Below are 223,685 nucleotides of genomic sequence, written 5' to 3'. Positions count from 1 at the left end.
GCCAAAAGAGAAATTAGGGGGAACTACCAAAATGTCCTTCCTCCAACTTCTCCCCAAGGGGATGGTATCCCCAAAGCTGCGCTAGAAGGGGCAGAAGGGAGGGGGGAGAAGGGAAGAAACAGAAAGACAGGGTGGGAGTAAAGAGAGGAGCTGGGGAAGGAGCACAGGAGAAAGGAGAACCCAAAGGGAGGAATAAGGGGAGGAGAGTGGAGGGAAAAGCTGAAGGGGGCAGCGGGAGCCTCATCCAGATTCCTCTAGCCCAACTTTGTGGAGACGGACGGGTCTGAGCCCTTCATTGATTGGCATGCTTCCCCACCCCCTGCAATCTATGCAGGCTTCTGAAAGGGCCCCACCCCCCTCCCATCTTGGAAACCCAGGAACAGATTCCCAAACAGGATATGGCAGTGGAGGGTCCAAAGGGTCATGTCAGGAGGTCAGAGGTCAGGACCAGAGGACTTGGGGATGGGAGAGAGCACCTCTATATACAGATGGTAATTCTCTCTCTCCCCTCCCCTCCCCTCCATCGAGGAAGGGGTAGTATGACACACTCAGGGGAGGTGGACAAAGGGGGTCAGGATGCCTTAGCTGCCACCGCTGGCAAAACAAAAGTTTCTCTTAGCTGCTTTCAGATTGAAGGGTGTGTTGAGGTATCAGAGTTGTAACTCTAGTAAAATTTCCAACCTGGCCCCCTCCCAACCTTTCAAGGATAGGGTGACCAGAGGGTCTCAAAGTGGCCCACCCTCCAGCCACCATCACCTCCCCTCCCCGCTCCCCAGCCAGTATCTCTAATCACCTTGCCCCTCAAATTGCTGATTTCCGAAAGGCTCTGGTGGAAACCAGCTCCAGGGGCAGGCCCCTGGGAAGTGGCCCCAGGAGGTGGGGGCAGGGGAGGGAGCTTAGGAGAATATTCTGATGGCTTGCGTGGCTGTGATGTGGCAGACGGGACACTCGGGGTCCGTCCTCTCACAGATGCGTACTGCACACTCCATGCAGAACAGGTTGTGTCCACAGGGCACGAGGGCAGCAGTCACCTCACTCTCAAAGCACACCATGCAATCCCGCCCGCCCCCGGGACTCCGCAGGCCTCCCCCACCAAGTTTGGAGAAGCCCTGAAGTGGCTCTCCAGGCGGGCGTCTTGGGAGTCCCGCCAGCTCCGAGGTGGCAGGAGAGCGGTGCGCTCCTGGGGGACCAGCACGCGTCTTGGCAGAAGAGGAGGAGGAGGAGGAGGCAGAGGAGAAGAGCACCGAGGAGGGCGTGGCATTCTCCTGACCTGCCCATAGCGGGGGGCTGGTCTCTGCCACCCCATAGTACACATCCTGCTTGCCCACACCGTAGCCAGGAAACAGGTACCCGCTGTAGCCAAAGTCCCCGCCCTGCTCACCCAGGCGTGGGGTCTCAAAGCCAGAGTCCACTGCGCACTCGCCGATGCAGCCCAGGCTGTTCTGCCGGAAGGTGGAGAGGGGCTTGCAGGCGGGCGGGTGCACTCGCCAGGCCTCGGAATAGCGGCTGTCCAGTGCGGCGTCGGGGCTCCCTGCCAGGAAGTCATTTTCATTGTTGTACTCGAGGATCTTGCCGGTGCGCACTGCGATGTGTGTCTCGATCTCCTCCCGTGCACGCTCCACGTTGCCTGGGGCACCCGTAATCTCGAACACCGGGTCACGGTCTCGGCTTGGCGTGATAATGTACGTGTTGGTCTGCTGCTGGATGCGCTTGATGGTTGCCCCCTTGGGGCCCACCACCAGCCCCACCACGCGGTAGGGCACCCGCACGCGAATGGTCACCTGGCCAGGCAGCGCAGGCGCAACGCCAAAGGCAGCACCCGACTTGTTGCGTGATGCTCGGATCATGGAGAAGTGCTCTGCCGCCGAGATGATTTCCCTGCGGGCCGTGGCCACGTCCTCCCGCCGCCCAGTCACCATGAACACTGGCTCCTCGCCCCGCACCGGGGTCTTGATGTAGGTGTTGGTCTTGGCCCTCAGAGCCTTGATCTTGCAGCCTGGGATGGATGGAAGCGGAGAGAGAAAGAAACTCACTGTACAAGATCTGTGCTGGGACCAATAGGCTCCTGATCCTTATTCAGATACCCGCCCCCAGGAACCTCTCAATCTACCCTTGGTTTTTTGTTTTATTTTTGTGTTGTTTTTTTTTAAATATATTTTATTGATTTTCTACAGAGAGGAAGGGAGAGGGATAGAGAGCTAGAAACATCGATCAGCTGCCTCCTGCACACCTCCTACTGGGGATGTGCCCGCAACCAAGATACATGCCCTTGACTGGAATCGAACCTGGGACCTTTCAGTCCACAGGCCGACACTCTATCCACTGAGCCAAACCAGTTAGGGCTCAATCTACCCTTTGAACCCCGCCCCCCAAACCACCCTGATTTGAACAATCCACTCATTTCAGATCTACCCAAGGTCCCCATCAACTACCTTTTTCAAAATGTAACAACTTTCCCTTGAATTCCATTCAGGACCTTCAAATTCATTTACTCCTTGAAACCCTGAAATAACCCTCCCAGAAAGCTGCTCACCTCAAATCTACCTACTAATTCCTCCCCAACCATGAGCTGTTCTCTCAACTTCTCTACTGATTCCTGGCTACTCACCAACTTCCAAATCACTTCATCTATCACACTGCCTTTCTACCCCCTGCCCCCGAATCTGTCACTGACTCTGATCTTTCCATAGAACTCCAAATGCACTCAGTAACCCCACAATCTACTCATCACTGGACCTCCATTCATTAAAAGTGTCCTACAACCTACCCAGGGACCACTGACCCCCATCTGTTCTATGATCCCCTCCCCCCGTGGCATCCACCCATTAGTGTCTCTCAGTGTCTCCAATTCACAGCAGGTTTGCAGCAACTAGTGGAGTATGGGAGACTGGGAAGGACCTGAGAATCAGTTTCAAGAGGGACAAGAGGAATATGAAGATAAAGATAACAACGTGCAAGGGACAGGACTGAACCCCATAGTCACTCCTGCCACCCTGTCCCCTGGGAGCAGGAGAGCTGAGATGGGCTGGGGGCTGACTAGAGTGAGGGAGAGGTATTCTGGTATTCTGGACTTTTATTTCCACTTCGAAGTAGGAGTGGGTTAAAGCTGGGAGGTTGGGGAGAGAAGCAGGAAAAGAAAGAAGAAATCGGAGACAAAGAGACAAAGAGGGAGAAGGGGAAAGAGAAGAGTGAGCGAGGGTGGGACGGCAACACCATCTCTAAAGGTTGCAGACCTCAATGGCTGACTGGCCAAGCCTCTCTCTCCTCTCCCAAGTTCCCTCTCTCTGCACCCAGCTTCACAGAGACTCACATCCTTTTTTGAAGCACACATGCCACATGTGTGAGTGTGCACACATCACGTAAGGACCTGAGCACCGTGAGGTACTATGTGCCTTTCTCTAAATACTTTCACACACCTCTCACACTCACCAGGATTCCCTGTCTCAGCCTTTCCTCCATCCCACTCCTCCATCCCTATCACCCCCAGCACACAAACAGCACAGTCCTATGCACGCCCACAACTTCCACCCCATTCACATAGAGATACATTCACACCCCTCTTCAGGTATATACTCACTATATGCCCACATTCTCTTTCTCACTCCCCCACCACACTACCTCTCCCCCAAAACCAACACCAGTAGTTCCAGTTTTCTGACTCTGCCCCAACTCTCCGTCCACAGGCCTGAGGAGAGCTTGTTATTGTTGTTGTTGTTATCAGTCTCCTTCCTCCACTCCACATGGTCTCTTCAACCCTAGCAGATTGGTGTATGGGAGGGCAGAATGGGTTGGGGCAGCTCTCCTTACCTTCAAGAGACCTTAGAAAAGAGAAGTTGCCCCTCCCTTTTGTCCTCAGACTTCTTGGAAATTGAGAAGTCCTACCTGTTGTCAAGCTCACATCCTTGCTGCTTTCATGCCAGTAGACGATTGTTCATAAGGCACGGAGTGTGGAGGAACAGTGGCATTTCCTCTCACACAGTGTCTACTCACATGGTGTCTGATAGACACCTGAATTTTGGCTCTAACTTTCGGGTCCATAAACTTAAGTGAGCTAAATACTGTTGGGGGTTGGGGTGGGGTGAGGAGGACAGGCCAGGGCAGAGTACTTTAAGTACAAAAGCTAGCAGCCCCCGGAGGTGCAGAATTGGTGGGGGAACTGACCCTAGGTTTTGCAAGCCTAAAGAAGCACCTCTTGAAGGGAAGAGCCCCTGGGCTTCACTTTCCTAGAGGTTAAATATAGGGGCACTGACACTGTAGCAGGAGAAGGGAGGTTAGACAAGAGGGAGGACTTCCATATACTTAAGGAATGAGGGGGAAGAGAGAAATCCCCCCTACTTTTATGAGAGACAGCTCCATCTGATGCGGAGGCAGACGAGAAAAAATGACTCCATGAAATTCTGGGGCCTCCCAAGACCACCCTCCCACAAGAAAGATATTAGTGTCCCCACCCAATTCCAGGGCTGTGGGTCCCTAGTTTCTGATAAGAGGAAATCCAACTTTTCAAACCAGAAATCTCAAGAGATGGAGTGGGGTGGGTGGGAATGAGGGTTGTGTAGGCCAGTGGCATCGTCCCCTCCTCCATTCTGGATCTCCCAGCAAAATCCCACCAATCCCCAGCACTACAGGGGGATGAGGTGGGATGAGGAGCAGGGCCCCCTGGCTTCGCCTCCCCTCTTCCCCTGCCAGCAGCCGGCCTCCTCCCTCACTCCCCAGCCGGAATGCAGCTCCTCTATTGTTCCCTACTGTGGGACAGCTCCTCCCCTGCTCCTTCCCCACCCCCACCTCACCAGCCCAGCCTTGCAATTTCCAAATCCCCCCCCCCAACTCCCCTTTGGGAAACTAGGAGCGGGAAGGGTCCCCAAGATTCCGTCTGCTCAATCTGGACAGTCATCAACACTCCGACCCCCACCCGTCCAGGGATGCTGGAGTGGAGGAGGGTGTGGTATCAGACTGACTACACTGTATTAATTCTACAGCCCTCCCCCAACGCACCCAGACACACGCCCTGCACCGAATCTCCAGGTGAAGCTTTCGCACCCCTCCCCCCAAGTATGTCCCCTACCACCCTGTCCTACTCCCGCACTATCAGAGACCCCCATCCAGGCCTCTGGCCCCTGGACTAGGCTAGCCCAGAACAAAAGCCTGAGAGGGAGGAGGAGAGGTCCACACCAGGATGTGGCACTTCCTTGGAGGCGCCCCTTCCAAAACCCCACAGACTGTTCAACTTTGGTGTGTGGGTGACCACAGGCTTCCCTCCTCCCAGGAGCCCCCCTTCCCATCTCTCCCCCCAGGCTGGGACCCTCCCATGAGCCACACCCCCTTCCATTCCTACACTTAGCCCAACAAAGAGACAGATACTCAGACTGGCTCCCCAGGCCAGGTCTCCCCCAAAGTGTGTAACTCCAGGCAGCTGGGGGTCTCAGGGGTACCCCCTCCCGATCCACTAGCAGATACCAGGGCAGGGGCTTCTGAGTAACTCTTTGCACATTCTGCCAGTTTTTCAGGCTTTGAGTGGACACCCCCTCAGGACAGACAGCCTCTTAGATTGGGAAACCAATCCCCTCCCTTTTCCCTCTCTCTTAAGAGAGGATATTTCTTTGTCTAAGGGCCGGGCCCTGGGGGAGGAAGGATCTGGAGAGCAGTCCGACTGGGGGTACCAGGGAACTTTGTGGCACTAGGAAATCAGGGGTTGAGGAGGGTCCCCCTTTGTGGAGAAGGGACAGAGCCATAGGTGGACGAGAGAGGAAATGAACTTTCCGCGCTAGGGATGGGGTGCCCCCCCATCCAGCTCCGCGATCTGGGCGCCCTCTTACCTTGCCTACCCACGATCTCGGCCACGTGCTCGGAGGTGGGCACGGGTACACACTCGGTGGTGTTGCTGCTGCCCTTCAGGCGCAGCTCGGCCTCTTTGTAGAGAGCGCAGAGCTTGGCGTCGCTGGCCCCTTTGGGGGCGGTGGGGGGCTGAGGCGTCTGCGCTGCGGGGGCCGCCGTCGGGGCAGCCGGGGGCGCCGCGGGCGGCGGCGGCGGGGCCGGCTGCGGGGGAGCGGCCGGCTGTGCAGGGGCGCCGCCCCCCCCACCTCCCCCGTCCTCGCCCGCCGTGGGGGCGGGGGGCTCCCCCAAACCCAGGAGGCAGAGTTGATCGAGAGCCAGCTGAAGGGCGCGCTCGTCTTCCAGCAGCCCTCGGTCCTTAGCGCTTCCCCCGAAACATCCTAGTTCTCCAAAGCCCCCATTTCTTTCCATTATTCCAGATACCACTAGACTAGGCATGGCGAAACAAAAGCTGGGGGAGAGAGAGAGAGGGAGAGAGAGGTGGTGGAAGGGAAAAGAGGAGAGAGGAGGGGAGGGGAGAGGAGAGGAGGGGGTGTGTGGGGAGGGGGGAACAAAGAACTGGGGAGGGGGAAAGACGGCGAGATAGAAAGATAGACCCTCCCCCTAAACCCCCCTCCCCAAACACCCTGTAACCCGACTCCCCTCGCCCCAGCCCCCGGGGTGGGGGTGGGGGGAAAGAGAAACAAAACCAAGAAAGCAGATCTCTTCTCCTCTCCGGGGGTGACGGGGGACCGGGGGCTGCGGGATCTCTGCCCCCACCCCTCCCTCCTCGGACCCGGAGTCTCTAGACCCCGCCGTCCAGACGCCCCCCTTAGGCTCCCGCACCAAGCCCCAGTCTAGGAGTAGCACTCAGTGGCCCCCAATAGAGACCAGCCCCATCCAGCGCTCAAACTCTTTTGTTTTAAATGAACTGGATGGAGCAGCATGGAACTGACGGGAGGGGGGCGCGCCGGGGGCGCCGGGGGCATGCCGGGAGTTGTAGTTTCCCACCCTTGGGGGCGCGGGGACGAATTCCTTGACCCGAGGAGGTTCGGGATGTGCCTTAGGTCTTTACCCGCGGCTCGGAGGCAAAGCTGGGGGTGGGATAAAAGTCGAGGTCCCTAATTTTTTCGCGGGCAAGGGGAGAGGAGTCGGTGTACAGAAACGGAAGGGTTGAAAAAAAGACTAATGGAGCGCGCCCCCCTCCCAAGACTGGCTCCCACGCGGTCCCGGCAGGTCTCAGGTCCCTCTTTCTCATGGTAATGAGGGGGGGGGGGGACGAGAGGGCGGGGAGCGGTCCCGGCTAGGTCACTGCGGCTTTCCCTCTCTCCTCTCTACTCCTCCCTGCCGCGCTCGCTCTCCGCTCCCCCTCCCGCTCTTCCTGAGTGGATTCAGCTCTGGGCCGCGGGAGAGGTTCTCCGCAGAGCAGACAAAGCCCGCAGCTGCGATGCGGGGAGAACCCGGCTCAGCGCGCAGTGGGGGCCAGAATGGGGTGCTGGGCTGGAGTGTGGGACCCCCAGGCAAAAGACGGGGTCCCCTCATACCCAAGCGGCAAGCCATCCCCCCTCATACCCAACCGCCCCCCCAGTCTCGGAGATCTGAGAGGCACCGACTGGGAGGTGAGTTAGTTCTTGGCCTTCTGCTCATTGGAGGGGAGCCTGGAGGGCTTTGGGGTTAGGAGGTGAGGAGGATGAGGGGGTGGAGGGAGAGGAGAGATGGGGGGGGCAGAGAGCGGGGAGGCAGAGTCCGTCTTAAAGGCATGATGTGACTGAACAGTTTTCGGGTGAGAGTCATGAGCTCTGGGTGCCACAGAAGGAGGGAGAGAGGCGATTGACTGTGACCCAGACTTCCTTCAGGCCTGGGCCATGCATACAGCTTGGAGGCGATCTGTTGGTTACCCTCCACCATCATCCCACCCATCTCTTCCGCATTGAAAACTCATTAATTTAGTTCCTTTGACTCTGGAAATTTGGTGAAAATGAAAATAAAATTTTAAGGCATGAATCGGGCACTTGGGTACTTTTAGAGAGAGTTTGGGAAGTTGAAGGATAATGCACTCTTTTCTTCTCCCCTGACCCTACATCTTCAGCATTTCTTTTGCGCTCTTATGCCTGGTCTTTCTAAAGAGGAGAAAGGATCACACTGCAGCACGAGGGCTTGAGGTCAGACTTTAAGTCGAACTTCCCAAAATAGTTGTATAAGAATGGGTGGGTGAGCTACAATAGTAGGTGTCCTATTCTGGAGCACCTTGGAAACCAAAAGTCTGAACTAGTTTGTGAGGTACAGTCCTGCTGGAGGACATATGAGATAGCTTCATAGACCTGGCACTGTGAGGCCATGAGGGAGGGCTGAGCGAAACCCAGTTCCCTAAAACGCACACCAATGGAGGGTGGGAACTCTGAGAGGTTAGGGATTGACACTGTGCGGGGCGGGGGTGGGGTGGGGTGGTAATCTTGCTCCTTTGCTAAGCCATGACTGAGGAACCCCTGGAAAACCCTGGAGTTGGGGAGGGGTGCCCCCTGGATCAGGGACTTAACATGAGATTAACAACAAACCTTATTGTGGAGTTGGGTGCCACTGTCTCCAAGCAAGAGTGGGAGAGGAAGAGATGCAGAGATAAGGCCGCGTGAAAGTTGTCTGTTCTCTACTCTGGTCCCCTCTCTGCCCCAAGAGCCTGGATGAGGGGAGCTGTGGCACTGGGGACCTGGGACTTTCATTGGACAGAGATTCCTACTCTGCGGACCAGGTGACCGTTTTTCACGTTAATAGAAAAGCAAACAGTTGCATGAGACTTACTGTATGCCAGACATTTTTGTCACCAGCTGGTCTGAGCGTTCCTGTTCCCACCCAAATGAGATTGCCCCCTAGACACCCACCATTGAATTGGCCCTGCTTCCACTTTCCTCCCCAGGAAAGCTAATTAAAGCAGGAGGTTAATGACCAAAGAAGCCTTGGGGATTTGGCCAGGGAGGAAAACAAAGGACAGAAACTTGTGTGTATGCGTGAGGAGAGGGACAGCTGCTGGATGGGAAAGGGTAGACAAAGCGGTGGGGTAGGGGAGACAGTGGTCCCTGCTGGACCCACTTCACTGGTCCAACAAGGACAAATCAGCCCCCTGGGAGTGTTAATGCTCCATACGTCCACCCACGGGTGTCCTGCTGAGGCTCCAGACAGATCGCCAAGGTGGGAGAGGCAACTGGGAACCCGGGCCCTGGAGGGCAGAACACGTGTGAGTGCACTTAGGCCTCTGGCACTGGTGTGCACACAGGAGTGTGTGCCTGCATATGGCATGGGGCATGTCCATCCACACTGGGGACCGACCACCAGAGTGTCCATGAAGCAGAGGAGCCTTAAGAGGGGCACCTTGAGGAGCCAAGTTCCAGGGTGGGGTTTCGATGAGCCCTTCCCTTGCTTTCAGAGGCTGGTGGCCTCCTCTGTTCAGGGAACTCCCCTCCTCCACTGGCCCTCATGTTGGCCAAGCTAGGTTTCTCTCCAAGGCCAACCTAGAATTATGACAATAAGGCCCCAGGCTTAGAAATAGATGGCTTTGCCCACCCCACCCTAACCCTCACTCTCTGCCTTATGACCAGAAAAGTGTGTAGGTGGCATATCTCTCCCCTCCAGGACCTTAGTGAATAGGACTGTATCTCTCATCTGTGTCATGGTCCCCCACCTTGACCCCCAGTGCCCAGCCAGCACAGGGCCGTGCCTAACACAGAAGCAAGAGCATGTTGAGTGTAACGGCATATTTGAAGCTTCATGGTGTAAGGGGAAGGATCAGGCCTCTGAAGCCAAACTGCTGCCTCTTAGCTCTGCCCCTCGGGCATGGACTTGCTGCTGAGCCTCCATTTCCTCGTCTCTAAAATGGAAATAATAAGCCAAACTCCTGGCACAGGGCCTGGCTCCTCTTGGGTGTTCAGTCAATGTTACTTTCCTGGCCTGGCTCTTCTCCCCTTGCAGCTGACTTTGGCTAGACTTAGGTCTTTATTAATTAAATTTAATTCATTTATTCAGCTCTTAAAATGAATTCGTTTATTGAACTCTTAGGATGTGCCAGGCACTGGAGATCCTGACCCACTGTGAATCACTTGAAGTCAGTTCTAGATCTAGACTTGCAGAAATAAGATCATCCCAAACAAAGAGCAGATAATTCCAAAAATAATTCCTGTTTTGAGCACTGGAATGCAGGCAAACTCTCTCTCTCTCACACATACACACACCAGGGTCCTGGCCTTAGGCCTGAGGAACAAAGGGACCTGTGGAGTTGTTGAGTTGGCTGTATGTGTAGTGTGTGTTTATGTGCAAGTGTGTGTGTGTGTGTGTGTGTGTGTGTGTGTGTGTGTGTGTATACACGTGTGTAGACAGGCCTGGCTGCAAGACAGGAAAGGTGACCCAGCTGAGATGGGTGGCCCAAGATTCATGGGGAGGCTGGAGGACAGGAATTGGGGGGGGTGTTTGTGTGTGTGTAGATCTGTGTATCTTTCTTTTCTAAGCAAACCTGGGCACCTATTATCACTGTCTACACACCAAGTCCCAAGGGAAAGGGGCATACACCTAATACCTGCCCCTCCCTGCCCCTAGGGAGGGAGGAGGACACCCACCAGGCTGCCCTGCCTAGCTGGCTGGCCCTTCCAGAGGTTATCTGACCCATCTCCCTACTCTTCTCAGGATGCCTTCTCCATCTGTCCTAGGCAGGTGGGTCTCTTCTCCTATGCTTTATGGGACCTCTATTTTCTTTTTTTTTAAATACTCCTCCCTTAGGGGAAGTCCACCTTGTTATGTAAACACCAGCCAGTTTTCTGTCTGTTGCTGGAACAACTCAGCTCATTAATTTCAATCAATGAGAATGTACTGGGGAGAAGTTTGCAGGTCACTCAAAAGAAACATCAAACTTGATCTCTGCCCTCAGCAGGACACAGAAGCTAGTCTGCATGACCCAGTGACATGGACAAATAGGGGTAAATGTGAGGGCAAAACAGTCTTTGGGACTTGGAGGGCTACAGAGCTTAGAGGAGAGAGGAGGTCACTGCGGGTCCTTCTGTTGTTACGGACCCGATCTCCAAGGGCTTTGAAGCCCAGCCTGAGGTTTGGACCTGGACAGAGAAACACCTCCGCTCCTGGGACCACCACCCCAGCACTCCCCCTACCAGGTCTTCTACACTCTCTGATTTCCCCAGGGAGAGCAGCTCAGAGGGGTTGGGGCAGAACTAGGGTCCCCCAGGACAGCTGGCTGACAGGGCCCCTCTGGGACTCAGAGCCAGACCCAGGCGTCCTGGAGGCGGTGATACCGGAGCTGTGACAGTTGGTCCCCAGATTCCTCACCCAGTGGCGCCAGCTCTGGTTTCGTGCTGGGGTGAGGGGCAGGGCTCCTGGTGCCAGCCAGGGCTGAGTGCTCTCTTGGGGCCGGGAGGGGGAAGAGTAAACATCCCCTCGGTAGGTTGTTGAGGGATTTTTCCAAGTGTCCTCTCTGGGCCAGGCACTATGCTCGGTACTAACAGGGGATACTGAAGTATGAGGCGCAGTCTGGCACCGATGAATTAAATATAGAATGACAGAGGTGAAAATGAAGTGGATGAGTGAATTAACAGGTTCATCAATTATCTAACGGCCTTGTTTTACAGAGGCGATGGAGGCCCAGAGAACCCAGGTCCTATGACTTTCTTGTGCCTCCTGTTCCATCAAGCTTCCTTTTTCAGGAAAAGAAAGAGGAAGTCAGAGAGAGGGATGGGAAGGGACTTGCCTGAGTGCCTATTTATTGCCAGGCTCTCTTGATTTCATTTGATCCTCTTCACACCTCTGTGAGGCTGGAATTGCCAGCTCTCCTTAACATCAGGGACCTACAGCTCAAAAAGATTAAGTAACTTGCTCAGGTCACACAGCTGGTAAGTGGACACTCCAGTGTTCAAAGCCAGATCTGTCTGACCCAGAGCCTAGGACCCCAGAGGTAAACAGTGACACCCAGCGAGTTTTTGGAGGCTGAGAAGGGAGCCATCACTTTTAAAAGCTGGAGCAGTTTGGAAAGGCTTCCTGGATGCAGTAGATCTGGAGTCCCTGACAGATGAATGAGGTTTATTCGAAGGGAAAGAATTAGAGGGATGTCTAGAGGTTGATGCCAGAGGTTCCCTGGGAAACTTGCTGGTTGGGCAGGTGGCCAGCTTGCCTGGGTGGATCCTGAGGGGCCAGGGAAAAGTCAGAGGAAACCTGCCTTTGAACCTTGGCCACGAGGTGGCGTTGCAGGCCAACGACTGGGAGCAGCTCCAGTGGGCTCTGATACTAGGGACCAGATGTTTCTTTCCTGCCCAGCTAGGTCTCCATGCCCAGCCCTGCCTCCTCCGGTGTCATCTCAAGCTCCCACCTTGCCCTTTTCTGGCAGGGCCTCCAACACATGGGAGACAATAAGAGGCTACCAGGACCAAAACCCAGGTGGCCGGTACCTGGCTGTCCCCATGGTTAACCTGAGCCCCCGCCAGCTGTGTAAGACTGGCTTCGTGTCCAGGGGAGAAACTATACAAGGAACAGGTTAAGGAAACAAGCACTGAGTCCAAATGACTGGGTCTGGAAGGGGAATTATAATACTACCTACCTAGCCGAGGCCGGTTTGGCTCAGTGGATAGAGCGTCAGCCTGCGGATTGAAGGGTTCCAGGTTCGATTCCGGTCAGGGGCATGTACCTTGGTTGCGGGCACATCCCCAGTAGGGGGTGTGCAGGAGGCAGGTGATGGATGTTTCTCTCTCATCGATGTTTCTAACTCTCTATCCCTCTCCCTTCCTCTCTGTAAAAAATCATTAAAATATATTTTAAAAAAATAATACTACCTACCTAATACGCAGTTAAAATAAATACAGGGCGTCCCCAAAAATGTATACACACTTTAACAGCTGATAGCTCAATTTTGAAAATGACGTATAGTTTAATAAACACTGCCTTTATAACTATTCAAAGTGTGTGTATACATTTTTTTTTTGGGGGGGGGGACAACCTATCTATATATATATTGATCACTTGCTGTGTCAGGCACTGTTCTAAGCCCTGGACATAACGCCATTGAACAAGACAGACAGTCTTGACTGTCCCAGAGCTGATAGTCGGTAGGGGTAGCGGGGAGGCAGACAGTAAAGAAGTAGATCATGTGATTTCTGGTAGTGATAACTGCTCTGAAGAGAAATAAAGCAGGCTATGGGGATAGAAAGTATGAGGTGACGCACTTAGAAAGGATGGTCATATTGTGAGAATTTAACTGGACGTATATAGAGCATAGTGCTCGGCATTGCGTTGGCTGCTGTCACTATTATTTTGTGCCCGCGGCTTCTGCCCGTTCTGTTGCCACGTGCCCCTTCCTCTGTCCCGATTTTCTCCACGTTTTTCCTTGGCCCCCACAGGAACAGCAGGCGCTCCCATTTTCCTGGCTTGGAACCAGGAGCCCTGAGCTTTCAGTCCTGGCACTGCCAGCACGGTTCATACCTGCTCCTCCCCCAGCTTCCCCTGCTTCCGGAAAGGACCACCGTCCACATGGTTGCTCAAGCCAGAAATCTGGAGCCATCTGTGATTCCTGCCTTTTCCCAAACTTCCTCCCATCCAGTCCATCAACCAGTCCTCTCAACTGCACCTCAAAACATTTCCCAAATCCATCGATTTCTCGCCTCCACTGCTACCCTCCTGATCCGAGCTACCAGCATCTGCCTGCAGTAGCCTCTAACTGGTCTCCCTCCTCTGCTCTTGTCTCCCCTGTCCCTACCAATCCATTCTCCACACAGTGGCCAGAGAGATCACTTAAAAAACAACAAAAAAACCCACAACATGATCATGAAACTCTTATTTAAAATCTTGTAGTAGCTCCCCATTGCCATTAGATTCAAGACCAAACTTCATGTGTTTTTTAAATTTTTAAATTAATTTTACAGAGAGAGATACACAAAGAGAAACACTGATTTGTTGTTCCATTTATTTATGCATTAACTGGTTGATTCTTGTATGTGCCCTGACCAGGGATCAAACCTGCAACCTTGGTGTATTGGGACGATGCTCTAACCTACCGTTCAATGGCGTTATGTCAGGGCCTTCCTGTGGTTTAGAACATCCTTCATGTTCTGGCTCCTGCACACCTGTCCAGCTGATCCTGCCCTCCCTCCCATTCTCCACTGCAGCCACATGCATCTTCTCTCAGTGCCCTGAGCACACCATGGGAATAAAGCACAGTGGGGCCTGAAACTGGAAACGAGATATCGGGCGGTGCTAGGGAGGTAATGAGTGGAGAGCAGCGTAACCTCTGACCCTCAGGTTCCTGGCAAGGGACCTTGTATGAGGATGTTGGAGCTGGAACGTGCCCGGGAGGCCCTCTAGCTCAAACCACCCCATCTGCAGTGGTGAGCTGGAGATGCCTTGTACTTGCTGGTGAGAGCCCCTTGTTCAACTTGAAATCAGCCATGGTGAGAGAAGTCACACCACAGAAACTGGAAGTTGCCATAAATCAGGGCCTCCCCCACCCCCAGGTTATTAAATATGCACAAACACGCCACTGCTCCACACTCTCCTGCCCCTACTTTACGGAAGAGGAAGCTGAGGCCCAAAGCTGGTGGCGTGCCTTGTTCAGTACCACACGGTAATTTCCTTCCTTGTATTCATTCAGTTCATCGTTCACTCACAAATTTTTATTGAGTGTCTCCCCTGTGATAGGCTTTAGAGAGTCACCTCCCTGGTCCTGGGGGAGCTTCTCGTCTGGTGTCACTTGCAGAACTTGGAAACTGCTTTGACAGCCCTGTGGGCTAAGTACTTGCAAAAGGTAGGTCCTGGGTGCCATGGCATCGAAGGCCATGGTCAAGATGGCCTCTCAGAGGACATGACTCCGACGCTCAGCTCTGAAGGAGGAGGAGGAGATAGCCAAGATGAGTGGAGCCGAGAGGGTTCTTGGCAGAGGCAGTAGCACCTGCAAAGGCCCAGGTCTGGCAGGAGGAGCTGACCTGCGCATATCCACGCTTTTGCCCTCTCAAGGGCACACTATGTGCAGGACTCCCTTTCCCAGCCGTGAGTCAGGGGAGGGTCACATGCTGAGAGATCCCTTCCGAGTCATCCTCAGAAGTCCTCCCGGTGAATTCGCACTGTCACGGAGTTCCTGCTGTGTATGCGTTCAGACGAGGTGCTGGAGAGAGGAGGGACTACCTGCCAGGCTGTCTGGTGCCCGGTGCCCCTTAGTGCCAGTTTTCTAGAGGTACTTCCAGGCCCTTCCAGGTGGGTAACACTCCATGTCTCTTTCAGGCAGCCTTCACCGATTACTGAAGGCCTGTTGGTTGGCCCAAGCCCTGACATCGGACCTGCGCAGAGGGCCTACCTACTCGCTGTGTTTCTGTGCCCCTCCTTCCCACACTGACCAAGACTCTTCAGAGCAGGGGCTATGTCCAGTCTCAGTTCTTACCTTACTTGACCTCTGACCCTGCTGGTCCCTCCCTCCTTCTCCAAACTTCCCTCCCTGGCATTTCTCCTACCTCCCTGGGTGCTCCTTTTCAGTCTCCTCGGCTCTTCTCTCTTCTGTCCACATGGCCACTGGCTGGCGTTTACTCAGCCTGGAGCAGGCCTTTTCCCTGGCTGCAGCGGCCTGGATGTCCTCCGAACCCGGCTGCAGGCAGGTGGGGCTGCTGCTGCCTACCGCCTGTGCAAATGAATGTCTCTGAACCTGTTTCCCCATTAATGACACGAAGAGAATAGTGGCAATGACCTCAGGGATTGTTGTGTGATTAGTGGAAAGAGGAATGTGAAGGACTGACGTAACATCTAAAGTACACAGAAAGTGCTTAATAAATGTTTTTATTATTTAGGACTTAGTCATCCCTTCCTCAGGGAGGCCTGCTCCAAAACCATGGCCTGGGTTCAGTGTCTGGTCTCTGCCCCCGGCATCCTGAGCTGGCCCTTTGGAGGCGCTCATTGTCGTGGACTGGCTTGTTTCAGGAGGACGGGACCCATTTTGGCACCCAGATGGTAAATATCTGTGAGTGGATGACTGCCTCCCGGGAGAGGGGGAGGACAGAGAGCCCAGAGCTTCAGCCACTCAGGACAAGCCTGGGCACAGCCACCTATAAGAAGGTGGGGCTGGTTCCCCCAGGACAGCAGGTGGCGCCAGTGCCTGTCGGTCTCAGCCAGTGGCCACCTCCCTTGCCCTTGCTGGTCTCACATCTCAGAGTTGAGGCTTCCACTGGGCCAGGCCCGGGCAGCAGGGGTGATGCATGCTCACTGCTCAGGAACAGGTGGTTTCCTAGGGGGTGTCCCGCTAACTCGGCAGGGAAGGGAGTAGGGGGCCCCAGGCTTGAGGGGCTGAGGCACAGACCCTGGAGTGGGGGTAGGTTGCCAGTATCTTGGGGCCCTGAAATGAGAGGCGGTTCAATCAGTGAGTCAAAAGCTGAGATCTAGGAAGCAGACACAGCGTGGGGGACAATGTGGTGAAATCAGTCAGCGGGAAGGGAAGGGGAGGCCCGGTTTCTATGACAATAGTAGTGTTTGTGGCAAACTGGGGACTCCTGAGTCCCAGGGCCTGTGAAACCGTGATTCACCACAGGAAAGGGAAGGCTGTGGACAGACTGGGTGCTGAGGACCGGATGCCCTGTGGCTCCTCTCGGTGCTTAGCACACGCTCCTCCAACCTCAGCCCACAGGCTTGTGCTCTGCCGGGTACTAGAGGGGAACGGAGCTCTCTGCTCTCACTGCACATGCACATCTTACTTCTTGCTCACAACGGCCTTCTGGGGTTACTGTTACCTCTTTTAAAAAACTTTTTAAAATATATATATATTTTTAAATATATTTTTATTGATTTCAGAGGAAGGGAGAGGGAGAGAGAGATAGAAACATCAATGATGAAAGAGAATCATTGATCGGCCGCCTCCTGCACGCCCCCTACTGGAGTCTGCAACCCAGGCATGTGCCCTTGGCCAGAATTGAACCTGGGACCCTTCAGTCCCAAGGCCAATGCTCTATCCACTGAGCCAAACCGGCCAGGGTTAAAAAATATTTTTATTGATTTCAGAGAGTAAGGGAGAGGGAGAGAGAGATAGAAACATCAATGATGAGGAAGAATCATTGACCAGCTGCCTCCTGCACATCCCCCACTGGGGATCGAGCCCGAAGCCCAGGCATCAAACCGTGACCTGGTTCATAGATGGATGTTCACTGAGCCATGCTGGCCGGGCTCACCCGTTTTATGGAAGAGGAAACCGTTACCCCGGCCCAGATGACACCGGTAGGGCAGGACATGAGTGGCAGAGCCAGGGACTCTAACCATGCTTGTGAAGACCCAGAAAGCCGGAAAGTAAGAACAGGAGCATGGAAGTTAGATTGTGGCCAAGGCTCTGGAGGAGATGGGAAGGGGTCCTCCATCTCCCCAGCCTCGACTTCCTGCCCTGCCCTGTGTGCCCAACACTGATAGGGAGGGAGGCTGGCAAAATGGATGGCCTGATGTGGGCCAGATATTGGGTCCATCCCCCCTCACTCTCTTCCAGTTCTTTTGTGTGTGTGTGTGTGTGTGTGTGTGTGTTCTGTGATCATCATGCCTGCCCTACCCTACCCCCAATGGTGAGGAACCAGACACAGTGTGGGGGACAATGGCTGGGTAGCTCAGTTGATTAGAGCACAGTTCCTTCTAAAGTCTGGGAGTTCCCGGCCTCCTTCAGTTGCCATCAGGACAGTGTCCTTCTTGTTTAGCTGGGGGGGCCCCACAATTACATTATGAAAGGGGTATCCCCATCCCACCCCTGACCTTGATGGCCTGCAAGAGGGAAGCCCAGCCCCTTACCACCTCTTCCCCTGCAGCAGAGGGGTGAAGGTTGGGAGGGCCTTGGAACTCCTCCAGTTCAGTCTCCTTGTCTTATAGGTAAGGAAACCAAGGCCCATAGGAGGAAGACAACTTCTCCAAGGTTACAGGGTGAATTTGTGGAAGAGGGAACTAGGTCCCTTGGCTCCTGACTCTTGAATGTGGCACTGGGTGAGTAGGAACAGACAGTCAGATGAACAGGGGGAGGCAGCAGATGAAATGGGATAACCTTGCAGAGCGTAGCTGTGCGAAGAAGGCAGGCGATTCCTGTTCCACCTCTCTACCAGGTCACATCAGGAACAATGGAGGTGAGATCATCGGAAAGACTGATCACATAAGCACATCAGGTGTACAAGATCTGGGGTCCAAGTGGACTGGGTGATTTGGGCACATGACTTACCCCCTCTGAGCCCCAGTGGTAATGAGGGGTACCCTCCCTTCAGGGTTGTGAGGAGGAGAGATGGGATGCTGGGCAAGTACTTGTGAATTATGGATTGACGTGAATGTCCTTGTCTAGTGAGACAGAGCGGCCTTATGGTGCAGAGGTGGGGACAAACCAAAGTGCTTGACCCTTGACCCCTGGGAGAGCAAGGAAGGAATGTGAACTTCTGACATGCTTAACACACGCAGCCATTCTCTTCCCTGGGATGGGGAACTTGCCGGAGTCAACCAAACTGGGCAGCAGTTTCCTGGGAAAGGGGAGGGGGTGCCTAGAGGCCAGGGAAGCTGAACACTAATTAGCTGTCCCTCCCTAATTGGACTTAATTGCCTCCTTGTGATCAGCAATTAGGAGGCTGCATCAATTAGCACAGGGAGGGTGACCGCTCCGTTGGGCTGGCCAGGGCTCCCCTTCAGGAGGGGAGGGAGGCAGGCAGGTAAAGGGCGGCCGAGCCCCACACCACTCAGCCCCTCAGGAGCCTCCAGGCCTCCAGCTGGATTGTAGCTTTTCGGACCTCAGTTTACCCACTCTCACCGGCTTCCAGACGTTTCTGCCCAGGCTTGTGGGAACTAGGCCTGGCGCTTGCATGGGCTTCTTTGCAACTTTGGAGCTGACAGTTGTGGGGTCAAGGTTGAGAGTGTGGACTTCAAAGCCAGTTCTACCACTTATTGGTTGTGAGACCTTGGATCCATTGTGCTTTGTTTTCTTACTGCAAAACTGAGCTACTAGTATAATGACAGTCCCTTCACCCTGGCCGGGTAGCTCAGTTGATTAGAGCATCGTCCCAGTACACCAAGGTTGCGGGTTCAATCCTGGTCAGGCACATACAAGAGTCAACCATTGAATAAGTAACACAAATGGATGTTTCTCTCCCCCCACTCCTCACACACACTTCTTTCTCTAAAATCAATACATAATAAATAAGTATTAGTCCCTTCTGCCCTGGCCAGAGTGGCTATGTGGCTAGAGTGTTGGCCTGGGCACCAAAGGGTTGTGGGTTCGATTCCTCATCAAGGTCATGTACCTGGGTTGCAGGCTTAGGCTCAATCCCTGGCCTGGTTGGGGCACTTACGGGAGGCAACTAATCAATGTGTCTCTCTCATATTTTTTAAAAAATATATTTTGATTTTTTACAGAGAGGAAGGGAGAGGGATAGAGAGTTAGAAACATCGATGAGAAACATCCATCAGCTGCCTCCTGCACACCCCCTCCTGGGGATGTGCCCGCAACCAAGGAACATGCCCTTGACCAGAATCGAACCTGGGACCCTTCAGTCCGCAGGCCGACGCTCTATCCACTGAGCCAAACAGGTCAGGACATCTCTCTCATATTGATCTCTCTCTTTTTCTACCCCCCCCCCCCTTTCCACTCTCTCTCTCTGAAAAGCAATGGGGAAAATATCCTCCGGTGAGGATTAACAAACAAAAAACAGTCCCTTGTGTGCAGGGTTATAGTGAGGGTCAGGTGGATAATGCACCTGCACTATTTAGAACAGTTTCTGGCATAGTAAGTACTCAGTACGTATTAGCTGTTATTATAATTCCCACTCCAAACCTCAGCTTCTTTATCTGCAAAGTGACAGATTGGAGAGGTGTCACTTTGCAAAAATGTGCAGGTCCCACCCCAGACCAATTTATGAATCAAGATACCTGAGACTTTGGGCACGATCAGTTTTGTTTTGTGTTTTTTGTTTTGTTTTTTTCTTTGGCATTAGCCATTTTGAAAGTCCCCTCCCCGACACCATGTTGATGCCCAGTGAGGGTTGAGACCCCTGGATGTGTGGTCTCCAAGGTTCCCCCCGGCCCTGACCCCTGAAAACTCTCCAATAACTGACACAGTGGCTCCCTGTCCTGAATCACATTGGACTCTGCACCGCCTTAGAGGCGCTGCTGGTTGATTGAGAGCTGGTTACTACCTGTGTGGCCGGAAGCAGGTCCCTCCCATTTACCTGGACTGAGTCCTAGCTACGCCCCTCTCCCAGGGCTGCCTGGAGATCATGCTCCTGAGAGGACCTGCTATAAAGGTAGGCAATTATAGTATCCCCTCCCTCAATAAACAGTTATTAAGGACCTAGCCTATACCCTATCTCCTTTACACACGGTGACTACCGAGTTATAAGCTCCTGGGGAGATTTGTCTTGAACCATCAGACAAGTCAAGTTCTCCAGCCAGCCTTTTTTTTTTTTTTTTTTAAAGCTCCTGCTGGGTATCAAATGAGTCAATGAATGGAAAGAACCTAGAACAGGCCCTGACACATAGTGAGTGCTCTATAAACAGTAGCTCCTGTTACTACGGTGGCGGTGTCGTGACCATGCCCCAGGGTTGGTGTGGAGAGAGGCCTAGGTGCAGGGCACACGCGGAGCTCTGATGCAGAGAGATAGTGAGGTTGCACTTGGGAGGCAGGTGAGGCTAGAGTGAGGTATGGAAGAGTGGGGGGTGTGGGGAAAGTAGAGGGGGGAATTGAGCGCTTTGAGAGTGCTGGTTCCTGATGGAGGCCTGGTGAGATGGTCAGCTCACGTGTGAAAAGGGCCCCTTGCATGTCCCAGGCACTGTGCTGGAGGCTGGGAATACAGCCTCAACCCGCAAGGATTTCCCCTGATGGGGGAAGACAGAGGTGTGCGGACAGTCACTAGCGGCGACACCTAGCCCCGTCTTCGTGACACCTGTAGCTGGAGGATGAGTAGGAGTTGGTCAGAGGGCAAAGCATGTGCCAAGTTCAAGCAGGGCGCCTTAGATGTAAGAAGGAAGGTCGGGATTATTGGAATCTGGGGTGCAAACCATGAGGCTGGAGATACAGGCAGAACCAGGTCACAGAGGCCTCTATAAGCCTCTCAAGGAATTTGTACTTGATCCCAAATACAGTGGGATGCAGGGTTTGTTTGAAGTCTTGTGGAGACAGGCCGAGGCGGATATTTTGGAAAGATGGCTGTGGTTCAGGGAGGAGGAAGCATCAGAGCAGAGGGAAGGGTGGAGGCAGGGAGGCTAGCTGGGACGTCCTGCAGGTACCAGGCCAGGGGGATGGGGATCAGAATGGGGAGCTGGAGGCAGTGCACAGAATGGAGACAGATTCTGGAGGGAAGACCCACAGGACTTGGGGACGCCCTGGCCAAGGGAAATGGAGGGGGAGCAGAGTGGGGTTGGGTGTGTTAGGAAGACAGGGAGAACTCCATCTGAGACATCCTAGGAGGCCTGGCAAGTATGGGAGCGGGGGGTAACCCCTGACCTGGGAATGCTTGGAATCCTCTGCTGGGAACTCTCTGGACCCTTGGCCCAGGGCCAGGCTCCCATCTTTGGGACAGGCTCAGAGGCTCCCTGCCAGGCGTGGAACCCTCCCCGGCCCAAAGGGAGAGATGTGGCCTTCCTGCTTCAGGACACGTTTCAGGGGAAGAAGCAATGGAGACAGGTGAGTTCAGGGAGCTCCCCACCCACACCTCCCAGCCTTTGGTTGCAGGTGTGGCCCTGGGGAGGGTTCCAAAGAAGAGGCCAGAGCCAAGCTCTCTGGTCCTGGAGTGCACAGGGCACCAGGGTGTGGTGGCCACACCACAGTTTTGGGGGTGCCGGTGTAAATGACCCCCCTCAACCACCCCCTCCCCCGTGACTACAATGGACAATCACGGAAGCCCTCTCTGGCCAGTTCAGCACACTTCTCCATCTCCGGCCCCTCCCTCGGCGCCTCCGTGCCTCCTTCAGCTGCTCTTTGCCCTGCCTCATTTCGAGTGGTTTCTGTGAGAATGTGATTTGAATTAGCTCTTGGGAGAAAATCACAGAAGCCAGGAAAGGGGAGCCCTGGGGAAGGGGCAGTGAGTCATGTTTCCATGTGTATTTTTCAAACTTTCCAATGGGAGTTTGGGAAACAACACTGTTTTGGTTGCCAGCTTGGACCTGGATCTTCAGGGGTCCCTTGTTCTGTGTCTGGAGGCCTCCCCTTCAGGCCTGCTTGGCTTCCTGGGATCCCCGACCCCTCGGGACCAGCTCATGCGACTGTAGGGGCCTGGAGAATTCCCTCCTGGGGTAGAGTTTCAGTGTTTGCATTTCACAGTGACAGCCCTCCATCTGCCCCCACTCCAGGGTGGCCCCGGGGGCCTGCAGCCCCTCTGGCCAGCTCTTCAAACTTTAAGAACCTGCATCAGCTCCAGGAACCTCCTCTCAGCCCCACAGCTTCCTCTCTGTGCCCTTCCCTCCCATTTCTGCACCCCAGTTCCAGGGGGCCTGTGGCAGAGGGTGAGAACCTGTCAACCCCGGGAGAAGCCCTGCAAAGACCTCATCCCGAGGTCTCTGTGCCTCCTGTGTGCGGGTCACACCTGGGGCCCTGGGAAGGGGCGTCCTTCTGCCTATACACAGAGTCCCAGCCAGGGTAATGGATGGGAACCTGGAGGATGGTGGAGGGGAAGGGGAGGGCAGCCCTTGCCCATAGCTGGCTCCTCCTGGCAGGCTGTGAGCCTTTCTACCCTCCCCAAAACTCCCACCTACTTCCTTGGGGGTCTTGGACTAGCTGTCCCTCTCCCCTACCCCCGCCCAGCTTCTGTCTAGTCCTTCCTGGCAACAGTTGCATTTCCTGCCGCTGCTGTGCCCATGCCAACGACTGCCCACATCACATGGGCCACATCTGGCTCCGATTGAGCACGCCCTCCCATCTTTTGTCCCTCCCCCTCCTCTGCCCAGGGGCCAGAGCAGGGAGTGCCTCTGAGGACGCCTCTTCCCTGAGCCCATCTACAACCCTCCACCTGCCCCAGTCACAGTCTCTCATGGCCCCTCCTTTCCCTCCTTTCAGTTTCCTCATCCTTTCTTCCAGTCTCCATCCCCTGGACGTCTTGTCTCCATCCTTCAGCATCTCTTTCCTCACTGTCTCCTGACTCCTGGACCACTTCCCTGTCCAGCCCCCATTGAACAGCAGGGTGGGAAGGGGGCATTCTGTAAGGTTTGAGTCCCCCGAGGTGGGGGACTGAAGTGGGGGAAGGCCTGGCAGCCCAGGAATTAAATTCCCCCTAGTCCAGCCCTCTGGCCTGTTGCCAGGTTGAGGTTGGGGTGGGTAGAGGTGACCCCAAGGTATGTGTGCATGGAGGATAGAGCTAGCCTTCTGTGGGGCTGGGGAGGACTGTGTGGCTCACTCTGAGCTGTCTTTTGTGAGGGATGGGGTGGAGCTTCAAAGGCCTTCTGGCTACTGGCCTCCCTCCACCTTCTTCCCTGCCTAGCAACCGTTGCTGGGTAAATATTTGCCCCACCAGGATCTGGGGCTGGAGCTGTGGCGTCAGCCTGGGCAGCTGCCCCTCTCCTCAATTCCAGGGTCTCTCCTCTGCCCTGTCCCCACTCCCTGGCCCCCTGGCCTGGACTCCAGATGTGATTCCTAATCCCCTCACTTCAAAACTCAGTTCTTCCTCTCTCATGTAGACTTCCTCCCCAATGTCCCTTTACCTACTCTTCTCTTCCTTCATCCCCCCTTACCCTTTTGCTCAGCTCTTTCTAAAATTTTATTTATTGATTTGAGAGGGAGAGAGGGAGAGAAAAACATCGCTTTGTTGTTCCACTTATTTACCCATTCATTGGTTGTTTCTTGTCTGTGCCCCGATTGGGGTTCAAACCCGCAACATTGGCGTGGGACGACACTCTGACCAACTGAGCAACTGGCCAGGGCCAATTTGCTCAACTCTTTCGGTCAGTCCCCCGCCTCTGATCCACTAAGTTGCCTGAGTAAGACCCCACCCCTGAGCCAGACAGGTCGCCTGCTTCTCCCTGACCACATCCCATGGGGAGCCCAGCCTGGCTATCACTTTTGATAATCATTGCGACTCGTTGAACCTCAGGACCTCTCCTCTCTGTTCTAAGTTAAAGCCACCTAAGCTTTAACTCAGCTCCCTGAAGCTCCAGGGAGTGAGGGGTGAGGGGATGTAGGATGTTTTGATGGGCACCCTATCCATCCTCCATCCTCAGGCCAGGAAGCTCTGTTTCAGGAAGCCAGCACCATTTTCACCTCCTCTGGGGCTAGAACTGAGAGAAACATGGCCAAGAGGAAACAGATGCCCCCTTGGCCCCTCCCTGGGCAGCCAGAGAGCAGCCAGCCTCAGCCCGTGCATCCTGTACCTCCAGCCAGGCTCCCACTGCCCCGCCCCTCCCCAGTGGTTTCCCCATTACCTGTCACTGTGATGCAGAGCTCCTTAGGGGTCGAGGGCCAAAGTGCTGTGTAAGTTTTGGACTTATTTGGTAAAGATGGCTAATGGGGTGCTGCTCTGGGCCTGGCCTTTGGACTGGTGTAGGGACAGTGGGACAGAGGAATCTGGGGAGCTGGACAGAAAAGAAGGGGCCTGCTAGCTCTGAAGTTCTGGCTTCTAGGCAATTAATGATGAAGCGTTGGCCCAAGGCAGTCCCTACTCCATCCCACTGGCCCTACCTCCAGGAGCTCTTGATCGGGCAGAGACCCTGCCCATCCACCTGCCCCACCTGGCAATCCCTGCTACTTCTCCAGAAAGGGTCCCTTGCTCTGCCCATCATCAGGACATTTGCTGGTTAACCACCATCCTGTGAGAGTTTCCTTTCCCAGTTGACTTCAGTGGCCTGAGTGCCAGGGGGACTCTGAGGAGCTTGGGGGCTGCGGGGACTGCAGGGGCTGGGGACAGGGCCAGATTTATCATGAGGTGAATGCAGGGGAAGCTTCAGAGCACCTCACTTGCACAGGCCCTTCCAAGGCCGTGAGGAGCCTGCCTATGTTTCCACATGGTCACATATCCGTGTGAAATTTGTAAAAAGATATTCTCATATATTTTTGTTGTTGTTAATCTTCATCCGAGGATATATATATATTTTTTCTATTGATTTTTAGAGAGTGGAAGGAAGAGAGAGAGACACACCGATTGGCTGCCTCCCGCACGCACCCCTACCTGGGCAGGGCTGGGGGTTGAACCTGCAACCCAGGTATGTGCCCTTGACCGGGAATAGAACCCACGACCCTTCTTCCACTCACAAGCCAACGCTCTAACCACTGAGCAACAGCAGCCAGAGCTATTCTCCCATTTTTTAAAGAGGGACTCCCCACAAAAATTGGAAGAACATGTAGGGAGACCAACTGTCACAGTTTGCCAGGGGTTGTCCCGGTTTTAACACTGAAACCGAGGACACTCCTCAGGGCTCTGCAAACGGAGGCAGATGGCTGCTCCAGTTTCAGGCCCCACAAGCATAGGTCGGCACCTGGATGAGGGGAGGGTGAGAGGGAATCCCTCTCGGCCTCATTTCCTCGAAGTGTATAGGGGCGTGGGACTTGGGGGCCCCTTTCCTCCAGCCCCTTTCCAAGAGTTGTGGCGCTTGTTTGTTTCCTTGGCAACAGGGAGAGGAAATCCCTATTTAGGCGGCCGGGGAGGCCCCAGCAACCACACACACACAGACACACACAGCCTCTCGCGGGCAGCCCAGCCGCCCACACGCAGGCGCCTGCGTCAGCGCCCCGGGGCAGCGCCGCCCCGCCGGGTCCGGGGGCGGGACAACCCGGCGGGGCTGGAGTCCAAGGCGTTCCAACTGCTGTGCGGGAGCCGGGCCTGTGTCCATGGCCCCACCCACCTCTCCCGCCCCGCATCTTCCCACCCCTTCCTCCCCTCCCCCACCCCACCCCACCAGGTGAGGCCGGGCTGAAGCTGGGGGTTGGAAAGGGGAGAAGAAGCGTGCGGCTCCTGGCAGGGGTCGGGGGCACCAGACTAAACCACGTCATGCGGATACCTGTTACCTAATAACAGCAGGTGGGGGAGGTGGTTTGGGATGTGGGAAGGAGCGCCAGGATTTTGCTCTTGGATTGGTCTCCTGGGTCGGGAGAGAGGTGCGGTGTGGTTCTTCTGGTGTTCGGGGCTGCTGCCGTCACTTGTCAGCTGTGTGACCTTGAGCAAATCAGTTAACCTGCCCAAACCTCAGTTTCCTCATCTGCATGATGGGGAGAATGGCGCTTGCTCTGTGCACCGCAAAGAGACTACAGAGGCTTAAGGTAGTCAGTCATCTTGATTGTGAAAGGGCTGTCACCAGGGAGACCTGCCAGGTGTGAGGTGTTGTCCAGCTATTTCCGGCCTGGCTGGAGCAGTGAGGGAAGACAGCCAACTCTGGCTGCACAGCCGGCTTCCCCACATCACATTCATGCCGGTCCCTTAAGATGAATTAGCCCCTTCAGATCTGTCCAGAGTGATGTCCTGTCTCTTGTGGTAGTGTGAGATGGGGGTCAAAGCGCTACTTGGGGGTTCTGGCAGTCCTGGCTGTGTGACCTTAGGCAAATCTTTCCTCCTCTGGCCTCAGGAGTCCACTTGTAAAAAGGAAGCCTCCTGGGTGAGGGTAAAAGATCACTAGGCAAGGGCCCCCAAACCTCCCTATTGGACTTTGCCTCTGTCATTTAGTATATTGGGCTTTATGGGTGAGATTTCACTCAAATGAGGGGTGCTCTGGCTTCACCAATGGCTGTCAACCAGTCCTTCTAAGAGCCTTTCCCACTAAACTAAATTGAGCCAATCCACTCTGAGCCTGCATTATTTCTCCTTGCTGAGTCCGGGTGGAAAGAAGGCAGTCTACTCAGCTGTGCTACCTCAGGCCAGTTACCCAACCTCTTGGAGTTTTGGGTTCTTGGCATACAAAATGCAGATAATAATCCCTGCCTCATAAGGCTGAGGTGAAGGTTAAATGGGATCACCTCCAGATAGCTCTAGCCCAGGGGTGGGCAAACTTTTTGACTCGAGGGCCACAATGGGTTCTTAATCTGGACTGGAGGGCCGGAACAAAAGCATGGATGGAGTGTTTGTGTGAACTAATATAAATTCAAAGTAAAGGAGCGGAGGGGAGAGCAAGAGAACCCTCCGCTCTTTCGGCTCCGCAGGCCGGATAGAACAGCGGAAAGTAGTTTGCCCATGGCTGCTCTAGCCCATGGTCTAGTTACTAGACTCTAGTATAGTGGTTCTCAACCTTCCTAATGCCGCGACCCTTTATTACAGTTCCTCATGCTGTGGTGACCCCCAACCATAAAATTATTTTCGTTGCTACTTCATAACTCTAATTTTGCTACTGTTATGAATCGTAAATACATTACGTGGGTAAATACATTACGATTCATAACAGTAGCAAAATTAGAGTTATGAAGTAGCAACAAAAATAATTTTATGGTTGGGGGTCACCACAGCATGAGGAACTGTAATAAAGGGTCGCGGCATTGGGAAGGTTGAGAACCACTGCCTAGTACATGGCAACCACTTAAAGAACAGGCAAGTCCTTAGGCTTTCAAGGTTATAACAATCACCTGTGCATGAGGCATGAGTGATTCAGCAGTTTAAGACTTGTTTAGCACCCTGACCGGTTTGGCTCAGTGGATAGAGTGGTGATCTGTGGACTGAAGGTTCGATTCCAGTCAAGGGCATGTACCTTGGTTGCGGGCACATCTCCAGTAGGGGGTGTGCAGGAGGCAGCTGATCGATGTTTCTCTCTCATTGACGTTTCTAACTCTCTATCCCTCTCCTTTCCTCTGTGTAAAAAATCAATAAAATATATATTTTTTTTAAAAAAAGACTTATTTAGCACCAGACCCTGTGATCAAAGGATGATAAGACAGGGACCCTCTGAAAAGGGATTCCCAAACCATGGCCTTGACTCTCCAAATCACCTCCACTTCCTACATCCTCCTCCAAAGACCACCCCTTCCACCCCTCTGGGAGTATAACTATCTCCCCAATGGCCTAGGGATGCATTTGAATGCTCTTTCCCATCCCCACCTGTCCAGGATTATAGCCTAATGGCAAGATCTTGGCATTCAGTCAGGCCAGCCTGTATTAAAATTCCAGTTCTGCTGCTAACCCTGTGACCTTAGACAAGTGGTTCTCAACTGGGGGCAGATTTTGTCTCCCAGGGGACACTTGGCAATGTCTGAAGACTTTTTTGATTGTCACAACTTAGGGGCAGAGGTGTTACTGGCATTTAGTGGGTAAAGGCCAGGGATGCTGCAAAACATCCCATGATGGCCCTACCTGGTTTGGCTCAGTGGATAGAGCATCAGCCTGCGGACTGAAAGGTCCCAGGTTCAATTCCGGTCAAGGTGATGTACCTTGGTTGCGGGCACAATCCCCAGTAGGGGGTGTTCAGGAGGCAGCTGATCGATGTTTCTCTCTCATCGATGTTTCTAACTATCTCTCTCCCTTCCTCTCTGTAAAAAAAATCAATAAAATAAAATATTTTTTAAAAAATCCCATGATGCATAGCCCCTCCCCCAAAGACAAAGAATTATCGGGCCCAAAATGTCAAGATTGCCAAAGTAGAAACACTCTGCCTTATAAGAATGCCTTAACCTCCCTGAGCTTTGTTTCCTTATCTGTTAAATAGGGCTAATAGTAGGTTCTACCTTTGAGAGCTATTGTGTAGGTCCAGCAAGGTAATGCGAATACCTAGTGCTAAGAACAGTAGGTCCTCATAAATACTTCCTACACAGTCATAATTAGTCTGCCTCTGGAATGCCTCCCAGTTTCATCCCTCTGCTAAGCCCAGTCTGTTTGGCCTGCTTCTTTTTTTTTTTTTTTTTTTTTTTTAAATATATTTTATTGATATTTTTACAGAGAGGAAGGGAGAGGGATAGAGAGTTAGAAACATTGATGAGAGAGAAACATCGATCAGCTGCCTCCTGCACACCCCCCACTGGGGATGTGCCCACAACCCAGGTACATGCCCTTGACCGGAATCGAACCTGGGACCCTTCAGTCCGCAGGCCGACGCTCTATCCACTGAGCCAAACCGGTTTCGGCTGGCCTGCTTCTTGACAGGCCAGTGCCTCTGACTCCTTCCTTGCTGGTCTCCAGGCCTCCCTTCTCTCCTTTTGTGACTCTAGCCAGTGGTCGGCAAACTCATTAGTCAACAGAGCCAAATATCAACAGTACAACGATTGAAATTTCTTTTGAGAGCCAAATTTTTTAAACTTAAACTTCTTCTAATGCCACTTCTTCAAAATAGACTCGCCCAGGCCGTGGTATTTTGTGGAAGAGCCACACTCAAGGGGCCAAAGAGCCGCATGTGGCTCGCAAGCCGCAGTTTGCCGACCACAGCACCTAGCCTTATCAAACAGCCAGAATCCTCCCCCTCAGACCCCATTCCAGCACTCCTACCTCCTCTCCCACTTCTCCCAGCCTGCCCCGCCTCCCACACTTTTCCTGCCTCACCTCTGGTGGCCGAGCCAGGCTCCTTCTGCGCAGACTTCCTCCTGGCCCCCATCCACCCCAACACCTCCCACACCTCCAGCCAAAGTGGCATAAGATAGTAAAGCACATCTTGGATTTGGACCAGGATGCCTGGTCCAAGTCTGAGCTTGGCCTATTACCTACTGTCCAGTTTTGAGAAAGTCAGCCTCACCCATAAAATATGAAAATAATCTCCAAGCCATGAGGTGGTTTTGTGACCAAGGTGAGGATGTAGGTGAAAACATATGCCTGTAGAGAGCGTAAACGTGTAGTTATTCAGTTTGTTTAGCGTTTTCCCACTTAATATTTTTTATTTTCATAGTGTTTACCACCTTCTAACAAGCTGTAACTTTGTCTTTTATTGATTGTCTTCCTCCACTAGAATGTCAGTTCCATAAGGGTAGGGATTTTTGTGTTTTATTCACTACTGTACCCCTAGTGTCTAGAGCAGGGGTGGGCAAACTTTTTGACTCGAGGGCCACAATGGGTTCTTAAACTGGACCGGAGGGCCGGAACAAAAGCATGGATGGAGTGTTTGTGTGAACTAATATAAATTCAAAGTAAAGGAGCGGAGGGGAGAGCAAGAGAACCAGATAGAACAGCCGGATCCGGCCCGCGGGCCGTAGTTTGCCCAAGGCTGGTCTAGAGCAGTGCCTGGCACATAGTAGGTGCTCAATAAATATTTGTTGGATGAGTGAATTCACTATGTATAAGGCACTTCTGTAAAGCCCCTAACTCTACCTCCTCCAAGAAACCTCCCTCCAGATGCTTGTAACGCAATCACTGCAGCATCCCCATGTTACAGGTAAGGAAACTTGCCCAGTCACTCACCTGAACGTGTCAGGGCCAGATGCATTTGTTCATTTAAAAACACTGAACACCTCCTGCATGCCAGGCACTGGGCCAAGTATTAGGGACACAGACTTGGTCCTTCCTATCCCTCACAGCACTTGTGGGGTGAAGGGTCATAGAGGGAGGCCCAGGATGCTATGGGAACAGAGGAGCACCCCCCTTCCCGCCCCAAGGTCATTGGTCTTCAAGACATGTGCCCCTTCACTGCCTAAATTGCCCTTGGACTCAACCACTATATTCTTTTCTTTTTTTTTTTTAACAGAACATGATTATAGTTCAATGCACCCCCAAAATAAATATTTTTATATCACTCATTAATGGTCCAGCTCCCAGGCTTCTGGAATCTACTTGGAATTCATCCAGTTCAGGGTCCTATGCTGCTCTTTAACCATTGTGCTTGCTTGGTTTTGCTTCTCCCTCTGTTTTCTTTACCAGTGGACAACTCCCTTGAGAGAAAGTATAGTAGGTCATTCCCTGTGTCATGTCTTTTCTTTTTTTAAGATTTAAAAAAAAATCCTCGCCAAAACCGGTTTGGCTCAGTGGATAGAGCGTCAGCCTGCGGACTGAAGGGTCCCAGGTTCGATTCCGGTCAAGGGCACGTGACTTGGTTGCGGGCACATCCCCAGTGGGAGGTGTGCAGGAGGCAGCTGATCGATGTTTCTCTCTCATCGATGTTTCTAACTCTCTATCCCTCTTCCTTCCTCTCTGTAAAAAATCAATAAAATATATTTAAAAAAAAAAATCCTCACCTGAGAATATGTTTATTGATTTTAGAGAGAAGAAGGGAAAGAGAGATAGAAACATCTGATGTGAAAGAAAAACATCGATCCATTGCCTCCCATATGCACCCAATCAGGGGTGGAACCCACAACCAAAGTATGTGCCCTGACCAGGAATCGAATCTGAAACCTTATTTATTTATTTTTTGGTTTGTTTTGTTAATCCTCACTCAAGGATATTTTTCCATTGATTTCTAGAGAGAGTGGAAGGGAGAGGGAGAAACATCAATGTGAGAGAGATACATGAATTGGTTGCCTCCTGCAGGCACCCCTACCAGGGCGGGGGAACCTGCAACCGAGGTACATGCCCTTGACTGGAATTGAACGGGGACCCTTCAGTCCATGGGCCGACACTCTAGGGCCAAACCTGAAACCTTTTGGTGTACAGGATGATGCTGCAACTAACAGCCACCCAGTCAGGGCTTAATCCCCATGTCTTGATAGCCACTCTGCCCAGATGAGGAAACTTGGGCCTGGTTAATTCAGTAGATCTGTCATCACCCAGCAAGTGAGAGAGGCAGGACTGGAAACTGGTCCCCACCCAGTCACAACTTCCATCACTCTCACCCCCAGGAGACTCTGCTCCTCTGGCCTGGCTGGCCTCCCCTGCTTTCTCCTGCTTCTTCAGAGACTGGGATCTATGCCCTGGTAGGAGGAGAGCCGACTGATGGCACTTGGGGTCCAGAGTTAGGATTGAATATTTAGGATGCAGGCCCACTTCGAAGTTCAGATTTAGGATTGAGGCCATTTTGGTGGTGGTGAGGCATGGGGACTCTTTGGAAAGAGGCTAGAGTGAAGTTTGGGGTGCGATTCCCCTCTCCTTTCTCCTGCCTCTTTCCCCCAAAGATAGGGAGGTCTAGGATAGGAGGAGTTAAGTGTGGCTTTGCTTCCCCAGCCAGGAGGAGAAGCCAGACCAGGCGGGGACTGGGTGGGGCAGAGGGGGGGTGCCAAGGGGTGCTGAGGCAGTGGGAACAGCAGGAGCCCTGTCCCTCACATTTCACTGGTGCACCCACCCCTCCTCCACTCCTGGTTTGGGGAACAGAAGAGGGAGAAGCAGAACAAGACTTTTTGTTTTCTCTGGGAAGCCAAGTATGGGGGCTTCTCTCTGGGGGAGAGGGCTGCAGGGAGGGGAAGCCATATCCTGGGCCCTCACCTGGATGCATCCTGGATGCTCATCACACTGCCCAGTGCCCTCCTAGAGATGGGAACCCCAGCAGCTACTCCCTCCCAGGTGCCCCTCTCTGAACACCAAGTCCTGCCTTAGTTCCACTCCAAGCCCTTATCCATCTGAGGCCAGCTCCAGAACCGAGAACAGAGGGCCTGTCCAGTTTGCTTCCCTTGCATATTACAGGAACCCTGATGTCCTGGAGCTGTAGGAGTTAGCAACATAATTTAATTTACCACGTTTCTCATCAGACGAAGCTGTGGAGGCGCAGGGGAAGGGCACCCATGGGTTCCAGAACCTCAGCTCTCTACCTCTTAGAGAAGATGAGGTGGCTGGTGGGGCCAGGGCCAGAATGAGGGGACAGGAGTGGAAGGACTGATCAAAGAGGTCCTTGGTGAGGCCTGAGGATGGAGTCCCTAGCGCTTGGGGTGGGAAGCCTGGGGACCTGGATGATCCTGTTTTGTGAGAGGGCCTGGCCCCTCCCCCCCCCCAGAGCCAGATGCAAAGCAGGCTGTGGCCAGAGAGGTGTGTAGAGATAAGTGCAGTGCTGGCAAGGCTGTGGGGGCTTTGCTGTCCCTGCCCTCCACTACCCTTTCTGACTGCAGCCAAGATGGAGGCATATCATTGGCTGTTCAGCTCCCTGCCTTCTCCCCATTTCAGGCCCCTTGGGGAACCACAAAAATCTGGGACCTGGTGTCCTGGCAACATGATGAGTGTGCACACAGCTTTGGTATCTGTTTTAAATTATCCATTAAAATAAGTACAATCCTGAGGCGGGGGGGCGGCGGGGGGGTCAGTACAGTCCTGCAGTTAGCAGGGTGGGGTAAGCCGTAGGAAGGGACTGAAGGGGGGAAAGAACCTCTTTTTCCAATTGCTTGGGGCCAAAGGAAGGGGCCTGGGGTTGGAGGGGGAAGTGTCTGGGTCCTATTCTTGGTCTTCTCTGCAGATCTGTGGCTTGTTACTTGGGCCTTCTATGGGGTGTGTGGCTTGTTGCAATGGTTGGTTTGGAAGGGAGATTAATTGGAGCAGAAAATGGGAAAAGAGGGACCCCAAACTCCTGGTCCCCACCCCAAAACTGAGGGTGTAAAAGGAACTCAGATTCTAGGACTTTGTTGCGCTTCCCCCAACTCCCCCTAGGCATTCCTTCCCCACCCCATCCTGGCATACTGAGATGCAGCTTTGAATGGACTGCCCACGTGTGGAGGGGGGGCAGGGGTGACTCACTATTACTATGGGGGGGAGAGGGGACGGGTGGTGGAAGAAGAGTGAGTCACCCTGATGGGCACCAGCCTCTGTTTCCCCCCCCCCCTCCCCCCCCCCCCCCCCCCCCCCCCGCTTTCCTGGATCTGCCTGCCTGGCGCCCTCCCTTGCTTTACACCCACTTTCCCTCTCCCCACTGCCCTTCACCCACCCACTCTCACCCCTTGGCTCTGCCCTCTACCCCTAAGGCCTGAGACTGTAGGAGGGTTGAGGAACCAAGATGGGAGCTTCAGCAAAGCTCCTGGCACAGTGGGGTGCGCGGGAGAGGGTGGGGCGCGACTCCGCCAAGGCTGGGCGGTCCTTTCCCCTGTTCACCTCTCCCGCCCCCACCCCTGTGGGTTTGCGACGGCCCCTTTAAGAGCAGTGGCTCCTCCTCCCATTCCCAGGACCTATTAGAGCCTTTGCCCGGACACCGGTGACTCAGTGTTCGCGGGAGCGCCGCAGCCACTCCAGCCAACCCGAATCCCAGATCTGACAGCGCCCAGCCCAGATCTCCACGTCTGCCAGGAGCGAGCTGAGAGCAAGCCGGCCGGTGCGCTCCAACCCCGAGCCGTCTCTATCCTTCCGCCTGAGTCCCGTGCCCTTCCCGGGACCCCTGCCCTGCGGGCAGCGCTGCCACCCTGCCGGCCATGGAGACCCCGTCCCAGCGGCGCGCCACCCGTAGCGGGGCGCAGACCAGCTCCACTCCTCTGTCGCCCACCCGAATCACCCGGCTGCAGGAGAAGGAGGACCTGCAGGAGCTCAACGACCGGTTGGCGGTCTACATCGACCGTGTGCGCTCGCTGGAGACGGAGAACGCAGGTCTGCGCCTTCGCATCACCGAGTCTGAGGAGGTGGTCAGCCGCGAGGTGTCCGGCATCAAGGCCGCCTATGAGGCCGAGCTCGGCGATGCCCGCAAAACCCTCGACTCGGTGGCCAAGGAGCGCGCCCGCCTGCAGCTGGAGCTGAGCAAAGTGCGGGAAGAGTTTAAGGAGCTCAAAGCGCGGTGAGTGCGCCCAGGTGGCGGCGGGCCCAGGTGACGGCATGCGGGCCGACTGGTCACCCCTGCCTGGCCCCAGGCGGCTGTTAACGATGCCATGTAGTCTCCTCCCGCCGAACTGCCCCCTGCGGGTGCCTGGCAGTGCCAAGGGAAATCGCCTGGATAGGACAGATAAGGGAGGGGTCTCTGGCAGAGGGTGGGGTATATAAGGAATAGTGGGGACATCAGGGCCAAGTAGGGACTGGTGGCAGGCCCACATTCAATCAGGGTAAGGTTTCCAGCCATCTGGAGCCTGGGGTAGGGGCTTGAGCAAAGCAGAACTAACCCTGCCTGGTCTGAGAAATCTGGGCACCCCAGGACACATTGGAGTGGGTGAAAGGGGCCTGGTAGAACTTTCTTGGCAGGCTTGGCACAGTGCCAGTTTTGCCCAGACTGGCCTCTAAACACATGATGACCATTAGGATGGAACTCCCAAGCTGGCAGATGTCCAGTGGTGCTGGGGAGAGGTCACTAAGGCAGAGTGACCCCTTTTCCCCCTGCAGGGGCATGTGGGTAGCCCTCTTGGCACGACCCTTCTTGGGGTTCTTTCTAAGAGCTGGGAAGTTATCCTTCCTTCCTGTATGTCTGGGACTTTCCCTGGGCCCTGACAGGCCAACCGACCAGCTCCAGGAGAGTGGCTCCCCCGCAGCTTCCACAGCCCTTGGCCTGCTTGGCCTGGAATGCAAGGGAGGGAGGGAGGGAGACGGAGGGCAGAGGCTCCACCTCAGGAAGTTGTGTTATGCCTAGGTCTGATGGCTCTCCCAACCTCCCAGGGCCCGCTCTGCCTGGTGTCTAGTCTGGTTTAGGGCTGTATCCCTCTCTGCCTCCCTCCTTGGAGTGAGCCACTTTCATTTTCCGAGCCGAGCCGAGCAAGCCGAGCGTCTTTGCTTTGGCCGGAACTCTCAGCCACTGCCTTTTTGGACCTTTGCCTTAATAAATTGCTGGGATACAGTGACAGTTTTGAAATCCAGCCGTTGGAAGCTTCAGGCCACTCCTACCTTACCCATCCCTGCCCCACCCCACCCCGCCCTACTTCACTCCACCCTCTTTTCTAAAAAGGCCTTTGGAGCCTGGAAGTTTAGGCCGTCTTTCAGCCCCCAAGAATTTGGTTTCCTCCTCTCTGTTGCCCTTTTCTCTATGAAGGCTCAAACTGAAGAGCTCTAACGCACCCCGGACAAGATGACTCAGTTGGCTGGGCGTTGTCCTGTGCACCGAAGGTTGCAGGTTAGATTCCAGGTCAGGGCACATGCTGGGGTTTTAGCTCTGTCCCCAGTAGGCCAAGTGCAGAAGGCAGCTGGTCCATGTTTTGCGCTCACATTGATGTTTCCCTTTCCTCTTTCTCTCCCTTCCTTTCTCTCTAAAAAAATCTTAAAAAGAGAGGGAAAGAGAGCTCTAAAGGTGCTTGAAGATCCCTGGGCTTAGAGCAGGGGGTACTACGGTTTGAGTTCCCCTCCTTCTCTCCCTTTGCATCATCTCCAAACTCTTGCTCTTAAATCTCTACCCATTCTGTATTCTTTCCACCACTTTACTAGCCCCAGTCCCAAGTATGGTGGGTATGGCAGATCCATCCTCTTGTGAAGAGTAGATGAAAGTTGTGTGGAGAGATAGGCTGAGTTTTCTTTCTGTTGAAAGGGATCCTGGTTGTTTTTTTTTTTGTTTTTTTTTCCCACTAGAGATTTGAACTGTTTAGTTAGCAGGAGAGACAGGAGTCCTGGAGAATGTTGGTGTCCTGTCCACTCAATCACCACAGCCCCCGTTGCAGATCCCTGTGAAGGGCATTTTTGCAGACTTTTTTCTGGGGTAGATGCTGATGGGGAAATGGGACAAGTGGAGTTTATGCTAACCCGGCAACACCAGTCTGTTTCCTCTATCTCCTGCTGCAGCTGTCCAGGCCTGGGACACCAGAGGGAGGTGTGCACATGTGAGGCAGGGGTGGGGGTGGTGTGTGTACTTGTTATATTTAGCCACCTGACTCTCTTCTCTCCCACTGATCCTGGCTGGGCTTCCGGAAAAGGGGGGTGGGTTTGCACATCTGGATCCCAGGCTGATGGACAGCAGGGTGGAGACAAAGGGGGCTCAGAATGGGGTGACAATCCCCTTCTATGTGCCAGTGGGAGGAGCTAGGATTTGTTGCTCCCTTTTGTGTCTGCTGTACTCAGGGTGAGGTAGAGAAGCGTCGAATGAAGATTTGTGAGAGGAGGAAAGGCATTGTCCCAACTCCTCCCACTAAAGCCTAAAGAGATGGTGTTGTCTGGTTTAATGTTTAATTGGAACTCAGAGTTCAGGGTCAGGCTTTGGGCTGGGATGCAGAGCCACCTGTAAGGTCCTGTGGATCACACCCAGGCATTTGAGGCTCTCTTGTTGAGTTGGGTTATAGGCTTCAAGCAGAAACATTCCTCCTTCCCCTCCAACACACATACACACATTCTTTTCTTCTGGAGCCTAAGTCCAGGGAGAATGAGATTGAAAGCACCAGGGAAGGCCTGCCTGGGGTCCAGACTTGGAGCTGGGCCCCACCCTAGGCAGGACAGCTGGGTAGATGACTCATATGCTGCCCCCCCTCCCTCCCACCCTGGTGGCTTTACAAGAGACTGCAGGAGACCGGGTGGAAACAGCAGATGTCTTCAAGGGAGGGATGGGGGCCTGAATGTCTGCATCTCCATCCCAACCTCCTGCTCCCTACTCCCCACAACATCCTGGGATCCTTTCCTGCCTCCTTCCTTAGGACCTCTGGTGGTGGTCTGGAACCAGGGCTCCGGGCAGACAGTATGCACAAGGTTGTGGAGTTATGAGCTTGGGCGCAGGACAGTGCCGGGGTCTGTGCCTTCCCAAGCGGAACTGGAGGAGGAAGGCTGAGTCAGAAGTGGGGATATCCCAGGCCCACAAAGCAGAAGTGCTTCTTCCATCCGGACGAGGCGTGTGCACTCGACAACTTCCTGGATTGCCCACCTCAGTGGGGACAGGCAGGGAGGTGTAGGCTCATGGTCATCAGAGCTCTCATCAGGATAAGAATAGCAAAGGCCAGAGAGGTTCCATGTCACACAGCAAGGGAGTGACACATTAGGGCTTGAGCACAAGTCCAGTTCTGTCTTCTAGTTGAGTGATCATACCATTAAACCTTACTCCTCTAGCTTAGGGAACAGGTTGGAGGGTCAGGAGGGTGGAATGGGATGGAGTCTGGAGATTTTGCTCTGGGACCTCAATGCTCTGCTATTCTGCCAGGGCCTATTAGCACTTTATTGAGAGAATTACAGATATCCCTCTTTCCCCCACTATAGTCCCCTTCCGCCCGGTTCCTGCACTGCCCTAGGCCTTCACCATCCTATTGTCTATGTGTCCATAGGTAATGTAATTTGTATATAAGGTCTTTGGTTAATCTCTTCCCAGCACCCAACCCCCCTTCCCTCTGAGATTCGTCAGTCTGTTCCATATTTCCATGCCTCTGATTTGATTTTATTCATCAGTTTATTTTGTTCATTAAATTTCTTGTTCATTTATTTTTATTTTTAGATTCAATTGTTGATAGATATGTATTTATTGCCATTTTATTGTTCATATTTTTCTTTTTCTTCCTTGTTTCTTCTTTCTTCTTCCTCTTCTTAAAGAATACCCTTCAACATTTCATGTAGTACTGGGTTATTGGTGATGAGCTCCTTTAGCTTTTGCTTGTCTGTGAAACTCTTTATCTGACCTTCAATTCTAAATGATAGATAGCTTTGCTGGGTAGAGTAATCTTGGTTGTAGGTCCATGCTATTCATCACTTCGAATATTTCTTGCCATTCCTTTCTGGTCTGCAAAGTTTCAGTCTCAGTGTGCTTTCTTCTTTACTTCTCTAGTTGTAGGACTTGCGTTCAGCCAGATTTCAGGCGGTTCTGAATGATGGTTGTTCTGTATTTTAGTTGTAATTTTGATGTGGTTGTGGGAGGTGGCATTTACCTATGCCGTCATCTTGGTTCTCTTATGTCAGAGCTTGTTAACACTTAATAACAGCCTTTGCCCCTGCCTGAATGACCCAGGACCTACCTTGCCAGGCCATGGATCAGGAGGCTAATGATATTTCTGTTTTGGGACTTGTCATGGGAATTATCTACCTGGACCTGAGGAAGAATATGCCCTTTAAAATATATATATATATATATATTAGAGAGGAAGAGAGAGATAGAAACATCAGTGATGGGAGAGAATCATTGATCGGCTGCCTCCTCCTGCATGCCCCCCCTGGAGATCGAGCCCACAACCCAACCCAGGCATGTGCCTGACCGGGAATCAAACCGTGACCTCCCGGTTCATAGGATGATGCTCAACCACTGAGCCACGATGCCCGGGCAGGATGTGCCCTTTTTATGGAGGCCTTTGGGTATACCTGGGCCCCAGTCCTCACTTGAGAGAGCCTCCTGATATTATCTCTGCCCCTCTCCCCCCGCTCCACATTCTGATTCAAAGGAAAAGAAGAAGGTACAGCTAAACCCTGGGGTTGAGCAGAACTTAAGGATCCCAGGAGAAACAGGAGACAATAATTCCTACCAGGGCCCCGATTGCCTTCCCACAATCGATGCCTCTGGTTGGCACTTCCCCTGGCCTTCGGGAGTCTGAGACTTGCTCTTGTTTGGGATGTGCCCATTGCCCCCATTCCCAGTCCCACCCCCAGTGTTTCAGTAGCTCAGTGTCAGGGCTGAAGCCAGAGACAGCTGGGGGGACAACTGGTAGGAGAGGCCTTCACCTACCAGCTGTGCCCTCTGCTCTCCTCCCCCTCACCCCCCCTCTCAGCCCCTTACCACCTCTAGCAGCTGTAGCGGCCAAGATCGGGTCTGGCTCAGAGGCCCACACACGAGAACAGTTTATCCAGTTCCTACCGCCTAGCCCCCTTTGTACTGAAGGTGACACAGGCCGAGCTCGAATATCCTTGGAGCTGTCTCTGGGGAGGCTGCAGTCTCAGCCCTTAACAAGGGGCACGGGGTCCACCAACAAAATTGTGTGAGGGAGTTAAAGCAGCCCTGGCCCTTGGTGTTCTTAGTTCTAGGTTTAGCCCTGTCACGAAATTGCGGTGTGCCCTTGAGCAAATCACCTCCCTTCTCTGGATTTCCTTAGCTATAAAAGAAAGGGGTGAGGGCAGGTCTCTAGAGATCCCTCAGGTTTCAAAGTAGTACAATGACCCACAAAGTGAGAAAACAGCTTTCTAAATACCAAGCTGTAAATATTAAAGTCAAATATAATTTATAGCCAGTGCTATTCTCAATAGAAATATTTCCTACAATCTGTGGAATTAAAAATACCTGCCTCTTTCTTCCCAAAGAAAATGTGTGAATGATGACATTACACTGTTGGCTTATGCTTTGTCTTTATTGCTAGTGGGAAAGGATACTTCGTTTTCAGTGTCTCTCCCTTCGGGACAGTGGAAAGGGCTGTATCATGTAGAAGGAGAGGGAGAGTCCCATTGACATGTGTTGGGGGTAGGAGGGAGGGAGGGAGGCCCAGGGAAAGAAGGCAGGGCTGTTACCTTAAAGCTGGCCAGGATTAGACATTGTGTGTCTGGAGCCAGAGGGAGGTGCAGGGTGACCTTGAGAAGCCCACCTTCTACCCTTCCTGAACCCCTTTTTGGCTCCCCCAACCTGAGGCTGGGCTGTGAGGCCTTGGCCCTAAACCATCCTTCAAGAGGGGAGGTATAGTTTGGGAAGGAGACAGGGCTGGAGGGGGTGCTCCCCGACCCTTAGTGGGAGAGGAAGCCTGAGTCCCGCCTGTGAAGCCAGGAATAATTCTGGCTGGGATCCCAGGCCCAGCAGAGGAGCTGAGTCACAGTAGAGGGCAGAGTAGAGAGTGGGGAGGAGACCCTGAGCTTCTCCGGCCAAAGAAAAGGCCGAGGGGTAGCCTTTTTTGAGAACGACCATGAGTGTTTTTGCTGAGTGGCAGCAAGAGGGATGAGTCTGAATCTGATGGGAGACACATGGAAGGGAACAGGACCGATGAGTTCTTTTCAAGCTGGCTCAGGGGAGCTAGAGACCCTTCATTTTGAAGGGCCCAGTTCTGGGCAGTTGAGAGGAGGCAGTTTGGGATTGCCAAGTCCCCCTTCCTCCCAAGGCACTCACGCTGCCTCCCTCTGCTGGGTTGGGAGAGAGCTGCATCTCCCCAGGCCAGAGCTGGAATGCAGTGTGACCAGAACTCCTAGGTCTACCCCACCTTCTTCTTCTTCTTTTTTTGGTTAGGTCATCTGGGAAATCAGATGGCGCCAACCCCCACCTCCTTTCTTGATCTTGGGGTGCTGCTCCCACCCCTCCCACTGTTCTCAGGGCTAATTACCACGAGCCACCAGATGGGGTTTGTTTATTTTAAATCCTTACCTGAAGGTACGTTTTTATTGATTTTGAAAGAGAGAGAGGGAGAGAGAGAGAAACATCAATGTGAGAAACATATTGATCTGTTGCCTCCCATATGTGCCCCAACCAGAGATCCAACCGCAACCTTGGTATGTGCCCTGACTGGAATCGAACCAGCGACCTTTCGGTATACTGGACAACTCTCCAACCAACTGAGCCACACTGGCCCAGGTGGATGGAAGGTCAATATGTCCTAAGAAGGGACTGCTCAGGCACCTTCTCTTGGGGATCTCCTAACTGTCCCTACCTTTGGCCAGGGGCCTCCCTCTCTCCCTCTCCCCAAGATGTTCTGTCTCTTCCTGGGCCATCCCTCCTTCCTCCATGCCCCCACTTCTCGTCTGTTCCCAGACCTCCCCCCAGCATTTTTGTGACAACACAGGAATGATTTCTGTAGAGAAAGGCCGGGAAGAAGGAAAGTGGAGTTTGGCAGGGGACCTGGCAGAAGTGGTGGGTCAGGAAGCCAGCCTCCTGTTGCCCAGGACCCCGTGCCCAGGCCCGTGGCTGCAGGCTTCTCTTGCTCTGTACAGTGCCACGTTGATATCCTCAGCAGCTGTGACTCAGGCTGGGCCCCCTGCCAGGCCCAGTGTCTGAACATGTCAGCAGGCCTCCTACCCCGCTTCTCAGCACTGGTTCCCTCATCGCAGCCCTCCCTCTGGAATTAAGAGCCAGCTTTGTTTGGGGGCAGGACAGCTGAGAGCCTGGCGGCTCTGGAAGGAGATCTGATGGGCCTCAGACACCGAGCATGTGTGGCGGGTGTGACACCCAAGAGAGAGGCATGTGGAAGCAGACCTATGCCTGCTGTGGGTGCATGTGCCCGTGTGGGGAGTCAGGAGCGAGGGGGCCATCCTGGGGGGCCTAACATATACTTCTCTGGGTGTAAAAGACATTTGGAACTCACAGGGTGGGGTTCTATGTCCCTGGAACACCTTCCCCTCAGTTCCTCTATTTAAGGCCTCCTCCCCAGAGTGGGGAAGCCAGATGTCCCAGCCTCCCCACACCCTGCGGTTCCCTGAAAGTGAGGCCAGACCCACAGGCCGGCCACGAAACCAAGCAGTGGTTCCTTCTGGAGGGAGGATGCCACCCTCGTGGCTTTGCACACAGTGTGCGGCGTGACGTTGGAGGGCTGCCTCACTAGGCCTCTGTCTCCCGCTCCTCCCGGGTGTCTCTGTGCCTCTCTGCGCCCCCTGCATGCATGATGCCATTGTCTGTGTTCCGTCTGTCTGCTGTGAGTGTCCTCAGGTGACCGGGTGGACAGGTTTTTGGTGTCTGAGCCTCCCCGCTTCTAGGCCTTAGTTCCCCATCTGTAAAAGTGCAGGAGTTGGCCCGGGACGAGGTCCCTCTAGAAGCCTTGAGCATATGTATGAACCCCCCTAGTGTCAGGGCATCAGGGGACATATGGAAAAAGCCCCAGAGATGCAGTGTAAATGGAAAGAAAATAAATCAACAGGTAAAACAACAGATGAACACGTTTGGGAAGAGGATGGGGGCGTGAGGGGGCTGGCAGGGCTAAGGCAGGCTCCAGGTTGGGGCTGGATTTGGGTAGATAGATGGAGGGAGGGAAGGGGGTATGTTCAGTGGGAGGGGTTGCTGGGACAAAGGGAGGAGGAGGAGGAACGGTCAGGCAGGCAAACTGGGCAGGAAGACAGCCTGGCCACAGGTTAGACACCTGGGAGGGCAGGAGACAGCTGTTCCTGAGCCAGGAGGGCCAGCACGCCCTGCCCAGCCACAGGGGGCGCCCTTTCCTGTGACACAGGAAATGCCCTGGGGCTTCGAGACCTTTGCTCCCCTCCCCTCCTCTCCTCTCCTCACTTCTCCAGGGTCTCCCTTCAATCATGGGGAACTCCATTGGCTGGTGAGGCTGAGGGGCTGAGGTGGGGCCTGCAGGGGCCTAGGGTGGGTGCTCCCACTTCTTATTTTAGTCCCAGCCCTTGTCTCTGTTCCCCTCAGCCCAGGGGAGGAATGGGGGCCCTCCCTCGGGGCCTAGCAAGTTGCTCCCAGCAACCAGGCCCAAACAGGCCTGCGGCAGGCCCCGGCTTCCATATCTGGCATCCGAGCTCTGCTGAAGAGGGTGACTCAGCGGGTGGGTCACACTGGGCCCCGTGCCCACCCAGCCCCTTAGCTATGCTGGGCTCCTTTCTTCCCCCAAAGCAGCCCCAGAGTCCCGACCCGCAGAGGCCTGGCCAGCCTCAGCCTCGTGGGCCCCAAGCCCTGGGCTGGGCCAGCCCGCGCTCGGCTATCCTTTCTACCTCATGCTCTTCCTCCCCGCTCCCTGCCCTTCTCTACCCCACTCTCCTCCCTCCTGCCGAGCTCAGATTTGCCAGCTGTGGGAAGAGTCAGCAACAGGCTGCCCAACCCTTCTTGCCTCACGAGGCCCCTGGGATGGAGCCACTCCTGTGCTTGAGGAACCTGGCGGATGTGAGGGAGAGAGTCGCCCCTGCACTGGCATGGCATGGGGCCTGGGGCAGGACACGGGCAGAGCCAGGGTCTCCCCTGTGAGCACTAGAGGATTTCCCGACCCCTGCCTGGGTATTGTCTGCCTGAGGATGAGTCAGTGCAGAGCCCCTGGTTCCCACCCTTCCCAGCTCCCCTCGCCTGCCCCACCCTGTCCCCCTGCCAACCAGCGTGGGACAGCACGTGCCCAGTTCTCCCACTGCCAGCCCCCCAGCGGACTCCAGCACAGGCGGCACCGCTGCTCGGGGGGCCGAGTCCCTGGCCAGTGTCTGTTTGGGGTCTGGGCCGGATCTGAAGACCCCAGCTAGCTCGGAAATGGCTTTGGGGGCTGGTGGGCGGGCGGGCCGGGGGAGGAGGGAGTGCGTGTGGCTCCTAACCACAGAGCTCCCGGGTCTGAGTCATGAGCCATGAGTGATAGTGGCTTCTTCCCCGCCGATGGGAGCTCCCAAGCCCAGCTGAGAAAACCGCAGAGGCCCTTCCTCGTTTCCCTCTCTGCTCCTGGTTCGCCTCGTCTGCAGGTGTGGCTTGGTCCTTTCATGGCACCTGATTCGGGCGATCGTCTAATTCTCCAGGACGGCAAGGGAACGAGCCCCTCAGTTTCCTGGGGGCCATTATTTTGTGGCAGGCGCTGAAGCAGCACAGCCACCAACTGTGAACTGACTTGCTTCAGGACCCGGGGCTCAGCTCTCTGTGCCTGTTTCCTCCATCACATAGTAATAGCACCTACTGTGTCCTGCCCCGGGGCCCATGCCATGCCATGTGAAGACTGGGTTAACCGTGAACTATTTAGAGCAGCACCGGGTACATAACCAGCTCGATATGTGTTTGCTGTTACGATATTATTGTGACTATAACCACCCTGCCTTTGGGAGCAGTAGGAAGAGGTTAGACTGAAAGGAAAATTCTTGCCGTTGTTCACCTGTAAGCTGCCAGGGGCTCTGCACCTCTGCTTTCCTGGGTCAGGTCTGCCCCGGGAAGGGCGTTTCCAAGGGGAACTGGAGCTGCTCTTCTGGAGTCTGGGGTCAGGGAGCAGGACTAGGAGGAGATGCCCTGGAGGTGTCTTCTGCAGGCCTCGCTCTTTCCTGCTTCCCCAGCTCAGGCTAGCTGGCTGGGTGGAGCCCTCCCCGACGCGCTAGCTCCGTTCTCGCTAGGCCCAGGGCTTAGAAAGCAGTGAGGGGGAGCCCTCCTGTGGCCCCGTTCCTGCTGCAGCTTGCAGTGCTTGACACTGGGCCTTGACCTTCCTCCTCTGTGCCCCAGTTTCCTTTTCTGTAAAAGGAGGGCGTTGAGCTGAACCCACTCTAAACTCCTTCTAGTGCTCTGCACCCTGAGAGCTCCCAGTACGGCCAGCGGCAGCTGTTGGCCCGCAGGGTAGAGAGGCCACTTCTGGGAAGCCCTGGCCAGCCTTGGAGTCAGGTCAAGGCCCTCGGAATCTGTCTGCCGCGTCTTCACTTTACCAGCGGTTTTTCTTCTTTCTCCCTCCTCCCCCTACAGCTGCCTCGGCTTCGGAAAAGTTCTGAAGTCATGGAAAGTTGGGGCTGTGCTCCCAGCCAGGGGCTGGGCCGGATGGCGGCCAAAACCTGAGCTGGGTTTTGACTTTATTTTTAGCTTTTCAGGCTGAGACGGAGGAGGGGAGACCTCCTCCAGTTCTGGAAGGGCCTCCTTTCACAGGAGACAGACACTGGGGCCTTAAACAGCTTGTTGTGAGGTGTGGCCAGAGGCCTCGACAGGAGCAAGCATGCAGGCCGGGGGTGCTCCCCCCAGGGGTTCACATCCTTCCCGGGCCTGTCTGGACGTCCCCCTGCCCCTCCCAGTGGAGCCCAGTGGAAGGGGAAGTGACTCCTGTTTGGATCTGCGAAGGTGGCAGAATGCTGCCTCGGTCTTGGCCTCTCCCTCCAGCGGGGCCTCAAGTCTGGCCTCTCCCTCCTGCTTCCCAGTGAATCGTTGTGGAGCTTAGCGCTTTTGTGGCAGGAGAAAAATGTTGGCAGGGCCACTTTTCCCCTTTCCAGGATAGAATATTTTCCCCCTGCCTACGTTTGGTTTTCTTTTTTCCATCTGCTGTGGTGGGTGTGTGCTGAAGGCCTGATGTGTTGCAGATGGCATCTGGGACCCGGCCCTTTGGCTCTCCCCCACCCCCTGGGTCTGAATCCTTTCTTTCACCAGACATTGGTGAAAGGACAGAACATCTGGAGAGTTCTTGGATTCCCCAGGGGTTTTTAAGAAAATAGGACCCCTCTATTTTTCCAGTTCACTATCCAGCAAAAATAATCAGGGGCTCGGAAAGGGGAGCGGGGGACAGAGGCAACCTGTTTGCTCGGTTCTAGCTGAAGCTTTATCTGCCTTGAGGAGTGGGGAGGTCATATCTGGAGCCAGATGCTGAGGCTCATGGTCGAAACACAGGGCATTCTCTCAGGCTCTGAGGAGGCCCAGAAGGAGGGAGGCTGGAAGCCCCGTGCTCTGCCCAGATCACGGGACCCAGACTGAGTCTGAGAAAGGGAAGGGTTCATACCTCGCCTGGTTGTCCTCATCCCAGGCCTCCCTGAGTTCTAACCAGGCGTACTCCACAGTCCCCAGAGTTTAACAGGGACTAACACCTTTAGGGCTCAAACGGAGAACCATTAGGGATGCACAGAGCTCAGGGCTGGGAGTCTGGGTCCCTGCTGGGGGAAGGCTTGGCTGGGTGAAAGGTGGGTGGAGTCCAGGAGGAGAAGGTTAAGGCCCCAGTGTGGGAAGGGGTGAGAGACAAAGGTGGCCCTGTTTCTTCGGGAAGGAGGGGAGAAAGGGAAAAGCATATGCATTCATCTCACGGGATCAAGCTTTGCCCTTGGCCCCAGGCACGTTCCTGAACACTGAGTCATGGGAAGGGTGGAGAAGCAGGAGAGGGGTTTAGGGGACTTTGGAGGAAATGGGAGTCCAGCCTCACAGGCAGGCCGATGCCAACAAACCAAATCCCAGGATGCCCTCTGCTGGCAATTGGTGGGATAGCAGAGCCAGGCCCCACAGCTGACCTCTGGAGAAGTGACCTCTCTCTCTCTAGGGAACCTGGCTCTCTCTAGGGACACAGACTCCTCCTCTTAAACTCATTCTTCCTTGCTTCTTTAGCAATACCAAAAAGGAGGGAGACCTGATGGCCGCCCAGGCCCGCCTCAAGGACCTGGAGGCTCTGCTCAACTCCAAGGAGGCTGCGCTGAGCACTGCTCTCAGCGAGAAGCGCACGCTGGAGAGCGAGCTGCACGACCTGCGGGGGCAAGTGGCCAAGGTGAGACCACTCTCCGGGCCTGCCCATGACCCCCGGACCCCTGCTCTTCCCCCACCCCAAACAAATGCACACTCATTCTTCTATCCCAGTTGCTCTCTGGAGGTGCCTGATCTGACCTGTCCCAGCCTCAGAGCCACGCACCTGTCCTAGCACCATTTCACCCCATCCAGACCATATTTCCTCTCTCTTTGCTGCCCATGGTACCTAGCAGAGTGAATTTAAAATATTCCATAAGCATTCCCATTTAACATCGCAATGAACTATGCTTGGCCTTGGATTTCCTCCTGCTCCTGGTTTGGCCTTCTTATAAAGAGCTGCAACCTCTCTTGGAGACAGGAGAGGCGTGTAGACCATCCACAGAACACATAGTCAGGAGCTGATGGTTAATCACACATAGGGCACATGTTCTTAATGATTGGCATGTATATATGGTGGTCTTTACTTTCTTTTTATTAGATTTTTTTGTGTGTGTACCACAGAATTTTAATCATTAGTTTATTTATTTTTAAATATATTTTTATTGATTTCAGAAAGGGAGAGGGAAAGAGATAGAAACATCAATGATGAGAGAGAATCATTGATCAGCTGCCTCCTGCCCGCCCCCTACTGGTATTGAGCCCAAAACCCAGGCATGTGCCCTTGATCAGAATCGAACTCGGGACCCTTCAGTCCTTAGGCCAACGCTCTATCCACTGAGCCAAACCAGCTAGGGCTACTTTCTTTTCTTTTCTTTTTTAATTTTTATTTGTGGATTTGAGGGAGAGAGAGAAACATTGATGTGTTGTTCCACTTACTTATGCATTCATTGGTCGTTTCTTGTATGTGTCTTGACTAGGAATTGAACCTCAGTGTATCTGAATGAAGCTCTGACTGACTGAGTTACTCCACCAGGGCTGGTCTTTACTTTCAAAACACTGCTGTCTAGTTCAGCCTCTAATCTCTCACGTTACAATCTAGGAAACTATTTAAAAAGCTGGCTTCTTGTCAACTTCACAGCCTCATCTGCTCAGAACAGGGCCCGCACTAGTCAGTTGCCAAGATTCTGTCCTGGACTCTCTCCCCTCCCAGGCCCTACCACCACAGTACACCACAGGGAGACTGGGAGGTGCAGATTGATTACAAAACCAAGAAGGGGCCATTCTCCTCCTCTTCCAGCTCTACCCTACCCCCTAGCCCTTCCCAGCTGCCCTGCCAGCCTGCGCTTCCTGAGATGAAAATCTAACAAAGATGCTTCCCTGCTCAAACTGCCAGCCCAGCCACCTCTCCCATCATTCCACCCTGACCTCCTCCCTGACCCCCGCCCTTCAAGCGCCAGTAGTACTGACCCTCCTGAAGACCCTGAAATACACATGTGCCTTCCTACCTCCCTGCCTTTGCACATGCTCTTCTCTGCCCCCCAGTCCACAGTGTCCCTCCCCAGGCCCCACTCACCTGTCCTCACACCCTCCTCTGCCACCTCAGGCACACTTTGGTTCCTCCTCTCCTGCTCCCTCTGGATTTGGGACATACTTCTTTTATAGCTATGCTGTGTTCTGCCAGCGGGGGCAGTTGCTATCTCTTATTTCTTATCAAGTTCCTACCCAGAGTAGTTGCTCTGAGTGAGGAGATATCATCACCTCTGTGGGCCTTCACGGCTCTCACTCCCTGGGCCTGTTTCACACACACAGAGGGATGCCCTGGGAACAGCCCACTCCCCAGCCTCCTTCCAGCTTCCTGACATCTGCCCCCTTCCTCCAGCTCGAGGCAGCCCTGGGTGAGGCCAAGAAGCAACTTCAGGATGAGATGCTGCGGCGGGTTGATGCTGAGAATAGGCTGCAGACCCTGAAGGAGGAGCTGGACTTCCAGAAGAACATCTACAGCGAGGTGGGCACTGTGCCCTTGGGCCGGGACCAGGGCTGGGCGTGACAGACACCAGAGCTGGGACTGGAGGATCAGCTGTGTGTGGAGCTCACCTGCCTGCCTCCCTTGCACGTGGGGGTGGGGTGGGGGGTGGCCATCACCCAGCTCCAGGTTAAAGTGGGGCTGACAATGACTCACCCAGTTAGGATTGGGGAGGGAGCTTGGTCACCTGGGTCTTAGCCTCTAAGGACCTAGTTCTCATTTTGATTTCGATGTCTAACCCTCCAGGAGCTGCGTGAGACCAAACGCCGCCATGAGACCCGGCTGGTGGAGATTGATAACGGGAAGCAGCGGGAGTTTGAGAGCCGGCTGTCAGATGCCCTGCAGGATCTGCGGGCCCAGCATGAGGACCAGGTGGAACAGTACAAGAAGGAGCTGGAGAAGACCTATTCTGCGAAGGTGCTGCCTCTGCCCACAGCCCTACCCTGCCCACCCTGGGATGTCCCGCAGGGGATCAGGTGGATGCGGGGGGTGGGGGGGGGCTCAGGGTGCCCAGGACCTGTGGCTGCAGTCGTGGTGCCCCTCCCCGGTCCTCCCTCCCTCCCATTTCCTGTCGCCCTAACCCTGGTCTTCCCTTCCAGCTGGATAACGCCAGGCAGTCAGCAGAGAGGAATAGCAACCTGATGGGGGCTGCCCACGAGGAGCTGCAGCAGTCCCGCATTCGCATCGACAGCCTCTCAGCCCAGCTCAGCCAGCTGCAGAAGCAGGTGAGGCCGCTCCCCCAGTGGCCAATAGTCCGGGCAGGACGGAGGGTGGGAGTCCAGGGGAACTTCCTGAGGAGAGGGAGAGGTAAGGGACAGAACATGCTCCCAGGACCACAGACTGAGAAAGGACACAGGGTTTGAGTTAGATGACCTGTTTGCTGTTCCTGGACTACCTCTTATCTCACCTGTATGACCTTCACTTCTCAGAGCCTTGTTCCCATTTGAAAATGGGGACCGCGTGAGATATCACTCTGGCTGGTGCTCTCAGTGGTTAGAGCGTCGGCCCGTGCACCGAAGGGTCTCGGGTTTGATTCCTGGTAAAGGGCTCATACCTGGGTTGCAATCCCCAGCCCAGTAGGGGTGTGTGCGGGAGGCAACAAATCGATGTGTCTCTCTCACATCAGTGTTTCTCTCTCTTTCCCCCCCCCCTCTCTCTTTTCCCCTCTCCCTCTCTCCCCCTTCCCTTCCAGTCTCTCTAAAAATCAATGGGAAAAATATCCTCAGGTGAGGATTAACGAACAAAGGCATCAGTATTACTCTAGTTGTCTGTGCCATTTGTGACAGGAAGAAATAGGTTCTACCTTCAGAATGAGGGATTTCAGTCAGATACTGGGAAGGGCTTCCAGGCCGTCAGCCCAGGCCATGTTAGAGCCCATGATAGTCTCTTATAGGAGCCTGGAGTTCCCCGGGAGTGTGGCTGGGTGTCCCCCACCCCTTACCTGTGCACACTCGGGGTCCTTGGGAGCTCACCAGCTCCTGCCTTCCTCACCCAGCTGGCAGCCAAGGAAGCGAAGCTCCGGGACCTGGAGGACTCACTGTCCCGCGAACGGGACACCAGCCGCCGGCTGCTAGCGGAGAAGGAGCGGGAGATGGCGGAAATGCGGGCGAGGATGCAGCAGCAACTGGACGAGTACCAGGAGCTGCTGGACATCAAGCTGGCACTGGACATGGAGATCCATGCCTACCGCAAGCTCCTGGAGGGCGAGGAGGAGAGGTGGGTTGGGCAGGAGTCCGGAGGTGCTCGCAGCCACTCTGGCCTGTGACTGGCCTTGACTAGGCCCCCAACTTTGTCTCCCCCTCCCCAGGCTACGCCTGTCCCCCAGCCCCACCTCGCAGCGCAGCCGTGGCCGTGCCTCCTCTCACTCGTCCCAGACACAGGGTGGGGGCAGCATCACCAAGAAGCGCAAGCTGGAGTCGGCTGAGAGCCGCAGCAGCTTCTCGCAGCACGCTCGCACCAGCGGGCGCGTGGCCGTGGAGGAGGTGGACGAGGAAGGCAAGTTCGTGCGGCTGCGCAACAAGTCTAACGAGGTAGGCGCCCAGGCTGGGTGGGAGGGAACCCAGAAAGGTGAAGGGATGAAGGATGGAGGGAGGCAGACCCAGTGAGTGTGTGTGTATCTCCCCCACGCGCTAGTTCTAGACCTATGAGCATCAGTCTCCGCATCTGTAAAATGGGGATGAACAATAGTCCCTAACTCTGAGTTGTGGAGAAGGTGAAAGTATCGAGTGTGGCAAAGTGCCCACAGGTCGCAGCTGTTACCCTTGAGGGCAGTGTGGGAGGTGGAGGGAGAGGCCTCCAAGTGTGCCTGTCTGGGCCCTTGAGCTATAGAAATCCAGGAGCCTGGACGCGCACCCTCCACCTTCCTCTCCCCTCCCCGGCAGGACCAGTCCATGGGCAACTGGCAGATCAAGCGCCAGAATGGAGATGATCCCTTGCTGACCTACCGCTTCCCACCAAAGTTCACCCTGAAGGCTGGGCAGGTGGTGACGGTGAGTGGCAGGGTGTCTGGACTCGGGGATGGGGACTGGTTGGCCTCAGGATGAGTGCACTGGAGTGAGTGCCCTTCTCTGACCCTCCCTCCAGATCTGGGCTGCAGGAGCAGGGGCCACCCATAGCCCCCCGACCGACTTGGTGTGGAAGGCGCAGAACACCTGGGGTTGTGGAAACAGCCTGCGCACGGCACTCATCAACTCCACCGGGGAGGTGAGTGTGCTGAGGCTGCCCTCCCCTGGTGGCCACACTCCAGGGGACGCCCCGGGGACAGTTGAGAGCCCTTTGCCCCCAAGCCAAGGAAGCCAATTCAGGGCCACCTTCTTCTGTCTCTATGGTGCAGCCCCAGGCCCTAAACTCTCCACCAGTGGGCAAACCAAAAGATGCCCCTCCATCAGCCTGCATGGTGGACGTTAGACGGGGAGGACTGTTAAAGGCAGAACCACATTCCTACCCAGACAGTTGGACAGTCTGGGGTAGAAACCAGTTCCTTAGCTCCAACTCCACCCCCCCCCCCCCCCCGCCACCGCCTCCAGGGGGTGGTGGGGAGAGACAAGTAAGCAGCAGGCTGGACAAAGGGCAGAGCACAAGAAAGCTTCTTGGGTGGTCCCTGTGGGTGGGTGGATGCACCGCACCCCTCCCTGGTCCCACCCCTAACTCTCGGGCCGGCTCCATGTACCTGACAGGAGGTCGCCATGCGCAAGCTGGTGCGCTCCGTGACTGTGGTTGAGGACGATGACGATGAGGACGGAGATGACATGCTCCATCACCACCACGTGAGTGGCAGCCGCCGCTGAGGCCACGCCCACACTGGGGCAGCCTGCCAGGCCCGGGGCAGCCTCTCCCTGGCCTCCCCACGCCAAAAATCTCTTCATTAAAGAATGTTTTGGAACTTCACTTGCTGCCCTGGCTTTTCTTCTCTCTCCTCCCTATACCTTGAACAGGGGACCCAGGTGTCTGGGTGCCCTACTCTGGTAAAGAAGGGAGTGGGAACTCTGATGCCATGGAGTATTCCCATGGGAGCAGTGGACAAGGGTCTGGATTTGTCTCTTAGGGAGGGGATGGGAGGACAGACGTGGGGCTCCCAGCCCTGCCTCTCTCCCCTCATTTCTGTTGCATGCATGTCCTTTCTTCCCCATTTTCCTCTCCAGTTGATTTTGCATGCTTGCTGCCCTCCAAGCTTGTCCACTCTCTCCTTTCCCTCTGAAGCTTAGAGTAGCTGGGACAGGCAAAGCCACACTCCAGTTCCTTGTCCTCGAGTCTTCCTGACCCTTCTCCCTTTTCATACCTCCCCTCCCCCTCCTCCCAGCCCAGCCTCTCAGGCCCTATTGCCTGCCCTCTGGCCCCTTGAGGACAGAACCCCACCTTCCTCCCTGGTGGCTGGGAGCCCCCAGGAGCGTGGAGCTGGTTGTTAGGCCTAAGCAGTCAGTCCCAAACTCGCCGTCCCGCCTGAGCCCCTGAGCCTTGTCTCCCTCCTCAGGGAACCCACTGCAGCAGCTCGGGGGACCCCGCTGAGTACAACCTGCGCTCGCGCACTGTGCTGTGCGGGACTTGCGGGCAGCCGGCCGATAAGGCGCCTGCCAGCGGCTCAGGAGCCCAGGTGGGCGGATCCATCTCCTCTGGCTCTTCTGCCTCCAGTGTCACAGTCACTCGCAGCTACCGCAGTGTGGGGGGCAGTGGGGGTGGCGGCTTCGGGGACAGCCTGGTCACCCGCTCCTACCTCCTGGGCAACTCCAGTCCCCGGACCCAGGTGAGTTGTCTCTTTGTCTCCACACCCCACCGACAGAGGGTTAGGACAAGGTGGCCCTGAGAGGGGAGAGCCTTCTCTTCCGCAGCCCGGGGGAGTGGGACCCTCCCCCCGCCGCCCAAGGTCCTCTACAGTCACGCCTACATCCTGCCCCTCCTGTCTGAGCCCCAGACTGGAGGGCGGGGCGGGGCTGAGGGTTAGGAGGGAGGGTGGGGCCAGGCACTGCCCTCACACGTCTCCTCTCTTCCCTCTTAGGCTGCCCAGAACTGCAGCATCATGTAATCTGGGACCTGCCAGGCAGAGGCGGGGATGCGGGCCTCCTGCTTCCTCCTCACCTCGAGCCCACCCCATCCCTGCACCTCAGGGCGGGGCCTTGAAGCCAAAGAAAAATACCCCTTTGGTTTTTTTCTTCTGTGTTTTGTTTTTTTTCTAAGAGAAGTTATTTTCTACGGTGGTTTTATACTGAAGGAAGAACTCAACCAAAAAAAAAAAAAAAAAAAAGCATTTATCTCAGTTTGCCCTGCATTTTCCCAGCTTTCAGGAAACTCCATATCTGCCTTAAAACCAAAGAAGGCTCCTCCGGGAGCCAAGGGAGAGGGGTGCTTTTACAGAGCCGAGTTACTGCTTTTCTGCCTGCCTGCAGCCCCCACCCGGGGCCCCGGGAACATGGAGCCTGAGAGGCAGCTGTGCAATCTTCTGTGCCACCTTCCCAGGCCCTGGGCTGGCTCCCGTCCTCCCAGTTACCTGGCCGAGTCCCACGCCCACCCCCAGCCCCAGGGTGACTTGATTCTCCCAAGTCCCACCTGCGCTTGCTTTTTTTTGTATTTTATGAGACAAGAGATGGGAATGAGGTGAGCGGTAAGGGAAGGGGGAAGAAGGGTTAGTTTGAGCCTGCTTTCACCCAGCTTTAGAGTCGGAGTGGGGTCTGCTGGAAGTCAAGGTCAAGTGGGCGCAAGGAGAAGGGAAAGGGAGGCTCACTAGAACAGGTGAGAGCCTGTGGGCTCCACCCAGAGGAGGAAGGTGAGAAGGGGTGGAGGGTGTGTGGCAGTCGTTTTTGGCAAACACTAAAGATCCCCTTGGCTCCCCATCCCCCATCTGCACCCCTTCACTTCTCCTCAAATCAATACACTAGTTGTTTCTATTCCTGTCTGCTGTGGTGTCTTTGTTGGTGGGCGTCACCATGTGTGTTCCGAGGGACAGACACACAAACGTTGCATAGTCACCAGCATCCTCATGTTCACTGCTGCCCAGACTACCCCCCACCCAAGGGGACTTCTCATGCGGCCTTCAGAGCACCCCGGGTACACATTAATGTCGGCTGTGGGCAGAGGCTGTGGCATAAGCAACACTCACCCACTTGGAGGGCTCCCCACTTCATCCCACAGCAGTTACCCAGCACCTTCTGCCTACTGGACACCTTCTGCATGTGGGCCCAGTCTGAGGGTGGGGACATCTCGGGGAGTAGAAGCTAGGGAGGCCACACGAAGGGAGTAGGACTGACTGCAAACACCCAGATAATGCCCCTTTGTGCCATACTCTGCACAGGCTGGGGAGAGGAAGTGAACAAGACAACACCTTCAGTGTCCTCAGGGCACTTACACTCCACTGAGAGTCAATAAACGAGGATTCCTGTGGACAAGGGGATGTGTCAGGCAGAGCAGCAGCCTCCGAGAGGGAGGCGGTTCATAATCTGGGGGCATGAGGAGCCGGGACTAAGGAAAAGGGCCTCCAAAAAGAAAGGGAGCCATGCTAACCAACCTTTCCGTGGCCCTTTGTACATCCCAAAGCATCTCTGCCCGCTCATTAGACCCTCGTACTGTCTTGAGAGGTAGTTCTTGTCCCCGTTGCCCCGGGACACGGGGACGCAGAGTTAACTTGCCCAAGGCCACACAGCTCTGGGCAAGCCAGGGGGTCTGCTCCCATGGCATCATATTCCCCCTCTCAACACAAAATACTGATGATAAAATATAAGTTTACGTTCCCTGGGCAGAGTTGTTGCGCCTACTTTCAAGTCAGTGTGAGAAAGCATGCCGGGGATTATGGGAAAACATATTGGAAAAAGCAAAATGAGAGCAAATGAGCCTCTGAGTTCATGCTGGAAACCCCTGTTCCCCACGGGCCGGGAAAGGGATTCTGAGAGGAAGAGTTCCCTGCCTCCGGTGGGCAGCTTCAAAAAAGAAACCACCCACCGGTGTGGCTCAGCGGTGGAGCATCCACCTACCTTTGAACCAGGCTGTCACGGTGTGATTTCCCCCTGGGCACGTGACCCGGTTGTGGCTGGATCCCCAGCAGAGGGCGTGCAGGAGGCAGCGGATCATCATTGATGTTTCTATCTCCCTCTCCCTTCCTCTCTGAAAGCAGTAAACATATATCTTTTTAAAAGAAGAAGAAAGAAACCCCTCTCCCAGCCCTGGACGAAGGACCCAGGGGCCCTGGTCGGTCTTGGACATCAGTGAAGGAGACCCATCTCTGAGGGCGCTTACATGCACTTCCAGGTCTGGGCACCTGGGGGCGCCAGAGCCCCACTATGGCCAGCGAGGGGATGGCTCTGGCTCTGAATTAAAGAGGAAGCCTTGGGGCCGAAGCCGGTTTGTCTCAGTGGATGGAGCGTCGGCCTGCGGACTGAAGGGTCCCGGTTTCGATTCCGGTCAGGGGCATGTGCCTTGGTTGCGGGCACATCCCCAGTGGGGGGTGTGCGGGAGGCAGCTGATCGATATTTCTAACTCTCTGTTCCTCTCCCTTCCTCTCTGTGGAAAATCAATAAAATATATTAAAAAAAAAAAAAAAAAAGAGGAAGCCTTCGGGAGGTCGTGGGCTGCCGGTGGACACCGCGACCAGCAGGCGAGGTCCCTGTTCTTGAAGACGGCTGAAGGGATAAAGCAAATCGGCAAGCTTGCCTTATCCGCTGCTGCAAGCTGGTCACTCACATGACAGGACACCACCCTCAGCAGGCCACGTGGGATTATTTAAAATATGCATACAGTTAGAATGTTACACATACTCTGTAGTAAAACTGAAAACACAGGCAAGTACAAAGAGGTAGGGAAAACAAGGAGTCATCCCTTTTCCATTGCCCAGAGACAACCACTGATGGATTTCCTTCGGACGTTTTTTCCTGAGCATATACTACATAGTTAAAATCTCACTGTGGCTCAACATTTGGTTCTGCTCTTTTCTTAGTTAAAATGCATAAGCACTTTCCAATGTTATTTCAAAGTTTATAAACATTATTTAAAAATAACGGATTCCTTTTCTGTCGGTTTCATGTAAGTAATACTTTGCCGTTACAGGGAGGGTAGAAAAGGAGCAAGAAAAAAAAAAATCATCTCAGTGGAAACCATCATGGGAGGCCTTTGAGCATTTTATTTTATTTTTCAATTTTGAAATATATACGACATTTACAATTTCTTACTGGCTATTATACATAATGCTTCCTGGAATGTACATCTTTACACGTATCTCTGGGAATTTCCATGAAATAAATTCTCTGGGACTGGTTGACTCCAAGTTTTACACCGTGAAAAGGCCATTGGTAATGTTTCCAAGTGAAATGGGACCCTTGTCACTCTCACCTGCAGTGGAGCCCACTCCCCCTCACATTTCTTCCAACGCCACAGGTTTTGTCAGTTTTAATGTTAGCTAACTTTATAGGAGAACAATTATTTTCATTATTGCTTCAAATTACATGTCTTTGAAGAGAAATTGAAATTTTTTTATTAATGTGTATGGGTTATTTATATTTCTCTTGGTATAACATGTTTCTATCCCTTTTGCTCATTTTTTTATTTTTTTTTATTGTTGTTGTTGATTTTAGAGAGAGGAAGAGAGAGAGAGGGTGAGAGAAAGAGAGAGAAAAACATCGATTTGTTGTTCCTCTTATTGATGCATTCATTGGTTGACTCTTGTATGTGGCCTGAACCAGGGATCAAACCCACAACCTTAGCTTCTCCGGACAACACTCTAACCAAGAGCTACCAGGTGGGACCTTTCTGCTCATTTTTTATTGCCAAGATTATCTTTTTCATGTTGGTTTTTTTTTTTTTTAATATATATTTTATTGATTTTTTACAGAGAGGAAGGGCGAGGGATAGTTAGAAACATCAATGAGAGAGAAACATCGATCAGCTGCCTCCTGCACACCCCCCAACTGGGGATGTGCCCACAACCAAGGTACATGCCCTTGACTGGAATTGAACCTGGGACCCTTCAGTCCACAGGCCAACACTCTGTCCACTGAGCCAAACCAGTTAGGGCTCATGTTGGTTTTTTTTTAATTGTTTGAAGTATTACAAATAGTAGTACATATGTCTCCTTTTTTTTTTTTTTTCCCATTGACCTTTTTCATGTTGGTTTTTAAGACCATATGTTTTGAAAATATTTTGTTAAGGATGTTTATTATATAAACATACTTTTTCATGGCGGGATGTTTAGACAACACTTCCTGTAATCCCCCTCTGGACATTTCATTAATTCCCAGTTTTCCATTGTAAATAACGCTACAGTGGATGCCTTTTCTTTAAATATTTCAGGTAATTTCTTAGGATGGAATCCTAATGAGTCCCCTGATGACTGGTCTTACTTTAAATTCTCTTCACTGTCCTCAGCCCTTCCATGGCCAGAAGTAAGGGGGGAAGCCATTTTTCTTTTCCATGTCACCACCCTGACAACGTATCAGGGTGTAGGTGAGGGAGGGGATGAGGCAGGATCCGTGTGTCTTAGCCTCCCCAGCGCCTCAGTGCCCCCTATTCTGCCCCTGGAGGGACAGAGGAAACAAGACTTGGAGAGGTGTGTGGGAGCCTCTTGCTCTCACCCCCCTGGAGTGACTGAGGTGCTGGCCACCCTCCCCCTCTGGGGCCGGGCCTCAGACCCTTACAATCCTTGGGCTGATTCTCCATGCTTAGTACCAGTCAGTGCCAGCTGGCAGCTCTCACCGGAGACTGAGGTGGCACAAATATGGGAGAAGGCGGAGGAAGTGGGCAGGGGCCCAAGGGACCAAGATGCAGGAGGTGGTAGTCAGAAGCTGGGTGCCCAACATGGGGGTCACATAGGATGATGGAAAGGCAAGACTGAGGAGTCTGAAGGCTTCGAGGGGAGTAGAGGAGGTGTCAGGCCCCTACTCTGGCCCTCCTGCCGCTGGAGAAACTAATCATCTCCCCGCCACCCACTTTCCTCTGCACACACCCCCTTGAGCTCCTCCTAACTAATTCATCTTGGTCCCTTTAAGAGCTGCCTGGGAACTGGGGCACCGGAGGGGGCTGGCAGGGCCCCCACTGCTTACCCTGCCATGCCCGCCTCTGCTCCTCCCCCTGACTGGTACAGACTCTGCTGGAAGTCTTGGACGCCTGGGTTAGGGTCTCCACTGCTGGGCTGGGGGTAAGGTTTGAAAGTGGCGGGAAAAAGGGACCATGGTCTCTGGGTTGGGATGGGGATGTGGGGTGCCAGTTTCCTAGCTCTGTGGACAGGAAGTGTCTGTGTGCCAACTTCAGTGGATAATGTAGGGGGCCCTGGCCGGTGGTCCTCTGGCCTCAGACTGGGGCAAGGGCAGAGGATCTTGAGGGCAGAGCCTAGGGGGCAGGATGTGTGGGTCTCCTCATCCTCCACTCCCCCATCTCATTCCCCAGGACCCTCACTAGCTACACTCCACCAGTCACTCCCGATCCCTCCTACAATAAAAGACATAGGGCCCTGACGCTCCATCTTCTCACAGGTGGGGAAACCGAGGCTCGGCAAACCAGAGGACAGGGAAGTGTGTGTGAGGCGGAGGAGAAAAGGGGATTAGACTGCAGAAAGCTTCCCCCTCCTTCTCCACCCCACAGAACTGGACATAGGGAACTGGGTGTCCAGCTGCCCCAGCCAGTTCCTACCTACAGCCATGGCCAGCACCTAGGCTAGGTCCCCCTCCCTCCCTCCCTCCTCAGGACAACTCAGCACGTCCTGGAGGCTTTGATTTCCCTATGTCAAGGCCAGGAGAGGCTCCCAGACGCCCAGCTGGGTCACCAGGAGGAAGGGGACCCAGGGGAAGCTGTGGGCTCCCTTACTTTACTCCCTTGGATTTCCCAGAAATGGAGCCCTTTCCAACTCTGCCACAGAGACTGGGCCCAATTCCTCAAAAGGGAAGGAAATGGGGGAGGGGCAGGGACACAGGGTGTGAAGTCTTCCTTCCTGTTACAGTGGTAGTTCCGTTTCGTCTGGTCCCTGACACCTTGATTCTGAGTGATTTCTTCCCCTCCTACCACGAGTCCCAGCCCTGGGGGGGAAGAGCCTACACCAGCAGGCACCCTGGTTCCGGAAGGCCCAGGTGCTGAGGGCAGCAAGGATGGAGTCAGGGAGTCGGGAGTGGTGGGGGATGGGACAGCAGCCCTGCTTAGAGTTCACTTCTGCTTTCAACACATGCTGTGTCCTCCCGCCCCAGGCAGACAGGCTCACCGGCCACCCCAGCCCGGACCTAAAAGGGAACTAACCAAACGTGGCCTGTGAAACCCTCTGCCCGGGGCTGGCACCAGCACACTCACTTCCTTCTTCCTAAACAAATACTATTAAGTCCAGAAATGAGTCAAGCTTCTGCCAGGAAGTCTGCAAAACAATTTTTTTTTATTCTTATTTTTTACCTGTGGGAATCAGAGAGGGCAAGCCCCCTGCCCAGGATCACACAGCAAGTAAGAGGCAGTCAGGCCTGGGACCCAGGGCTCTTGCTCCCCAGGGCCACGGTGCCTCCCTCACCGTCTTCCCACAGCGGAGGGAGGCCGGCCTGAAGGGGCTTTCTCAGTTCCTCATGGCACCGGGGCAGACGTCAGAGAGGACAGGAGACCTGTTAACTAGGGTCCGTGGGGTCAGGGGTGGGAGAGGACACAAGGCCGCGCTCCCAAAGCTCCCACCCAGACTCCTGTTGCCTCTGCTCCTTCGTGGCTGGGAGAGGACCCAGCTCAGGCTTGGCTCTTTTCATCCCCATCTGGTCTAGACCTTCGGAAAGTGCATCGGAAGTCTGCCCTCCATCCCTCTTCTGACAGCACAAGCCTTCCCCTCCTGCGAGGTCTCAGGGTTAGTCACCGGCTTCGGGAAAACTCATCTTCTAGATTAGGCAGCTGAGGAAGAACGGCAGACCCCCCCTGCAGGTGCCCCTCCCACAGAAGTCAGGGTAATATTGACGGAAGAGGGCTTCTCAGGCTTCCTTTTGTTTTTAAAATATATTTTATTGTTTTTTACAGAGAGGAAGGGAGAGGGATAGAGAGTTAGAAACATCGATGAGAGAGAAACATCAATCAGCTGCCTCCTGCACACCCCGCACTGGGGATGTGCCCGAAACCAAGGTACACGCCCTTGACCGGAATCGAACCTGGGACCCTTGAGTCCGCAGGCCGACGCTCTAGCCACTGAGCCAAACCGGCTAGGGCTTCCTTTTGTTTTTTAATTTTTTAAAATCCTCATCTAAGGGTGTGTGTGTGTGTGTGTGTGTGTGTGTGTGTGTTTTAATTGATTTGAGAGAGAGAGGAAGGGAGAGAGAGAGATGTGAAAGACAAGCACCCACGGGTTGCCTCTGTGTGCAGCCTGACCTGGGAGGGGACCCGCAACGTGCGTATGTGCCCTGACTGGGAATCGAAATTGCAACCTTTTGGGTGGGACCATGCTCCCACCAACGTAGCCACCCGGCCAGGGCTTCTTAGGCTTCTTGACAGAGAAGAGACCCTGTCTGGGCTTATTTGCATAGATGTTCATGTATTCATTTGCCTCCTCACTGGCAAACTCAATCTGCGTGAGGTCAGGCTGGCTGGCACCCAGGTGTGACCACCCTGCGTATAAACAGCAGGAAGAGGGAAACCCAGAGGGAGTGACCAGAAGGGAGGAGAATTGGCCCCGGCTGACCCTGAACCCAGCTGGGGACATCTGTGCCGTGGTGCCTGCCTAACAGTGGGCAAGGGAGCTGAACAATGACCCCTCCCACCTCCCCCCACATCTGGAGCCCTGACTTCTCCACATGTGGATCCAGAAGCCGCAGAAGGTGGGGTGCAGGGGGACACGGGTAGGAGGAGGAAGAATATGGGGAGATTCTAGTCCCTCCCACTTAGAGATGCGGTCGCCATGGTGACTGAGGACCAGTGAGGTGGGATGGGGTTGGGGATGGGGGCGGGGGTGTGGCAGGACTGAGCTCTGGGAGACGAGAGAGCCTGGCATTCCAGGGGGAGGGAAACGCGGCAGCATCCCCAAGCGCCAGGTAAGGAGGCAGGAGAGCTGGCAGTCCTGAAAGGAGAGGACGGGCCATTGTCTGGCGCCGGCTCTGCCCCCGAGAAGGGGGCAGACAGAGGGGGTCCGGCCATTGTTTGCGATGTTCAGCTCAGCCTTCCAGCACTAGGCAGACTGGAGGAGGAAACCTAGGAGGCGCTGGGTAAGGGGTTGGCGGGATTGGCTGGGCAGGTGGCAAGAACGCTGAGAGACAGCAGGGGTGGGGATCTGGGAGAGCAGAGGCTTGGGGCCATCCCTAGGGCTCTTCACACAGTAGGCACGGAACGAACGTAAGTTGTTTTGACTTGCTGGTGATCACAGGAGGAGGGCAACGCGGGACCAGAGCAGGTGGGGCTAAGGAAGGGAAGCCAGCACGCCGCTCTTCTCCAGGGTGTGCTCTTCTGGGTCTGTCCCAGAGGCCGGAGGGAGAGGGGGTAGGGGACACTGGACCTGCTGGGTGAAGCCCCGAGTGGCTTCTCTCCTGACACCAGGAGCTGCCCCACCGCGAGGTATCCAGGCTCCAAGGGAGCAGAAGAGACAGAGCCCTGGGGTGAGCATGGGGTAGGGGTGAGGAGTGACATCGCCATTTCCCCTCCCACTACCACCCCCACATCTGGATCTCTACCTGGGCCAGAAGGCCTGGCAGGAAGGGGCTACTGTGTGATGTGGCCTAGGGGCTGTGGGGGAGAAGTCCCTGGAAGAGTTGGACCCTGGGGTAGGAGGATGGGGTTGAACTCAGCATCGCTGTCTAGAGGGTCCCCATGCTGGGCTCCAGGGCTAGGGGAGAAAGGAGCTGGGGAACCCACATATTAGGGCTATGAAATGGCCTGGCCCCTTCAGTGTGTTCCCTGAACATTTGACCCCTTCCCACCACCGCCCCACCTCAACCGCTGCCTGACTCCAGCCCAGCCAAGACACTTCCTCTTCCTGGCCTTGCTTTCCTCATTTCCGTAGTGAGGCGGTCAGCTCAGAGGTTCCTTGATTCTGGAGGCCACACCTTTTGTGGGATCCAGTGCAAACTAAAAATGTGGGGCCCCTTGTTCAGACATGACCAAGACTGTCAAGATGGCGTTAGATGAAACGTGGGCCCTTCTGAGTGTGAGGCCCTGTGTGTGGGCTCTGCCAGCTGCAGTAAGAGAGATGGCAGTGTGAATTTGAATCTGACTCCAGAGGTTCTGGTGCAAGAGGGTCAGTGGGTAGCCCTGGCTGGTTTGGCTGAGTGGATAGAGCATCCGCCTGCAGACTGAAGGGTCCCAGGTTCGATTCCGGTCAAGGGCACATGCCTGGGTTGCAGGCTCGATCCCCAGTAGGGGGTGTGCAGGAGACGGCTGATTGATAATTCTCTCTCATCATTGGTGTTTCTCTCTCTCTCTCCCTCTCCCTTCCTCTCTGACATCAATAAAAGTATATATATATAAAAAAGTATATATATATATAAAAAAGTATATATATATATAAAAGTATATATATAAAAGTATATATATATATAAAAGTATATATATATAAAAGTATATATATATAAAAGTATATATATAAAAGTATATATATATAAAAGTATATATATAAAAGTATATATATATAAAAGTATATATATATAAAAGTATATATATATAAAAGTATATATATATAAAAGTATATATATATAAAAGTATATATATATAAAAGTATATATATATAAAAGTATATATATATAAAAGTATATATATAAAAGTATATATATATAAAAGTATATATATATAAAAGTATATATATATAAAAGTATATATATATAAAAGTATATATATATAAAAGTATATATATATAAAAGTATATATATATATATAAAAGTATATATATATAAAAGTATATATATATAAAAGTATATATATAAAAGTATATATATATATAAAAGTATATATATATATATATATATATATATATATATATATATGGAGAGAGAGAGAGAGAGAGTCAGTGAGTAGGGGCAGGTGGCCCTGCCTCTCCGTCAGGCTCTTCTGTGGAGCTGGACCAGGAGGCCCTGTGGAGGCAGGAGGTGGTACCTGATGGCCTGTCTTCGCAGAGGTTTCAGGAATCAGCCCAGAGATACTGTTTCTCAGCTCAGAGGAGCCACAGCTTGCCACCCCTACCTACTTGCCTTCTCCATCCAAGAGGCTGAGTTTCCTGGACTAGGGCTGGAGTAGGACTTTATAGAAACAGTAGAGCTAAGGGATTAGCTTTGAATGAGGCCAATCTGAGTTTAACTTGACTTTTCACTGTGGAACCTCCCTGAATCACCTCCCTCATCTGTAAGATGGGGTCCTGGGGGTACCTATCTGCTAAAATTGGTGGGTAGGCCACAGCCTGATTCATGTTGGCTGGAGGGGCCGGGGAAAGGCCTGGGGCTAGGAGGAGAATGCCTGGGATCTGGAGAAGGATAATTCCAGGGTATTAATCTAACACTTCCAGAGAGGCCAGAACAGGGCACCAGGCTGGGAGGGTGGGGCTGGACTTTCTACCCCCTTCACCCCCTCCCCCCCATAGAGCTCCTCCCAGTGACCCAGATAAACCAATCTGTTCAAGCAGGGAGGCCCAGGGCAGGGTAGGTTCCCAAATCTGAGCTGGGGTTGAGGAGACACAGAAGGTGGGGTCTGGGTGGGAGTGTCCCTTGATTCTGAGAATCAGGAAAACTTTCTCTGGGGGGCTTGGTCCACGGCTTCTCCCACGGACCTGGCCACCAGCCTCCGGGAGAACCTGAGGGAGTCTTAGGCAGGTCTTGATGGAAACAGTTGTCAGGGGGGGTCTGCCTAAGACCAACCCTTCTGGAAAAGAGAGGAAATGGGAGCCAAGGGAGAAGGAAAGAAGGCTGAGCAGAAATTCTTCTAAGGATTGTACCGGGCTGTACCATCGCCCTGCAGGCTGGTGCTGTGGCGAGAGGGATGGAAGTTCCGATACAGGAAGGACTTCCTGACAGTGAGGAATGTGCACTTAAGAAGGAGATGGGTTGTTTATTGGAGTCCATTTGCCCTGGGATGGCTGTGCTCTTTACAACCAGCAGTCAGCTGTCTTGGGCTGAGTGGGCAGGAAACTACCCCCTTTGTAGGTCACGGACTCTGGGTGCTGGATGCCTCATTAGCCCTGCGTTATGAGGTTCCCCCTGGAGCCATCGGGGAGAAGTGAGCAGCCGCTATGGGGGTTGGGTGCCGCAGCACTATGTTTGAGAAGTATGAGCTCAGATGGGAAATTTTCTGGGCTTCCCACTGGCCTGATGCTGCCCTAAGAGTGATGGAGATTAGACTACAGGAGGGATTCCCTAGCAAAGCCACGAATAAGGCTGAGTGTGATTGTTTTATTTTTAAAAGGTTATGGCTCTGCTGGAAGTGGGAGGTTTGAAGTTTAGACCAGCAGTTGTCAACTGAGGGTCCACGGGCCACTGGTGGTCGGTGAGGTGCGGAAGGTTGGCGACCGCTGGTTTAGACCACTGCAGGGACTTCCCAGGAGGTAGGAGTGGGAAGACCCCGCGTTGTGGGTGGGTGAAAAAGGAATATGGAAGACGGTGTCATGACTCCTGTCTGGGAAATCTTGAGCAAGAGGAGAAACCACTGCTAGACTGATTAGACTAGATGTGATGTGACAGAGGAACAAGAAATGATCTAAACACTTTCTGGCCTTTTTAAATTATTATTATTATTATTTAATATTCTCCCAAAGGATATTTTTCTATTGATTTCTATAAGAGAGGGGGAGAGACACAGAGAGAAACATCGATGTGAAGAGAGACACATCGATTGGTTGCCTCCAGCAAGCGCCCCAACCAGGGCTGGTGATTGAGCCTGCAACTGAGTGAGGTACATGCCCTTGACCTGAATCCAACCCAGGACCCTTCATTGAGCCAAACTGGCCAGGGCTGGCCTTTTTTTTAGGGGGAGAGGAGGACTGGCCTTTAAAAAATTTTTTTATATAATTGATTTCAGAGAGGAAGGGAGAGGGAGAGAGATAGAAATATCAATGATGAGAGAAAATCATTGATTGGCTGCCTCCCGCATGCCCCACATTGGGGATCGAGCCTGCAACCTGGGTATGTGCCCCAATTAGGAATCAAACCGTGGCCTCCTGGTTCATAGGTTGATGCTCAACCACAGAGCCACGCCGGCAGGGCCTTCTGGCCTTTTACTGGTAAACTTTCTGGATAGACAGAGGAGAGAGGAGGGGGAAAGAGAGAGGTGTGTCTCCTTTTATTCCACTCCCAACTTCCGCCAAGCCCGGGATCTGTCACAACTCGAGAGGTAGAAATTCTGGTTTCCCTTGCCCAGAGCTCCCAGCGCTGACTTTGGCACGATGGGTACCTGGAGGGTCTCACTCTTGGCCCAGCCAGGCTGAGCCTCTGTCCCCTGCCGCTGGGGCCTGGACCCCCCACTCACCTTCTTTCTTCTGGATGGCACCTCCACCCAAGAGTCCAGACACCTGGGTTTTACACTGTGGCTGGCTCAAGGGTACGTGAGATGAGACGGGTGGCTGGAGTTGGTGGACCTGAGGAGAAGTTTGTGCAGAGACCCGAGGACACAGACAGCAGCAGCACAGCGTCCAGGGAGGGTGGGCAGCTGCAGAGGCTGGGAGACAGAGCCACTTTCTGCCCTGGCCGCTTCCCTGGCAATGCTGTCAGCCAGCCTGGGGGCTGCATGTACTCTCATTGCCACCCTGCAAGGCGAGGCCAGGTAAGCCTGAACATCAAAGACCTGAGCCCAGCCGGGACAAGGTCAGAGCAGCTGAAGGAGACGTAGTCCCCTGCTTGGGTCGTCAGAGGGCAGGGGTACGTATGAGAGATGGGGTACTCACAGATCTGAAAGAGCCAGAGAGTCGGGTCTGAGGGATTCATATTTGAGCATAGGAATCGGTTCCCCAGAAAGTCCCCTGCCTGGGGCCAGGCAATGGTATGGGCCCTGGGCTACGACAGGAAGGCAGGCAAAGAGTAGCTGGCAAGGACTTCTCTGAGAGTAAGCTGAGAAAAGGCAGAGCGGGCTATCGGTGAAAAGAGACCAGAAGGGCAGGATGGGGAACAACTCCCTCCTCCCAGCGGGGAGAGTAGGGCTGCAGGCTGAGGCCTGTGAGGGTGATGGAAGTGAGACTCCCCCACGGCCCTCTGGAGAGGAAACTGTCCCCTCCCTTGTCATCCCTGCCCTACACACTTCTGCTGCCTGGGGCTCTCTGATTGGTCAGGGGGGGTTGATGGGGGGGGGGGATGTGGTGAGGACTGCTTACCCAGAGAGCGCCCCTGTGTCTGTTTCCCCAGAGCCATCTGGTGACAGCCTCTGGCTGAGCATGGCCCTTCCAGCCCTGGGCCTGGACCCATGGAGCCTCATGGGCCTTTTCCTCTCCCAACTGCTCCTGCTGCTGCTGCCAACAACGACCACAGGGGGCGGTGGGCAGGAGCCCATTCCCAGGGTCCGATACTATGCAGGTAAGTGTTTGGTGTCCAGGAAGCATGGGGATGGCAACTGCGAGCTGGGGGGGGGGGGGGGGGGGTGTGTGTGTGTGGAGGAAGGCGAGATGAATGGAGGGAGGGGAAGAAACATGGAGAAACAGAGAGATGTCCAGGGAGAGACGGCCTCAGAGAGACTGAGAGCCAGAAATAGAAGTTCCGACTGAGTCAGAAGTGAGAGATGAAACCACTTGGGGTGCAAAGCGAGGAAAGAGAAGAGACGAGGGGCCAGGTGGCCGGGGCATCACTCCTTCAGGTTCTCCAAAACTGGTGGTTTTCCTTTCCCTCCTTCCATATCACCGTCCTCAAGCAGGCCCTTCAAACCGAAACTGCCTCCTGCCCTCAGCTCCCCGCAAAGCCAAGGCCCACGGAAAAGATCATCTGTGGGCCTATGACTCAGGCTACTCCAGGCCAAGGCCAACCACACAGATCAGACTGGACCATGGCAAGCCTAGTACCATGGACCCCAGGGATACGAGAATTGAGGGTGGCCCAGCTGGGGTACAGGCCCTGGAGCCCTGGAGGCACAGCTTGGCTGCTTTCTTACTGAGGCTGTGGGGCTGCTGGTACTCTCGGCTCCAGGGAGAAGATTCAGGAAAGGACCTGGGCCTGTAGGAGTAGTGGGGGCAGGGGGTCCTGGGCACTTAGCATCTTTCTGGGGCCATGTCTAAAGGAAATGCATGTTGTCCATTGATGGAGAGGCCTCCTCTGTGTTGGGTGCAGCAGAAACAAGACTCAAGGTGCTCATAGTCCTGAGGGGAAGCGAACGAGCAGACAGTCACGCTACAGGTGATCAGTTCTGTAAGGGGGGGCTTATGCAGGTCTAATGGAGGCCGGCCCTTGGCACATACTACTCCCCCAACTCCTCCTATTGGTCCTGTCTCAGACTCTGAGCCTTCAAAGGTAACAATTAGCTAGTCAGTCCTCTATAACTAATGCGAAAGTGTGAATGTGCCCATGAGAGGATCTGAGGAGCTCCTTCCCCCTTGCTGATGGCCAATGGGACAGGAACACACAGACCTCATCTATACAAGGTGACAGAGAGGTCCTAGAAGAGCCACCTAGGCTCACCTGCCCTGTCCAGGTGACATCCAGGCATGCCCATGGGCCTTTGAAGAGAGATGCTTTCTTCCTGTTCAGCCTAAGGTAGTCATTCTTGTGGTGGAAATTTCTTGCAAGAGGAGGGTAAGGAAGTGGGGTTGGTGAGTGGGACCCTACAACCCACAGCTACTCTGACACAGGCCTGTCTGTGTGTAGCTTTCCTGCTTGTGGTTAACACCTGTTTCTCTGCCTCTGCTTCCCCTGCCGGGGAGGACCAATGTGGCCTCCTCCCACTGCAGCCCCCCAGGCCTGGGAGAGCATCCGTCATGCCTCACTTTACTTCCTGTCCCTTTGTCTGTCTCGGGTGTGGGCCACCCTCCCAGGCTGTCATTATTGGTCTTTGGCTGCCTCTCCTCAATACTGTGGGCTCTACACACCAAGTTCCTATGGCTGCCAGTGGAGTGGGCGAAGGGGGAGCTGCTGATGAAGAACAGGTCCAGCTGCCAAGGCCTGAGGAGCACACTCTGCCAGCCCTTCCCCTCCCCTCCTCAGTAATCAGTTGCTTGCCCACCAGCTGCTCCTCACTCGTCACCCTTCTCACCACTTCCTAACAGGGGACGGACGCAGGGTTCTTAGCCTCTTCCACCAGAAGAACCTCCAGGACTTTGACACTCTGCTCCTGAGTGCTGATGGAGGCACTCTCTATGTGGGGGCCCGAGAGGCCATTCTGGCCTTGAATATCCAGGATCCAGGAGTGCCGAGGCTAAAGAACACGGTGAGGAGGCCAGGGGTAAAGGGTGTGGGTTGGGAGTGAGGAGGGGGCCAGCAGATGTCCTCCTGTGCCTGTGCTGCCTATGGGTGAATAATCGCCCAGTTTCTGTCATCTATACAGTTGACCTTTGAACAAGATGGGTTTGAACTATGCGGGTCCACTTATATGCAGATTCCCCCTCCCCCCTCCCAATAATTGTACAGTTGGCCCTCTGTATCCTCAGATTTCCCATCTGAGAATTCAACCAGCGTTTTCAATCTGCGGTTGGGAATCCATGGAGGTTCTACCCCATTTTATATAAGGGACTTTTCTATAGGAGTCCTGGAACCAATCCCCCATGGATACTGAGAGACTGTGTAGTTAAGTTCTGGGGAGTCAAAACTTACATGACTTTTCACTATGCAAGGGGTTGTTGTTCCTAACCCTCGTGTTGTTTGAGGGTCAACTGTATTCAGTAATAATCAGCAACTCTTGTTATGTATATCTGGTCGGTAAACAGGCAAGAAATACTATAGTGGCCTCACTATTCATTGGTATTATATTACTGGTTGAATAATATTAATTGCTTAAATGGCTGAGATGGAAATCATTGACGCACGAGAGAAACATTGACTCAAATTGTATCAATAATGTGATATCCACCCACTGGTAGAAATGACTGAAGCGTCTGTGTTAATTGTTGTTGTTTTTTTAGAGTACGGTTATTGAAGCTGTGGATAGTGAAACAAAAGAGGCTTAGGCTAGAAAAAGCAACAGGGGAGAGCCCAGGCTGGGCTGCTTTGGCTCACTGGACACTCCGAGAAAAGGAGGCCTTGGAGACAGGGTCAGGGGGTTGGTTCGGGACAAGCTGCTGCTGCCCCTTGATCCCCTGCTTGCAAGTCTCCTGGGGGACCTTAGAGTTTAGGGGATGCACGCCTGAGAGGGAAGAAAGGCGTGGGCACGCTCCCACGGGGAGGGAGAGCGTGCCTATGCTAAATTTTAGTCACCCTGCTAATGGCAATAATGTGAGGGAGAACGGAGAAGGAAGGAAAAAGGGGAGGGAGGGAGCTAGCAATGATGGAGCATCTCCACGGTTTGTTTCTCAGTGTGGTCTGCAGGCTACCTACACAGATGGGTTACCAGTTAAAAAGGCAGATTTTCTGAAGTGTGACTTAGGAACTGACATTTAAACAATCTCCCTGGGAAATGTGTGGTCTGACAACTGCTGCTCTGTACACCATGCATTCCTTAGGTGCATTGCATATACTGCCTACTTGTGCCCCCCAGAAGCCTGCGAAATTGACCAAGATCCCTCAACCTGTGAATGGCTGAGCCTAGATTAAAACTCAGGTCTGACCCTACAGGCCATGCTCTAGCATGGAGCGCTATCCTAATGACTAGCAGTGTCATCAGAGTAATAGTTCTGGTCACCAACTGATGTTATTATAGCCCATCAGCAGGTCACTTATCGCTGCTGGTGATTTCACACCAGAGCCAAGGAGGGGATGGCAAGTCAAAGCTAGAGTTGAACACCTCATATCCCTTCATCTCCCCGCTCCCAATTTCAGATATCCTGGCCAGCCAGTGACAAAAAAAAGAGTGATTGTGCCTTTAAGAAGAAGAGCAATGAGGTAAGCAGAGGTGGGGGTGTAGGGGCTCTGAGTAGAGAACCCTGGTGTCCCCAGGCCATCATCTCAGGTGGGGCAGGCAGCAGAGGCGGCTTGTTCGCATGATTATTGCCTGCATCATGTTCTGTGAAGACATACATGGACTGCCTCAGCACTGCCCAGCCCTTCTTCCCACTAGGAAGCGAGGGAGCATTGGAGTTTGGGGGCCCAGGAGTTTGGGGCAAATGTCCTGGAGGCCTGAATTCTCTATCTCCTCCAGACACAGTGTTTCAACTTTATTCGTGTCCTGGTCTCTTTTAATGCCACCCACCTCTACGCCTGCGGCACCTTCGCCTTCAGCCCTGCCTGTACCTTCATTGTGAGTTACCTGGCACCCAGCTCTCAGTCCCCAAGCCTCCCTCCTCACATCTACTCCCAGCCCATCCTCTGCAGCTCTGGAAACCTCCCAAACCAATTTCCCTCTATGTCCCTTTGCCTTCCCCCCTCACACCCCTCATTTTCCAGATGTGAGACTCTGGCGTTCCACTCTCCCATCCTCTGCCCCCTTCTAGGAACTCCAAAATTCCTATCTGTTGCCCATCTTGGAAGACAAGGTTGTGGAGGGGAAAGGGCAAAGCCCTTTTGATCCTGCCCATAAGCACACGGCTGTCTTGGTAGGTGAGTATCAGGTTCCCTGGTCCATCCCAACATCTGCTTTCCCAAGTCACTCTGTGACATATGGGGTCTGATAGTTTCCTGAAAGGCAGGGGACAGAGGGAGGGAAAGCCAGGAGCTTCAGAGCACAAGATCCGAGGGGAAATTGGGCACCCCAACCACCAGCTCCTGCTGAAGCTGCTACAAAGGAAGTGAAGAGAGATGGCTGTGGGGAGAGAGGCAGGAAGGTTTGGAAAGGGTCTCAGGCAAAGAGGTCCGAGATCCAGCAACTGTTCAACAAACAGGCTCTGTGTGACACCTCCTCTGTGTGCCAGGCATTGTGCTCACAACCGTAGGGGTTTCAGAGAAGAAATGGCCCCTGTACCCCCCCCCCCCATCCCCGCCCCAGACACCAACCATTACAGGCTTCCCAACTTGGCTTCTTGGAGAAGATGGCCTTTGGCTTTTGAATGGGACCTTGGAAGACAGGTAGATGGGTGGGGAAGGTACACCAGGAAGAGAAGGGTAGGACCCAAGGTGTGGGAGCAGAAAACCAGTCACCTTCTGGGAACAATGAGTGATTCTACTTGGCAAGTGGTTCAGCTGGTTGTGCTGGGGAGAAGCGAGAAAAAGGCTGGGGAAGTGCCCAGACACAGAAGGCTGAGAGGCTTGGCCATTTCCTGTGAGCAGAAGGACCTAAGAAGGGTGCTCAGTGGGGCTATGAGCTGGGCTTTGGGGCTCCACAGGAAGGTGTACAAGGAATGAGACAGATGTGAATGCTGGCCCCAGACAGAGGCAGGTCTGAGGGGGGGGGGGTAGGGCCCCTTCCAACTTATCATGTCCGTCCTCCTCCCACCAGACGGGATGCTCTATTCTGGCACCATGAACAACTTCCTGGGCAGTGAGCCCATCCTGATGCGGGCGCTGGGATCCCTGCCTGTGCTCAAGACGGATAATTTCCTTCGTTGGCTGCAATGTAAGAACCTGAGCCCCATCCAGGACAGGTCTGGTCCCCTTCCCCCGAGTCCTGGAGGCCTGGCGAGTCAGTCTACTCATTGTTAAGGGGATACCACGTTCCAGGCAGTCCTGTTAGGCACTGGGGGTACAGCAGGGAAGGAGACCAAGCTCCCATCCTCAAGAAGCTTTCATGTGGCCCTGGCTGGTTTGGCTCAGTGGGTAGAGCGTCGGCCTGTGGACTGAAAGGTCCCAGGTTCGATTCCAGCCAACAGCACGTGCCTGGGTTGCGGGCTTGATTTCCAGTGGGGGGCGTGCAGGAGGCAGCCAATCAATGATTCTCTCTCATCATTGATGTTTCTATCTCTCTATCCGTCCCTTTCTCTCTGAAATCAGTAAAAATAAATAAATAAATATATATATATATATATATATATATATATATATATATATATATATAAGCTTTTATGTGACATAAATAAAGAAGTATCAGTCCTCCTCCCCTCCGCCCCCACGGCTATCCTGGATCAGCCGTGGGACCCGAGGCATCCAGTCTCCTGGCTCCAGAGCCAAACCCAGGGTGTTCACCACGGGGAACCCAGGGCATCCAGGTGCTTAATCCCTAAGCCTACCTGCCTACCCTCCCACCCGCCCCGCAGCGGACGCCTCCTTTGTGGCAGCCATCCCTTCTACTCAGGTCGTCTACTTCTTCTTCGAGGAGACAGCCAGCGAGTTTGAGTTCTTCGACAAGCTCCGCACGTCCAGAGTGGCCCGAGTCTGCAAGGTCGGCCTGGGCGGGAGGCGGGGCTGACGTGGAAGAGCCAATGGGGAGATGGCAGGGGCGGGACTGAACCTAGAGCCCAATCGGAGAAAGGAAAGGCGGGTCAGGGGGCGGGGGCACGTGGGGCCGGAGGCGCCCCTTACCCAGCCTCGCCCCCAGAACGACGTGGGCGGTGAAAGGCTGCTGCAGAAGAAGTGGACCACCTTCCTGAAGGCCCAGCTGATATGCGCCCAGCCCGGGCAGCTGCCCTTCAACGTCATCCGCCACGCCGTTCTGCTGCCGGGCAATTTCTCCACCGATCTCCGCGTCTACGCAGTCTTCACCTCTCAGTGGTGAGCCCCAGGGCGGGGGAAGTGGGGCTCGCTGCGGGGCGGGAGCTAGGAACTGACGTGAGTCCAGCGCAGATCGTCACTACCTCCCAGGAGTTTGATTGATGCCCTTCATGTAGGTGGGAAAAATAAAGCTCAGAGAGGTTCTTCCCGGTTTATATTCTGGCTGGTTCCAAAAAAGATAGGAGGCAGCTTACAAAACGCAACCATTAAAAGAAATAAAATAAAAAAGGAAAGTAAAATAAAATAACCAATAAGGAAATGGGAACAAAAGGAGAATAAGAGCAGCCAAGGATGGGATCAACACATTACAAATGTTTGTCATTTATACAGTCCCTGGATGCCAGTCACAAATTTAGCTCTGATCTTCCTAAGGGCCAGAGCAAGGAGAGAAACACCATCAGCGTCATAAGATAAAAATATATCCATTGCTTGGAGGCTAAGAAAGGTGAACTGATTTGCTGTGGTCTGATTCCACAGCGTTTTAGATATCTGCTGACCATGTGTCAGGTACCAAAGATACCTGGTGTAAGCAGGGTCTGGTATCTATGGCATCCAGAACTAATAAGTTAAGGAGAACAAGAAAGACACCTGTTTACCCACAGACCAGGGCTGAAGGAATAATAGTCATGTAGTCAGGCTCCGGTTCATTCTCTGAGGACCAGGAAGCCACAGGACGTAAAGGAGGAAGGCTTCCTCTGGAGCCTGTCAGGAACTGGTTACACTGCCCTTCCCATGGCCACAACCCCAGCGTCTGACCCCCAGTTAATTCTCTTTAAGGATAATCACACTTCAGATCCTAAAATGGGCCAGAGTCAGGGGCCCTCCTAGCCCTTATTACCACAACTAGAGGAAGGAGAAGCAGCTAGGATGGCACAGCCCTCCACATTCCTGCCCTCCTGGGGTTCCTCACCAATAGTGGGCCAGGGCTGGAGGGGGAGCTTCCTGATAGAGCAGAGGAGATGACAGACAATGTCCCCCTCTGGCTGTCTCCAGGCAAATCAGTGGGACCAGGAGCTCAGCTGTCTGTGCCTTCTCTCTCAAGGACATCAAGCGTGTCTTTGAGGGGAAGTACAAGGAGTTGAACAAAGAGACTTCGCGATGGACTACTCTTGGGGTCCCTGATGATATCAGTCCTCGACCAGGCAGCGTGAGTACCAGCCCCCACACAGAGCAAAGCCCCTCTCCCTCTGCCCCGAGACACACACATAATGCACTTATCAAAGTACCTATCGTGGCATAATAGATGCCCAATAAATGTTAGTTCTCCCCCCCTACCACCACCAGTCCTGACTGCTGAGATATACACTGGGTCCAGCTGCCCACATTCCACAGGTGTCCAGCCCCATCCCACACATAGAGCAGCCCCTTCTACCCCAGCGAAGTACACATCCAACAACAGAGCGATGTCACTAGAAAACAAGGGAGCATGGGCTGTGCCAAGGACTGTGTTGGGCATCTTCACCTGCATTTCTTATTTAACTTTTGTTTTTGTGTGTTTTTTTTTTTATCAGAATTGATTATGTACACTATTTTAAAAATCATATAGATTTACATGTGTTGGTTACCAAAAAAGCCCTAGTTCCCTTCCTAGAGAAAACCAGCTTCAATTTTTTTTAGCTGATTCTTTTGGTATTTATCTCCAAATTTCTAAATAATATACTTTTATTGTTACGTCTTGATGTTTCAGTTTCAGGCAGTATCTATTGCATTCCCATTCTAAGAGGTGAGGATTTACCTGTGTCCCCCCACCCAGTCGTGTGCTGGAGCTGGCTTGCAGCAACTTGCAAGAACTCTTTTTGTAGTTCTCTTTCCAAATTCGTGTCCAGTGACATTACATTGGTAACTTGAAATCAACCATGTGGGAGTATAAACCATGGAAATCAGCAAACACTACAAATCAGGGCTCCCCTACCCCCCCTCCAGAGCTGCCTTACGAACACACCAGTGCACCCAACCCCCATTTTCCAACAGTTTTCTAGTAATTTTGATTAGATCAAGATTTATATTATTATTCACCAATGAGCCAAGTAGTAAGCCCTGATTATTTCTGCTTTTGCATTTTTTAAATTTTCCCTGGGGTTAGTAATTATTTTGATGTTTCTTTGCTTGCTTTGTTTTCTAAACTCTTATCTTTAGTTTAACCCCAGACTTTTTTTTTTTAAGTGAAAGAATTTAGTAGTGAAACAGTGAGACAGAGAGTGGCTATTCCACAAACAGAGCAGCCAACTCCAAGCTCGTACTCAATTATCTGAATCTCTTCTGAAGACAGACCCCTTAGATGTTCTAACAGTATCATCTTCCTGGAAATCCTTCCTGTCTACTGCCGTCGAGACGGGAGGCCCTCTGCATTCGTGCACAGCTGCCACCCTGGAATCTCCCCTCCTCCTCATTCTGGGCATTCCCTTTGCCTCTTGCTTGTGATGATGTCATGTTTCTTGCATTTCGTGGCTGCTTCTTCTTCTTTCTTCTTTTTTTTAAAATATATATTTTATTGATTTTCTTACAGAGAGGGAGGGAGAGGGATAGAGAGTCAGAAACATCGATGAGAGAGAAACATCAATCAGCTGCCTCCTGCACACCTCCCACTGGGGATGTGCCCACAACCAAGGTACATGCCCTTGAGTGGAACCGAACCCGGGACTCTTCAGTCCGCAGGCCGACACTCTATCCACTGAGCCAAACCGGCTAGGGCTCTTCTTCTTTTTTCTATCTTATTTTAGTGGAGGATAGTCTCTGTAGATTCCTAGATAGGGATCTATAGTGGTAAAATCTTTTGAGATCTTGAGTGTCTAAAACTGTCCTTTATTTCATTTTTTATTTTTTTTAAGATGCCTTTATTCTACTTTCACATTTGATAGTATGGCTAGGTACACGTAATTCTAGACTAGAAATTATCTTCCTTGAAAACTTGGAAGGCTTGCTCTGTTGTCTTCTACCTTCCAGTGCTGCTGTTGAGACATCCAAAGCTATTCTGATGATCCCCAACTCTTTGAATGTCACCTGGTTTTTCCTCACTGCAGTCTTGTAGGGCCTTTTCTTTGTCCCTGGCTGTTCTGAAAATTTCACAATATTGAGCTTTGATGAGACTCTGTTCATTTATTGTGCTGGACATTCAGTTTGCCCCTTCAGCCTGGAAATTTAGTTCCTTCAGTTCTAATAAGTTTTCTTGAACTATTTCTTCCTATTTCATTCAACAAGTATATATATGTATATGTGTATGTGTGTGTGTATATATATATGTGTGTGTGTGTATATACACACACACACACACACACACACACACACACACACACACACATATGTAATTTTGTTGTTGTTGCTGTTATTAATCCTCACCCGAGGATATTTTCCCATTGATTTTCAGAGAGAGTGGAAGAGAAAGGGAGAGACAGAGAGAAACATCGATGTGAGAGAGACACATCGATTGGTTGTTTCCTGTACGCACCCTGACTAGGTCTGGGGAACCTGCAACCGAGGTACGTGCCCTTGACTGAATTGAACCCGGGACCCTTCAGTCCATGGGCCGACGCTCTATCTAATGAGCCAACCGGCTAGGTGGTTAGGGCTCAGCAATACTTTTGGAGCCACATGCCACTGCTCTAGGCACTGGGGATACAGCAGTGAATAAAACAAGTCCCTTCCCTCATGAAGCTGACATTCTAATATTAGAATGTTTTTTCTCTTCTTTCTGGACCTCCTGGACGGTCCTCTAACTTTTAAAAACCTTTCCTATTTTCCAAAGCTTTAGTTGTATTCTACTTTTTGGAAGAGTGTCGCAATTTTACCTTCTGATCCTTCTACCAGATTTTAAATTTCTGCTAAAATATATCATTTCCTAGATTTTTCAAGCTTTAAATATCTCTTTTATAAAAATGTTCTGCCCTAACTGGTTTGGCTCAGTGGATAGGGCGTCGGCCTATGGACTGAAGGGTCCCGAGTTCAATTCGGTTAAAGGCACGTACCTCGGTTGCAGGTTCCCCAGCCCTAGTCGGGGTGCATGCAGGAGACAACCAATCGATATGTCTCTCTCACATTGATGTTTCTCTCTGTCTCTCCCTTTTTCTTCCACTCTCTCTAAAAATCAATTAATGAAAAAATTAAATTAAAATTAAGATGTTCTATTACGGAGAATTTCAAACATATCCAAAGTAGACAGAATAGTGTACTGGACTTCCATATACCCATCAGTCAGCTTCAGCTCATAGCCAATCAAACTTGTTTCATCGCTACTTCACCCACTTCCTCCCTTATTATTTTGAAGCAAATTCTGGACATTATATCATTTCATCTATAATTTCCTCTGGTTGCCATAATGAATTTTCACAATCTTGGTGGCTGAACACAAAGAAATTTATTCTCTCTCACAGTTCTGGAAGCCAGGAGTTCAAAATCAGTGTGAGCTGGTTTTGTTCCTCTGGGGACTCTGAGAGAGAATCTGATCCATGCCTCTCTCCTGGCTTCCGGTTGGCTGCTGGCAATCCTGGTGTTCTGTGGCCAGTAGGCACATCACTCCAGGCTCTGCCTCTGTTACCACTTCGCCTGCTCCTCTGCGTGTCTCCTCCATTTCCCTTATAAGGGCACTTGTCATTTGCCTCAGAGCCCATCATAATCCACAGTGAGCACATCTTGAGATTTTAAATTATATCTACAAAGACCTTTTTTTGCAAATAAAGTCACACTCACCGGTTTTATTTATTTATTTAGCAAAAAGCTTAAATATTGCCGAAACCGGTTTGGCTCAGTGGATAGAGCATCGGCCTGAGGACTGAAGGGTCCCGGGTTGATTCCGGTCAAGGGCATGTGCCTTGGTTGCGGGCACATCCCCAGTGGGAGGTGTGTAGGAGGCAGCTGATCGATGTTTCTCTCTCATCAATGTTTCTAGCTCTCTATCCCTCTCCCTTCCTCTCTGTAAAATATCAATAAAATATATTTAAAAAAATTTTTAAAAAAAGCTTAAATATTTACTTAGGTTACCTATGACTTTAGTTGTGATCAATATCCAAAGATTTTAGGAATAGGTGATTTTTTGGGCAATGTATGAATGCTTAAAGATGTAAGTTTGACATGTGTTTTAGTTTCACATATTTATTTGGCCTGTGTACGTGTTGGAAGACAACATTTGTTCTCTTGGATAAGAAGCAAAAATTTTATCAGATTTTGTAAAATTATTGACATGCAAGAGATCCCCTCCATGATATCACTTTACTAGAGCAAGATGACAGGGGAGTTGCAAGCTTAGGGCTCCTCAGGGAGTTTCATACGCTCTTGAGGGAGAGATGGAAGATCTGGAGAAGGAGTGGACAAACTGGGAATCTTGGTGGACTTCTTGGTACTGTGGGTACACAGATGGCTGCTTTCACTCTTCCAGCTATCATCTAACTGTGAATGGAACTGGAGGGAGGAGCAGGGGCCAGGCCACCCAGGGCCTTTTGCCATGCTGAAGACTTCCCTTCAACTTGATGGCTCAGGCAGTGGGAACTCAGGCCAGTAGTAGTTACAGAAGCTGATGGTGTCTCTTCTTCATACCTAAATGTTGATGATGTGATAGAAGCAGAAGCAGAGGTTGTATAAAGATAGAAAATGGAACACAATAGACCCTGGGTGTTTCCTTCACGCTGACTTCGCCTTTGCCAGCATGGCCTCCCACAGAGTGTGAATGGTATCCAGGAATTCCACAGATAGGTCATCTTTGAGTATGAGCAATGGCCACTGGCCTGAGAGCTGGACCTGGACAACATAACATTCACAGATTTTAGATGGACATATTTTCATTTAACCTACTACATCATCTATAAATATTTTAGTATGTATGTCCAAAAGATAGGGCTTTAAAAAGTACCCATAGGCCCTAACTGGTTTGGCTCAGTGGATAGAGCGTCAGCCTGCGGACTGAAGGGTCCCAGGTTCGATTCTGGTCAAGGGCATGTACCTTGGTTGCGGACACATCCCCAGTAGGGGGTGTGCAGGAGGCAGCTGATCGATGTTCCTCTCCCATTGATGTTTCTAACTCTCTATTCCTCTCCTTTCCTCTCTGTAAAAATCAATAAAATATATATATATATTTTTTAAAAAGTACCCATAGTACCATTATCACACCAAAAAAATTAACTCCTTAATATAATATGCACTTAGTGCTCAAATTTCTAATAGTCTCATAGATGTCATAAAAGTATTTTTAAATATAGTTTGTTTATTTAAGTCAAAACCTAAATAAGATCTATGCATTTGGATTGGTTGTTCTTTTAAGTCTCTTTTAATCTATATGTTTCCTTTCTAGCTTCCTTTTTTTTTTTTATTGCAATTTATTTGTCCTGTAGAATTTTCCACAGTCTGGATCTTGGTGATTTTGCATCTTGGTGGCAGAATTGAAGTATTTTCTGTAAATTGCTGGTTGGCTCTAGAGACTTGATCAAATTAAAACTGACTGGGGGGAGGGGCAAGACTACTTCATCATGGTCGTGTGTCCCTTCTTCAAGATGTATGTCATATCTGGCTGTCCTCTACCTTCACGTACCTCTCCTAAGATAGGAATGAGGCCAGCTGTGGCTCAGTGATTGAGAGTTGACCTATGAACCAGGAGGTCATGGTTCTATTCCCGGTTAGAGGCACATGTGGGGCGCATGGGAGGCAACCGATTGATGATTCTCTCTCATAATTGATGTTTCTGTCTCTCTCTCTCTCCCTCTCCCTTCCTCTCTCAAATAAAAAATATATATATATATATTTAAAAAATAGTAATGATAGTTTGGTGTGAAGTTTTCTTTTCTCCGAATCATTTCTGTTTCCTCTTAGGTTTTCACTTGGTCATATTTTCTATTTGTTTGCAGGGTCTCTTTCACGGTCATGGTTTTACTCACAGGTCTTGGCTCTCTTCTCATATTTAAGAGCAGGGGACCATGAAGCTGTTTGGAAACTCTGTGCCATGGGTATGACTTGGCAACTTGAGCTCCATTGTAGCTTCTCTGAGGATGGAAGCTGGGTTATTTTGTTGGGGCTCTTTAACGTTAGTATCTTTAAGTCTTTCCTCCGGGACCTCTAGTCAGTGTTCCCAGAGCAGACGCTTCTCGTCTTTTGCTAGGAAGGAGACGGTCCCATTCCTGGTGTCAGGGTGCCCTGGGGGAAGATGGTTGGGTGTGGGAAAGAGTATCAGCCTGTACTGTGCCTACCTGCACTTAACTGCCCCCTTTCATGGTGGTGTCCCTCCTCACTGTGCCTGCTGTTCTCCATCCAGAGACCCTCTGTCTCCAGCGAATAAACCTCCAGTCTTGGGCCAGGGCATGGAAGGGCCAGTCACACAGGAACATGGGGCTGGGAGGAGATCTGCCTGCTTTTTAAACAGATTTTCAGATAATTCTCTTTATTCAGCGCCTCCCCCCACCCCCTTTAAGTCATTTCCAGAAGTGACTGGGGCCACTAATTCATGAACTTTGGAAACTGTCTTACAAGTCAGATAGCTTTGGTCTACCCCAGGATCATCTTAAGAAGACTTTTTGTTTCTGCTAAGTCTCTTACTATTTGTTCATTTGTTTTCCAGCTTCCAAATGCCTTCTCTCCAGTTCTTCCCATCCCTTTTTAAAGAATCCCTTTGGGGCCCTAACCGGTTTGGCTCAGTGGACAGAGCGTCAGCCTGCGGACTGAAAGGTCCCAGGTTCGATTCCAGTCAAGGGCATGTACCTTGGTTGCGGGTACATCCCCAGTGGGGGGTGTTCAGGAGGCAGCTGATCGATGTTTCTCTCTCATCGATGTTTCTAACTCTCTATCCCTCTCCCTTCCTCTTTGTAAAAAATCAATAAATATAATAAAAATATATTTAAAAAGAAAGAAAGAAAGAATCCCTTTGGGAGGAAGCAAGTGTAGGTGCATGTGCTCATCCTGGTATCAAAATGCGATGTAGATGTTATCACCCCACTTTACACATGAGGAAATTGAAGCCCATAGAAGTGGAGTAACTTGTCTGAGGACACAGTTTGTAGGCGACAGAGTTGGGGTTGGCCCTAAGACAGTGCTCTTGGATATGAAGGACAAGGGTCCTGACTAAGGATCATAACACAGGTGTCCCAAGAACCCTAGCATTCTGGTGTTGGCAGGGTCTTTAGAGAACAGCCAGTTCAACCCCTCATTTTATGGGTGAGAAAAGAAAGCCCAGAATGGAGAAGAGACTCTCCCAGCGTCATGTAGCAAGTTCATGCAAAACCTTGACGAGAAACACGCCCTGCCACACCACCCTTTTATATGATATCTTTCCTTTAATCACTGGCTCAGCAAACATTTATTGGCACCGATTGTGTCCTATGCTAAGCCTCCAGCTACAGACATGCGTGAAATAGGGTTCTTGCCTGCAAAGGGCTCTCACCCTGCTTCCTGCCGGCTGCCAGGCATCCTTGATGGAGGTGAGGAGGAGGAAAGCCATAATGGCTAACATTTATTGAGTCCTTAATTCACACCAATCACTGTTCTAATTACTTTTCATGTATTTTACTGTTCATCCTCACAGCAAACCTGACATATATTGGTAACAGGCCCATTTTACTGTTCAGGAACCTTAGGCATGCGGAGGCTGGGATACAGAGCCCAACCACCATCTGGAGATGAGGACTGCCAGGAAGGAGGGAGCAAAGGAGATCAGCAGAGGGGGAAGAAGGGAGGGAAGAGGCAATGGGTGAGCTTACAGGAAAGAGAAAGCTGACCTGATCTGCCTTCTTCCCCCTGCAGTGCTCGGTGGGCCCCGCCTCTGATAAAGCCTTGACCTTCATGAAGAACCATTTCCTGATGGATGAACAGGTGGTGGGAACGCCCCTGCTGGTGAAGTCTGGTGTGGAGTACACACGACTTGCAGTGGAGACAGCCCAGGGCCTTGATGGGCACAGCCATCTGGTCATGTACCTGGGCACCAGTGAGTAGAAGGCTTCAGGACATCCCTCAGGGGACTGAAACAGAGGAGGGAAATCTTTGAGTTCATTCACTCATACATTTATTCAACAAGTGTTTTCTGAGGACCTACTATGTGCCTGGCACCCTGCTAGGCTCTGAAAATACAGTGGGGAAGCAAAACAGCTCATCCCTACCTTTTGTGAGCTTTCAGTCTGGTTGGGGAGGAACACACAAGGGCTTTGGTGGCCTCAGCAAGAGCTGCTTATTCTATGGGGGAAGCCATGTCAGAGAGGTAAAGAGTGAGTGGATAGAGGGGAACTGGACACAGCAAGTGCAGAGATCATTCCTTCAGGAGGCTTGGCTATGAAGGGGAAGAGAGCAAGGGGGTGACTGGAGGAGGGTGTGGGGTCCAGCCAGCATTCTCTTTTTAAATATGGGAAATATTGTCAAGATCCAGTAGGGAGAGAGATGGTGAGAGATGGGCAGGCAAGGGGGTAATTGGCAGGTGAGGTCACAGAGGAGCGGGAAGCCCGAGTCCAGGACATAGGTGAGGGAACCAGCTGTAAATGGAGAAGGGCCAGCACCTCTGCAGGGGTGGGGGTCGGGGTGTGTGTATAGCCTGGGGGGTGGGCAGGAAGCAGAGGAAGCTCCTTTTTAAAAATACATATTTTTAAAAAATTCTCACCCAAGGATATGTTTTTATTTTTCATTTATGAGAGAGAGAAAGAAACATCCATGTGAGAGAGAAACATTGATCGGTTGCCACTGTACACACCCTGACTGGAGTTTGAACTCACAACCTGGGTACGTGCCCTGACCAGGAATCAAACCCAAGACCATTTGGTGTATGGGACAATGCTCCAACCAACTGAGCCACACTGCCAGGACAGCAGAGAGACCTCTTATGTGAAGGCTTTGTGTTCTCTGTGAAGTAGGAGGACATAGGTCCTGAGCTGGAATGAGGAATGGAAAAGGTGGGAGGTTTGAAGAGAGAGGGGTGGATGCAAACAGTCATTATGGAAAGCCGGAGAGTCACAGGGGAGCGTGGAAGATTGCCAGCCCTATATATTGAGGGCCTGGTGAAGGGATGACCATGAGCTTTAGTGGATGGAAACCTACCAGATTCATTCATTCATTTAGGACCTGCTACTAAGCACCCTACCAGCCATGCATTTATGGGGTACACCTTAGAGAACAAAACGAACAGGAAGCTTGTCCTTGTGGAGTGCAGGGAGACAAACGATAAATATCCCAAGTCAACGGCGTCAGATGTTATGAGATTAGAAAGTTAGTCTAACATGAGGGGCGATCAGTAATGCCAATCAGAGTGGTTGCAGTTTTTAAAAGGGTGGTCAGTCCTTAGTGGTTGAGTGTCGACCTATCAACCAAGAGGTCACAGTTCTATTCCCGATCAGGGCACATGCCTGGGTTTCGGGCTCAATCCCCAGTGTGGGGCATGCAGGAGGCATCCAGTCAATGATTCTCTCTCATCATTGATGTTTCTAGTTCTCTCTCTTCCTCTCCCTTCCTCTCTGAAATCAATAAAAATATATTTTAAAAATAAAAATAAGAGGGTGGCCCTAGCCAGTTTGGCTCAGTGGATAGAGAGTTGGCCTGCAGACCAAAGGGTCCTGGGTTCAATTCTTGTCAAGGGCACGTACCTTGGTTGCAGGCTTCTCCCTGGCCCGGGCCCTGATTGGGGCTCGTACAGGAGGCAACCAATTAATGTGTTTCTCTCAGATTAATGTTTCTCTCTCTCTTTCCCTCTCTCTTCCACTTTCCCTAAAAATCAATGGAAAAATATCCTCGGGTGAGGATTAAAAATAAATAAATAAAAGTAAAAGGGTGGCCAGGATAGAACTCACTGAAGTGCCTTTGAGTATAAACACTTATGGAGGTGAGGGAGGCTGGTGATGGGATTTCCCAGGAAGCACTCAGCTGTCCACTGGTTCATGCCCACGGAGAATGTGTGTTCCTTCAGGGATGGAGTTTTATTAGGTGGTTGCAAAGGAAGGACAGGGGCAAGATTTCAAGCTGTTTACTAGGTGTACCGGTTAAGACGGATTTTTTTCAATAGATGGAGTTACACATATGTTGATATATATGTGATTTGATATGTATGCTATTTTGTTGTATTGCTCCTTCAGATTACCACTTGTTCCGATTGATGGCACACGCACTTTCTGAGCAGCACTTCAAAACGTACGAAGAAGTGGAAAATTGGGTCTCTGAATGGTTTGCCTCAAAACAAGAAAAGTTCTATTGGGACAGTATCCACAAATTACCTGAAAGATGGGGGAAATGTGTAGCTAGCGATGCACATTACTTTGAATAAAGCACTTTTGGTTTCTCTTGAAATTATCCAGTTTTCTTTGACTACAAAATCCGCATTATTATGGTTAATAATGCAGATTAATTATTAACTGGTTAATAATGTGGATTAATTATTAACCAGTTAATAATGCTGATTAACTATTAACCAGTTAAAAATGGGGATTAACTATTAACCGGTTAATAATGTGGATTTTGTAATCCAAAGAAAACACGATAATTTCAAGAGAAACATCAAAAGTGCTTTATTCAAAGTAATGTCCATCGCTAGCTACACCTTTCCCCATCTTTCAGGTAATTTGTGTATACCGTCCCAATAGAACTTTTCTTGTTTTGAGGCAAACTATTCAGAGACCCAGTTTTCTACTTCTTCATACATTTTAAAGTGCTGCTCAGAAAGTGCGTGTGCCATCGATCGGAACAAGTGGTAATCTGAAGGAGCAAGTTCTGGTGAATACGGCGGGAGGGTTAATACTTCCCAGGCAAGATCTTTTAACGTGTACTTTAACTGGTTTTGAAGTGTGTGATGGTGCGTCATCATGAAGCAAAATTACTTTGCCGTGTCTTCTGGCCCATTCTGGTTGTTTCACGGTCAAAGCGTCGTTTGAATTGATTACTTGTTGGTAGTAGCGATCAGTATTAATGTTTTCACCTGGTATTAGAAGCTCACAATACACCACACCTTCCTGGTGCCACCAAATGCAGAGCATTGTCTTCTTTCTGAAGCGATTTGGCCTTGCAGTGAATGTTGATGGTTGACCTGGATCAACCCATGATTTTGTGCATTTGGGATTCTCAAAATAAATCCACTTTTCATCACCAGTCACAATTCGATGCAAAAAAGACTTTCTTTCATGCCGTTGAAGCAACATTTTACTGATAACTTTTCGGCTTTCCATTTGTCTTTCGTTCAGTTGATGTGGCACCCATTTTCCTTCCTTTCAAATCTTTCCCATTGCTTGTCAATGATCAGAAATTGTTTGCTGAGCAACGTTTACTCTTTCTGCAAGTTGTTTCTGAGTTTGACACATATTTTCATCCAATAATGCTTGTAATTATTGGTCTTCAAACTTTTTCGGTTGACCTGGACGTTCTTTGTCTTTCACATCGAAATCATCACTTTTAAAGTGTTTAAACCAGCATTCACAAGTATCTTGAGATGGAGCATGTTCACCATAAGCTTCCCGAAGTATACAATAACTTTCAGCAGCACTTTTCTTCAAAATAATGAATTAAAACTTCCCGCACATGCTCTTTTTTTGGCACGAAATTCGACCTTTTTAAGCGTAAAAATATCTATGATGTTAACACCTTCAGAAAATTTGACATATGAAGTTTTTTTTTTTTTTAAATATATTTTATTGATTTTTTACAGAGAGGAAGGGAGAGGGAGAGAGAGTTAGAAACATCAATGAGAGAGAAACATTGATCAGCTGCCTCCTGCACACTCCCCACCGGGTATGTGCCCACATCCAAGGTACATGCCCTTGACCGGAATCGAACCTGGGACCCTTGAGTCCCCAGGCGGACACTCCATCCACTGAGCCAAACCGGTTAGGAGACATATGAAGTTTTGAAGCTTGCTGTCAATACAACAAAATAGCATACATATCAAATCGCATATATATCAACATATGTGTAACTCCATCTAGTGAAAAAATTCGCATTATTAACCGGTACAACTAGTACAAGAGCTCTCCATCTCCATGGCACAGAGGGAAACGGTCAGGCAGATCTGTGTCCAGTGCATGTGAAACTTCAGAAAGCACTTGCTGACCGTGGGGAGGCCACCTGGGGTCGGGAGGGAAAAGGAAGGGATCTGAACATTGAGAACACTGAGCAATTTTCAGAGGTAATGAGGCCATTTCAACTCTGTCTTTCCACAGCCACAGGGCTCCTGCACAAGGCTGTGGTGAGCGGGGACAGCAGAGCGCATCTGGTAGAGGAGATCCAGCTGTTCCCTGAGCCTGAGCCTGTTCGCAACCTGCAGCTGGCCCCAACCCAGGTGAGGAGGGACCTTCTAAGGGGTGGGCCTAGGGGGCTGGGGCCTTGCGAGGTGTGCTGGCAGCACCCTGACACTCCCCGTCTCTCTTGCAGGGTGCACTGTTTGTAGGCTTCTCAGGAGGTGTCGTAAGGGTCCCCCGAGCCAACTGTAGTGTCTATGAGAGCTGTGTGGACTGTGTCCTTGCCCGGGACCCCCACTGTGCCTGGGACCCTGAGTCCAGACTCTGCCGCCTCCTGCCCACCTCCATCCCGTGAGTGCCAGTCCTGGATGGTGCCAGGACCCTTTCTACCCCGCTCGTGCTCCTGTTCTTCCTCTCTTTAGGGGCTACTGACACAGTCCCTCCAAGATCCCCTCCTGTGGTGGGCTCCTCCAGGGACAGGTTGCACCCAGCAGTTTAGAAGCTGCTCCAGCATCCTGAGTCTCTCCTCCACTCCGCTCTACCTCATGTGTTTCCCCCCCTGCTCCCCCCACAACCTTCTTTCCCACTTATTCCTCCCTGCTCTTCCCACTTTTGTCTTCAAGGATGATTTTTTATTTCCTTGCCTTCTCAGGAAGTCCTGGAGGCAGGACATGGAGAGAGGGAACCCACAGTGGGCGTGTGCCAATGGGCCCATGAGCAGGAGCCTCCGGCCTCCGAGCCGCCCCCAAATCAGTGAGTGTGGGGCCAGGGGAGGTGCAGAGGCTCGGGAGGGCTTCTTGGCAGAGCAGGCATTCTTGCCTCAATATCTTCCCCCAGCATCTGCCTGGCTTGAGACCTGAACGCCCAGAGTTGCGATGGATTTGGGTCTTGGCTATAGGGAGAGGGCATAGGAGTTCTAAGGTGGGATTCAGGATGGAGGGTAAAGTGGTTTTGGTGTCAGAGTTGGAGTGAGATGGACTGGAAGTCAGTTTGGGGTCCAGATTGGAGATAGGGAAGGGGTCAGTTGAGTTTGGGAATTGAAATGGAAATTGGAGATGTTCATTGGGAGTCCAAACGTAGGATTAGAGACACTCTCCTTCTTCCTTCTCCTCCACATCCCTTGACTTTTTGCCCCTTTTTCTTCACCTACAGTTAAAGAAGTCCTGGCCGTTCCCAACTCCATCCTGGAGCTCCCCTGCCCCCACCACTCAGCCCTGGCCTCTTACCGCTGGACTCACGGGACAGCAACAGTCTCAGGAGCCTCTTCCATGGTTTACAATGGCTCCCTCCTGCTGCTGCTGCGGGATGGGGAGGGAGGCCTCTACCAGTGCTTGGCCACTGAGAATGGCTTCTCCTATCCTGTGGTCTCCTACTGGGTGGACAGCAAAGACCCGCCCCTGGCCCTGGACCCTGAACTGGCAGGCATTCCCCGGGAGCGCATGGAGGCCTCGCTGACCAGGGTCGGTGGTGGGGCCGCGCTGGCTGCCCAGCGGTCCTACTGGCCCCACTTTCTCACTGTCACTGTACTGCTTGCCTTAGTGCTTTCTGGAGCCCTCATCATCCTCCTCCTCTCCCGACTGGGGGCACTCCGAGCCCGGGGCAAGGTCCAGGGCTGTGGGAGCCTACCCCCTGGGGAGAAGGCCCCATTGAGCAGGGAGCAGCACCTCCAACTTCCCAAGGAACACAGGACCTCCGCCAGTGATCTGGATGCCGACAACAACCACCTGAGCACCGAGGTGGCTTAAACTCTGGGCACAGACTGAGTCGTGGGGTAGTGCCTGGCCGTGCTGACCGGGGTGCCTGGAGCAGTGCGGACCTGACTAGGGGGGAGCAGCACAAAAGATCACCTTCCTCCCTCAAGAGTAGCTTCTCTGCCACTCTGTGCCACCAATAGCACTCAGTGGGCTGGGAACAGTGGCCGGCTCCCCTATGGGGTTCCCGTGCGCTAAGCGCATGGCCTCTCAGACGGGGCTGCCCCAGGCCTGGACTGAGGCTATGATAGGAGGACCTAGAGATGATCCTTCAGTTCTGGTCATTCTGGGACCCTCCAGAAACATACTGCTCCAGGAGACCCTAAAGCATCTGGCTGTTCCAGGACCCTATGGGAATCAACAAACATCTAAGCAACCATCAGATAGCACGTCGCTCCTGGAGACTCCACGCTGATAGCAGCTGTCACCCTGGACACCAATTCTCCCCTCTCCCAGGGATCTTTAGGGTTCAGCAGGGAGCTGCCCCCTTTATGCGCACACTGACTCCTGGAAAGTCTTGAAGGCTGACCACCTTCCTTCTTGCTTCAGGTGGGGGAGGTGGTGATCTCTTCTGGCCTGGCTAGAATGGCAGCGGTAATCTGAGCCTTGTTCATGCCTTTACCCTGGCTGACCCTTTGACCTCTGTCCTTTCTCCTCTCCTTTGCTTTGGGATTCAGAAAACTGCCTGTCACAGTTTATTTTTTATTAAAAAGACAAAGCTTCGGACTGTGCTGTTTTTGTGGGAGCAGAGTTCTCCAGCAGAGGACTGCAAGATGTAAGGGGAGCAGGCATGGAGGTGTCAGTGGGAGGAGGGCCACGTTTGGGGGGTGATTGTTCTCTGGAGCTCTTCTGCCCTGAGCTCCCTGCCCCCCAGGCCAGCCGGACAGTCCTTTCCTCCATTCTAGCCACTGCTAGAGAGTCTCTCAGACTTTGCCTTTCAGGCCAACACTGTTGATCAGCTTCAGCTCCTGTCTGCTGGCCAGGCAACACCTGATCCACCCCTGGGTGATGATTGGCAGGTGTCCCTGCTCAGCCTGCTGTTGCTGTCCCTCACTCCCCCACATTTCTTGTGACTCCAACTCAGCCCCTCTTTCCCACTGCAGCCCTTGGTTTCACCTCTTGGTGGATTGAATTTAAAGAAAGACCATGCAACCTCCCCATCCTGGCTACATCCTTCCCAATACCCAACAAACTGCCCTCTTCACGGCACCACACCACCTTCCCCCTCACCCTCCCTTCACAAAGGCCTGTGACCCTCTTCCAACCATGGCTAACCAGTGCCTCTGCCCCCTTCTTTCTGCAGAGACCCCTAGCATGGCCCCCTCACTTTACCTCTCCCTCATCTTAACCTCCTCTCTCCCACCCTCAGGTGTGCTAGGTGTTCTAAAAAAATAACCATCCCCAACTCCAACATTTGACTCTATGCCCTCCCCCCTACTTGCGCTCTCTTTCCTTTACCACCAAACACCAGAGAGGGTAGGTACTGGCTGCCTCCTCCACCCCACCCCCAATGTCACCCTCACCTTTAATCCCCTGTGGTCTGGCTTTTCCCCCCACCTCTCTGCTCAAATGACTTTCCACAATTACCCATAAGCAACTGATCTTGACTTATGCAATCTTCACCCTTAATCTTCTCACCACTCTCTACTGAAAATTGTAGTGTTTACTATAACACATTGTTGCATAAAGCGTCTCTAGAACTTTCTCATTTTGTAGAACTGAAAGTCTATATCCATTGAACAACAACTCCCCATTGCCCCTCCTCCCAGCCCCTGACAACCAACATTCGACTCTGTCTGTGAATTTGACTACTTTAGGTACTTCATTTAGGTGGATAGATTCCACCTAAATGAAGTACCTAAAGTAGTCAATATATGACTGGCTTATTTCACTCACCATAATATCCTCAAGGTTTACCCACATTGTAGCATGTGACAGGATATCCTTCCCTTTCTGAAGCTGAATAACAACAGTCCATTGTATACATATACCACATGTTTTTTTGTTTGTTTGTTTTAAAAATATATCTTATTGATTTTTTACAGAGAGGAAGGGAGAGGGATAGAGAGTTAGAAACATCGATCAGCTGCCTCCTGCACACTCCCTACTGGGTATGTGCCCACAACCAAGGTACATGCCCCTGACGAATTGAACCCGGGACCCTTGAGCCCGCAGGCCAACACTCTATCCACTGAGCCAAACCAGTTAGGGCCATACCACATGACCACATGTATTTTAGCCGTTAATCTCCTGACGCACATGTGGGTTGTTTCACGTCTTTGCTGTTGTGAGCATGCTGTAGTGAACATGTGTGCGCAGGCTGTAGTGAACATGTGTGCGCAGGCTCCCTTCCAGACCCTGTTTGCTATGGCTCCTTCATTGGCGTTATTCGGCTTCCTGGTTCTTTTTCCTACTCTGGTAGCTCCTTTGCATCCTCCCATGACCCAGCATTTTTACCCTGCGGTCTGACTTTCGCTTTCCAAGCACCCTTTCCAAACTTTCTCTCCTTGACTCCCCAGATGACCTCCAGGCCAAAGGCAATGGGACGGCGTGGGGCAATGGCAAGGGCAGTGGGCCAGGATTAGGCTCCTGGGGACTTCATCTGCTCTTTGTTTTTATATATATATTTGTTGATTGATTGATTTCAGAGAGGAAGGGAGAGGGAGAGAGAGACAGTAACATCAATGATGAGAGAGAATCATTGATCGGCTGCCTCCTGCATGCCCCACAATGGGGATGGAGCCCGCAACCCCAGGCATATACTTTGATTGGGAATCGAACCTTGACCTCCTGGTTCATAGGTCAACACTCAACCACTAAGCTACGCCGGCTGGACTGGTCTTATTTATTTTTTTTAAATGAACATTGAGCAATTTTCATCTGAGAGTCCTGAGATACTTCCTCAGACGGGTTGCTTTAGTGTTTCACACAGTGCTGTGCATCTCTTACATCTACACACACTTTCATTCACACTTCTGGCTGGGGAACATGATTCCTCTATGGAGCAGAACCCCCGTCCCCTTTTTTCTGTATCTCTAGGGAGCAGCATCAGCCTGGTATGCAGTAGATGCCCAATAAATATCTTTATTTTATTTGTTCAAATCTGACATTCCGTTCCCTTTTGTGCACTTCCGCCCCTCTTGAGAAGCCGGTTCCTTTTACTTATGCTCAGGTTGCCAGGTCCCATTTAGGTTCTCAAATTTCCCTGTTCTGTCTCATGCCCTTCAGTGACCTTCACACTTGTATGTGAGCCAAGAGGACAGCTGCCAACGTGCTGCCCTGTTTGTCCTACTGGGGCTTCCTGACCTGGGATAAGATGCCAGCCCAAGGGCCCTGGGAGGGTGGTTCACAGTGCTGGCTCCTTTACACGTTTTAGATCATATTTTAAATTGCCACCCACTCAGAGGCCTTTCCCAACCACCGTATCAGAAAAGCTCTTTGCCCCAATCGCTTTCCATCCCAGCACCCGGTCTCAGCTTCTGCACAGCACTCATTGTATCACCGTTCAAAATCGTCTTTATTTATTTAGTTGTTTAACCTGCTCCCTTCCCCTCCCCCCACATCTCCCCTACTCCAAGAATTTAAGCTCCAAGAAAGCTATGGTGTTTTCCCTGGCATTTTGCAGACCCTGGCAAAGAGGCAGTGGGCTCTGGGACTTGCAGCTCCTGGACATTTGAGCCTGGCCTGCCTGCCCACAGACACAGGAGGAGAAAGCTTTGAGTGACCCCATGACTGTTCCCCAAGCCGAACACCTTGTGGGCACCCTCTTTAAGGTGCTCCCCTTGGCTTTAGGAGGCTCCTGGGGGCAGAGTGGGATGACTGGGGAAGAAGCTGGGGTCACAGTCCCTCTGCAGGGTGGCAGGGTGCCGCTGGCCTGGGCAAGGTATCCCCCACCCAAGGGTGCCTCCTGAGTCAGATGGGGTTGGCTGTCCCCACAGAACAAGATGTAGGAATTCATTGGAGAGGTGACAGGTCCTGTTTTGGAATTGGGGTTTAGGGCAGCAATGGGGAGTGCTGCCAGGGAGAGCTGTTTCCCACAAGCACAGTGGATAATGAAAGTTAGGAAAGCTGTGGGATGGCCTTTTGGTGGTGGGCTGGCTTCCCACCTGAACTGGTGTCCAGATCTGTCTCAAGGTCCATGATTTAGGGGCTGGCTCTCTGGATCCTGGGGTCTTCGGATGAGGCCATTGCTGCTGCCACCACACCTGGTCTAGCCTGGTGGAGCTGTGGCAGGAGCCTCTTCCAGGATATAGTTCTGGTGTTGAAGTCTTTTTTTTTTTTTTTAAATATATTTTATTGATTTTCCACAGAGAGGAAGGGAAAGGGACAGAGAGCTAGAAACATCGATCAGCTGCCTCCTGCACACTCCCCACTGGGGATGTGCCCGCAACCAAGGTACATGCCCTTGACCGGAATCGAACCCGGGACCCTTCAGTCCGCAGGCCGACGCTCTATCCACTGAGCCAAACCAGCTAGGGCTATGTTGGAAGTCTTGATGCCAAATTTCCTCTTCAGAGAAAACCCAGTTTTGCCCTAAAGGTCTTTTGACTGATTAGAAAAGGCCCACCTACATTATCAAGGCAATCTCTTTGAAAGTCAATTTATTGTAGATGTTAACCACACCTACAAAATACCATCACAGCCTTGGCCAGTAAGGCTGGGTTGGTTGGACCAGTGTCCCATAAACCAAAAGGTCGAGGGTTCAATTCCTGGTCAGGGCTCATACCTAGGTTTCAGGGTGTGTGCAGGAGGCAACTAGTTGATGTTTCTCCTGCACATCAATGTCTCTCCCTTCCTTTCTTTCTTAAAAAAATAAAATAAATAAACATTATTATTTTAAAAATACCATCACAGCAAGAGTATTAGTATTTGAGTGAGTCAGTACTATAGCCTAGCCAAATTGACATAAATCTATCACCCTAAGTTTGAAATCTCCGTTAGATATTTTTCAAAGAACAATTCTTAAAAAGAAACACAACTATATATATATATATATATATATATATATAAAATTTCAGAGAGAAAGGGAGAGGGAGAGATAGAAACAGACCGAGACCACAACCTGGACATGTGCCCTGACCATTAGATTTTTTTCCCAGTTTCTCTTCTTTTTATTTTTTTAAAATCTTTATTGTTGAAAGTATTACATATGTCCCCCTTTTTCCTCCATTGACCCCCTCCAGCTCACCCCCAGCCCGCGCCCCAGGCCTTTACCACCCTACACAAAAATTACAGATTAGATTTTAATTTTAGGATTCTAATAGATCCCAAACACAGGTGACACATTTAGACCTGGATCTTCCAGAAGCAGCCGGTGACTCGATTTTCGCGAATGAGAAAGGACACGCACGCGCCGTAGAGCTGAGGGCATAACGAAGCTAACAAAAGCGTGGCTTCTGCCCGAATTCAAGATGGCTTCCGGGACAGCCCGCCCTCGCCCCGGACTCCAAACACCATTGGTGGAGCTGCTCACCGCTCATCCCCGCCCCCCGGAGGGGGCGGAATGACAGCGTCCCAATTTCCGGTTCCAGTTAGTACCAGGAGCCCGGTCGAGATGGAGGAAGATGTACACCGAAGCTGGCAGTCGCCGGGTACCGCGGATAGATTGGGAGCTGCGGCCTAGCGGTCTGGGCGTGGAGTTCGCCTCAGACGCAGCGGGACCGCCCTGATCTGAGAAGGTAAGAAACGGCCGGTTTGGAGCGCCTAAGGGCCTGGACCTGTCAAGGAGGCAACGGGTGTCTGTGGTGCCCGGCTGCAGTTCCGTGGGAGCCCGCACGCGGTTTTGGGCATGAAGGACGACTCCAGAGAGGCATCTTTTCCTGTCGGAGCAGGATGAGGTTCGCTGACAGCCATAGAAGCATGGCGAGGGGCCTGTCCGAGGACCCAGAGGTGGCTGTGCGGAGGCCAGGGCCGAAATGTATAAAGGGGGAGTAGGTGGAGAGAATTGTCATGTGGTGTCTGTGGTGAGGGATCACGTGAGTACCTCTTGAAGACCAAAAGGCTTGGTGGGTATCTCACCTAATCCTAGGAAGATAATCTGAAGGGAGGGGTCAGAGATATCACCAAGGACGTCCTCTAAGGAAATGCGTACATTCGGTGTACATCTTCCTCCATCATTAGTAAGACAAGTGGTCAAGCATGTAAACATGTTCACGTTCATGTAGATAGCTCCCACGATCCAGAGCGTTGATGCTGATGCAGTAGGGGACAGAAGGAGGGAGCAAAGATCTTATTTCCAGTTGAGAAGTGGAGGTCAAACCCCATGGGTGTCTTGTCAGGTGTTATAGAAGGTGATTTAATTTGATGGGGGTGGTTGACTGAAAAGATCTGAATGAGTCTAGTAAACATTTTTTAAAAATACATTTTTATTGATTTCAGAGAGGAAGGGAGAGAGAGAAACATCAATGATGAGAGAGAATAATTGATCAGCTGCCTCCTGCACACCCCCTACTGGGGATCGAGTCCATAACCCAGGCATGTGCCCTGACTGGGAATCAAACCTCTTAGGTTGACGCTCAACCACTGAGCCACGCTGGGCCGGGCAGTAGTAGACATTGAGCCAAGTTCTGGTAACAAGTCAGGAAGGAGTAAGGGCTCCTAACCTAGTCATAAGGATCCTGGACTTTTGGAGTATTGTAATCATTTTTATATTGCTGATAATCCTTAATATTTAAAGTAATGTCTCTAAAATTCTGACATATTAATCATTCCAGATCTTGTTAAAATGTTGGTTGTTATTCAACAGAGCTAGGGTGAATTCTGAAATTCTGTATTTCTCACAAGCTCCAGGTGAGGTCCATGTTGCTTGGTCTGTGTACCACTTTATTTTTTTTTTATTTTTATTTTTTTTAAATAAATTTTATTGATTTTTTACAGAGAGGAAGGGAGAGGGATAGAGAGTTAGAAGCATCGATGAGAAAGAAACATCGATCAGCTGCCTCCTGCACACCCCACACTGGGGATGTGCCCGCAACCAAGGTACATGCCCTTGACCGGAATCGAACCCGGGACCCTTCAGTCCGCAGGCCGACGCTCTATTCACTGAGCCAAACCGGTTAGGGCCTGTGTACCACTTTAAACAGCAATGATTTAGAGTAACGTTGTCCAGTACAGCTTTCTGTAATGTTAGAAATGATACTAGCTCATATGGGTTGCATCACACTGTTATACAGTCATGTATCGCATAACAACATTTCAGACAATGACAGACCACATATACAACAGTAATCCCATAATATTATAATGGAGCTGAAATTTTTCTATTGCCTAGTCCTGTGGTCGGCAAATTGTGGCTCGCGAGCCACACGCGGCTCTTTGGCCCCTTGAGTGTGGCTCTTCCACAAAATACCACAGCCTGGGCGAGTCTATTTTGAAGAAGTGGCGTTAGAAGAAGTTTAAGTTTAAAAAATTTGGCTCTCAAAAGAAATTTCAATCATTGTACTGTTGATATTTGGCTCTGTTGACTAATGAGTTTGCTGACCACTGGCCTAGTGACATTGTGGTCATCGTAATGTAATGTCTTAGCACAACACATTTGTGGTGATGCTGGCGTAAATAAACCTGCACTGCCAGTTGTATAAAAGTAAAGCACATACACCCTAGCTGGTTTGGCTCAGTGGATAGAGCGTCGGCCTGTGGACTGAAGGGTCCCAGGTTTGATTCCAGTCAAGGGCACATGCCTTGGTTTCCGGCTTGATCCCCAGTAGGGGGTGTGCAGGAGGCAGCCGATCAATGATTCTCTCTCATCATTGATATTTCTATCTCTCTCTCCCTCTCCCTTCCTCTCTGAAATCAATAAAAATAACTTAAAAAGCAAAGCACATACAATTGTGTACATAATACTCAATAATGAACAATTGTGTTATTGTTTTAGGTATTTGTACACTATACTTTTTTTGTTGTTTTGTTAATTCTCACCCATGGATATTTTTTCCATTAATTTTTTAGAGTCAGTGGAAGGGGTGGGGGAGGAGAGAGAGAGAAACATCGATGTGAGAAAGACACATGGATTGGTTGCCTCCCGCATGTGCCCCGACCGGGCTGGGAATCAAACCCTCGACCCTTCCGTGCATGTATGGACACTCTAACCATTGAGCACCACTGGCAGGGCTTGCTATACTATACTTTTAATCATTATTTTAGAGTGTACTCTTTCTACTTAAAAAAAAAAACTTTGCACCTTGGCTGGATGGCTCAGTTGATTGGAGTGTCTTCTTGTACACCAAGAGGTTGTGGGTTTGATTCCTGGTCAGGGCATGCCTAGGTTAAGGTTTGATCCCTGGTCAGGGCATGTACAAGAGGCAACAGGTCCATGTTTCTCTCTCTTTGTAAAAATCAGTATAAAATCATATCCTTGGTGAGGATTAATAAAAAAAAAAAAGTTTGCTATAATCAGTTTGCTGTGTTATACTGACCTCATTTATTTCATGTTTGCCAAATCTCTCGATTGCATTATTTTTGTTTGTGCTTGATTTAATCTAGTGTTTTATAAATGTAGTGTAGCCTAAGTGTACAGTGTTTATAAAGTCTACAATAGTGTACAGCAATGTCCTAGGCCTTCACATTCACTCACTCCTCACTCACTCACCCAGAGCAACTTCCAGTCCTGCAAACTCTATTCATAGTAAGTGCCCTATACAGGTGTACCATTTTTTTATTTTTATACTATATTTAGAATACCTTTTCTATGTTTAGATTCACAAGTACTTATCATTGTGTTACAGTTGCCTACAGTATTCAGTACAGTAATAATATTATAAATGTTTGTAGCCTAGGAGCAATAGATTGTACCATACAGCTACCAATAGTAGGCTACACAGTCTGGTTTTGTGTAAATTAACTCTATGATGGAAGTAGAACTTAAACTTGGACCTCCTGAATACTATTGTTCTTTCCACAGCATGGCCTTGCCTTCCAGATGACATTGCCTTGTCTTGAACCGTAATCTCATCTCAGAACCTAGTGAATAGTCTAGTACCATGGTCGGCAAACTGCGGCTCACGAGCCACATGCGGCTCTTTGGCCCCTTGAGTGTGGCTCTTCCACAAAATACCACGGCCTGGGCGAGTCTATTTTGAAGAAGTGGCATTAGAAGTTTAAGTTTAAAAAATTTGGCTCTCAAAAGAAATTTCAATCTTTGTACTGTTGATATTTGGTTCTGTTGACTAATGAGTTTGCCGACCACTGGTCTAGTATGATTTTTCTACAAAGGAAAGTTGGAAGTGGAGAGGATGTGTACTGAACCCACCAGTTTGTTCCTTTCCACTGCTGGGCTTGGTAGTGAGGGTTCTGCCTCTGACATCTCACTTGATCTTGAGTCATTTGTGGGGTCTTCATAGGAAACACTTCAGCCTTCGTATCCAAGCAGTGTTAAAAGATGGGGGAAATTCAGAATTGGAGCCATGTACACAAAATAAGGGTCTGGGAAGAGCCATAATGAAGTTGGGCTGATTGAGTTGGGAAGGCTAAAGGAAGTTTGCATACTGGTATCTGCAAGGAGGATTTTCCAGAGGGTAAAACAAGAGGTACTTACTGGTTTTGTTATTTGAGCAGGAAGTTTGGCGTTTATATAATACTAGAGGCCCAGTGCATGAATTTGTGCATTTATGGGGTGGCCGGGGGGAGGGGCCACAGGCGGTTGGCTGGCTGGCCCCACCCTGTGGTCAAACTCCCGGTAGAGGGGACAGTTTGCATATTAGCCTTTTATTATACAGGAAAAGAGCAGGTTGAGATCCCACCTTTTAGGAGCAGTCCTACTTTTTGAAGGGAACAGGTAGATGTAATGGTTCTCTCCTTCAACTGTAGAGGCTTCTCTCTCTGAGGCATGACTCTTAGTGGCTTCTTCTGTTACCATGGCAATAATAGAAGTACCTGCTTCAGCCTTGGAGAGTCCCTTTTCCGTCTGAGAATTTAAAATAGATGTGTGCAAGTGGCGCGCATGCACACACTCACACACACACACACACACACACACACTAAATAAAGAATATAAAAAGAAATAAAATATTAATAAAATATCGGCACATGTCAGAGATGGAGGAAAGTAGGCACTGGGTCCTGCCTTAGGATTTCTCATCAGGAGATGTTGGTACTTTGTGATTCAGCTGACAAATTGAGATGGTGCCCACAAAACGAGGTCCTGGAACAGAATCCTTTGTTGCTCTGCTTCTCTGCCCTGCTGAGCATACAATTTGCATGATCCCTGTAGGAGTCCCTCCTGCTTGAGCCCTGCTGTGTTTGTCCTGTGACAACAATGTGACTGCTCAGTCACTCTGCTCAGTTATTCCACAAGCACACTGAGAAAGCAGAGGCAGCTCTTGGTTTCTCTAGCACAAAGCTAAGAAATCCATAGGCATCTGCAGGGCCAGGAGCTTGTGCTTAACCCTTGGGTGACTGGCAGTCATGAGGGCATTCATTCTGCTCCCACAGTGGGAATGACTTCGCTTTAGACTGAACAGAGTGATTTGTGTTGGAGCTCTTCAACTCCCAGGGGAGTAAAAGGCATGGTGGAGTAGAGAACAGATCTTGGCTCATATCCTGCCTTTACCACTGACCAGCTACGTGACCTTGGGTCTGTTCCTTTTAATATAGCTGACCCTCTTTTTCCTTAGCAGAAGTATCCAACTGTGCACAGATTAGGTTATAAGGGTTGCATGGGGTAATAGTCATTCAGTAAATCCTAATGTCTCTCTTCAACTCTCAGTGGTAATGGAAACATGACCTTGGGACCCTGGATGACAAATGCCCTGGGGCAGGGGAAACAGTGACCCCCCTTCTCTTGAAGGGCCTTAAGAGAGAAGATTGCCCTGCTGGACTTGGTGGGGAGGAAGGGCCACTTTTGCCCACAGCAAATGGCACATCAGTTTGTTAGGGGTTCTCCTAGAACCCCACCTCTAACTTACTTTCCACAGTCTAGAGCAGGGGTGGGCAAACTTTTTGACTCAAGGGCCACAATGGGTTCTTAAACTGGACCAGAGGGCCGGAACAAAAGCATGGATGGAGTGTTTGTGTAAACTAATATAAATTCAAAGTAAAGGAGCGGAGGGGAGACCAAGAGAACCGGGTAGAACAGCCGGATCCAGCCCGCGGGCCGTAGTTTGCCCAAGGCTGGTCTAGAGTCTCCATTCTGGCCAACCTAGTTGTTCCAAGCTATTGTTCTTTCCCTTTCACTGTCTACATGTATTCCAACTTCATTCACACTGCTTTGTCCTCCTCTAGGGAGCCTGTCTTGGTTACATGTACCTCACCTATGCCTACCTTGAAGGGAGGTTGTCCCTCAGTCCCCATGCACTCAGTGTGCACTGCAGGAATCCTGTACTTGAATGAAAGTGATACGTCCAGCTCAGGGAATACTGAAAAGCTAACCTTGCTTCCTCACTGACTTCCATGGTAAACCAAGAAATGACTTAGGCTAGTTAGGGCCTTTGCCTGGGTAAAGTGGTTGAAGATAAACTCTGGTTAAACACTTGACATGAGTTTTGCCAAGGCATTAGTACTGGGACTACTTGTGCAGAACTTTTCAACCCTCTAGACATGTCCATGTCCTACACAGGAGCACGTTACATTGTTACTAAGAATATGTCCACTATATGACGCCCTTTCATTTGACAGTTCATTTGACAGTTCTTCATTTGTAAGGTCCCAATTTTATGTAATTACTACATTGGTAGGCTTTTTAGTTTCGTTTGAAAAAAATTTTAAAAAATATATTTTATTGATTTTTTACAGAGAGGAAGGGAGAGGAATAGAGAGTCAGAAACATTGATGGGAGAGAAACATCGATCAGCTGCCTCCTGCACACCTCCTAATGGGGATGTGCCCGCAACCAAGGTACATGCCCTTGACCGGAATCAAACCTGGGACCTTTCAGTCCATAGGCCGATGCTCTTTCCCAGCCGTGGGCAAACTACGGCCCGCGGGCCGGATCCGGCCCGTTCGGCTGTTCTATCTGGCCCGTGGAGCCGAAAGAGCGGAGGGTTCTCTTGCTCTCCCCTCTGCTCCTTTACTTTGAATTTATATTAGTTCACACAAACACTCCATCCATGCTTTTGTTCCGGCCCTCCGGTCCAGTTTAAGAACCCGTTGTGGCCCTCGAGTCAAAACGTTTGCCCACCCCTGCTCTATGCACTGAGCCAAACCAGTTAGGGCAGTTTTGTTTGAAATTTTAAGCAATGGATACACTTACATGAGGGCCTCGTGTACATTGATTTGTCCTGTATTCCTTTTAAAATATATATATATTTCTTTATTGATTTCAGAGAGGAAGGGAGAGGGAGAGAGAGATAGAAACATCAATGATCAGAGAGAATCATTGATCGGCTGCCTCCTGCACGCCCCCCACCAGGGACCGAGCCCGCAACCCGGGCATGTGCCCTTGGCCAGAATTGAACCTGGGACCCTTCAGTCTGCAGGCCGACGCTCAATCCACTGAGCCAAACCAGCTAGGGCTGCCCTGTATTCCTTTTTTAAATTTTTTTATTTATTGATTTTGAGATAGAGAAACATTGCTTTGATGCATTGGTTGATTCTTATATGTGCCCAGGAATGGAACAGATGATACGATACTCTAACCAGCTGAGCTGCTGGGCCAGGGCTGTATCTGACATCCACTCTCCAGAGAGATACTGTGTCTTTTTTAACGGACTCTGAGTTTCTCGAAAGCAGAGTCAGTATCTTCTGTTACTTGAATCTCCCTTCATTATAACTGGGACTGAGGTAATGATTTATATGCTTAGGGATGAAAGAGGCCAAACATGTTCTTTACCCTGTAGTTCTCAAGACTCTTCAGGTGGTTCTTTTCTTTCTCTAGAATGAGTTATCTAATAACCAGAGAGGACTCTGATCTTTGCCTGTTCCTAATGTTCTACTCTCATTGGAGAGAGGGGAGGTGCGTGTGAGGGGGTGCCCTGTGGTATGAAAGCCCCATTTAGCTTCTTCCCCACTTTCTTCTAATGCAGACTGGAGAAAGTATAAGTGTAGTGAGGGTGGGCCAGGGGAGCTCAGAGGGGCCAGCACAGAAACCATAAATAAAGTCAGGTGAGTCAGCTGGTAAAGGGTGATAAAAGAGGCACTCTGCTGAGAATGTGAGGTCAAAGGCAGTGCCTCTTCAGTGGGCCTAGTGCTCAAAAATGGAGCACTTCCCTCTGCCTTTAGGAACCTCCTAAATGTCACATACTGGCATCCTATTAGTCCACTGAAAGGCCTTACATCCTGTCAGGTGGTTGGTTTGTCCATAGCATCCTGAGCTCTGCTTGGGTGAGCCAGAGAAGGAGGAGGAGAATAGGCCATGACACCAGGGCCCAGGCAGAGGCAGAGAGACCAGAATAGATGATGAGCTGGGGGTATGGAGCTGACATGGGAGTGAAACCAGGGAAGTCACTGAGGTAAGGAAAGGTTTCTGGACTTGGGAAGGACTGATAAAGGAGAGAGAAGGGGGCAGTCTCCTAATCTGTGAAGGAACATCCAGAGCCAGACTGAGTTAAGTACCCCGGAAGATGAAGCCTGAGAATGGGGTTTCAGAGTCTAGCCAGGAGGGGAAAGTGTGAAGTTCTGAGCTCCTTCCTCACATCCCTCCACCCTGCTAAAATCCCCAGGACTTCGGGCACAATGGAAGACAAACGCAACATCCAGATCATTGAGTGGGAACACCTGGACAAGAAGAAGTTCTACGTGTTTGGTGTGGCAATGACAATGATGATCCGGGTCAGCGTCTACCCATTCACCCTCATCCGCACTCGGTTGCAGGTTCAGAAAGGCAAGAGCCTCTACCATGGGACCTTTGATGCCTTCATTAAGATCCTGCGAGCAGATGGTGTGACTGGCCTCTACCGGGGGTTCCTGGTCAACACCTTCACCCTCATCTCGGGCCAGTGCTATGTCACCACTTACGAGCTCACCCGGAAGTTTGTATCTGACTACAGCCAGAGCAACACAGTCAAATCACTTGTGGCTGGTGGCTCGGCCTCTCTCGTGGCCCAGAGCATCACAGTGCCCATTGATGTGGTCTCCCAACACCTGATGATGCAGCGTAAGGGTGAGAAAGTGGGCCGCTTCCAAGTGCGAGGGAACCCAGAGGGACAAGGGGTAGTTGCCTTTGGCCAAACCAAGGACATCATCAGGCAGATCCTGCGGGTTGATGGGCTTCGAGGCTTCTACCGAGGCTATGTGGCTTCACTGCTTACCTACATCCCAAACAGTGCTGTCTGGTGGCCCTTCTATCACTTCTACGCAGGTAAGCAGGGACCCAGGAGAGTGGGGTGTGGGCTTTCTAATGTGGCTAAGAAACCCTTGTTCTGTACACGTGACAGGGAGATTTAATGGGAGAATGGGCCATTCATTCAGCAAACATTTGATTCAAGAGGATTCAAAGATGAATAATCCATAGTTCTTTCCTTCAGGGAGCTTATATTAAAGTGGGGGGGATCAGACAAGTAAAATAGTTGATTGTAGATCATAGAATATATTCTGGGTGCATTACAATCAACTAGGGTTAGTGGAATATTGGCAGAGAATTGGAAGATAGAAAAGGACAAAATTAAGGGATATTTGGGATTTGAAGATAAAATTAATGAATAATTGTGCGGTTTTGAGTTGGATGCCTTTCCTCAGCATTGTTAAATTCAAGATGTGATATAGCCATGAACCTCTCCACTCCTGTATTTTTTGTTCACAACACGTTTTACTTCTTTTTAAGTATTTCCCAGAAATGGGATTACTGTGTTAAAAGATAAGAATTTTGAGAGCCTCAATAAACATATTGCCAAATTTCCTTATGAAAGGGCAGAACACATTGCCAAGAGTGTGCCTGCTGCCCTTGGCATCGCAGCTTTGAGTAACTAGCAAATTCCAGTTAAGGCAGTCTATGCTTACAACCTCCCTAATCCTGCTGCTGGCCTCTAACCCTTGGCAGTGGGCATTCTGTCTCATCCCATCTGGAACTTTTCTAACCAGGTTTTATAAGGACTTCCTAATCTATAATCATTTTGTTTCTATGGCACTGAACTTTTATAGTTCTCCTGTTTTTCTGATTGTACCTCTTCTTCCTCCTCCTCCTACCCTTTTTTTCTTCCTTTATTCCTCCTTCCTTCTCCTCCCCCCTATCGCTTTCTCCTCCTTCAGTAGCTTGCTTTCTTTCTTTTTTTCCTCTCTCTCTCTTTCTTCTTCTGTTTAACACAGTATTTCATTTAGAGTATCTGGTAAAATTCACATACCTGGACTCTACTCCTGATTCTTTGTATCAGACTCTGTGGGAATGGAGCCTGGCAATCTTTTTTAAAAAAAATATATTTTTATTGGTTTCAGGGAGGAAGGGAGAGGGAGAGATAGAAACATCAATGATGAGAATCATCGATCAGCTGCCTCCTGCATGCCCCCCAACGGAGATCAAGCCCGCAACCCAGTCATGTGACCTTGACTGGAATTGGACCTGGGACCCTTCAGTCCGGAGGCTGATGCTCTATCCACTGAGCCAAACCAGCTAGCTCGAGCCTGGCAATCTTAATGTTAAAAAAACTTCCTAGGAAATGTGAGCATATTCTCTGGAGTCTCTCTTCATTTGATTTCATTTACAATTGAGTTGTACTTTTCCAATATGTCCCAGAATCTCTATTTCCATTTCCAGACTAACCTCTCCAGAGCTCTGCTCCAGACTAACATTCTGACTGACCTTTCAACTTGGATGCATGTATTTACATCTGAAATTTTACTCTATGAACTATTCTTTTTTCATATATACATATACTAGTGGCCCGGTGCATGGATTTGTGCACATTGAAAGGAAATTAATTAGAAGAAATATTTTAATATTGCTATTCACCCTTTGTCTATAATAGAAGTGTCAGAGGTGAAAGAAAATTAGTAAAATGTATATGAAAATAATAATATAAATAAATTAATAAATAACCATTAACAACAAAGACATGATATAAAAACAATATTGATAAAAACAATGACTGATAAATTGATTAAACTTATTCTAAAATCTCCCTGTATACCACATTGAGTAAAAAAACTTTCAGAGTGCTTTACTAATTTCTCTTGTGATGAGGTATTTACAACTTTAACGTCACACGCTCTTCAAACTCGAGAGAAAGCAGCATGTTACTGACCATGTCCGAAAACGGGTTCAGGTAGGAATATTCCTACTCTGTCTAGAGTTTGTCCTTGTGATTTATTAATAGTCATCGCAAATGCTGACATCACGGGAAACTGTCTTCAAATTAATTTAAATGGGAGGCCAGTGTCAGACGGGGACAAATATCATGCATGCACGAGTCAATATTTATTTTTATTGTTTTTAAAATATATTTTATTGATTTTTTTTACAGAGAGGAAGGGAGAGGGATAGAGAGTTAGAAACATCAATGAGAGAGAAACATCGATCAGCTGCCTCCTGCACTCTCCCCACTGGATATGTGCCTGCAACCAAGGTACATGCCCTTGACTGGAATCGAACCTGGGATCCTTGAGTCCACAGGCCAACGCTCTAGCCACTGAGCCAAACCGGTTAGGGTCAACATTTATTTTTATTTTTATTTTTTATTTATTTATTTATTTTTTAATATATTTTATTGATTTTTTACAGTGAGGAAGGAAGAGGGATAGTCAGAAACATCGATGAGAGAGAAACATCGATCAGCTGCCTCTTGCACACCTCCTACTGGGGATGTGCCTGCAACCAAGTCACATGCCCTTGACCGGAATCGAACCCGGGACCCCTCAGTCCGCAGGCTGACGCTCTATCCACTGAGCCAAACCGGTTCTGGCTCAACATTTATTTTTAAATTGCCAGTGCACGTCATACGTACCAGCTGGTTGGTCGGATGGATGTACGGTCAGTGATTTAGCCCTTTAGATATATAGATTATTTATTTTAGAGAGGGAGAGGGAGAGAGAGATAGAGATAGAAACATCAATGATGACAAGCATTGATTGGCTGCCTCCTGCCCCAAGCCTGCAACCCAGGCATGTGACCTTGACTGGAATAGAACCTGGGACCCTTCAGTCCGCAGGCCGACGCTCTATCCACTGAGCCAAACCAGCTAGGGCTCTATGAACTTTTCTTCAACCCAACCTGGCTTTCCCTTCTGACTTATTTCTATGTGTCAGTGATCATATTATTTTCCAAATTGCTAAGATTGAAGCCTTGGGGATTGTGCTTGGCCATTCCCTCTTCCTTGGCTCCACATCTAGTCCTTGTGACCTCAAAATGTCTTTCCAAACTTTCTCTCCATTCCTACTGCCTTTCCTGGAAACCATGCCACTCTTACCACCTTCCTGGACAGCAGCATCAGCCTATTCTCTATACGCCTCTTCCTTCCTATCCATCACTCACTTCCTAACGGATTAACTGTTTAAACCCTGTCTGTGTTGTTCAGTGGATCCACTGCTTGCTGAGTTAAATCCAAACAATTCAGCCTGGCTTTAGCCTCCCTCTATAGTGAAACCACGTGCTGCTCCCCTGTGTATAGTCTGTGCTGCAACCAGGCCAGCTAACGTACAGTTCTTCAACCACGTATCATCTCTCCTACCTTTGCTTTGTTCATATCACACCTCTGCTTATATGCCTTCCAGGGACACTTACCAGGGTGAAATCATGACTTAAGTGCTCCTTATTGCCTCCTATTCCATCCTCTCCATGAAGCCCTTAACCCAGAAGTGACCTTCCCCTCCCTTCAACCTCTATTATATTGCTTGAATCTTTCCTAAGGCAGTTATAACATTTTCCTTGGTGTTATTTGTGTGTGCCTTATCTCTTCTACAATGTGGAAAGATTCTTTTATTTTCAATGCCTATTTTCCAGCTATACTGATATATAATTCACTGGAAAGGTTCTTGGAAGGGGGAGGAAACTAACTTTTGTTGAATATCCACCATGTGCCAGGCTCAGTGTCTCTTAGACTCTGGTGAATTGAAGTGCTCAGTAAATATTTGTTGAATGAGTAGACTGGTTCTCGTTACCCCATTTTGCTTAACATCTATCAGTGCTGATTTGTGGGCATTTAGAATAAAATCTAATGCTTCCCGTGGTCAGCACTGGTCTATATGATCTGGCTCTGTCTGCCTCTTCAGCCCCGTCTTGTGCTACTCGCCCCTTCCTCACTCTGGTCCATCTTCACTGCCTTTCTCCCAGTTTCTAACACACCAAGCTTCGTTCTCACCTCAGAGCTCTTGCAAATGATGTTCTTTCTGCCTGGAGTACCCTCTCCCCTGTTCTTTGTATGGCTGGGTCTTTCTCATGCTTCAGGCCTTCGCTTCCATTCCACCTTTGCAGAGTGGATTTCTCTAACTACCCAGTTGGAAAGAGGGTTCTTTCTGTTTTCTTTTTCAGCACCTTGTTTCCTTCAGAGCACTCGTTATAATTTGCAGTTATTTTATCTCCAACTGCAGCTTCTTAATTAGACTGTAAGCTCCATGAAGGCCTTTCCCTGTCCACTTCTGTTTTATGTCTAGTGCTTATCTCAGTGCTTGGCATCTAGTAAGCATTAAACAATGATTTATATTACTTATCCAAAGTTATTTAGCCAGGAGACTTAAACCAAGTCAGATAATAGGTGCCCAGTAATCACTTGTTGAGTGAATAATGGAGAAGGAAAGACATGGGGCTCTTTACCCCACCCTCTTACCTTTGTTTTTCCATCCTCTCCCTAAGCCCCAGGAAAATGGCATGTATGTAGGACTAGAATTGGCATCTGGATCCCACTGCAGCTTACAGGCCTGGGGGCTAGTGCAGACAGGCCCAAGGAGGCTGGCAGTGCCAGCCCAGGTGCTACCTTTAATGGTTATGAAATGCTTTCTTGTCAAGAGAAATAGGACACCCATGAGGAGGAGTCACCAGCGCACTTTGTTTCTATTTGTATGCTGACCCTGGGGAAGAAAGTGACTAGAAATCAGGGAGAGATGGTTCTGGTAGGGCTTAAGGAATTCTGCCATGCTGCTGGGTCTTAGAAGCTCTCACTTCTGCCCTGCCAACCCCTACCATCCTACTTATTCCCTAATATTTAGTTGCCTGGCTACAAAATACCCAAACTAGGAGCATGATAAAAAAAATTTAAAGGTATTATGGTGACTGAATTGTAGAGAGAAAACTGAGGGAATCCTTGAGATGATAAATCTATTTTACATCCAGTCTCAGAGTAAAAGCCAAAGTCCTTGCAATGGCTTCAGGGTCCTAAATGACTTACCTCTTGGATCTCATCTGCTGTGCTCTCCCTCATTCTGCTCCAGGCATACTGGCCTTGCTGCCCTTTGAAGATTTAAGGTGTGCTTCTATCTCAGGACCTTTTCATAGGATGTTACTTCTGCTTGGAAAGTTGTCCACCACAGAGCCTTATGGCTTGCACTCTTGTTTAGGACTTTGCTCAAACTTCACCTTCTTGAAGAGGGCTTTCATGACTACCTTGTTTAAAATGGCAACCCATTCACACCCTACCTTTGGCATTTCCTGTCTCCCCTTCGTGCTTTATTTTTATCTAGCTAGCACATATCACCTTCTGACATAACTGTATGTTTTGCTTTTTATTTGTTTATTCAGGCAGTTAAAATGTAAATGTCATAAGGGCAAGGATTTTGAGGCTCTTTTTTTATTCACTGTTATATCCTCAGAACCCACAAGGACTGGTTCATGGTAGCCATTCAATACATCTTTATTGAATAAATTAATGAGCTCTTGTCTTTCACTTCTAGAGAGTGTAAAGCAAAAAATTCAATTGTAGGTGAACTTCTCAGTGATACTGGGAATGGGTGAATCTGGGTATTATTCAGTCTTCTTTTGTTTTGTTTGTTAATCCTTACCTGAGGATATTTTTTCCATTGATTTTTAAAGTGGAAGGGAGAGGGGGGAGGGGAGAGAGAGAGAGAGAGAAACATCGATGTGAGAGAGACACATCGATTGGTTACCTCCTGAATGCAATCGACTGGGGGTGGGGATATAACCTGCAACCCAGGACCTGCCCTTGACCAGGAATCAAACCTCCAACCCTCAGGTGCACGGGCCAACACTCTAATCACTGAGCACACCAGACAGGGCTATTAATCAGTCTTCTTCATCAGCATTTTGAAAAAATAAATTTTTGTTTCTCTTAATAAAGGCTGGAGAAAAGTTCTCACTGTAGGATATGACTTTCTCTTTTAATTGTAATTTTGTTATTTGTAAAAACACGATTCAAAATTCAAAAGGTAGGGCCCTGGCCAGTGTTGCTCAGTGGTTGGAGTGTTATCCTGTGCACCAGAAGTCAAGGCTTCGATTCCTGGTCAGGGCACATGCCTCAGTTGTGGGTTCGATCTCTGGGGGCGTGTGCGAGAGGCAACTGATTGATGTATCTCTCTCACATCGATGTTTCTTTCTCTCTCTCCCTTCCTCCATGTCTAAAATCAATTTTTTAAAAACTTCTAAAAAATTCAAAAGGTAGGAAAGGAAGGTATACTGTGAAAAAAACCCTCATCCACCACAGTCATACAACTCCCTGCTTTAAAGACAGTAAGTGTTACCAGGTTTGTTTGTTTTTTAATATTTTTTAAATTTATTTCAGAGAGGAAAGGAGAGGGAGAGAGAGAAACATCAGTGATGAGAGAGAAACATTGATTGGCTGGCTCCTGCATGACCCACACTGGGAATTGAGCCCACAATCCTGACACGTGCCCTAACCAGGAGTCAAACTATAACCTCCTGGTTCATAGGTCGATGCTCAATCACTAAGCCACGCTGGCTGGGCCGTGTTACCAGCTTTTAATGTATCCAACCAGTTATTCAGTGCATATAATAGAAAATATGTAGTGTGTGCTTTTCTAGCCTATGGGTTGGGCGAAGCAGAACACAGGCATAAGATTGTTATATCAGGAAGGATTTCTGTCCATCAGATGAAAGGAGTCAGCAAGCAAAGAGGTTTTGAAATTTCCCTCCAGAGGATGTAACCAAGATGACTTCTGGATGGAGCCTCAGATTTATAATTCTTTGTTGGTTCAGAAGGAAGCAAAGAGAAAAAAAGATGGGAGTTATGCGGATGGGGGGCGCTGAGGTGGCTAAGGATGGAAGGTTTGTCGTCATTGGGCCAATTGGTAGAAGCAGTGTGAGGGCAGACAGGGAGGTACCTCATGTCTTACGGCATTGTCTTTCCCTCCATTCCAGAGCAGCTCTCATCTCTCTGTCCTAAGGAATGCCCTCACATTGTGTTTCAAGCCATCTCAGGGCCCCTGGCTGCAGCTACCGCTTCCATCCTCACCAATCCCATGGACGTCATCCGAACCCGAGTGCAGGTAAGACCGGCCTCCACCCCAACCCTCCTCCCACATTACCCATTAGAAGTGTGATCTTGAGGCCCTCCAGCCTTCCCTTGACCTCTTGGTGTCATGGCTGTGTAGTTCAGCCAGCATCTTTTGGTCATCCAAGCCCCTTCCTTGTGGTTATGACTTATCATTTACAGAAACCAGCTGAGCACTTTGAAGAACCTAGAATGCTTTTCTCATCCTGTCTGCTAGCTTGCATGCTTCTATTCCTTCACTTGCCCATGCCTCTAGGAATTCTTGCTGGTTTCTTACAGCCTTTTATCCTATTAGCATAGCCTATAACCACCTTTTTCTTACCTGCATTTAGAAATATCCATTTCAGTTCATTTCCTAGGTCTGTTTGGTTTCTCTCTGTGAGCTCTCTACAGGCAGTGAAATTGTTCTTTTTTTTTCCCCTTTTGTGCTCACCAGAGGATATGTTTTTATTGATTTTAGAGAGAGAGGAAGGGAGAGAGAAATGTCAATGTGAGAGAGAAACATCGATCAGTTGCCTCCCGTATACACCCCTACCAGGGATTGAACCTGCAACCTGGATATGTGCCCTAACTGGGAATTGAACACGCAACCTTTTAATGTGCGGGACGACACTCCAACCAGCTCAGCCACCAGCCAGGGCGAGAGTGACTGTTCTTGAATAGGTTTCACAGATTGTACTGTGTGGACTCAGCAAAAACACCGACAAAGCCCTTGGTGGTGCTGTGCTGAAGTTACAGTCCCAGTCTTAAGTCAGCTCAAAAACAATTTCACAGTACCTAGTCCAAGGAATTAGAATTTGAATGATGACATATAAAATATAAATGGCAGGTTTTTCTGTATAAAGCTTTAAGTCAAAAGAATGGAGGGTTTTACTATCTGATTTGGATAGCTTAAGAGGCAAGCTGAGGAGGGGAGAGAAGAAAAATAACCATAACAGGTTGGGAGTGCAGTTAGCTTCCCTAATACCAGGATGTTGGGATGGAGGTGGCTGATAAATCTAGGTGTATTTTTTTTTAATCATTTTTTTATTTTTCAATTACAGCTGACATACAATATTGTATTAGTTTTAGGTGTACAACATAATGATTAGACATTTATATAAATTATAAAGTGATTATCCTGCTAAGTCTAGTACCCACCTGACACCATCCATAGTTATTACCATATTCCCTTGCTGTACTTTACATCCTGGCACTGTTTTTCTAACTGGCAATTTGTACATCTTAATCCCTTCCCCCTTTTCACCCAAACCCCCTCTCATCTGGCAACCATCAAAACGTTCTCTGTAGGGCCTAGCCAGTTTGGCTCAGTGGTTGGATTGTCAGCCCTCGGACTGAACAGTCCCGGGTTCAATTCCAGTCAAGGGCATGTATCTCAGTTGCAGGCTCGATCCCTGGCCCCGGTCAGGGCAAGTGTGGGAGGCAACCAATCCATGTGTCTCTCTCACATCAATGTTTTTCTCTCTCCCCCTCCCTTCCACTCTGTCTAAAAATCAATGGAAAAAAAATCCTTGGGTGAAGATTAAGAAAAAATGTTCTCTGTATCTATGAGTCTGTTTTGTTCATTTATTGTTTCAGATTCCACATATAAGTGAAATCATGTAGTATTTGTCTTTCTCTCTCGGACTTATTTCATTTAGCATAATGCCCTCTAGGTCCATTCATGTTGTTGAAAATGGCAAGATTCCATTCTTTTTTAAAGTTGAGTAATATTCCATTGTATATATGTACCACATCTTTATCCATTCGTCAATCGATGGACACTTAGGTTGCTTCCATACCTTGGCTATTGTAAATAATGCTTCAGTTAACATAGGGGTGTATGTGTCTTTTCAAATTAGTGTTTTGGGTTTCTTCCAATAAATACCCAGAAGTGGAATTGCTGGGTCCTTCTTTGCCTTTGTGATGAACTCCTTTATTCTTGTCTGGGAAAATCTAGGTATTTTTATCTCAAGGAAGAATACCCTTCCCCACCACACACATTTGAAAATGAGTAGTTGGCATCTAATTAGTTTGTAAATAATAAAGTACATAGGTTCCATCTTCATTCTCTCCTGAGCCTTGTCCTGGGTGTTCCACAAGGAGATCCAGGGAAAGGATAGGTCTCTACTTGGAGGTGCTGCCAGGCCAGAGGAGACTAAGTGCATATGAGGGCCAGAGGTATGGCTTAAAAGCCCTTGACATGACCAAGGATAAGTGTGAGGGTAAGGGGAGCAGAGGTGGTCAGATGAGAGGAAGACGGGAGTGTGGAGAAGGGTGGGTGTTAAAGGAGGCAGGGCGAGTGGGTAGATGTTCTTAGCCATAGATGGGGCCACCTTGTGAAGGTCACACAGTACAGGAGGAGGTATAACAAGGAGTGCACCTGTCCTGTCTTGGCTGAGGGTCTGAGTGGGCGGTATCTAAAGATATAGTTTGGTGGCAGGATATAGGGGTAGGGGAAGGGGGCAGGACTGTTAAGAAAGAAAAGATTCCTGCCTTAGCCAGGTTTCCAATGTGATAGGGAAGGTAGGTGCCTGGGAGACAACAGAGTTAGAGGGGAGGACTCTAGTGACGGGGGTTCAGAGGGATTGAGATGATCATAGTCAAAATCACAGACTGGCAGAGCTGCAGAGGACCTTAGAGGTGACTTAATCCAGCCTCCCTGAGACCAGAGAGAAGCACCCAGTCCAAAGGCTCATAGCTGTGTAGTTTATCTAATGACATTAATGTCTAATGCTTATTGAACACTTACTGTCTGCCAGGTCCTGTTCCCAACTTTTACAAGTATTCTTTTGTTTACCGCTCAGAACAACCACACGGCATAGGGACTATCACTGTTTTATATTCAAGGAAACTGAAGTGCAAAGAGTGAGTTAAATTACTGAGGTTATGCTGTTAGTAAATTGGGGAGCAGAATTCAAATTCAGTTTTGCCCAAGGCAGAGTGAGAATGAGCAGAGGAGCTTTACCTGCAGACCATGACCCTCCACTGTGCTGACTTTTCCAGGTTGAGGGCAAGAACTCCATTATCCTGACCTTCAGACAGCTGATGGCAGAAGAGGGGCCTTGGGGCCTCATGAAGGGCCTCTCAGCCAGAATCATCTCAGCCACGCCCTCTACCATTGTCATTGTGGTAGGCTATGAGAGCCTCAAGAAACTGAGCCTCCGACCTGAGCTGGTGGACTCGAGACACTGGTAACCTGTGTGGGAGAGAAGCCTGCTGTTTCCCACACTACTCTGGGTAGGGGACGGAGTAGGGAGGATAGCACCCTCTGAGGTGCCCCTACCACATACCTAGCTCTGCCCTGGGCCAGGTGCCCTGTAGGGGGCAGGAACGGACACTTTGAACTGCTCTTGCTGAAGAGGCTCCACACCTGCATCTCCTGTCCCCATTATTTAGTTTTCTTACCAAACTGGCTCCCTCACTCAGTCCCTGCACTCAGTTCCCTGCCCTAAGGAAACCCACCCTCCCCGCTAGTCCCACTCTATCCCTCCCGTTAACCCTTCTTCTGGTTTCCCTTTCCATCTGGGTCCCTGAGATCCTGATAAGAGCTGTACATAGAGCTTGCTTACTGCCACTGGTTCTGCCACTTGGGTCGTCAGCCCAGATTCCAAGCAGTTGCCATCAAGCCTTTTCCTGCTTCGTCTCTTAGGCTTATTTTTATTTTGGGACTGATTCGCCCACCAGACTGCTCTGCTTTTTCCTGCCACTGGGGGCAAGGTGCCAGGCACTTTTGCACAGGGAGTAATAACAGCGAAAGCTTCAGAGTGCTCATCCTCTCTTTGGAGTTATTAGATTGGGAGAAATGTTAATACTTTATTTTGTGTGTTTATATTGTTTTAACATCCGTGTACCAGGTTACTGTCTTTGTCCTACTAAAGCACCTATCCAATCCTGCAGTCAGAGCCCACCCTTTCCTCGGGAAAATATAATGTAGCTTTTCCTTCAATCTCAGTTCCCTATCCCTTCCATGTCCCTTCAGTCCCTGCAGTCCCAGGACTTACAAGCTGCTGGCTTCCCCTGGCCCAGATGACTACAGTGGTAGGCACAATTTTAAGTAGCTCAGGCTGTCGGGGCACACGGGACTTGGAGCACTACCCTGAAAAGTCAGATTGAGAGAGTAGCTGGCTTGGAAAGTAACAGGAGGGGATGTGTGCCCCAGCCCATCTCCCAGACCAGCTGAGCCAGGCCTAGGAGAGGGCAGTGTAGGTTCTCAGCCCCAGGCAGTTATAATACATAGATATCCCAATCACGGGACTCATGGAAACGAATGTTGTCTCAGTCTCTGATACGTGGAACTGTTTGTGTTTTCTTCTCCCCAATGTGAAGTCATCCCAGTCATGGTACCCTCTAGAGCAGCGGTCGCCAACCGTGGTCCGCGGACCACTGCTGGTCCGGGAGGACCGAAAGGTTGGCGACTGCTGCTCTAGAGGGATGCTTGGAAGAGAGTCAAGAGCGGGTCAGGAAGTCACCCAATACCAGGACCACCACATACCAGCCGGATACTGCCGAGATTATCTGCTGATGCTCTCAGGAGCTAAGTGATGAGCGTTCCTTCCCTGCCTCATCCTACCTTGGCTACCAAGCCTGTGTGGCAGGTGAGAGAGGTGCAGCAAAAAGGATGAGAAGAAGGCATATCAAATCCTGCACTTCTACTTGAGACATTTGGCCAGGATGATCCTTCAAACCTTCTTATTGGTCCCACCCCCTGGGAAGGGCCATGGTGCCAATTTGAAAGGTGCTAGCTACCTTTTGAAGCCTTGCTGTTTCTTACAGCTGCTCCACATTCTATCACCCTGGCCAGATCAGAATCTGAAAGACACATTTTTCTACCTTCACCACTGTCACTGCCCATCTTGGTCTTTTATCTTTGAGGGTTATTTTCCCTTATTTTGGTTTGCTTATTCTTGCACTTTGTCAAGATTCCTTCCTACCCACAAACGGTCATCCAAAGGGTTAGGCCCACAGATCATTCTGAATCTTCCTGCCCCTCAGTCACCCCTTTACCTTAAGAACCACCAACATAATAGAAGCCAGCCTTCTTTCTTTCTCTTTTGTTCCATTGACTTTTTTTAGAGTGGAAGGGAGGGAGAGGAGGAGGCGGGAGGGGGGGAGAGAAACATGGTTGAGACACATCAGTTGGTTGCCTCCTGCACCCACCCCAACAGTCTTGGAGATTGAACTTGCAGCCCAGGTACCTGTCCTTGATCGTGTCCTTGACTGGGAACCCTCTGGTGCACAGGCCGACACGCGAACCACTGAGCGACGCCAGCCAGGGCAGCCTTCTCTCTTTAAAGTCACTCTAGTGACCCTTTTGGAGATTGTTTTTCAGCCCCACACCTTCCCCCCCCCCCCCCTAGAAACTTGTCCCCACTGTGGCAAAGTGGGTAAAGTATCGTGGACAGGGGGTAGTCTCCTGCCTCTCATGCCTCAGGCTGTTTCTCCTTCCCAGACTCCTTCTGATTTATTGTACAGTATTTCATACCCATTTTTTCTCTCTCTCTCTTTCACACACACACACACACACACGTTTCAAAGGATGACGAGTTTTTTTTGTTTTTAGTGAATGGAACCCCTGCCCCCTACTTCCCTATCTAATTGGGTTTGAATAAAACATGTCTTGGTGGGACTGGGACAATGGGCTTCCGTTTTCCCAGGACCATAGAGCGGACCAGCTGGAAGTTTTGATGTGGCGGTCCATAGCCAAAACTGGAAGAAACTTCGGAGGACAGGCAAGACAGGAAACCTGATGGGAGTATTGAGGGACGGGGGAATGAAAATAGATGCGGTTAACATTTGATAAAGTGGACTCTTGTGAATTTTAATTGCGAACATTCATTCACTGTTGCACTGTACGAAGTCTTTGAAGTGTAATTAAAAGTTTGTATTGAGCCCTGAGCTTTTGGCTGGCGCTTATTTTGCCGGCCTGTGGATTAAGCACTAAAGTGCACGACACCCTACTCATCTGTGCACAGCCCTCAGCCTCCAGCAGTTTCCCCACCCCCGTCGGCGACTCGGTGATGGACATTCCGCTACTTCCAATCGGACGCGCCCAATGCAGCGGCCAATCGGGGACTTCGGTGGGCGGGACATCCTGGCCAGTTAGATTTGGCGGTTCCATTTTAACATGGCCGAAGCAAGCAACGCCAGTGTTGGCAGCGGCTGTGAGGAAAAAGGGCGTGAGGGGTCGTCCCCCGAACCCGTGTCCCCTGACACTACCATTTCGAGGGTGAAGCTTCTCGACACCACAGTGGATACTTTTCTCCAGAAGCTGGTCGCCGCTGGGAGGTAAGGTGAAGGAAGTGGGATGAGGGCAAATCGAACAATAGGTTGACGGGTGGGAGGCAAACAGGAGCGAGTTTGGGCCGCCAGAAAGTGAATCCCGCGAGACCAGATCGGGCTAACGGCAGTCACGTGGGTCCGGGGTTGGAGGATTATTGACTGGCAGTCCAGGCGAGCAGTGGCTGGAAGTCCAGGTGAGCAGTGGCTCACGTGACGTGTGTCGACTTGGAACAACTAGTTACCGTGTCCTCCAGCCAGTCTAGTTTTGACCAAAACTTCCGGTGGCTGAGAGGAAAGACACAGGCTTCGGAATTAGACTCAAGGCCTAACCGCTCTGTGCCTCCGTCTCTCATCAGTAAAATGGCAGCAACAGGACCTTTCTCAACGGGTAGTTTTGAGAGTTAAGTACACGAAAGGCGCTTAGATAGTGCCTGCCACATGTAAAGCATTAGAATTGTAGTTATTATGGGAATAATACCTTCACTGGGTGGTTGTGAGAACTAAATGTATTACCATAGAAACATTTTTCCTGTCTTTTTATTTTCTATGAACAGTATTGTAACGATATTGGACACAGTTGCCCGTGATCCCACCACTCAGCATGTTAATGATGAAACACTGTTATTACTTAGAGCGGTTTGACCGAAGCCTGTTCTCTATCCAGCCCTGTTTGTCCCCACACCTGTTCTCTGATCTCATCAAGACAACCATCTGGCAGGTGTGATGCAGTCGGTTAGGCGCCCTCCCCTGCAGGGAAGGGGTTGTGGGTTTGATTCCCGGTAAGGATGTGCAGGAGGCAGCGGATCAGTGGTTCCTTTCCCCTTTCTCTCTAAAAATCAGTTTTAAAATCTTTAAAAAAAAACACTCCCATCTTCTCCCAATCCTATCTTCTCCTAACCTCCTTCCCTCTTGTTCTTCCCTCCCTCCTTTCCTACAGAGACCTCCTTTCATTTATCCACTTCTTCACACATTGATTCACTGAGAAATACATATTTTTAAAATATACTCTATTGATTTTTTGGAGAGAGGAAGGGAGAGGGATCGATCGGCCGCCTCTTGCACCCTCCCCCCCCCCCCCCCCACACACACACACAGGGATGGAGCCCACAACCAGGGCATGTGCCCTGACCAGGAATTGAACCGTGACCTCCAGGTTCATAGGTCAACTCAACAACTGAGCCATGCCTACCCGGCCACTGAGAAATATTTGAGTGCCTCTTCTGCCAGGCATTGTGTCAGGTGCTGGTGAAGCAGACAGGACCCCATATTGGAGCTTATATTCAGTGGGTAGAGACATTCAGTAAACAAAATAATCACAGAGCTTGGCAAGGTAAGGAACAGGTGATGTGATAAGAGCAACTTGGGGGGAAAGGAACACACTAGCTAGGCTGGTTAGGGGAGCCCACTCTGAGGAAGTGACATTACACTGAAACTGGAACAGTGAGAGAAAGAACTAGAGAAAAAGTGTATAGGCAAAGGGTACAGCTTGTGCAAAGGCCCCAAGATGGGGCATTCTAGGAACTGGCAGAGGCCTGCTTGGCTACAACATAATGATCAGAGGGAGATTAAAATTAGGAGGCTGGACAGACAGGTGACATCCTAATCACCCAGGGTCTAATTTCAGCAGTATTGAATTTGATAAAATAATTATTTTTATGGACCATTTATGACACTATTATATGTGCAGGCAAGATCCCTCCTTTGATTGATTTTTCCCTACTCATTTTGCCCTCCTCTCCCTTCCCCATAGGCCCTGCTTTCTTTTTTCTTGGCTGTATGTCCTCCATTTATTCATTTATTCATGTACAAATATTTATCAGCCACCTACAATGTCCCAGGCTCTGTTCTAGAAGCTGGAGATATAAGTGATTAAGACAGAACGGTTGTTGCTCTCATGGAGTAGACATTCTAGTGCCATAAGGAAAAATAAATCAGGGTAAAGGAATAGAAGTGGGGAAGGGGTCTGGGTTAGTGTGAGTGCAGTGAAGTCATTTGATTATGTTTGTTTTCTTGTACAATATGTTGTTTTGTGTGTATATGTTTTAAGTTTATATGAATGATAATTGTGCTACATATCTTTTTTCACTTAACACCATTTTTCACTGTGCAAGGTTTATTTGGTGTTTTAGTTGGTGTGAACTTGGATAGTTGGCTGCATTCATTTGTAGACTTTTAATAATAAATGGCAGTGTGCACTATTATTATATACATATAATACACAAAATAATATCCTTTAGAATTGTTATGCACAAGACATGCAATACTGGATTTATACATTGGATCCCAGGATGTGATTAGAGAAAAAAGTTGGAGTAGGCATGTTGGGTAAAGGAACCACAAATTATATAACACACAGTAAACACACATCTAATTTGAAGGGCACTGTAGGGTCAACACCATTAAAAAATAAAAAAATATATGTTGTTGAAAATATTACCTATGTCCTCCTTTTTCCCCTATTGGCCCCCTCCAGCCTGCCCCTGCCCTCCACGCCAGGCCTTCACCACTCTGTTATCTGTGTCCATGGGTTGTGCATATATGCATACAAGGTCTTTGGTTGATTACCTCCCACCCACCCACCCTCCCCCACCTTTCCTCCAAGATTCCACACTCTGTTCCATGCTTCCATGTCTCTGGATCTACTCTGTTCATCAGTTTATTTTGTTAACTAGATTCCACATATGAGTGAGATCATGTGATACTTATCTTTCTCTGACTGACTTATTTCACTTAGCATGATACTCTCCAGGTCCCTCCATGCTTTCTCAAAGGGTAAGAGGTTCTTTTTTACTGCTGCATAATATTCCATGGAATAAATGTACTGTAGCTTTTTTATCCATTCATCTACTGATGGGCACTTGGGCTGTTTCCAGATCTTAGCTATTGTAAATTGAACATAGGGGTGCATATTCTTTCTGATGGTGTTTCAGGTTTCTTAGGATATAGTCCTAGAAGTGGGATCACTGGGTCAAATGGCAGTTCCATATTTAATTTTTTCAGGAAACTCCATACTGTATTCCATAATGGCTATACCAGTCTGCATTCCCACCAGCAGTCAACACCATTTTTTAAAATGATCTAACCATGTCCTGTAAGTACATATGGTTCAGAGCTTTTCAACACTGCTTGTCACTTCATGATAAGCATCCAGTTCTTATTCACTGCCTCTTATGGACACTTTGCCTCGACAAATTATACCAGGGTGAATGTTCTTGTACATCCCCTCATGGAGTAGTGCTAGCATTTCTGAGGTCTATAATGGAAGGAATCACTGGGTCTAACCAGGGGTCTTCAAACTTTTTAAACAGGGGGCCAGTTCACTGTCCCTCAGACTGTTGGAGGGCCGGACTATAGTTTAAAAAAAAAACCTATGAGCAAATTCCTATGCACACTGTGGCGGGGACCAGTCGGCTGCTAAGCAGGACAGGCAGCGGCACCCAGCGGGCCGGATAAATGTCCTCGGGGGGCCGCATGTGGCCCGCGGGCCGTAGTTTGAGGACGCCTAATAAAGCAAGCAGATGAGGCTATCCCCTTTCTGTTTCGTTACCAATCAGGACTCTCCAAAAGAGGCTGTTGGTTCAGGGTGGTATTGGTGGGGCCCTGGTTGAAGACCAGTTAGCACTTCAGAAGAAAACTGGGTCTGCTACAGGTACCCATGGCACCCCAGTAGCTGTGCCACATGCGGTGTCAGTCCATGGGGCTGAGGGAGGAGAGGTGATTGACAGTTCTTACGTTCTTATATGCCAGACTGTGACCAGTGCCTGTCCTGGTCCAGAATTCCAGCCTGGGATGTGCTCTGCACTGTGTGATTTACATAATAAATTGATTAAAGCCCATGTCTGACAGCAACCAAGGAAAAAGCTAACTGCGTTTGTACATGAACTGGTAGAGTTTTATTTTTTTTATAATTTAAATTCTTTATTGTTTAAAGTATTACATGTCTCCTTTTTCCCTCATTGACATCTCCCCGGCTGCTCCCACCCCCCAGCACATGCCCTCACCCCCCTACTGTCTGTGTCCATTGGTTATGATTATGTGCATGCATACCAGTCCTTTGGTCGATCTCTAGCACGACACCCTCCCCCACTGGTAGTTTTAAACTAGTGGCAAAGACTATTGGTGTTCAGAGAAAGCAGTTCTTCACAGGAAAAAGAGTGGTTAAATATATAAATTATTCTAAGTAAATGCCTCGGAAATATCTCACTTTCTTTGACTGTGCAGATGATGCATGCTATTGTCTGATTCATTTCTGAAGTGGGAATGACTCATCAGACTGTGGTTTGCGGCTTCAGCTCCATCATGCTGGTTCTGTTCTTCATATGTTTCCAGTCTACCTCTCTCTACCCCCACTGTATCTGCTTTGCTGAGTTTGCCATCACTCTGTCACCAGTGCCTCTTGAATCGATCCTCACACAGCAGTTTGAGGGAGCTTTCTAAAGTACGCATCTGAAGTTCCATCCCTACTTAGAACCCTTTTCTAGCTCCTTCCGTCATGATACAGTCCAGACCAAGGTTCCTCAAACTTTCTAAACAGGGGGCCAGTTCACTGTTCAGACCGTTGGAGGGCCGGACTATAGTTTAAAAAAAAACTATGAACAAATTCCTATGTGCACTGCGGGCCCGGGACGAGTTGGCTGCTAAGCAGGACAGGCAGCAGCACCCGGCGGGCCGGATAAATGTCCTCGGCGGGCCGCATGTGGCCCGCGGGCTGTAGTTTGAGGACCCCTGGTCCAGACTCTTTGGCGTTTCCCTGCTTACTTCACCAGACTGCAGGCTGTGCGCCATGGAGGCAAAGGGCACCTGAGCCAGAGCCAGATGGCTCCACCATGTCCCAGCTGCATGACCTCAGGCAAGCTTCTCTCTGCCTCAGCTTTCTCTTCTGAAAATGGGATGATAATAGAACCTACCTCATAAAGTTAGTGAGGTTTAAATTAGTTACTCCAGCCCTGGCAGGTGTGGCTCATTTGGTTGAACGTCGTCCTGTGCACTGAAAGGTGGGGAGGGGTGCATGCACATCAATGACTCTCTCCCCCTTCCTCTCTAAGATCAATATAAACAAATAAATTTTAAAGGGAAAAATTATTTTTAAAAGATATGAGTTACTCAGTGTAGAGTCCTTAGAATAATGCCTGGTTCTAGCCAGTGTTCAATAACTATTTCCTGTTTGTGCATCTTCACACATGGGCTGGGGGTATGCCCACTACTCTAGCTACAGAGCCTGGGCTGCTATGTCTCCTGAAATTGGTAGAATTTCCTTGTGTAGTAGGGCCCGGCGGCTCAGCTTTCCCAGTCAACTGAGCTGGATCTTAGGCCTTTTATTGATAGGTTTGGGGCATGTTGTCACCAGCTACAGCTTGTTTGAGAGATTTTAGCAGTCTGAAGCTTGAGCCAGGACAGGCCATTCATATAGAAAAGCTGCTGCAGCCCTAACTGGTCTGGCTCAGTGGATAGAGCATCGGCCTGCGGGCTGAAGGGTCCCAGGTTCGATTCCAGTCAAGGGCATGTACCTTGGTTGTGGGTACATCCCCAATGTGTGTGCAGGGGGCAGCTGATCGATATTTCTCATTGATGTTTCTAGCTCTCTATCCCTCTCCCTTCCTCTCTGTAAAAATCAATAAAATATATTTTAAAAAAAGAAAAGCTGCTGCAAACAGCTTGAGTGGGGCTGGAAATTGGATGGGGCAGGGTCTCAGGGAATCACCAGGGCAGAGCAAACTGTGTTCCAGGCTTATGGAGATTCAGCTATGGCTGCCAGTCAGCCCTGCAACAGGGGAGGTCCTAGCACAGGAACAATGACCCGTGTCCCTCAAAGCTGCCTGGTGCTGGGAGTTCAAGTAAGTTCTAAGTTTGTGCACTGGCCCTTTAAATGGGACACCTGGGTCTCCAGAGGCCTCGTGGCACTCAGCCACAATCCCCGTAGTTGTGGGGACTTTTCTTCCCAGCTCTGGAAACCTGAGCTTGGGGTCTGGTGTGGGGCTGGGCCCCTTGCTCCTCATGGACAGCCTCTGCAGAGACAATCTCCCTCCTGACTCAAATAAATGGCACACGTGGGTATCAGACCAGCCTGTTCTGTGCTTCCACCCTTCCTACCAGTCTCAAGGTGCTTTCTTTTTTACTTCTAGTTGTAGGACTTCCATTCAACCAGCTTTCAGGCGGTTTTGAATGATAGTTCTGTATTTTAGTTGTAATTTTGTTATAGACACCTCTCATTGACACCAGATAAGTGTTACCGGACAAGACAGCCTCCTGAGCCAATGGGAGAAGGCTGTCCCCAACCTTGATTCTTGTCTTCTCATATAAATGAATTTATAGGAGAGACCTTGACTGCGTTGTGAAAAGCCAATTTATTAAACATGCATCTTTATTGGAAAAAGGAGAAGCAAAGCAAGCAAACACATATATGACTTAGGAAGCAGATGGGCTCTCAACTAACTGAAGAGCAAGTTGGATGGGGGTCTGAGGCATTTTATACCCTCCCGTCTATAGGCTTCAAAATTGCTCTATTTTGGTATAGATTAATTCTCAAGGTCCCCCCCCTTTTTTTTTTTACTGTGTTGTGGCTTTCCCAGAATTCATGAAAAGCCTGGCAATTTTATCTTTCCAAGCCTTGAGACTGCTGGCTTCTCTGCTGAGAGAGTAAAATGGTCCTTTTTTCTCTTCCCCCCTGCCTTTCTGCATTCTCTCATGAGGGAGGAGGTGTTTTTTTAACCATTGGCTCTGTGTCCTCAGCTGGGGAAGATAATGGCTTGTTAGTTACAAGCCGGCTGCAAACTGTTCACACTGTTTGGCCTTGTTTTAACTTTCCTGCCTCAGTTTCTCTATTTCTCCTGCTCTGGAATCCTGAAACAATTTTGATGTGGTTGTGGGTGGCGGCGAGTACAGGCGTTTATCTTGGTTCCCAAATGACATTTTTAAATACAGTCTTCATCATAAATCAGTGACCTCTTATTTTCATCAAGGGACATTTGTTTTTTCCCTTTTCTTCCTCAGTCCTGGGGCTGCCTACTGTATCGAGGATGAGGAAGGGGAGAGGGAAAAAGACAAGAGAAACATTTAATGAAAAGAGCAGCTGTGCAGGGGGTGGAGAGTATGAATTTCTGTCACAAGGATCCCTTCTATCCATCCATCCCTAGCATGAAGCGCCAGTCCCTCACTGCCCTCTGGTGGACAGCCTGTGAAATAGGCCTTCAGTTGGGCAACAAGCAAGTTACTATGGGAAGGAAGTGCAAGCCAGGGCTCCCTGAGCACACTACAGGAGCGCATTTTTACTTGAGTGTGCCTCCCATCTTTCTATTCCTGCACAATCTGTCTGCAAATATAAACTGACATGGACAAATCACCAGAGCTTGATTCTGGGCTTAAATATTTTGAAGTCAATTTTTTAAAGTTAAACTTAGTGAAAATTCAATTTATGGTGAGTTTTTTTGAAATGCTGACAAAGTGAGTTAAAAAACAGACATGTCTCAAATATTACATAACTATTTAAGAGAAAAAAATGTTAAAATCAGTTAATATAGTCATTTCTGTTTTGAAACTTGGTAAATACCAGTTTTTAAGTTACTTTCATTGATGATAAATGTAGCACTTTTAGGGGGGGGGGGCCACAATTTAACTTTTTCTCTCTGGTGGGGGCCAGTCTGCTCTTCCTGCAGCTGAGTTGATTTCTGCACTTACAATTGTAATCAGGTTGTGTTTTACTAAGCACTTGTCTTCTCCGGGGGAGATTTCTCAACTCTGGGAAGTCAAGTTATGTTGTGCACTTCCGAGGAGAGGGCGTGAGGACTGTTCTTTTGAGACTAATAATAGTAATTGTCACTAACGTGGAGCGTTTCAGTGTGCTGTGAACTGTGCTACTTATATATGTAACCTTATTTAATCCTCACAGTAATTTTATGAGTTATAGACAGAGTTATTATCCCCACTTGACAGACGGAACTGAGGCTTGTAGAGGTGAGTAAGTTGTCCGAGATCACTCAGCTGGTGAATGGCAGAGGCAGGACTGGAAACCAGGCAGTCTGTCTTCAGAGCCAGTGCACTGACCCAGCACAGCTGGGTGGCCCCTGTGTACTTTCGGAAGGCCAAGGCTGGGAGACCATTCCAGCCGAGGGCAAAGAGGGGATTGGCACAGAGGCCTCTGGGGGCGCTGTTGTGGGAAAATTCTTCTACCCAAGCAACCCAAGCCTTGGTATCCTGGGGTTCAGGTTGGGGGGGAGTGGGAGGGAAGGGCGGTTGCCAGGGTGGGAGTGGGATCAGTCTGTGGCCAGGCAGCTGCTGGATCCCAGTTGCCTGGTCTGCAGGGTCTGTTTTGGGCACCCTGGAGATCCCCAAGGATATTTTTTCAGGAAGTTCGTACCAGTATTCAAATCATTCCCAAGTATGAGCTGGCTCTCAAAAAAGGAATCACTGTGAGGGATGGGAGGAGGGGAAATTGAGTGAAGGTAGTCAAAATGTACAAGTTTCCCATCATAAGTAAGTTCCAGGAATCTAATGTACAACATGATGACTTTGGTTACACAGCTATATGATATATTTGAAAGCTATTAAGAGCAGATCCTGCTCTAGCCAGTTTGGCTCAGTGAGTAGAGCATCAGCCCTCGGACTGAAGGGTCATGGGTTTGATTCCAATCAAGGGCACATATCTTGGTTGCAGGCTCAATCTCCAGCGCTAGTTGGGGCTCGTGCAGTAGGCAACCAATCATTGTCTCTCTCTCACATCTATTTTTCTCTATCTTCCCCCCTTCCTTCCACTATTTCTAGAAATCAATGGGAGAAATATCTTCAGGTGAGAATTAACAAAACAAAGAGTAAATCTAAGAGTTCTCATCACAAGTTTTTACTTTTTTTTTTTTTTTGTAACAAAAGATGAAGGGTGTTAACTAATTGTGTTGTTTCATAATACATGTAAATCAGATCATTATTCTGTACATCTTACACTTATACAGTACTGTATGTCAATTATATCTTAAAGCTGGGAAAAAAAGGAATCGCTTTCCTCCTGTACTTACTGACACTGGCCTCCAGTTTGTCTGCCTTCCGTCCTTGTGTTTACAGCATATATTCCCCATCTCATACAAATGCACACCTTTCTGGGGTCCTTCACTTTCACTGAATTCTCAGACCCCAAGGAGGACACTAGAAGAGTTCACGAGCAGCACTGGTGGGCAGAATTTGCCTCATCCCTGGGCCCTCTCCCCTGCCAGCTGCTTGAACTGAGGAGAGATGTGTCCAGCTCAAACCCTCTGCCTGTCGAGTGGGCTGGGAGGAACAAGATCTCCCATGTCCAAGCCAAACCCGTTTCAAGCCACAATTACCTGGTTTCGATTCCAGCCCCACTTGGTCAGACATCATGTGTCTCTCCACATTCCTTCATGTGGCCACAGACTGCGTGGCGAGTAGGGCCAGCAGCAAAACAACAAGATGTCGCCCAGGTTGGTGTGGCTCAGTTGGAACATTGTCCTGTACACCAAAAGGTTGCAGGTTTAATTCCCTATCAGGGTACAAACTCAGGTTGTAGGTTCGGTCCCAAGTTGGGGCATGTATGGGAGGTAACCAATCAACCAATCGATGTTTCTCTCTCCCTCCCTCTCTAAAAAAATCAATTAACAAAAACACAAGATGTCTGGGATTCTGCTAAGGGCTAAAAGGACGCCCATCATCTGTTCTTTGTATTATCCTTTTGTTACCCAGGTTTAGCCTCCAAGGTGTATGAACATCAAATGTGTACCGCCAAAAAGGTAAGAGATTCGTCACCCTTACCAAGAGGTGAACTGTTGGATGCTTACAACCAGCTCTCAAAATAAAACCCTGGCTTTCAGTGTTTGTCAGTCTCTGAGGTGTAAATACTCCTAAAGTTGCATTTGTACATGCACCAACCAGGGCCAGGAATCAAGCCTGCAATTGAGATACATGCCCTTGACCAGAATCAAACCCAGGATCCTTCACAGTCCATGGGCAGACTCTCTATCCACTGAGCCAGACTGGCTAGGGCATCCCCCAACTTAGAGATGATTCCCACGATATACTCTCTCAGCCCTGGAATCCCAGAGGCACTCTCCACAAGTGGTCACTCCCTACACGTGGTCACTCTTCACGTGTGGGTTCCTGTGTTTGCTGCCATCTCTCTATTGGAAGCTCCAGGGGCCACGCCACCCAGTGCCTGCTGGGTGACCACATAGTGGCACAAGCATCACTTGGGAGCTTGTTAGAAATTGGCGGGGGTGGGCAACGATCTGAGGGGTTTTTTAAAAAATTGATTTGAGCACAAGAGAAAGGGGAGAAACATTGATTTGTTGCACCACTCAGTTATGTACTCACTGGTTGATTTTTTAAAATCAGTTAGTATAGTCATTTCTGTTTCAAAACTTGGTAAATACCCTTTTTAAAATTATTTTCACTGATGATAAATATAGCTTAAAATTTGATTTTAGAGAGGGAGAGAGAGAAACACCAATGTGGGAGAGATATCCATCGGTTGCCTCTTGTACACACCCCAACCATGGGTTGATCCCACAACCCGTGTATATGTCCTGACCAGAATCAAACCTATGACCTTCCACTGCATAGGACGACACTCTAACCAACTGAGCCACACTGGCCAGGGCCAGTGATTCTTGTGTGTGCCCTGATGAGAGATCAAACCTGCAACCTTGGTGTATCAGGATGACACTAACCAACTGAGCTACCCAGCCAGGGCCTGTGATCTGAATTTTAAAAAGCCCTCCTGGTGATGGCTGCTCAGTGAAGTTTAAAAAACAAAAGGGGTGCCCAGGCAAAAGCCGATGACTGATGACTGGTGTGTTTGACCCTCCCCACCTTTGCCTTCTTGCTTTCCCACCAGCTACCAGAGATTCACTGACTGTTATAAGCGCTTCTACCAGTTGCAACCTGAGATGACACAGCGAATTTATGACAAGTTTATAACACAGTTGCAGACATCTATCAGGGTGAGTGACTAGAAGCCCAGCAGCTCCTGTTGGCTTAGGCCCTGCCTCCAGACTCACCCCTGGAGGCAGGGACCTACCCTCCACTGTTTCCTGTCCTCACTCCCTACAATGTCCTTCGTGCTGTCAGGCTGCAGTGGCAGTTTCCCTCCCTTCAAGTGGTGCGGATATCTTAAATGCCCCTTCGGTCAATGTCCTGTTTTGTAATTGTGTGTTTATATGCTGTCTGCCCACTAGAGCTGTGAGTTCAGTGAGGGCATGTCTGGGTCTTATTCTTTGTTTCTCCAGCACCTGGTGCAATGCCGGGCACAGAGGCAACTAACAAACTGTTGGAACTGCATCCTAGAGGGAACACAAAAAAGGACAGGATCCCATTCACTGTCTCTCTAGAGAATTAAACTGTCCTGTGGTTACACCTTAGGATGGGCCTCTTAAGCATCCAAGTGTGTGTGGGGATAACAGCAAGGCCTGCAGCGCTCAGATGGGCAGGAGGAGAGAGGCTTGCTGCAGGCTTTTAAAAATGTCTTCCACTTTATCCTTTTATTGATTGACTGATTTTAGAGAGAAACATCGATTTGTTTTTCCACTTATTTATATTTTTATGCATTCATCAGCCACAACCTTGGTGTATCAGGATAATGCTATACCCAACTGAGCTACCCGGCCAGGGCCCATCTTTATTTCCTTAATGTAAAAGTCACATGTAGAAAAACTAGAATGTTTGTGTAAACAGAATTTAGCCCAAGTCGTACTAAATGCGGTTAGCAGTTTAGCATATTTCTACTGTAAGTTTGCCTAGTAACATTATTGCTCTTTCTTCCTTTCTCTTCAGGAGGAAATCTCCGAAATCAAAGCGGAGGGAAACCTGGAAGCTGTCCTGACGGCCTTGGATACAATCGTGGAAGAAGGCAAAGACCGAAAGGAGCCGGCCTGGTGAGGAGGACCACAGGAGGGCTCACAGAGAGAGGGGCAGCATTTCAGCATCTTGAAGGAGCTTTTTTGTTGTTCTCAATCCTCATCTAAGGATATTTTTCCCACTGATTTTTAGAGAGAACAGGAGGGAGGGAGAAGGGAGAGAGAAACATTGATCGATTGCCTCCCGCATGCACGCACCAGAATCGAACCCATGACCTTTATGTGCCCAGGCCGACGCTTAACCATTGAGCAACGTCAGCCAGGGCTTGAGGGAGCTTTTATGATGGACCCATAGGTTAGGTATGAGACTCTGGGCTCACAGAGAGAGGACCCTGTGACAGGGACAGGTGGAGAGGACAAACACCAAACAATAACCCCCATCAGTGAAAAGTATAGCCCCCTCTGGGGAAGAGTCCCAGGGCCAAGTGCACGTTGTGTAGGGGTTTGAGGCAGACTGAAGGAGACCTTCCTGGGGAGCTCATTTCAGAATCTGCCTGGTCTGTGAGAGAAAGGATAGGGGATGGATGAGGCAGAATCATAGGTTTGGAAACTGATGTCCATTAGGCTGGCCCAGACATTGGTTTTTACTCATTTGTTCATTCAACAAATTTTAGGGAACATGGACTTTACACCCAATAGGTGCCAGAGATTCAACAAAGAACAGGACACAAAAGACCTGCTTCTCCTGGAGCTGACATTTCAGGGGGCTGCCTGGTATTTCCTGTGCAGGACAGAGAAGAGGGCCCTGGGACAAGGAGTGGAGAGTTGAGGCCACTAAGACCAGGATGGCCTGAGCTCCCGCCTCCCTCCACCCTCTCCTGCCTGAATAGGATTCCTAGTCCAGAGGAAGGAAAATCCTTTTTGTGCTTTTCAATTGTTATGCTCTGTGATCTTAATACTTAAAAGAATTAAGTTTTATAACTGAAAAAGAAATTTAAAAAGCATCTATAGTGGCTTCCACCCCAGGGCCTATCGGAACTGACCTGTCTCCTCATTCTGGGCATCCAGAACCCCCTGTAATCTTGCCTCACCAGACCCATCTTTCCTTGTCTCCCCTTGTTAGCTAATACCAGGGCCTCTCCAGGTCAGGGCCATTCTCAGGCAGCCACTCCCTCTGGGAGGGCTCATCCTGCCACCACCATCCCCACATCTCCAGCTCAGTCCAGAGTGGGTGCACCATCAGCAGCACAGAGGCGAAGGCTAAAAAGTCACCTCTAGCTCTGGAGTGTTCAAGATGGGGGACTGTACGTGGGCAAGAGGAGAATGTGGGGTACTGGCAGGAAGGCTAAGATATAGGTGATGTGAGAAGGGGGAGGTGGATTCCTGGGCACCAAAGCTGAGGGACAGAAGGTTAGCGTTTCCATCAGGAGCAGGAGCCATGCGATTGGGTCTTAGGAGGCGAGAAGGACCCCAGAAGAGACCTTAAAAGCCAGTCCAATTTGAGATTGGAGGTGGGAATATCACTGATTAGAGCTGGAAGTAGAACCCTCATCCCACACGTCCTCCGCCTTCTTACCCTGTGCTCCTTGCCATTCTCCAGGCGCCCAAGTGGGATCCCAGAGAAAGACCTGCGCAGCACCGTGGTGCCCTACCTCCTACAGCAGCGGGATGCCCTGCGGCGCCGGGTGCAGAAACAGGAGGCTGAGAATAGGCAGCTAGCAGAAGCCGTCCTGGCCGGGCGCAGGCAGGTGGAAGAGCTGCAGCTGCAGGGCCAGGCTCGGTGGCAGGCTTGGCAGGTAAGTGCTTTGGCCCTGCCCTCAGGAACCTGTTCCCCTGCTGCAGCAGAGAGGAAAACAGACCGAGAGAGGTCAGATGTGGGGGACACTTTGGGGCCCTTATTGAAGATGGACTCTTGCGCTGGGGAGGCCCAGTCTAGGTGGCCAAAGCACCAGCCTGCCATAAATACCTGCTGAGTGTCAGGGGGAGGGACTTCCTTCCATGCCCTGTGGGGTCCTGACATGAGCGGCAGACCCCTATCATTCTGGGGGAACGCAGGCCTGAAGGCAAGGACAATAGATGGAAAGGATTTGGATTTTTTCCTCTCCCAATTTCCTTCTCTCCCATTGATGGCAGGCTCTGCACAGAGGACAGAAGGAGCTGGTGGCCATGCTGAGGGAGCCTGAGTGAGGGGGAGATGGCCGGCCCAGGAGCAGGTGGTGGTCAAGGGCCCCTGTAAAGCTGCCTTTGAGCACAGCTGCTGTGTTGCCTAGTCCTGAGCAACAATGGAATTTGCTGGGGGACAAGGTGTGAGCAGTCCCCACTGCCACTGTGCCTTGGGGGAATCCTTGGAGTAACACACACTACCTTCAGATTCCTCCATTTCCTTCCAGCTTGAGGATTCTTGGCCAGATCCCCCCTGGGAGTCAGACACTGTGCCTCTCCCCACCACCCCACACAGGCCTGCCGCTTCCTTACCCACCCTAGGACCTGGCTGGGAAATCTGTTTCCAATCTCCACTGATTGCCCCTTTGCTGGCCAGCTGAGGGCTGTGCCATGTCTCTCCACATCCGCAAATAAACGTCCTCCGCTGCACTGTAATCTGTGAGGGTGCTTCCGCTGTCTGGGACACTTGTGGGCCAAGACCCCCTCCTGGGCTTCTGAGTCCTGACCCCTAGAGGCCTCAGCTGTAGTTCACCAAGAGCCTCCAGTCTCGGGTGGGTTGCCAGGGGGGTGTCTGACCTTCACGTGCGGAGGGGCAGTGAAGCTCCTTATCACAGAACCAGGACCCCCGAGTTCCTTGAGGCCAGGACAAGCTTTCAGAGTGTGGCTCTGACCAACCCTGTCCATTCTTTGTAAGTTTGGTTTGATTCAGACAAAGTAACAGGTGCCTGAGGGCAGGGCCAAAGCACTCACCTTGGGCCTCAGCGCTTGCATCTGGTGAGTGCGCACAGAGCAGGCGGCCCTAATAGCTCCACGCGTAGTCCTCATGCTCCCCTCACCCAGGGCCCGCAGAGCATCATGAGGAGCTCAGCAAGGCAAGATAGGTGCCTCCAGACCAGGGGGGAAGGGGAGGGTCTCACCCTAACTGGAGAGAGGCTAGGCTGGATCTGCCTAGGAGCACTGGGACACTCAGGAAGACATCGGGTGGCCCCTGCTTGCCACCCCCCAAATTGAGCCCATGGCTCTTCTCTCCCCCTGGAGCTGTAGCATTCAACCATCCAGTTGCCCCCCATCCCCTTCTACCCAGCCATAGGCCCTGGGGGTGGACGGGGGGGGGGGCAGTGTGCTCTGTCAGGTGAGTGAGGTCACCCCCCTCCTCTCCAGGTTGAGCTGAGGCAGAAGCAGAACTCAGGGGGGGGGGATGGGGTTTTCATAGGAGGAGCCTGCAAGGGCAGGAAGAGAAGCAGAGGGTCAGGAGCCCAGCTGTGCTCTCCATCTCCCTGCTCCGCAGAGGCCCTGTGAGGGCCCAGGGAAGGGACCCCTGCCACTGACCACCTGGCCTGCCCCAGGCAGAGGGCTGTCCTTAACCTCATGCCCAGCCCCATCTGTGCTGGCTCTTGGCCCTTTGCTACCTGACCATTTCTCCTGTCCTGACCTCCAGGGCCTGACCAGAGTCGAGCCGCCCCCACACCAGGCCTGCCTTTGGTGTCTCGAGGGGTGAATGAGGCCATCACCGGCACTCCCTCCCTGGGGTTTGGCTCCTGCCCACGGCTGACAGTGGAAATCACAATCTTCGAGAGCTGTAGCCCAGTTCTGCCCTGATCTATTTTGGACCTCTGGGCCCCTTCCTCTCTGGGTCCCCCCACACCCCTCCTGGCCTGTTCAGCCGTGAGGCTGGGTCTCCAAGAGAGAGTAAGGACTGGTGGACCTGAGTGGCCCCCTTAGGGAGGGACGGGGGGCATCCAGAGGCTGGCAGTCTCAGGTTACCACCCACCCTCCTCCACTCCCAGGGGCCTGCCCAGGGTGCCCTGGTTCCAACCACAACATCCTTTGGGGTTTGGCCTATAGATCTGGGGCGGATGACCCCAAATAGCCCTGGCAGAGTCCCCTGCGACCCGCCCGCACCATGATCAGGCGGCCCACCCTGGCCTCCAGGGCAGGGCCCAGAGAGTATAAATGGTGCTGGAAGCTGGTGGGAACAGCGGAGTCTGAGCAGCAGACCCAAAGCCACCTCAGAGAGACGCCATGAAGCCCCGCATGCTCCTCACCCTGCTGGCCCTGGCCGCACTCTGCCTCGCTAGCCAGACAGGTGAGTCCCCCACTCTGCCCCAGCCAGTGAGGAGGGGAGCACTCACTCACCCCTCCACTGGCAGTCCCTTTGGCTATCGAACCCCCTCCTCCAGGAGGGTAGGCTCAGTCCATTTGCCCTGCCTGTCCTTGTGGAAGGAGAGGGGACAGCAAACTGCCAGAGAGGCAGGGGAGGAGGGGGGCTTAGGGGTGAACTGGGGTCCTTTCTTTTGCAGATGCAAAGCCCAGTGGTGCAGAGTCTGACAGAGGAGCAGGTAGGAGTCAGGCCTGCTAGGGGCTTTGTGCCACATCACCCAGCTGCCCAGCGGTCCCTCACCCTGGCCCCCACAGTCCCATTTCCCCCCTCCTACTGGCTCCTCTCTGGCTGTTAGGAAGGCCAGCCTGCCCCCCATCTTATCGCCCCAAACTCACAGCCACCTGATCCCTGCCCCTCTGCTCCACAGCCTTCGTGTCCAAGCAGGAGGGCAGTGAGGTGGTGAAGAGACTCCGGCGCTACCTGGATCACGGGCTGGGGTGAGAAAAGGAGAGGCTGGGAGGACAAGGAGGGCCCTGGTGAAACGGGAGTGGAGGGGGCAGTTTGTGTGGAGGCTGATGCCATTGTGTTGGGCTGTCAGAGCCCCAGCCCCCTATCCAGATCCCCTGGAGCCCAAGAGGGAGGTGTGTGAGCTCAACCCGGATTGCGACGAACTGGCTGACCACATCGGCTTCCAAGAGGCCTACCAGCGCTTCTATGGCATAGCCTAGAGCTTGCAGCCCTGCCGGCGGCCCCCTGCTCTGGCTCCTCTCCAGAACCCCTTCCCCTTCTCTTGCCCTGACCTCCCTACCCTACAAGTGTGGGGTCACCATCTGCCCAGCTGCTCCAGAATAAACTCCACAAGAGGAATTGGTGGTGTCTGACTCTTTATCTATGGAGGGTGGGGGAGGTGCTGGGAGGGTGGGGAGAGGCAAGGGTGTTTTACCTCCTTCAGTCCCAAAAAGTGCTTCCCAAAGTCTGTTGACGTTTTTATTTGTATCTGCCTCATTCCAGAAGCATTGAGGTTGGCTTTCTAAAGTCTAACTAGGATTCCCCCTCTGGCCCAGCACCCTCCCCACCACCCCAACCCAGTGCACCATCCATGACACACCCTAACAGACCCAGATGCCCAAAGCTGGACATCTTGAGTACACGACTGTGACCAGAACAGACTCGTCACTACAGGCAAAGAGCTGCCAGCAGACAGCACTGCCTGCTTTGGGGGGGTGGGGGGCGGGGGGCAAGAGTGGGCCTCCTGGCCTAGTTAACAAGCATTCAGGGTAGGCCTAGGTTAGTCATGTTAGTTCTTCCTTGGGCTAAGCAGACTTCTAGGAGCACCAGAAACGGGACTAGATGAAAGGGCCCCAACACCTCCCCATCCCAGCCTCTGCCGGGGAAGGGGAGGCTCTCCAGCCTGGACACACACACCTCCCCTCTCAGATCCTCAGCACTTCCCCCAGCCCCATCCAGAGCACCCTCACTGACCCTCCTGCTCTCTGCCAGCCCCACCAGCTCCTCTCCTCTGCCTTTTCTCCTTGGCACTCGCTCAGTCACCTTTGAGTCCAGGCTCATATGTGCCCCACAGCTTTTCAGGTCTGGGTCTGGGCTCCTCCCCAGCACCGAGGCCTCACCTTTGCCTGCCTCGGAGGCAGGCTCAGAGATGGGGCCTCACTGTTGTTTGGCATTAGTACCCCCCTCCAGCTGGCCACCCTGCAGCAGGGGGCATGTACTAGGGGCCCGAAACAGGGAGGCTGTGAAGGCAGCAATGATGAGCAGGTTCCCAGTCACTGCCAAGCCTAGCGTGGCCACTGTGCCTGTCAGGCCCAGGGGGGGGTCCTGTGTGGCCAGCCAGGCTTGGCGAGATTCCATATCAGCCAGCACCGCTTCCAGCTGGAAGTGGGTGCCCAGCACTGCACAGATGTGGAATAGCTGGTGGCTGTGGCCTGTGGGGAAGGTAGGCAGGTCAGGGCACATACCCATTCCCAGGGCTGCCCCAACTCACCCTCTGACCCATGGCAAGTCACCCCATCATCTGGGCCTGCTACTATCCTAAATTTAGGAATAAGAAAACGTGATTCCAAGAGCTACTGGAAGGAGTGAATGAGCTGATATGCATAAAACACAATGCCCCCAGCATACATGCTACTAGTTTGTCTGATATCGGCGAAGTGGGGGGTGGGCCTGGACTCTGAGGACCCTCCAGTGCACTGTCTTCTGGCTGCATATGCCATTTACTCAGTTCAATCTCTGGGTTCTGAGAAGCTGTCTCCCTTGCCCTTTCCTCGGCCAGGCTGGGCCTGCTCTCACCAATGTAGTCAAAGCGTCCTGGTGCCAGCCGCTCAGGCAGGTGAGAGGCGAAGAGAAAACCAGTGAGCAGTGCGCACAACAGGTGGTAGCCATGATTGGTGCTTAGCGCCTCTTGCCCACAGCTGTGGCCCCTGCCCCAGCACAGTCCCAGCTGGCAAAGGAAAAGCAGGGCTGAGCAGGAGGGATTGGAGAGTGGATCCACATGTGTCTGGAATCTAGTGGGGGGGGGAGGGGGAGCGCAGAGCCAGGCTGGGTGCTGGGCCTGGAGGGTGGGCAGCATGGCTGAGGTGAGATTGAGGGGGAAGGACTGGAAGGGGCACTGAGAGGACAGGAAAACAGGGGCCTGACCAGGAGCCCTAAGCCCCCTTACCCGATAGAAGAGTGGGAGGTTGTCAAACAGGAAGGGGTAGGCGAAAGCGCCTGTACGGAGGATCTTACTGAGCCCAGGGCTTTCCAGCTCAGGGAACCTGGGAGGCAGGAGGGAAAGGCTGGTCACCATCCTGGTGCTAGGGGGGAGTCAGAGCGGGCAGGAGGCCTCTGACCAAGATGGAATGTCAATGTAGCTTAGTGACACATGTAGCTTAGTGACACATGACCCCTCTGTAAATGATCCCATCTGTGAAATGCGTGGCTGGGAGGATTAAAGGAAACTGCAGGTATGGTGCTAGCGCACAGGCTCTGACACCCAGGAATTCTCAATAAATGGTCCCGTAGCTCTTAATGTTGTTCAAGAGCGATCCCAGGTGTTAGTGTGATTGCGGTGCCCTGTCCTGTCCCTCCGCCTTCCCCTTCAACACTGGCCAAGAACCCACCGAGAGTAACAGGAGAGGCCAGTGCACAGGAAGGAATTGAGTGCGGCGGCGGGCACAAAGAGCTGGTGCAGGCGGCCGTGCAGCCAGGAGGCCGGCATGGAGTAGGCGGCGTAGGGGAAGGCGCAACCTGGGGAGCGCGGGGCAGGAGCTGAGGCCCGAAGGGCTTGCTCGGGACGGAATACCGCGCGCCACCTCCCCGCATAAACCCCAACCCTGTAGTCCCCATTCCCTTCCCCCGCCTCCCGCGGGCTCACCCAGGCTGTAGAGGCTGAGAGCGCCGTAGTCCAGGAAGTAGCAGATGTGCCGCGCGCGGGGCGACATGGAACTGAAGGTGTGCGCACAGCACGAAGTGAAAGGGTAGAGGCAGGTGGGCAACAGGAAAACGAGCAGCGGCCAGTGGTAGGGCTCCGCCCGGAAACCCGGGCCTCCCGCGAGCACTAGCAGACGCCACAGGAAATACCTGCAGCGGCACGTGCTCAGGCGGCCGCGCAGTCCCGCAACTTCCGACTTCCGACTTCCGCCCACAACCTGCCCGAGCACCCTCCCTCTGAGCGCAAAGCCGGGGATAGCCTCCTCACCAGGTGGGCAGGAAGTGAGTCCAGATGTTGACAGTCTCGTTGGTCATCTGGAAGGAGCTGAGGACACAGTCCAAGGCCGAGCTGGTGGGGCGGCGGTAGCCAGACACGATGCCGTCTTCCCAGAACACCTGGGTGGGGGTGGGGGTGGGGGTCACTATGCTGGATCCTCTCCCTCCAGGAGAGAGCTATAGAAGCAGGATTGAAGAGAAAGCGCTGGGGGTCACAATGGCCCCAAAGCCAAACTAAATCTGACTTCGCTCTCATCACAGGTTCCAATACCCAGAAAGCAGATGAGAAGCAGAAGAGCCAGGGAAAGGGGACAAGATAGATGGGAGAGTCGCCTGGCACCGACAGGGTGCTCTGGGGGAGGGGATTCTAAACAAGCCTGCTCCTTAGAGAACAGGAAGGGTCTCACGCTGGGATGGGAGGGATAAGAGCTAGCTTGCAGGAGGGACTTCCCCGATTGCTGAAAGAGAACCTCAGTCCCAGGCAGTCCCCTGGGGAGTAGGAGTTGGCCAGTGTAGCCCCTCACCCGGGGGACCTGGTGGACTTGAAGGAGTTGGGGTAGCTTGAGACTGAGCATGATGGCCTGCACCTCCACGTTGACCTAGAGACAGAGGGTTGGGGGGAGGAAATCAGGTATCTGCTCCCGTCCACAGCCTCCTTATCACCCAGGTCCAGGCTGGGCCTGGTCACCGAGTGCCAGGGTAGCTGGCCTCAAGCTGCTTCCTTCAGGCCAGGGGAGGCGGGCCCAGCTTCCCTGACCCCTCCCCATCCTAGCCTGGGGGCACTGTTTCCCCTTAACCCAACACAAAGTGGAGGGGCCTTCGCCCCAGCTGGAATACTGTCTCAGCAACCCCGGACCTTGGGTCCCATCCCCCAGCCCTCCAGTTCCATCTCAGGAGAAGCCTAACTCATGGAGATGAGTGCAGAGACCCCAAGCCACCCACCATCACCAAAAGCCCTTGGCCCAGTGTGCAGGCTGAGCACCGAGAATTCCTGGAGGCCAGATGCCGGGGCAAGGAATTAGGGGGATGCCTGGCTCTTCTCTGAGGACACTTGTGCCCCTGGACATTCAGGGTCTCTGTCCCTGAGCCCCCTGCCCCTCAGCCCCAGACCTGTGCAATGCCTCCGGTGGCCGTGGCTCTGCTGCCCCGCCAGCCTCAGGCCGCCTCTCCCAGGCACATTCCTTGGCACAATTGGTGGGGCTGGGCCAGCTAGGCGGATGGAACCACCCTAGGAGGGAGGACACTCCCCCCCATCTCCCAGGGCCAAAACTTTCCAGCAACTCTACAACCTAACCCCGCCCCTCTTCCTGTCACCAGCTTCACAGTGGGCCTCACACCACCAATCGGGGTCCCCAAACAGTTTGGGGGCTCTCTGCCCCTGACCTAGGGACTGGGCTGGGCACAAGACAGACCTGGTCCCTAGTCCCTGCACCCCGGCCGAGTTTTAAGATAGAGGCCTCAAAGGTATTCCTTGCCCAGGAGTAGGATGGGGGTGGTCTGACCCATCCTGAGTGCTGCCCAGTGACCTGGGGGAGGGGTGGGAAAGCAGGATGCTGGCTGGGCTCTAGCTGCCCTAGAGGTCGTCCTTCCCTTACCATGGGGTTTAGAGGTCTATGTAGAGTGTGCTGTAGCCTTGGAGATGGGGGAGGGGCTGGAGCTGGCCCTAATTCCCTAGAGCCCCAGGTGAGCTTCCTTACCCAGAGCTTGACTGGTGCTCCAAAGCAGGTGGGTCCGCAGGCCCGGGGTGCTCCTGCCAGCCAGGCCAACGGGAGGGAGGAGTGGCCTGCCAGCAGGCCAGGGAATGGGAGACAAAGGAGCCAGAAAACAATCCCAGCCTTGTCCAGCCTCCAGGGAGCAGCGCAGGGTGGCCCAACCCCATTAGCAGGCAGCTCACTGGCCTTCAGCACACAGCCAACCCCTCCAGCCTGACTCAAACCCGCTGAGATCAGGACTGGCCAGAATAGGCTGGAGCCCTAGCCAGGATGCGGCCAGTGTGGTGCAGGCTCCCTCAGATCAGGCTGTGCCACCATTCCAGTTCTCCCAGGAGTTGAAGGTGGGCTCTGCCATAGGCTGAGCAGAGAATCCCAAGTCCTGGTCTTGGAATCAGAAACCATCTCTGTCTTTCATTGCCTCTGAGCACCTGGTGCTGGGCAGAGTTCAGAGCAAATGCCTTTAGCAAATGTTGGTTCAACCACAAGAGATCTGCCAAGCTTACTCCCCAAAGACGCACTTAAGGTACCAGTCCTTGCAGAGGGATAGGGATTGAATCTGGCTTCAAGGTTCATCCCCTGCTCCCCCTTGAGAAATTTCTGATTCATAGGACCCAGCAAATAAGGCCTTCAAAATCCTGTTTTCACCCATCACCCTTAAAAAGGCACGAGCTGTTTAAAGGATCAAGGAACTTGACAATGTCACTATGTCGGGAGCTTTTGCTGAAATTCCAAACTTCTTGCTTCAATGCATTCACCTTGAAGAAATCTTTCCAAAATGCCTTTTTTTAGCACGCCATCTCCAACATCCCAATAAAACTGCAGAAAGGCACCTGGAGACAGGGAGTGGGCTTCAGGGGTCTTTATTAAATGATGCTTTAGCCTCAGTCTGTCAGAGATTGGGAGGGGGTGACCCTATCCCCCAGGTTGTCCCAGACTTGCTATCTTGGAAGAAGGAGGCAGGATGTCTGCTCTCCTCTGAGAACAGCCTGGGAAGCTAGGCTAGTGCTGGGGTGAGGGACAGCAGAGCCGAGATCCCCACCCTCAACCCCTGGGGGAGGGGCCAAGGCAATCCTGGCCAGTGACCCACCCACAGCCCCACTCTTGCTGCTCCATTCACTGTCCTGAGCTATTCATGATCTCTGCTTCCACAGTCACCTCCACATCCCAAGAGCTAGCCCCATGCTCAGCCCCACCAGGCCTCCAGTCCTGGGGTGGGCGAAGCAGGAAGCCCATCAGGATTAGGGCCCCTGACTGGGCAGCTTCAGGAGGCCTCTCCTTTCTCTAGTCAAGGGGGTGGTGGCCTCAGACTACACCCCCTCTTTTTACTGGCATCCCACTGTTGCAGCACAGCAACCAAGAGCACAAAGCACAGTGACTGTGGGACTGGTGGGCACAAGAACCCTCACTGGCACACAGGCCAGACTGCCCGCAGCTGCTGGTGAGGCCTGCTCCCTGCCCTGGAAGCTAGGCAGAGGGAGAGCAGAAGTGGGGAACTGGGTGTGCAGCCCCAGCAGCGCGGGAGGGATGCAAGCCCGGCCCCCCTGCCAGTGCAGCCAGCTCCAGGCCCCTCTTCTTGAAGAGTCCCCAGAGCTCCAGAGCTGCCCAGGCCCCACAAGGGGGAATGAGAATGGGTGGTCTTTGAGGAGGGGAAGGGTCTGCAGAAAACCACCCAGATACCTGGTGCTACCTCCTCTTCCCCAGGACTGGAGGGTCCAAACTCCTAGCCCAACCGCCCCCCATCTTCAGTGAGGAAGGGCCTCTTCTGCCATCCCTTCCCCTCAGAGGTCCAGGAATCACTCCGGTGAAATTCAGACACCCACACCTGCCACCCGCCTCTGGGGACAGCAGGAGGGTTGAGGCAGGAAGGCTGACTAGGGGCCCTCAGGCCTCTCCTGCTCCAAATACTTTCCTCACTTCCTGACGTCGTCCTGGCAACAGGGGGTGCCCACCCTCCCAGCTGGCTCCTGGGCCCTCCCTCAGCCTGTGTGCAGCTGGGCTTCCTTCCTGAGTGCGGGCGGGAGTCTGTGGTGGGGTGACTACAGGTGGTGGTCCCAGCAGCCAGAGAGGGCAGGAGAGATCTGGAGTCAGCCCCACTGCAGGGCTTGGGAATCAGTCTCAACCAATCTCCTTCCACTGCTTGTAGAAGTCCAGAACATTCTTGATGTCCACACTGGCATGTGCAGCGGCCTGCAGGGCGGCCTGTGGAGGGGAGCAAGAGAGATGGGTGAGAGTCTCCTGAACGATGGACAAGTTGCTGAGGGGAAGGGGTGATGGAAGAGGAAAAGGGCCACTGCCTGGAAGGTCTGAGGAGGGAGCCCACACCGGTACCTCTTTCCCATCCCAGTCCCCTCTCCTCACCCTCTAACCCACCTGCATAGGGCCCGAGAGCACGCTGGGGTTGTCCAGTGGAAGGCCTGTGATGATGGTCACCATGCCACCTGGGTCCTCCTCACCTGCCCCCTGGGCTAGAGTCAGTTGTTTGCAGCTGTCCAGGATCTTATAGAGAGTCCTGGTGGGGAGGAGAGGAAGGTAGGCCAAGCCCCGGCATTAGCACAGCCTAAACACCAGGATTTCCAGGGCACAGGGGAAGCTAGGGATGGGGAGGGCACCGGTAGGGAGCAAGAGCAACCAGGCAGCCGAAACCAGTTTGGCTCAGTGGATAGAGCGTCAGCCTGGGGACTGAAGGGTCCCGGGTTCAATTCCGGTCAGGGGCATGTACCTTGGTTGCAGGCACATCCCCAGTGGGAGGTGTGCAGGAGGCAGCTGATCGATGTTTCTCTCTCATCGATGTTTCTAACTCTCTATCCCTCTCCCTTCCTCTCTGTAAAATATCAATAAAATATATTTTAAAAAAAAAAAAGAGCAACCAGGCAGCCGAGGCAGGAGGAAGCTGGCACCGGAGGATGTGCCATGGGGAGTGGGCAAAGGGGCACTGAGGACACCAAGACTCAGCATCTCAAGGCCCCAGGGAATCGGGTGCTGGAGCAACTCCTTCCTCCAAGGGGAGACTGGCAGGAGGCCCCGGGCTGGTCCTGCCACCTGTGTCAGAGTTCCTTGGCCCTGTCCCCGCTCCCGGGGAGTGGCACAGAGGAGCGAAGTAGGCAGGCTGAGGTTCTAGGGTAGGGGCTGAAACTTTACCAGGCATCTGCATCCTGTCTCTTTAGCTTATGTCGCTCAAAGCTCTTCCCCACCTCTTTCTGGCAGCGAATGTACCTGCAAAGAACACAGGAGAGTGGAGGTGGGGGCACAGGAGCGAGGACACTTCACACAAAGCAGACCATTGTGGCTCAAGGGCCTAGCTCTACGGGAGCAGGGAGGGGACACAGCTCTCCCATCACAGGTCTTTTGGGAGCCATTTCCAAGTTTCCTGGCCGCTGGCTCGCTTTTCTTCCTGATAACATCAATTCCTCGGCTCCTCCCAGGGTAGAGTTGGGAGGGGAGAAGTAGCAGATGCTTTTTAAGTCAGGGCTTCTGGAGACAAGGTCCAAACAAGTAGGCTTTGTACAGCTTCCTGGCAGATGTGGGGGTGGGGTGGGGTTTGGGGGGTGTCAGCTAGCAGGGAGGCCAGAAGGAAAGGCCTGTGTGGGCCGAGCACCAAGCTGCTGCGGTCTGGTCATCGTGGCTTCAGTGGGAGGTGGGAAGCCCCAGGCAGCCCCAAGAAAGCACTGCCACCCTAACAAACCTGATCACACTGCCAACCCTGTGGCAGGAGAAACTCTTACAAAGGTGCACACAGCCTGGAGCTGGGGTTTGCTCCCGTCTCCCGGGAGATGCTGATCTCATGTTCGCTCCAGAGGCAAATGGACAGCAGGTCAGTGCTCACCGCCCCCCGGCCCCAGCTCCTGGCCCCTCCAATCACCCTCTATTTCAGCACCTGAGACCTTGACTTATTAGGTCTTTGGTTTTCCCTCCCCAGCAGTGAGCAAACTGTGCGCAGGGACTGCAAGTGTGTGTGTTTTATCCACAAGTAAAACACAAGCATCTGTTGTCTGAGAGACACATACGGGGCTCAGCACAGGTCCAGCGGGCCTGCACTCACCTGTTTCCTTTTTTAAACTCTGCCTCTAGGTATCGGATCCCATCCCGGGCCCCTGGGTGTTCCTTCTTCAGCAAATCCAGGCCATCGATCACTAGTGGGCAAGATGGGGGTGGGGAAAGACAAAACAGATGAACTCAACACGGGGCTCTCTGCAGGAAGTAGCTGAGCTCCTCCAGCACACACTGCAGGCAAAGAAGGGATGGGCCGTGGCTCCGACAGGGCTCCTGAAGTCCTTCAAAAGCATAACCTTCTGCCAGTCATGTACTTGGCAATTTACCACTGGCTTTCATTTAGATATTCTCCTCTGTTTCTCCCAACCATCTTGTAAGGATTTAAGAGATCATGCCCATTTCACAGATTAAATGACTGAGGTTCAGAGTTGGAAGCACTTGACCAAGGCCACTGTGTATAAACTGGGCTCCAAATAAAGGTCTCTCAATCCCAAGCCCAGAGTTTCTTTTAGCCTCCTTCCATCCGCCCTCCCACCTCCCCAGTATGCTCACCTGTCCTTGGGATGATGACAATGAAGCGGCCACTGGTGGCCAGCTGGCGGATGATGGGGAGGTGGTGGCAGAGGGCCTGGGTGTCAGGGACGAGGTAGGGTGACATTGCTGACTGGGCCTTGGGCTGCTGGAGGCTCCCTTCCAGCTGAGAGACTTCGAGCTGGTGAGAGACGGCACAGTGGGTGGAGCTGTGTGCGCTCCACAGCCTGGCGGGGGGAAATGTTCTCAAAGGGGCTCTTATAGGGCTCCTCCTGCTGCCCCAGGGACAGGGGACTCCTTCTACCAATGACCTCGGAGGAAAAGTAGACAGAAACAAGGGTAAGGTAAAGAGAAAGAGAAGAAAAAGAGAGAAGCGAAAGCAGCGAGACGTCAAGGCTCTGTGAAGAAGGGGCTTCGGGAGGCAATCTGGGAGGCCATGAAGGTAGTAATCTGGGCAAAGTGGGGGGCACAGGGGAACAGGGGGCTGCGGTGGGAGGGGTGAGGATCTGCCAGTGGGCTTTAGGCGATAACCAGGTCAAGAGGAGGAGGAGCACCTGAAGTCGTAGCTGGGCCATGTCTCTCATAAGCCTGTTCCGCCGAGCTTCCTCCTGCGCCTACAAGGGAGAAACCGAGCGCTAAGAACCAAGTGCTAAGCTTGGGACGAGGAGCTGAGGCTGTACGCCTTCCTCCAGCGGTCAAGACCACGAAGAGTGCTGGGGTCTGACGTAGGATGGCTCTCTATTGATCCTGCTAAGTGGAAAGAAGAGAAGCATGGGAGAAAAACATGGCTACTCTGTTCCAGCACCAGGAGGGAGGCAGCAGACAGCGGGCACTGTCACAGCACAGGACAGCACCTGGCTGTGCCTCAGGGTCTGAGCTCTGCCCTCTGCCTTCTCCCTCCCAGGGGATAAATACTATCCATGCACCCCATTTCCCTGCCTCTATCACCATCCATTTGCCAATTTCTTTTTAATACATTTTTACTGATTTCAGAGAGGAATGGAGAGGGAGAGAAAGACAGAAACATCAATGATGAGTGAGAATCACTGCTTCCACTGAGGATCAAGCCCGAAACCCAGGCATGTGCCCTGACCCGGAATCTAACCATGGCATCCCGATTCATAGGTCGACGCTCCACCACTGAGACACACTGGCCAGGCCACTTGCCAATTTCTTTCAAATCCTGTTTCAGCCTAGACCTACCACCCTGAACCACATATCCAACTGCCTACTTGGCAGCCCCATCTACTCCTCAAAACCTGCTCCTCTTTTTAGTGTTCCCCAACTTGGTAAGTAAACCAAGTCAGAAAGCTGGGGTGGCTGATTTTTTCTTCTCTCTCAGCCCCAGCAATTACTGGCTTCCCAGTCTTGTTAATTGTACCTTCTAAAATATTATTCAAGGCCCGACTGGCATGGCTCAGTGGTTGAGCATCAACCTATCAATCAGGAAGTCACAGTTCAGTTCTCGGTACGGGCACATACCCCGATTGCGGGCTTGATCCCCATTGGGGGGCATGCAGAAGGCAGCCAATCGATGAGTCTCTCTCATCATTGATGTTTCTAACTCTTCCTCTCCCTTCCTCTCTGAAATCAAAAAAAATGTTTAAATACACACACACACACACACACACGTGTGTGTATATATATATATAGGGCATGCAGGAGACAGCCAATCAATGATTCTCTGTCATGATTGATGTTTCTGTCTCTCTCTCTCTCCCTCTCCCTTCCTCTCTGAAATCAATATATATATATATATATATATATATATAAACTCAAATCCTTCTGCACCCCTCCATCTCCACTGCACAATCCTAGTCTAAGCCAGCACCTCCCACCCTTGACTATTATAACCACCTCCTTACTGGTCTCTGCCTCTAATCCAATCCATTGTTTCTGCCTGTAACCAAGGCATCTTCCAAAAACCATCTGATATCCCATCAGGGATGGCTCTGACTGAAAGTCCTTTGATGGTTTTCCTTTGGCTTCTGGGTGAAGTAAAAATTCCTTAATCTATATATATCAGGAGTTCAACTGGGAGACAGGGAGTTTGATCGCTCACTATGATGTGCGCTGACCACCAGGGGGCGGTGCAGAATGAAGGAAGGCCCTGATAGGCCCTAATTGATCGGCCCTAATCACCAGCCAGGCCTAGGGACCCTACCCCTGAAAGAATTTTGTGCACTGGGCCTCTAATATGGTATAAAAGATGAGGCTATGGATAGGAACTTATCCTAAAAGTTATGGGGACCCACTGAAGACTCTGTGATGAATAAAGTGGCATCAGCGGAGTGGTGCTTTAAAAAATGAGTGTGGCCCTAGCTGGTTTGGCTCAGTGGATAGAGCATCGGCCTGCAGATGAAGGGTACCGGGTTTGATGCTGGTCAAGGGAACATGCTGGCTTGATCCCCAGTAGGGCATGCAGGAGACAGCCAATCAATGATTCTCTGTCATCATTGATGTTTCTGTCTCTCTCTCTCTCCCTCTCCCTTCCTCTCTGAAATCAATAAAAAATAAAATAAGAGTGTGGCCCAGCCAGTATGGCTCAGTAGTTGAGCATTGATCTATGAACCAGGAGGGTAGAGTTCGATTCCCAGTCAGGGCACATGCCTGAGTAGCAGGCTCGATCCCCAGTGGGGGGCGTGCAGGGAGCAGCTAATCAATGATTCTCTCTCATCATTGTTTCTCTTTCTCTCTCTCCTTCCCTCCCTTTCTCCTCCCTCCCTCCCTCTCTTCCTCCCTCCCTCTCCCTTCCTCTATGAAATCAATAAAATATATATATATATATTTAAAAGCTGAGCACCACACCAGCTCACAATAAGAACAATTTCAGACTGTCCAATTCCAGAGCCTTGGTGCTTCCTCATCTATAAAACGAGGATGCAGCACCCACCTCATAGGACTGCTGTGAGGATTAAACGAGAGGTCACATGCAAGCCAAGGTTTGCACATAGAAAGCTCTTGAGAAATGACAGATGGCATGGCAATATGACAATGACCACACTGCTGCTGCTGCTAGGGAATAAACCCCTTGGGTGCAAGCCTGAGACTCAGGCAGAGCAGGAGGCAGCCCCAATAGGTAATGTGGCCCATGTCCAGCTTGGTCTAGGCGTCCAACACCACATGAGGGGCTCTCAGTACTCCCTGCCCCCCAGGATGAGTCTTCAAGAACTTCAGGCTAAAGGAAATGCCTGCAAAAACTTCAACATTTTTTGAAGCTGTGCAACTTCCCCATAGCTATTTTTGTAACCCCGTGTTTTCCCCTATGGAACAGCAATGAAAGCCTTAACACAAAAGGTTTGTTTTTAGCAAAATGTCCTTGCTTTTAAGACAACAAGGAAGGGAGTTTCTGGGGAGCCGGTACCCCTTCCCAGACAAGCAGACCATCCGCAGGAAGGGTGTGCTCAGAGAGGTAGGCAGGGAAGCCTGGGGCAAAGGAAGGAAGAACATGGGCTTGCCAAGCCATGTGGGCCATTCCTCCCGTGCCAGACACCACTACCCCACTCAGCTAAGGGAGGACAACACAGCCCAGGACTGTGCAGGACCCACTGTGGAACCCAGACTGTTGTTCACAAAGTATTAGCCTCACACAAAAAAGGTCTGCCTTGTTCGGGGCTGTAACCCCCGTGACCAGAATACTGACAAGTCTGACACAGAGCAGACTCTCAATATTTATGGAATGAATTACTGAATGAAAAAGAGGTAACATAGGCCACTTCCTCCGGTTTGGACTCTGTGGGATGGGATCAAGCATGAGATGGGAGGCTTTCTGCATGGTGTCTGATACCAAAATCCCTCTACTCCAACGTGGGGAACCGTTTTTCTGCCAAGGGCCACTTGGATATTTACGACATCATTCGAGGGCCATACAAAATTATCAACTTAAAAATTAGCCTGCTAGCCCTGCTAGGTTTGGCTCAGTGGACAGAGCATCAGCCTGAGGACCAATGGGTTCCAGGTTCGATTCCAGTCAAGGGCAAGTACCTCAGTTGCAGGCTCCTCCCCGGCTGGGCCCTGGCTGGGGTGCATGCAGGAGGCAACCAATTGATGTGTTTCTCTCACATCGATGTTTCTGTCTTTCCCTCTCTCTTCCACTCTCTCTAAAAAATGGAAAAATATCTTCGGGTGAGGATTAAAAAAAAAAAAAATTAGCCTGCTAAGCCGGCTGGTATAGTTCAGTGGCGGAACTCTCTCTCCCTTCCTCTCTGAAATCAATAAAAAATACATTAAAAAGAAGAGTAGCCTGGCCCTAGCCAGTGTGGCTCAGTGGAAAGAGCGCTGGCCTGTGGACTGAAAGGCCCCAGGTTCGATTCCGTCAAGGGCATGTACCTTGGTTGCGGGCATATCCCCAGTGAGGGGTGTGCGGGAGGCAGCTGATCGATGTTTCTCTCTCATCGATGTTTCAGCTCTCTATCCCTCTCCCTTCCTCTCTGTAAAAAAATCAATAAAATATATTTTTTTAAAAAAAGAGTAGCCTGCTATATTGGCCAATGATTTAATTAACTCACTCCTAATGCCTTGGCAGGGTCAGACCAAATGATGTCGCAGGTCTTATATGGCCTTCAGGCTAGACGTTCCCCACCCCTGCTCTATACCTTTCCATTCCTCAGTCTTCATCCCTCGGGAAGGGAAGGGAAAGGAGGATTTGCTGTGATAATGTGCCAGGTAATCACAGGTACTATCATTCCATCTTCACAACAATCCCCTAAAGCTGATTCTACTATTCCCAGTGACTCACTCAATTCACAGACACAGAGGTGACAGAGATGGCCCTCAACCCCCAGGCAGTCTGGATACTGGCCCAGGGCCATGCTGCCTCTGCTCCAAGCAACTCTCATTCCTGTCCATCAGCCGATCCCTCAGGTCCCTTCCTTGCCTTCTCTTTCCCTAGGCTCGGTTTCCCCAACCCCAAGCACCACATTCTTCAGTCAAGGGCCACCAGTTTGAGGCTCTTTCTCTGGTTTCTCAGTGAGCCCAGGAGCAGAGCGGACCTGGGATGGGGCTGACTCACCATGCGGAACTGGGCCTGGGCCTGCTGCAGCAGGCTCTCCTGCTCAGACTGCGCAGTGCTGACGAAGATGCCGACCTCCGAGCTGAACTGCAGGATGCTGCCTTGTAGGCGGGCGACGAAGTGGCCAAAGCTGCGGATGCAGCAGATTCGCACGACCGACTGTGAGGAGACACACACAGGAGCCCAGCCCAGCTGAGCAGGGTTGCCCTCGAGGGCTCCCACCCTCCTGCCTCCCTCCTGTGCCAGCCACCTCAGCAACAAGTGCTCCTTGGAAAGGCTCACGGTCTGTGGGGTGGGAAAGAGGAGCACCGGAGCCCAAAGCCTCCAACTTCCAGACGAGGAGTGAGCAAGAAGGGCAAGGAGACTCACAGGACCCGAAAACCAGGGCGCGGGCTCAGAAGAGCGAGCCAGGCACTGGGCTGGGAGTGAGGAGACCTGGCTGCTAAGGCCACCTCTCTCCTCTGAGTTTCAGTTCCTCAGGTGTAAAATGAGGGACTGAACTACATCAACAGTCCCAACATTTTCTTATTAGCAGAACCCTTCTTCCCCATCAAACAAAAATCTTATCTGGAACCTTAAAGCGTGAAACAGACTAAAGCCCAACTGCTCTGGCTACAGTGGGTGCAACCAAAAGGTGTGTGTGTCAGAAGCCTGGGAGGCCTGTCTGCTTGGCTTCCCTCTGCCGCCCCCAGATGGCCCATGCAGTGACACAGATTCAAGGGCAAAAGTCACTGCACTAAGTGGACAGCATATGCCCTCCCAGCTCTAATTCTCTTAATTGCTTGATGTTCAATTCAGAGAAGAAGGGCGCACAGTAGGAAGAAACTGATAAAAGATTTCAAAGCCCTAGTAATTCACTTGTTCCGTCCTCTACAAAAGATGGAAAAGGGGAGGAAGGTTTGTTCTACAACAGGAGACCACCAACAGCAGACCAAGGACAGTCTGCCAAGAAGGAAAGACAGCTCAAATGACTTACTGAATAAAGGCTCAGCCTGTAACCCCAAGGACACTTGCCCTGCCTAGATGGGGGGGGCGGGGAGGAGGGAATGCTTCCCTGCCCACTCCAATTCTGAGCCCTTGCTTTGCTGCTGTGTCTGACTAACAACACAGCTTGTGGCCTGAGAAATAATGTCCTCACCTCCTCTAAGCTGCTGAGCAGGGGCCGATCCGTGTCAAAGTTAAAGCGTCTGTGGGCAGCCCGGAGGGGAGGCAAGTTGCGAAGTGCCATGTCCTCTGGAAGCAGCAGGCTAGAGGGGAGGTCAGGCAGTTCACAACCTTCAAGAAGCCCATGGACCTCGGGACACAGGGCTAGGCCTGGGGAAAGAGGACACATGAGACCACTTGCCCGGGGGGAGCCCTAGGCAAAGGGACACAGCCTTGTTTGGAAATCCCAGGCTAATGCAATAGGACACACCCCTAGGACAGAACGGGGGGAGATGGCGGGAGGAAAGGGAAGAGACAAACACATGGGACTGTCGGAGCTCTAGAAGCACAGAACTGGAAGGGCTGGAGGAACAGAGCAGGTGGGGAGAACCAGGAGGCCTCAGGCTAAGGCTCCCTGACCACAGGGCAATTAATTACATTAGGATGAGAGAGAGGAGGGGCTCTGGGGGAAGGAATAACCTTTGGGTGAGTCCAGTGGTAGGAGAAGATGGAGATTTCCAATTAGAAGATGGCAGGAAGGAACAAGCCAGACAGATGGAACTCTTGAGTTCAAGGTCAGTTCTCAATGACCAAGGCACCAGTGTGGCACCAGCGACTGGGGCTGGCCTCCAGGCTCCCCTCACTCTGCTCTTGCCCACTCCACTGCCATCCCCAGGGAGCACACTCCCTGGCAGACCAGGCCACCTGCCCACAGTGGGGCAGTGTTGGGGTGAGAAACCAGAGAGGCCAAGGCCACAATGACTGCTATGTGTGAGGGAGGCTTGGCAGTGAATCCCATTAACCTCCTTACCCCAAGGGCCAGGTTACCAGGAAGGGGGATGGGCTTCGAGGGGCCAATGAGGGAGAGGGGAAAGGAGAGTAGTGCCAGGGACTCACTTACCAGACTCTTGGAGTTCGCCAGCAGCTGGCAACAGATTCAACAACACGGAGAGGCGGTTCCACAGACTCTGAGAGCTCTGGGGAGAGGGGCAGAAGAGGCCCTCAGCCAGGGCGTGTGGGGATGGCAATGAGCAAGAAAAGCACGCCCTGAGAGGCCCGCGCCCAGGGGCCTGTGGAAGATGGAAACAGGGGGCTGGTCCCGTGAGGAGTGAAGGAGCCCATGGAGCCTTGCTGAGCTTTACCACCAGCGGGAGGTTTCCCAAGAGAAGGCAGGAGGCCAGGAAGGACTCTCAGACCTTGGTGGGGGGAAAGCCAGAGCATCTGAGCACTTCTCCCTGTCTAGCACGAACCCTCACCATGCCCACTGGGACACTGCTTAGGGATGTGACCTCACATCTCCATCTTACCACACCTCCCTCAATGACAAACAGTAACTAAGTAACTAAGCTGTCATCAGGCATAAGCATACAACCAAGGCTGTGCCTGGCCCTGACCATTGTCTCATCTAGGGCAACCTGCAGGGAGAAGGGACCCACACAGGGCAGGTGTGCTAGTAAGGCAAAGCAACACTGAATAAAAGCCTCCGGGCACTAGAGGCTCTTGTCAAGACCAAGATTCTGAACCTGAGAAGAAGGCCGCCATTGCCCCAGCCGGCCCCCGAGCCATCAGTCCCTGACACCATTCCAGCTGCACAACTAAGCTATTCCCTAAGCGGTTGCCCTACCCTTGTCTGGAACTCCCACAATTCCCATCTCTCCCATTCCTATTCAGATGCTCTCCTTTCCCGAGACTCTCTGAACACATACTCTCATCAACATGAATCCTAATGGCAGGCACCACCTCTGGCACTGGAGATATAAAGCAGAGTAAGCAGCTCTCTCACTTTCCCATCCACACAATTTGTATTCCAGGGCAAAGGTCAGGCCGAATCCTTCTCCTGTAGCAAGTATGAGAGCCCCACAGAGAAGGGGTGCTTGGCAACAATTCTTACCAGACCATCGGGTGGGACTCCTAGGCCATGTCCTGACACCCTCCCCCAATGCCCTGAGACCTGAGGAGGCCGTGGAGTGACACACCTGTGCACACACAATGATGAGGTCAGGGTTGGTCCGTAGCCAGTCCAGGAAGACTTTCACAGCAGGAAGCAGGCCTTCCGCCATCAGGACTTGCAGCTTCTCCTGGATGCTGCGCTCATTCCGACAGGAGTGTCCACTGGACTCACTCGCCTCTGACTCAGAGCCCTCCTCAGAGGCTGGCGTGGGTGAAAAGAACCGGGATGACTAATGGGTATGTAACAACAGGCTTCGCTCTGAGGGGGGACTGACGGCTCTGAAGAATTTTGGTATGAAAGGTAAGGAATTACTTACAGACCCCTGCCTCATTTTTGCAGGCCCATAACTTTTTATTGTTTTTGAGAGGAAAGGAGAAACATCGATGCGAGAGGGTAACATCGACCAACTGCCTCCTGCACACTCCCTACCAGGTATCGAGCCCACAACCCAGGCATGTGCCCCCACCGGAAATTGAACAGGCAACCTTTCAGTGCATGGGACAATGCTCAACCAACTGAGCCACACTGGCCAGGCATTAGCTGGCTACTTTTAAAGCATGAGCCTGGTGCCTTTTTTTTGGACTGGTGTCTTTTAAAATGATTCTTTTAGCCTCAAGCTAATTTGTGAGACTGGTCTACAGCTATACTCAAAACAATATTTATGAAGTGCCTACTCTGTGCTAGAAGGCAGGGAAGATAGAAAGAAGCTGTAGGGAGGGAGAAAAGTGGCACAGAATTAAAACAACTACTTGTAACTCCTAGATCTTCAACTTTGTAGGTTGAACACTGAGCGTATTTCCTCATTTCTCTTATTCAGTCACTATTTCCTAGTCCCACCCATACACCAGGTACTGTGTTAGGTAGCAGGGATAAAACATACACCGTCCTGCCCTCAGGAGGCTCACAGGCTAGTTGGAGATAGACAAATCAATAGTTTCACTTGAGGGGGGAAGAGCCAGAAGTGTCCTAAGTGCAGAGGCTAGAGGAGCCCACAGAAAGAAAATCTAACCTAACTGTGAAGTCCCAAACCAAGTAACTTTCAAGCTAAAATCTATATAGCAAGTAAAAATTAGCCAAGCAACAGGCTCAGGACAAGAGAGGAAAAATACGCTACAGACCAGAGGAGCACCATGCACAGCAACGTGGAGGCACAGCATTTAGAGGAGGGGTAGTAACCCTCCCACCAGATTGCTGTAAAGGTTAAGTCAGACAGTCCCTGAAGGAGTCCAGGCCAGTGCCTGGCACAGAGCAGACTCAAGCAGTGCTCACTGCTGCTGCTGACTGGGTGTTCCCTCTGCAGGGAAGACACTCAGCAGGTAGGTCTCACTCTAATCCACTGGTTTTTCTAACTTTCAGGAGCCCTGGCAGGACCTGGGATGGCACCAGGCAAAGAAACCGTAGCTGCACTTGTCCTGTGGAGAGGCAAACCCCAAACCCACAGGGCAGGGTGAAGGGAAAAAGGTGTAAAACCATGAAGGAGGCTGGAGCTGGGAATGAGGAAGTGAGCAGGAGAAGGGTTCTCAGGAAAAAACTCCTGTCTGTGCAGAGGACCCATGTAAGGCAGCAAAGGTGGGGTGAGAGGTGCTCACAGACAGTACTGTGACCTCTCAGGTGAATGCTGATGGCATGGAGGTGTAGACAAGAGGCCCAAGTACCTGGCTCTGAGGGCTTATCCACATCCCCATTGACACAGGGCCTGTGGCCGGCCAAGGTGTGAGGGTCAGCGGTGGGCTGGAGGAGCAGGTTGCTGAAGGTGGGGGCCAGTCGGAAGCAGCGCTTGGTCTGGAACATCTGGGTGGACATGGCTTGTAGGTTGCTGGCAATGCTAGCCTCACTGGGGCCCAGAGGGCCATTGAGGGACTCAGGAGCCTCTGACCTGGCACGAGGGGGTTCCAGAGCTGGGGACCGTGTCCCTTCCTCATCCTCCATGTCTTCCAGGTCTGATCGGGACTCTTGGCTGTTCATTTCCGAGTCTGTTTCAGCATCAAAGGCTGTTCCCCCACCTTCAAGACTCTTGTCGGAGCCACTGTCCGAGCCCTCACTGGCCCGGGCCGAGTCATGGCTTGAGTCAGATTCAAAGCCCTCACTCAGGTCACTATCATCACCAGCTTTGGGCAGGTGGCGGTGGCGACGGCGACGGCGGAGGCAAGAGAGGCGGGAGAACTTCCGATTCTTTCTGACCTCGCCCACCTGAGGTGCTGTGGGAGGAGGCTCTTCCTCCTTCTCCAAGGGTTCCTTGGACTCTGGCTCATCTATGGAAAGAGATTGGTCAGGGGGGGCCTAGGGACAAACTGGAGGCTGAAAGCTGGAAGGTAATCATACACACCACCACCCGCCAAGCCGGTGTTCCCCTTCCTGGATCTGCATGCTCACATTTCCAGTCACATCCTCCCCCAGGCCTGTACCTGTGCCATCACTCTGGAATGCCGGGACGGGATTTTCCCCCTCTTCCAGCTCAGCCTGCAGCCGTATGTTGACATGATTGACGAGGTGAGAGAAGAGGGCCAGGGTAAAGGCAATGGCTGCACTGTACTGCTTGGATCCTAAAGCCAGGAAAGCCAGGTATTAGGGGCTCAGGGCCCTGAGGAGGAGGGGGAACCATCAATTCCAACCCCATATCACCTATTCTCAATCCTTCCAAGGATCAAACTACCTCTCAAAGCTTCTAAGGTAAAAAAAAAATTTCTCAGGTCTCTGCACTATTATCCTGTAATCTAGAAGGTGCCAGCTCACCCGGCGCTTCCTCACGTAAGTGTATCCTCTTGTTCCATCTCATCCTCCCTGGCTTTGATGCCTCCACACAGGTTCCTCCCCAACCCCCAAGCACCTTCACAACCAACCCTGCCTCTCCTTTCCTTCCTTCCAACCTTGTTCTACATCCTACCAGGAAAGTTTGCAGAACTGGCTCTTGTGTCTGCCTGGGTCCTGGCCAAGGGTACGTGTTTGTGAGAGGGAGTGAGGAGGAGGGAAAGGAAATGTGCTGTGCCTTGTTCATTCATCAGGAGGTCCCTTAGGGTAAGGCACCTTGTCCCTTACTCTCCCACAGCCAAGCAGCGCCACAGTAGTGAAAGGGCTGCTTGTGGAAGAAGTTGATAAATAAGAAGCTGCAGAAAAGGGTAGTGAGGATCCTAGAAACCAGTGGAGGACAGAAGAGGGACCCAGGAAGTTACCTGCTCTCTTCAAGCTGTGCACACCCATAAGGCAGATGATGACCATTTGGAAGATGAGAAGGTCCGGGAGGAAAGCGTACCCGCTCTCACACTCCTCCTCATCCTCACTGGCCAGGCTGAGGTTGGGTGAGGAGGGCAGGTAGAAGAGACAGAGGTTGAAGTCCTCCAGGACTGACTGGCAAAGCGACGTCAGCTCTGAGTCCACGGAGCTATGGAAGGGCAAGAGTAATAGGGGAGGTTAGTGATGGATGAGGCAGGAAAAAGAGAGCTGGGAATATAGGATTCCGAAAAAAGACTAAGGAATCCTGCAGTGAAACTTCAGAGCACAACAGGGGGCCTCAATGCTGAACTGATCTCTAAAGCAGACAAAATAACAGGGAAGGGCAGGCACAAAGTGGAAGCGATGTGAGTGGGTTTCCCATTCAGTTGCTCCTTCAACATCCAACAAGAGCCCATTTTGAGCCAGAGGAAGAGCTGCCCAGAGAATGGGCCAAACAGTGAGGGATGTCAAGAAACGGCTAACTAACTAGCTAGAGAATTTCCACCTGAGAAGCAGAATTCAGCAGCTCACTGCCTCCTCTTTAAGCATCCTCCGTAAAAGAAGCTGTCATGGACGGGCTCACAGGACACAGTTCCTGCTCATGCTCTCTTCCACTCACCTGCTTTTGGGCTGCAGGAGGCTTTGCAGATACATGAAGTTCACCAGCAACCTCTTAATGTCTTTACATCTGAAATGAGAGGAGCCCAGGGTAAATGCTGAGTGGCTCCAGAGTCCCTATGGCCCTACTGCACCAAATGCAGCAAGAGCCCCTCCTTCCCACAGGCCTCTCACCGCTTCTTGCTGGGAGAGAGTTTCCGAGTCTCACACTTCTTCAGCTGGTGGTACATTTTGGCTGCCTTGTCAAACAGCCTCTTGAGGTTCCCATAGGCTCCCTCAAAGGACACTTCTGATTGGATGCTGAAGGAGACACAGAGGCAAGCTATTGAGTCTTGGCAGGGACACGGGAGGGATGCGGTGGAGTAAGGTGGGGAGGGGTGAAGAGGGAAATGTCACTCTGCCAAGGATTTACAAAACAATATTTCTAGTAAATAAAGGCTGCCCCAGCCTCCCCTTCCATATACACTCAGGGTGAAAGCTATCTCTCCTAATAAAGCACACGCATACACCAACTTTTATCGTTAACAGCTGAGTGTCAGATCCAGGGAAGCTGCTCCCCTATATATCATCACTGTCACCTCAAAACACTGAAGCTCTACAATTCTGAGGTTCTTGTCCGAGGATACTTTGGTTAACATTTCATCAACTCTACCAAATTTGTTTCCTTCTTTAAAATAGCAATCCTATATTTTGCATAATATAGTGGACAGCTATTTCAGCTGCCCAAGTGCCTACAAATCCAGGTGGCTGTATGAAAAGCAGCAGGAGTATCAAGGGGCCCTGACGGGAGGGACCCCTCGATCTTAGGATTCCCCTATTTCAAGCAGGAGCTAGAGAAGGGAGGAAGGGAAGAGAGAAAACGAAGCAGGGATGGTATGGCCAAGAAAACAGGGCTGGGGAAAGAGTGGCAGACACTCACCAGCGCAGGTAGCAGTACATGGCTTCCACATTATAGTACTTGCTGCCCGCAAGGGTGCCCAGCTGGTTGAAGGGCATTCCTGGGGAGAGAGAAGTCACACAGCTTGTAGCCACAACACTCACCCAAAGCTGCCAGGCCCAACCAAAGTAAGCATTAGAGAACTCTTGGGGGGGAAAGAGTTGGGCTTGCAAATGTCTAGGTGATTGCAGCTTAATCTTATTCCTCCAGGGGATTATTGATTCTAGACTCACTTCCTATTAGCCTATTCCTGCCTGGCCGGCCAAGGATTTCAGCACTGATGGGTCCCATTCCTTCAGCGGTAGCTGTGACTCTTCCAAGGTTGACAGAACTCCATGGAGCCTTCTCCCTTAACCCCACTCAGTTTCTCATCTCTGATATCTCCTTCCTCTAATCCCCATATCTCCCTGTGATGGAGCCTAATCCTTTTTCTTCTTTTGTCTCCTGTGGGGGCAGATGAAGTACAGTCTCCTCTTTCTACACAAACTTCAGGGACAAGAAAGCCCTCTTCTCTCTTCCTCCTCTTCTGCCTCCCTCCTTCTTAGTTGAAGACTTTCCCATTTCTCTTCCCCTTCCATCATCTTCTGAGTGTGCAGTACAAGGGGGAGAATGCATAACCAAGGTGAAGTACAAGAGAACTGAGTGAGGTAAGGACCCAGGGGAATGAGTATGGCCTACCTGCCATCTCAACATTGTTTTCCTCTTGGGAAATGATGCTGGCTGGGAGGCCCGAGCAAGGGTCCACTTACCAATCTGGGGAGCTACTGACAGGGCTTGGTAGTAAAATCTCTCAGCTAGCAGCTCGGTGTCTACGCCAGCTAATTCATTCTGATATCGTGCTGCAAGGGAGAGAGGAGGAAGAGAAACACGATGATTCCACATTTCAGAACAACCTCCCTTACCTGGGAGTCCACTTGGAGGAGCTGTAATAAGAGCCTGGAAGGAAGACACCTGAGCTAGGAGGCGGGCTGCTTGGAGCTCTCGCTCTCTCTTTAACTTCCTGATTTGAGAGAGATTGACTTATTGTTCTACCCATTTATGCATTCATTGGTTGTCTCTTATATGTGTCCTGACTGGAGATCAAACACACCCTGGCATATCGGGATAATGCTCTAACCAGTTGACCTACGCCACCATGGCTCTCTGGCACAGCCTCTTTTTTTTATTTATTTATATGAGGGAGAGAGAGAGAAAAGAAGAAACATCAATGTGAGAGAGAAACATGGATCAGTTGCCTTCCATAAGCACCCTGACCGGGGACCAAACCTGCACCTGGGCATGTGCCCCAACTAGGATTCAAACCTGCCACCCTTCGGTGCAAGGGACAATGTTCAACCAACTGAGCTACACCGGCCAGGACTCTCTGGCAATCTTAAATGTGCATGAGGGCGAATTATTCAATTTTCTCCTCCTCACTGGTAAATTCAAAATGTAAAGAATGTTTAGTATGTGTAAACAGGCTCTTCTTGATTATCTCTTGCCAATGAAGGTAAGCTACAGCATATATAACTAATTGGAAAGACCTATGATAACGGTTTTGTAACGCAACTGTTCAATTCTAGAGAGGAGACATTACTACTGATCCTTGGTCAGTCTAATGAGAAACAGCTGATTCTCTCTGTGCACCCTGCCTCTGAGGGCTCCAGGAGTGGGCTTGGGACAGGAAGAGAAGCCTCAGGTCAACAAAAGATAATGCACCCAACAGCCACACACCAACTGCCTAAGGAGGACCCTTTGTCTATTAGGACTAGAGACCCAGGAGCCATATAGAGACTACTTTTCCATTCTGAGAAATATTTGTCAGGCAAGTAAGTCCTCCCTGAGGCCTGACTTCAATTCCTCTAAGAGTCCATAGAGATCTTTTTTGAAAAAAGGAGACAGGTAAAGCTTCCTAACACACTACTGAAACTGAGTTATCACTCTGACTTTCTCAAAATTCAAAAACATTTTCCTTCTTCCCGTATTCACTGATCCTTTCCAACTCACAGAAGAGCCGTGAAAAGAAGGGAACATTGTAAACAGATGAAAAGGAAAAAGTTATCAGGCCCAAACTATTTCTGCTCTTAGAGCAAGCATGTCAAACTGAAGCAGCCTGAGCCTGTCCTGAGCCTAAACAGAGAAAATGAAAGGTTCATATACTTACACAAATCGCCTAGGTACACTAGACATCGGTGGCATGCCATCTGTGCCCAATCCATCTCCTTCCCTGAAGCAGATACTGGCTTCTTGCATCCTGAGAGAGAAAGGAGAGAAATTTATGAGCCCATCCCTCTTCCCCTACGTATGGGGAAGTACCTTTCCTAGGTGGAGAAAGGAACTCAAGAATCTCATAGGACGGAGAAGACACTCATCCAGGATATAGGTAGAGACACAAGGTTTGCAGGTAGGACTCCTTCACAGGACAGGAAGAAACTGAAGAGAAGGGCTAGGGTCCTCAATTTAGGATAGCTCCCGGGGAGAAGGTCATGTGAAAGGTCATCACAGGAAGGCTTCTTTCAAAAGGAAGAAGAGGTGAGGCTCAAGTGTCAGGACAGTTGTGGGTGCCCTGGGTGGGAGATCCCCACATAAAGGCAAAAGGTTTGGGTAAAGAAGGGAAACTTGCCCAAGAAGAATGGAATGTGACTGAGACCAAGGTAAATGCTCCTGGCTTCTGCCTAGGAGAGGAGGGCCACAGGGGACACGGCAGCAGATGGCAGTCTACCCAGGAAGGAGACAAGGTGCGCTGGCCTTGCCTGAGGATGGTGGTGGCCGGCTCGCGCCGCCTTGTAACTTCAGTTCAGAAGGCCTGAGCTCACTGAGAGGCAGTTTCTCCTGTGCTGGGTACTGGTCTAAGTGTCTTACAATATTAACTTAGCTGAGCTCACAGTGGCCCCATGAGGTGGGTAGCTGAGGAAAGCAGTCGCACAGTGGGTGAAGTGGCAGAGCCAAGATTCAAAGGGCAATCTGGCTCCAGAGACATCCTCTCGTCTACTCCACCTTGCAACCACTCTCCTGGGTGTGCAGTTCCCCATTCGGAAAAGCTCTTCCTAACGTTTTCTACAGAGACACCTCTTAGTTAGCTGAATGGGGAAAAGGTCAATAAAAAGAAAAACTAAAGTGGGTTTGGGAACCAACTTTTTGAAGTAAGAGTCAGTCATCTTTTTTAGGCTATGAACCCTCTAGCCATCTCGTTTAAAACCTATGCATGCTGTCTCAGAGGAATGTTGTTTTGTTTTTAAACAATGGTTTTAAATGCACAAAATACAGTGCTTTGCTGTGCTTCTGACCAGAAAATGCTTCCGTGTGGTAGCACAAACACAACCTTCATCTCTGACACACAGTGTCTATGACCTGGTGAGGGCAGGGTCATAGGGCTGGGGGAGAGAAGGGAATATAAAAAACAAAGGGAGTTGGAGAAAGAGGGAAGGAACACTAAAAGGTGGCCAAATAGAAGAGAAAATTACCAACTAGAAAAGAAGGTATAAACTACAGCTGCCAGTGCCTGAGATGGCTGAAAAGAGATTTGCATTATGTTGAGAGAATGTCCATAATATCCCCAACATTTCTAAAATTTTCAATACTTTCAAACACTGGGAAACAATCTCTGAAGTTCAAAGAAACAGTGCCAGCCAAATTCAACAGGGAGAAGAAAACGAATTCTAGTAATACCATCTTCCAGTGCCAGACCTACTCTAGATCATTCCACCCCTTCTCACTCACTCCGCATCAGTCCACAATCCCAGACCAACAGAGGTCTCTGTCTTTTCTTAACATCTTCACCCTAACCCATATGCTTGCTTGGATAAATTCAAACTTCATGAACCATTTGTAGGTCTTGCCAGAATGCTTTCTGCCTGGCTGGGTCACAGGTGACATGAACCCTGGGGGATAAGACCAGAGACAGAGGCATATGAACTTGCTCCTCAAGTCCACCTTCAGACTTCACTAACCTATGAGGGGGTCGGTGACATGGGTCCAGTCGATGCAGCATTGCAGTTCAAGCTGGTAGTGGGACTGGATATAGAGAAGAAGATGCTGGTAGAAGCCAATACCAGCCACCAGGTGTGTCCTGTAGGCACATTCCAGGGTGCTCCGGCTGTGGATATGCTAGAGATTTGGAAAGGGAAGGGGCTGGCTAAGCAACAAGCTCAGAGCACTGCTCCCCTCTCCATAACCTTTTTCATCTCACTGAGGAAATAAACTTCTCTTCTTGGCTCTGGAACTTTATCCACATCTCCTCTCAATCACAAATTACCCCAACACCCTTAGAGGTCTGGGATCAGGCTCCCTCCTTCCCCAATCATCATTCTACCTAATGCCCTTCCTCCTTTCTGACATCTCTTCCTTAGGTCCCCCATCTCCAACCATGCTCTGGCCTACATTCTTTTTTTTTTTTTTTTTTTTTTTTTAATATATTTTATTGATATTTCACAGAGAGGAAGGGAGAGGGATAGAGAGCTAGAAACATCAATGAGAGAGAAACATCGATCAGCTGCCTCCTGCACACTTCCCACTGGGGATGTGCCCGCAACCAAGGTACATGCCCTTGACCGGAATCGAACCCGGGACCTTTCAGTCCGCAGGCCAATGCTCTATCCACTGAGCTAAACCGGTTTCGGCTGGCCTACATTCTTAGCTGTCTCTTCCTTCCTTAGCTTTTCCTCTTTAGACAAATTTCTTCCCAAGACCTAGGGTCTCCCCTTACCTTTTTGTTAGTCTTGATAAGCTGGATAACTTCGTAGTATACCTTTCTCCATAGCAGCTCCTCAGCCTTCCTCCCATAGTCCACTGGGTGCAGGAACATAAGCTTGACGCAGAGCTCACGCAGCCTGGAAGGGTGCAGAGGAGCATGAGAGAGACTGCCTATTCCTTGGTGAAGGACACAAGAACCGAGAGCAAGGAGGCATTTGTCAACACCCTACCCACAAATCTCTGGGCCCCCCAATCGACATCCAGGCTCAGTCAGTATGACCCAGGACAACAATAATGCTAGAAGGCAGTAGGAACCCCAAAAGACACACAGGAGCAGTAAGAATTTGAATAAACTTCATTTTCTTTCCCCGCACACTTCTCTTCTTTCTTCTCTGCCTATTTGTCCCCTCATTTTCCTTTCTTTGTGCAGTATGGCCAATTCCCCCAACTCAAATGCCACTCTATGGCACCAGTGTATTAGATTTAGAAGCTGAAAACAGAGCGAGGGATCCCCGTCTCCTCTTTTAGGAGAGCCAGAGACTTCACAGCCCATTACGGTGCCATGAGAACAGAAGGTAAGAGAGAACGTGTGTCTATGTGTGACAGGGTTTTACATGACGAGAGACAGAAGAACCTCTCCCAGCTTACTTGTTCCTCAGGCTCACGTTCTCTGGTTTGAACACTTCTTGATAAGCGGTTTTGTTGCAAAGGATGAGGTCCAGTCGATGCACAGCCTCCACGACAGCCCTGCAAGGGAATACAGGCAAAGAGCCCCTAAGCCATGTGTATGGTCCACCTAGGATGCTAGGCCCGTGGTCGGCAAACTGTGGCTCGCGAGCCACATGCGGCTCTTTGGCCCCTTGAGTGTGGCTCTTCCACAAAATACCACGGCCTGGGCGAGTCTATTTTGAAGAAGTGGCGTTAGAAGTTCAAGTTTAAAAAATTTGGCTCTCAAAAGAAATTTCAATCGTTGTACTGTTGATATTTGGCTCTGCTGACTAATGAGTTTGCCGACCACTGTGCTAGGGCACTGACCCTAAAGGAGAAGCTAAAGAATTAGGGGTGGAGAAATGAGAATGTTGCAGGTTGAGCTCTGTACAAAACAAAATGAAGTCTCTATCTAGATAGAACAGCACTCCTGGGGGATAGCTGGCAATGACAGAGACATTTCTGATGGTCACAACTGGGGGTATGGAGATGAGTTGCCACTATCATTTAGTGGGTATTGCTAGACACCTCATAATACACACGACAGTCCACACAGTAACCATCCTGCCCAAATGTCAAGTATCAAGGAAGAGAAACCCTGTGATATGGGAAGGTAGAATCTTCCAATGGAAAGAGCATTGGCTGTGATCCCAGGCAGAAAATCTAGGGTTTGAAACCTGGCTGTGCCTTACTAACTCTGTAACTTTGGGCAGCAAATTACCTGACCTCTTTAAGCCTTGTTACCACATCCATAAAAAGAGACAAAATAACAGCAGCTACCTCAGAGTACTATTGTGAGAATTAAATAAAATAATTTATATACAGCACTGGTACATGGTGGGCATCCAATAAATAATGGTGGAATTAATAAATTATTATTATGCAAGGGCTTACTATCTCTGACAGAAAGGAGAGGCATTCCTAGTATAAAATTCTGCCTTGGAATAGTGGGGTATGGGAAAGTAGGGTGGAGGGTTCCTGAGCTGCCTTATCTTAAGGTCTCCTGGATTCTGATGAAGGAATTGTTTAATACGGAGTCTAGGTTATGGAACCAGACTGCCTGGGTTCAAATTCTGGTTCTAATGTTACCAGCTATGTGGTCTTAGGGAAAATACCTAACTTCCTTATGTCTCAGTTCTCCCACCTATAAATTGGGAATAACATGATCACCTATTTTGTGAAGATTAAATTAGTTAATATATAAAAAGCATTCATAACTGCCTCACACATGGGCAAGTGTTCCATAAGTATAAATCCCCATCTTTCTTGTTATAAGGCTGAGGAGGAGGCCCAGACACTAACAGAAAGGCCAAGGAAACTCTCTGGACGGCTAAGCAGTGCCAGAGGTAGGTGTCATCTCTGGATGAGAAAAACCCAGAGGATGACGGACAGCAGCTGTGAGAACAGATGAATCAGGCATAGCTCTGGACACAAAAGCAACCAAAACGAAAGAGTGATGATTCCTACAACAATCCAAGATTGTTTCCGAATACTAACACGTGTGCTCCTGGGTGGGGAAGGTGAGCACCCTGTGGTGGTGCATGTGGCACAGCACGAAAAGCGGCCCTGTCCAGGGCAAAGTGAGCACCAGAACCCAGCTGAGTGGGTGGGATGGCAATCAAGGCCTTCTCACAGGCAACCTTAAGAGCTCAGCATCTCTGCAAACACCTTGTGGGCTGCCTAGAGAGGGAAGCCAAGCCCTTTCAGCCAGCCTGGCCCTGGACGCCAGGGCAGCATCAGGCAGCCATCAGTGATTCCCTCTACACCAGCTCAGTCCTCAGGGCAGGGGTAGACGCGTACAGGTGTGTGCGTTTTTATGGACAGGCTCCAGAGCTCTCCTTAGATTCTGAATCCAAAAAAAATGTTAACAACCACTACTCTAAGTTCTAATTGCAAATTCTTAAACCTGAGAGGACTCAGGACTTTTTTCTCTATTCCCCATCAGACCGTAAACTCCTCCACAAAAACTGTCCTGTGCCTCATTCTCTACTATAACCCCAGGCCCAGCACAGTGTTAAAAGATAAAAATATTTTTTAGAAGTTAATTGGCCTAATTAATTGGTGCTTATATCCCTTCCAGCATCCCTTCTCCAGTTGCCTTTTCTTCTGAAGTGCTTAAACCATTTCAGAATTTCACTTCTGTAAACAGTTACACTATGGGAATGTCCCAAATGTACTAAAGCTCAGAGTGACCTAGTCTAACAATACACTTATATTGGGCAGAGAAATCAGATCTCCCTATTCCAGTTCCTTCCACCAATCACCACTGCTATAATAAAAAATAAAAACAGAGACCTGCTGCCTCACATCTCCACCCTATCAAAGCCAACAACACACAATTACAAGCAGAGACACCCAGGTGCACACATGTAAGGCACGCATGCAAGCACGTCAGCTTAAATCAGTCAGTCCTGTGAAGGTAGTGACTTGAGAAAGAACTACATTTGAGAATGACAAAAGGATGACCAGAGCCATCACCAAAAGCAGAAGACAGGGAATCCTGCAGCCACTGCCCACGCTCTGTCTGACAGGCAGCACTGACAGCAGCACCACAAGGCACGCGGGCCACCCCCCAGCCAACTCCTCACCCAGGATTGCTCGGGGCAGCCCACAGTGGGACTGTTGGATTGGGTCACTCTTCTATTCTGGGAGCAGCCTATACGCCCCCGTCTTCTGATTTATAAAGCCAGAGCAGGCAGCTTGCCTACTCAACGGGGGAAAAAACAACATGCTCTTGACTCTTTCCCTGTCAAGATGGGGCCAAGGGCACGGAGGGAGGGTGGTCTTCTCATGCAAACAGTTCTGTTCGGTAGAGCCTGAGCCAAATGAAAACTGCACTCCCTACTAGAAAGCAGAGAACTCAACCTGGTCTCTATGTCCATTCTCTTTCGATCCAGTTCTACAGCCCATGTTCCAGCTGCCTCACACAAAAAATCCTTGACCCCGGCCGGGTGGGAAGAGTTCATACTGGCCTGTTCCCAACAGAAGGCTGAAGACGCTGAGGAGTGAGAGTGGCATTGTGGAAATCAGAAACCAAGAACGTAAGTTGCCTGGCGAAGGACTGTAGTCATGAGGTTGGGAGGAAGGCAGGAATCGGGAATCCCCAGGTGCCCTGAAATGAGCTCCCATGACCAAAGAACACTCTGGACTCAAAGTCCTTTATGGCCCTTCCAGTCCAACACACAGTCTTCAGACCTTTCTTTTCATTCAGATTCCCAAAAGCTAGAGTCATAAGAGGCTTCAATATGTATCAAGTGGAAATCTTTCCTTTTAAGGATGAGGAAGCTCGGGCCCAAGGTCACACAGTGAGAGGTGGCAAGGCAAGGACCTGCACCTGGCTCTCTTGATTTCAGTTCAGGGCTCTTCCCAGGAAGTCCTACGGAGTTCTTAGCGCCATTCTCCTCCGGGTTTTTCTCCATCTCTGACTCCACCCTTTACCTTCCCAACCCCTCAATTCCCACCTTCTTACCCCAAATCCGCAAGGCTCGGTGCCCGCCCCGGGCTCACCGCGCACCGCGTAGGGGATTCCTCCACGTGCTTCCATCCAAACCTCCCACCCACCCAATTCCTTCTTTCAGCTCCAGCCCAGGTTACGGGGCCCCGCCCCCGCCCTCTCCCCGCGGCTCCCTCCAAAATTGCACCCTCCTCTACCGCCCGCACCCCAGCACCGCACCCGGGGACCGCCCGCCCAGAGGCCCCACCCCTCGCTGTCCCCTACTTCCCTCCGCAGGTGCACGCACGCCCCGGCCCCTCTCACCGGTAAAGCCGCTTAGTGTGAAGGACTTTTGCTTCGGGTTCGCTGCTCTCCCCTGCGGCGGGGCCTTGGCTCATGGTGCCCGGATCCGGAGATGGTTCCCGGTCACAGGCTCCCGCCGCCCACCGCTACAGCCGCAACTGCAGTCTCCGACCGTAGCCGCCACCACGGCCGGCCCTGCTCGGCCGCCATCGCTGTAAGGCGGCTGCCCGCGACAGCTCCTCCTCCGCCTGGCAAATCTCGCGATATCGGCTGCACCTTTGCGGGCCAGTGACCTACTGCTACCAAATCTCGCGAAATTCATTTTCCCTCCCGGGAAGTTGCCCGAACTAACTCTGGGCAGAGGCAGCTTAACCTTTTTCCGCCTTCTTCAAGCCCTTAAGAAAAACTTTATTGATAAAGCTACCAGAAAACGGACAGTGGACCCAGCTGAAGCTAAGCTGGATGGGGTGGATGGGCTCATACTAGGAGCTAGGAGCGTGACTTTACCTTGTCCCTTACAGTGGTTATTTAGTCCATCTTTCTGCTCCTCCACCCACCCCCTACCAGTTGAACCAAGTCTCTTTCAGATTACTTGTTAGAGTGATTCCAAATCTCCCTTTTTTCTATTATTTAAACAAACAACAGAAGTGTATGTGAAAGTGTTCTTTGTAAAGAGCCGAACATAACATTAAGAGTAAGGCTTTCCAAGACATGAACCTTTTATAAGTGCCTCTGCCCTGCAACTCTCCCTCCCAAGGATTTCCAGTCCAAACATTTATTGCACACCCGCTGTTTTCCAGCCACAATGCCGGGTTCTGGAGACACAAAGATGAGCAACTCAGACACTCTCCCTTCCTCACAAAGCTCAAAGTACTTTAGAGGTAAGATCCCGCAGGAAGGATAGGCCACTCCCTCATGATTCTGCCCCCTGGTCCTCCCACTGGAAAGATCACGTTGGATTCCTATTGCTTTCTTGACCTTAAACCTAAGCTAAAAAGCAAGGGATTGGGAGGGGGAGGGGGGTCAGGAAAGCTGTGTACATGTTGTTATGGGAACAAATTCCCCCTCAACCAATATGATCCTGTTCCAATCATTGACCTTCTTTCTGTTCCTGAAACAGCCGAAGTCTTTCCCACTCATTGGGCTTTCACTTTCTGTTCCTCTGCCTGGAACACTCATACTTCTCAATTCCCTTCAGGTCTCGGCTCAAATGGCACCTTGGCAAAGAGGTTTTCCCTACTGAAATGGTCTTATTGATTTAGTTGCTAGGCTTCTTTATTATCTGTTACCCCAGTAGAACAAGCTCCTCAAGAGCAGAGACCTTGCCTGTCATCTTGTTCTCTTACCTGTCTGTGCCTAGAATAGTCTAGTTAATAATAGGTGCTCAATAAATATTGAATGAATAAGTGTACAAATGCCACCTCTTTTCTGGGTGTTCCCTACTCCAAGCACCCTTTGATGCACATACCCAATGGTCCCCCTCTGCTTTCCTGAGCTGGGAGCTCCTACATGTCCTATTTGCCTAGAACACACACTTACTTCTATGCCCAGCTGCACCCCCACTTTCAGAAAGGATGACGTGCTCCTCTAATGCTTTTTCTGTCGGCCGATTCAGCAGGGCGGGGCCTGCCCCTTTAATCTGGGCCCCACCTGCTCTGGTCAGACTGGTTTGGAGACACAGGTAAAGGGAGGGAGAGAAAGGATTACTTGCAGAGCCAGCAGGGAGCTGGGCAGCTCCTTCTCAGAAGCTGGGGACCCTCCACGTCTCTCCAGGTTGAAAGTAAGAGGGTGTCATGGGTCCAAATGGCAAGGGGTAGGAGGCCCTCGAGGAGGTGGAGGGAGGGGATCAGCCCCACCAAGAAGCAGTGAGACAGAGGACGGATGGCAGGGAGAGGAGAAAGACAGAGGAGGCACAGAAAACAGCCATGATTGGACCTAGAAATGAGAATGCACAGACGTACAATGGATGAGGTACGCTAGTGAGGAGTTTAGAAATTGTCCAAGTACCCAGACTGGAGACTAAAGAATAGGGTACACTGCTACTGCCAGTTCCTTGGGACAGATTTGTTGGCAAATCACTGGTATCAGTTGCCAGAGAGTTCCAAGTGGGTATCTACAGGAGAAGGGAAGTTTGAAAGTGAAGGGGCAGCCTCTCTGTCCACAAGGAGAACCTTAGTGGGAAGGGAACTCTTAACAAAGTTCTAGGCACCTCCTCTTCCTCCCATTCCTGCATTAGGGTGACAGTGACCCCAGGCGTTTTGGTGGAGGTGGTAGAAGGCATGGGTGGGGACTGGCTGAGGCCATAGCTGACCCCCTGACTCACTCTTTCCTGCTGGATTGAATTTAATGTCAAAAGGGTTCTTCCATTTCAGCTGCTCACTTCCCTCCTGCCTCCCTCTCTTTCAACACTTTCCTCTGTACCATGTTCTTCTTAAGGTCCCAGAAGGGGCGAAAGCCCATCAGGCCAGCTGCCCTGGAGCGTTCCAGTTCTATCAACCCACCCTAAGGGCCAGAGGACAGGAGCTTCTGGCAGAGCTCTCCTGCTACCCTCCAGTGCCATGACCTCAGCGTAGACTCCAGAACTGAGGCCCCAGGATGACAGAACCTGAAACCCTGAAGCTGCTGGAAGTGAAGAGTCCCGAGGCCCCGGAGAAGAGCCCACCCCAGGCCTTGGTCCCCAACGGCAGGCAGCCGGAAGGCGAAGGTGGGGCCCAGCCCCCTGGTGCTGAGTCCTCTCGAGTGGAGTCTTCAGCTGGGTCTTCCCCAGCTGAAGAGGGGACTGGAGATGGTCTTGACAGCACAGTGAGCGAGGCTGCCACCTTGCCCTGGGGGACGGGCCCCCCACCCAGTGCCCTGTTCCCAGATCCCCCTGGTTGGCGGGACATTGAGCCCGAGCCCCTCGAGTTGGAGCCACTCAGCAAACTAGAGGAGTTGCCTGAAGATGATGCCAACCTGCTGCCTGAGAAGGCCGTCCGGGCCTTCGTGCCCATCGACCTACAGTGCATTGAGCGGCGGCCCCAGGAGGACCTTGCTGTGCGCTGCGAGGCGGGCGAGGGCGAGCGCCGCCGGGCCTTCCTGCCCACCCGAACCATCCAGCCTGAGCCCTGTGAGCGCAAGTGGGCCGAGGCTGTGGCGAGGCCGCCTGGCCACCCCTGTGGGAGCTGTGGGGGCCATGAGGGCTTGAAGGCCGTGGCCTCGGTGGGAGCCGCTCTCCTCCTCTTCCCCTGCCTGCTGTACGGGGCCTACACCTTCCTGCCTTTCGATGCCCCTCGGCTGCCCACCATGAGTTCCCGCCTTGTCTACACACTGCGCTGCGGAGTCTTCGCCACCTTCCCCATCGTGCTGGGTGAGCCGGGGCCTGGGAGAAGGCAGGGGCTCTCTGGGAACTGCCCTTGAGGTCAGGGCCCGCCTGGCTTGGGGGGCAGGGGTTTTCCTTCACTCAGCCTGGACCCTCAGGCCTCGCACGCCCTTCCACCCTGTGTGCCTGTCCCCTCCCAGGACCCCGAGTCCCACTGTGGGGAGCCCGTGCCTTTGCGCTCTCCACTACAAACCCTGCCCTGCTTCCGGTCTCCCGTTCCAGCCTGACCCCGTGTTCTCCCCCCACCCCCCACCCCCGCCCAGGGCTCCTGGTGTACGGGCTGAGCCTGTTGTGCTTTTCCTCCCTGCGACCCTTTGAGGAGCCTCGGCGGGAGGTGGAGATCCACCGGCAGTACGTGGCCCAGTCGGTCCAGCTCTTCATCCTCTACTTCTTCAACCTGGCTGTGCTTTCCACCTACCTGCCCCAAGACACCCTCAAGCTGCTCCCTCTGCTCACGGGCCTCTTCGCAGTCTCCCGGTGAGTTGGGGCTGAGGGCAGGGCACAGGGCAGGTGATGGTGCTAGAGGGACCCAGGTCTGAATGCCTGGGGAGCCATTCAGGGACAGGGAGCTTTTGGATCCTGCATCAGCCCAAATGTGTGCCCCGGAAAGGTGAGTCCACTTTCTCCCTTGCAACTTGCCTCACCTGGGGGAGCAGCTCGTGTCTTCTCACCAGACGTTGATTTCAGAGACGCTTATGCCGCCTGGAACTGAACGGGCTTCCCGGTGTCACGGAGACCAACCTCCACCCATTGCAGCCACTCCTCTGTGACGCTCTGGTCAGGGAGCCGTTGGCCTCTAGTTGCACACCCCCTATAACCAAGGGCTCAGTGCTTTATAAGGCAGTCTGTTTTTCAAAGGCCCTAATTATTACAAAGTTCCTTATATTGTGCTAAAAACTGCTGCCCTGGCTCTGATCTCTGGAATTGCCTGGGATAAATTTGGATATTTGATACCAGCCTGCTCCCCTAGTGTTTACTGCTAAGTGACCCTGATTTCTTCGCTGTCCGGAGTCCTTCCCTCTGGGTAGGAAATTCTCCTACTTGTCCTATGGGGTGGGGAGGCCTGGTCAAGGGTATTGTTCTGTTCATACCAACCAAGGCCACATTAGTCCTCATGGCAGCCTCATTACTCTCATTTATAATTTACAGCCACCTGAAATCCTTAAAGGTGCTTTCATGTGAACTACTGTTAACCCAGAAGGTACCTTTGAATTTGTCTTTACATTTTTTTCTCTAAGACATTTCCTTTTGTCACTTTCGATGTACGATTCCAGATCGATTTAACTGTAAAACACTATTCCTGTTGAGCTAAACGGTGTCTTCCTGTTACTTCTGATGTAGTCTAGTGGTCATCTGTCCCACCAGCCTCGCATCACACAGCCCTGCCTTTCTCCCAGTAGATGTTTCCTAAGATACATGTTCCCGCTCCTATAACTCCACTTCCCATCTCCCTCTCGGGGAATGCTGGTTTCAGATCAAGTTGGTTTAAGCCGTAAGAATCATCAGGGAGCTAAAGAAGAATCGGTGATTGTCTGGTCCATCTGACCCATTTTATACAAAGGAAATCACGCCAGATTGGGGGAGAAGAGTCGCTCAGGTCAGTCAGCATAAGTGGCAGGACTAGAATCCAGGTCCCTTCCCTCCCTCATCCAAGGTCCTTTCTTTTCTACCATAGGCAAGTTACTTAAGCATTTTTTTTATTTTTTATTTTATATTTTTAAAATATATTTTATTGATTTTTTATAGAGAGGAAGGGAGAGGGATAGAGAGCTAGAAACATCGATGAGAGAGAAACATCGATCAGCTGCCTCCTGCACACTCCCCACTGGGCACGTGCCCACAACCAAGGTACATGCCCCTGTCCGGAACCGAACCCGGGACCCTTCAGTCCGCAGACCGACGCTCCATCCACTGAGCCAAACTGGCTAGGGCTTAAGCATTTTTTAAAAATCTTCACCTGAGGATAAGTTTTTATTGACTTTAGAGAGAGGAAGGGGGGGGGGAGAGAGACAGACAGACAGACATCAATGTGAGAGAGAAACATTGATCTGTTGCCTCCTGTAGTTGCTCCAACTGGGGATCAAACCTGCAACAAAGATGTGTGCCCTGACCAGGAATCGAACCCACAACCTTTTGGTGCAGGGGGGATGAAGCTCCAACCGACTGACCCACTCAGCCAGGGCTATTCTCCTTTTCTTTTTTTTTCCTTGGCAATAAATATATATATATTTAAAATTGATTTCAGAGAGGGAGAGGGAGATAGAAACATCAATGATGAGAGAGAATCATTGATTGGCTGCCTCCTGCACGCCCCCTGCGAGGGGCCGAGCCTGCAACCCAGGCATGTGCCCTGACCAGGAATTGAACCATAACCTCCTGGTTCATAGGTTGATGCTCAATCATTGAGCCACACTGGCTGGGCTGTATCTACTTTCATTATCCATTTCATCTATAAGATAAAGTTGTTGTGAGGATTAAATGAGTTAATTCACAGAGTGTGTACAGTAGCCTGGAACTTGGTAAGGGTTTGCTGACCGTGAACTTTTACTATTATAATAAGTTGCCTCTTGGTGCGGTAGAGAAGCAGTGGTTACTCTTCCCTGTTTAACAGGTTTAAACGTGGAGGCACATCAACTTGATAATAAGTTATTCTATGTATATTAAGAGGAAGCTGCTCTCCTCCCCCATGGAGGGGTATGTATTTTTAGTTTATTTTTAGTTTAGTTTATGTGGTTTATCCATCCCTCTGGGCTTCAAGCCCTCTGGAAGCTGCCTTCCTTACTCTTCCTCTGGCTCTCTGAAATGGCAGGAGGAAGGGGAATGAACAGGCTGGGAATCAAATCACAGTTTGACTATTTTCCACATATGTGACCTTGACCTTGGATCAGTCTTACTTAACCCCTTTGGAATCTTAGTTTCTTCATCTGCAAAAGGGGAAATGAATACAATGGAAGGTACAGCTGTAAAAGAATGAGGAAACTGTCTATCCTATATAATAAAAGCCTAATATGCAAATTGTCTCCTCAGGAGTTTGACTGGGAGTTCAACCACTCGCTATGACATGTGCTGACCACCAGGGGGTGGTACAGGAGGAAGGAAGGCCCTGGCCAGCGGCTGGCCGCCAGGGGAAGGAAGGCCCCAATCGGCCCTGACCGCCAGCCAGGTCTAGGGACCCTACCCGTGCATGAATTTCGTGCACCAGGCCTCTAGCATACTGATAAAAATAACCTCCAAGATATATAAAAAGGGGAAAAAGTCAATGTGCAGAACAGTCTAAATAGTATGCTACCAAACTGCCAAAGGGGGTGGGGAGGAAAACAGATCTTGTTGTTCATACATGCATAAAAAAACACTTTTTACACAAGAAACCATAATATTGGATACCTGGGGTAGAGGTGGAGGTAGGGAGGGGAGGAAAGAGAACAAAAAGGGTGGCAGGGATCAGTAGAGGGAGGAAGATATTTAATACATGCATTAGTACCTTTGAATTTTGAACCATGTGACTATATATTGCCTACTCAACATTTTTTTTTAATATATTTTATTAATTTTTTACAGAGAGGAAGAGAGAGGAGAGGGATAGAGAGCTAGAAACATCGATGAGAGAGAAACATCGATCAGCTGCCTCCTGCACACCTCCTACTGGGGATGTGCCCGCAACCAAGGTACATGCCCTTGACCGGAATCGAACCTGGGACCTTTCAGTCCGCAGGCCGACGCTCTATCCACTGAGCCAAACCGGTTTCGGCGCCTACTCAACATTTTTAATTAAAATTTGAAAAACAAAAGAGGGAAATAATAAACTCACCTCACAGAGCTATCGGGAAGTCTATCAGGAATAGTGCCCCTTGAGTAACTAGCATTGCACCTGGCACATCGTACATGAACATTTACTGTCTTTAGAAGCATCAGTCATGCCCACCAACCCATCTACCTCCCTCACTGCCTGTTCTCGCTTCCCGCCCTGGCAGGTTGATATACTGGCTGACCTTTGCCATCGGCCGCTCCTTCCGCGGCTTTGGCTATGGCCTGACATTCCTGCCCCTGCTGTCCATGCTTGTGTGGAACCTCTACTACATGTTCGTGATAGAGCCTGAGCGCATGTTCACTGCCACCGAGAGCCGCCTGGACTACCCCGACTATGCCCGCTCGGACTACAGGCCCCGCCCCTGGGGCTGAAACAGTTCTGTCCTCTTGCCCCAGCCTGGGTACCTTGGTGAGATGAATCCCGCTCTGACCTGACAGGGTCCCATCCAATCAGAGCTTGGATTGACTGGCCGCCCCCTCTCAGACCTCCCCCATTCGGGACTGGCCTTCACCTTCGAAGCCCAGGATAGGCATGAGGGAGGGAGGGAGGTAGACGGGTTGGTGGGCAGGGAAAGGTGGACAGTTATGTTCCTTAAGGGAACAGGGCCAAGACCAGGGGAAGCCTCCCTGAGTAGCCTGCTTCGCACCACAGCCACGAGTGCCCACCACTGCTGAACTCTTCCACTCGCTGGCCTCCTGTGGCAGAGCCACAGCCAAAACTGACCATTTCTGTGCCAGCTGTCTAAGCAGAGGGCCTCAAAGAGGCTGGAAATATTGCTCTTGCCTAAAGATAAAGGCTGGGCATCAGATCAAACGGGACTTGCACGCTGGGTAAAACCATCCTGGGGGCCTGCATCGAGAACCCTCCATGACTGGCCCTCACAAGCCCTTTAGTCTCAGTCAGGACTATTACAGCTGCCCCAGCACAGAGCTGCTGCCTCCTGCCTCCTGCCTCCTGCCCGATTAGGCCCCTGTAACTTCCCACTTCCAAACTGCCCAGAAGAGAGGAGCAGACAGGGAAGCCTGCCTCCCGAGATGTGTGTGTGCGTGCGTGTCCATCCGTGTCCATTCCATGCATGTGGTGACTGGGAGTGGTTGGAAGGTACAATGACTGGTGTTAACCCCGTGGGAATGTGTGTGTGGGGGGGTGAAACAATAAATGACTACCACAGTCCTACGGGGCTCTTTCTTCGTGTTTGCACCCTATTCTCAAGTGTCCCTTCTTGTTTGCTTCATGCTGAATCAGAAACCTCCCTGCTCCACATGATGGAGAGTGGCTGGCAGGAACCTCCAGAGAGAGAACCAGACCTGGTGAGAAAATGGGGCCATTCACAGACACCTGCCTTCCACGCCCATCTCTTAGCCCTCTCATTCCCTGGAACCAACCCAACAACATTCACACAGAGAGACAAGTCCTGTGGGAAAAAATAAGTCTATTTCAAGCCCTCAAAGCAGCAACCAGTCAGCCAGCCTTTCGTTTTGGCCTCCGAGTCCTTTCCAAGAGAAACGGGGGCTGGAGGGGTGGATAGGCTCCAAAGAAGGGCACCCTCCCTCTAGCAATAACCCTGGTCCTGGTCCCTCTACAGAGTATGAAGGAAGGTCCACCTGGTGGTTCCCAGGAGTTGAGGCTAGTCTCGGGTTCTTCAGAAAAGCGAGATGGGAGAAAGGAGTAGCTGGCTGGGAACACTGACCCTCAACCTGCAGAGGTTTTAAGACACAGCACGGCAGATCCAGTAATGTCCTTCCGTCTAGAGAGCGGGCCTCAATTTATGGGCTGATATTCTGAGTACCTCTTGGGGCCCAGCAGCAGAAACAGGCCTCCTGCAAGGAGCATGAATCCTGGAGCACCCAGGGCCACTGCCATGATGCCCAGGACTAAGGGGGACAAGGCATCCACTGGAGGGATACCCACACCAAGGAGCATCGACCTAGAGCAGGCAGAGTGAAAAAGAGAGGTAAGCAGACTTAGGAGGGGAGGCTAAGAGGCCCAGCCCTCCTCCACTTCAACTTCCCGTCCCTTGGCCCAGGACCTGACTCACCAGCTGAGGTAGTGTTGGTCCCAGTAGCCAGGGCCTGTAGAAGCCCCAAACGTCAGATTGAAGGCACAGAAGTTGTTCTGGGATCCAAAGAAGGCTCGGACAATGGGTGACTGGGGGAGAAGGTACGCCAAGGTGGGATGAAGAGGGGAAGCTTGACAGGGAAGGGCTGATTCTCGGCCCCCCTGCTTCTGGGAGAAAGCCACTGGTCGCCATTGCACAAAGCCTGATGGGAGAGAGCCCCATAGCAGCTGGTCCAACTGGGGAGAAAGGCAGACAGTGCAGAGTGAAGAGGACTAACCTTCGCCTGACCCTTCTGTTACCCCCAGCCTTTCTCAGACTTCATCTGTCACTAGTCGTCCTGAGTCCTGGCCTGGTTCTAGAACTCACAGGCTGTTTGCACTGGGACCTCAATCTTCACTCTGTAGAGAGGGGAGTTGGACCGGATGAACACTGGCTCTTTGCAAGCCTGCACCCAGCTCCCTCCTCTGGGCCCTAGGCCTTGCACACCCCCCTTGCCAGAGCACTGAGTCACACTGCACTGCCTGTCTTCTGTCTTCCCCACTGAGGCCAGAGACTGGGCCAAATTCATTAGCATGGCACCCAGTACTTAACGGAGCCGAATAAAGTGTTGCTAAATATTAAATGGTTGAATGATTGTCTGAGGTCCTAATAGGGGTTCCATCTACATTCACCCACTCATCTGTCTCTCCACTGGAAGCCTGACCTGGAAGACAGCAGGTGCATATTCATCATCGATGGAGTGCTGCTCCTGCATTGAGGGGCAGTCAGGGCCCTGCCCCAAGGTGGCTACCTCCAGCCCAAAAAGGGAGCGGTTTCCTCGGGGAGAGGCCCCAACCAAGGCCACCTCTAGCTGGCAGGTGTCCATCGTGTGCAGGAGGCGAGGCGGTTGGGCTGGTCGGCCGGATCTGGAGAAGGCCTGCACCTAGGATGGAGGAAGCATGGGGGGTATGGGAAGCAGATGGATGCCTGTCCTTGAAGGCCACCACCATCATTAACTCCCACCCTCATAACCCAGCCTTTTGAGTTCTTCCCATACCCTTACCCTGAAGGCCAGGCTGCCATTGGCAAAAGCCCGGGTGGGGTCGTGATTGGGGTGGCCTCGAAATGTGGCACTCAGGGTGGCAGGATCCAGTGAGTCAGTGATGTTGTTCCAGGAGAACTCGGCCAAGGAGTATGGGGGATACGGTTTTCCCGGAGGCTTTGCTGCCACATCGGACATGTTGGTGCTGTCAAACTCAAACAGCTGGTGGGTGGGGTGGGACAGGACTGGGCTTGCCTGAGTCCAGCTTTCCCCTGAATCACCTCCCCCACCACCACCACCACTCACTGGACCCCATGCTCAGGCTCTCACACCTGACTCTACTTCACCCACCCAGCTTCAGTTTCTTCCTCTAATTTGATAAGCCCCTCCTCTTTCCCTTGGTTCTCCCCCAACCTCCTCACCCTGGTAAAGACAATGGCAGAAGAAAACTGGATGCTGTCGTTGGGAAGCACCATCAGGGCCCCATCAGGCTCAGGGGAGAGCAAGCGGCTCCAGTTGACACTCAGGATGCTGTGGGGGGTATTGGTGGCCACCAGCAGCACTGCTGGAGGCCCGAGGCTGCTCCACACATAGTGCAACGTGGAATTGGTGCCCACTGCTCGGATATGAAGCAGGTTTTGGGGGAGCCCCATCGAGTCAGGGATGACCTCCAGAGTCACCTGGAACATGGAGTAATGGAGGGTCAGGAGAACAGGATTAGGGAGAGACACAGGGCAAAGGAGAAGCTTGGGGACTTGGAAAATGCGGGGACAGGGTGGGGCCTAGATGAGAAGTTCGTGTGGGAGGTATGGGAATCTTGGTGTAGGGGCAGAGGTGGGGTAAAGGAGAGGGCGGAAGAGCCAGAACTGCCCTGACCCTGGTTAAGAGATCAGCGCATGGAGCTAAGAGGAGGAAGAAAAAAATAACATTGCCTGGACCTGGGTTACTCAGGGCTGAGTCAGGATCCAGATTTCCCAAGAAGACAGGAAGCCCTCATACCCGCCCAGCTCCACGGCTGGCCCCAACCCCAAGTTAAAGAACTCTTCTCTATGCAAACACCCTCCCCCGTCCACACTCCACCCCTTGATTGCCCTGGATTCCAACCACCCTTCAAGCCTAGCATTTCCTGAAACCTCTACTGCTCTAGCCCCTCACCTGGCGGGTCTCCTCCCCCAGCAGGCCAAACGGAGCTGCCAACAGAAGACTCAGGAGGAGAATGGGGCTGGGGGCACAATGCCCCCAACCCCAGCGGGGCTCCTCACAGCTGCACATGCAGCTCCAGCTTCAGAGGGCGGAAGACACCGAGTCATGTGACTTACAGACTCAGCAGATCTCTTTAAAAGGCGGAGCCATCACACCAGTTTTTAAAGAGACCGCCTCACTTAACCTAGCTCCAGGCTTGAGTGAGAATAGACTCAGAATGGTTAGAAGTTTGTTATACCCAGCTGGGTTGGCAAGACGTCTAGACAGACAGGTAGACATATTCCTGACCACTCCTACCTAACTGGTCCCGCTGAAAAGTTACCTAAAAGTGGGCATGATGTCTAGATTCAAGTTCCAAATGAGATCCCCAAAAATGACTGGTACAGAAGGCACAGAGAGCAATTTGAAAGAATTCCGTGGGGAAAGCAGCATACTCTAGAAGGTTCTTTTTGTCAGTTACTATTTATTGAGCCCCAAGGTGGAACTAAAGAAAAAAAGATAACTCTGAAAATAGGATATGCGAGCAAAACGTTGTCATGTCCAGCTGAATGAATGTACTTTGTTTTGCTTGGGTTTTGTTTTTTGCTTAATCTTAAAATTATTTTCACTAATAATAAATGCATATGGTATGAAATTCTCAAGGTACCACAGGGTATCACCCCTATTCCCTAGCCACTTGGTTTCTTCCCTGAGATAACTATTACCAGTTTGTGTCCTTCCAAAGATACTCGATGCATACTCAAGTATATAATACACTAGAGACCCATTGCATGATATTCAGGCAAGAATAGGCCCCTGGCTTCACACCCAGCCGCCCAGGAGCCGGCTCGTCCCCACTCCCCAGCCGCCCGGGAGCCAGCACGTCCCTGCTCCCGGGCCGCCTGGAGCTGGCATGTCCTCACTTCTGTCTGGAGCACCACTCCAGTAGCTCCCTCCGCCACCCTCCTTCCCCTCATAGCAGGCTTCACAGCGCTCTGCGCCTGCATATGCAAATTAACCTCCATCTTTGTTGGGTTAATTTGCATACTCACTCTGACTGGCTGTGGGCGTAGCGGGAGTGATGGTTAATTTGCATGTTTCTCTTTTATTAGGTAAGACTAGAGGCCCGGTGCATGAAATTCGTGCATGGGGGGGTGTCCCTCAGGCCAGCCTGCACCCTCTCCAATATGGGACCCCTTGAGGGATGTCCGACTGCCCGTTTAGGCCCGATCTGGGATCCCAGATCGGGCCTAAACGGGCAGTCGGACATCCCTCTCACAATCCAGGACTCCTGGCTCCCAACTGCTCGCCTGCCTGCCTTCCTGATTGTCCCTAACCACTCCCCTGACAGTCTGATGCCTACCTGCTCCCCTGCCAATCTGATTGCCCCTAACTGCCCTCCCCTGCAGGCCTGGTCACCCCCAACTGCCCTCCCCTGCAGGCTTGGTCCCCCCCAACTGCCCTCCCCTGCTGGCCATCTTGTGGCGGCCATCTTGTGTCCACATGGGGGCAGGATCTTTGACCACATAGGGGCAGTCATCTTGTGTGTTGGAGTGATGGTCAATTTGCATATTACTCTTTTATTAGATAGGATAGAGGCCTGGTGCATGGGTGGGGGTTGGCTGGTTTGCCCTGAAGGATGTCCCAGATCAGGGTGGGGGTTCCCTTGGGGCATGGGGTGGCCTGGGTGAGGGGCCTGTGGTGGTTTGCGGCCGGCCACGCTCCCCAGTGACCCAAGCGGAGGCCCTGGGATTTATTTATCTTCTATAATTGAAACTTTGTAGCCTTGAGCAGAGCCAAGCCTCCTGCTTGCTCTGTGACCGCAGCCATTTTTATTGGGATTTATTTATCTTCTATAATTGAAACTTTGTAGCCTTAAGCGGAGGCCAAGGCAGGCCATGGCTGCAGAAGCTTGGCTTCCTCCATCACCGGGGGCAACTCAATCCTCCTGCTCTCTTCAGCTCTGTGGCTGCCGCCATTTTTGTTGGGATTTATTTATCTTCTATAATTGAAAGTTTGTAGCCTTGAGTGGAGGACTGGGCCGGCCAGGGTGTGCGGAAAGCTTGTCTTCCTCCATTGCCAGAGAAACCCAAGCCTCTTGCTCGTTCAGTGTCCGCAGCCATCTTGGTTGGGTTAATTTGCATACTTGCTCCTGATTTGGCTGGTGGGCATGGCTTGTGAGTGTAGCAGAGTGATGGTTAATTTGCATATCACTCTTTTACTAGATAGGATTAGGTACACGTGTAAAATACCATACAATGGCATCCACCATTCTGCAGTTTTTTTCACCTGTACATTGAACACTGTTCAGTATCAGTGCACTTGGAGCAGTCTTACTCTCTATATAAGTATTTCACTGCAAGAGGATGTTGTATGGATATATTTAGCCAGAATCTTCATAGTTCCAACATTTTGCTATGGCAAATAATGCTGAAATATGTCTGTATGTAATGTTTCATATATATTGTTTTTTAATGTTGTTTTTAAGTTTATTGATTTGAAAAAAATATCAACTTGTTATTCCACTTATTAATGCATTCTCTGGTTGATTCTTTTTTAAAAAAATGTATTTTTATTGCTTTCAGAGGAAGGGAGAGGGAAGATAGAAACATCAATGATGAGAACCATTGATCAGCCACCTCCTTTATGCCCCTACTAGGGATCAAGCCTGCAACCCCAGCATGTGCCCTTGACTGGAATCGAACCCAGGACCCTTCAGTCCAGTCTGATGCTCTAACCACTAAGCAAAACCAGCCAGGGCTCTTTGGTTGATTCTTATATGTGCCCTGATCAGGGATCAAACCCACAACCTTGGCATTTTGGGATGATGCTCTAACCAACTGAGCCCGACCAGGCCAGTATTTCATATATATTTGTAACCAAATCCATATGGTAAACACTGAGGAATGGAATTGCCAGGTCAAACTGCCCTTTGAGACTTATCAATTGCTGCTCAAAACATGAGTTGTAGGCCCATTTCCCCACATCCTTGCAAGTGTTTATCAAACTTAATTTGCATTTCCCTTATAAATAAGGGTGAGCATGTCATGTTTTACAGTAATTTATTTTTGCTTTTCTGGAACTATTTACAAACTTTGCCTATTTTTTTTCTACAGGTCCTATCTTTTTTTATTTTTATTGATTTTTTAGAGAAGGGAGAGGGAGAAAAAAACACTGATGTGAAAGTAAAATATCAATTGGCTGCCTGCTGCATGCCCCCTAGCGGGGATTGAACCCACAACCCGAGCACGTGCCCTGACCAGAAACTGAACCAACTTGTCAGTGCACAGGTGCATAGGACAAGCCCAACCAATGAACCACACAGGACTTCCAAGTCCTAAAAGCTGTTTCAGGAAATTAACTCTTATATTGTTGAAACATCCTCCCTCTCCCATTTGTCTTTTGCTACACAAAAATTTTTTAAATATATATATATATATATTTTTTTTTTTTAAAATATATTTTATTGGTTTTTTACAGAGAGGAAGGAAGAGGGATAGAGAGTTAGAAACATCGATCAGCTGCCTCCTGTACACCTCCCACTGGGGATGTGCCCGCAACCAAGTTACATGCCCTTGACCGGAATCGAACCCGGGACCCCTCAGTCCGCAGGCCGACGCTCCATCCACTGAGCCAAACCGGTTTTGGCTTTTTAAATATATTTTTATTGATTTCAGAAAGGGAGAGACAGAAACATCAATGATGAGAGACAATCATGGATCGGCTGCTTCCTGCACGCCCCCTACTGGGGATCAAGCCTGGGTTGCTTATTGTTTCCTTTTCTTATATTTAAATCTTTCAGTTGCCCAGAATTAATTTTGCTGTAATGAATCAAGTAGGGATCCAATTTCACTTTTTCCCTCAAGTGGCTACTCTAAGATGAACTCATTTCCTCAAAAACTTTCATTTTTCTTGGGGAAAAAGTAGTACTTGTGTCCTGAGGTATCAACTCTAGGACCTGATAAGGAGAGTAAAAACAAGTCTGGGCTTAATACCAAGGATCTAATGGTCAGGAATTCAAGTCTCTCCACCACCCAAAAGATACTGCTTTTATAGAAGGGAAATAGAATTTTGCTGAATCTAGGAGTTTGACAGTAGGAAGAACCATGAACAAAGAGAAGGCAAAATTTAATCACTATGCTAAATTTAGGCTTTGAACAACAGCACGAGGGGGCTTTGACAGATAGAAAAGTAGAGATTGATCTAACATAACCAGAAGGGATTTCCATAGGTTCAGGAGATGCTTAAAGGGAAAACTGCCATGTACAGGGTTATCCAAGTGCTTAACCGTTAAGAGTTGAAACCAGAATCGACCTAGAAGAGTAAGGGACAAATGGGAAAAAAAAGAACCCACATAGTGTGACTAGCTTCCTTCCTCTATCATTTAGCAGGTCTTATGAGTACTATTTCTTCAAGATCTTTTTTACTTATTTGAGAATTGACCTAAGGCAGTGGTCAGCAAACTCATTAGTCAACAGAGCCAAATATCAACAGTACGACGATTGAAATTTCTTTTGAGAGCCAAATTTTTTAAACTTAAACTTCTAACGCCAGTTCTTCAAAACAGACCCGCCTAGTATTTTGTGGAAGAGCCACACTCAAGGGGCCAAAGAGCCACATGTGGCTCGCGAGCCGCAGTTTGCCGACCACTGACCTGTCTTAAAACTCTAGAGCAGTGGTTCTCAACCTTACTTTCTTTTTTTTTTTTTAAAAATATATTTTATTGATATTTTACAGAGAGGAAGGGAGAGAGATAGAGAGCTAGAAACATCGATGAAAGAGAAACATCGATCAGCTGCCTCCTGCACACCTCCCACCGGGGATGTGCCCACAACCAAGGTACATGCCTTTGACCGGAATCGAACCCAGGACCCTTCAGTCCGCAGGCCGACGCTCTATCCACTGAGCCAAACCGGTTTCGGCAGGTTCTCAACCTTTCTAATGCCGTGACCCTTTAATACAGTTCATGTTGTGGTGACCCCAACCATAAAATTATTTTCGTTGCTACTTCATAACTGTAATTTTGCTACTGTTAATGAATCGTAATGTAAATATCTGTTTTCCAATGTTCTTAGGCTCTACAGCAGCAGTTCTCAGCCTGTGGGTCACTCTAGAGGGAATTATTAACACCACAAGAGGCAGGGATTTCAAGAAAAGGAGGAAAGGCTGAGTGAGGACTTTAGACTGGGCTAGGCAGGAAGCTAATACTAGGGATAAACAGAGCAGCAAGTCTCCAGAAGCGCTTTTACAAGCCATTTTCCACCTAACACCTCAATCCAGCCAGCACAGCCAGCTGTAGTAATAGCATGGCTTCTACAGCCAGACTACTTACATGGAAAGTCTAGGTCTACCACTTCCAGTTTTGTGACCCTTGGACAAGCTTCTTTATCCATGGCTTTAGATTCTCCATCATAATAAGGGGGATAGTACATATCCTATAGGATCCATGTGAGGATTAGTTAATATATGTGAAGTGATTAGAGCATGTCTATTATACAGTCGACTAGTATTCTACCTAGTATTCAACTTAATATAAAAGTAAGTCCTGCCCTAACCGGTTTGGCTCAGTGGATAGAGCGTCGGCCTATGGACTGAAAGGTCCCAGGTTGATTCCGGTCAAGGGCATGTACCTTGGTTGCAGACACATCCCCAGTAGGAGGTGTGCAGGAGGCAGCTGATCGATGTTTCTAACTCTCTATCCCTCTCCCTTCCTCTCTGTAAAAAATCAGTAAAATATATATTAAAAAAAAAAAAAAAAAAGTAAGTCCTGTGGTCAGGATGTAGGAGATAAAGGCTAATTATATGAATTATAAGGCCAAAGGGTAGAAGGCCCAATAGCCAAGAGGAAGGAACTGAAGAAATCAAAGGCAAGGCTTACCTAGCCTCCCACATCCCAGAGCCATTACTCAAGCCTTTTCCTTGATAAAAACAAGGCACAGCCCTGGCTGGTGTGCTGTTGGTTGGGCGTCATCCTGTGCACCAAAAGGTTGCCAGTTCAATTCCCAGTCCGGACACATGCCCAGGTTGTGGGCTCAATCCCTGGTAAGGGCCTGAAGGAGGCAGCCTATTGATATTTCGCTCTCACATCAATGTTTCTCTCTCTCCTTAAAAGTCAATTTAAAAATCTTTAAAAAAAAAAAAAAAAAGCACAAAATGAGTTTTAATTTATTTTGTTTATGCTAGCAGGGAGGGCAGAGTAGTCAAGCTTGCCCTGACAATAAGCCAATAAGTCAAAATATAGATCAAAATCAGGAAGAACATTGGGAGAAGGCAGAGAAAAAGAATTCTAGGTAAGACAGGAAGGATTCTAAAAGCTACAGGTTACAATATCAGAAACAGACCTTCTACGTGCTTTAGGACACATGTCTGAGCCCTACCATGAATTGGGTGTTGCTCTACATACAACCACAGATGAGAAACATCCATGGTTTGGACAGGTTCCTCCTATTCTTTGGGTGGTGAATGCAAAGTGACACTTCTTTAAACTTTATAGTATCATCCTTTGAACTTTGAGTCTTTCCAACCAGCATCTACTGAAAAGTCTGAAGAATACCCCTTCAACAAGGCAAATAAAAACATTTAATGACCCTATTCCCATCTCCCTTCCTCCCCAGTGAAGAATTCTGCCTCTTCCTTCTTTGCCAGGAGGCAGAGATATAACCCAAGGTTGAAAAACACATAACAACTGTCTCAAATGACTTAGATTTAATCATCGGAAGCAAACTAAATGGAAAGCTTACAATAGAGAAGAATTACATGTCAGTGCCTTTTGCAAACTGAGCTGGGACAGAAAGGGACTGGGGCTGCCCCTCAACCTGATCCTTTCCAAACAAAGACATCCACAGTGTCCCTGGCCGTCTGGCTCAGGCAAGGAGGAGACTGTTGGCTCTGTGTGTTGAGGTCACCTTGCCCACCACTCACTCCTGGCCAGCATCAGGAGCCCCGCATTGCTGGCTCTGGTCATCGCCCTTCTTTTTGTGGCCTGAGACGATGTCATCAATCCGCAGCAGCAGAACTGCAGTCTAGGAGAAAAACCACAGCCCCAAAGAGGTCAGCAGAGAAGGGAAGGACATTTGTTTTCTTTTAGACATTATCACCTGGCTCCTCCTACACAATTACCATTTTATCTGAAAGCTATCTTTTCAGTCTTAAAGTGCAGTTCTTCCTAAGCCAGGAATGCAGCTTGTACACCTTGCTTTTTTATTAATCCTCACCAGAGGATATTTTTTTTCATTGATTTTTTTTTTAAACAAGACAGTGGAAGGGAAGGGGGAAAGAAACACTGACGTGAACGAGACACATCCATTGGTTGCCTCCTGCATGTGCCTTGTCTGTACTGAACCTGCAACCCAGGTATGTGCCCTTGACCAGGAATTGAGCCTGCCACTTTGGTGCTCAGGCCAATGTTCTAACCACCAAGCAACACCGGCCAGGGCACCTTGCCTTTTTATATGAGTTAAAGGTAAGGGAATGGAATTCCTTGCGGATCTTTGTGGGAATACTCTGCCTTCCATACCCCCTCCCTTCAAGATGGGACTGAACACACTGGTTTCTGGTTTTCTGGGAATAAACAGTATAGCATATGCCTTGGGGTGCCTCACCTCCACTGCCGTCTTATATATTTGCAGTTTTACAGCCAATGGCTCCCAGATGCCTAGTTCTTTCATGTCCACCAAAGTACCTGTTTCACCATTTACACCCCAGGTCTCACAGTTCTCCTGGGTATGCTTGGCCTGTAGTTGGAACAAGCATAAACAGTTAAAGGGGAAAACACTGGGAATAAGTAAGCTAGCAGGGAACATTAGGTAAAAAACTAAACCAAAAACACTGGATTGGTAAGGAAAGGATAAGAGCAAATGTCAATGACAACAAACAAGTCAAAAATAAGGAGCAGAGATATTAAGAAAACAAGCTATAAAATAAAACCTGGATAGACAGATGTCAACCATCCTCAAGCCAAACACAGCTTTCTCTATCCCATCAAGAGAACAGCATGAAAAGGAACTCACCCGAAGAGAGGTAAGTAGACGAATGGTGCTGGCTCCACAGTTCTGGATAAGGGTACGAGGGATGACCTCCAGGGCCTGAGCAACAGCCCTGTATGGCCACTGCTCCACACCAGTCATGGCCTTGGATTTTTCTGTCAAGGCATGGGCCACAGCCATCTCACAGGCCCCACCCCCTGGCACCAGCTGAGGGTCCAGGAGAACGTTGCGGCACACCTGCATGGCATCCTGGAGGTTGCGTTCTACTTCCTTGGGAAAGCAAAGAGATAATATGAAGCAAAAGCTCGATGACTCAGGGACAAATCAGAGGCACCAAAGGACTTCCTGACTGCCAAGTTCAGTAACCCACCAAGGAGGGCAACTAAGAAAGGTCCTTGGAATCCCTACTGGGCAAGGCAGATGCTAGTTACCTTGGGCAAACACAGTAACTACAACTGCGAAAGGGCTGGGGTTGGGACAGAGGTGTCACTCTGTGGAGTTAGGTTTCTTATTAGCTATGTGCCTTTGGGTAAGTTACTTAACCTCATTGAGGGGGGAAAAAAGTATTTATGCCCTGCCCTAACTGGTTTGGCTCAGTGGATAGAGCGTTGGCCTGCAGACTGAAGGGTCCCAGGTTCGATTCCGGTCAAGGGCATGTACCTTGGTTGCGGGCACATCCCCAGTAGGGGGTGTGCAGGAGGCAGCTGATCAATGTTTCTAACTCTCTATCCCTCTCCCTTCCTCTCTGTAAAAAATCAATAATAAAAAAAAATAATTGTAAGTCCTTCAAGTAATAGTTTCTAAAAAAAAAAAAAAAAAAAAAGTATTTATGCCCTGACCATTAGCTCAATGATTAGACCGTCTGCCTGCATTCTGAAGGGTCACAGGTTTGATCCCCAGCCCCAGTTGGTGCATGTGTGGGAGGCAACCAATCGATGTGTCTCTCTCACACTGATGTTTCTCTCTCTCCCCCGCTTCCACTCTCTAAAAATCAATGGATAAAATATCCTTGGATGAAGATTAACAAAAGAAAAAAAGTAATTTCAACTTAAAAAATAAGAAAGCAATGATTGATTACCAGGGGTTGGGGAATGATGAATCACTATTCAATGGGTATTATCTCAGTTTTGCAAGATGTGAACCAGAAAAAGTTCTGGAGACCTGTTTTACAAGAATGTGAATATACTTAAAAAGTAAGCAGACCTGATGGGTGTGTCTCAGCAGTTGAGCATCAACCCAGGAACCAAGAGGTCATTGGTTCAATTCCAGGTCAGGGTCAGGGTACATGCCTGGGTTTCAGGCTTATCCTCAGGAGGGGGTGTGCAGGAGGCAGCCAAATCGATAATATTTCTCTCTCCTCGACATTTTTAACTCTATTCCTTTCCTTCCTCTTTCTAAAAAATCAGTAAAAACTTTTTTTTTTTTTAAAGTAAGCAGGAGAGACAGATATGTGTGGCTACAGATCAAAATTAAATAGCTATACATGGACAACAGGGTGATTTTAAGTCCTCTGGGAAACTCAAGAAATTCAGTCACACTTTCAAGGCTGACTCACCGAGAGAATCTCTTTGCTGGCCCCCCGGAGAAGAATGGTACAGGCTTTGGGGTCTTTACACTCAGTGATAAATGTAAAGTACTCATCTCCAATTTTCTTGATTTCCAACAGGCCCGCTCCTGTTCCAACATCATCTTCTCTCAGTTCCTCTGGTCGGCTGACTATCCGGGCCCCACAGGCTCTATAGATTAGATGAGGGAGTAGGAGGAACCAGATGATTTCAGATATTTTTACTCATCTCCCTAGTCCCTAGAGTCTGTGGCTGGGATAAGGGCAAAAGTGGATTGCTAGAAACATTGCTACTCAAAACTCAAGAGGTCTTGGCTGCCTGGTAAAATAGATTTTCAAACATGTATTGGTGAAGTTTCCCTAAACTAATACGGCTTTATAAATAAAAGTGTGCCCAGCTAAGGCAACTACTATAACCAGATACAGTTTGGACAAATGAGCTCTTACACATATCTAACATGAACATACCACAAAATAGTCATTTCTAGAAGAATTCATTCTGTACTACCTAGTTAGATTTCAAGGCCAATAATAGGACTCTACTAAAGATGATGCAAAGGCAAGTAAGGAGGAAGGTGAATAAGTACATAAGTATATGTCTGACCCAATTTTAATAAATGCAGGACTAATATTGTATTTGTCATTCTTTTCCCCCACTCATGGACATGTAGACAATCAACTAAGTACATGTGCATATGCCCAGAGCCATTTCAGAGCAAGCTGAAGTATAAAACTTAATTTGGATCCATGATATATTGTGATGTTGGAGCAGGCTTATATGTATATAAATTAGCATTAAAAATTACTGGTATCTGAGCACAGGCATCAGTGCAGAAGTAGTGAGTGCAGTCTAAAGTTGCATTAACAGCAACTGAGGACCAATCAAGGAAATTGATGGTTCTGCTCTATTCTGAGCTAGTTAAAAACAGGCTACTATGCAATGGACCCCTGCACCAAGGTAGCGATCAAGGATGTCTAAGTAGAAGCTGGTCACTACTGGTTAGGAGCAGTACATAAGTGACAACTGTTGGATTAGATAAAGGACTTCTGAAAATGGCAGACAGCTGCCGAAACCGGTTTGGCTCAGTGGATAGAGCGTCGGCCTGCGGACTGAAGGGTCCCGGGTTCGATTCCGGTCGGGGGCATGTGCCTTGGTTGCGGGCACGTCTCCGGTGGGGGGCGTGCGGGAGGCGGCTGATCGATGTTTCTCTCTCATCGATGTTTCTGGCTCTCTATCCCTCTCCCTTCCTCTCTGTGAAATATCAATAAAATATATTAAAAAAAAAAAAAAAAGAAAATGGCAGACAGCTAAACCCAGGACCTATAACTGATTTGACTGATTATATCCTATGTTAGACTTTTTCAGGTAATGATGTCTGCATTATGAAGCTACAAAATAGAAATACTTGGAAAGGAATAATCTTATTTTTACCTGACCTACTCACCTAGCGATGCGATTATTGTCTGTCTTCCGGACTCTGCGGATGGCTGTGATATTGGCCCGCATGAGGTAGTGCTGAGCTAAATCTGCAAACCCAAGAGCAGAGGTAAGCTCAAAACCAGAACTCCTGGGTTCTGAACTGGTTTATCCTCAGATCCTCAATGTACCCTAACCATCACATGTTTATTATATTCATCTATGCCAACATGGGGAAGGGGGGAATCACCCACTCTCTTCTACCTCAATAGTAGGCTAAAAAAACGAGTAGAGTCCAGCCCAGCAGGCGTGGCTCAGTGGTTGAGCATCAACCTATGAACCAAGAGGTCCTGGTTCAATTCCTGGTCAGGGAAAATGCCCAGGTTTCAGGCTCGATCCTTAGTAGGGGGCATGCAGGAGTGAGTGGATCAATGATTCTCATCATTGATGTTTCTCTTTCTCTCTCTCTCCCTTCCTCTCTGAAATCAATAAAAATATATTTTTTTAAAAAAAGAGTGGAGTCCTACCTGAGATGCCCTTTTCAGTGATGACCACATCGGGCTTCATATGGATAATGTCTTCACAGAGCTGCTGGATGTATTCTTCTTCCATTTGGAGGATTCGGGTGAAGTCTTCCTCTCGTGTGATCTCAATGTCAGTCTGTGTGGTGGAAAGTCACGATAAATTGATTCTTATTCACAATCCTTATTTAATAACTTCCAACTACTTTATTTTTCTTTAGCACATCAAAACTATATTAGCTACTATTCTATTGATGCATTAGAGAAGGTGACATGGTAGTGTCGAGTTGAGGCCAAACAGAGCTGGGTTCAAACCCTGATTTGACCAGTATCAGCTGTGTCCTTAATCCAACTTTTCTGATCTTTAGATTCCTCATCTGTAAAATGGAAGTCAAAACCAACTGCCTTAAAGGGTTGTTTTAAGAATCAGAAATTACATATAAAGGTCAGTAATTGACATTTAGTAGACATGTAATAAACATACCTTTTATTTCCCATGTACATATTAATAGTTAGATTCTTATATCAACTTTAAGGAATAGAACCAGGAACCTTACCTGGCTTTCTCCTTTCTTGTATTCCAGAGAAGAATCCAGCAGCACTATGCGGGGGTTCTTGATATAGCGCCGCATTCGTGGATGGGTCACATCTTTGTTAATCATGACTCCACGTAAAACACAAGAGTCTTCAATAATACCTCCAGGTATCTGCACAAAAGATCCACTTTAATCCACAACCAGGAGGAGACAATTTCTTAACTCTCTTCCCAAATGTTCATCTTTCCCAAAGGATCACTATTTTGGGTTTCCAAAGTATCTTTCTTCTATGAACCTCAAAAACAAATACTGTTACAATCACATTTTTTTCCCTCTAGGAAGCACAACAATCTTGGACCATAACACCTAATTTGAAGATCAGGTGAGACTCACAGAAACAGAGACTGACAAATATTTAATCACAAGGGGCTCAGACTTCTACTTCCTGAAAGATATTCCCACAGAATTCTAGGCTTGGGGCTCCATCTACTGGCCACAAGATATTAATGCTATTTAAAAAAAAATGCTTTTATTGATTTCGGAGAGGAGAGGGAGAGATAGAAACATCCAATGATGAGGAAGAATGATTGATCAGCCTACTGCATTTCCCACACTGGGGATTGAGCCAGTCCCCTGACCTGGAATCAAACCGTGACCTCCTGGTTCATAGGTCGATGTTCAACCAGTGAACCACGCTAGCCGGCTTTTAATGCTACTTTTTGATCTTAATAATAGGGAGATGCAGAAAGCATTCTGGGGTTTATTAACAGAATATTGTAGAGCCTTTCTTTATATACCAACCAAGTGGCTGATATGTACACAAATACACAAACATGGAGAAACCAATAAACCTTTCTTTAGCCCCTATAAACTTTGTGTACAGACAGCAGAGAAGGTAATAGAATTATTCCACGAATACCCCCTTTTTCAAGTTTTTGTTTCCCAGGCAATAAATATTCTTCCTAGTTATCACTATAAAGATATATTGCTCTGATTTAAACCTATTTCCTCCACAAGTGGGATGACTCATGCTAGGAAACAATTTGTCTCCAAAGTACTAATTGGAAGTTTACCTTTTCCACCTTTGCATATTTCTTGATATCAATCTCCTTCCGACCGTTCTCCTCAAACTGTACAGTTTTGACAGCATCCAGGGCAATGCTGCAAGCCAACGAGGACCACCGACTGATTGCTTTGGTAGTAATGGAGCTGTTGATAATGTTCAGCATCATATCTCGGTTACTGGTGTCGACGGGAGTACTGGGGAAAAGAAAAACAGGTGATATGCTCAACAGGAGTCTTGTACATTTAAGAAAAGTCCCTCATCTATATCTCAATGACTCTAATAATGGGCCAAAAGGCAGAATTAGGGAATCTGTTCCTTTGCAGGAAACTAAAAGTGACATCAAGTAATCTTGTCCATCCTTCTGCCTTTTCAACAAGATTACAACTAACCCATCCCTGAAAGGTATATCAATTCCCCCAAGTAATCTGTTCCCATGTTCAACAACTCTTCTACACTTACATATAGATCTTCAGTAAAATAATTTGTTCTTCACCTTCTGCTTCAAATAAAAATTCTAAAATTTTTACAACTTGGGTCAAGAAATGTTTGGTCTTTGAAACCTGACCCCTAGCAAATTCTGAGTTCCTCTTAATTATCAGCCTCAGCCCTGGACAGTGTTGCTCAATGGTTAGTATCAGGCCATGCACCAAAGTGTCATGGGCTTCCCTGCCAAGTGTACATAATTAGGTTGCAGGTTCAATTCCCACTCCACTTGGGGTACATGAGGGAGGCAACCAATCGATGTGTCTCTCTCACATCAATGTTTCTCTCTCTCCCCCTCCCTATTTTTCTAAAAAAAAAAAAACAATGAAAACAATATCGCCAGATGAGGATTGACTGAAAAATAAATAATCAGCATTGGTCTGTACTATCCATTTGAACCCCTGGTTCTAGCCTATCTAGCACCTAAATACATGGTGCACCACATAGTGTTTATTGTTTTTACTAGGATGTGTTTGTCTCCCCTAACAAAATTTGTACATGGTGAGACATTCAGAACCATAAAATGAAATGGTAAGTGTCCTCGGATATCATCTTGTCCAAATTTTCACATATTACTCATTAAATATTGTTGAAGTATGCATTTTAGGGAAGAAGCAATAGCTCCAAAAGTATTATCTAAGATATGCATGCAGTTATTGCTTTATAAAAAGAAAAGCTTTCTAAACTATCCTTTGGGTGTATCTACCTTCTTTTTTTTTAATTATTATTTTTTTAAATCCTCACCTGAGGATATTTTTCCATTGATTTTTAGAGAGAGTGGAAGAGAGGGAAAGACAGAGAAAAATATCGATGTGAGAGAAACACATCGATTGGTTGCCTCCTGCACGAGCCCTGACCAGGGCCCGGGTCAGGGAGGAGCCTGCAACTGAGGTATATGCCCTTAACCGGAATCAAACCCGGGACCCTTAGGTCTACAGGCCGACACTCTGTCCACTGAGCAAAACTGGCTAGGGTGGCTCTACAGTCTTATAAAATTGGTTTCATAAAAATAATTTAAATCAAACTCCTCATCTCCTAAGAGTGCCAGATAGATTATCATATACTTTATTAATAGCAGGCAATACAATACAAAGCTTACCAAATTACTAGGTACTTAAGTACCCAATAATCCAACCATATAAAAGGGTAGAACATTATAGGTTTTACTCTTAAAACAATTTATTTTTAATCAAAAGAATTTTGTATTCTGCATGTCATGATTTAACTAACATTCCCTAAAGTTAATTATTTTTTTTAAAAAAATGTTTTTATTGATTTTAGAGAAAAAGGAAACGGGAGATAGAAATATCGATGAGAAAGATAGAAACATGGATGAGAAAGAAACATCAATCGGCTGCCTCCTGCACATCCCCTACTGGGGATTGAACCTGCACCCCAGACATGTGCTCTGACTGGGAATCAAACCAGTGACCTCAATGAGCCACACAGGGCAGGGCATAACAGTCCCTGAAGTTAGAATTCATGCGTTTCTATATTCCTTTCATTGTCCTATTAGCACTCAACAAAAATATTTAACAAGTTCTTCCATTACTACATAGGATTTAAATAGCATTTTCAGTCCCAGTCACCATCCTTCACAGCATTTTATTAGAATACTGACTGAATTAGTTATAATCATATATATGGTAGGATATTTAAAAACCTGTTATTACAGTTATCTAACTCCTTATTCTCCCCACAAGAATCTAAACTATGCCCTGGCTGGTGTGGAGCAGTTGTTTGGAGCGTCATCCCATTCACCAAAAGGTCATGGGTTTGCCCTGACCAGTTTGGCTCAGTGGATAGAGCGTCGGCCTGCGGACTCAAGGGTCCCAGGTTTGATTCCAGTCAAGGGCATGTACCTTGGTTGCGGGCACATCCCCAGTGGGGGCTGTGCAGGAGGCAGCTGATTGATGTTTCTCTCTCATCAATGTTTCTAACTCTCTCTCCCTCTCTGTAAAAACATCAATATATTAAAAAAAAAAAAAAGGTCGTGGGTTTGATTCCCTGTCAGGGCACATGCTTAAGTTGTGGGTTCAGTCCCTGGTTGAGGTGCATACAGGAAGCAGCCACTCCACGATTCTCTTTCTCTAAAATCAATAAACATAACCTCGGCCTGGCAGGTGTGGATCAGTGGTTGAGCGTTGACCTCATGAACCAGAAGGTCACAATTCAATTCTGGTCAGGGTATATGTCCAGATTGTGGGCTCAATCCCTAGTACGGGGTGTGCAGGAGGCAGCTGATCAATGATTCTATCTCATCACTGATGTTTCTATCCCCCTCTCCCTTTCCCTTCCTCTCTGGGCCGGGGGGGGGGGGTGGGCGGGGAAATACATACATATATATTTAAAAAATAATAATGAGGTAAACTCCTTTCTTTAAAAAACAACAAAACCCTAGCTGGTCTGGCTCAGTGGATAGAGCCTTGGCCTGTGGACTAAAGGGTCCCGGGTTCAATTCCCGTCAAGGGCACATGCCTGAGTTGCTGGCTTGTGCAGGAGGCACCTGATCAATGATTCTCTCTCTCTCTCTCTTTTTTTAAAAATATATTTTATTGAGCCAAAACCGGTTTGGCTCGGTGGATAGAGCGTCGGCCTGTGGACTGAAGGGTCCCGGGTTCGATTCCGGTCAAGGGCATGTACCTTGGTTGCGGGCACATCCCCAGTGGGGGGTGTGCAGGAGGCGGCTGATCGATGTTTCTCTCTCATCGATGTTTCTAGCTCTCTATCCCTCTCCCTTCCTCTCTGTGAAATATCAATAAAATATATTTAAAAAAAAAATATATATATATATATATATATTATTGAATTTTTACAGAGAGGAAGGGAGAGGGATAGAGAGTTAGAAACACCGATGAGAGAGAAACATCGATCAGCCGCCTCCTGCACACCCCCTACTGGGGATGTGCCCGCAACCACGGTACATGCCCTTGACGGGAATCGAACCTGGGACCCTTCATGCGGCAGGCCAACGCTCTATCCACTGAGCCAAACAAGCCAGGGCTGATTCTCCCTCATCACTGATGTTTCTATCTCTCTCTGAAATCAATCAAAAAAAAAAAAAAAATATATATATATATATATAAAGAAAGAAAGAATCTAAGCTTTTAGAAGGTAGGTTTATTTTACTTACTACACATTTCCCACCACAGTGCCTAACATGGTAACCAGAAGATAGCATGTAATCAAAATGTTACAAGGAATTGAAGTTAGTTCCTTTTTATTTGGCTGCTTTGTATTCTTTGCCATTTTCTAAAACTTTTATTTCACTATCCTTTACATTTTGTTCTCCCTTGTTCCTCCTCACAAAATAATACAAAGGGTTAAACCACAGTGTGTGTGATATACCTGGACTTCTTTTCACCTAAGAACAGATCGTTCTTCCAGGCCTCCCATATTTGATACTATCCACTTCTGGTCCTCCCCTAGTACCTGATTTTCTTAAGGGTGTTGATCATATCATCCAATGCCTTTCGATAAGCACTGATCACCACCGTTGGGTGCATCTGCTGCTCTAGGAAGTGCTCAGCCACGGAGAGCATCTCTCCCGCTGAAAAAGGATAGACACCATAAGGTTCTAAAAAGTATCTGGATATAAAGGCAACTTCATTATGCTTCTAGAGATACCTTACCTTTCGTCCTAAAATAGATAGTCCATGTGGCTGTAAATACTATCCCAAATTGTACACTTTGTACAAGGCAATTAATAAAATACCTTCACTGTACATATTATAATGATCAAAGACTGATCCTAGGGTTTATTTTCTTGATCTAACTATGTATGTTATCAGTTTTCTAAACAAAAGCAAAATATTTTTCCAAAGATTCTAAAACAGAAAGAAAAACACGTAACAGAAAATTGACTTATTATTTCAACACTTAGGATGCAAATTGCTGGTACTAAAAACAAAAACAGAACAAAGAAATCTTACACCTGGAAGAATACCCAAAAAATGTATAAAATTTACCCTCTGGAAGAGGAATTATTAGTAAAATGTCCCTTTCTTTTCAAATTTTGTCTTTACTTTGTAATTAATACATACACAAAATAATACATAAACACAAAAGCTTGTTTCTAAAAAAATAATTTAACAAGAGAAATGTAAATGTATTTGGTTTTTCACAAGTTGCTTATACTACCTGCCCACAGGCATTAATTTTTTAAATTTACACAAATGTGCCCAAGTTTGCATGTATACTCCTTGTTATGTACTCAAATGTTTGAATTCAATACTTTGTACCAATTTCTAAGTGACCACCATGTATACTGAAAGAAAGATAATCAAATATTTTAACAAGATGCAAATAAGTTAGCTTAGAGCCCTGGCCAGTGTGTCTTAGTGGTTAGAGTGCCAGTCCGCACACCAAAGGGTCCAGAGCTCGATTCCCAGTCAAGGGCACCTACTTGGGTTGCAGGTTTGTCCCTTGCCCTGGTCAGGGTACGTACCGGAGGTAACCAATCGAAGCCTCTCTCACATCGATGTTTCTCCTCCCAACCCCCCATTCCTTCTACTCTCTCTTAAAATAAAAAAATATCAATGGAAAAAGTATCCTCATCCTCAGGTGAGGATTAACAAAAAAAAGTTAACTAAACTGAACAGTAACAAAAGATGTCTTTAGCAATGGCAAATTCCCTCCCTCCCTTTCGTAAAGAATTATGAATTTAATAGAGGCCCGGTGCACAGATTCGTGCACTGGTGGGGTCCCTCAGCCTGGCCTGTGCCCTCTAGCAATCCGGGACCCCTCGGGGGATGTCAGAAAGCTGGTTTTGGGCAGATCCCCGCAGGCCAGGCAGAGGGACCCCCACCAGAGCCGGGAAGGGACCATGGGAGGGCTCCAGGGCATGTCTGGCCAGTCACACTCAGTCCTGATCGGCTGGACTGGTCCTCCCCTAGTACCTGATTTTCTTAAGGGTGTTGATCATATCATCCAGTAAGCTAAACTACTGGTTGGAATATCTGCCCCCTGGTGGTCAGTGCACATCATAGTGACTGGTCAAACAAACGGTCTGACAGTTAGCATATTAGGCTTTTATATAGGATTAGACCATCTGGAAAACCAGATGGGCTGAGCCTCTAAATGGTGCCAGCCACTTTTCTTTCTTTTTTAAAGCAACATACTAGTATATCTGAGATACCTAGATTCATGAAAACTTAACCTACCTATTATCTCCAGGAGATTCAACTAAGATTTACTAGCTAGAAAATTCTGCCTGATATCTAAAGCTCATTGTCTACCTAAAAAAATGAGAAAGCATCTGAAGTCTTCCCTGTTTCATCCTTTCTTTAGAGTACGGAACTGGTCATATATAATTCTCAATCCTCAACAGAATTTAATCTAAAGATGTGATTAGTCGATGACACTATTAAATTTGCCACCCAACTTACCATTCTCAAAATGCAGTACACAAAGGCATTTTAGAAATAATTTAAAATGTCCCCCTTTAAAATGTTCATATAATAACCCGGCTGGCGTGGCTCAGTGGTAGAACGTTCACCTATGGAGCAGGAGGTCAGGATTCCATTCCCAGTCAGGGCATACACCCAGGTTGTGGGCTCAATCCCCAGGGTAGGGCATGCAGGAGGCAGCTGATCAATGATTCTCTCTCATCAATGATGTTTCTCTCTCTCTCGTCTCTGAAATCAATAAAAATATATAAAAAAAATAAAAAGTTCATATAATAATAGAGTCCAGTGGCTAGGTAGGACTCTTATTTTTTAGGCATGTGGGCCAACACCAGAAATTGGAATTTCTAAAATATAGTTCTTTTCTCATTGCCTAACACTGTTGCTGCAATCAGATTTTTAAAAATGAATGCTTTTGGCCTAGCCGGCATGGCCCAGTGGTTGAGTGTCGACCTATAAACCAGGAGGTCACACGGTTCAATTCAGTCAGGGCATATGCTGGATTGCAGGCTCGATCCCCAGTGTGGGGCATGTAGGGGGCAGCTAATCAATGATTCGCTCTCATCACTGATGTTTCTCTCTCTCTCTCCCTTACAGCACATCACAGCCTTCTTGCACTTAAAAACTAGACAGCACTTTAGTGCTATCCTTGGGGGCCCAGTGGTTGAGTGTCGACCTATATATTTTTTTATATATAAATATATATATATATATATATATATATATATATATATATATATATATATATATATTTTTTTTACAAAAGTACTTGGACATTTTAATGAACTTCCCTCCATGTAGCTTCAAGCTACCAGGACACAGGCCCCACCAACACCCTTAATTTTCTCCTCGGCTCTTCTGCTGAAGAACTTGGCCTTCACAATGACAGGCTGCTTTCGGAGCTTTCCCTTCCCCAGAACTTTGTAGTAGCCCAATCGCACCACATCAATGATAGGAGCAGCTCCAGTCTTGCTTTTGGCAGCATTGACCCGTGTCTGCTCACTGACCAGGGTCCACAGTTTATCAAGGTTGACAGTTGGGCAGAAGCTCTGGTTCCTCTTTAAGTGGCAATGCCTCATACCAACTTTCCCAAAGGAACCTGGGTGATATTTGTCGAAATTGATCCTGTGATGATGCAAGCCACCAGCATTACCGCGGCCCCCTGGGTGCTTCCTGTGCTTGCCGATGTGGCCGTGGCCGTGGCTCACGTGGCCCCGAAGTTTTCAGGTTTTCCTAAGTCTGAATGGCATGTCGGTGGCCGAGATACAAGAGGGAGGCTTTTGGGAAGTCTCACGAAGTGTGGCAAAAATATATATTTTTTAAAAATGCTCTGGCCCTGGCTGGTGTGGCTCGGTTGGAGCATCATCCCTTACAGCAAATGGTGGTGGTTTGATTCCCCATCAAGACACATACCCAGGTTTTGGGTTTGATCCCCAGTCAAGGGAGCATGCGGGAGGCAGCTGATTGTTTCTCTCTCACGTCAATGTTCCTCTCTCTGTCTCTCTCTCTCTTCCTCTCTAAAAATCAATTACAAAAATTTAATAAAATACAAATGAATGTTTCTCTTATAAAAATTTCACCAACTTAAAACTTATATAAAAAAAGCCATACACCAAGTTTTAAGAAGTGATCCTTTATAATCCTCTCAGTGGAATGATTAGTCATTAAAACTTAACAGTCAAGACTCATTTTCAATTTGACTACTCACTAAAATTTGTAACACCAAAATAGGTGTTTACATCACTTTCAAGGTCACTCACAGACATGTGCAGAGATGAGAAATTTGAATCACTCAATGAATACATTCCCAGGTGAGGTTGAATAAGACAACCTTCTGCCTTGTTTTAGCTCTCACTGTAAACAAGTTCCCTTTATGTGATATACACTGAGTGGCCAGATTATTATGATCTCTGAACACATAATAATCTGGTCACTGTGTGTGTGTGTGTGTGATTATTATGATCTCTGAACACATAATAATCTGGCGTGTTTGTGTGTGTGTGTGTATTAAGAGGCCCGGTGCATGAATTAGTGCATGGGTGGGGTCCGGCCAGCCTGGCCAGGGGGAGGGGACATGGGAGGTTGGCCGGCATGCTTGCTGGTCGAACTCCTGGTCAAGGGGACAATTTGCATATTAGCCTTTTATTATATAGGATATACACCGAGTGGCCAGATTGTTATGCGTTCAGAGATCATAATAATCTGGCCACACAGTGTATTAAGTACAATGTTTTTCACGTTTTTGTTCATTGTGTTGATTTCACTGTTTAGAATGGCCCCCAAGTATAGCACTAAAGTGCTGTCTAGTTTTTAAATGCAAGAAGGCTGTGATGTGCTTTATAGAAAAAGCATATTAGCTTTGTTTAGGCATGAATTATAATGCTATTGGCCATGAGCTCAGTGTCAATAAATCAACAATATAGATAAAATGTCTTTAAAACAAAATAAAAATCACATAAAATAAGGTATATCCTATCTAATAAAAGAGTAATATGCAAATTAACCAGCACTCAGCCATGCCCACCAGCCAATCAGGAGCAGATATGCAAATAAACCCAACCAAGATGGCTACAGCCACAGAGAGCAGGAGGGAGGCTTGGGTTTCCCCGGCAATGGAGGAAGCCAAGCTTTCCGCCTGCCCTTGCCGGCCTAGGCCTCCACTCAAGGCTACAAAGTTTCAATGATAGAAGATACATAAAACCAAACAGAAATGGTGGCAGCCACAGAGCTGGAAAGAGCAGGAGGCTAGGGTTGCCCACGGCGATGGAGGAAGCCAAGCTTATGCAGCCCTGGCCGGCCCAGGCCTCCACTTAAGGCTACAAAGTTTCAATTTTAGAAGATACATAAATCCCCCCAAAAATGGCTGCCGCCACGGAGCAAGCAGAAGGCTTGGCTCTGCTCCAGGCTACAAAGTTTCAATTGTAGAAGATAAATACACCCCAGATCCCAGGGCCTCCGCTTGTATTGCCAGGGGGCGTGGCTGGCCTGCAAACCACCACAGGCCCCTCACCCAGGCCACCCCACGCCCCAAGGGAACCCCCACCCTGATCCGGGACACCCTTCAGGGCAAACCAGCTGGCCCCCACCTGTGCACCAGGCCTCTATCCTATCTAATAAAAGAGTAATGTGCAGATTGACCATCACTCCAACACACAAGATGGCTGCCCCCATGTGGTCAAAGATCCTGCCCCCATGTGGACACAAGATGGCCACCACAAGATGGCCAGCAGGGGAGGGCAATTGGGAGGGACCAGGCCTGCAAGGGAGGGCAGTTGTGGGCGATCAGGCCAGCAGGGGAGGGCAGTTAGGGGTGACCCGGCTGGCAGAGGAGGGAAGTTGGAGGCGATCAGGCCTGCAGGGGAGAGCAGGTGGGGGAGACCAGGGCTGCAGGGGAGGGCAGTTGGTGACCAGGCCTGCAGGGAAGGGCAGTTGGGGCGGACCCAGGCCTTCAGGGGAGAGCAGTTGGAGGGAACCAGGCCTGCAGGGGAGGGCAGTTAGGGGTGACCAGGCCTGCAGGGGAGGGCAGTTAGGGGAAAACAGGCTGGCAGGGGAGTGGTTAGGGGGTGATCAGGCTGGCAGGCAGAAGCGGTTAGGGGCAATCAGGAAGGCAGGCAGGTGAGCAGTTGGGAGCCAGCAGTCCTGGATTGTGAGAGGGATGTCCGACTGTCCGTTTAGGCCCGATCCCACCGGACATCCCTCAAGGGGTCCCAGATTGGAGAGGGTGCAGGCTGGGCTGAGGGACACCCCCCCCCCGTGCACAAATTTCATGCACCGGGCCTCTAGTATGTGTATACACACACACACACACACACACAATATATATATCAGTTGAATGTGACCAGAGGCTATCAGGAACCTAACCCCTTATTTCCCCCAGGAGTGATGGTTTAGTATTTGCTCATTTAGTTTGTGGTGACTTTTAGAATATAACTTACTGTGACTTTTGATAATCGACTGTATTTTATCCAACCAGATTTACACAGCCCATGCTATATTATTTTTTTTTTTTTTAAAATATATTTTATTGATATTTTACAGAGAGGAAGGGAGAGGGATAGAGAGCTAGAAACATCGATGAGAGAGAAACATCGATCAGCTGCCTCCTGCACACCTCCTACTGGGGATGTGCTCGCAACCAAGGTACATGCCCTGACCGGAATCGAACCCGGGACCTTTCAGTCCGCAGGCCGACGCTCTATCCACTGAGCCAAACCGGTTTCGGCCATGCTATACTATTGATGAACATTTTATACTCAATTGGAGAGGATACATGGGCAATTAGCAACATGTTATTTAAATATTTGTAATTAGCAGATTGGTATCAATTTCCTTCTTAAAATAAGACAGACATTATTTCTGGCAAAAATCTTCCTGTTTCAATCCTATTTTCCTTATCAAACTTTCATTCTTCTCTTACCAAGAATAATTACTGACGTGGTCCCATCTCCAACCTCTTCATCCTGTGTCCGGCTAATTTCAATCATGGATTTGGCTGCTGGGTGCTGAACTTGAATCTGAAAAGAAAAATGTAGACTGCCACTAAAAACAACACTATTCAAAGCATCCATTCTGCTTGGCCCTAATTCTTAAGCTTCTTGCTTCCATACTTAATCACTTTTCCTTTGTTTTACCATAGCTTGAAAGATTAAAAGTGGCCCACAAGGGCCACCCCCACGCCCTTCATGCAACGCATGTTCGTGGGGAACCTGGTGCTAAACCACTTGTAGGTGACCTGCTTCTGGATCAGGGTTTTGTATGTAGCAGAGCAGCTCCCTCGCTGCGATCTACTGAAAGTCAGCCCTCGACACAAGGGTTTAAAATAAATAAATACATTAATTAATTAATTAATTAATTAAATAAAAGTGGCCCCAAAAATATCTAAGCAAATCACCTTTCCAGGTCCCTTTCTTTTTAGGAAAAAATGTATTATGCCAACTGAACTACTGAAGTTTTTTGAGAACAGAACAATAACTTACAGCTGATTTACTGGGATCACCACTGTTGTGGTTGAATTATGTCCTCCAAAAGGACATGTTGAAATCCTACCCTCTTGCAACTGTAAATGTGACTATATTTGGAAATAGTGTCATTGCAAATGTAAACAAGTTAAGATGAGGTCATACAAATATTACGGTAGGCTCTAATTCCAACTATTGGTTTCCTTATAATGAGAGTCAATGGTGAGGGAATAAATAGCTTATATATGTCATATGTCATATGCCATATGACAACTAAGGAGGAAACTGAATTTACAAGCCAAGGAATACCAAGGATGTGGTTAACCATTAGAATCTAGAAAAGGCAAAGAAGGATTCTTGCCTAGAGTCTTCAGGAGCATGAAACCTTGATTTCAGATTTCTAGCCACCAGGCTATGAAAGAGTAAATTTCTGTTACTTAAAGTCACACAGGTTGTGTTAATTTGTTCCAGCAGCCCTAAGAAACTAATCATCATCTACACATATCTTTTGGGGTACTTTATCAAATTGTTAGAAAACATAATGAAAAGTCACACCTCTCGAAGAATGGCATTGCCATCATTAGTCATCACAATGCCTCCCATTGGATCCAAAAGCATCTAGAACAGAAGCAAAAGTTATATTTCAGTGTTCCAGGGAAAGGAAAAATCTATAAGGGAAAATCTATAGTTGATGAGTTTCAATAATAACCCTACCTTCATCATAGACTTGGGTCCCAGACATGTTCGGATGATATCTGCAATAGTCTATTAGGAAGAAAAGAAAAAACATGTTAAGTACAAATCAGAGGATTAGGTCAGCATGTGAGCTGAGAAAGGGGGCATCAGTAACCCACAGGCCCAGTGTTTTACCAACATCACCTCTAAAGTAGGGCTGGCAGCCTCTTTAGATATAGCATGCCTGTGGTTAGATTCTGTCCTTTGTTTTTCCCTTTTGGGAATACTTTCAGGGTAGATGTAGAAAGAAATGACTTTTCCCAAGAAAAATGGGGACAGGCCTTCCAGAGCTTCAGTTTCCCAGTAGTCCAGATAAATGGAAATCCATGTCTTAGTATTTCTTTCCATGAAAGTGGCCTTCACACCATGCTAAATCAGACCTAGAGCTATTTCATTCAAAAGATTAATGAAATACCTATCCAGGATCTACTGTGGCACTAGGAATATAAAAGGGAATTAATATAGCCCTTCTCCTCAAGTAACTCAGTGTAGTATGGGAGACAAACACAAATCCTATATAATAAAGAGGTAATGTGCTAATTAGACCCAAACAGCAGAACCACCATCAGGATGACCTTCTGGAGAAGCCGGGGCTGCCGAGGGCTGGCCGAGGCAGCTGGGGCTGCAAGGGCCAAGCCCCTTGCACGAATTTCATGCATCGGGCCTCTAGTAGAATATAAAACAACTAGAGGCCCGGTGCACGAAATTCGTGCATGGCTGGGGGGAGGGGGGGTGTCCCTCAGCCCAGCCTGCACCCTCTCCAATCTGGGACCCCTCGAGGGATGTCCGACTTACCTCTCACAATCCAGGACTGCTGGCTCCCAACTGCTCACCTGCATACCTTCCTGATTGCCCCTAACCGCTTCTGCCTGCCAGCCTGATCACCCCCTAACCACTCCCCTGCCAGCCTGATTGATGCCTAACTGCTCCCCTGCCAGCCTGTTTTCCCCTAACTGCCCTCCCCTGCAGGCCTGGGTCTCTCCCAACTGCCTTTCCCTACAGGCCTGGTCACCCCCAACTTCCCTCCTCTGCTGGCTTGGTCACCCCCAACTGCCCTCCCCTGCTGGCCATCTTGTGGTGGCTATCTTGTGTCCACATGGGGGCAGGATCTTTGACCACATTGGGGCAGCCATCTTGTGTGTTGGAGTGATGGTCAATCTGCACATTACTCTTTTACTAGATAGGATAGAGGCCTAGTGCACGGGTGGGGGCCAGCTGGTTTGCCCTGAACGGTGCCCTGGATCAGGGTGGGGGTTCCCTTGGGGCGTGGGGTGGCCTGGGCGAGGGGCCTGTGGTGGTTTGCAGGCTGGCCACGCCTCCTGGTGACCCAAGCGGAGGCCCTGGGATCTGGGGTGTATTTATCTTCTAAAATTAAAACTTTGGTCGAAACCGGTTTGGCTCAGTGGATAGAGCGTCAGCCTGCGGACTGAAGGGTCCCGGGTTCGATTCCGGTCAAGGGCATGTACCTTGGTTGCGGGCACATCCCCAGTGGGAGGTGTGCAGGAGGCAGCTGATCGATGTTTCTCTCTCATCGATGTTTCTAGCTCTCTATCCCTCTCCCTTCCTCTCTGTAAAATATCAATAAAATATATTTAAAAAAAAAAAAAAATTGAAACTTTGTAGCCTTAAGTGGAGGCCTGGGCCGGCCAGGGTAGGCCTCCTGCTCTTCCAGCTCCATGGCTGCCGCCATTTCTGTTTGGGTTTATGTATCTTCTATCATTGAAACTTTGTAGCCTTGAATGGAGGCCTAGGCCAGCAAGGGCAGGCGGAAAGCTTTGCCAGGGAAACACAAGCCTCACTCCTGCTCTCTGTGGCCATAGCCATCTTGGTTGGGTTTATTTGCATATGCGCTCCTGATTGGCTTGTGGGCGTGGCTTGTGGGTGAAGCACAGTGATGGTTACTTTTCATATTACTCTTTTATTAGATAGGATATGCAGCAATGGAATTATGCAAAAGTTACTATGAGAAGGCTATTAGACCTAATTCAGAGATAGAGGACTTCCTTCTCCCTAACTGCAAACAGATACAGAAATACTAGGGAAGACAGCTGGAGGAAGACTATTATACTTTAAACAACTTCAAAGATATGCTACCTTGGCGGCATTGATGTTTCCAGATTGAACTTTTCTTCCAGATTCACGCTTTACGTTCTGGCCTAATATAGGTAAAACAAAAGAAAACAGATCATGATTGTACCATTGTATATAAGCTATTTATTCTCTCACCATTGGAAAGAAAAACACACAAGTTTCATGGGTGTATATGTAGATGAAAGCAACTGGCCAGGAAGCTTATTTGCTTAGACCGTGGTCCCGACATATCAAAGATCCAGTAGGGCACATATAAGAATCAACCAATGAATGAATAAATGGAACAACAATGTTTCTCTCTCTCTCTCTCTCTCCCTTTTCCTCTCTCTAAAATCAACAAATAAATTTTAAAAATAATTTTTTTTAAATATATTTTATTGATATTTTACAGAGAGGAAGGGAGAGGGATAGAGAGCTAGAAACATCGATGAGAGAGAAACATCGATCAGCTGCCTCCTGCACACCTCCTACTGGGGATGTGCCCGCAACCAAGGTACATGCCCTTGACCGGAATCGAACCCGGGACCCTTCAGTCCGCAGGCTGACGCTCTATCCACTGAGCCAAACCGGTTTTGGCTAAAAATAATTTTTTAATTGTACTTCAACCCCTGGTATACTAAGAAACAACCCATAATGCTTCAACTTTGGAATCATGCCATCACTTTCCCGCTAACCAAACATTCATATATTTACAGCAAGGATTCATAACTGAGATCCATGAATGGGTCTCAGTAGGAAAGTGAAATCCCTGAGATGATATGAGAAAATGGGATAATGTACTTTTGTCTGGGAAAAGGATCTATAGCTTTCATTGAATTCTCAAAGGGCTAGTGACCCTAAAAAAGCACCAATCAGCCGAAACCGGTGTGGCTCAGTGGATGGAGCGTCGGCCTGCGGACTGAAGGGTCCCGGGTTCGATTCCGGTCAAGGGCATGTACCTTGGTGGTGGGCACATCCCCAGTGGGAGGTGTGCAGGAGGCAGCTGATCAATGTTTCTAGCTCTCTATCCCTCTCCCTTCCTCTCTGTAAAAAATCAATAAAATATATTAAAAAAAAAAAAAAAAAGCACCAATCACTGCTTTATGTAAAAAGGGAGAGTTTGAGGGTTCATATTTTCCTACTTGGATAAGGAGAATCACACTCTTTACAATAATTGATCGTGCCCCCCACAGTGTCCTGTGGAATGAGAACACAGTTTGCAAGATATAGTCATTCCATGTTTGGATATAATAAGAACGCCTCACCCTAGCCAGTTTGGCTCAGTGGATAGAGCATCAGCCTGTGACTGAAAGGCCCTGGGTTCGATTCCCGTCAAGGCCACATGCCCAGGTTCTGGGCTCCATCCCCAGGAGGGGGCGTGCAGGAGGCAGCCTATCAATGACTCTCATCATTTGTTTCTCTCTCCCTCTCTGAAATCAATAAAAATCTATTTAAAAAACAACAACAACCCCCCCCCCCCCAATTTACTATCAGTAAGACTGTGTATATTTTAACAGGGGGCCCAAATGGTTACAGCCACTAATGTCAGGGGTATATGCAGACCTGAGAAGGCCTTCACCATGCACCACTCGCCCCAGGGCCCTCGCAATGGAGACAAGCCAGTGGTTATAACCAAACCAACAAACGTATGCTCGTTTCCCTCCTCTCTCCAAACCATACATACCCTACAATTTAAATCTGTAAAAACTTCAATCCAGGCCCCTCAAATCAAAACGTTCACAACTCTCAGGATGTAGGTTCCCATTCCCCGCTGTGGTAAGCAGGCAAGCACCTTTCTGATCAACTCATCAGAAAGGTGTTTTTTTTTTTCCTGGGTTAAGTGAAATTTTTTCTGAAAACAGTTACTTCCCAGGAATAGAGAAAATGGATGGACAGCATTCAGCACACAGAAGTTGGCAGGCCGGGGAAAACGGCTAGCGGGCCATCTTAGGTGGTCTTGCAGATGCCGCACAGAAGTTACACACAGAACGGAAACACACCGGGGGAAGACAATGACCGAGGGGCTTGTTAGCCATAAAGAAATGTGGGATGTTCCCAAAGGGTAAAGAGAGCCAGCTAAGACGTTTGGGAAACTCAGGTTGGTTAACGGGAAAGGTGACCACGCAGGGACACTGGGGGAGTAACTGCCGCCCATCTAAGGCCGACCCGCGAGCTACTTCAGGAAGAGGGAGGGCGGGGGCTGCTGAGCGGAAAGGCAAGAGGGCTGATCCTGAAAAATGAACCAGGATACCACTTGCTGTTTGCCAGACACTCTTTTAAGCAGTTTATCTACTTAGTCATTTGATCCTCACGATTCTACGGGAAAATACTGTTAACCCCAATAATACAGAGGTTAACACTTAAGTCAACCAACATGGCCGAGGCCACATCGGCTCCTAAGGGATGGACCAAGGTTATAAAGCTAGGCAAACTAAAAAAACACACACATTGTCCATTTACCTACACACTGAAAATCATGTAAAGAAGGGGTCGGGGGAAGGAGAGGGGGGGATGAAGAACGAAGGCCGAGTGGGAAGGATCCTGAGCCGAGTAGCCGTAAGGACAAGGGGTTGGGCGAGGGGAAGGGCAGTTTGCGTCGGTGTAGACGGGAATGGGGTGACAGGAACGAGGGAGAAAGGGCTTCCCAAATAAGGAGGCTGACTGGAAGCCAGAGTGGCCGGACCCCGGCGGGACTGGGCTGTGGCAACCCCGAAAAGTATGGCCGAGCGGGGAGAAGAGGGGGCCTCTCTCCCGGCTTCCCCACAACTCACTGAGCACGAGCACGGGACGATGGCCCATCATGGCGGCGCGATGCTGAGCCCGGTACCCAGAGCGGAGGAAACGGGCAGAAGCTTCTGGAGAGGGAACCTGAGAGAAGCTCAGAAAACGTTGCCTCCGCAGGGCTTACAGCTAAACCCGCTACCCTCCAGGTCGCCACCAATCACCGCACCCACTTCATTGACAGGCACGAAAATGGGCCAATTGACATTCTCAACTCCGCCTTCCACGCAAGAACGGCAGGGCAAGCTCGGTAGAGAGAGCGCGATGCTGGAAGTGGAGAGCACCGGCGCTTGCGCAATGAGGTGGCCGCTCCCGGCCGCGTGCGGTGCGAACCTAGGCGCAAGCGCGGAGGCGCGGTTACTTGGCTCGCACGCCATTGCGCATGTATTTCAACTACAGGGTGGGTGCTGGGTGGGGTTGAGGCTTTCAATGAATAACGCGGGTAGGTCATTGGACTGGCTTGCCGCTCACTTTCTCTCGGGCCGCAAAGGCCAGGTAAGGCGTGGCAGTTTCCAGTGTTTCGCTCCAGCCTTAGCAGAGTGGAGGAATAAAGGGGCGGGACTTCAGTGGCAGTTGCGGGAAGACCTGGCCGCGGGGTGGTATGGGAGTTGTAGTTCTATGGGGCTGGCCTAGGTGGTCAACAGCATTTCTTGGGGGCACGCTGCGAGTTGTGGTTTTTTGCCTCTGGACTCGTTGCTCTGCTTAGGCCTTACCCTATTTAGGCAAATGTTTAAGCTGAGGCTGTGAGTGGCACCAGAGGGTGATGGCCTATTTGCCCTCCTCTCGCCCGAATTATTCTAACCAAAACATTTTCTCAAGTTCCCTGTAAGGTTTTGAGAGTTTCTTTCTCCATACCTATTGCCTCCCCTATCCTTGTCATCCACTCAACTGCTGGTCCATTACCTTATAGGAAAGGAAAAGGCCTGATACTGCAAAAATTAAACGTGGAGAGAACACAGAGAGTAATTGCCCGTTCGAGGACACTGTTAAAGTTTAGTTAAATTTGTATGGTTTTGTTTTTTGTGTCCCCCATCCCCCCCCCAAAAAAACGAAACAATAATAATAAAAACAGCTGTTTTCCAAACCAGTGAAGGGACCATGAGAGCACGAACAATACAGGAATCACATATTTGACTATGAAATAGAAGAGTACAGCCTCTCACACTTTTTCCCTTTCCAAACTGGAACAGCCTAAGATCGGCTGGAGAGAACTTGTGAAATTGTCAATAGTAAAATAATAGCACGGGTTGTTGATCATGTGATCCTATGATTCTTTCCCAGGCACCACACCTATTAGTGTTCTGATAGAGCAGCATACTAGTCATCCTACCAACAGAAAAGGTGTGTCAGAGGCCCTGCTTCCCTTCCCTTAAAAGCCAGACCTTAATTGCTCAGCATTTGGGAAAATGATTCTAGTTGTATGTGTGTTTTTTCCTGTTACTTGGTTAATTGGCAAGTGTTTGTTCTGCATTTCCCATTAAATGGGAATGTTGCTGTATTCCCAGTGCTTAAAATTGGATCTGCTAAATAGTAAATGCTCAATAATTACTTGTCAAATGAATATAATATTCTTCCTTTGTATCTCCTCTTAATACTTAGAACAAGCCGAAACCGGTTTGGCTCAGTGGATAGAGCGTCGGCCTGCGGACTGAAGGGTCCCGGGTTCGATTCCGGTCAAGGGCATGTACCTTGGTTGCGGGCACATCCCCAGTGGGAGGTGTGCAGGAGGCAGCTGATCGATGTTTCTCTCTCATCGATGTTTCTAGCTCTCTATCCCTCTCCCTTCCTCTCTGTAAAAAACCAATAAAATATATTTAAAAAAAAAAATACTTAGAACAAGATTTTGTACAGTGATTCCAGAAGACATAGTGTAGACTAGAGCGAACAGATACTCCGTCACACTGGTGGCCAGGGAAATGCCTGAGCCCATCGGACTATCCACTTAACTGTAGGTGGAGGAGTTTACTTTATCTGAGAGGCCTACTATGTCATAGTGTAGACATCAATGAACTAGCTCAGTGGTTGGCAAACTCATTAGTCAACAGAGCCAAATACCAGCAGTACAACGATTGAAGTTTCTTTTGAGAGCCAAATTTTTTAAACTTAAACTTCTTCTAACGCCACTTCTTCAAAATAGACTCGCCCAGGCCGTGGTATTTTGTGGAAGAGCCACACTCAAGGGGCCAAAGAGCCGCATGTGGCTCGTGAACCGCGGTTTGCCGACCACGGGACTAGCTCTTTTTGCAGAGCTAGCTGTGCAGTGGCAAAGAGCATGAATTTGGAGTTTACAGGCCTCAATTTGATTCCCGCACCGCTACCTACTAATGGTGGAATCTTGAACAAATTTCTCCACTTAAGTTTTCTCAAAATGTGGATAAATCTACCCACTTCATAGGATTATTGTGAGAAATATATAAAATAATGTAAAGCACCTTTTTTAATTTTCTCTTCTGCCACCTTTTGCTGCTCCCCAAACTCATCCTCTGTTATTGTCTAGTCAGAAATATGGCTCCTTTGGTATGGATTGTGTGTAAAGTATTCTTCAAATCTTACAACCCAGTAGGAAATGCGTCCTCATATCTCTAGGGAGGGCTCAAATTCTTTAGAAGTGCATTTGCATGGAAGTGAACAAATTTTTCAAATGGTGAAGGATGGTACTCAATCAACCAAGCCACACTGGCCAGGGCTCTCCAGGCGGTTAGTAAGCCAATTCCACGGTGAACATGGGGACCAATTGTGCCCTCATCTCACAATCAATTTAATTCTCCAGGTAAAGCATCCCCGGGCTTTTTTTGTACCTTCCTATCGTTTTCATCTGAACCGGCCTCTCTGTTTATTGCCCACCTTAGATGTGGCACTTCTGCCTGAATCCAGAGCTTTGGGTGTGTCCAGAGCTTGGGAAAGTAGAATTTGGAAGGGGAGAGTCAGAACCCTGGAGGGGTCCTCCCAGCACACTCCAGGGAGCATCTTCTCTGAGACATGCTGCCCCAGCCCATCTCCTATCTTCCAAACACAGGACCTGCTGGGTTTTTTTTTCATCTTCTGGCATTTACAAACTATTTGGCAGGTTTTCTGTGCATAGTCAAGTCACTAGTTTCAAGTAGTGACACATTTTAAAATAATACAATTAGCCCTAGCCAGTTTGGCTCAGTGGATAGAGCATTGGCCTGTGGACTGAAGGGTCCCGGGTTCGATTCCAGTCAAGAGCACATGCCTGGGTTGCCGGCTTGATCCCCACTGGGAGGTGTGCTGATGAATGATTGATCTCTCATCATTGATATTTCTATCTCTCTCTCCCTCTCCCTTCCTCTTTGAAATCAATAAAAAAAAAAAAAACTAAAATTTTTTTTAAATTAATGTTTCACATTAATGAAAAATCAAGGTGGTGGTGGTGGTTCCTGTTTCTAACAGTTTTTTTCCATTGCTATACAACCACTGCATAGAATAGTCCCTGACACACAGCGGCTTCTTAAGAGATATTTGAATGCTAATAAAATGAAATACTTACATAGATAAATATTTATTGAATGAATATGTGGGAAGGATAATTTTGTTTACAAATGATCTGGCTGAGGAGAAAGGAAGGTGAAGACGGCGCTGAGAACCCACCACGGAGCACACATAGGCCAGCCAAAGGCGTGAATGAGTGCACCCTTTGCCCCTCCAGGACGGATGCTGGAAGTGTGACCAGGTGCCCCCTCCAGGGAGCTAACCTAAGCTGCAAGCCCAGGGTGAAGGTGCTGGTGGTGGAGGGAGGGGGGCCAGTGGGTTAACTTCGCTCCACCGCCCGCTATCTCCAGGAGAGGGTGGGCAAAGGAAGTGGGAGGAAGAGGAAGCCAGAAGCTGGGGCAGGAGAGAACAGTAATGATCACATCTGTTGAATGCTTAGGCAATGCCAGCTTTCTGCATCGATTATTTGGGATCCTCATAACATTTCCACAAGGGCAATGTTATTACTCCTGTATATAAGGGAACATACAGTTCCATTCCCAGTCAGGGCACACATCCCGGTTGTGGGCTCGATCCCCAGTAGGGGACATGCAGGAGGCAGTCGATCAATGATTCTTTCTCATCACTGATGATTCTATCTCTCCCTTCCTCTCTCAAATCAATAAAAATATAATTTTTTAAAATGTGGTGAATGAATGAATGAATCAACACATAAATGAACAAACAAATGTCTTCACACTGGTGCTTTGCTACTTTTCTCTTTTGTTGCCCATAACACTGGAGAAAGTTCATTGGAACTAAGGGAACGAAGCGGCTCTGGGATTTCCAAGCCAAAATAGCAGGGAGTGGGGAGGAGGTGACCCTGATAAAGGGCAGCTCTAAGCAACCCCGAGTTACTCAGTAACCTGAGCCCTGGTCCCCATGGATGGCCTGGCCAGGCTGGGCCAGGGCAAGCAGCAGACACCGGTTCCCCTTGGCTACCCTTCAGGTGCTCAGCCAGTCCCAGCTGGAAACTAGAGATGGGAAGTCGAAGATTGGACAGACCCCAGGCCAGGCAGGCAGAGAGCCGGTGACAGAGTCAGGGGCCCCTAAGAGGAGGTCTGATGTGGAGGAAGGAGTGAGAGATGAGGTCCCCAAATCCATCAGAGCTTCCAGGGCCAGAGGAGGCAGGAGGGGGCACCTAGAGCTTGCCATCGCTGGATGAGCCGAAGGAAAACCATGGACTGAGCCTTTCCACAATAGGCGGTGGGCCATGGACACCTTCACAAGGGTCTTGCTCTCTGCTGGACCAAAGGGTGAAACCAGCAGGTGCTCACTAGTTGTTAAAATATCGAGATTGTCCCATACAAGCCGGTAAAGAGATGTTGCCCAAAGGTCTCCAAGTGTACCCGCTAGCGGCTGGCCCAGCTATCCTGGCCCTTCCAAGGGCTCCCTCTCCACCTGTCCACAATCCAACACAAAAAGGGTTATCACCTGCCAGGGCAGGGGTTCTCCAGGACCCAACCCTGTTATGGTGTTGACTAGAACCCCAGGAGCTGGCCCAGGACTGGCACTAAATGAATAGTTGTTGAATGAATGGATGAGCAACAGAAGAGAGGAAAAATCAGAGATCTTTTTTTTTTTTTTTAAATATATTTTATTGATTTTTTACAGAGAGGAAGGGAGAGGGATAGAGAGTTAGAAACATCGATGAGACAGAAACATCGATCAGCTGCCTCCTGCACACCTCCTACTGGGGATGTGCCCACAACCAAGGTACATGCCCTTGACCGGAATCGAACCTGGGACCTTTCAGTCCACAGGCCGACGCTCTATCCACTGAGCCAAACCGGTTTCGGCGAAAATCAGAGATCTTGAGGAATTTAGAAAAACTGAGAGAGTCAGCAGGCAAGAAAGAGACGGAGGAGGCCGCAATCAGGGAGGAAACTCCCAGAGGATGCTAGGAAGGCCCAGCTGAGAGGTCTTGCTCTCTCTGGTTCTGTAGCTCTTGAAGACTCTTCCCCTTGTAGGGCTTATCCAGACCCTGCCTGGACAACCCAGAGCAACTCCTGCACCCGAACAGGGCTCAGAAAGCAGGCTGTGTCTCTGGAGCAGAAGGCTGAGCCTGGGAGGATATCCAGATGCTGATTTACCAAGAATCATTACCCAAAGACTGTTGACCAGACATCCACTGCCCACACCACTCCACAGAAGGAGCTGGAAAACAGCTTTCCTGCTGATCAAGTAGAGCCTCTGGGCCAGGGGCCAGGGGCCAGCGGCCACTGAAGGCCAGAGAGCATGCCTGGCCTGCTAAGAGCAGTGCTACCAGAGGCTGCTGCTACCCAGCGGCTGATCCCCCCACCCCCCAGCCTGCCTGGCTGGGCATTAGGTCAGGCAGTTGGACACCTAGAATGCCACACTGTCCCCCAGAGCCCACGCTGGCTCAGAGGCTCGCCCATGAGGGGAGGTGGGGGAGGAGGTGAACTGGGGAAAGGAGGAGGATCAGGGCCTCCTGAGAAGGGGCAAGGTCGTTCTTAGGAGGAGCCCCACTCCGTAGCTGCTCTGGGGAGTGGCTGGCGCCTGCGGACCCAGACCGCATCTCCTGGGAACGGCAACTCTTCCTTCAGGCAGGGGTCTGGAACATCTTCGCAAACACCCACAAGCCCCTGCAGCATGACAGGCCCCTCAGACAGCAGGGTGGCAACGTTGCAGAGGACCTCCCCTCTCACTTGCCCCTCTGACAATGGCCTTCAGCTTTTCTTCTTCGAAGAGCCTTATGGCTTGCAGGTGTCAGAAAGCAATAGTCCAAGTCCTCCACCTGTTTAGAGCCCTCCAGTGGCGCAGCATCCACTGGGTAGAGGCCATGTGCCTTAGCAGGGCCTTCAAGGTCTTTTTAGACGCCCCACCCTCAGCCTCAGTTCCTGAACATACTGGACACTCACACAGCCAGGCTTGTGTCTATACTGAGTCCCTTCTTTTATAAAAAAAAATATATTTTATTGATTTTTTACAGAGAGGAAGGGAGAGGGATAGAGAGTTAGAAACATCAATGAGAGAGAAACGTCCATCAGCTGCCTCCTGCACACTCCCCACGGGTAGGTGCCCGCAACCAAGGTACATGCCCCTGACCGGAATCGAACCTGGGACCCGAGTCCGCAGGCCGACGCTCTATCCACTGAGCCAAACCGGTTAGGGCCTGAGCCCCTTCTTGAAATGTCCCTCTTCTTTCTTCACTTGCCCCAGTTCAGGGTTGTCCTTCTAGACTGCCTGTGGACATCCCCTCTCAGGAAGTCTCCATTTCGGTCCTCTTCCTCCTCTCCTCTCCTCTCCTGTGGGTTCTGCAGCCTCTCCTCCTAGGTCCCCAGGGCCTCTGTGCTTCCCAAGGTCACATATTTACCCCAATGGCAGTTAAATTCCCTCCTCAGTGTCTGTCTCCCAACTGGACAGGGGCTCCTGGAGAGGGTCATCTGGTTCATCTCTGAAGCCTGGCTCGCAGTAAGTCTCCTCACTGTCCGTCTACCACCCCAGTGGATGCAAATCTTGCTCGTGTAACAAGGACTGTTGACTCCTAAGTGAGAAGACCCTCCTTCCAACTGGCTTCCCTTCTCTACAGCTGCTGAGGCAGCCCAGAGCCTCTCAGATCCTTACCGGGCTGCGCAGGGAAGCCCCGTGGCAGTGTGGCCCCTGCCCAGCCTGCTGCACTGTGGTGGGGTGCAGGTTGGAGATGGGGAGGCGGAGGTTGGAGCAGGGTAAGCACCTGGCCTGCTGAGGCCCAGACCTCCCCAGCTGGGTTAATCAAGGTCTGGAGAGCCATCTCTTTATCTCTGTTCTCCATCTTTCCGTTTGGAAAAGCTTGAGTAACCCCTCAGCTCTTATGTTAACCCTGGAGGGGCCAGGCCAGGGCCTTTAAAATTTTTCTTTACTGATTTTGAGAGAGAGAGAGAGTAAAGGGAGAGGGAGAAAGAGAAATATCCATGTGAGAGCAGAACATCCATCAGCTGCCTCCTGCACGCCCCCTACAGGGGTTGGAGCAGGCAACCTGAGAGTGTGCCCTGAGGGGAACCCAAAGACCTTTTGGTGCAAGGGACCACGCCCAACCCACTGAGCCACACCGGCAGGGGCAGGTGGGGCCTTTAAGGGGCACCTATTCTTTGGGAAACACTCTTTAAACTAACACAGGTTTGTGGGGGGGGGGTTGTGTGTTTTGTTTTTTTTTAGGGTGCAGGCCCCCTTTCTTCCTTTCCCTCACTGGGTCCGCCGCTGTGCACCAGCAGGCACAATACATACTGAGCAGAACAGCGCCAGGATCAGCTGGGCAGAAACAGGATCTGGGGTCTGAACGCCTCCATCCCTCCCAGACCTTGCTCCACCCCAGGCCTCCGGCCCAGAACCCCGCCGCTCTCCCCCCCACCCCCACCCCCCAATCCCCGGGAGCAGCAGAGGGCTAGGTCTCCTCGTGGGCGTGGGCGAGGCCGCCAAGTGGGAGGGCTCTGCAGGTGGGCTGGATCTGGCTCCTGTGAAACCTGCCCGGCACGCCCGGGAGTGCCTGTCGGCGCCCAGAGCCGGAGCCAGAGCCTCTGCCCCATGGCCGGAACCCCCCGCCGCGCCGCCAGCCGGCGACTGCCGCTCCCCCTGCTCTGCCTCCTCTTCCAGGGCGCAACCGCCATCCTCTTTGCGGTTTTTGTCCGCTACAACCACGAAACCGACGCTGCCCTCTGGCACTGGGGCAACCACAGTAACGCGGACAATGAATTTTACTTTCGCTACCCAAGTGAGTGTGGGTGAGGGCTCGCGGGGAGCAAGGACCCCCAGGAGGGCGCATTTGGGTGCCCAGATCTACCCCCAGGGGTAGGTGGGCAACCCTCTCGCCCTGAGATGAAGATGCCCCAAATTTATAATAACACCTTTCCCTAGCGTCTGCCATGCTCCAGGTTTATGCTGAGGGCGGTACACGCATTATCTCCTTTAGTCTATAAACTAGACAGAGGTGGGGGAACTGAGGCTCAGAGAGGTTAGGTGGCTGTTCAAGGTCATGCTGTCAGAATTGAGGGAGCTCGGACTGAAGCCCAGAGCCCAAGCCCCAGCCTTGACCGCTGCCTTGTCCCTCTCCCAGTCGGCCTAATGAGGTTTGCGGGGCTGTTGCAGAGAATTCGCCTTTCCTCAGCCTCCACCCTGACCACAGGAAGGAGAACGCTTCTGGGCAGGGGAGCCAGGGAGTGGCGTGCAGCAGGTGGTAATAGCAGGTCGCAAGAAGGCAGTCAGGACTAGGGGGGCTCAGGCACTTCTTCCCTGGTTGCCTAGAGCTGGCCCTCCCAAAGTCAGAGAGAAAATGATTGCATCGACTTACCAGCCAGCCACAGAGTAGCAGTCCCCGGCCCTGAGAAAGAGGCAGGGCAGGGTCATCAGCCCATTTAACAGGGGAGAAAGCAGAGGCTCAAAGAGGTTGTGACTTGCTTATGATCACCCATCGTGTGAGTGGCAGAGTGGGAACTGGGACTCGGGCATTCCAAGCTCCTTGCACCACAGTTCAGCTGCCTGCTGACAAGGCCTAGGAAGGGGAGGGTTAATCCCTGACTCCTGCTGGGACAGAGCCTCTCGAGGTTGGGGGCCCAGCCTTGAGATTCGGGCCCTGCGTAGCTGAGACCAAGGACATCAGACTCTCAGACTTCACCACAAATGCTTGGGCAGGTCTTCTTTGAGCCTCAGTTTTCCCATCTGGGCAATGGGGAGAAGGATGCCTCATGTGAAGGATATACGTGCAAAGAAGGCCCAGAGTGTGAGAGTCTCCTATAAAAAAAAATCTACTTTCTGTATGCAGAGCTGGCAGCAGGCTGTCCCCACCTGACCCTCTCCCAGCCCCAGCGTGACAAAATGAAGCTCACAGTGCTGAGGATCTGGAGGGTGAGGTGGAGGTTTGGACCTGGGCATAAAGTGCCAGACCCCCAGACATCCTAGGCAGAGTGGGGTGACAGCCCCTCCCTCACCCCAGCCCTGGCTGGACAAGGTGAGCCATGGAAGCTGGGATCACAGCCAGAGCCAACAGGCTGGAATGGTAGACTCTTGGGGTCATGCATTGTCCGGAGAGACAGGGAGTTGGGAGGGAACAGTTCACAGGCTGAGAGAAGTAAGCTCTTGTCCAAGGGCCTGACCCAGCTGCCTACCATGAACCCCCAATTGCTTCTCCCCTGGGCCTCCCTGAAGGCCTCCAAGCCCCGCTTGTTTCCGAGTCCTCCCTGAAACCTGCCAGCTTCTCACCCCTCTGAGGGGTGGGCTCGCCTTGGACACCGCTGCCCGCCCCGCACTGCAGTAAGAGGAATGGCAGTTGGGAGTCCTCCCTCTTTTTCTGCCCCCGGTTTCCACCCCTGTGGACTTGGGACCCTGGTGCGGGGGAAGGTTGGGGAGGAGGGAGGTGTGAGGTCCCTGGAGCCTGTGGCTTTGATGAGCCGGGTCTTCACCTGTCCTTGTGTACAGGGGACGGGATCAGGGCCAGAGTGGGTGTAGCCACCACTCTTTGATTTGGGAGATGAAAGGGAGCTCTGCAAACTGTTGTTGTGCTGGGGGACGAGCCACTGCCAAGGGCATGGCGACTTTGAGGGTCTGCTGTTCTGTCTGTAGGAAGGGCCCTCAAAGCCCATCTGGTCAACTCTACCAAGATGTGGAGAGAGCCAGAGAGAACATGTGGCTGCCCCAGACCGCACAGCAAGCTAGCCAGGCTGGAACCCGGTCTCCTGGCTCCCCCTCTGCAGCCTTTCCCCACGCTTCTTATCCTATTAAGCCGGTATTGGAAAAAGGAAAGAAGAGAAAAACCTAGGGTTACAGGGACCACAGAGACAAAGATGAGGAAGGGGTCCAAGACAAAAGCACAGGCAGGTCCCTTTTATACGCCTCGGGGACCTTCCTTAAGATAGATGGAATCATCTTGGAAGAGGCGGGGCAGGGGGGATGTGACCAGGACCAGAGTGGTTTGTGTGACCTCTTCTAGGAGAATGCAGACCCATCTGTCCCCTTAAAGACAGGAGCACGGAGAGTGGGGGGATGGCCTCCCCATCTTGACACTCGTTTTTCCTGCTCCTCATATTTTACATCCCCACTTTACAGATGAGGAAACTGAGGTTCAGAGAGGTTATGTGGCTTGTCCAAGGTCACAGAGTTAAAAGGGGAGAGCTGGAATTTAATTTAAATGCTAAAGCCCCAGCTTTAACTTTCCTTGTCCCATAATCTCAATCTTGTTCAGGAGTCATCCATCTAGAGGGGTTGGGGAGGGGCAGTTAGGGAAAGAAAGAGGGCACTAGATGGCTCTACAGAGCTTTTATCTTCTCTCCAACCCCCTGAAGGGACGGGGAGGGGTCACCTTATCCATCCCCCTGCCTCCAGCTGGCATAGCCCATGGAGAGTGTCTGTGAGCAACATTCTCCACGGAAGGAGATTTCTTGATGTTTAGACTTCAGTTGAAAGGCCAAGGGATTGAGTTTTGATTCCAAACAAGCCTGAGGTGGGAGACGTAAATATTGTTGCCATTTAAAACAAGTTCTGGAGTGGTTTCGGCAGGTAATGGGCACAGAGCCCTGTGACCCAGCCCCCTTCGTTATCTTTCTGTCTGTCCTTGGGCAAAAGAACGACATGGATCCCCTTTATTGTCTGCACAAGGAGAGAAGAAGGCAGGCAGTGAGGCCTAAAAGAACAGCGCCTGTGGGTTGAGTTCCAAGTGAGGTCTCTCCTTTTCTACTGGTTTCCCGACCTGGGAGGGAAGAGGAGTTTGGGTGGTTTGGGGAATGGGCCTGCTGGAGAAGGGACACCGTGTTGGGACCGTTTAGGAAGGCGGGTGGGGCTCTAGATCCTCACTCCCCTGGCTGCTGGGGCTGGCAGCACGTACCCAACCCTCTGCAGGGGCTTGCAAACTCATTTCCTGTCAGCCCCCACACAGCACAAAAAAGCATCAAAGCTCGCTTCTCTCCACATCATCGATTACATTCTGAAATTCAAGAATACATTTTTGGCTTGTTGGAGCTTCTCCAGATTGAACAAAAAAGATGACCGTGATTTTGTTTTCTTTATGATTTGTCTCTTTCTACAAGGGACTTGAGGTCATTCACCACAAAAACATGTGTGTAAGAAAAGGGAAGCAGAACATGGTGATGAACACCTTCAGGGCCTCTCTATAGTTGCTGCGGTTGAGATTCCAGTGTAGCTCTGAGCTTCCAGGCGGCCAAGGAAAAAAGGGAATATCATCAGTTGTGTGTTCTCATCAGAGCCAAGGAAGCCGCACATATGTGATGCTTTGGTTTCTTGATGTCCGTCTTTCACGCGTGTAAGCACAGGGACCGTGGCTGCTGCATTCTGAGAGCCCGATGCGCCCGCGCTCGGGAAACATCTGTCGCCTGAACGCGGGAAGGCAGGCTGCTTCCTCGGGGAAGTGACGTTTCCTCACACTGTGTTCTAAGCAAAAGTTCTCCCGTGGAGCTATAAAAGGGGAGCTTAGGGTCATGGCTGACCCTGTTTCTCAATAACTTATTTACAACAAATGCAACAGCAGCACGCATGAAACACTGTCTGTGCTGTCTTAAATGAAAGCCAGCGATACAGAGCGTGGCGCTGTACACAGAGACCCCGGGCTGAGGAAAGAGGCCCCACTGCGTGCCCAAGGTCGCACTGGCTTGTGTTTCAAACCCCATTTACAGTAGACGGGAGAGGTATTCAGACCTAACACTAAAGCAAATTATTTGTATGTACCTTATTGTCAGTGTCACTGTACATTGCTTTATTATCGTAGTTTTTTATGCCCAGGAGTGCAGAATAGAAAGCAAACAGAAGAGGCCCCAAATCTCCCTGCCCAGAAACCCCACTGACAAGTAAAAATAGTTCAAGTAATTCTTCTATAAAAATAAAAATAAATCGTACTATAAAAAGAAACAAACTAAAAGGCGAAAGCCTCCTTCCCAGAGTTGCCGCGTTGTGTAACGCCAGGAGCATCCTTTGCCCTGGAGTCAGTGCCAGCAGTCCCGCCCCGCCCCGCCCTTCATGTCCTTTTCCCTGAGGTGATCTGTTAACAACTTAAAGCTATTTTGGTAAAGTATTATTATTATTTTTTTAAAATATGTTTTATTGATATTTTACAGAGAGGAAGGGAGAGGGATAGAGAGCTAGAAACATCGATGAGAGAGAAACATCGATCAGCTGCCTCCTGCACACCTCCCACTGGGGATGTGCCCGCAACCAAGGTACATGCCCCCGACCGGAATCGAACCCGGGATCCTTCAGTCCGCAGGCCGACACTCCATCCACTGAGCCAAACCGGTTTCGGCTAAAGTATTATTTTTTTAAATTTAAATTTCTCAAAAGGGAGAGGGATAGGTTCTGAAGTATGAGGGATGGAGGTTAGACATCAAGAAGGACTTCCCAGCAGAGAGGGACCATTGAAGAGACGCCTGGAGGGAGAGAGGATTGTGAGCATGGTGGGACAGGGGTTGCAGCGGGAGAGACACAGGTGGGACTTTTTTGGTAAGTGGTTGTAAGAGACCAGAGATAGGGCAAATGAGGGGGCAGAGAAGAGAGCAGAAAAAGGCTCTATGGCCCTTGCTCTGACACGGGGACCTCAGGGATGGTCTGGGTCCCACTGTTCCAAGCTGGCCAGCTCGGCACAGGTGGCTCAGTCTGGGCGTCCCAAACTCCCCAAACACTGGGGAGTTCGACAGCTCGAGCCTCAAGAGCGGGGCGGGCTGGGTGGCCGCTGGGTTTGCGGGTGGTCGGCAGAGCGTCCCCAATGCCCCCAGGCTTCCAGGATGTGCACACCATGGTGTTCCTGGGCTTCGGCTTCCTCATGGCCTTCCTGCAGCGCTACGGCTTCAGCAGCGTGGGCTTCACCTTCCTCCTGGCGGCCTTTGCCCTGCAGTGGTCCACGCTCATCCAGGGCTTCCTGCACTCCTTCCACGGCAGCCACATCCACGTTGGCGTGGAGAGGTGGGCAGCCGCTGCCGCCCCTGCTCGCCCAGGTCTGCCCGGGAGGCCCCTGCTCACGGGACCCCACTTAAGCCCTGACCTTCACGTTGCTCTAGGATGCAGGTTTCTGACCCATCCGTTGATTTCTCTTAGGGGCCCTGCCTGTTCTTGCTGCCTGATTTCTTCTCCCAACCTTGATCCACACACTCAGCCACACCCCTCTCCCCATTCCTTTAAGCCCCTTATTACCCAAGAGCTGTTGGGAGGGTAGAGCGCTTCATGGAGGAGCTCCTAGTTCAAGATCCGGTTCTTCCACCCCACCTGTCGGCTTTGTTTGCTGAGTCCCAAAACCTACCTCCCTGAGACTGTTTTCCTCATCTACACAAAGGCACTGGAGAGCTCTCCCCTCCTACGGGGAAGAACTTAGACGTGCAGTAGGCTCCTAGCTTCCTCCCCTGAGCCCTTCCCCCAGGGCTCCCCGGGTTCGGCCCTCTCTCACCCTCCCTGTCCTACCCTCCAGCATGATCAATGCTGACTTCTGCGCTGGGGCTGTGCTCATCTCCTTCGGCGCCGTGCTGGGCAAGACCGGGCCAGCCCAGCTGCTGCTCATGGCCCTGCTGGAGGTGGCACTGTTTGGCATCAACGAGTTTGTGCTCCTTAGTCTCCTGGGGGTGAGTCTGGATGGGGATGGAGCCAGGGTGGGGGTGGCCAAGGCCAGGCCCTGCCCAGGGCCAGGGGGAGGGGTGGGGCAGTGGGGCAGGGCTCCCCTCCACCTCAGCTCTGCCTCCCCAGGTGAAGGATGCCGGAGGCTCCATGACCATTCACACCTTTGGTGCCTACTTTGGGCTGGTCCTCTCACGGGTGCTCTATAGGCCCCAGCTGGAGAAGAGCAAGCATCGCCAGGGCTCCATCTACCATTCGGATCTGTTTGCCATGATTGGTGAGGCCTGCCAAGGTGGGGTGGGGTGGGGTGGGAACCAGTTCCAGGGACCCCTGATAGGGGCCAGAGAGGAGGATCTCCAGACAAGGTCTCAGGGTGCTGCCTGTAGTCTTTGGGGTTCTGGCTGAGAACTCCCTTCCTACTCGGATTCTTCCTGGAGAGTCCGGGACTTGTGCCCCTCCTCCTGAGCAGTTTTATGACAGGTTCTTAGAACTCAGCCCGGTATGCGCAGGCCCTGAGGCCCATTCCCATGGGCCTTCCAAAAATGTTGGCACCAACCCTTGCTTAAGCCCTCCAGGGCTCACCACCCACAAGTCAGAAACCAGACTCATCAGCCTGGCACCCAGGCCTCATCCTCCTCCTCCCTCCCAACTCCATCTCCCTCACACTAGGCTTCTCCCACCTCGTACCCCCAGGCCTTTGTCCCCAGGGCTGCCTCCCACGCCTAAGGACACTTCCTCCCAGAAGCCCCCGCCCTGGGGTTGGGGGGTTGGAGTTTGTGCGTCTCCCCTGGGAGCAGTAGGGCTTGACCTGTGAGCACCAGTCACCACCCTGGTCTTTTAAGCAGGTACCTCCACCCTGGCCTCTGCTCCTCTCTCTACCTTCATAAACGAGCCAGAAAAGGAATTGATTTTTTTTCTTTTTTTTAAAGATATGTTTTTACCCCCACTGCTAAACTTGACTGTTTTAAAATATATATATATATGTATATATATATATATATATATATGTTTTTACTAGTCTTAGAGAGAGAGGAAGGGAGAAGGATAGAGTGATAGAAACATCGATGAGAAAGAGACATCAATGGGCTGCCTCCTGCATGCCCCCTACTGGAGATCAAGCCTGAAACCCGGACTTGTTCCCTGATTGGGGTTGGAACCAGGGAACTCTTGGTTCATGGGTCGATGCTCAACCACTGAGCCACACGGGCCAGGCCAATCTTTTGTGTGGGTGGGGGTAGTATTGAAAAATAACTGGAGAGAGGCTGGTTTTGTATTTCGTGCTCGGTTTGCTGTGAAATAGAGTACATGTAACCCTAGGGCAGCGGAGGCCTCCTTGCCCTTTGAGACCCAGATACGTTTGGCTTTAAGTCCAAAGACTTCCCCAAGATTTCCGTGCGGCCCCAGAGGCCTACATGCTCAGCTCTCCTCCGCCTCCTACATGCTCAGCTCTCCTCCGCCTCCAGATCCTTCCACACAGACACGTGGCCTTTCCTTGGTTCCTCCCCACGCTCTCCCTCTGAGCACCCGTGGGCGAGTGGGGTGGATTTTATGGCAGGCTGTGGGGTTGCAGGGAGACGTTACATGGCACACCCAAGGACCACTCAGCACCAAGGGGCAGTCCCTTCAGCCCCTTGCCAAGCTCACCCGACCCTAACGGTCCCAGCCTTCCCTCACGTTGCCCCTGGGCCCTCCTCCCTCTCCCTCCAGGACTGACCTGGGAACCTCAATGGACAGGCAGGGCATACGGAGCTCCAGTTCTTGCCCTGAAACGCCCAGGCCCAGCCCAGCCATTGCTCGGCAGACAGCGGCCTCTCCTGCACACTGCAGGGCCCACCTTTCTAGGAAGTCATTGAGGTTATAAACCAAATTATCTTCCTGACAAGCAGATCCAGTGCCCAGCTCAGTGCCTGAAATGCAGTGTGCTTTGTCTGTTTTTCCTTTCCTGATACTTAAAAAAACACACCCTCAACCCTCTGGTTTTCAATTAAGTGGCTCCCTTGTGGGCCAGAACCCCTCGGTAGCTACTGTGTGCTGAGCATTTAGTACCTACTAGGCCGTGGGCTAAGCACTTCCTGTGTGTCATCTCATTTAGTCCTCACTTGATGAGGCAGGTATTATTATCCCCACTTTACAGAGGAGGAAACTGAGGCTGCTGAGAGGACATGACTTATCTGCAGTTACAGCTTGTGCCTCGTGGGGAGCCACTTCCTTCCTCTCACTCTGCCTGCTTCCCCGCCATTTAGGGACCATCTTCCTGTGGATCTTCTGGCCTAGTTTCAACTCTGCACCCACTACGCTGGGGGACGGGCAGCATCGGACAGTCCTCAACACGTACTACTCCCTGACCGCAAGCACCCTCAGCACCTTTGCCTTGTCCGCCCTTGTCGGGAGGGATGGGCGGCTGGACATGGTATGGGAAGGAGGCCTTGGGAGGAGCAGAGGGAGGAGCTGAGAGGGAGAGGTGAGGTCTGAGACCCTGCAAGGCCTGTTCTCTAGGGCCGCAGGGAAGGGCACAGGCACATGGAGTTCCACCTGCACTGGAGGCGGGGGGGGGGGGGGGGCAGAGTGTGAGACAGTGGTACAACAGCAGGAGAGTCAGAGGTTAGATGGTGGAGGGACTTCCAGAAGCAGTGGGCGCCCCGTGGCGGATGGGCTTGGGCTGGGTGTGGGTGTGACCATTTGGGAAGGGCCTCCAATGCCTTGCTCTTGCCTGCTCCCTTAGGTCCACATCCAGAATGCAGCACTGGCCGGAGGGGTTGTGGTGGGGACATCAAGTGAAATGATGCTGACACCCTTTGGGGCTCTAGCAGCTGGCTTCCTGGCCGGAACTGTCTCCACGCTGGGGTACAAGTTCTTCACGGTACAAATGCCCCTCCAGCCCTGGGCAGAACGGGGTCTTCAGGGCCCCTCCTCCCACCTCTCTAACAGGCCTGGGGTGGGAGGGGCACACAAGACTCATTATTGGTGTTCTGTCCTCCAGCCCATCCTTGAGTCAAAATTCAAAGTTCAAGACACATGTGGTGTCCATAACCTTCATGGGATGCCTGGGGTCCTGGGAGCCCTAGTGGGGGTCCTCGTGGCTGGGCTGGCCACTCACGAAGCTTACGGAGATGGGTAAGTTCCCTCCTCCCCGCCCCCTCCCCGGCCCATTGATCCACACTGAAGTCATTACCCCTTGGAATGACCTCCCTCACTCTCTCCCCTCGATGTGCACCAACAAAAAAAGCATTTTCATTTATTCATCCCTATTCTGGGAGCTGAGGAAACCAGAGTGAGCAAGACCAACCCGGGGGACTGCCTTCCTGGTCCTCGGTCAAGTTTAGCAGGTCATTGAACAAATGATTTCAATAGTGTGACTAAGGGATCAGTGAGAGATAATGAGCCTTATGATCGACTTTTGCACATCAAGGCTCAGAGGATAGGGCAGGCAAAAGTGACCCTCAAACTAAGTCTCGAAAGGTATGTGGGTGTCTGTTGTCACACGAGGGTGGGCGGGGGTTCCAGGCTGTGGGCCTGACTGAGGCAAAGACAAGACTCAGCCGGATGGGTTCCCCTGAGGCCCTTTGGCGGCTGCAGGATGCAATGCTCTCGTGCACTGACGGCCCACCTCCCCACCACCTCTCCTGCAGCCTCCAGAGCGTGTTTCCACGCATAGCCGAGGGCCAGCGCAGTGCCACGTCTCAGGCCATGTACCAGCTCTTCGGGTTGTTTGTCACACTGACACTTGCCTCTGTGGGTGGGGGTGTTGGAGGTGAGTGCTCTTGGTTGGGAGTGGGGGGCTGGCAGGAGCTCCAGGGAGGGCAGAAGACAGAGGAAGGGGCTTCTCTGGAGGGAAGGCCATGGGAACCCGTGCCCCTGACATTTATTTACTCGGATATTTATTGAGCACCTACACTGTGCCAGGTGTGGGGTGGGGTTGCAGAGTTCAGGGGTTACCTCCTCCAGGTAAGGAGGAGCAAGTGGGCACTTGTTTCCTCCTGGTGCCAAGGAAAGGTGGAGCACTCAGCAAGGGCCTGAGTTGGGTTCCTCTACTCTGGTTCTGTGGCTTCCTTGTGCTGCTCGCTCTACCCACTAGAGGGCAGTCCAAGCTCAGGCTGAGTCCCTGAAGGAGCTGGCGGGCTGTGTATATTGTTCCTCCCTCAGGGGCAGGGAGCCAAGGAGGTGGCTTGGCTTACCACTAGGTTGCAGCACAGAAAACTTCCACAGAGGCTGACTGCCCACTAATGCTGGGTCAGGCAGTCCTTCCTGATGTCTGGCCTTGGTCCTTTGGGTCATCAAAATAAAAGCTTTGACTCGGCATCTTCACCCTCCTGCTCTCAACTCGAGACTTTCATTCTCAGACAAGGTTCAATCCATTCATTCATCTAATTATTATTCAGTACACACTTTCTGCACCCTCCTGGACAGGAGGCCACAGAAAGCAGCTGCGGTTCATGAGAGAATCACCATTTGGTTCATTACCAACCGTGCAAAACGTGAATTAATTACTTAACTTCTCTGAACCTCAGTTCCTTCTCTGTAATACAGGGATCACATTCACCTTCAGGATCACTACGATTACTCGGGAAGGAAATGCTTGTCAAGCCCTTTGCATGGCATCTGGCACACAGTAGGTGCTCAACAAATATGGCTGTGACTTGCCTGGGCTAGGCGACTAGGCATCACGCTGACCTCCCGGCTCCTCTGTGCCTGTGGCACCGGGTGGCCATCTCTCCCATGGGGATAGCAAAAAGCCTCACACATCTTCCCCTACCACCACCAGGGTGCCTACTAAAGCTGCCCTTTCTGGATGCCCCTCCAGACTCTCAGTGCTACGAGGACCGGATTTACTGGGAGGTAAGACCGAGCTGTAGCCCCTCCGGCCCACAGGGCCCTGTCACCCTGCCTGCCTCACTTCCTATGATCCAACCTGCCTCTTTCCTCCCTTGCCTGCTCATTCTCCTTGGGGGTGTGCCCCTGAGCTGTGGCATTCAGCCACCTGGAGCCACCCCTTTACCTGCTCCCCCACCCCTGCCCTCCAGGTGCCTGGGGAGCATGAAGATGAAGCCCAGGGACCTCTGAAGGAGGAGGAACTAGACACTCAGGCCTAACTCGCTTCCAGCCCTTGAAAGGATGCTCTCCTTTTAGAAGACAATGCCTGGCTACGCTTGGGAAGTTCTTTTGTCGCTCCCGTCCTTCCTTACGCTGCAAGAAGGAAGTCACGCGTCAGAAAGAGCCTCTTTTCCACAGGCAGCCCTAGGGGAAGGGCTGTAGGAGGCGCGGGAGATGGTGTAGGAGCAGGGCTATAACTGGCTGTGGTGAGGGGGGAACCTCCGAGCAGCCTCACCACCAGCAGCAGCAGCCACAACCTGCAAGTGAGGCACCCAGGTGACTGCTGACCCACTGGCCCAACATCACACCGTTACAGTGTGACAGGGCCTGCCTCTCCGCGGGTGATAAACACCACTGTCACCAGGGACGCTGACTCCTTCCTTGTGCACTGGGGATTTGGGGAGTTCCTCCCACCCTCTAACTCAGTGTTAGAAACTTGGGGTGGGAAACGTCTCACCTCCCTGGGTCTCTGGAACTCCCTCTGGGATGCTGTGTCCTACCAGGTGGGTACCCAGCATGGGCTTGTCTGCCTGAAGAGACAGGGAAGGGAGCTCACTCTCCCTGGACCCTGGGGCTGCTGGAGAGTTCTAGTCCAGAACTGCTGTCACTCTGACCCTCAACTTGGGCAGCTTCTGAGCAGAGTAGGAGGAGGGCACCCACAGGGCCTAAGAGGGGCATAAGGAGTTCTTTGCCGTTAACTCCTCAGAAGCTGGAAGCAGCCAGACACCGCCTGATGTCCCTGTCCCAAGTCTGAGGAGTAGAGGAACTCATGCGAGTTGCCTCTGAGAAGGGCCTCCCGCTGCTTCAAGTCATCTGACCACCAGAGGGCACTCCAGACCCAGCAGAGGAGGCGGAGGCTTTCTGGCCCCTCTGTCCCTCTATCAAGAATGGAAGTTCTTCCTATAGCCTGACTTCAGCTCTGGTCCTCACCACTCGTGCCACAACCTTTTTTGAGCTCCCAGGCCCCACTACATGTCAGGCGGGTGCTAGGGC

The 223,685-nt window shown here is 50.5% G+C and overlaps 12 protein-coding genes and 2 pseudogenes across 25 annotated transcripts; 7 read left to right on the top strand and 7 right to left on the bottom strand.

Moving 5' to 3' along the window:
* Nucleotides 1–896: 896 nt before the first annotated feature.
* MEX3A (mex-3 RNA binding family member A) lies at nucleotides 897–6,267 on the bottom strand (the record flags this gene model as incomplete). Its single annotated transcript, XM_080648438.1, has 2 exons — nucleotides 897–1,996; nucleotides 5,814–6,267. The coding sequence occupies 2 exons, from the start codon at nucleotides 6,265–6,267 to the stop codon at nucleotides 897–899; spliced, it is 1,554 nt and encodes a 517-aa protein (XP_080504564.1).
* Nucleotides 6,268–7,191: 924 nt separating this feature from the next.
* Nucleotides 7,192–53,619, top strand: LMNA (lamin A/C). Of its 3 annotated transcripts, XM_080647668.1 has the most exons (13): nucleotides 7,192–7,427; nucleotides 33,650–34,248; nucleotides 46,204–46,360; nucleotides 48,098–48,223; nucleotides 48,488–48,658; nucleotides 48,841–48,966; nucleotides 49,737–49,957; nucleotides 50,049–50,271; nucleotides 50,623–50,730; nucleotides 50,825–50,944; nucleotides 51,418–51,507; nucleotides 52,212–52,481; nucleotides 52,734–53,619. In XM_080647668.1, exons 2-13 carry the CDS (start codon nucleotides 33,893–33,895, stop codon nucleotides 52,758–52,760), a joined length of 1,995 nt encoding a protein of 664 aa, XP_080503794.1. In that variant the 5' UTR covers nucleotides 7,192–7,427; nucleotides 33,650–33,892; the 3' UTR covers nucleotides 52,761–53,619. The 3 variants fall into 3 exon arrangements, with proteins under 3 accessions (XP_080503794.1, XP_080503795.1, XP_080503793.1); XM_080647669.1 differs by lacking the exons at nucleotides 7,192–7,427; nucleotides 52,212–52,481; nucleotides 52,734–53,619 and adding an exon at nucleotides 25,505–25,641 and having other exon boundaries at nucleotides 51,418–51,628; XM_080647667.1 differs by lacking the exons at nucleotides 7,192–7,427; nucleotides 52,734–53,619 and having other exon boundaries at nucleotides 52,212–52,574.
* A 4,173-nt stretch (nucleotides 53,620–57,792) lies between these two features.
* SEMA4A (semaphorin 4A) lies at nucleotides 57,793–87,851 on the top strand. 3 transcript variants are annotated; one of them, XM_080647490.1, is made up of 15 exons: nucleotides 57,793–57,851; nucleotides 65,962–66,129; nucleotides 67,806–67,966; nucleotides 69,511–69,573; nucleotides 69,830–69,928; nucleotides 70,122–70,227; nucleotides 71,063–71,179; nucleotides 71,817–71,941; nucleotides 72,098–72,270; nucleotides 73,264–73,417; nucleotides 80,983–81,163; nucleotides 85,359–85,477; nucleotides 85,570–85,727; nucleotides 86,029–86,129; nucleotides 86,529–87,851. In XM_080647490.1, the coding sequence occupies exons 2-15, from the start codon at nucleotides 65,991–65,993 to the stop codon at nucleotides 87,119–87,121; spliced, it is 2,289 nt and encodes a 762-aa protein (XP_080503616.1). In that variant the 5' UTR covers nucleotides 57,793–57,851; nucleotides 65,962–65,990; the 3' UTR covers nucleotides 87,122–87,851. The 3 variants fall into 3 exon arrangements, with proteins under 3 accessions (XP_080503616.1, XP_080503617.1, XP_080503618.1); XM_080647491.1 differs by lacking the exon at nucleotides 57,793–57,851 and adding an exon at nucleotides 60,610–60,687; XM_080647492.1 differs by lacking the exon at nucleotides 57,793–57,851 and adding an exon at nucleotides 61,157–61,245.
* Nucleotides 87,852–90,695: 2,844 nt separating this feature from the next.
* LOC308237270 (steroid receptor-associated and regulated protein-like) lies at nucleotides 90,696–91,315 on the bottom strand (annotated as a pseudogene). Its single transcript has one exon. The product of its transcript is annotated as a steroid receptor-associated and regulated protein-like (transcript).
* Nucleotides 91,316–92,650: 1,335 nt separating this feature from the next.
* On the top strand, nucleotides 92,651–114,262 carry SLC25A44 (solute carrier family 25 member 44). Of its 2 annotated transcripts, none has more exons than XM_080647493.1 (4): nucleotides 92,651–92,805; nucleotides 100,720–101,357; nucleotides 108,252–108,379; nucleotides 111,370–114,262. In XM_080647493.1, exons 2-4 carry the CDS (start codon nucleotides 100,733–100,735, stop codon nucleotides 111,559–111,561), a joined length of 945 nt encoding a protein of 314 aa, XP_080503619.1. In that variant the 5' UTR covers nucleotides 92,651–92,805; nucleotides 100,720–100,732; the 3' UTR covers nucleotides 111,562–114,262. The 2 variants fall into 2 exon arrangements, 1 of the variants encoding a protein (XP_080503619.1); XR_013959408.1 differs by having other exon boundaries at nucleotides 92,667–92,805; nucleotides 108,257–108,379; nucleotides 111,370–112,255.
* A 211-nt stretch (nucleotides 114,263–114,473) lies between these two features.
* Nucleotides 114,474–129,036, top strand: PMF1 (polyamine modulated factor 1). Of its 2 annotated transcripts, XM_080647488.1 has the most exons (5): nucleotides 114,474–114,651; nucleotides 125,483–125,588; nucleotides 126,418–126,518; nucleotides 128,041–128,236; nucleotides 128,574–129,036. In XM_080647488.1, exons 1-5 carry the CDS (start codon nucleotides 114,491–114,493, stop codon nucleotides 128,625–128,627), a joined length of 618 nt encoding a protein of 205 aa, XP_080503614.1. In that variant the 5' UTR covers nucleotides 114,474–114,490; the 3' UTR covers nucleotides 128,628–129,036. The 2 variants fall into 2 exon arrangements, with proteins under 2 accessions (XP_080503614.1, XP_080503613.1); XM_080647487.1 differs by lacking the exon at nucleotides 128,574–129,036 and having other exon boundaries at nucleotides 128,041–128,555.
* On the top strand, nucleotides 128,647–131,569 carry BGLAP (bone gamma-carboxyglutamate protein). Its single transcript, XM_080647489.1, has 5 exons — nucleotides 128,647–128,744; nucleotides 130,042–130,689; nucleotides 130,904–130,942; nucleotides 131,132–131,201; nucleotides 131,303–131,569. Exons 2-5 carry the CDS (start codon nucleotides 130,626–130,628, stop codon nucleotides 131,430–131,432), a joined length of 303 nt encoding a protein of 100 aa, XP_080503615.1. The 5' UTR covers nucleotides 128,647–128,744; nucleotides 130,042–130,625; the 3' UTR covers nucleotides 131,433–131,569.
* Nucleotides 131,570–131,573: 4 nt separating this feature from the next.
* On the bottom strand, nucleotides 131,574–136,210 carry PAQR6 (progestin and adipoQ receptor family member 6). 4 transcript variants are annotated; one of them, XM_080647482.1, is made up of 8 exons: nucleotides 136,104–136,210; nucleotides 134,931–135,005; nucleotides 134,399–134,526; nucleotides 134,075–134,280; nucleotides 133,821–133,947; nucleotides 133,379–133,475; nucleotides 133,009–133,159; nucleotides 131,574–132,644 (listed from the first exon to the last, which is right to left on the bottom strand). In XM_080647482.1, the coding sequence occupies exons 2-8, from the start codon at nucleotides 134,979–134,981 to the stop codon at nucleotides 132,370–132,372; spliced, it is 1,035 nt and encodes a 344-aa protein (XP_080503608.1). In that variant the 5' UTR covers nucleotides 134,982–135,005; nucleotides 136,104–136,210; the 3' UTR covers nucleotides 131,574–132,369. The 4 variants fall into 4 exon arrangements, with proteins under 4 accessions (XP_080503608.1, XP_080503605.1, XP_080503607.1 ...); XM_080647479.1 differs by lacking the exon at nucleotides 136,104–136,210 and adding an exon at nucleotides 135,517–135,633 and having other exon boundaries at nucleotides 134,877–135,005; XM_080647481.1 differs by lacking the exon at nucleotides 136,104–136,210 and adding an exon at nucleotides 135,517–135,627.
* Nucleotides 136,211–136,962: 752 nt separating this feature from the next.
* SMG5 (SMG5 nonsense mediated mRNA decay factor) lies at nucleotides 136,963–162,874 on the bottom strand. The gene is made up of 22 exons (XM_080648360.1): nucleotides 162,646–162,874; nucleotides 158,829–158,927; nucleotides 158,194–158,317; nucleotides 157,439–157,595; nucleotides 155,653–155,742; nucleotides 154,259–154,348; nucleotides 153,492–153,570; nucleotides 152,747–152,872; nucleotides 152,574–152,642; nucleotides 151,915–152,123; nucleotides 151,150–151,287; nucleotides 150,400–150,996; nucleotides 148,770–148,945; nucleotides 147,695–147,770; nucleotides 146,789–146,964; nucleotides 145,651–145,809; nucleotides 141,194–141,253; nucleotides 140,661–140,820; nucleotides 140,158–140,248; nucleotides 139,257–139,331; nucleotides 138,489–138,627; nucleotides 136,963–138,317 (listed from the first exon to the last, which is right to left on the bottom strand). The coding sequence occupies exons 1-22, from the start codon at nucleotides 162,717–162,719 to the stop codon at nucleotides 138,234–138,236; spliced, it is 3,048 nt and encodes a 1,015-aa protein (XP_080504486.1). The 5' UTR covers nucleotides 162,720–162,874; the 3' UTR covers nucleotides 136,963–138,233.
* A 1,427-nt stretch (nucleotides 162,875–164,301) lies between these two features.
* Nucleotides 164,302–170,963, top strand: TMEM79 (transmembrane protein 79). The gene is made up of 4 exons (XM_080647968.1): nucleotides 164,302–164,404; nucleotides 165,061–165,970; nucleotides 166,246–166,459; nucleotides 169,954–170,963. Exons 2-4 carry the CDS (start codon nucleotides 165,220–165,222, stop codon nucleotides 170,159–170,161), a joined length of 1,173 nt encoding a protein of 390 aa, XP_080504094.1. The 5' UTR covers nucleotides 164,302–164,404; nucleotides 165,061–165,219; the 3' UTR covers nucleotides 170,162–170,963.
* A 241-nt stretch (nucleotides 170,964–171,204) lies between these two features.
* GLMP (glycosylated lysosomal membrane protein) lies at nucleotides 171,205–174,185 on the bottom strand. 3 transcript variants are annotated; one of them, XM_080647966.1, is made up of 6 exons: nucleotides 174,026–174,185; nucleotides 173,293–173,550; nucleotides 172,892–173,092; nucleotides 172,640–172,771; nucleotides 171,829–172,085; nucleotides 171,205–171,717 (listed from the first exon to the last, which is right to left on the bottom strand). In XM_080647966.1, the coding sequence occupies exons 1-6, from the start codon at nucleotides 174,140–174,142 to the stop codon at nucleotides 171,552–171,554; spliced, it is 1,131 nt and encodes a 376-aa protein (XP_080504092.1). In that variant the 5' UTR covers nucleotides 174,143–174,185; the 3' UTR covers nucleotides 171,205–171,551. The 3 variants fall into 3 exon arrangements, with proteins under 3 accessions (XP_080504092.1, XP_080504091.1, XP_080504093.1); XM_080647965.1 differs by having other exon boundaries at nucleotides 172,553–172,771; nucleotides 174,026–174,183; XM_080647967.1 differs by lacking the exon at nucleotides 172,892–173,092 and having other exon boundaries at nucleotides 172,553–172,771; nucleotides 174,026–174,183.
* A 6,557-nt stretch (nucleotides 174,186–180,742) lies between these two features.
* Nucleotides 180,743–203,740, bottom strand: CCT3 (chaperonin containing TCP1 subunit 3). The gene is made up of 14 exons (XM_080649281.1): nucleotides 203,564–203,740; nucleotides 200,817–200,878; nucleotides 198,702–198,752; nucleotides 198,543–198,605; nucleotides 197,447–197,543; nucleotides 191,057–191,174; nucleotides 187,149–187,335; nucleotides 186,097–186,246; nucleotides 185,546–185,678; nucleotides 185,047–185,128; nucleotides 183,593–183,773; nucleotides 182,062–182,307; nucleotides 181,654–181,785; nucleotides 180,743–181,074 (listed from the first exon to the last, which is right to left on the bottom strand). The coding sequence occupies exons 1-14, from the start codon at nucleotides 203,592–203,594 to the stop codon at nucleotides 180,970–180,972; spliced, it is 1,638 nt and encodes a 545-aa protein (XP_080505407.1). The 5' UTR covers nucleotides 203,595–203,740; the 3' UTR covers nucleotides 180,743–180,969.
* LOC308237439 (large ribosomal subunit protein uL15-like) lies at nucleotides 193,833–194,279 on the bottom strand (annotated as a pseudogene). Its single transcript has one exon. The product of its transcript is annotated as a large ribosomal subunit protein uL15-like (transcript).
* Nucleotides 203,741–211,542: 7,802 nt separating the features above from the next.
* Nucleotides 211,543–223,057, top strand: RHBG (Rh family B glycoprotein). Its single transcript, XM_080648094.1, has 10 exons — nucleotides 211,543–211,773; nucleotides 216,773–216,959; nucleotides 217,459–217,609; nucleotides 217,731–217,878; nucleotides 219,845–220,011; nucleotides 220,324–220,461; nucleotides 220,582–220,715; nucleotides 221,231–221,352; nucleotides 222,364–222,437; nucleotides 222,623–223,057. The coding sequence occupies exons 1-10, from the start codon at nucleotides 211,587–211,589 to the stop codon at nucleotides 222,689–222,691; spliced, it is 1,377 nt and encodes a 458-aa protein (XP_080504220.1). The 5' UTR covers nucleotides 211,543–211,586; the 3' UTR covers nucleotides 222,692–223,057.
* The last annotated feature ends 628 nt before the right edge of the window (nucleotides 223,058–223,685 follow it).

The sequence above is a fragment of the Plecotus auritus genome, assembly GCF_963455305.1.
Source record: "Plecotus auritus genome assembly, chromosome: 12".
NCBI classification, from domain to species: domain Eukaryota; kingdom Metazoa; phylum Chordata; class Mammalia; order Chiroptera; family Vespertilionidae; genus Plecotus; species Plecotus auritus.
Note: the sequence above shows the minus strand (reverse complement) of the source record. Positions and strands in the feature narration are given on the sequence as shown.

Excerpts from the sequence above, each read along its gene's own strand:
- GLMP (XM_080647965.1), bottom strand. The coding sequence starts at position 174,142 with ATGTGCAGCTGTGAGGAGCCCCGCTGGGGTTGGGGGCATTGTGCCCCC. Across the intron at positions 172,086-172,552 it reads ATGCACCTGCTGTCTTCCAG|TTGGACCAGCTGCTATGGGG; the intron begins GTCAGGCTTCCA and ends CTTTCTCCCCAG. Across the intron at positions 171,718-171,828 it reads GACCAACACTACCTCAGCTG|GTCGATGCTCCTTGGTGTGG; the intron begins GTGAGTCAGGTC and ends TGCCTGCTCTAG.
- LMNA (XM_080647667.1), top strand. The coding sequence starts at position 33,893 with ATGGAGACCCCGTCCCAGCGGCGCGCCACCCGTAGCGGGGCGCAGACC. Across the intron at positions 48,967-49,736 it reads TCAGCCAGCTGCAGAAGCAG|CTGGCAGCCAAGGAAGCGAA; the intron begins GTGAGGCCGCTC and ends TTCCTCACCCAG. Across the intron at positions 50,272-50,622 it reads TGCGCAACAAGTCTAACGAG|GACCAGTCCATGGGCAACTG; the intron begins GTAGGCGCCCAG and ends CCTCCCCGGCAG.
- CCT3 (XM_080649281.1), bottom strand. The coding sequence starts at position 203,594 with ATGATGGGCCATCGTCCCGTGCTCGTGCTCA. Across the intron at positions 200,879-203,563 it reads TCGTCCCGTGCTCGTGCTCA|GCCAGAACGTAAAGCGTGAA; the intron begins GTGAGTTGTGGG and ends TACCTATATTAG. Across the intron at positions 198,606-198,701 it reads GACCCAAGTCTATGATGAAG|ATGCTTTTGGATCCAATGGG; the intron begins GTAGGGTTATTA and ends CTTCTGTTCTAG.
- PAQR6 (XM_080647479.1), bottom strand. The coding sequence starts at position 134,981 with ATGCTCAGTCTCAAGCTACCCCAACTCCTTCAAGTCCACCAGGTCCCC. Across the intron at positions 133,160-133,378 it reads ACCTCCCACTCTTCTATCGG|CTGGGACTGTGCTGGGGCAG; the intron begins GTAAGGGGGCTT and ends TTCCTTTGCCAG. Across the intron at positions 132,645-133,008 it reads AGGACGCTTTGACTACATTG|GCCACAGCCACCAGCTATTC; the intron begins GTGAGAGCAGGC and ends CCTTCCCCACAG.
- SMG5 (XM_080648360.1), bottom strand. The coding sequence starts at position 162,719 with ATGAGCCAAGGCCCCGCCGCAGGGGAGAGCAGCGAACCCGAAGCAAAA. Across the intron at positions 152,873-153,491 it reads ATGTACTGCTACCTGCGCTG|CATCCAATCAGAAGTGTCCT; the intron begins GTGAGTGTCTGC and ends TGTCTCCTTCAG. Across the intron at positions 151,288-151,914 it reads GCACAGCTTGAAGAGAGCAG|GATCCAAGCAGTACAGTGCA; the intron begins GTAACTTCCTGG and ends TCCTGGCTTTAG.
- RHBG (XM_080648094.1), top strand. The coding sequence starts at position 211,587 with ATGGCCGGAACCCCCCGCCGCGCCGCCAGCCGGCGACTGCCGCTCCCC. Across the intron at positions 216,960-217,458 it reads ATCCACGTTGGCGTGGAGAG|CATGATCAATGCTGACTTCT; the intron begins GTGGGCAGCCGC and ends CCTACCCTCCAG. Across the intron at positions 217,610-217,730 it reads TGCTCCTTAGTCTCCTGGGG|GTGAAGGATGCCGGAGGCTC; the intron begins GTGAGTCTGGAT and ends CTGCCTCCCCAG.
- SEMA4A (XM_080647490.1), top strand. The coding sequence starts at position 65,991 with ATGGCCCTTCCAGCCCTGGGCCTGGACCCATGGAGCCTCATGGGCCTT. Across the intron at positions 70,228-71,062 it reads GCACACGGCTGTCTTGGTAG|ACGGGATGCTCTATTCTGGC; the intron begins GTGAGTATCAGG and ends TCCTCCCACCAG. Across the intron at positions 85,728-86,028 it reads CTCCTGCCCACCTCCATCCC|GAAGTCCTGGAGGCAGGACA; the intron begins GTGAGTGCCAGT and ends TTGCCTTCTCAG.
- PMF1 (XM_080647487.1), top strand. The coding sequence starts at position 114,491 with ATGGCCGAAGCAAGCAACGCCAGTGTTGGCAGCGGCTGTGAGGAAAAA. Across the intron at positions 125,589-126,417 it reads AGTTGCAGACATCTATCAGG|GAGGAAATCTCCGAAATCAA; the intron begins GTGAGTGACTAG and ends CTTTCTCTTCAG. Across the intron at positions 126,519-128,040 it reads GACCGAAAGGAGCCGGCCTG|GCGCCCAAGTGGGATCCCAG; the intron begins GTGAGGAGGACC and ends GCCATTCTCCAG.
- SLC25A44 (XM_080647493.1), top strand. The coding sequence starts at position 100,733 with ATGGAAGACAAACGCAACATCCAGATCATTGAGTGGGAACACCTGGAC. Across the intron at positions 101,358-108,251 it reads CTTCTATCACTTCTACGCAG|AGCAGCTCTCATCTCTCTGT; the intron begins GTAAGCAGGGAC and ends CCTCCATTCCAG. Across the intron at positions 108,380-111,369 it reads TCATCCGAACCCGAGTGCAG|GTTGAGGGCAAGAACTCCAT; the intron begins GTAAGACCGGCC and ends TGACTTTTCCAG.
- TMEM79 (XM_080647968.1), top strand. The coding sequence starts at position 165,220 with ATGACAGAACCTGAAACCCTGAAGCTGCTGGAAGTGAAGAGTCCCGAG. Across the intron at positions 165,971-166,245 it reads CACCTTCCCCATCGTGCTGG|GGCTCCTGGTGTACGGGCTG; the intron begins GTGAGCCGGGGC and ends ACCCCCGCCCAG. Across the intron at positions 166,460-169,953 it reads GGCCTCTTCGCAGTCTCCCG|GTTGATATACTGGCTGACCT; the intron begins GTGAGTTGGGGC and ends CCGCCCTGGCAG.
- BGLAP (XM_080647489.1), top strand. The coding sequence starts at position 130,626 with ATGAAGCCCCGCATGCTCCTCACCCTGCTGGCCCTGGCCGCACTCTGC. Across the intron at positions 130,943-131,131 it reads AGAGTCTGACAGAGGAGCAG|CCTTCGTGTCCAAGCAGGAG; the intron begins GTAGGAGTCAGG and ends TCTGCTCCACAG. Across the intron at positions 131,202-131,302 it reads TACCTGGATCACGGGCTGGG|AGCCCCAGCCCCCTATCCAG; the intron begins GTGAGAAAAGGA and ends TTGGGCTGTCAG.